General features: G+C 38.8%; 1 protein-coding gene across 7 annotated transcripts; it reads right to left on the reverse strand.

Moving 5' to 3' along the window:
• Nucleotides 1-17,319: 17,319 nt before the first annotated feature.
• On the reverse strand, nt 17,320-158,437 carry EYA4 (EYA transcriptional coactivator and phosphatase 4). Of its 7 annotated transcripts, none has more exons than XM_069010740.1 (19): nt 158,400-158,437; nt 142,104-142,205; nt 84,207-84,256; nt 63,692-63,816; nt 57,578-57,670; nt 51,776-51,842; nt 49,710-49,852; nt 49,422-49,565; nt 48,489-48,568; nt 47,925-48,105; nt 42,109-42,245; nt 40,528-40,611; nt 32,465-32,554; nt 25,632-25,690; nt 25,365-25,525; nt 23,101-23,215; nt 21,240-21,361; nt 19,857-19,957; nt 17,320-18,244 (listed from the first exon to the last, which is right to left on the reverse strand). In XM_069010740.1, exons 2-19 carry the CDS (start codon nt 142,134-142,136, stop codon nt 18,164-18,166), a joined length of 1,866 nt encoding a protein of 621 aa, XP_068866841.1. In that variant the 5' UTR covers nt 142,137-142,205; nt 158,400-158,437; the 3' UTR covers nt 17,320-18,163. The 7 variants fall into 7 exon arrangements, with proteins under 7 accessions (XP_068866841.1, XP_068866846.1, XP_068866845.1 ...); XM_069010745.1 differs by lacking the exon at nt 158,400-158,437 and adding an exon at nt 157,088-157,164 and having other exon boundaries at nt 49,422-49,544; XM_069010744.1 differs by lacking the exons at nt 19,857-19,957; nt 158,400-158,437 and adding exons at nt 19,997-20,097; nt 157,088-157,164 and having other exon boundaries at nt 49,422-49,544.
• Between the last annotated feature and the right edge of the window lie 129,921 nt (nt 158,438-288,358).

Consider the following 288,358-nt stretch of genomic DNA (forward strand, 5'->3'; position numbering starts at 1 on the left):
AGTCCTTGGTAATTTGTACCTTAGGTAACTAGTCCTAAGGTAACTTGAGCCCTCCATCCCACAGCATAATCATGGAAGGGACTGACCATCCATGTACCATATACTTCATGGAGGGGCTCTCAGAACTGCTCTCTTGTTGTGAATTGTCCCAGTTGATTCACATTTTAAAAATGCAGTTTCTCAAACACAGCAGCAGTAGTTTGTTAAAAACATTGGACTCAATTGCTGCCCAACAAAAATAACACTCTCCAAGCTCTCCTCCCCATTTAGTGTAGTTTCCAGTGTTTATCAAATTAATTCAGCACAACCACAAACTGGATTTTTTTTCCCCTTTGTCTTTTTCCCAGATTAGATGTGATTTGCACATGGGGCAAAGGGAAGGGATACCTCCTTTGCGTATATTTTAGCAACCAAATAGTTTAGTCTTTTGTTCACAAACAAGCTGCTGCTTCTCTTCTCCCTGTCCTTGCTTTTGGAGGCTATCCCAGATCTCAGCTCATGCTAACCAGAGCTATATTACATCTGGCACTGTCCCTGTGATTGCTCAGGCAGCTGGAACAAGTTAGATTGCATTGTTTCCTATGACTTCCCTTTGCATATCAGTTGCCATTACTCCACCTCTACTGGAGCACTTTTCCATCTATGTTCTCTCCTTCTGTTCTGTTCAAACTGCCAGAAGTTTTCACAGCTTCTTCATTTCCACTGTGAAGAACTGAGAGGACCAAACACCCAAAAGCAGATGCTAAGGAAAATGTAGTATAGGCGTTTGACCATAGCAATACAGATTACAACAAATGCTGCTGTCCTACTGCATTTTGGCCTGTCCTTGTTCAGTATGGGGACTTCTCTTTCCTGAGGTGCAATTTGAGGTGCTTTTCAATCATTCTTTTATTTAGTTTACAATTCTGGACACTTCCACTGGAGTAAACCCTAGGTCATGTAAAACAGCGGTGATGTTAGCAGGAAGATTTTGGCAGGCGATATTTGCAAGGGGAAGCTCTGTGAGACTGTTACATATACAAAGTGCTCATTCTCTTGAGAGTGCTGATGTGAACCTGTATCCATGTAAATCCAGCCTGGATAAGCCACCAGAATTCTCCGTCCTCCCTGAGAGCTGGGAGTGAATCAGACATGGATTAATTTCCATGATAAGTCACAGTCACTAATTCATATTTCCCTTGTGCCGTCATTTACAGCTTGCTCCTTCCCAGCTATGTGTGGCTGCTGGTCAGAGACTTGGCCTTCTCCCAGGTGAGCTTTGCAGCAGGTGCTGCCATGGTTCAAGTTATTGTTTCTCTGCGACAATGCCATTGTCTAAAAACCATTTCATCACTCCGAATCCTACCTCTGGATTATCCTTCACGTGAATGATGTTGTTTTTCCCTAGTGACCTCATGAGCTGTGGGTTGGATTTTATATTTTCTAATTGCAATTGTGTATTGTTACAAAAGAAAGAAGGCATTGCACTTGATGTAGCATGGGTAATGTGGAAGATGTATACATTTTTTATAAAGTACAGATACAGTCTAGCCATTAATTTCTGGTCCAGCTTTGGATTACTATTGTTTATTTGTTAAGTGCCAACTATGTGCTCAGAGCTGTGGAAGACTCAAAATGAAGACAATCCCAGCCCTTAAAAACTTGGATCTAAAATTCTCCAAAAGTCAAAAGAGGGTTTAGATCAGGTGTTCCAGTTCAGGCTCATCCTCATTATGAAGTGGTGCTGAAAAAATCCAGATGCTTAATAAAGAATTGCTGCATTTTCTTGTAAAAATGTAACATTTATTGTAAATGACTAATTTTTCTAATGAATATTTTGGAAGTGACGTTCACATAGAGAAACTATAAACTGCAATAAATTGCATAGGGGTTGCCTGATGTTTCTGGAGATTAAAGAGAATGGAAACTCTTGGCCAAGATGATGAAAAACTTTCAGACAAGCCAGGGAGTGAGTGCCAACATAGTGTAATCTTAGGCATCCATTAAGGACTTGAGGCTATATTATCTGTGTAAGTGCTGGACAGACATGGATTGAGGTACCAGAGGCTGTTGTAGCAAATAAATGTTAAGGCTGTGAGAACAGCAAAACTCATATGTTGATATGGGAAACTAAGTGCATATCTCTTTTTCTCGCAATTCTTCCTGGGGGAAAAAGTAGTCTATGAGCAGACTGACCTACCCTTTCTTGGAGTGGGTAGGTGGAGTACAGAGGAAGGTCAGGAAGGAAGGGGTTAACTTTCTGGTGGGTATGGCTGGGTTAGCACTCTTTGCCCAAAGCACATCAATCCTGTGTACTGCATTGTTCATGTATGAGATGAAATACTAAGCCACAGAAAAGTGGCACAAAACGTGTTTATGTGTGTGCGTGTGTAGCTTTTACCTTCCCCTAAACCTGCACCTCTGTTCCTCTGGGACTGTGGGCCTTAAACACCTTGCATTTAACATGGCAAACACTCACAGTAGTTGACAGGAGGTACACATTTTTCACATATGCAACCTGCTTTAACTAGAAGCAAAGCCCTGGGTATTCTAGCCTCAAACAATCTATTCCTCATTACTACTCACATGACAAATAAATCCAGCTGACATGTGGGACATGATCTAAAGCCCAGGGAAAGTTCCCATTAATTATCAGGCCTTTTGGATCAAACTATCACCAGCTAAAGAAATACTTAAAAGTTTAAAAGTAATTATTAGTAAAAAAAAAAAAAAAATCACTTTTTTATTTTGCATGTCAGGGAAGAAAGCAAACACCTGTTTGTAATTTTATTCCACGTTTGGGTGAACATTTTGTTCAGATTACTTTTCCTCCTGTATTCCCTTCTCATCTCCCCAAACCAGTCACCTCTGATGTTGCATTAACATAACTTAACTCTGTGTGGAAAAATTCCATTCCATTGCAGATGTCTCTAGCCTGAAGCAGGGTGAGTGACACACCTGTGTGCTAGACCTACTGCGTTGTTTAGCACGATAATGAATGAGTGGATGTGATTTGTTCAAGGAATGTGTACAATCACAGGCAAATACTGTAAACCATTCAAAAGCCTTTCCACCGGGATAGATCCTCCTGTCTTTACTCAGACAATATTCCCACCACTTTCCTGTCTAAACACAACCTTATTTGCAGTTCAGGTTTATCGTAGGCAGTCGGAAGGGAGAGGGAAAGGGGAGAGGCGTTTGCTAGTGCTTGTGTGATGATAAGCTAGTTTAAGGTGGAGATAAAGAGTGGAATGACCCCTGGTGCTTTTGCTGGGAATTACTGGCCTTCAGTTTTGCACGGAGCTGCACTTCCAGCGGCGTCCCACAGACGGTCCGGTGTGCTGGAGCAGCGACAGGCACGGCAGCTGCACGCGTTTTCCTAGCTCTGTCTCCCAAGCTTTCGTTTGCTTCAGTGGGGATGGTATTTGTAATAGCTACACATAAAGGTGCATGAATTTCTGCAGATTTCAAGCACGTATCAGTGTCTTTTTTTGGAGCGTGAAATTACGCTCTTGCTGCCTTTAAATGCATTCTCCTTCGGGAAGGTGGATCAGGTTCACCGAGAGGGTGGGCAGGCAGAGGCCCACGCAATTTACTTATTCCTGTCTACCCTGCTGCTAATGATGGTGCCAGGTATGGCCTGTGACAGCCCGCTCAGTTTTCAGCTCCCCGCACTTCTGTGTGCCTCCCGAGCTCCTGCCTCATCCGCGCTTCTCTCCCTGTGCCACCTCCGCCTCGCTGTGCTCCTCCAGCACCACTCCGAGGTGGCGGCCCGGAGCGTGACCTCCTGCTGCTGTTTGCGGACAGCTCTCCAAACCCGCCCTGAAACCAGAACATGAGTGAAGCAGCTCCGGGCCCCCAGGCTCCTCATCCCGCGTTGCTTTCTCCGCAGCATCCCTAGGGGAGGGCGGGTGCAGAGCGCTCCATGAGCCGGAGCCCGGCGTCGGGAGATGGCAGTGTCTCCCCGCCGACGAGCAGCCGGCAGCACAAACCACAACCACAGCGTTTGTGCAGCTCCTTCTGGATAAGATGGCGCTGAAGGAGAAACTTGATAGATAGAGGCTGGGGAGCAGCAGTGGAACCAGCCTGTGGCATCAGCTGAGTCGTGGTGATCCGTCGGTCCTTTGCCACGCAATGGAGCATCTCTCCCTCTTCTCCAGCCGTCAGACTGCCTGCCCACCCTGCTGCCACTCCCTGCTCCTCACACTTCGGGGTCTGGACCTACACAGACCACAAAAAAGGCTGAAATTACTCCTTCTGAGGTTTGTGCTGGTGACACAGAGGAATGAAAAACTGTCTCAAAGCAGCACTATCTGCTTGGGATCAACCTATATGAAAAAAATAGGGGAAATAGACTGCAAACATTCATAGGCTTCACTATTCCAGGCAGGAACAATTACATCTCTGTTCACCTGTCACCCATGGTGGTTCATCCCTGCTACCAGAGGCTGAGTGACAGGAGAAATAACTCATGTTTTTCTGGGGGGGTTCAGTGTGAAGCAGAAAGGGAGGGTGACATTATCCATCTCAGCACCAGCCCATGGCTGAAGAAGACAACTGCTTTCAAGCATCACAGAGGTTCAGGAACTCATACCCCAATTATGTTAAGCTCAACCTCAATGGCTGCTGCAAAAAATGACTACATGGATCTCAAGCCCTGATCTGTACCAACCCCCAGCCCTGTCCCAAGTCCACTCTGTGCTTTTTCCATCCCAGTTTCATCCCCATAGATCTTTGTGCACCTCATTCAATTTGGCAGTAAGGAGGGGCCACACTTCCCAAACTCTTCTCCATTAGCTGGTCCCATGTCACATCTCCTCCCCTGCACACCCCCAAGTCCCAGAAACTCACAGGGTGAAAGTGGGTGGGTCCCTGGGACCCTCTAGTTTGTCTTTTCTTGAAGAACAATAACAACAGGTTTTTGCAAAGGTTTTTCCTTCCTTCCTGAAATTATGTTTCAAAAGCAAGAAATTAATCTCTGGATTTGTCTTCTTTAATCAGTTCCTTTACTCCACTTAGACATCTCTGGACTCTTAGTTTAGTTGGTCAGAGCATGGTGCTGAAAATGCCAAGGTTGTAGGTTTGATCCTTGTATGGGCCATTCACTGAAGAGCTGGATACAGTGATCCTTCTGGGTCCCTTCCAACTCAGAATATTCTGTGATTCCACAGATAGTACAAGTCACCTTTGAGAAACAGAACTGGCATTTTCCTGACCAGTATCAGTAATGTGTCTATCTGAGGCTACTAGTCTGCCCAGAAAGTGAACAGCTGCATTAGTCTGTGCTTTCACTATTATTTGTTTTATGTCTAAGCTAGCAAAGCATTTTGCAAAATTCTGTGCTTGAGCATCATGATATTAAGATCAATTCTCCTTCCACAATGGAAAGTTGTAATCTGTTTTCCATCTGTGTCAGTGTGTTTGTGTCATAGACTGCACAGTGGTGAAGCCAGACGATCTAGGGGCCTATAAAACATTCATCCAAAACTTGTATGGATGTCTTACATTGAGAAAGTTGCTGAAAAAATCCTACAAGTACAAATTTCATTCACTGTTTCAGAACACCTTGGTGTCTGCTACTACCAGTAATTTTCAGTCAGCTTCCAAAATAAAATGGGAAATGGAAAAACATGGCAGAAACTGTGAATTTTGTAAAGTAACCCCAGAAGGATTGCCATTGAGACACTGCAGCTCACATCGGTTTGCTGTTCTTTCCACCATTTTTCCAAAATGCTGAGTAGTAGAAAAGACTTCAAGAAGCCACTATAACTAGAAAACTTTGGAGAAGGGAGGCAGTCAGTAGTATCCTATTTTTCAGGAAACACCTGAATGGCCTCCCATCTCTCCTCAGCCCAACAGATGCTCTCAATCAATCGAACTGAAGTTTGCTGAAAGATGTACTAGCACTGGCAAAGTCTTTTGGAGACCATCAACTTCTGTGAATAATGCTATGAAAAAGCCTGTTTAAATGTTGGAGGTCCAAGGAATTCGAGGGTACCAGATACCTATGAGATTATCCCACCAGCTCCATTTCACTTGTTTCTTCTAGAAAGAATCAATACAGAGAAAATTTGTGACCCAAACAGGTGTATAGAAAAATACAGGGCTACAGCTTGCTTAAGGTTGCTGGCAGTCTGTTTTGCACAAAGTCTCTCTGCAGGAAGAGCATGGGAATGCTGGCTCTTTTTATTAAGCCAGGGAGAGTGCAGGGATATTTTGCAGATAGCTGAATTACCCACTCTCAATATGCTATGACCTCAGTAGAAAGGAAACTCATTCATGGAAAATACTGTGTTTTAATCTTGGCTTCTTTGAAAATCCGGTCCTGGCTCCAGGGAGCTTATGGAATGTCTCCTGGCGTTGTCTCTATGGCCAACTCATTGCTTTGTTAAGCACAGGGTGGTAAAGTTGCAGAGATTCCAATCTGTCCATTTATCTCTGCCTGTTTTAATGCTGAGAGCTGGAAAAGCCACACACACTGCACTGCAAACCCTTTGGCCCACACTCCTGCCATCTCTGAAGGCTCTCCTCTGTAGGCAACAATAGGTCTTGTCTGGTTTGCTGATAAATTATGCAATTTGTCTGAGACATAAATTTGGCTTGCAGTGGAAGCATTTGCCTGGCCGAGAGGCGTACTGTATCAACAAATGTACTTATTGGATTGTCTGCCATCGCTGAAGTCATCGTCTTGCAGCCAAGGCCAAATGTTGCAGTGCATGTCTTCCCTCCTCTCTCAAACAAATCACAAGACTCCTTATACAACTCTGAGAAACTTTCACTGCAGACAGCATGCTATGGAGCTGACACTTGGGTAATGTTACAAACGTGTAATCTCAGTTTATTGGATGACCATCAACTGTAGAGATAGCAATTCCAGGAGGTTTTCTTGAGTAACTCTTAGACACTTGCTACCTCTCAGTTAAGGGGTCAAGCAGCATAATCTTCTTTTCAAATGGCCTCCAAAACATCATTGCCACATCCTAGGGTGATGTCTGAGTAGTCCTAAAGGTGGACTAATCCTGAGACAAAATGGATCTTTACTCCCTTGTCATGGTGTAACCCCAGCCAGCAACCAAGCCCCACACAACCACATACTCATTCCCCCACCAGCTGGATTGGAGAGAGAATCAGAAGGGTAAAAGCTGGAGAACCCGTGGGTTGAGACAAAGACAGGTTAATAGGGAAAGCAAAAGCTGTGCATGCAAGCAAAGCAAAACAAGGCACTAATCCCCTGTTTCCCATGGGCAGGCAGGTGTTCAGCCATCTCCAGGAGAGCAGGGCCCCATCATGTGCAATGGTTACTTGGGAAGAAAAACGCCATCACACCAAATGTCCCCTCCTTCCTCCTTCTTCCCCCCACTTTAATCCTGAGCATGATGTCATATGGTCTGGAATATCCCTTTGGTCAGTTTGGGTCACCTGTCCCAGCTGTGTCTACTCCCAATTTCCCATAAACCCCCAGCCCCCTTGCCAGTGTGGCAGTACAAAAGGAGAAAGAAAAGGCCTTGGCTCTGTGTGAACCCTGCTCAGCAATAACGAAAACATCTTTGTTATCAACCCTGTGTTCAGCACAAATCCAAAACACAGCCCCATACCAGCCACTGTGAAAAAAATTAACTCTACCTCAGCCAAAACCAGAGCATCTCTTGACCACTAAACTTGCCGAATCATTATGAAAAGGTTATTCTTTGACATCCCTCAAACTCAGACTGCAAGGACTATCATGAGATAGCTGAAAATGTGTCTGAATACCTGGACCCAATGTTCTCTGTTGACTGAAAGCAGCTAGCACACTCATCAATAGAATGAAATGTTTAACGTTGGTTTTAAAAGAAAAACAATAATCCTGAAATAATGCAAATGCTTGATTATAATGAAGATAATTTTAAATGCAAAATAGTTACAAAGCAGACTAGGAAGTGCATTAGGAACTAATGAAAATAAATTGTAAAAATGTGGTATGAACAGAGATACTCCATCTGCAAATGGCAAGAAAGGGTGAAATATCTAAATGTTTATTTCAGCTATCCCAGGCATCTTTGCTGAATGTGCAGCTATGCACTACAGAATATTCAAGATAATTAATCTCATGAAAGGTGGGAGTAGGAAGAAGGGACCAGGAAAAATACACTGTCATTGCCAAGTACAATTACCCTTTTCTGACATGCCACTTGATATAGTAGACAGGCTAGATCTCCTGGACAGTTGATCTAATCAGATCTGATAAGGACAATTGCAGGGGAGATAGGTTTATCTGAAGAAATGATTGCAAGCAGGCAAGTGGAGAGTAACCTTTCCCACAGCTACGACTTCGGAGCTCTTGACGGTGCTCCAAGCATCTGCTTACATCTGTAGAAAATGAGGCAGTCATCTTTTCTTTGGTCAGCCTTTTTACATGGAAGAAACCGAACATAAATGACTGCATATGGCTTTTCCAAACCAGGCATTAGTGTTACATAGTGCTAAGCTGCTGTGAAAGGGGAAGTAGCTATCAGCCATGCAATTGTAGGCTGGACCATGAGAAAAGCTCTGCACTGGCGGGTCATCTACACACTGAAAACCACCGAGGAACTCTGGAGTAAATACAAAGGTGGAGAAACTCGAAAGAAACATATCAGCCAGGATTACACTACAGAGTCTGCTGTGTTATTCAGTTTGCTGCTTTCAACAAAGCAAATATCAACACATTTGTTTTGTACCTTATTGTTCTAATAAATCCAACACTGTGACAGGAATTCTGGCTTCTTCTATTCCTTATGTTATCCTGAAATCCACAATGATAAAAACTCTGAAAACATCACCTCTCCAGATGACAAAACATTGTGGAGACAGATTGTCAGTTTACTGCTGTGGCAGTCAAGAAAGACTTCCAGTTACAAGGCTAGGAGTATAAAGTGATGATTATTTATGACAATATTTTTCTTGTAATACATCCCAATATTGAAATCCATGGTTACCAGAGATAAAGAGGTTCACCCTCTTTTAATTCAGAATTATGCCAAAACAATGTCATCCACTTCTTTGCGCACCTCATCTTAAAACCATTTAAAAGGAGCTATTGTCCCAGAGCCCAGTGGCTGCTTTCTATAGCCAGATGTTTTGTTCTGTGGTGCTATTGTATCACCACAGAGATCACTGCTATTGCATCACTGCAGAGATCACTACCACAAAGTCATCATAGCAGAGACAAGATTCCTTTACTAACCCCAGTGGTTAATTTGAGTGCCAAGTGTCTGTAGATTTGCGTACTTGAATGAAGGACCTGCTGGCTCTGAGATCTACAGGTGCAAGAAAAGATATTTAAGCTCACAACTACCACTGGAATTACAAGGAAGATTGAAATTCAGTAAAGGAAGACAGTTCCTTGGAGAAAGCAAGGAACCACATGTTCTCCAGATGTTTTCTAGCATAAAACCACGGAGTAGAGTCTTATTGTCGTTCAATGGGGGTGGGGACAAGAGATAGCTACCAATTAATTATATGTTCTACCCACCTCTAAGAAAGTGGCTGAAAAACTAGATAGAAATTCAGTATCTCCCTCAGCTTATATGTAAAGGGTGTTATTTCCTCTTAAAATCCAGATCCTTTTCGTTATAGACTTACTCCAATCTCTGCACATGGAACAGAATGGAAAATTTCAACAAGGATTAAAGAAGTCTTATGGGGGCCTGGCCAGAGAGGAATAGATACTGGATTTATCAAGAGGTAAGGGCAAAGGGTTTAGATTAATTTCAGATGTGTGATTCATATCCTGCCATGATGTGTCAACAAAAATCAGTTAGTGCCTCAGTTACCTGCATGTTAGAACAAAGTAACAGCATCTTTCCACTCAATAGGGAAGAAGGAAATTGTGCCTGTCTCTCCAAAAGCTCTCACCTAGGCTTGCTCGGTGGTAGAACATTACAGCTCTTGATGTGGGGTAGTGGGACAAGTAGCATGAATGCAATTTGCCTGAGAAGCAGAAGGGGGATGGTAGCAGCAGTACCCACCTGCCATTGTGTTTCCTCTGCTCCGTCCTCCCTGCCACATGCCTGGGCTGTGGCTCTTTCCCTACATGTGCCCCACTGCAGCAGTTGCCAGCAGCAAAGGGGGAAGCCGCTGCAATACATGATTTATGGTGAATTTGCACTTACTGTTGCATGGCATTGAAACACACAGAGTCCACAGCATTTTGTGAGGAGATTGTTGGGTGATGAATAGGCTGAGAAAGGCCAGGCAAACAGTATTATTGTAACACTACATAAATATGTTTTTTTTCATTTAACATTAAAACACCTGATTTCCTTTAGCATTGTAAACATGTCACTTTATTAGGTCTGGGAGAGCTGATGAATTTAGTCATTTTTAGCAAACAAGTGGCAGCCTTTCTACTTTCTGGATGGAGGTGAAGGAAAGAAATGTTTATCATGAAAACATATGAAGCAACAAAAGGGACAGGAGAAAGCTGTTGCCTGCACTGAAGTTTCTTGTAGAGAAGAGCCACCCAGGTGGTATTAGTGGAAAACTGTTAGAAAACGGAGGAAAGACAGAACATAATCTCCTTGAAACAGTTGGCACAGTCTTGATGTTTTGTAGCTAATAAATTTAGCTTTCAGGAGGAAGTTCAAATAAGCTGCATTTACTAGTTTTAAGAATGAAAATGAATACATTAATTATGTACAATGTTACCGTCTGCTAAATGCAACAATTTTGGCCAGGGCTTGGAAATTTCTTTGTGGACAAAAAGTTTAACCCAAGACTTTTCAACCAGAAAATTACTGCCTTGTAAAAGGACAGATAAATGTCTAAGCAAGTGCCTCATTACTGTCAGAGCAATGATTTGTTGTTTCATTTTACTGTTGTGTTTTCCTGGTTATTAGAGTGAAGGTTGAGTCAGCCTTTCCATTATAAGTAAGCTTTCTTTAAGGAACTGCAGTTTAACCAGAGAAGAAAACTCACTGTACACATTTAGGTAAAGAGGAAAAATAAAAACACTGGCAAGTGCTTGGATACCCTTTGGGGTGAGCAGTTCTTGACCTTTTGAGGCCCCAAATTAGCTGTTTCTTTTCCTCTGTGAATAGATACCTGCTCCACTGAGAACCAACTTGGTTTAAGGAGGATATAAAAACAACTCAGAGAGAATCAGCAAAGCACTGGGAGATGCACCCCTTGCTCCTGGGGACTGCACCCAGAGGTGATGCTGCCTGGGTCATTGCCCTCTCTTGACTGGAATGGTGGCAGGCAAGGTTGTGGTGGCAAGGTGAGGGGCCAGGTGAGCGGGGTGAGTGGCCCCCTTGAGAAGGGACCTGTGCAGAATCGGCTCTTTCCCCTTTCAACTGGTCATGGGGGGTCCGGTGGCTACACTGCATCTCTTTTGGCCACCAGGCAGTTCCATGTTGAATATAATTATGTTCCTCCTCAAGACTACTCAGAGCTTGTAATAAATTCCTCATTTTAGCTCCCAGTGAGTAACCAGAGAAGTTGGGCTTCGCTAATTACCCTACCTCCATCAGCTGCCATGATCAGCGGCCCGTGGTGGTTATCGAGGAGAGGACTGCCTTTCATAAATCAGTATGTATATGCCATTGGACTGGAGCAGCCCTCCACATTTGGCTCCATTTTTTTCACTTCCCCCATTTTTTTCCTCCTTGTTTTGTTTTGTTTTTAAACGTGAGTGATCATGAGGCACAGATCTCATTAGGGGTTTCTGGTTTGCATGAGCTGCAGAAGTATAACACATTCTCCAGTCATGGCTTGTACCATAAAACCAAGTCAAACTAAAAGCTTTCTGTGTGAGAAGGATAGCATTTGAGGCCGATGCATCCTTATAAAAATAACGTTATAGGCTGCTCATGGGATACAGGCAGGGGTCTCCCCTGGCACCAGAGCTCGCCAGCACAGAGCAGTCCCTAAGAGAATGGCTGGGTGGGAGTCTGGCTGCCAGCCATGGCTACCCTAACACCACTCTCAAAAAACACCTGCAAGGAAGTCTTACTGCTAAGTGCCAAGAGTTTGCTCCACTACCCAGGAGGCTTACAATACTAGACATGATCTTCTTATGCTTATTTTATTTTCTTTTCTTCTTCCCGTCCCTTATCTTTCTCTCTCTTTTTTTTTTCTTTCTTTTTTTCTGATCTTGGAAACATTACTCTTCCCAATTGGACAAAATTAGAACCTTTTTGAGTCAGAAAGCTCAAAACCAAGACCTTAATCCAGACAAGTTGAAAGCAAAGAACAGGGGCTTGATATGTCAGCTGAGAGGCACAGTCACCAGACTCCTGCAGTGGCTCAGGCTGTTTTTCTGGCTGATGTGGTGAGCCCCTGATTCACTCTTTCTCTAAATAGGACTAGAAATGTTTCATTCATTGACACTGGTGTGTGCACTCCCAAAACACATTTTGGTTTCAGTGAGTCAACGATTTCTAATATTTTCCAAATAGCTCCAATTGTTTTTGTTTTTTTCATGTAGAAGAAGTGTGTCCTTCCTGGTGAAGGGCACAGTAGATTGTATAGCAGTGTAGGAAACATGAATCACTTTCCATTTGCCTCTCTGCCACACTCCATTCTCCCAGACACTATGAGCAAGGCAGAAAAATTGAATCTAGTTAAGCTCCATTCTAAGCCTGACTCCTTCATTTAATTCCTGTAAATTCTGTCCTTCATACTTCTCTGCTCTCTTGCTTCATGTTCACTGAAGTGCATATGTGAATTTCTAATAGCCCATGTTTAGATGGATGTTTGATACCTAAATTACCCAGAAATTTGAGAAATGTTTCTTCGTGCAACAAAGGAGTTTCTTTGCTTGTCCACTGAAAAAATCAATTTCTGAGTCTTTCTGGTGTTTTATTCTTTTCTATCTTTACTTCCCAACCAGAAAAAAAAATCTTAGTTTTTTAAACTTAAAGTAAATTCTTACTTTATCTAAGTAAGATATTCAGTTATTTGAAAATCAGGCCTTGAAATTTGTAGAGAAACTAACATGGAAAAACAAACTGTTGTGATGTTTTGACTTTCTCAGCATTCCTGCTACTGCCTGGGCTTTTGGAAAATGCAAAAAATTCTCCCAAATTTATAAACATTTCCAAAATGTTTCAGAATCCATTATTTGTTTGAAAAAAAAAAAAAGAAAATTAATCAAACAAGTCAACCCTAAAGAGGAGTCTTAGAGGTAATGGATAATGACAAAGAAGTAATTTTGCCCCCAAATGAGGAAGAGTCCACCCATAAATGCTCTCAGTATGATATTTTTACTTTAGTTCATCACTGTGAACATCATGTGCAGGGCACAATGACAGCCATTTAGAGCCATGAGTGAGTTTCCAGCAATGACAAATGAAGGTAATGTTGTGCTATCACCCATTTTTTTGCCTACCTCACTCTTCTGAAACCATACTGAATGGCTCTTCTCTGGAGTCACATGCAAACCCATTTGGGAGTCACCTGTAAAACTACTGTCTGCTATGGGTCTCTCTGCTCAGTAGTTGGGATTTCTTTGTATTTTGTCCACTTGATTTTTGATAGATCTTCCTTTTTGTTCTGAAAACTCAGAAGGGGGCAGATGTACCGACAGAACAGCTGTGTTTGTAAGAGACATGCTTTAATCTAACCCTTTGGAAAGAAGTCCACTACTTACAAGCTGCTTCTTGTGGCTGAATCACTGTGGCTGCCAAGGCTCTGCCACTTGCCATGTAGCTCCCAAGATCATAATGTCGCATCTAAGTGTGCTGATAATTCTGTGATCCCACTTCGGCCTCTGCTAGCAGACTGTAGAGGGACTGCTTCCTTCAAATGAAATTCAGTTCCTCACTAAAAAAACGAGCTACTGCTCCCAAAACCATTTAGAGTTTCATGAGGGTGATCTTCAACTGGGAAGGCTACTTGCCCCTCAGTAGCCCAGTCTGTCTCCTGAAAAACCCATGACCATAAAGGTATTAGCAAAGCATTAGCGAGTGAACTGGCACAGGGATATAAATGCATACACTGTGTGTCTACATCATCAAATTGGTTAGTTGTGTATTTTGTCTCAAGAAGACTGCAACAGAGCTGCTAATTGTCTGTCAGGCTGCATCTGGAGCAAGACACCTGGTGTTCTTGGCGAGGAAGCCTTGGTGCAGAGCAGGGGGAGGTTCTCTCTACAGGCTGCAGCCCTCACACAGTCCACAGGTGAGCCAGTCTCTACCAGACTCCATACATGGGCTCAGGACTTCTCCAGGCATGAACAACAAGGGCAGCATGGATGTCAGAGTCCCAGCTCACACTCAGATCTTGTAAGAGACACTGCGTCTTTCAACCACAAACCAAACAACTTACAACATTGTATAGTGCAGAAAATGACACTTCCAAGTGTATTTATTGAGAAACAGTAAAGATGTACATAATTTTACAAGCTTTAAATTTTAATTTACATTTTTCTTAAATTAGGTACGCCCTAATAAACTATTATCTGCTAATACATGACAGAGACCCTTGGCTTCAAATCTCCAAAATGCTGCTATTTCTGGGATTTTGGCTTATGTCACTTCAGCTCCTCTTCAGAGATACTAAATAGCATATTCATTTACAGCATATACCTGGTGTCAATCCTATAAAGCAGAGATGACTTTTGAACTGAAACCCTGGGTCTGGATACAACTTCACCAGTAAAACCTAGTCCTCCTATCGTGGGGGCAAGTCTGTATTCTCCATAAACTCTGCAGTTCTGATGGGATGAAAGATTTCACCTGGCCCAAGATGAAGTGTGCTTGTAAAGAGGACTTTCATTTGGCTTCATCTCCTTTGTCAATGCTTACACTGGAACACACTCTGCATCTGCTTCAGACGCAAACACTGCTGCTCACACTGGATTCTAATGGAAACAGATCTGGGAGCTTACTGCTACCTGTGTCTTTGTGCCCAATCTCCACAGGCATCTAAAACAAGCATATATTTTAGGTTTTTTCTGCCCTCTTTTACTGAACTGCACAGAGTTGTGTCTAAGATACTATCCCGTGACTGAAATCACACAATATTTGTATTTTGCAAGCTGACCACTCATGAATGTTCAGGTTCTGTACTGAGAACAGCTAGAGTATCAGCAAAAGGTATTTTATTCCCTATTTCATTTCTCCAAAATACTTACAAATGTGACCTTGTGCTCAATCTTGGTTGTTGAGGAGAGGCTGAAGGGAAGGTAGTTTCTGATTAATATGCTTCTGAATTAAAATGCATTCAATGTCAAAGTGACCAACCTTGAGTTTAATCTTCTTAGGCCCATCTGTAACAGTCTGGTGTGACTGTCTCTTGCCTTGGTTATTTTCTCCTCTGTATTGTTCATGCAGGAAAATATATCAGACTAATTTCTCTCTACAAGGCAGGCATTTACTACACACTTTTATTTAAAGGTATACAGCAATTTTTGCTAAGCAAGAGAGTATTCATGCTCCGAAATTTTATTTTAGAGTTTTAGAATTGCAAAGGCTTTTGAGCTGCGTCCTTGAATTTTCTTTGGATGCATATTTTTGTGGATTACTTGTTTGAACAATTAACTTCTACTATGGTAGCACACAGCACCTTGTCGTGCTCTGTAAAACTTCCCTCCTTTTGCCTCCACCTCCTCTCTAGAAGTCCATATATTAATTGAGCCATATCTGCCACAGAAAGCTAAGCACAACTCCAATGAAGGCACTGCAAACCTTTAATAAGAACCAACGGTTGTTGCTGGGCTACTTTTTGTTCTTACATCGGATTAGGAAAAGAACACTGAAAAGCTGAACAAATAACTTGAGAAATAATATTGCTTCATGCATTTAAATAACACTATGACATGTCAAAAAGAAAAAAAAAAGAAGAAAAAAAAAGCTAGTTAACCATACAAATTTTTTGTTTCACCATGTCTTTTACATTGAGATTTTTATGCCATGCTGGAACTTGAGAAGGGCTTCAAAGTTCTTTCCCATTCCAGTAGAAGCACTTTATTTCCACCTGAAAAACTACAAAAAGCTGTACTACAACTTTTTATGACATATATTTCCAGGTACTGAAAATATAAAGAGGGTATGCATAATTTTTACTTTTTGGACACACAAATCTATCACCCAAATATCTATCTAGTCTACAGTGATTTCATGTGTGGCAAGTCTCATGTGATGGCTTTAAACTGCCCAGTGATAAAAAGTATTGTTAGTTTGTTGTGTGGTGACTTGTATATCCAAATCCAACACAGCAAAGAAATCCATTTTTATGAATTTATAGAGGAGTTTCACCTTGGACTTGTAGTGGCTCCAGGCTTTCACCTACCGAGTAACTTTATTAAAACCTCAGCAAAGTTTAAATGAACAAAGTTACTGCCTGGTAACTATGACATATGATGGCTTCAGAGCACAGAGAGGGAAGATTTTCACCTCAGTGCTGACTACTGTGCTTGTGCAGACATTCTGGAGTTTGCCTTTAACATCTCTTGCAAACACCTCTTCACACAATCAGTGCACACTCAACCTCACGTGTCTCCACATACAGTGTTAAAAATTGAAAAAGTACTTTCCATCTTTTGCCATGAGAGACAAACCACTTGCTGTTGTTTCAGAGTGCTCAAGCTGCACATGGAGCATTAAGGGCTCTGTGTCCAATATGGATCTTGCTCATTTTCCATAGCTGAAAGGTAGCATGTTCAAATCTTGCAAGATAATTATTGCTGTATGGACCATAACTTTTAATAGCAATTATGAAAATTAAGGTGATATATTTCTCAATGTTTCTTCATGAAAATCACCTCCTTATCCTCTCCATAGATGCCTGACTTGCTAGTGTTGTCCCTGTGTAATATTGTTGGGCAATCAAAAATGGATGAGAAAAATCATGCTGACCCAAACCAAAATATACGAAAATGTGGAACAGAATGGAAAATCTACCCAAAATGCTGTTTTCTTTGCCAAAGTGGACTATTCTCCTGAAACGGCCAATGTTATCAAGCCAGCAATTTCAACAGCCTCTGTTGATCCTGAATATGCTAAATGTAGCATCATTTCCACATCTGACTGATGACAGCTTCTTTAGCAATCTTTAATTCCTAATGAACTTGTGTTTTATTCCCCATCTGGGATTAACTCCACATTTTCACCTTCTAGTAATGCCACCTGAAGACTTTGTCTGCTGGGTGAAACTCTGCTCTTTTATACACAGCAGATGCACTCACTGTATGGCTTCCAGTGGACTCAGTAATTAATGAATATGGCTCTTAGTTCTCTTGTTGGAGAATCAAGAAATGATGCTGAAGGTGTTAAACACTATTTCTTCTTTTACCTTTCAAGGTAGCGGTCCCCAGTATCAGCCTCCCAATATTCTTAACTTTTCTCAAAAAATCAGTGGAATTAATCAGAATCCAAATAAAAACACAAACTTTCCTTTATTATTTTTTCTTTCTGCAACAAATACTTAAATTCTTTGGTGCAGCCCTGCTCTTTGATTTCTTTGAATTTCAAATTTGGTCATGTCAAAAATTATCACAAAGGTTTTTTTTGTTTATCTACATAGTTTTTAACCAAAATTACATTATAACACACAAACACAGTCTTCTCCTTAAGGCACAACACATCATTATGCACATTCTGTTTGCCAAACTTATAAAAGAGACAATATTATATAACCCTTTCCCTCCCCTGCCCCCCCCACAAAAAGAAAGAAAAATTGCATCCACTTCCAAAATCAGCTGCTAATAAAGTCACAGTAAATTATTTTCATCAATAATTTACACAAATTACAGGTCTAGACAGGATTGTCATTATACAGTCTGAGTGCATTCCAATTCAGATTTTCTGGGTTAGGTAGGCTAAAGTCTGGTTCAAACCTCAGTGCTGAGAATATATCCCATTTTGAGGAATGTTGTTGAACACCACCTTGTTGGCTGGAAAATGCGTTTTGGTGCTTTGCCAGTTCGAGTCCTTTGTTCACTCCTGTCAGGGCTCACTTGGTGTGTACCAGCAACCTCCACAGTTTAAATTCATTTAAAAACGTTGCATATATAAGACCATAGAGCTTCCTTACGTAGCACTAATGTTTTAACTTCATTCAGCAATCTGAATTCTTCAATTTGGAATTTTTAATTCCAAATATTTCTTCCCTTCTTAAGACAATTCATATGTGTAAAGCCAGAGGCATTGAATCACACATAAAAATTCAGTGTACTTGAAATATATATATATAAAAAAGGATTGCCAGCTTTAGAACACAGTTACAAATACTCTAATTCCAGTGCTTGATGCAGAGCCAAGAGGTCCGAATGACTGGATATCCTCCAGAAAGGCATGTTGTGCTGTGTTTGTTAGAGGAGGGAAAAGGTCAGGAAAGATGAACACCGTGACACAGGGCGGTATATGACACACGAGGATAGTTAGAGATTACCAGCACCTATTTTACACCACCGTGCTTCTGGAGTGATTTTTGCTATTAAAGTACTGACAAAAATCAGACCAAAATAGATCTGAGCTTAGTAGCTCAACTGAAGTTAAAATAATTAGATGATAGCCTTTCTTAATAGCTTCTTTGGAAAATGCTTGTTACTTAGTAAGAGCCACTTGCTTATTTTTAGCATGTTAGCCCATACAAAGGAGCAATAGGAAATCCCTTGCTGCTCCACTTGTTTGACTGCAAAACACTGAATATCATTTAAAGGGCTATAACATTTCCATGAAAAGACACTTCTCACTCAACACTTCTAAACAGAGTTGAACTACATTTTTTCTCCATCCAGGGGGAAAAAGAAATCTCTTTGGATAAGAAAATAACACATTTCTAGTTTAGGAATAGATAATTTCTGTTGCAGAAAGCATCAGTGTCTGTGAGAGATGCAGGTATATGCACTATTCACCCTCAATGATTCATCAGAATAGAAAAAACTTCACACTTCCATGTTGTGTTTAGATCTATTTGTAATGTGCTATATTCATCCATCTCTCTGAATTCTACATCTATCCATGCAACATAGCCAATGTTAAGGAAAAAGCATGCCAAACCAGAAAGCACACAATCCAACCACCATTGTTTAGCAAAAATTATAAAGGACCCATCACCAGTACTGTACCTATATTAAGGAACCATTTGGAATGAGCATTTTGGTTATTTTCATTTTGTTTCCACTCCAGCTACAATGCTAAGAGAGTGCTTTATTTTGCTACTCCTAGAACAACAACGTTTACATAACTTGTCCTGTGCAGACACTGTGAAGCAAAAAAATTTAATTTCTGCATACTTCCAGGGGTTTTACTGGGAAGTATGGCACAAATTGCTAATTTGATCTCTTTCTGAACATTAAAAAACTTTTCAGCTGAAATCAGACTTGAATTATCATAATGAGGAAACTAGGAAACAGTTCTTTTTTGGAAACATAGATTTGGTGCACAATCTCTATTGTTGTGTTCTTTTTCCTTTAGCAAATATGCCTTTCCTGAAGAAAATTATATTTTTATCATATTTGCTCCAGTAAACTATGGATCTTCATCTATCTTAGCAAAAAAATTTGCACAGTCCTTTGGATGTTTTCCACATTCTCTGTAGCATGTCTCTTGAAGCATCCCCAATTTCAGCATCTAAAGAAAAACACCACCCAACCATCATACCATAGCCCTTTCTATCTCTTCTGTTTAACTTTTAATTTGCTTGAAGTTTGTCAGACATTTTTGCTGCATTATTTTTCCATCTGTTTTAAAAATAATTTTGTGGTTTTTTTTTTTTTTTTTCCAAAGTGAAGCAAATGCTAGAATCCAAATGGTTCATTTTACTCTAAGTGTTGATCTCATCATGCTCTTGTTGTCTTGCATCTGTGGACCGAAATTATTTGTCATTTTGTGCAACACTGACAGAAATGCAAACAGAAAGGCTTGCATTAGTAGCTATGTATCACACCAACATTTCAGAAGACAGGTTACCTTTTTTGCTGCCTGTTCTTCTTCTACACCATCCCCAATTACAACATATACTACTTTTCTGCCAAACCTTTGCATTATTCGTTCAAAGCAACTTTCTTTTCCTGGAAGATAAACGAGATAAGAGTTCAGAGTGAAGTTACCTGATTAGCTGCATGTTCCTCATCTCGGCCATCTCCAATCACAACATAAGTTATGTTAGTGCCAAATCTGGACACTATACGCTCAAAACAGCTCTCTTTGCCTGAAAAACAATGCACTATTTATTCAAGCTATCAAGTGAGTTATGGTGAAGCCTTACAAAGGATTTTTGCAGTGGTAAGACATTACTACTACTACTTTTAAAAAGTTCCCAGCCTTGAGATTTAGAGCCAAATCTGGTAAGAAGCAATGGATTCCCTTAGTGACACTAAGATGTTTCAGGTAAAACTAGATCTCTTAATCATTGCAGGAAAGCCACTGAGATAAAGGAATTAGCAGCACTGCAAAAACGAATAGGTTAGTGAATGAATAATTGAATTTAAATATTTCCTTATGATTGTAATCATATTCTTATAAGGAAAGTAGAAATTTTAATTCTAATGTATCTGCAACAACAAGTGATGTAGCAATGAAAAAAATTAATTAAATGATGACTGAGGTAACAGTTTTTCCTGACACTGCTAAAATATGCACCACTTTTCCCTTGTGCTTTTGTCAATGAAGTGACACATTCTATGCTAAAAATGTTGTCATAAGTATAGAAATGAAACATTCCTGAGTTGATGATTGGTAAAATCTGCAAACTTATCAGTCACTGTACACTGTGTCACTTTTCACAGGAGTGGAAGCTTCTTTTGGTTTAGAGTTTTGGGTGCAATTTCCAGAAATACATTTCCATACATTTCCAAACCATAACACACGAAATGCACACAGTTATGAACAGAGTGGGGAAGTGCCCTTTTGTTATGCAGCACCACAGGTTCTGTTGGTAACACTTGTCATTCCCATCACTGACATACTATGCCTTGGGAAAAGGTTTGTGAAGCTGTGGCCTGGCTTGCATAGAGATGAAGGTCAGAGCAGATGCTAATTAAACAGAAGTTCTGCTGAGGTTTGAATCACAAAACACTTTTCTTTATTCTGTTCTGCAAGTTTTTATTTTCTACACCATACTGATGAGTTTCTGAGGCTTTCAATCAGCATCTTTATTCCTTTAGGCACCATTGAAAATAAGGTGAATTAGGAATTCTTTGACATAAACACTTCTGAACACATGCAATGCCTAAATCTTATAACTAAAACTGCTAAGTGTCAGGGAAGTGTTTTGGAATCCATCCATTACTGGAAAAAAAAAAAAAAGGTAATGTACTGTAGTCAGAATGGATGAAAGAATAATTTTCTTACCTATTTTGGTTGCACTGTAAATATTTTCAATAGGAAAAGCTCCTCCTAAACTGTATAGTAGAACTTTTGCAAGTGCTGGGATAAGCTGGGTTGTTGTTACCAACACATTTACACAATTACTCCTGAAATGAGAGAAACAGTTTAAGTTTAAATAGTTTTAAAACAGTACCCAAATGCTGATGAGGTGAACCAGCTGTGAACAGCATTTTAAGGATTCCTCAACATTTACTTTCACTCACACAGTGAGCTGCTCAGCACTATCACTTACAGAAAATGTACATAAAACCTCTAGCAAAATCCTTTAAAAATATTTAGGTCTGATTTGTAGGAAATATTCCACCCTGGTTTATACAAACCAGGTCTTTGAAGATGGGTCTACAAAAATACAGACATTTAAGACCACTAACTACCTCCAAAACAAAGCATCTGAATCCTTTGAAAGCATAATTTTCATGCTGGTCATTAATTGTCAGTAGCTACTGGCCAAATAAAAGAGTTAAGAGAAGACGAAGACATCATTTGTTACTCTTTTATCTAGGGGAAATAGCCAATACACATTTCTCCACAGTGGCATCACTTTCTTCATGTTTCAGGAGTAAGAATATTTCTGAAAAGAGGGATGTCGATAAGCTAGCATCGAATGGTGAGGATGAAAACTTGAATGGAGAAGTTGTGCAGGTTTAGAGAACTCAGAGCTGAGCTACCTTAGGCACTGACAGGCCGGAACATGAGCATGACCATGAGCATGATGTGAACATGGAGTTGAGAGCAAACAGCTGTGACTTTTCCTTCTGGAAGAGACCCTAGGCTACATTTTCGTCTTAATGTATCCCTATTTCCTGACATTAACATAACAGTAATGTTTAGCTGACTCACAGGTAGCTTCTGAGTTGTACAGTTGTACAGTTCTTTGAAGATATGACAAAAGACTATTATTTAACAATCCTGAGTGAATGATATCAGTTTTCCAGACTCATCCACCAATGCTCAATGGGCCTTCATTGCTAAAAGTCTCTTTGAAGACTAACTATTCAGAAAGAAATGCAGAGCTAAACACAACAGTTTACACAAACTTGTTACTTTTTTTTCTCCTGAAGTGCTTCACACACTGTTAAATAAACAATAATTAGGAGATAAGCATATTGCAAAAGTTATGTTGAAATTAAGGTATTCATGTCTTTCCAAGCTTGTTCTTTCCACTTGACACTGAGTCTTTTCCCAGACATGTTCAGAAAGCAAGATGACTTAATGTTGTTCTTTTCTGTGGTTTAAAACCGGGATTTTTTAGAATTACTGGTAATATATATGTTACATGGCTGACTAAGTAGCAGCAGCGTTCACAGTTTTATTGTTTCTAAGGAGCAATACATTTTATGTCTCAATATTGGGAACCCAGACTTTTAACTCAATTGAAGAAGATTTTTGCTCTTCTGAAAGATTAAGATATATACTAAGATATACTAAGATACTTTTTGCTTGGAAGGACAGAAGCAAAATGTCCTTGTGTTCTGCTATCTATACAGTATTCAGGTAGCACTGTGAATAGGCAGAAACATTGAAGGACAGAACAGAGAGCTGTGGAGTTCAGAGAATGCTGTCCACAAGACAAGAAATTAGAGGCTGTCTCAGCATTCTACAATACTCCTTCAATGTACACACATTTGAGAAGACATTTCATACTATCTTTACTAAATGCTGGAATCACTGAAAACAAAACCACTTTCCGCTTTTCCTGTGTCCTATTCAAAAGTCATATTAGACCTGTCCTGTTCTTTAATTTATTGTAACCTAAAATGTAAAAAAATATCCAATACTTGTCCAAAACTAGAAACTTTTTTTTACAGCAGACTCAGATACATACCTTGTGCTGATAATTGATAATGATTTAAGTGCATTTGTTAGCCAGGAGTCTGTCAGAGCTTCAATCTCTGCTCTTAATTGCAACCATGCATCTCTTTTAGCGGGACCCAGGAGTCCTTTTATGTAAAAAAAGTGAGAAAAATACAATTAAGTTCTGTATCAGATGGAATGTGATAGCGTTTATGGTCATTGTTTCTATTTTAAATTCCACTACAACTTTTAAAAATATCAAAGAGAAAATCTATTGTCTTCAGCGCTCAGTATATCTTTGGTTTTATTTGTACTTCACTATATCAAGCAATGACAGGTATTATTTCAGACTAATTAGAATTTTTTGCATATTCAGGCTGCTTTACTGCATTTCAAAGTGTACCTTTTAGAAACACATATTTTTTAAACCAGCTCCTCCCAGATACGTTACTCTCAAATTATCAGAGGCAGTGACAGGGAGATCCATGCCATTAGGATCACAGGTGAAGATGGTCACGAAAGAAGATACTTTAGAATAAACTGGCCTTTGCAGTACCTGCTTATGTTTCAAACTGACCTCCTTATGACTCTGTACATAGGTGTGAGCCTTAGGTTACACATACAGAGATATATTTGTTTGCTGATGGCTTGGTCTTCATGTCCTGTTGTTGGTTCCTTTTATAGCATTTGCAGCCTTGAAACAGCTGCACATCTTATGTTCTCATATCTCAGTTAGTCCTTAAAAGTTAGTCCTCAAAATCTCTTTTTGGGTATAAATTGTCAGATATTTAAAAATACCCAGCCTATTAAATGTTGAGACATGAATTTGTTGGAACCAAGGTATTTTAAATGCAGATTTGGTCCTGGAAGAGAAGGGAAATAGGCTTCCTGACCTTTAGTATCCCTCTTCTCTTTCACACCCTATCTCCCAACAAATGATGATGACTGTCTTCAAAAAGCAGAAGTGAAGTAACTAAAAATATATGGATTAATCTTGCCTTCTGATGCCTTCTAGCAGCTATTTTGAAATAAACAGACATATTATGTGCTAAGAAGATTATTAAAAAGGCTAAGAAGTGGAGGATAAATGAAGAAACTTGCCCACTAAGGATGGCTTCTATTTCAGATGCAGGATGAGTGGGAGACAATAAAAACCTTAATCCAGTGCACCACATATCTGCACTCTGCCTTTTCAATCCTTTGTTCCTCTCAGTGTGTTTCCCTATGCTGTGCTCTCGGACTTGTGCTCTTACCAGTGCTAAAGGTTTTGTGAAATGCAGCAGCTTTAGAATCTTAGATGCATTAGGAGATACAAGAAAACCCAGTAAACTTTTGGTTAATACTGTTTCAAACATTAAAAAAGTATATAAAAATTTATATAAATACATAAAAATTCCATTCGCAACACCAATGAAGGGCAAGGCAGGGCAAGTGAAAGTCAGCCCTCTACTAGCACCCTTTGGTCCTATTGCTTCATTCTGTGGTAAGGAAAGACTGAACTATTAACAGTGAAAATACGTGACTGTAGCAATTATTGAAGACTTCTAAGTATTCCCTGTCCTCACAGTCTATTGTTGAGGAGATCAGTTGACACATTCCCCTCCTCAGAAGAGGGCTGGCTGTCTCTGCAAGTCACACAGGACTTTCCAGAACAGATTCTTTCAGCTCTGCTGCTTGATTACCTACAACCTGCTGGTGCAGACATGAGTGAGCCCATGAATTAAAACAGTACCAGCAAAGCTCTTGTCCCAATGAGATTTGGACTTATTGGAGACAAAACTGTGTAAGTTACAGAGTCAACAAAAGAGGCTGTTGGGATAGCACTGATAAAATTTTCTTGCATCCACTGATGAAAACAGACTAGCAGGTATGGAGCAGAGAGTTTAGGAGACAGTGTTTTTACCAACCAGATCATTAAAATGTAGGATGGAAATGGCCATCCACAACCAATTTGTGCTATGGAAACTATACAATATCTTTCCCAGAGCAACAGCAGATCTGAGGTAGAATGAGTGGTTCAACCAGTCAGTAAGGTAAGAATAGCTGGGTCTGAAGGAGAAAAATGGGCTCTGTGGAAGCTAAATGGCAGCTTGCTTGGTGTTCCCAACTGTGTTTTTCCAGCACAACAGTGTGTGGCTTTGCCATTACAGTCACTAGCTTTCAACAGCTCATGGTGCAGTCACATCACTCTCCATTCCCTCTGTGGCTTCCCAGGCTCCTTCCCTGGGTGGGAATTCATCACCATGCAGCTTAGACTGACCAGCATTTGAAGTTGTTTTTGACAACTGAACTCACCTCCTATGTTGTTCTTGTAAGTATTATACAACTCTTTTACTCTTCTGTAACGGAATGCCAGCTTCCTCATCCAGTCAACCCCTCCTCTTACACCTGTTGGCAGACAAAGGTTTGCACTACTTGCAGCTGCATGGAAGCCATCAGTTGCAAAACTGTAGGTACTGCAAACACCCAAAATACAGTAAAAATAAATACAATGTATTCCTGTAAATGCTCAAATTATTTAATCTTTAAAAAAAAAAAAAAGAAAAAAATGCTGTATCTTACCTTAGGTCTTGTCCATTATCATCAGAAGAAACATCATCTATATGAACTTGATCGCATTCCTGTTAGAAAGAAAACAAAGCAAACCCAAATGACAAATTTATCTTGTAAGAGAGTGCAATTGCCATTCCTGGAAGATCCAAAAGGCGTGTGGATGTAGCAGTTGGGGATATGGTTTAGTGGTGAGCACGGTGGGCTGGGCTAATGGTTGGACTAGGTGATGTTAGGGGTCTTTTCCAACCCGAATGATTGATTCTATGCTCACCACAGGCTTAGTACAGATGAAGAAATGACCGGTGCAGGCCACTGACTGCACCAGAAGATGGCAGCCTGTGCACACCCACAGCTTTCTATCGCCATCAACCTTCAACTCCCACACAGTCGAAATTACTAGTTAAAATAGACCTTTAGAAAATCAAAATGCAATTTTGGTGTGATTTTTGGAGGAAATTATTTTAATTGTAAAGCCGCAAAAATTGCAGGTCTCATTTATAGTCTCCCTTGTATACTGATATAAACCTTGTATTCCCACTCCCTAAAAGCAATTGATGGTGAACCTCAACAGGCCTAAAACTTATGTTAAGTGGTTTGGACACTTATCAGGTTCTTCTAATAAATTATGTGAGTGCCTTTGGCTGGAAAATCACATATCATCATCAGTCCTACAGAACTTAATTATTTCCTGTCTTTGGAAGGGATGGAAGAAACTCGAGGGAACAGAGGTACATAGGAAAAATGAATTTCCCTCCAAGATGGTTTTATAATGAGACAGCTATCAAATATCCTTATCTGCACAGTGGTTACAGCACAAAGATAAGAAATTGTGGGGAAAGCAAAAGTAAATATATAAGTAAGCCACCATGCATCATATAACTATTTTCTGTAGTTGCTTGAACTAACATCTTAATCCAAAGACACACCTGAATTCAGTGTCTACTTCAGTCAGCACTTAATTCAGGCCCTCTGTGACATGCAGGAGCATGCAGTTCTAAGTTTCCAATCTTTCTCTTATAACAGTGCTAAATTGTACAGATAAGGAATAAATCTGAGCAGAAGAGTGATTTCCAAATGTGTAAGCCACAAGTTCCTAGAGCGTGAATTTAGGGAATTGTTATTTTATCTTTCTGCTGTGTTTGTTTTGCAATGAAAAAAAAAAAAAAACTTAACAGACTTTTACTCACATAAAGTAAGTTGTTAAAAAAGAGGCAATTTTGTGTAAAAAACCCCATACAATTTAATTTTCAAATACATAATTTTGTTGCACCATACAAGCAATCATAATTTAAAATATTGGGTCAAAGCTAAAATAATGAGTTGCCAAGCTCTGCTCATGTGGTTTAATCCATTAAGACAGGATAATAGAGCTGTGTTTAAGGAAAAGAAATGAAGCATTCTCCCCCTCACTGGAGAAATAAAATTTTTTAGTTCCTTCTGAGGAGATTATCTTGAGCTGTAGAATATTTTAAAGAAGCTACTTTTGGATGTAAATAGCAGATGAAGAGAGAAAGTAAAGGGGGAGTGGCAGGTGAAATAAAATATTAATTTCTTTATCCTTATTTGTTATTTACACTCCAGAAAAAAATGCGACTATGCTTCACCCAATGTAGGACAGGAACTCAAAAATCAGACAAAAAGCCCTTCTCGGAAAAATTCTGAATCTATATTTTGCAATATCTGGGCAATATGTGGCTTCCTAATCACCTTCACAGATTTCCCTGGAACTGGTAAAAAAAAGTGTTAAATTTAAAAATTCAGTAATCATTCCTGTGGGTTCGAAGGTGTACTAATTAAATGGAGGGCACACCAAAGCCTTGATGGATAAGGAGTGTCTGCTGCTGTTTGGGTTTTGTTAAGCCTTTCAGCTACATTGTTCCAGCCTTGAAAATTCTAGGTAACTGTTCTGGTGATAATTGCATTATTAAGTTAAATGAGAGTGGGTGGCAAAGGCTCAGCTGTTTACTTTTATTTCTTTTGTCTCACAGTTGGTTCATTGTGATTCTGTGATTGACTCCAGGAAAAGGATGAGGGGACCCGGCAGTTTTCTGATTACTCACCCCCTTGTCCCTGCAAGAAGGTTGTTAATATAGGAGTTATTACACATGTTATATAGGAGATCAAACTCAGCAGCACTCTCCAGCTTCCTCATTTTCCCCCTTCCTGTTCTCCTCTGGATCTATGGGGTCACCTCCTCTCTACATGCTGGCAATATGTATTTGCTGACCAACAAACAAACTCATGTGCCCATCACTTTTTGTTTTCTTTTACTTTGTTTTCTTGTTTACTTATCTATTTTAACTAAAACGTTTACCTTTTACAAATTCACTTACATGGCATGGAAAAAACTTGCCATAAAAAAAGAAAAAAAACCCAGTTTGAGCGGATGTGAGATAGTTCTCTACTTTTCTCAAAAGAAACAGGAAATTGATGGCACAACACTATGTCTGAGTTTGCTTTTAAATGACACCAAACAAATATGGGAAAGAAGGAAAGAGAGCAAGCTCTGTGTCACTTTAAATATTAAGGTAAAATACTCTCCGCATCAGCTATAGTACTGGTTAAGCTCAAGACACAGTGACTCACTGTCAGTGCAATGTCAAAACTAAGAGACATTTCCCATTAGAATGAATACAGGAAAGGAGTCTAGGTGTAATATCTAGCTTTTGTTTGAAGCTATGCTAATTTAAATTACATCTGAGTGCAGTCAATTCTTTGCAGCAATTTTTAGAGCCTGAAAATTTGAGAGTACAGAATCAACAAATCATCCATAAAACTTATGATCCTGGAATGGACAGTGATGTCATTATTCAGTAAAAACACTGCCTTACCATGCTGAACACAAAACTGTCATTAATGAGGGGATATTCGGCACTTATGCTTTCTTAGGCTTTACAGCAAACCTTTCTTTAATATATATGCTTCGGTCTCTGTTAAAACTAGTTTTACCTGCATCCCAAATTCTGAGACTTAAATCCTATTTTTTATCTCTCATTTCTATTTATAATGAGAAAAAATAAAACACAAAATCTCCTTTAAAATATGGAGGGATAATGATAAAAAATAGAAATATAATTCAGTTTGTTTGAAATGGATGTTTTTTTTTTTTTCTTCATTGACCTGAAAGTGGAGTGGAATAATGGAGTTGGAAGATTCATGTCTGAATTACTACTTGCAATTTGCAGAAATTGTTTTTTTTTGGTGTGCGTAATAGGTCTTACCAACATTTCTAAATGCTGTCTTAAATTTAATACTGATGACACTTTAACGTGCCATAAATCGAGTCTCTCCTGATGGGAGAGGATTTGCTGAGAGTCCTTGCAAGGAGTTTAAAAGATAAAGCGAGACGTCTTTTGTAGTTTCAATGCTCCTAGATCGTTGTTTATTAAGTCTTATCAGAGAAACTGAGCCACTAGCGTGACCCAGGTACAGCATGGAGGGAGGAAAAGAAGGAGTGAGAGTGAGAAAGCCTAATTATCAAGATTTACACAGTCTTTTAAAGACATTTTAACCAATAGTTACTAAAAACGTACATTATTTTTACTTTCTTACCAATTATTCAGTAACACAACTAGGAACTGCAGAATTTTTTATCCAATCAATCCAAACTACTTTTACTGCAGAATATGGAGTAGTAGAAGAAGAAGAAGGTTTAGAGAACAACAACGATCCTCCATTTTGATACTTTTTACTCTTATCTATATACTATAAAGAGAAGCCCAAAACCTCTAAATTTTTCACCCTGTGACAATCTTACATAGTAGTCTATCACCTAATTCACACCACTGTATTTTCTAGCTGTTGTCTGACTGTTGGTAATTTTTTCCAAGATTTAAAGCTATACCAGTGGTGTCCAGGGGGGTAAAAAACCCTTAAGAACAGGCAGAGAAATATTCTCGGCATTCTGGGTTCCTACATACTGAGAAATGAAGAAAAACTTAATTTTATTCCTTACCTGGTTGAAAACAGAATGCCTTAGTTTGGCTATTAGTACAAAGCTGAGTCCCATCTCTAAGTGTTTAGGCACATGAACTTTCTAGAGCACCAGACTCCTATGTTCGTGGCAAAACACCAACCACCCTCCCAAGTGATACTTCTCAAGCTAACTAAAATTTATACCCTGAGAATGCAACAGCTGGAGAGCAGCCTAGCCTGAAGTAAAAGTGCAGCTTGGCTGATTAGAACATGGGTTACTGGGTCAGCAGGGAATGTCTCAGCAGATCGGAATTTCTGCATCAGCAGCCACTGCAGTGAGACAGATTTGCATAGAGGAAGGAAAACTTTATTTTTGTGTGCGATTTCTGTAACTTGGTTATTATTACTAGAACCTGCTATGTGGTGTTTGTAACCAAGAGAGACAGGGAAAAAAAGAAGGTTTAGAGGATGTAGTGACTGGAGTAAATATTACAGGAATACAGGTTCCTTTAGTACATTGCAGTTGTCACATCCAGAGCCATGAGGTTTACTGTGGGCTGAAGATGAAAGCAAAACAGAAGGTATAGGACCTGAGGGCTGACCATTAAAACAGTGACATGATGAAAGGATAAGCAATCTATCTGCCTAGTGAATAAAGGCCTATCTCACTTCCTCCAGGGAGAACTGAAGGTCTTGTGTCTTGGTGGTCATGATCATTGGCAGCTCAGCACTCATTTCTGCTCCCCTGTGGGAGGACAGAGAGAGGAAGACAGAGGAAGAGACATGGGGAGAGGAGGAGAAATGAGGGAGGGACCCCAAGTCAGACTCAGGGAATTCTCAGAATTCATTATACATTCATCATGCAGATGCACTGTAATATTCAGTAATAGTCACGTGCTCTGCAAACAGATTTAAACAGACAGGTTTAATCATCAGCATATTAAAGGCTGTCACTACGTACTTTGGCACTTTATCTTATTTGCTAAGAAAGTAGAAAATTCCTGGTCTTCTTGCACATGCTGGAATGTATGCACACAACTCATTTCAGTACATGAACTTTGGAATTTTGGTAATTTTGTAAGAGAGTTGGTTTTGAGACCAAGATGAATTCTGGGCCATAAAATACTTAACTTCTTATAGAAATTGTGATGACTAAATACATATATTAATTGCTTTTAATTGAATCAAACTGATTGATTTATGAGACTCTCTAAGACCCCTAAGTAGTATTTTTTGATTTATCTAAACCTGGGAACGGTTCAGGCTCTGGAATGAGCTGGTGTATAAGTTTTCGGACAAGGTATTAAAACCATCCTATGAAGATTAGCCAAAATATAATGATCCACCTATGACAGCTGAACTTGTGATCTACAGAGGAAATAAAAAATGAGAGAAAGGAATGAAGTTTCAATGGCCATAAGCAAGAGTTAAGAGGTAAAGAGGCAAAGCTCCATTTTGTGAACTCTTCCACCTGAACTCAGTACAACATTGAAGAACAGATTCTACATAATGGCTTAAAGTTCATTCATGCCACATAAAATCTGAACATGCAGGGGCAAAGGTCTGCTAAAAAAAATTTAAGAAATGCTTTGAAAAATTTATTTGGAATCTCTCCCCAGTACAGGGTACCAGAAGGAGACATTCACTGAATGTACTTGTCAAGAGATGACTCACTAGGACTGCAATAAAACACACACTGGGACAGGTGTGTCCAGGGCTTTACTTTCTTAGGTTTCTGCGGCTGCAAGGAGGAAATGCAGTTCAGGTGTGGAGTGAAGTAGATTCCAGTTTCCTGACTTAAAAAGAGCTAAGAATATCTCTGGAGGTCTGCAAGGGATGACAAAGACAACTGCAGACTGGTACCTTCTGCTTTTCTTACTGCCTACTTGATGAAGGAACAAAAGAAAAAATCAACATCCCAGTGGATGGAAAAATTTCACTTGTCTTTATTTTTTCTATTCACTCACCAGAGACCTTTCTCTGGGATTCTAAACAAAACCTCAAAGTCTTCCAGCTCCCATTCATGGCAAGTATCTGTCCATGGAGGGAAGTCTGGGATCTACTCTGAATAGGAAAGCAACTGTTTTAGACCAGAAGAAGGTCTGAAAAACCCCTGTGTGAATTTAAAAACTGCTTTTGAGTTCATCTCTTGACACACATGGTTGTAGGCTGTCACCATCCATGTTAAGAGATCCAGACTCTCAGAGTGAAATAAAAGCTTGTGAAGCCCAGCAGACAAGCCTGCTTCCCAGAGCACTGTCCCTGAGGGAGTCCATGCCTGTGCTTCTGACAGGTGAGCTGCCCACAGAGGGCACTCCCTAGGAAGAGGTCTCTCCCTTTTCTGACCAATTTCCAAGTTATACTCCCTGGGTATATTGTGACAATACATGTGGTTGCCTGGTTGCCTTGGGAAGAGACATCACTGACCAGAACATCTATCACAGCCCCAGTTCTCTGATGCTGCATTCTTTCAGGTAAATGAAGAATATTCTTCACTTGAACAAGTAACAGGGGCCTGTGGCCAAAAGGCTACTCAGGTATCTCAAGAGAACAGTCTCTTCTGGTCAGTTGAGGGCACCCACTGAAGGTGAATGAATATAGAGAACTTCAAGTGAAGAATGTGAAGCATGTATGTTCCTGTTTTGGAGATGACAGCAGACAGCTTTACATAGGTGGAAACCAAAAAGATGGCTACAGGACAAAGAACAGAATGGGTAGTTTGCAGTTCTCTCTCTCACTGAGTTTCACAGAAGGACTCTGGTGCCCCAGGAAGTCAGTGCCACCTGCCTAACCTCTCTCTGATTAAAGCATGACAAACCCAAAGACCACATAGGCAGAAAATATCACACACAATAAACACTAATGCACAGCAAAGCCACTAAGTTAAAAACCAGGAATACCGGTGCTAACATTCCTTTGATTCTTACCTCTAAATCGTTAAAAAATAAATGTGTGTCAGCAAGATTAAAAATCATTTCTTCCATTCGCAGTCCAAGGGTCACTGCCATGGGTGGATCCTTAAAAAACAAAAAACAAGGTTAACTAATTACATACCTCTAAGTTATATTAGAATTACTTTTAAAATTGCTGTATAGAGGGGTTTTGAAACATTAACACTGTAAGAAATTTCTCTGAAATCCTTTCAGTATTAAGCTATTTTAATATAATGCTTATTAAGAAGAGACTACTGAACGTCTGTTTGTGAGAAAATTCAGGGAGCTGTGGATGTTGAAAAATCAAATATTTTGAAAGTCAAGCAATTTGCAACCTGGCTGAACTGGCAGGAAAAAAACAGGTGGCCATATATTTATATATATATATGTATATATACATATATAAACATAAACAAGTATAGAGAAGATTGGAAACAGGGAAGGCACTTTTAATAAAAGATGTATATAAGAATATACACTCCTGTGGAAAGCTTATGTAAGTTGTTTTTTGCTACAGATCATCCCTTCATTGCTGATGAAACACAGGAATCCTGTCCCTGGATAAGAGTCATTCAAAATGCTGCATTTGTTCATAGGTCATCTTTCACACTATCAAATTGCTCCGCCTCAGCAAGACACCACAAATCTACCGATCTGCAGCAACACTGTCTGAGAGCATTAAGTGTACAGAAAGGCAAGGTAATTAATTTAACTTCTCTGAGTTTGCTAGGAGAGAGGTAAAGCAGATTTGTGTTGCCTTACATTTAGTTTAAAATAATGGTGCCTGATGCTTTGCTGACACCTGGTACCTGGTTTGATTATTGCCATAATTATCTGCCTGATCTTGAGGGGTTCTAACTTTTTAATGCTTAACGTACTGCAGTGAATACACATATGATCTTCTTCTCATCAAAATATGGAAAAAATATATATTTCATCATTTAAACTCTGATTGACACCAGCAAGTTTTCAGAAATCCCTTCTTAAATACCTTGAGATTTAAAGTCTAAAAGTTTACCAGCATGTAGCAACAAAATCTTACAAAAACTCAAATGATCATTTGTTAGCATTAGGATCAAAGGCTTCCCAACCAGGATCAGGCAGTCACTACTCCAGGGCTTTGCAATGACAGAATAAAAGATGGCTTCTGCACTCAAGCACTTAATAACTAATGGTAAAATCTGAAACACTAACATTTTGACTCTTGCTCATGAACAAGTCATACTTGAAGGGGAGAATAGTGTTCAAGAAGTTGTAATGATCCAAAGTTAGACCCAATTCTCTGGCTGTGAAAGGAAACATTTTTATGCTAACCCTTGAACTGGTCTAGGCTACCTTTCAGAAGCAAAAAAAAAAATGCAGTGCCCGGGCAAAGACCTTCATACATTCTGTCTTCTGTAGTAATGTTCATTGTATTTGAAAGTCACATGGCTGAAGGCAGCCCCAAGTGCAAAGGTCAGTTTTCCAGGAGGGTGATTAAGGAGCACCATTAACAGATTAGCAAAACTCATGTTAGGCACTTAGAACACAAATCACCGAAATACCCTTGACTCAGGAGATTCCTCATCAAGCCATAACGCTTTTATCAAAACGCCATCATATATAAATGTGTTTGTCTCTTCTTTCTTTTGCATTTCTTTTCTGTGCACAGTAAAATTTATAAAAAATTTTAAGTTTTTTCACCATAGATATAACAGAGAGTATTTGTAATATGCTTTTTTACCTCAATCCCATGAACACTAAGGCATGTGCATAATTTTATGCACAGGTGGTAACTCATTATTATTTATGTAAGTCATTCACTGGAGTGCTTCCAAAACTGGAATCTCCGACTTTTAATTCTCAGCCTCTTTTTACCCCTTCCTGGGTAGAAGCAGACTTGAATGTGGAAATTTCCTATAATGTTTTCTGTTATAATCCAGTTCATTTTTGCAGAAACTACCAACTATGTATGACAATTTTCTGCCTTGCCTAGTATAGTTGAAAGATGTAAGTGTGACAAAGCTCTTATGATTTTCTTATTAGTAGTAGTTTTGTAACCAATTATGCCTGATTATTACTATTAAAATTATATTTCCTATATTCCTGCTTTGGCAAAGGCATGAGAAGGATATTGCTAGGTACTGTATGTAAAATAAAATAAAGCAAAGCAAAGGGAATTAATTTCAGCTTATTATAAAATCAGTATGGGATCTCCCCATAACAACTTCTGCTAGGGAGAGTTGCTGGAATTGAATTCTCAAGATATGAACTTCCCTTCTTCCCTTAATAAATTGGCCAAAACTTTGCACTGCAACTGTTTAACAAGAATTAAACATCATGTTCCATCCCGCTCTTGCCATGTTAAGTTCTTTCCTTCACATACAAAAATAGACAAGAAAGCAGATTTGTCAGGGTCTTGTGGCTTTATAGTGTTTGCACAATATGGAGGAACATGACAATTATCATTTCAATGTCTTTCAGCCTGAAGCAGAAGTTACAGATTCAAGTGGCACAAAGGACTGAGTGTTGAATAGAAAGCAAGAAATTTGCAGTTGATACAGATTTTGGCATAGCAGATTGAAAAACTTAGTAAGAGGCAGACAACTTCTGGCAAAATTGTATTTTGTGCTACTCTGCATAAGCACACAATAGAGGAAAAAATGATTTAAAAAAAGAATCTGGAAGTTTTCCCCAGATAATTCACAGAACAAAGAACGACTCTTTGGCCCGCAGAGGTATGATGTTAGCCAGATATCATTAGTGTGCAGAAGAATCAAGACCAGCTACAACACTTCTGTACACCTAAATACAAATTACTTTAGTTACATTAGGATGAAGGCACTAAACTGGAGCCAGACTGTCTGTCTGTGGACTTCTGTACCAGACTGGTCCATCCATCGGAATGTCTCCTGGGAGACTAGATAAAAATATCCTGGGAGGACCAATACTTCAGTGTTTTGATCAAGAGAGATCAGCTGGAATAAAGCCCCAAAAGCTCAGTGTCCATTAGTGGGAGAAATCTATTTAATACTGTCTTGGTATGTCAGGTTTCAGCACATGTTCAAAATCATTTCATTTCTTGGGAAAAAACTGCAAACACCAAAGTGACTTTAACAAAACCTCAGAAAACAAAGAGATGAATAGACTGTCAGGTAGATCCATTGTGACAGGAATTTGCATGCATGAAGCCTTAAAAATAAGCAAGAAAACAAGCAAAAATTTAAGAAGTGATTTTCAGCGGTCCTGAACAGACTTAAAACAAAACTAATCTCAGGAAAAAGTGGAAATGCTCAAATTTAATGCCAATATTTTAACCTAAAGACACTTCCCTATATTACGTATGTGGGATTCTCAGACTTAAGTTCAGCACTCACTCTCTCAAAGGGGACACTGTCCCAGGAGAGATTCATGTGGGTGGCAATGGAGGAAGAGAACACATCTCTTCTTAATAACCGTAGCTGGTGGCTGATGAAGGAAAACTCACGTACTCCATAGGGAGTCTCTGTTCCACGCTCTCTAGAAGGCAGTAGGAAAATCAACTCAGAGGTCTCAGACAAGGAGGGAGTGAATGGAGAGGACAACTGGAGGTGATGAGAGATACACTATTAACACAGGCGGACAAGAGAATATTTATGCGTGAATTTGGGAATGTCATCATGGATGTTAATGGTGACAAAGTTTTTCTGTTTAATGACCAGACAAGCAGACAGCGAGCAGTAAAAAGCTTCTGAGCCCTTTCCAAAGAAGTGCACAAGGTTAATGAGGCTTCCCTGACAACCTTCTGTCATTCTCAGTGCTATAAAAAATGGCAAAATATGATCATTAAGTGAGGATTTGTTTTGATTTTTCCACTTGGAAATCAAATTCTCCCTCTTCTAAGCTCACAGAGGAATTGTATTCTTTTTTTAAACAGTTGCACTGTGAGTCACAGCATTTATCTGGGAATCCTTGCCCTCTGGATTGACCTGGGAGAAATGAATGAAATATAAATGCTTGGAGCTAGAGAAAACTCCAGCTTAATCATCCTTTAACCAGCAAGAATAACTGGAATGCAATGGAATAAAGAATACACACTGTTCACAGGGAATAAGAATGCATCTCATAAACTTTTAAGAGATGATGACATCTGCTAACATGTGTCCTGTCACATCAACAAATGGTCTCTTAAGAGCTCAGCATTGTAGAAAACCATATCTGTCAACTGGTGCTCAGCTGCAAAAACTGTCATCATCCACACAAGTCACAGTATAACAGCTCCAATGCCAATGTTCGCAATTGGCTACTGCAGTAAGTAATTAAAAATAGAAGTGTACTGGTTTTATGAAGTACAAAGCAGATGAGTAAATGAGCTGAAAAATGAGAGGTGATCTTACTGCTGGGAGGCAGCACAGTTGTACTGTAGTTTTCATTCTCTTTCAATGTTAGCCCAACAAAATAACCAATACACCAAAAACCAGAGGGAAACAGTCACAGGTAGAAAACAGCAAGGCATGGAATATTCTTCTGTGAAAGCTTTGTATTTTAAATGTAGAAGTGATACTCTGGCCAACCTCTGGCCAAATCTCTCCCAGTTCAGTTGGGCTTAAAGCTATACTCTACTGGTGCCCAGATAAGCAGCAGCAATTTGCCCCCTTTTTAAATGAGATACTTACAGCTGCATCCTTCAGCAAAACACTAATTTTAACATTGCTATTATAAAATTTTGACATCGCTATTATAAAATTTTGACATCAAATAATTATCCTACCATGAAAAGTGCTGAACAAGTATATACCAAATAGAGTGTCCATTCTCAACTTCATAAATCCTCAGGCATAACTCAGAGATCTGCTCTTCGCTTGACAAATACACAACCTGAAACTTGCCTACTGGATCCCGGCCTGCCAAATAATCTCTGCCAATGAAAGCCCTAATTGCCTAAGGAGATGCTGGTTTGACTTTCCTTTTTCTCTTCTACTCCAACTACTTGTTAAACTGTAGAAATCTTTTGCAAGTGTTTATTTCTGGATACAACAGCAGCTCTCAAGTGCTCCTGCAGTCACATGTGGATCCCTATGCCAGGCTATGGATCTATATATGCTATATATATGGAGCTATATATGCTGTACCTCCTCTCACTGCATCCCTGTGCAGCCTGAGCTACAGCAGAATAGAGAGATTAAAAGACTAATTTATGATTTTTTTTTTTTTTCACCTTGTACTGAAATAAACAGCAAAAAGAGCTGGTGAAAATGAGGAATGAAAGTTTACATGTCAATGAGTAGGTGGGAATATCCTTGCCTGTCTGTATATTCCCACTAGCTCTGAATCAGTATCTCACTCTTTCTAAGTATGAAATGAGGACACTTGGTATAAGAAGTTGCCTTCCCTTAAAGCAATGCTTGCATTAAAAACACACTATTCTCACTTAGAAAATTTACATACGCGAGAAGGGAAAAATTCTGATTGTCCTGAAAGGGTTTTTTTTGGTGTGATTTCTTTTCTTTGTGAGTTACCTGATTATGTTATACAAAATGAGCTCATGAAATATATATGGAAGAACATGCTGTGCACAGCTGAGCATCTTGTGACATTAGATGCCTTTACTTTTTAAAATCAGGTAGCCAATCACCACAGATAAATAATTTAGTATTGCCACTCTTTTACACCAGCCTGTTTCTTTTTCCATTGTTAGGCAACAATTTTATATCACCTTTCCAGGAGAAACAGCTCTCTCAATACTTTTGAAAGACCTATGTGCTAACAAGACTTCTGCTGACAACCTCACAATTCTTGGAGTATTTACTCTCATAGCAACCCAATTCTGGTAAAAATCCAATCTTCAGTCTGGATTAAGACCTTGTATACAGATGGAAATCATACACAGAAAAGATAAGGACCATATGTACTGAACATGTCATGTACCAGAGACTGAGTGAAGTCTATCTGTGGGACCTTTCTCTTCTCCCATTTCTAACCTCTTAGGCACTTAGGCTCAGACACATCCCACCTTAAATTTAGACAACACTGCAATTACATGCAAAAGATAAAATTCTATGTGGCAATTGCAGTCACTGCAAGAAGGAAAAAGTCTACTATTTTTATTCTACAGGGTCTGGAAATGAGCACCTTTCCCTACTTGCGTGGATGCCACCTATCAGTACCAAAAAATAAAAACCAAAAAAAAGCCCAAACAAAACCTAACCAACCAACCAACCAAACAAAACCCCCCCCAAAAAACCCAACCCCCCCAAAAACAAAACAAAAAAGAACCAAAAAAAGGATTTTACTTTCAGAATTCCACAACTCCGCATCTTTTGCACCATAGATATCCATGACATTAGTTTGCTGATGTTGATCTCAGCAGAATAACTACATTAATTTCACTAAATCTTGAGATACTTTTGGTTCATATAAGACTTTATCTGCTGTCAGTACTACTGTCTGTTAATATGCCATTACTGATATACCAAGAGGAATTACATTTCTGTTGCTGTTTCCAAGACATTTTTCAAAGTTATCCACAGATGTTTTGTGAGCTACAAATGAGCTCTGATTTTTAAAACTATGTGTTACAGTTGGTTTAGGAAACATCCTAAGGGCACAATCAAAAATGGATGAAAGGAATGACTATCACTGTGACAATTCAGCAAGTCCTGTGGTTGTCTGTGGGCTCAAAGTGATGCAAAAGTTTGTGTGCAGCTAGGTTTCTCTCTTGTTTTGATAACTATTAGTTGGAAATGGTTCTGGCAAAGTCACTGTTTTTGCAGTGTCTGAAAAACAGCAGAAGAGGATTTTTTTGACAGAGAACTGAAACGTGCACAGATCTGGCACTGTGAAGCTGCAAAGCAAGGAAGGCTGTTTTTTGCAAGACATGAGTAACTATCCTTATCTTAGCATTCCAGAAATTCAGATTTACACTTGGCCTGTGACTTTTCCCATTAACTTTCTTTTTCAGTAGCCACAAAAGGTTGATTGCATGGAAGACTGGCCCATCTCTGGTTATAATCCACAGGTTCTGGCTTTGGACATTTCTAACCCACTGGTAGGGGAGGGGGTTGTGAAAAGCATTTCTGTGATGCATTGTTTTTCGCATCCTTTTCTCAAGCATCTGATTCTGGCTGGAATAATGATGCTGAAAACATGCTAAACAAGCCCCTTATCTGACACAGTATGGACATGACTATGTTCTTAAAAAGAAATACCCTTGCATTAATTTCACTTGAATAGAACAAACAGCACAGAGAAAAGTATATATGTACATACTAACATCTCCCTTGTCCATTTTCATCCTTCCACATATTTGCTTTGGTTTTTTGTTTTATCCAGGCCTTAACTCTACCTCTCCCATCAGTCTGCTCCTGTTGTTACACACCAGACCCTTCTCACCTTGTCCAAGCAGCCATTCCCCAGACTCCCAATACCAGCCTGGAGGGCTCCCAGAGCTCCTGCTCCTGCAGTCTGCCACTGACTCTCTTTGCCTCCCTCACTCTTCTTCCTGCTCTCCCACTCGTTGCTCTGTGACCTGAACTCCTTTTGGACTCACGGAAGGGGAGAGGATGCTTAAAACTACTTGGGAGAGGGTTTCACTCCCCAGCATTACTCAGCCCAGAGCCAGCCAAGAGAATCAAAAATTCAGTGAAAAAGGTGAGGAGTCAAAGAACAACATCTGCAGCTGGCATTGAAATAAGTCAGACTCTTACTCATCCTATTCATAAATTTCCCGGTAAATTCACCCACCAGCCCAGTTTCTTATTTCTTCCTTTACTCTTCCAGATACTGTCAGTTATTTCCATTTGTGCACTTCATCTATTATCTCCCTGCAATGTCTCTTCCAACTCACGTCAGGAACCTCATCCTTGTTCCTCTATAAATTCTCCTCTCATTCGCAGCATCTGCTTCAACCCTGCCTCATCTACTGTGCTTAGGGTCTGTGTCTCATTTCTCCTTGACTTCTTCATATTAACCTTCTGAAAATGGGGTTTACTGTACACTTTAACTTCACCCAAGCCATAAAGAAAAGAGAAGTGGAAAACATGTATGTAGTCAGGCCAGATAGCTGCAGTGAATTGACACAAAATTCACAGCTCACATACCTTGCCATACTTCTGTGCATATGATCCTGTAAGCAGCGAATGAAAAACTATGATTGTTTCATCCAAATCCCAAACAAATACACGCTGAAAACAAAATTAGGGAAAATATTATCAAACAAATAACATCACAGTCCCATCACCACACCACCCGGGGAGGTTAAAAGTAAACTGAGTCTTAAAAGGTTAACCAAGTACTTATTAACTGAGCAGGTTTCTCTGAAATCATCAATAAGAGTGTATCATGCACGGTAAAAAGTCAAAAGGCAGTAACTTTTTAACTCTTCAACTATTTTTTACTTGTTCTCTGAAAAGCTTTTCACAAAAGCTCTGTAATGCAGATTTCAGAAACGTGATGGGGGTCAGACATAATTGTTAAGGATAAACTACTTTCAGATACTTCTCTGTGGGTCTTATTGATTCAAGATTCTTCTTTATTTCTACTGATTAACTAAAATCTAGAATTCAAATAATACTGTAGGATGAAACATTATTTTAATTCAGTTTCATACATTCGATTTCACTCATTTTAATTTTCATTGGTAAATAATAAATTAAGAAAAACCAACCAACTAAAAGAAACCCTGACATGTAAGAAGTTAGTTTCTTCACTGGAAAAGCAAACAATGTAAGTTTCTGTACAAAAGCAACAGCATTTTCATTCAGTTCCTAGCCCTGCAGCCCACCCTGCTACCACAGGAGGGGCTATGTGGCCAGCCGAGTCCCAGCAACAATTTTGTCTTCTGCTGTACCCAGGACTGTTCAGTGGCGGCAGAGCAGTGGGGCACGCCAGGGCTGCTGTGTCGCCGCGCTGCTCCGGTGGCAGCAGGGGACACACGGCACTGGCAGGCAGCACAGCACGTCCCTGGTGCCAGAGCTGGAGGGTCACACACACGCACAGGCACTCTGCTTCCTCCTCCTGCTCCTGCCACCACATGGCACTGCACGGCTGACACGGGAGCGACACCACTATAATTACTCTGTTGCTAAGAGGTCACCTGTGCTTGAAATTGTCATCCCATAGATTAGGCAGATGTATTTCTTCGCTAAGGGACTGATCTTGCACATACTTAAGCACAGCCACAACTTCACAGAGGTAAGCTGCCTCATTTATAGCCACTGATATAACATACAAGCACAAGCACAAATAGGTGCCTAAATATTCAAAAGGCTATGGCCAGAGGATCCTGCATATTTACACTGCATCCATAAATGCATGTAATTAAGCTGAGCGATATATTTGAGGTTTCCTATTCAAAAAACTACAAGAAAATGTGACAATTTTGTACAGATTTGTTCTATTGAATGAGAAACTGTCAGGCACATAATCTAAGAGCTAAAAAACACAAGACTGAATTTCTACCTTTCTGCCTAATTTTGTCATGCAGAACAGTAAAGTCTCACTGTACATGTATGTTAAAACAGCTACTACCCTCTGTTACAATCAGTTAGTGAGTTCAGTTACACTGAGTCCACGATGTCTTCTAAAGTGCTTTAAGCTATTTTCACAGCTGCAGCATTCAGAATTTACACTTCCTTAGAAGAAACCTCCACGTTGATGTTCATCAATTACCGCAGACATACCTCCAAGTCACTGTCCGGAGGGGGTGATGGATTATTCTTCCGCCCTCTACCCCGAGACTTTGACCCAGAACTCCTACATGTTCTCTCATCAAGATCTTTGATTGGCGTGGAAGGGCTCTGCACTGTGTCAAACTCCCCTGTAAAGTCAATCATTCATGTCAAAATTAGTGCTGGATTTTTAAATAATTAACTTTTTTTCTCAAAGTTCAACACATCTGTATGCAAACTAGATGGCAAGAGACATGTAAAAAAACTTGTATATAAAGAATGATAATGTGGCTTGTCTTATCTACATGGAATCAGCAGATGCCATGTGCACTTTTGACTTTACCAATGAAACACTATAAACCTTTCCAGAGTAAGTGAGAGATTCAAATGACACATATACATGTGCATATACACAAAAACACACAAGCTCAGGCAAAATATCCATATCTCCAAGGAAGATATATTTTAGAGGTCATGCTAATGGTTTCTCAAAACATGAAGTACTGTTTAATTAAAGCAGTTAATTTCCCATGTTTTCAGTTCAGCTAGACTTATTTCCAAGGCCTGCTTTACGTTTACCAGAACACACTTTGGCACTCGTCCATGTCCCAGAACAGCTAGGCAGCTTCCAGCTTCATCTCCTCCTCCCATGCCACCTGCACTTTAGTAAAGTTCACTTTTTTCCTTCACCTTGCCTCAGCCCATAAATTGCCAGAGGAAAGCCTTAATATTAAATGCAATATTCCAGTTAGTACCTAAAAGAGGATGAAGTTGTATTTACTGTGTTCTGATCATCTTTCTCTAAGTGTGAAGATTGTGGGCTGTCGCAGAGATGTGCTGGAAGGGTCTTTGATCTGGTATGGCATAGCTGGTCTTAACCACACTCCAGTCTATCCCTGACTTAGCCGTTTAACTTGTTTTCCCTCTGGTCATAACAAAGGGCTTTAGAGGTGATCATAAACCAGTAGCTGTGTACTTCTGTGACTGACAGAAGTAAGTATCTCCTGAGAGGATGGTGTGGAACTTCTCTTTACAAATTACTTTAATGCAACAGCTCAGTATATGGAAAATATAACTTTCTTCACAACACAGTGCCCTTTCAAAAATTCTAGCAGCAAATGCAGTTTGGCTAGGTTCCCAAGTGCTAAATGACAAAAAAACCTCCTTCATCACTTATCCTGTTAATAATGATTTGATTTTTCTCCACTAAAGGAGGAAAGGGTACAGCTTTGATCTGACATCTACTACAGATTTTGATTCAAGGGAGTCCTTGAGCTGCCTGTAATTGAGCATTTCTGGGCCACTGTGGTAATATTTGTTAAAAGTGCTCATGATGGCACATCTACAGAATAAATTAACACTTGGTACAAATGTTTCCCAAAAGTCTTCTGTGATGCATCTGATTTTGAGCTGAAATCTGACTTTTTTTTTTTCATTTTTATTAAAAAGCATCACTGAGTGTCCAGCAGATGAAGGAGTTCCATTTTTCTGCTCTGTTCTGAACTTGCGAGACCACATCTGGAAAAATGCGTAGTTTTGGGTCCCCAAGTAGAAGGGAGATATTGTCAAACTGGAGTCAGTCCAGGTGAGGGTCACCATGACAGTTAAGGGGGCTGAGCATGTAGCAAAAGAGGCTAAGTGACTTTTCATAGAGGTATACAGAGAAAGGACAAGCCACACAGACAGAAATCCCTACAGAATGGAGAGAGAGAGAGTTCTTGTTGACTAATCATTTCTATTCCCAGCATGGTGTTGATCTCAGCAAGGTCACTGCAAGCAGTGAAGCAATCAATAAGGATCACATTTTCTTAGCTCCTTCCCCATAAGAACAGGAAAATGTACTTTGGTAATGTGCAAATGTACAAGAAGCATCCCAATCAGAACCCTTGTGCAGCAAAAACGTACAGTGGCTTTCAAAGAAGTTTCTGTACAAAAACATAGTCTCCTAGATTCTTCTGATTGAGTGGAAAAAAATGTCCCAAACCAAACCCCCAGAAACAAAAAGGCAAAAACTAAGTGAAGATGAATGCTTACATTCTTACCATAAAAGTCTTCTTATTTATAACATTTCAACACATTACAACAAAATCAAAACTCATTTCTGCAGTAATATACTAAAACATCTGTTCTCAATGACTGTGTTTATTCTAATCTACCAAAAATAAAATTTAAAAAAAAGCCCTGTTCTAAATCTGCTCTGAAAGTACCCAACAACTGAAGTAAATAACTCCGATTTTTATTTAGCATTAGCCATGACCTGGTGCTCCAGTCTTCTACTTGGGTCAATGCTGTTCACAATTGCATAATTATCTATTAATCAGTACTGTAACTAATCACTGTTCCTTGTAAAATCTAGATATTTAAAGCCAACTTTATTTCATTATGGTAATCTCTAAATCAGAACGAACAGCTGTCTCTTGCTTGAAAGCAAGGTATGCATCTATTTTAGAACTGCAGAAGTCAGTAGTGCTTGTTTTTTTAAACAACTGTAGGCCTAATTGCTCGATTTTCTTTTTACTAACAGCAGTCTAAAGGAGAAACTACACTTTTCTTATCCTCCATTTGCTTTAGAAATGAGGTCAATGCTGATTAAATGAAAATTTATTAAAAATTCAGCCCTGTAACATAAAAGAATGTGAGAAATTCTAGTACCAAAGAGTATTGAAAACATTAACATCATGAAGAACTCCTACTGCAGCTTGTATTAGACAGAAATTTTTATTACAATGTTTGAAATTTTTTAGCTTTTTCAATATTCAACACATGCCTAATAAATATACCTCATAGCCTTATCCCACCGGGACCATGAGCAGCACCAGTGATCCAAGAAAACAGTAGGAAAATGTTAAAACCAGAATATGGAATGACAGCTTTATCACAGATGTTCTTACACATACTCATACACTTGTCCAATATGAAAACTTTCACGCTGTGGAGACCTTGCTGCAGCTCCAGTTAGAGGACAGGGAATTACAGCACCATGTTACAAAGGGAATTACAGCACCCCGTTACAAATGGAGGTGGTCTTTCATATCCAGGACATTGTTTCCCACCTCTACTTCGATGATATGAACATCCTCTCCTCCTTGTTAGAACACAGTTCTACGACTTAAGCAGGAGAAAAGAGTTTATGCAGTCTGAATATAAACCTAATGCCATCTCCCAGAGAAGCTACAAAGGGTGACCTCTTTGTGGGTACCAAATTAAACTTTGCTGCATCCCAGTAATGGAATGGGAGTTAATATCCTATGGCAATTCACCTCCCCTAACCCTGGATATATGATAGCAAGGTGCCTTCACATGAAATTTTTATCCAGGCCCATATCCTCTGCTAGAGTTTTATTTGCCTCAAATTAAATGTACTCCTGTATTCAACAAATACACTCAAGTGTACTTTTCTCCTGAGACCTCATCTCCTAGTCCATCTGAGTTATCCCTATTTGAGATGAAGTGCCCTAGGAGATACCTTTTTGTCTCAGAAATACTCTGTGGTAACGAGTGCATTTTGAAAAATCTTAATATAAGGCAGGCACAATGCAAGCTCAGAAGTCCCTGGTTTAAGGAACTGAGCATTACACAGATGTGGAACGGATGAATTTCTGAGCCCCTTCATAATTTCCTTATGGATTGACTTTTGTTACATATTCTTACCAGACAGAGAAGCCAGAAGACAGCTTCAACATTACAAACCTGCTTTTTTTCCTGACTTCTAGTGTGTTATGGTTTGCCACGAATAGCAGAAAGAGTAAAATCTATTTCAGTTTTCATCTCATTTTTTTCATACAGTCAATAAATAAAATTGTAGCTGGTATTAGCTCTTGATGTGATGGGGCTTTATTATGAAAATGAGAAAAATCCTATATGTGTGAGGAGTACTAGAGGCTTTGATTAAATATTTGAATTAAGAGCCAGTGGAGATGCCAGAAGAATGAAGTGCCTTGTTGTGCTTAGTCTTAGGGTTTTGTTGGAGCAAGTCTTGTAAGAACTTGTTTGACAGCAAGTGAACACAGTGAGTGCTAAAGATCTGCAGTATGATCTATGATATCTGAAATGATCTCCAAGACACTGCCCCTCACCAGTGGAAATTTATTTTTACAGTGACACAGAAGGGCACAGGCATGTCATGTATTCACAAAGTGGGCGTTTCACTCTCAGCAGAGGGTCGCATGATCACTGCAACACTTCACAGAAATAAGGAGCAGATGAGGGCGGATTTGTTAAGTTCAGATGCACAACCTACTTAACAAGAGAACAAGTTCATATGCTTAAACAATCCACAACCAAGAAAAATCTTTACCGTTTCACAGATGTGAAGCCTTCAATACTTTTTCTACCTGTTCAAACTACTTAAGATTCCTTTTCTTTTGCCAGTTCTATTCAATACTAATGGTACTTGTAATACATGATACATTTACACAGCATTTATAGGAAACACAGATACCTAGGGGAGAGACAACATGGGAAACTGTCTGATTTTCTCAAATAAGAATTTGAAGGAATAACAAAGCAGCAAGGAAAAGTACACAGGACATACACTTGTAACTTGTGAGTACACTCCATACTCTTCTAAAAATTCTTTATGTATGATTCGTGTCTGTTATAGATATCCTCCACCTGATGAAATTTCACTTGATTTCACATTACCTGTAGGTTCTTCTTCCTAAATTTACATTCTGAGACTACTGAATAATGTTACACTTTTCATCAAAAATCAAAGGGATGTGTATCTCCCCATCACCATTCCATATCATATCCATATCCACACCACATCATACCCCACCCCAAACACACACAGCACAGCACACTGTTACAGTTTAAAAATCAGCCGGAGGAAAACATTTATATAGGAAAAATTTCAACTAATTTAATTAAAATTCCAGTGTTTTTAGCAAATTTAAGCAGTTTATATTAGGTATAATATAAACTGCTTATACTTTTCTACACAGTTACTTTTCCTTTGTACAAATTCGTTACAATAATACCTTTGTCTTTCTGCTGTATTTTTCAGTAAGGTGGTGCAGTTGTTAGGAAAATGTATGCAATAAGCTGATTTTGTGACTAAAGCATAAATTCCTCCCCTATTCAGAGCCTAATCCAAAAGCCAGTTTGTTAGTCTTTCAAGAAATGCTCACAGTCTGCGGGCAAGGCAGACACTGCCCATGGTGGCTGAGTGAAGCCAGTGCCCCTGAAAGAGACTGCTCTAAGGGTGCTAAAGAAAAGTGAAGAACTGCCACTAGCCTCCAGAGGTGTCCTAGGAATACAAGTAACAGGCTGCTGTGCTGTGGTGGCTGTGCACAAGAGGGCAGGGCTGGGCAGGCAAAGGGAGCCTCCTCATGTCTCTTAATAATGCTCTTGCAAATTCGACTACTTCAACACAATTTTTTTTTTATGGTGCTAATAAACCAATTTGTCTATTCTTGGTTACTTAAATTAGTGAATTAGCAAGCATGGCTTGTACATATTGGAATAAAGCCCATGTGCTCTTGCTAGCATGGCTGGGGTACAATTAAATGAAAAATGCTATCTTGTTTTAAATTCTTTACAGCAATACTTCAGAATTCGTAGGTGGAAGCAGGAATGCTCCACTGCCAGTGGTACTGAAAACCATCTCAGTCTGCAAAAAGCTTTATTTAATTAGCAAACAAACTGGACAAATTTCCTAACTAAACAGTAAAAAAGCTTATTTTGGGTGGTTTACATGATAAAATTTTCTGAAAGGCATGAGCTTAAAATATGAATATTCAAACAAGCCATTCAATCAATGCAAGTTGGATATTCAAATCCTGTCTTTATACAAGTAGACAATAAAATACAAAAATTGTTTTCACCTGAATGCAGATCTGTACCTGGTTGACTAGTCAAGCCAGGGAGAGAGTCCTGTAACTGGTAGGTTGATGATGATGAAGTGCCATCAGCTGTGTTGTTTGAGGTCATATATGCACCATATGTTGATGCTGAGTAATACTGTGCATACTGATTTTGGCCAAAAGCTGTGTATGATGGATATTCCTGAAACAGCAGATGCAGCAGAGCACTCAGTTAAACACAGTAATGAGTGAATTTTTTCCCGTTAAATATTTCTAAGTATACAGTCATATGATTTTTACTAGTGTTTTGAAGTCTTGGTTTAGCTTTTTTTAACTTTAATAATACTTAGTGTTTTTTTAATTTAAAGATATTTACTAAAAGACTACAGGGAAGCTGCTGAGTTATTTAACTGCTAAAATATGTAACTAGGGTTCCAGTAGGATTTTGATCATTTTGCACAGAAAATAGCATTGAACCACAGTGAGTCTCATTCAACATAACAGATCTAAATTAAAAAAACATGCTATCACTGGAGCTATATAAGTCCTTTTGTAACTGGCAAATAGAAATGGCAATATTCATACCTGTTGTGAACTACTGAAGTTTGTAGAATTTGAAACAGAATTGTTTGAATAAATAGTGGACGATGGTGTAAAACTAGAACCTAAAATTAAAAAATACAATTAACTGTGAGAACCTGTTTGTGAATCAAAACAAAATTCTAATTAATATATTCCATTTTAAGATGTAGAAAAATCAGAAAAAAACCCCAACATTTATTTTCTGTTATAAGTATGAAATAGTGTAATGAAACTTTAAAAGAAATGAAATGCATACAGGCATACATTCCTCTTCACACTATGCAAGGAAGGGATCAGCAGTGAGTCATCTCACCAATTTAGATAACATTTTTCAGTCTATTCCAGTCTCACCCCTCCTCAAGTACTGTTTTTCTCTTTTGCCTTCATTTCTAACACTTTAGTGTTACGTTTGAGAAACAAAGACCTTTTCAAAAGACTGTATCTGGGTGTTTTCAATCAATCTGTAATGAGGCATGTCCTTGTTTGCAACATAAATCAGATGATTCATATTGCAGTTTGTAATATGCAGAAGATTAAACATTGTATAAGAAGCCTAAAAATTATCCAAATACAACGGGTTATGGATGACCAGAGGGTAATTAATGAATTATTAACAAATGGTAAATGAAAGAATAAATATCAATTAAGGAGAAGTTCTAAAAAATTACTTTGATCCAAAGAGAAAGAAGTATCAAATTGTGTCATACTCAGAAACATGAAAACAAGGAAAAGAGACTTGTATATGTTAGTAAATACAATGAATGCTTCCAGTCCTGCCATGTGATTTCACTCCACTACAAAATCCAAAAGAAGGTGCAAATAGGGACTGCATTCCATGACCAGATCTAAAGTAACAGATGATCAAGATGAATACACATAAGCTTATTAGTACTGGAAAGAAATACTTAGCTTTGAATTTTAGAGGTGGCTACTCACCTGGCATCTGGTAAGAGTAGGGTGTTTGGCCTGGCTGTGGGGTGGAAAACCCTGGGCTGTAACTGAGGCACCCGCTCTGCAGGGGAGATTGGGTCTGTGAGAGCCCACTTTCCGTCTTGATGCCTGGCAACATTACACCCAAATCTGTATAAGAAATTAATTTTCAACTGATTCTTTAAAATATTTTGTTACAGTTGGGAAAACAAAAGAGAAAGCAAAAAAAAACCCACATTCCATTCAGCATTGCTTTTAGTTCTACATAAAGTGAAGTAATAAGTGGTCAAATACCGTAAGTGGGTAAGCTGTAGGGCTGTCCTGTCTGTGAGTAGGCTGTATAGACCGCTGGTTGCTGCATTCCTGAATACTGGGTTTGTCCGGCATAGGCAGACATTGTTTGAGCTGCTGGTGTAGAAAGAATGTGTGGATAGGGCCTAAATATCAGGAAAAATAGCATTACTGTGGCAACAAATACTTTGTATGTTGATTCAAGCAATAAAGTAAAGAAAAAGGTTTAAAGATGTCCAAAGGCAGTTCATTATTCTGCCAACTGCTCCTCTTCTGGGATTTGTTCCATCCCCCACTGAAATAAGCTGAAAAACACTCTGTCCCACATTCCCCAAGGCACAGTGAATATTTTATGCTGTCCCACCATTATTTAATTCTTAATCTACTGTGTCCACTTTTAGGTGGGCTGTGCCACTGCTGCGTCTCTATATGGATTTAACCTCTTTCAGCCGAGATCAGCCATTAGAAAAGCCTCCACGCTTTTTTAATCCAGTGGAGGGAAACTTGGACTACAAGGATAAAGGAAACACAGAGGTGAATGTTGAAGCTAGTATATTATGTCATCTGTATAGGTTCTGCTTCAACAGACATGCAGCCTCTAGCTTCAATGGGAGATGGATCCTACCCATTGAGAGCAGCACAAAAAATACAACAGTGCTTTGGTAACCAGATGGGCTTTAAATGTTCGGAAAATATGGGCTAGGGAAATAGAATGGAAATAAAAATGGTCTTTTATTTATGAATACTGAGGTTTTATAGAGAGATTGAATAAAATCAAGTTTAAAATTTTTGCCCTCCAGAGTTGCAAAAATATACAAAGAAACATTTTTCTTGGATTGTTTTGTAAGTCAAATAAGACTTTATGGACCAAGAGTTGAATAAACACACTCTGCAGAATTACACTAAATGAAACCTGGCCATTAAAAGCCATGACTAAATTTCAGATTCTAATTTTTTTTAAATTTTTTTTTCTTTCTAATTAATTCAGTACAGTTGGCAGCATTTACTATCAGAAAAGGATTATTCGTTAATTTAGATGCCAAAAAATTGTAAGAGTAGATAAAAAATTCTATTAAACCTTGTAATGTATTTGGCCAAAAGTATCTAATTTAGTTTGCCAAAACCTGGTTTAAGTGGAAAGAGAGCTCTTACTTCAAGCACCTACTTTCTGTATTAATAAATTTTGGCTACCATTATATGAATGCAAATTTGCTAAAAAAACTTGAAAGAGCGTAATTGGCTCTTGAACTTTTAGATTTAATATTTTCTCTGTATCAAAGTCACACCAATAGCTGTATCAAATACACGGAAACAAGCAGGTGGCATACTGGAATCAAGAACTCTTGTGCACAACACTGATCATAGGACAAACAAACTGATAGGCTGCCAACTGCAGCAGTTTCATACAACACCTTTGGTGTTCCTTCCTAAAGTTCCCACTCCTGGATTCATGTCACTGCCCAAGAGTCAGTCCCCACCCCTGCCTCCCCCCCCAAAAAAAAAGTGTGAAGAAGTTTTCTATTCCTAACAAAAACTGTTGGCTTAAAAATAATAAGATTAAAAGCTAATCCAATTTATTTGATTTTTAAATCTTGTGATATTGGAGAGGGACAAGGAAAGGGTGGTTCATGATTGTGGAATGTTTGGAAGCATTTGGCAATGCTGGCTGTGGAAGGGTCAGGGGCAGGGTTACCCCCCAGTATGCAACTTGTGCATGCAATTGTGATTTCTATATATAAACTGACTTCTTCGAAATATATCTGTATGTATTCCCCGCATATGCTGTTAACATTCTGATGTCTGAGAACACAGTAGTCTGATTATTTTACTTCTGTTGTGTGCTGATATTCAAGGGTATTTCTTGTGCAGCAATACTGCACAAAGCAGGATCTTACTCTGCAGACACATGATGAAAAAAAGTTGGAGAGGGAGTCAGTACCAGCGTCAGTACTGTGGCTTAAGAATTTTCCTTTTTCTCTGTTTCTCCTGCTGAACACTTGTTTGCAACAAACCACAAAACTGCCCACAGCCAAGATCTATAAAAGACTAGAAGAGGTGCAGACACTAACTTGGAGGGATATATCTGTGGAGAGTACTGGTGCGCTGATCTGGGACTGTAGCCACTACTTGTTATTACTGCAAAACAGAAAACAAGAGTACAGCAGTTAGAAACACCATGAGACCTACACAGCCAAACAGTGTGAACTACTGCAGCAATACTAACAGAGAAGCCTATTGAAATGGACGACTTTTCAAGGAAGCAGATGTCACCTGAACTGCAACATCTTAATACAAAAATTAAAAAACTCCCAAATCATTCATGGTTGTGCAGAACTCTTTAGTTAGCATGGGTTGTCATGCTTTCTCAACATGACTAGCACATTTTTGAGTATACTGCAGAGGCATGTGTTTCATGCATCAGCTGTGATCCACACACTGTCGATCTTTCAAATTTGCAAGTTGTATTAAAAGGGGTAGTTAAAAAGAATCTTGTGATTTAACATACAGTATTTCATGGGATTGAAATAACACACACATACCTTTATAGTCTCACATTAACAAGTTCAATTTTAATACTGGATAGCAAAAACATGTTTTGTATGGTTGTGACTAATTTTAGTTAGCTTAGGTGATGGAAGATACTGGATTGAGCACTAGAAAGCAACTACCATTCTTTATAAACAGGCCAATTAGCACATATCCCCTAACAACAGCATTTTTATTTTAAAGGATGTATAAACACTCCTGTTCAGTAGCCATCCAAATTGTGTATATCTATACTATTCACAGCTGCATTCTTCCAAGAAAGCTAACAGAACAATAGTCATAACCCATTAAAATTTCATCTAGAAGCAGTGGTCACACTGGATTAATTCCAAGTGTTTGGAAGTTTCCCTTTCCTTTAGCCATCTGTCTTGACTAAGACAGATGTATTCCAAATATATGTACTCTAAAGTGTTGAACCAATCCCTTCAGAGCAAATCCATACTGGGCAAACATACAGAGTGTCTTTATTAGGCCATCTGCTGTTCATTCACTTTTCAAAAGATTAAAGTAGTACACAATGAAGCACTGGAATTTCTTTAGTCTAATCAATCATAGTTGTACTTCAAAGTGTACTCTCTTCCTGAGTTATTCATAATGGTAGTAGAAATGAACATTCAGAATTTTATAAGTGACAAATAGGTTTAAGTTCCTAACTATTTTATGAAACATGATCTATTTCTACATCCAGCCCTAATTAACGTCTCTCAGATCTATTGCTTTGAACATATGCAGAACTTCATATTTTTAAAGCTAGTTTAAATGCATTTAGAATGTGTAGGACTTAAAAGGAAAATACAGTAGAGGAAAAACAATTAACTTCTTTTTAAAATGTGCAGTTAAGTATGGCTTGAAAGTAAAGAAGAATTGGATAACAACTTTTAAAACATGTGCCATTAGATTTAATAAAATAGTTGATGTTTGAAAAGATATTGAGGGTTTGCCTGTGATGGAAATCTGCTAAATTTCATTTTGTGTTGATATTGTTTTTGAGGGCTTTTTGAGAATGCCTTTCTGTGGTTTAAGCTCAACCCACAGAGCAATCTGCTACGTGCGCAGGCAGCTATTCCCAGAGTCAGACAAACCTATAGCTGTTTCTATCAACATAACTGGTCCATAGAACTCTAAAGAATGCTCTTGGTTATTTAAGGCTTGGTGAGTAATTAGTCTTCCCTGTTGTAGCTCTGTGACCTTTCTAAAGACAAGCAATAGCAGCAGAGTGACCTTGGTGGTTCTCAGGGAAAGGAACTTTTGTCATCCATTATCGGCTTATTGGATCATTTTTGCCATACTGCTTCACTTTTTGTCTGATCATTTCCTGGATGAGAGCTCACTTAATTAATCAATTGGGTTAAAGCATGTTTACCATGCCACCCCACCTTATGGAAACTACAAAAACATTAATTCCTATTTATTTAAATTACTTGAAATCATCAAAATTCATTTTAAATCAAAATAAATTATCAAAACCTTATAATTTTCAGCAAAAAACTGTCCTGCCTGCTTTATTACTCTTTCCGCATATACCTTATTTTTAAAATTCAGACAATAAAATACAATGCTTTTGGAATGTGTCTGGTTTTAAATTTCCTTGTCTTTTTCCCCAATTTTCCCTGATGATGCTACCAGTTGTAAGGAAGAGAAAAAGGAAAGACTAAAAAATCTGTTCTTTTCACTGTTTCTCTGTAGCTTGTCCCTGCAATTTGTGCACTACATTTTAGACTGTGAGATGTTTGAGAAACACAGAGTGTAAGGCCTACCATAAGAGTATGACCACACCTGTATCTCATAGATGAGACTGCTAATTCTAAGGGTTATTGAACTTTAACAGCTTTGGCTGCTGGATAGCCTCCTAAGTTCTCCCTTCTCTGAGGACTGTTGGCAGGGGGGGAGATGGTGGAAGCAGGTTGCTATGGGTTTTATAACTGCGGCACTTTATATACCCATTTCAATGAATGGGGATAAATGCTCTTTTGTGTTGCTTATGTTAAAAAAAATCAAATTTGTTTATTCTCCAAAAAACTCAAATATTCCTAAGACTTCTCTTCTTGAATTTACCAGAGGAATGCCCTTCAGGGCAGGTATAAGACCCTTGATCTCTCCAGTCCCCATTAACATTGTTTTCAGAGAAGGGACAAGCTGACAGCGAGCTCTTACCAGTTACTCTCCTAGTTCAACTGGTCAAGGTGATTGTGGAGGGTTTAAATGACCATTAAATGTTTTAATAGCATGTGTTGGGTTCAGTATACTAATATGGGCTTGAGTTTTGTAATTTTTCATTACACATCTGGAAAATTCTGTGCAAAAAGGTTAGGTTAAAAGGACCTCATTTAAGTAACATCAAAATCTCTATGCACAAGGGAACCAAATGTAGGTCAAGTAGCAGTGACATTCCCTAACTTCACCTTTATAGCCTTCAGAAATTGTTTTCTTTATCTACAAACTGTATTCTATATCCTGTGTGTAATAAATACTAAGTAAAAACAATGAGAACATGAAATACCTCTCGCACTACTCCATTCAAATGATAAAATAGTTCACAAATTAATCCACTATTGTAAGCAATATGTGCACAGTATTACAGCACATCAGCTGCAACAAATTCACAGTGGATAAAAATCTCAGTTCAGGGCTGCGCACCTCTTCCAATCCTGTGAATGCCACCCCAGTGGGAGTGCGCTGCAGAATCACAGAGCTGCAAACCGAGTACACTGATACTAATTACCAACTATTCTTCTTTAAAGAAAAAGGAGGAGGGAGGGGGGTGCACAACGTGACTCCTCACCCGGCTAACCCATGCCCAGAGGCACAGGTTCTCTCCGGGGCAGCTCTGCAGTACAGGGGAACTGGAGCCCTGAGCATGAGCTACAACACATGGGCTGCAGCCCTGAACAGGATCCTGCCTGATCGCAGCAGCCAGGGTAAGGCCACTAGGGGAACTGCCACTCTAAATTCAAGAGATCTACGTGCTTTATCTTTTCAGCTTTTCAATCAACAGTTCACAGAATCACAGTTTTCTGTGAAGTCTAATCTGTCTCTCCTGCCCTATATCTCACACAATCTGTTTGACCATCACTTACAGATGGTCATTAGGAACAGAGATGACTACTTTACACCCCACAGGGCTCGTTGAGCCTTCTGCTCAGCTCCAGGACAGGTCATGTGTTTTGACTGCCCTTGGAGCATGGAAATCAATTTTAATGGATAGAGTGTTTGAAGGAGTGGTTTTCTGCATTGCAGTCACTCAAATGTGTCTCAGCACCAGGAATTATCTTTTCATTCATGTCTCATTTCATAAAATATAGGGAAGTGCTGGCATTATGATGTTGTCCTAGTTGGGAGTAACACACATATGTACCTCATTTTCAGGAAAAAACAGACTATTCAGTGTTGGGCTTTGTTATGCATTTTTTCAGTTGCAGGTGGCTCATTTGAAATGACATCTGTCTACTTCTGAGCATTTACTGTCTTTGGCAACCCACTAAACTTCCAACTACCCAGTTAGGTTAAAAATCTCAGAGAAGTCCTGCTTTTGCTGAGATTTTACTGCACTTTAGTACTTCTCCCACAAAACTAGACTTAACCAAATTGCCTGATTTGGGAGTACAAGTAAAAGGCAAACGTGAAAGTAATGTATTCAATCTTTAAGAAAGGCTGAGTGTGTTATCAGGGCAGCTCTGCGTCTCGCTCTGGTGATGAAGACTGCACATCACCCAGACAGGCAGACTATTGATTTCCCGCCGAGAATGACTGTACTCATTTAATGCTTGAGTTTCTGCACTAAACTGAGAATCAGGTTCATATTTCTTTTGAGCATGCAGGTGGCTAACAGGCAAAAAAGGATTATGCAAGGATCAAATTCCTGCTTTTTCTTTTTTTTTTTTTTTTTTTTTTTTTGACCCACCAACTTTCCAAATATCCAAAGTGTAGAGATCTCAAGACTTCTTTTGAAGTCAGTGGAAGCTGACGGGTGAGTGGCACCTGGGGAAATCAAGCTGTTACTTATTTATCTAAACCTGAGCTGAAGGCTGCAGTTCCCGGTGCTCCAATGTTGCCTCAGCCATAGAGTACAACTCAGCTGCCTTAAATACATTGCAGAAGTGGATAAAATTTCACCAACAATTAACAAATAGTATAGAGATTTGGATATTTTATGATTTATAATTGTTACTAATAAAATTTTAGCATTGAGTAAAAACAGAGTGAAAAAGAAAAGCTAGATTTTAGCCCAGACTATTTAATTCTTTTATGGAATTTTTTAGCCTTTAAGTTGATGGGGTTCCTTTCAGTATGATGAGGACAATGTTTTCATTTTTTTCTAATCAGAAATAGTAAACGCTTGCTTTAAATCTCACATAATACCTTTCCATTAAATTAGTTTTAAATACTTTTCTGAATAATCAGCTCTTGGGTTTAACTAATGGCTAAAAGACAATTGCAAAAAACATATACCCAATTAAAAAAAAAAAAAAAAAATTGCACAGAAACATTGTGGTTTCCAAAATATTTTAAATAGGGCTTGACTACCTAAGTCTACCAAAGTAGTAGGAGCATCAGTGTGGAGTGGTGATTCATGGCTTTGGTGACATTTCTGTCAGGTCATTACTGAACTGGTATTTCCAGATCCAAAACTTATTCTCCCTCCTCTCCTTGTTAATATTATTATTAGCGGGATTCAACTTAATGACTAGAAGGCAGATTATCTGTGTTTTTCCACAGTTCATCACATTTCAATAATTTATAGGGATCTACTTAAACCACTGTTTGTTTGAATTTTTAAAGAAGTAATTGAAGCCTACGATTACCTAAAGTAAAACTACTTTCTTGGAAAGAAAGTAGCTCATCCCAGTGGAAAGAAAGTAACACGGCAATCTGGTCAGTGTTTAAACTAACACCCTGCTAACAGGAGTAAAAGAATTAGCACTGAGGTATAACCCTTAAGATCTAAAACTGTTCAAATTAGAATTACTGTTACAAATAAAATCCCCTCTTTTTTTCTGACATCATATGAGACTAACACTGAGAAAAAGATCTACAGTACCATAATAACGGTATTACTTTGAGACTTTTGCATACAGCAGTGGTCTTAGGCATCATTAAATCTTCCTTAAGATCACACCTTGTGTAAATTGCTGAGTTGCATTTACAAAATGAAAAAGCTATTATTATTTCTATTATTATTATTATTATTATTATTAGGTATAAAATACTATAATATTTTATAGTAGCTTTGTAAAGATGGCTTCCATGCAAATGTTCATTAGTGAAGGTTATTAAAAGTTGCACTAATGTGAATCTAACAAAATGTTATCTTATTATGGCTTTACCTGACCCAGTAAAAGTGTCAAGCGATCCATCTCCAGTTGTTGTTGTTGTTTCACTGTTGTTCATGGGTTCTGTTTTGACTGCAAGAAGAGACACTACATAGAAGAATAAGTAGATATGAGATTTGACTTCTAGATTTGTACTGGAGTCCTCATGCCAGCCTCACTAGTGGTAGTCCAGCTCGAACAAGCACACATGCAACAGCTTCAACCTTCACTCTAGCACCATACTGAGACAATCGGCAGGAATCTGACAGGAATGCACATTTATCTACACATCTGTGCACTCACCTAGCTATTGGTTTTAGCAACTGGAATATCTTCTGGGGAGATTTCAACCTAAATCTAATTGATTCTAACAATTCCCTAAGAGTAGCACAGAGGAAGGAAATGCTAGCTGTCAAAGGATGTAGCACATAACAAAAATACTTTTTCCTGACAAGTAAAACAATTATAATATGGTTTCACGCTCATACAGAAGCAAATTACTTTCACAGTGTCAGCATGTTGCCTTTCCCTTTCCCCTTTTACAGAGTCTGTGGGGGTCTTTTTGAGCTAGTTCATAGCAAGCAATTTGCCATAAATGAAGAGAGAAGTTTGAAAGAAAAAAAAGCCAAAGAACTAGATTAGGTCAGAAATAACAGCCACGACAAATCAGCTTCTTACTCAGAGGTTATGAAACAGTTTCATCTACTCCGAACTCATCATTTCTTAATGATTATCATGCAGTCTTACCATCCAACCTGTAGCTGAAAGCACAAAAAGCACCACAGAGGCAATAAATATTTTATAGTTTAATTTGTTACCTGGACAGAATTTTGGCATGGGCTTTTGTAATGGAATTTGGGAACCACCAGTCGAATTGATGTGGTGAGAAACAGCAGTAGAGAATACCCTGCAGCTCCTATTAGCAGTCTGACTGGCAAATGTGGAGGCATCAATATATTAATACAATTTCTTCATGAAGGTCAGTAAAGGTTGGGCATGGACATTCATCACGTGCTTATGGATATCACAGGAGTGAGTGGTCAGTGTCCACGGGCACAGAGTGAAGAGGCAATGAGGACCTGCACAGGCAGCTACCACAGTTGCATGCCAGGTATCCAAATTCCGAGGGCACAGCGCGAGATTTGTGAAGAAGCCTTTGCTGTGACAGCCAGCCTGGCAGAGCCCCCCAGCAGGTCTAACATACACCAAGGAAAAGTGTTCTCTGCCAGCTGGTTACCTGATGCCTCTGAGGGGCATCAGCTAAGCTGACCAAAGCTCTCATCTGTCAACATCATCGCATCCACATTTGACTTCACTGGCAACAGTATGGGAAAGGGGGGAATTTCATGTTCTGAGCTGGCAATGTATTTAAAAACTGTGGCTCAGATTCAAGTCATCTAAATCAAACATATAAAAGGTGCCTACTAATCTCCCTTTATGTTTATCTGAGACAGAAAGGTGCTTCCAAAGGTTGATTCAGTCTGAGTATGGCCTGAGCTGCCCTCAAGTTCACCGTCCCTCATACCATCTGCAGAGGAAAAGGCAGTGCATGAGCTAAATAAAGCTCATGGGAAAAATGTCCAGAACAACGCCTACAGACACATTCTGCTATTCGTCCCCGTGTCTGTGAGTGCAGTGAGCTGTTCATTGGGAATTGCACAGCTACCAGTAAAGCTGCTTCTGATGAGCCCTGTGTGAGTTACCTCTCCTACAAAATCACATCCCATTTCCGGTCACACTGCCTAATGTGTGCCTTCCTTACTTCAGGAAGCCACATGGGATGCTTCTGGTGTCTACAACTGTACAAGTGACCTTGCCGAATTCAGAGGGACACCTGTTTAGATCAAGCAGGAGAAATTGGGATGCATTTGCCTCTGTGACTCGTAGAGCTCCCTGCAGCATTACCAGTGCACCAGTGCCAACCAAACCACCTTCTGTACCAGTTAGCACCTTCTGGTTTCAGTTATACATTTGTATCTTCCCATTTACTGTTTGAGATTAAAAAATTTTTGAATGTGTGTCTTTTGAATGTAAACTTCTTTTCATCCTTGTTTCTCTTTCATAAAACTACCATGCCCAAATAGTCTCCCTGCAAGCAGCAGGATATTAATTTAGTATGGAATCATTAAGGAAGAATTTTAGCCACACTTTTTCAAGCTGTTGTGCACTCCTTCTCATTTTGCTAGCTATTATATTTCCATAAAAAAAGAAAAAAAAAGCTGTGACAAAAATTACCCAAAATGAAAAAAAGTAATTCTTAAGAGTAATCAGTCATTCCCATTTCTATAATTATTTGAGAAGGATGTGATTTTATTTTCATCAGATCAATAGAACACATATCAAGAAAAAGTTCAAGGGTCATTTGTCACAAAATGATGGCCTTCACTAAACCTCTCAGTCATGAGGAACATATAAAGTATTTAAATTAATTTATTTGCTAATTACTGCATATGGATGCCTCTATGTACTCCTGCAAAGTCTGGGCTTCTACCTACATGAAAAAAAGTACTTTTTTATCTCTTTCTGTTCAAGAAGGAATTTCACTATTGTCATAGCAAGATACAAATGTTCAATATTGCATCCAGGATGACGGTATGTGCTTAACTGTTATATTGAACAAAACCTTCAGTCATGAATTGAAATGTTTACTTTAGAATTGTATCTAGTTCTGGTTAATGCCAGCTGCAGTGCACTGCCATCAGCAAAAATAGACACTCTCTTTTTTCTTTCCCTGGAAAGCAAAGAATCAAAACCAAAAGAAACTCTCCTGTACTTAACTTGAGGAAAAACATTATATTGGCACTGAGTTTTGTTGAAAAATACATATAGAAAGTGTTTTTAAATGTGCTTGATTTTAAACAGTTCTACTTTTTTGCATTCAGATTTTACGACAGTAAGGAACTCATCAAGGTCCTTCCTCAGTGTAGCTAGAGATTTTGACTATTTTTCTTTAGGTTGTATGTCATTAAACGAAGAGGGGAAAAAGCATGAAGCTACCTTAGGAGAAAAAATTGTAACATTGGTTCAAGAGAACTACTTTTCTTTTTACATATTGAAAGAGTGAAAATAAAATCAAATGCAATCTCTAACTGGAAATACATTTTAGTTGCAGCCGGGATAGGGCAAGCAGCTGTGTGCTGCTTAGTTGCCAGCTGGGCTTAGACCATAGCAACACACAAACAGAGTAGAGCTACCAACATCATCAGGTGCTGGAGCACATGATGTGCAAGGAGACACAAGAAGCTGGGCTAGGAAAAGGAGGCTGAGGGGACAGCTAATTGCTGCCTGCAGCTATCTGATGGGAAGGTGCAAAGAAGGCAAAGAACAAAGACACGCTCATCTCAAAAGGTGCCCTGGGAAACAACAGGTGGGAACAGATACAGGCTGCACTAAGGGAAAAATCCAATTAGATGTAGGAGGAAAAGTCAGTGCTGCCTTGAGCGACATGATCTAACAGCAAAGTTGGCTCTGCTCTGGGCAGTGCTTGGCCCAAATGACCTCCAGGGATCTCATCCAAACTTCATTATTTTAAGGCTAACTCAGAATACAGCTCCCAGCAAGCAACAGCTTCTACAAAATACCTTCTTTACTTGATGAAAGGATGTAGCAGACCAAAATGACTGCTACTCTGCTGACCTGTTTTGTTCTTTTTTTCTCTAAAACATCGCTCTATGTTAAGGACTGAAAATGAATGCAGAGTTTTAGGGGCAAGCAGTGGAGGACATGCAAGCATGAAGGAGGACAAGCAAGTGCAACAGATATTATAGCAAACAAATCTGATTTTAAAAGCTCATGTAAAACAATAAACCACACAGCTTTTCACAGGGTTTTCCTGGGAATATATTCAACTAGAAGCACAATTCTAAACATTCTACTGCCTATGGAAAATCAGATTTAATACAAGTAACACATTGTATTTCCTCGCTACTAATAATGAGGACTTACAATTGTTACCTTCCATATTTATCTGAACATGCTGAACAGTTAAATGAGGTGACAGACTAAGTTATCTCAATCCTTCCTTAAACTTAAATTCTTGTAACTGAGCAGGAGCATTCACATGGAACGAGTTATTCTAGTGCAAATGATCTTTTGTGCTCAAGTCAAGTTTTGGGTTTTTTGTAAATTTTCTTTGCATATGTGTTTTGCAAATGGCAAGCTAATTCTGAGGCATTTTTTTAAAAGGCAAGCTTTTGAAATCTTCCTAACTTTAGTCCAAACCTGCACAACTTAAGCACCTGTGTAACGACTTGTAGAGAAATATGGTTGTGCATGTTTACACTTATGATTAATCCCATAAGTACTGCAACAATGTCGCATAGAGAGTTATTATTGATCCTTACAACTTATGACAATTCATAATACATGTCAGGAAACCCAAAAATGAAAACAACAGCTTGAAAAATTTGGCCAAAATTTTGTAAAGTGGCAAGTTACATGCGGCAGCACATCAGACATAAGCTTTGATTAATAGTGAAAGTCATAGGAGAAGTAAGAACAATACTGACATCCTTGGCTTGTGCTCAGGTAATCATGAAATGCTCTGCTTAAAAATAAAAGAAAAGCAAATGGGCATTCTGCAAAAATTCCATTGGTCTGATTTCCACCAATGCTGACTACTGGCAATTTCCAGCAATGCTGAGCACCCTGAGACAATCCCAGCCACTCAAAGCATGTAGACAGCTAAGCTAATTATAAGCGAGTTAAATTCTCCTTGCTCATCAAATGACTTTCAAAGCTTGTTGCAACTTCCTAACAGTTTTCTGGCTGTGGGAAAAGCCTTTGAGAGAGGATAGGGAAAAAAGGCACAGGGGTTGGGGGGGAACCCCATGAGAACATTCAAACTGCATAACAAAAGACCAGAGCAAAGGCAGAGAACGTCACACAGCAGTCATGGAGACACACCACACGCATGCACTGTACCAGGGTCTCTCATACTTGTTGCAGAGGAGGGAGTACTGCAACTCAGCAACCAGTCTGCAGTATTTAACACAGTCATGTTGTCTCCTGAGAACAGGAATGGTACAACAGTTCATTCCCCCAATGTCTGTTCAGCGTAAATGAACAGTCTTCAAGGCAAATCAGTGTTTCAGCACTTTAGGTCGAGTCTTTTAACGGAACTGTATTGTTTTTATGGGTATTATTTTAACTGGTTTATTTATGCACATTGTATAATATAGAGGCACCTACTGAAGAACTGTTACTACTGCTCTTCAACAACATGCTTGAAGTTTTCTCTTTATGCTGGAATAAGGATTCTATTCAGCCCTTCTTTGTGAGCTGTTACCCTCACAGGCACATCCAATTTTTATTGACATTGATAGACTTTTATTTAAACAGGGTAAGTGATTAAATGCTCTACCTTGTGGCCAGAAAGAACAAAGAAAAAACATTTTCTTAGTGCCAACTGCTAAAATAGACAGCAATGTATAAACTCTAAAAAAGAAACTCTAGTTTGACTCATATCCACAGTGTCACTCTCATGGACTGCACCTCAGAATGTGGCACCCTATCTCCCACTGCTCCAATTCAGCTACGGCAGAACTGATTTTCTGAAAGCAGTGGAATATCTGTGTTGTAGCTGCATGGCAGCGCTGTCCCTGCAGTATCACCTACAGTAGTAATGACCAGGGAGGGAAATCTAACGATCCCTTTATTGCAAACTTTCATTGCCTCCCAAGAAATGGAATTGATCAGCAAAAAAAGTTACATAAGTGTAATTTTGATGTACTTCTCTTGACAGCGATTTTAATTTAACCTAAATGCATATAGCTCGGGGTATAAGTGTAAATTAGTACTCATCAAGGAAGTATGACACAGAAAATTCAATTTATTTCATAAGCTACCAACAGGTATGAGCAAACATTTAACACTGTGTTGAAAGCAATCATTCAAAAATTTTCCTTATTTCATCTATGCACCTTGTTTCAGTTCTGCCTCTTATTTCAGTTGGTGCAAATCAAAGAAGTGACGTAGGAATTAGAAATTTACACTTGTATGACTGCCAATGTTCCATAATTCCTGCTGGATTTATTAATGGGTATATGGTAATTCTGGAAATTATGGTAAAAATGCATATGACTAAAAACTAGCCAAACTTTCTACGTGCTAGCTGTGTCTTATACTTACCTCCTGTTCCATTTGTTGTGACTGATGTGCTACTGAGATTAGATTTATCCAGTTTGGAACTACCTGGTGCATCACTACTTCCAACAAGATTATGAGGACTTGCTAGATCCTGCATTTCCATAGACCTGTTAAAAACCAAGGTGACAGTATTAATGCATTGTGATACTATCTAAAATAAACTGCTTTTTCTGTAATAACTTTTTTTTTGTTTTAATATGGAGAGTGTGAAATGCAGCCAGATTAACAAATAAATACAGGTTCCTTTGACATCTTTGTTTTTCACCAAACCTAGGAAAGTAGGTAACAGCAACAGTGCCACTATATTTCACTTCTCCTTTAGGTATTATGAAGTGACACAGGCTTATGAAACTGCCACTGAAACACACTACAGAAACTCTGCATGAGGTAGCATACATATGTGGGTGGACAGATGGAGAGATAAATGAACAAATTCAGGTACACAGGTATTTCTTAGAAGAAAATAGAGAAATTAGGTGAAAAGTCAGGCATTACATAGCTGAAACAGGAACTTCTGCCTCTCATTATCTGTATTCCAACCACCAGCAGTCACTACATCCACACTAATTCACAGGAACAGACCATACGAGTGAACAAACAGAACTTTCATGTGCATCTGGAATACTCTTTACTCCTAAAAATGTGTATATTCTTCTTGGATCACTTGATATTTGTTTTCTTCTGCATAATTTCTGGGAAGCTTGCAAAATGTCAAGCGGATTTAGACTGCAATGAATTCCAGCATCACGGTTACACTGCAGGCCTGTAGATGTCTTTCATGCAGTGACAACAGATCTGCCTTTCTCAGACAAAGACAGAGCAGACAAGGAGCATTTCTTAGACCGGTAATTGCAATCCAATTTGCAGAGTGTGTGCTCGCCTATTCCTTGCTTCATTTATATATTAATGACACAGGAATTTTTTTCCCCCAGAGAAACAATTTTGCTATATATAAGCAAAGTTGCCAGCCCATCTGTAACAGGAGAATGATTTACCATATGTATAGTCCAAAGGCCAACAGAAAGATAGTCTTACAGAGCTGTAAAAGCCCCATTAGATTGTAGAAGGCTGAGATGGTGAGGAATGAGATGAACAGTTGGAATGGTTCAGTAAGACAACAGCTCCCAGGTATTCATATTCTGACCAGGACAATCAATGACAAATTGTTAAGGTGACACTCAACATCTTAAGTATTTACTTCAAGTTTCACTTTGAAACTGCCTATCTTCTGTGCTCCACACATCCTCCTCTGTGGAAAAACAAACAAACAAACAAAACTACACTACCTATCCATGAAATATGGGTCTGCTGTCTGAATCTGTTTTTATCCCCTCCAGAAAATGAAATTATCTGACATTTTGTGCTCCTAATTCTGCTGATCTCCTGGATGCTTTATTCCCTCACATAACATTCATTTAACCCAAGACACAGATTCAGACCTTTCATATCTTGAATATATACAAGGAAATGTAGAAGATACTACATCTCAACTGAGAAAATGAATGAAGGCCACATGAAGCAAAAAATCTCATTTACTCAAGTAAATGCCTGAGACAACCATGACATGTACTGCTAAGTCACTGGAAGAGCCTCCCCAGCAGCACTCTGGATGAGCAGGAAAAACCTGGTGTTGCTGGAGGCCATGCATCAGCAGGTAAGAATTTTACAGCCATATTCAAGGAAATGCAAAGGCATAAACTGCGACTCGAACTGTGTTGAACAAAATTTCTTCATCTAATTGTATATATATTTCTGCACATCTGTCAGCAGCGCGTTATATTTATTGTCTACTGGAAATATGATCAGTGTTAGATGAAATGAACTCAAGTTGTTTACAAATCTGCCAGGTTTTGTTTAGCAGTTTCTGTACAAGGATAGCAGCTAAAGGTTAAAAAAAGTCTATGAGTTTCCATCTTCTATGTACTTAAGGGAGCAGAAGAATGCTACACAAAATAAACAATGTGTGTTTCATTGCATATACAGCGTAATGCTCCCCACGTGTTCACTTGGCAGTTTTAAATATCATGATTTCCTGTTCAAGTATGATCAGCACACAGATGCCTAATGGGCAGTTCCAGGTTAGAAAGTTTACACGTGTTCTTTTTTCCCTTGGTTAGCATGAAAGTTGCAATAATTTCTTTTCAGACAAGCATATATCATTCCCAAAGATTCAAATTTCATAAGCAAAATCACTGGCTCACCCACCTAGTGTATTTAAGAAGTATTCATCTTTAACACTTTTCACAGTCAAATGAATCAAGTTTTCTTAATCTTAATCAAATCAGATTTTTTTAATCAGAAAACTAGGTCCATTAAGTCTCATTTTCTTGGCAAAGAATATAAACAATCAAATATTGTAAAAGGAATACTCTTTGTTTCAAACTAGCATGAACCATTCTGTGCAGAGAAGTATTTTTATCACCCTAATTTATTTTGTATAACAAACGGCATCCCAGTCCACAGACATGACAATTTAATTAACTAAAATTATTTTAAAAGTAGTGCATTCACAAATAAATAGTTTTTCTGCACAAGTAAAAGACATCTTGCACTTATTGGTAGCTTATTAAGAATAAAAAGGATATCCAAACCAATAAAAAGTTTCACAAAACCATGTGTATGCATTGTGCTATCCTGGGTGCTCCATCCTGTGTGAACAAGTACAGGGATTACTTTAATATATCCCTATGTGATTTATTTACAGAACTGCACGTTACCTTCCGTGTAACACATATTATTAAATTCACTTTTCTGGATGCATTTAGTTTACCTCTAGCCTAAAAAATTCTCAGGAAGATGCTACAGGCTTACTAAAATCTTATCTTTCAGTGAATGGAGGATTCAGGAAAAATGTTTAGTAAAATGGATGAAATAATTCCAACATCTTGAATTCATTTCGTCAAACTAAATGTTTATCAGAGTCCTGCTTTCACTGACTTAATCAGAAGCAGGTTCAGGTTCAGTATGTGCTTTCCTGCACTAAAAAAATTTTAAAAGAAATCTCTGAAGGAGTAATTAATACTTCTAAGTTCACGCAGCTATTTATCAAAAACTGCTTTCTAGTAAATGCAGTGCATTCCAATTTAGATGGAATAAAGTTTATTGTTAAAGGTGCTTAAAAAACTACACTGTACAATTTTATTTTCCATATTTTGTTTCTCTGCCAGGCACACAACTGTTTGAGCTTTAGTTTTCCCCCTCCTGTGATGTCTCAGACTGATTTGTAGAATAATTAAGTAAAATTCTACATTGTATAAAAAGATACATTTTGACAGAAAACGGATTGCTTGGTAAGAAGATGTTTTAATTATCTCTTGATTGTTTGAAGAAGGTTTGCATTATTCCCAGCTTCTGAGCAAAAACCTGAAACCTGGCAAGCCAGATTTGTCTTTTATTCTGCTTTGGCTGTGCTTAAAGTCTTTGAAAGTTGGTATTTGCATGTGCTTAGTGGATCATTTCAGGGGCTTACTAGAAAACTCTCTAAAATATCCCATTTCACAGAACAGTCTCCCAGATCTCAGTGGGCTTTAACTCCAACCTGTGGACAGCCCTACCCAACTGAGGACGGTTTGAATCAAAAATATATCTGTGTGGGAATTCTGAGCCTTCCCCATTAGAGCGTATCCTGTTGCCTGGCTTGGAGTTATATCTTTTCAAGGGTTACCCTCTGCTCAGAAGTGGATTAAGGAACAGCATCCAAAGAGGCAAATTCCACCCTCTTCTGTCCCATCTTTACAAGTGTGGATGAACAGAACTTGTGCCCTACCCCAGACCACTAGAGTGCACAGCCCAGCACCATAACCCAACCTTGCACAGGAAGGTGTAACTAGGACTAATTATGATTGCCCCACTGGAGAACTGCATCTCTGTACTTCTGTATAGCTTTCACTTGTGTTGTTTTAAAGGTAAAAAGCTTAAGCTTTGCTTCTATGATTGTGGTTTTTAAAATTCCTCTTCTATTTTCCCCCTTCGTTACAATCACATATCCATTTGTGCACTGCATTTTTTTCAGCAGAGATAAAATTTATTTTCAGAAAATCTGGGTTGTTATAACTCTGTTATCCATCTGAATTTCCAGTTTAACTATTATGAAGGTGGAATAAGAGCTGGGTCCTTCCACAGCTTGTAACTAGCTTGGTTACTTACTAATTCTACAAGTAGATTCTACATAATTTTCTTGAAAGAGATGATGTTTTAAAATGTAACCTTTTTGCTACATAATCCAGTTCAATTTTTTTTACCAACAAGACCAAATGTATGAAATAATTCATCAAAGATTTATAAAGGAATAAATATTCTAACATGAAAACAAAGTACTTCAAATGCCAGCCTAACTGGACATTTTACAAATACCAATTCTTCTGTGAAGAATTTGAAGCAAATCCAAATTACATCAGAACTGAAAGAAGGACTGGATGGAGGCTATTTAAAATTGAATAATTTAATTTAGTTTATAAATAATCATAACAAAAATTTTTAAAGTATGCTAAATTCTTTGATAAGAAATTTGCCACATACGTTTCTTTAGCAGAATCTCACTAAACTTCATTGTGACAAAAACGTACATTATTATTTTTATTGCTGCTGTTATTATTATTACTACCATTATTATTATTGTTGTTAGGTTAGTTTCCCCCGCTTTTCTTGTATCACTCCCATCATAACCCCAGTTCTTAAACAGTCCATACTTTCTCACAGAAAGCTGGGGTCTTGTCCAATTAAATAGCAGCTACCCTGTTCTGAAATGAAACAAACATGGAATTTCTCTTTGATTAAAATCAACTTCTAGTACAATAGGAAAGTTGGATAATAGAACTGTTCAAACTCTGCTAACTCTGCTTCCTACTTGTATCAGCTCAGCTCTCAGACCTATTGCACTGTTTTGAATACAAGTGGAGTAATTTCTTTTCTCATTTCCCACATAAATTTTTTTAGGCAGATCTTTCAGCCATGTCCTGAACAGGACTAGTGAGCTCACCTCTCTTTCATACACAGTCTGAACTAGCTTATACAAGCCTTTATTCTGATGAAAACAATTAAAATGGATGCGCAAACACAAATGTCATTTATTCGATACATAAAATCTGGAACAAAGTTTAAAACAATCAATAATTTAGATAACACCATATTTATAAAGGGCTTTCTTCTACTGTTTTGGATTTTTGTTTTGTTTGGTTTTTTTAAATCCGCATTTACACATTACACTCATAGTTAAGCCAGATATTTTTCATGTTTACTCGTGCCTGCAAGGACTGTAAATAATGCAATTAAAAAGAAGTTACACCTACCCTTTCAAAGACTACAGTGGGCACTAAGAAAGATGAAAGAGAGAGAGATTCTGGATGATGAACAAGTTTCCAAGGAATATACAGTTGTATACAAATACATGTACACCAACACACAGATACATCCAGTCTTATAATAATTCTTTGGTCCTCAATATACACACAGACATGTGTCTAAATGTATGCACAAGAGAAAACTTCCCAACACCTTTCCACAGAAGATCTCTGCCATAGTACAACACAACACACAGCTGAAGAAAACTCCTCAAAGGAGTAACATTTCCAGTCATTTCACCAACCCCAAAATATAAGCTAGCATTTTCTTTTCCAGGTGCTTTTACACTGTATTTGACAGCCTTTGGCTTTTTTTCTTTTTTTTTGTCACTGTAAAAGGTAAGGAAGGAAGTGCAAAACCAATGAGGTAAGTTTGTTCCATTGAGACGACTACCCCTCTTGTTTTCCCTGGCTCATCAAGCCCACCTATGGATCTTCTTAAGCTCTGTAGACAGCCAAAAAACAGAACTTTTGCTATTCTAGGCAGAATATCGCAAAAGCTGCCCCTCCAACACACAAGTTCTGGGAGCTTGCCAGAGTTAAAAACAAATAATAGGACTGGACATTAGCAAGACCTCCTTCCCACTCTCCTTGAGGCCTCCTTTCTTAACTTGTAAAGCAATACAGTGCTAAGAAACAGTAAAATAATGTCATGTTATATTGATAAAACCAGCAAATGCTCCTTAGAGTTTTATTTTATTACTTTTTTTTTTTTTAACAGTACAGAAAACAAGTGCTGAACTTTTTGCAACCATTTGGGGATGGGAGGTAGATTACGGCTGTATAATTTCTGTTTCTTATGTGTTTGCAAGAACAGTGTCAGCATTCATACCAAAAAAGTAGTGGAAAGAGGCAAAAGCAAAGTCACATTGGTATTCCAAAAATAAAAATACTTCCGTCAATCTACAACCAATGTCCGACAGAGGGTATCGAAGAGAGGCAACCTTAGTGAAACAAATAATTAGAACATCCAAGTTTTTCTACCATGTTAAGGAATACCACGTAGGTAATAAAAATATCACAAGGTAGAGCTTTGCAAAACTGTAAGTATAAAGTCAGGACTGTAGTAGACTCCCGATGGACTATTTAATACAAGCTGGAATATCACCATGCAGCTTCCCAGCACATGAGTTCAAGCTCACAGGGAAAGAACCCATACCCAGATATTGCAATAACTGCACCGTGGAGAGGGTCCTTCTAGTACAAAGGAACAATCATTTGAGGAAAATTCAAAAGTGCCTGATTTTGTTTAACAGCTTTTTCGATCCCAAATAAACTGCTTGTCTTACAGAGGATGGGACTCCTTAGATAATTCTTTGGGGCATAAAGGGGCACAGGTTGTGATTGCTTCTCAGTTTTTGTTTCCTGCCTATTGTCCTCTTGACTATTCAAGCTCTAATACCAGGAGAAAAAATCCTCCTGCAGACAGTATTACTTTACAGGAGCTGTCTGACAGGCAGACAGTGTTAGTGCCTGGGATGCACTTGAGGCAGAGGGCTCAGCCGAGAACGTGGGCGAGCAGGTTTGGTGACAAAGGCCAGCATTGTAGCTTGCCCCCTCACACCATTCACAGCTAAAGACATCGATTTTAACAGCGCTGCAGCTTCTTCCTCACCCCCCATTCCCATTTCCCCAGTTAAGCTTTTGTTATCACCCTCCCTTTTTTGACCCTGTGCCACCTTGAGCTTCTCTGTGCTTCCTAACAATTAGGTGTAGATATTTTTTGTCTTTATTAAATCTATGCTTCTCTCTTTTCTCACTGCATGAGCAACTGCCAAAGGCTGAAGCTTTTGTTAATCTAGTATATGGCTACTGCTATAGTAATAAGATATTATTTTTGTACTGAAAGGGATATATGTATTTGTTCTTTGTGACTCAAGTGAGAAGATATGAATAAATACTGTGAAAGATAATTGCTTACAAATTCAAGTTTCTTTTTGCCAGAAAGAAAAACTTGTGTTCTTGTGCCTGGAAATGAAAAGTTTAGGTTTGCTCTCATGGTGATTAAACACACCAATGAGTTTAGACAGGCTTGATTGTTGTGCTACATAATTGCTGAAAACTATTATTTGCTTAAAGGTCAGTAACTGCATGGTTTTCCTTCTTTCTGATTGACTGACACATTTTATTTCAGTTTAATGTCATTTAATGTGGTTTCCAGAAAACCACAGAAAACAGTCTATTGTAGTGCAGTTCAGCCAGCCACAAATCCACATTACATTAATTTATCACTGCTTTCACTTTTATTGGGAATGAATGTCATTTCCCTGTCACAATTAAAAGACAATGTAAAATTAATTTGGATTTCCACACTTTTGGATAAAACATAGAATAATATCTAGGAGCCATTTCTGGATTTTCCTGTTGGACATGTAGCTGACTTGTCCAAAGCCAACAAGGACTAAAATAAATAAATAAAAATCAAGACAAATCAGGGGGAGTGGAACATACTAAGTTATTTACCCCAGCATAAACTTCCAGGCCACCCTCTCTATTCTAAGGAGGTTGTTAAATTACAAAACACAGATTCAGAGTAGGGAAATAGTCAGGCTGACACTGAAAAGGTAAATAATGGGAGGCACTTTTTGTCCATATGCTTCTATTCCACCTTTTCTCTCCACTCTGAAGTTTAAGATTGGCTTGAGTTGATGAAGGCAAATGGTAGTTTTATATGGGAAACTGTTATACTGTGATATAATAAACTGATGCACACACAAAAAGCAAAGCTATGCAGAGCAATACCTTTTGGCCAGCTGGATCCCAGCCTTTGAGATCTCTTTTCTGGACTATGTGACAGCCACAGTTTTGATGGGATGCAATTTTAGCTCGTGGTTTACACTCCAGTCACTGGAGGAAGTATCTGGAAAGAAGTAATGTGGTGTCTGAATAGATAATTCCCATCTTCTTATGGAAAAAGGCAGCTGGTTGGAGAAAACCAGTCCAGGAGCCAGAGAGACAGCATCTAAACAAATAAGTGTCAAGGACCAGGGACTGAAGGAATGGCAGACAGAAGGGCTGGGTGCTCAATTCTCTTACTACAAGTACAGGCTGAGGCCGGCCCATCCCAAGCCTGGACATGTGAACAGAAAACACATAAAGGTACACAGGCACCTGCTACTTAAAAAAAAAGAAAAAAAAAAAAAAGACTGAAGTGGGTTTTGAAGTCCTTATGTGAGTATTCAAATAAACCAAAAATGAATTTGACACCACTGTTCCATGGGGAGCTTGTCAAGTATCCAACTTACATGAAATATAAACTATCAGTTTACAGATACATAAGATCTAAATGCAAGTCTTTGGATCACAGGGCCACATTTTCAAAGAGTAGTTCACCCAACAGCTTCTGATCACTTCCAGATGTGACGGGCACTTGCAAATGATGTGGTTCTGACAACATGATGTGCTGTGTCATAAACAAATAACAAACACTTCTGTGGAGATGGCTGGAATGCAAACAGCAAGCCTGTGGCCTTCCCCCCTATGCCACCACTTCTGCAGAACAACTGCTCAGAGTCACATCTGAAAAATCTGCTGGAAATTTCAGCATCCCTTCTACATCTGTGACAGATGATCTGGTCGGACCTAAGGTAACAAACCCAGTGACTGAAGAATCTCACAGTCTTTGGTGGTTTTGAGTTTGATTTGAGCAACAAAACCTGTTTCTCATATATAGAGAGGAATGTGGAGATGACCAGCTCTGCCAATTACTAGCCTGTTGCTAATATGTCCTTTGTAAAACACAGCCTTCAAAATGACACTGCTTACTGCAGTGAAAATATTATGAATTTAAATATAATAATGTCAACTCTATTCAAGTCAGACAATATTTAAGCAAATCTAAAATTGGGAAATCGGGGATGAAGGGCTGGGAATTTTGCTGTTGGCTTCAGTGTAGCCTGGACGGTATGATGTAAGTGTGAACACATATTTTCATTAAAAAAAAGAGCAAGGGGAAGGTTGTGTCTGACTCACCCTAAATTGAGATGTCTGTTGTATTTCAAACTAGTTATTGTAACGTGGTTCTTCTTCAGCAGGAAATGTCCAAAGGGAAAGAAACTTTCAGGTGTGCTGTATTAAGAGTGACCATACCTCATTTCAATGTAATTTCTTTAGCCACCAGTACAGGGGCCTTGCAAGAACTTCATCAGCTTCCAGAAAGGACGAGTTATGATGACAGACTCGGCAGAATACAGGAGTTGCCAAAAGCTTGTATTTTCATTCTCTATTCATATTTTAATGCAAATGTTCTGAATCTTCTCTTGGTAAATATAAAATGCAGAGAGTTACTGGCAAGCAGTCCTAACGTGGGAAACATTAACACATCTCACTTTTAACAGTGAAGTTCCCCTTGTAAGTTAAACCCGATCTGAATCTTGGCTCCCAAGACAAATATTCTGTAGTTTACCTCATGTGGAGCACATTATGTTTGGCTCCAAAAGAGTTTGTGTCAAAAGCAATTATTTCTGTTCTCTAATCGCAGTCCCAACAATGAGTTTGGTTTAGAATATAAAACAAATATATGCAACTTGCTGACTGCCTGATGCCTTAACTGCTTCAGCATCTGATCTCTGCTGTAAGATATAGCTGAGCACAGCCATTCTGGATGGCAAGGTACACTAGGTGTGTTGCACACATCCCTTGTCATTTTGCCCAGGGTGACCTTATTGCCTGGAAGAATCTGAAAGAACTTTACATAACTAATTACACTCCAAACAAATTCCAGTATTCTGAGCAAGAAGAGGATGATGCTCTGATAAATGCACCAATGCTGGCTGCTCTTTAAAATGGATATAAAATGACTACACTTCATTTTGCTTTGCTGTCTGATTTCCCCAGGTTATTTTATAATTTGAAACTTAAAGCATACACACCTTTTTCATTTGGGGTGAAGTAGGTGACTTTTCTAAGACTTAATAAATACGTGTCGCTGAGAACTCTGGGGCACAGTTCCCCTTCCCTGAATTATCCCCTGGGGCCACAAGAAGGGGCAGGTAGCAGCTGCAAATCTGTAACACCTCCAGTTCCAGCTCAGCCTGCATGCAGATAACCCAGCCACCAGGCCAGGGCATACCTGCCTGCCTGACCAGAGTCACGGGAGTGGGGCGCCAGCAGAGCCACTGCTCCAGCCCTCACTGCCTCAGCACGCACAGAGCAGCCCTGGGAACCAGCCTGTCTGCTGGTAAGCCTCATTTATATCTCCCTCTGATCAAAACATGGTTTACACCAAATGGTTGGATCCCACCAAGACTTCTGACATAATGCTTAGCCTTTTAAAATCATTAAATATCCACTTCTGTCCAAGTACTGAGGGAAAAACAAGGTGGCAGGAGACAAGCCCTGCAGTGCTGTTGGTTTTTAAGTTCACCCACAACCATGTTGCAGATGTAAGACTGAAACTTTACTGCATTTAGCACAGGTTCCCCACTGGTTCCCCAAGAACCTGGTTTGCAGGGCAGGGTGCGAGGTGTTCATAACAAAATGATTGCTTTTTATAATACAATTATTCTTGTTTCTCAGCAAATGCTAAAGTATTGCTGTTGGGAAACATGGTATAATAATGAAATTCTAAGAGGGATGAATGTACTTCTCTGGTACTATTTTGAGAAAGTCATGAAAAGCACTACATCTTTGGGAGCACAGGGGTTTATTTTCTATTTAATTTAATCTACATAATTAGAAGGAAAATAAGACATAAGCCTGAAATAACATAGGAATAAAACATGATCTTATGTCTAGTCACCTGCCAATTACTTCTACACTGAAAAGCAAATAAAATCCCAAAACCCTTAAAAATTAAAGTGACAGAGATTTAGTTGTAAATTGAAACAGAACTTAAACAGAATTAATCAAACAGGATGTTCTCCCTCTCTGCCCTCTTCTACACTTGCCCCACACAATAAATAATTCTGTTAAAAAGTTGATCTGTGAAATTGCTTTATTTATTTGGGCACTGCATATGCCTTTCTCCATAGCTCTGCCAAACATACCTTCCCACAGACTTGCTGCTTCAGTCCTGGGCCTCTCTTAAATGGCAGACACAAATCCCCTATGAATTAGATTGAGACCATCTTGCTAATTTTCACATTTAACCAAATCCAGATTTGTACTTATATTTTCAAAGGTGGATGGCTAGTGGAAGGCAAGTATATTTCATGCTTCAAGGGGAGGTAAAGTTACTTCTGCTCTACAAATGACATTAAGAAATTCCCAGAGAAATTTGACAATAATATGAACTCAGATCACAGTAAATTACATCACTTGGAAGCTAAACTGGAGAACTAAGTCCAGAATTGCCAACAAAACTCAAGACGCACATTGGAATATATGGAAAGCTTTGCGATGACTAACAGAAAGGAGCCTGCACAGGCATCTTGTGAGACTAATAAAGAACCTTATCAGTTTGGTTTTTTTAATAAAAGTATTCAAAAGGAGAAGATAGAACAGACAGACCATCTGCAATGTAACCACATAAAAGACCCCTGGGCAAATCCAAACCCATTAGCAGAAGTGCTTGACAAATCTGCCAGAGAGCCAGATGCTGCTTATGGAGCAGCCTCTTTCCCTCCTTGTCATATGGATCCTCTGACTTCCGTTCCCAGAGGAGAACAGCACTGACTGTTGCTCAGACTAAGCTGCGTGTGGAGGGAGCTCAGGTACAGAATTGCTCTGATAAGGCTGTCTTAACATAAGGAGGGGAGGCAAAGCCTAAAATATTACAACAGGTTTAACACACATTTGTGTAACGTGTGGAAGATGCAGATGTTAGAAAAAAAGAAAGCAAACTTGCAGTTACCTTATTTGCATGTGGTCTCTTTTTATCTGGATTTTTTTTTTGTTCATTCTTGTCCTTAGCTGGGATAGAGTTAATTTCTTCTCAGTAGCTGTTGCAGTGCTGTTTTGGATTCAGCATGAGAATGTTTTGGTTTTGGTAAGTCGTGTTTATCCCAAGTCAGGGACTCTTTCCTTTCGCATCCCATGCTCTGCCAGTGAGGAGGTAGGCAAAAAAGATGGGAGGGACCGTAATTGGGACAGGTGACCTGAATGGGCCAAAGGGATATCCCACACCATAGAATATCATGCCCAGTGTATAAACTGGAGGAGTTATCTGGAAGTGGGAGTTATCTGAGTTCTGAGAGGGGGTCTGGCATTAGTCAGCAGACAGTGAGGAACTCTGCATCACTTTTTTGTAGTGTTTAGGGTCTGGATTTTTTTTTTATTATCATTTATTATTATTATTTACTGTGATTACATATTCTACTTTTTTTCAATTATTAAATTGTTTTATCTCAAGCTACAAGTTTTACTTTTGATTCTTGTCACCATTCCACTGGGGTGGAATGTGGGGGGTGAGGTGAGAGAGAGGTTGCATGGTGCTTGGCTGCTAGCTGGGCATAAACCATGACAATTCTATTTTTATTTCCTACTTATTTTTTCTCTAATGACTGATCAAGGCCTTGCAGGAAGATGAATTGTGATATGTTAAATATGAGCACAACATACTAACTGCATGGTGTTAGTTAAATGCTTACTGAGTACATAAGACTGACTGATGGCATTTAAAACATGAAACATCTAGCCAAGAAATTACACTTAAAAATATTTGAGGAAAAATGTGATTCATATAAAAATCAACCTGCACCAATCTCAGAACAAGTGGTTTGGATCTCAATGGCCATTTTCTTTTCATTGTCTACATTCTTCTCAGAATTTTTCCAGCTATATTTGAAGTGCAAAGTAGGTGGAATCAAATACTTTTACTATTCAGGCTCACCAATGGTAAAATATATTTAGAGTATACAAGAGGTCAAAGAAGCTGGAACAGAGTCTGAATTAGTTCTCCTGTGTACTGCTGTAATGTGATATGACAGAGAAGAAAATAGTCCACAGGAGAAAGAAACAGAGCTCCTTCTCATTGTGATTACATGTGCTGCACACATAAGAAGAACAAACACTGTCATTTTATGGCTCAAAATCCAGTTAAATTTTAGGATAAGACTTTAAGACATTACTGGATTAAGCAAAAACATTTGCAGGTGTAATCTTAGGTTATCTTCTTTCACTCAAAACCAGTATTTATGCTAAGATATTCCTGAAGATTCAACAATTATAAAAGTTTGATGGATATATTAATTAATACAGAAATCCTGCTCTCTTTAGCAAACTCAAAAATCACAAGGCACTTTGATCTCCAAAATCTCCAAATTACTTCCACTAACACGTGCTAAAATCTTGGTTATCCATTTTTTTTCCTATGTGGTGATATAAAAAAAAAAGGCTCAAAACTTGGGTTTTGTTGTTTTCATTTACTCCAAAGTCTGACCCACCATTGACTCAGGTTAATGGAAGTCTTGTCACTGACATGATCTGGCTTGGGATCACAGGGATTAATTATTATTAATATCATAAAAAGTATGTTATGCCCTATATTAACCAAAAACCCGAGGATTTTTTAACAGACATGAAATATAAAAAATACATTACTTTTATTATTATAAGCCACAGGGATCCGTTAATATAAACCATTAAAATACTTCCCTGTGATGTCATCAGTTACCATGTATTTGCACTCTAAATAGATTATTGTAATTTCTGTAAACACATCATATATATTTTTAGAACTCCTTGGGGGCTTGATCCAGAGCCAACAAAAACTGATGGGCAGAGAGTGACCAGCTTCAATAGGCCTTGGGTAATCAGTAGACTGAATTTCTAAAGTTAAGGAATGAGCGCTCAGAAGGCTGAGAGGTACCACACAGACTATTCCAAAAATAGGAGAGACTTGTGTTGCCTGAAAACTACATGCCTGAAAATAAAATTTTCACACAGCAAAGCAACTACTCCTGATAGGAACTGTAGTGCAATTGTCGTGGTTGCTGTTTGCCATTCAGCCACACGTATGTGAAGAGTGATCTCCCCAACCATGTTACTTTGATTGATTCCAACTGCCTAAGTGGCATGCAGACTAAATGAGTGCACCAAAACTTTAATAAGTAACAGATTTGTATAAAATGTCCTCTGCAAGCTAAGCCTGTGTGTCCCAGAATGTAGTCTTTGTGAGAAATCTAATTCCACAATGTAGTTTTTTAAAAATTGGAAAATTGTCGTATGATTTTTGCCAGTCACTGTCTTGACTGAGAAGTCTGGGCTTGATCCTGCCAAACATTTCTCTTAGGTGAAGTGTTTATAATTGTACTAGCCTTATTGACAGGAATTCTATACTCTGGCATATACCATCCCTCCTGTTGACTTATCTTCCAGTCCCCAAAATTACTTGTGGCAATATTTCAATTTAATTATTCTGTCTTTTCACAGCAAATTAGTTTTACTGTGTCTGTTCTTCCTTATAGTTTACTCCAAGCTCAAGAAATACCAAAAGCTAGTCAAAAAGTCTTTTTTCCTGGCTAAAGAATAATCTTATTTTTGCAGGTATTCCCTTCTGGAATTGACCGGTTTTGCAGGAACACTGTATCTATAAAATTGAAAGAAATGCTTTCATTGCCTTGGTTCATATTGTGTATCTACCTGGTCTTACAATAAATCAGCAGAGCAACAGGTGATTGCTGGTGGAGTCTGCATGTTTCCTCAGGAGCAGAGGGACACAGTAAGCTGTCAATTGAAAGAAGTTCAAATAAATGGCATTTCAGAAGCACCTACCTTACATGTCCACTTCAGGATGAGATGAATCTCACCATCAAAGTCTAAATCAGAGCCCTCTCAGCAACTCATTTCCTCAAATGAAGCCCATTTATTACATCATTATGATCCACAGATTATTCACTATGGAATACAATGGAGCTACACTTCCACTGACTCAGAAAAGCATTATCCTCTGGCCGAGATAAGCTACATATGGTTCACGAGACAACAAACCCTCACTTTCTAAAAAAATTCTAAGATATGTATGAGAAGAAAATTAGGGAGCCTAATGCATTTAAACAATACATATGAAAGCTAGGTAGACTGGTTTGCTCATTTTTACTGCACAACCAGTGCTATTTATTTTTTCTATGATAACTGCTGAAACTTTAATCACAATTTCCACAGCTATTGCTGGATTTTCTTGCTCAGCAGCTCAATTGCAAGCTCCTCTTTACTATGTAGCAATAACACTGTTCATCTCTTTTACTGCAAATGAACAGGAAGGTACTGTTGGCCCCGCTCTACCAGGAACTGGTATGCAGAGGGTCACCGGTTTTCAGAATCATGGGAAAAGCATGAAATCTTCATCACAGAATCTGTCAGATGCCTGTAAAGCTTAGATTTGGGCTGAAGAGTTTACAGTGTCAGATCTGGTAAACATGGGCCAGCCAATGCCTGACTGAAAGAATGAACAATCACTGTGATCATTCTGAGACAACTGTTAAGGTCTTATTGAGGGAATTAGTAGGTGAAAGAAATCTCAGGTGTATTTTAGTTGAAACTGCTGAGAATGAAGTTTTGGTGATCTGGTTGTCAGGAACAGGATGCAGAAGGTACATGTCACTTTTCTAAGTGTATGAATGGTCATGGAAACACTGTTTGGTAATGCACACATGCAGCATTAGCATAGTTCAGATACAGTAAACAGTGAGCTTTGCATCCACAACAGTGTGCCCAAACTGCAGAGGAAGCAAACTTTGGTCAAGTGAACTGAACGAGAAAAGTGTGGTAGCTCTCACTGACATTCAATATCATCTATTTGTTTGTGAATGCGTTAATGACAATAATGTCTCTGGACATGTATGTGCACTCGTATCCTTACCAGTGAAAAACCACGCGTGGGTATCAAAGTGAGACCACTGAGAAAATGTGAAAGCATATTTCTCATTCAAAAGCTTTAAGAGAGAGACTTTTAAGATGAAAGAGAAACAGGAATTCATATCTTTTAACTCTTACTATGTGATGCACATAGAAGCCTGGGTGTTGAAGAACAGGACAGCAATCATCTGATTAACAGCTGCAATCTATGCTAATAACCTTACTGAAACACATACTAAATGAAAATATTGGAGACCTTTTTTAAATACATAAAAAGATCCCTGTGCTCTTTTTTGGTTAACTGCTTTATCTGGCAACTGGACCTGTGTGTATGATTTAATATTTACCAGCGATCATCACTGGTGAATTTGTGGTTTGGTAACACAGGGAGACAAACCCCATCTAGCTGGTATTAGTCCAGTAACTATAGTGCCTCCCCTATAGTGTCACTGTTCTTACAGCATCTGATAAAGTTTTGAATGCGAGGATTTGCTTAAGACTGGCTTCATTTCCTTTTCCTTTGCTTATAGAATTTTTTTAAAAAGTCTGTAAGGGAAAAGCCAGGAAGAATGGGTATTACTGGAAATATTGGATCCACAGGTTTGTATAAAATTCCTGCAATAAAATGGAGGGCTTCTTGCTCTACAGGGCTTAGGTTTAGCTCACTAATACAAAGATGCATTGCCCTTATGCAAATACACAAGTAATGTATTTTTGACCCCATTATGTATTTTCCTAAGTTGATTTGTCAGCTAACTTTTATCCCAAACTTACAAAAATACTCAAAAATCTTCAAGTTTTCTCTTTCTTCCTATAGATATCTTCCTCACAATATAAATATCATAGTTTGAAGAGGGAAAGTATGTGAAATATTCAGCCGTCTTCCTTCACCTTTCCAGGAAAAAAAGAAACTGTGTTTAAATGGTCAGAAAAATCTCTTCTTTCTTCTACAGAGTCTTCCATCCTCTCCAGATGGTAAAATACCATGATTTTTTTTTCCTATAATCAGTGAACTTTGAGGAAGCAGTAGAAGACCCTGCTGAATTTCCATTTGCAGTGACTTCCTCTCCCTCCTTTCATTTCTCTCCTCCCTGTTTCATTTTATAGCCCAGAAAAACCAATACTTGCTCTCATTTCTCAGTTCCTGATGTGACTTTGGTGTTACAGTGGAATCTCTGGCAGGCCTGGTGGTATGGAAAGGAGGATTTGGGGGTAGCAGAGATGCGTTCATGAAGCAGACTACTGTCTCAAAGAAAGATACTTTCCTGGGATGTGTGGCCAAATAGAACATGCTGTTGCTGAGTGTGAGCAGGAATTTAAGACTTTGTATTATCATTTTGTCAGACTTCAGAATCACACATATTCTATCATTTCCTCAGGTCACATGGTATGAGGCTTTAAGTGTAGCTTACAGGTTTTACGGCAACAATGCTTTCTTATTAATTAAAATGGCTTTTTTATTATCTAAGTAAAAAGGAAGGTCATTGATAACTGCAAATGAGAACTTTCTAGCACTGCTGTAGACTTCAGCAATTCTTGTATGACATTGTATTTCATGTAGCAGCTGTTCAGCACACTTGGGATTGATATCATTTTAAAGTTATCCATCATGTAAGAAAATTAGGAGCAATGTATATTTGTAGGCTCTGAACACAGGAACTTCTCTCCCTAGCCTTGCTAGCGAATTTGATACAGGGCCAGCATGTCAGAGTTGTCCATCATGATACTCCTGCCTGCTCCAGACTTGTGGTAGAACAGTTGGCAGGTCCCAAGTATTCACTGCCTCTGTGTCACACACCAGTGTCCCCAGAAAGCATTTTGCATGACTGGATGACTAACCAGTCTTGCAGGGTAAGTTTGATTTTTACTACATAACTATGACGAAAGAATGCCATAATAGTGGTACAGCCATAATAACACCACTATAAGGTATAATGTCACCACTTAGGTATAAAAGGAAGTATTCACAACCCCTTCATAGGGATTTGATAAAAATAGCTCCCATGAAACTCTGACAGAATTTGTAAGACAAAGCTGTTTGTGAATCAAAATGCCTGTCAGTGACACTGAAGAGTCATATGTTTCCTTTAGTCTTTACAACTCGCCTGTCCACCATAATTTCAATTCTTAACTACACTTCCCTCTCCCTCTGTGCACTTTACCTGTTTGTTAAGAAAACAACCACTTTCTATAAATAAATGCCGGCGAGATTGATTTTTACTGCATGTATAACTGGTTACTTCTGAAAAGCATTTTTTGGTATGCTGTATAGGTTAGTACATCCCTTAAAAAAATTTAGTAGTCACATCTGCAGTTTGAATGTTTCTTTCTAAAAGACAAACCCAGGCCAAGCAAGACAAAGAATCTGCTGATACACACATGTCACTCCAAGAATTCTCCTGACAAAGTTCCCACACCCAATTTAATTACTTCCCTACTGTAAAAACACTTTCCATCTGCATTTATTGTAATAGTTTCAAATCCAAAACTAACAGACTATAAAGCTAGCTAAATAAATGAATGATATTGGCCTTAGGTCCCAAGCCAGGAGCTATTCTGTTAGGCTGTGTGTCTCCAGCATTCATTTTTATGCTGATGTTTCATTTTATGTGCAGTGTTTTCACTTAAGCCTTGTTTAGAGAAGAATTACCTTGCTCCAGGCTCTAGAGCGTGATGTGCCACACAGAGCCCTCTAGTGATGCTCCAGCCCGAGGTCTGTCAGAGATTCCCTTCCAAGACCAAACTCACATTGTGACCAAAAAATCCCACTTCAGGCTGTATATGCAGCAGAGTACATGCTCAGGCTAGGAGCACTAATTTCAACTCTATCTGATATATCCTCAACTGAGGCTGCAGAGCTCAAAATGAAAAGTGTTTCTGTTTGAAAATGCACTTTAAAACTACCAGGTTTAGCCTTCTGACTGACTATTTGTAACATGGGTTCTCTTGTACATTTGGGAGAAAAAAGTATCTTATTCCTCAGACTTATTATGAAGATTTTAACTACACCTTGTAAGAAGTTTCCTAATGTGCAGAGATAGTAACAGTACATTGCAGTCTGAATCCCCAGGTTTGTTGCAGTTTGTTTTCTTCACACTTTATTGAAATTACATCTGACTGGAATTCATAGTTTTTAAGGGCTTGAGACACAATAGTCTCATTTAGGCAATCAGGACCCTTAAAGCTACGTACTTATATATGAGCGTTATGCTAAGTTGGGATTCTCAGTGTCAAAATACTCAGAAAAAACTTGACCTTTATAATAAATTTTAATCCAAAGCAGCAGCACAGCAGGTATGTTTTGTCATTTAGAAGGCACAAGTACTGAAGGGCAAAACATGTTTCCACTGAAGTCCTGGTCAAAACTGCTGCTTACTGCACTGAAAGCATATTTGGACATTGAACTATCTCTTCCCTTTTCAGTTCTTACCAAACTAAATGAAAAGACATATTAATGACAGACATGAGCTAATCAAAGAAATTCAGATGGTGCACAGTGCAGCTCAAGACACAGATACTATAATGGCCTTGGATATTTCAGGTGACCCCCAGAGGATCCTGCTGCAATAATTAGGGAACATAGTTAAGACATAGTTAAGGATGGGTTTGGGGGGAAAGCCCTGAATTGTTTAACTTTTTTGAGTTTTAGTGAAAATGTTAATGAAATGTCAGGTTTATTTTGCAGCTTTCCCCTCACAATGAAAGTTTCTGAGTTTCTATGACACTGAAATAGTCGTCTATACAGAAGCAAGACAAAGACAAAAAGCACTCACTAAAAATTGAAGAAAACTACCCACCGGTTTACTAATCACCAGGAAGATGCACATCTAAAACAACTACTGCTTCACTTGCTCAAAATTATCCATACACATACATACATGCACGAAGCATGGAAGTTAAACCCATTTCCTTTTTCCCATGTATGTGAAATTAGAAATGACTGGGCTGGAAAGAAATGTATGGCTTCTTCCCAGCTTATGAACACAGCATGTTTTTCACATGTGAAAACAAAAGAAGTTTTGGCAAGGACAAATTTTCCCAAATAAAAATCAATTTTCCACTCTGGAAATGAACCATATTTTCAATAAGCTTCAGGACTCAGGTATGCAGAAAAAGAATAACTGAAGAAAATGACATTTGATCACACAGATTTCCCTACACTATTTAATAGTTGGGCTTTTTCTTGGTTGAAGGTGACCGTTCAGTGTTAGGGCATCATCTAAACTCAACAACCCAGACGCTAGGCTGCATCTTTGACTGGGAAAAGGAAAAAAATGCTTTTAGAGTAAAAACCATTAAAACTGATCCAACCACTCGTTCTTGGCAAAAGGGGCTCTGATGCTACAAGTCCGCAGCACAGCTCGGCCTCGCGCTCCGCCACCGCAGCGCAGCCAGTCGGCGTCGGCCCCCCAGTACTGTACCTGGGATTCTGCGGCTCTGAACCATCGGACTCTGGACACGGCTTCTTCACCTGCAAAAGCAAAGCAGTGCTGGTTACTCTCACTCCAAACACAACTTCCTTGCTCTCCGTTCATGCACTTACAGCAGAACTTAAAGCGGATCCTGCTCTGCTCACCATGATCTCTATAAAATACTTCCCGCACTTTACAGCAGCAGTTTGCAGTACTAAACAGTGTGTTTCATTATTATCCCATGAACAGCTGCCAACTGCACTTCCCCAGGCTCCATTAGTATGTAAAGCGTTCAGCTAAAATAGCTTGGGGAGTAGTCTTAACTAGGAACAAAGAAACCAAAGAACCAGGTTCCCCTCTTTGAAACGAGAAAGCCATACTGTTCTCAGCTTGGCCAAGAAATGTTTTCCCAACTGATACTGCTTCTGTTTCCTGCTAAAGCTCACAATAATAAACACCAGGTTCTGGGGCAAAGCGCACTCTTAGTTAAATAATTCATATGGTATTTTTCATTTTGTGAATCTGCTAACTGTATGTTAACTATATTTTCCGATTGCATCAATGAACACACACACTGTTTTCACTCATATTTACAATATATAAGTACATAAAAGGAATTTCAGCTTCCAGCTTGATCTCCACAACACACTGCTGTAGGCTGATTGGAGGTGATAAAATCCATCACTGTCAAATAGAAAACTGCTCTCTTGCAGACTAGGTATCTCCTTGGGATCTTCATGATTTCCAGCAAAAATTTAATTTTACCTTCTGGTAATCTAAATTACTTGTGTTTTCAACAGAGGAAAAAATATTTTGCTCACTAGCTTGCTAATGCAGAATCCAGAAACCTCCTCTGTGGGAGGTTTCAAAGTTCCAGTTTTAAAGCTACCCAGAAATATCACTCACTGGGACTTACTTGGTGTGAGACATAAAATACAAAAAAGATTCCCTTTAAAACCAGCAAGTTCAATGACAAGTTTCAGGATACCTTGCATCAAGAAACTCTTCTACACTTTTTTGCTGCTATAAAAGTATTTGAGAGAAAAAAAATGTGACTGTGACTCACTTCTACTGAAGTTACTGACAAATGACAAAACACTCACCCACTCCAACAGAAAAAATAATTAAACTAATGTTAAATATTTTCCCTAAATCCTTCAGCTGAATGCCATGCAGCAGCAGTCATAGAAGTGAGCCACTGGCAGAGCATGAGACACAGTCAGTGCTCACATAAACCCAAACTTGACAGGCACTATTTCATAAACATTCAGGTGCAAACATCATTGCTATAGTTTTATGTTAACCCCACTATTATTAAAGTAGTGAAGATCTGAAATACAATGAAATACTTCAGATACATAAACAGATGACCACCTACAATGAAAAATGCCTTCAGTGTGTATTATACACAAACATGGGAAATATTTATTCAGATTTCTATACTGAGTGTCTCCTGATTGTCAATATCATAGGGAACTGTTCAAAAAATATATTTAAAATCGTTTAAAGTCACTGAAATTACAACAGCCTCTCCTTGACAGGAAGTGTGTACTTTCAGGATCAGATTGTCTCAACTGAATTAGAGGTTTGACCAGAAAAATAATATTTTCATTTTGCATATAAAATATAATTTAAAATTATTGAAAACATAATGTATTTAGAACTATAAAATACAATTACATAATTAAAAAAATAAGTATATTCCTAGTAGCTATTTAAACATAAGTCCTAGTAGAACTTCTCTTTCCATATCCCTTTAGCATACACTCACTTCCAGCATGCTTTTGCTATCTACTTGCTCTCAAATTTACTGGCATTTACTTATTCCTTTCCCATTTCTTTGCTGTTCTGTGGTTGCCACCAGTAGCACTCTCTGTCACATTTGCACTGGGGCTCAGACCTCACTCCCCGGGTCAGGACAGTTCAACCACTGACTTTAATTGGCTGCTGGAGAGTCTGACAGTCACCCAGAAATCCCAACACCCAGGTTCAGCAAAGTGATGGCATGTCCGGTGGTGGGCAACTACCACAGAAGCCCAAAGAGAGTACAAACATACACTAACATTATCTGAGCACTTTTAACATCCAGAATATATTAAGGCCTCTGGTTTTACTGGGCAGGGATGAGAGATGCAGTAATTGGGTACTCACAGATGAGTTGTCCTACCACAGCTCACACTACTACTGCATTTTGCTTTGACTAACATTACAAAGCAATTGAAAGATTATGCTTTATCTGCTTGGTAAACAGTAAAAAAAAAAAAGAACCAAAAAATCAACAACAAAAAACTCAACTGATAAAGTTTGGTAAAAGTGGAAAGGTCACAGCAAAAAAGCCACTGACCAAATGTATCAAAACGACTCACCTCCTGTGTGATGCAACAAACTTGGGGAGAAAAAAAGTGAGCATTTTTTAATTTAAGAATATTGCAATGAAAGTAAAATACTTCAAAAAGTGAGAATATCTCAGGTTTGCAGCTTGGCATATAGATGATGCAGTTCATCTATGATCACTACCTGAAGAAATGTGCAGAACCACAGAGTACAGATTTGGCTTTTCCTCTGAGACTAAATGTAAACTTCATTGTGTATCTTTAGGGTCCCTCTTTGAGAGAAAAGATTTAATAAATAAAAATGTTATTTCTTAAAGGAGGAACAAGCATGGGATTTTCTTTCAAGTGGCCGTATGGAATGAACACCATTTCTCTTCAAGGCTACTCAAGTAGCAAAACAGATTCTGTTATTCATAAAATTATGCCACCCTTGAAGGTGAACAGAAAATCACTGTGAAAACTTCTGATCAAAGACTAAATATTGTTTCCTTTGTCTTCAGCTGCACTGTTTTACCTCTTAATCTGCCTTGCTGTTTTCAAAATAATTAACTTTCACTAACACCACATTTATTTACATTCTCATGTGTAAATGCTATAAAAAGAACCTTTTTCTTTACTCCTGCTGTTTTCCTTTCCCCCCTCTCTGTTTACACAGGTTTTCTCACCATTTTAGTTAAATGAATGTTGAGAGTCATTCACAAGAGTAAGTTTCAGTTTGAATTTTGTCAAGCTGCACTGAACTCTCCTGCTCTGGTTGCCTGCTACAAAATTTTTGAAGAGTTTCAGCTAAAAAATCCTTAAATACAAATATTTGTGAGAACAGACTGTTGTGTTCATGTTTTAAAAGTCACGTCATTATGCTGCTCATTGGCTTCAGCTCCTGAAAGTTGGAGGCAAAATCCCAAAACTGAAAGGGGAGGGGGAGAGTTTGAGGTGTACAGATACCCAGGAATTATAATTTCTGTGAAATTTTGCCCACATTTATTTTAGTTTGTACGATTCTAAAAGCCCTGTTGTCACACTGTTAGTGAACTCCTACAGTCTGGGCCCTGAATTTCTGTAGATCCTTTCTGCATTGAATAGTCTCCATCTCAAAGATGCTGGTGCTGAACGAGCCTTGGAAGTACTTCTGAGTGCCAGGAGAACCCCGTGCCATGAGGAAATTTGACATTATCAAAACTGTCCCTCTTTGCTTTGTACTGTGCAGTACCCTGGGTAGAGGGTACCCAGGCAGTACCCTGAAAGAAAAAAATCCTGTAGATTCAAATTAAGGTAGGAAAAAATGGGAAAAAAAAAGAACAGGGAGAGGGAACAGAAATCAGGGGACAAAAGAAGAATAAGCACTTGATGGTGGCAAAACTAAAGGAGAGCAGAAGCCAAAGGAAAATAATGTGACAGATGTAGAGGCGGGGTGTGGACAGCAGAAGAATATGGGGAGTGGTTGAAGTGGGACACCACAGTTTGCTCTCCTCTCTTCTAGATTTGGGACTAACAACACAAACACAGGCCTAAGCACTCATCAGATACCTGTGAAACTCATTACAAAAGTCATTAGTGACCAGTCTGCCCAGAGCAACAGACTAGTTCTGCCTCTGCAGCTGTATGAAGAACTAATTAATGATCCAAACTGGGAAAATACACTTTCAACTTAAAAGACTGTGTATAAATGTTACATTTATGCAGAAAAATGAAGGTCTCATTTGGCTTAAACTGGGGAAAAAATAATCATTGTTTTATACAATATCTACCTTCACCTCCGACTTGGTTCAGCAGATTTCAAATATGAACACTGTTAAAAGTGCCTGATTCTATGAAGGGACTGTGAAAAAGAGATGCATTTATTAGACACCAAAGAACTGCAATAAATATTTGATATGATTTTTATATGATAAATATTTATATGATGAAGGATTTTTTATTAAGTATGGGCTTTGGCTGCTTCATGTTTAACAAAGATAGACTGAGGAACGTTAAAAGAAAAATCTAACTATGCATTCACTGAAAAAAAAAAGACACCCCCCTGGAAAGCCTAGTATGTCAGGTAATAAGATCTGCACCATAATGCATAGGAGGCTGAATTTCCACAGACCATATTAATTCTGGCATTTCCTTGCTTCTGATGTTTTTCTTTGCAACATTAACATCTTTTAACATGATTTTATTGGACCCCATTACACTAAATGTTAAACCATGAAATGGTCCTGCTCTACGAGGTGTTCTCACACACACACACTGGAGGTATTAAACTCGTAATGCAACACAGGTGAGAAATCCCTTCTAACACCTACAGCTGAAAAATCTTGCCACATCAGCACTAAATTATTCTGGCAATGAATCTGCTGTGTTCCCTCATATACTGCATCAATCATGGCCTTGAGGATTCCTCCTAAATCAGTAGGTGTGCAACAGCGCTGAGCAGAGCCTGCAGTGCTTTGGGTCTGGAGGAAGCAGCTAGGCATGGGGGAGCTGTGGAGGCTCTAACACCAAGGAGACAAGAATGAAGAAAGAAAAGTGCTTTTTGCAGACCCAAGGACATCTAAAAGCACATCTTTGTGCTTACTCAGCCTGTGTGATTGCTCTGGAGTATGGGCAGAGGAAGTGCACTTCTACTGCCTAGATGACTCCCCACAGCAAATTACTCTGGAAAAAGTTGACCCACCTCTACTTACTGTCCAGGTAAGGGACTATGTAGAGCAACTCCAGGAGAGGATGGCACAGGCAGGGGAACAATTTGATGGAAATATATGAGAAGAATACAGCTCAGGGTATTTGTAGCACTGTGATGAATAATAAATAGTAAAGAATAATTCTCCTCAAATGTTTGTTAGATGCTGACTTTGACAGTGTTTATATGGAGTTTTATAACCACCTTGACAACAAAAACCTTATCAGAGACTGTCTTTACAATGCCTTTGTGTACATAATTTGCCAAAGATTTCCTTTGCTGCCATGACATCACTGCTACCACAAAACTAATAATGTAATTTGCTTGACCAACAAAAACAGGGCAAGGGCTTGCTTACAGATACAGTGCTAAGATTTAGCCACAAATTGTAGCCATGCAGAAAATATATATGCTTTTGATTTAATAAAAAAACCGCAATGAAAGAACAAATATTATTGAGAATGAAGCAGTTTTTTGATGACTAAATTCAAATAATACTCCAGCTACATATGTCCTGTGAAGACAAAATCTCAGTGACACTTGTGCAAAATCAAAAAAATGCTGAGTAGACCTAGAAAAACATAGGAAAAGAATTCTAAATAATCCCAAACTCAGAACTGATTGTTTCACAGTAATTCACTATTCTGCCACACTTCCATAAATCTCATAAGGATTTCACTTACTTAAACCTAGTGATAATAATAAAATTATATAATTTAAAGTTTTTATTAAAATGCAATATTAAATGAAATTAAAATGTATATGAAAAAGTAAGACTACATAATTACGCACAATCGAATTTTAATTACATTTCTGATGGAGTTAAAAACCCACACACTGATGCTACTGTTGAGTGAAAGAGCTTGAAGCAATAGAAAATTGATTTTTTCCCCTATTTTTCACAGTGCAAAGACTGTACATAGCTGTATTTTAACTGAATCACATCCCAAAGTAGATTTGTCATATTTCAGCAGATCTGAAAACAAGAGTTCTGATTGCAATGGAAGAATGAGGAAAAATACGTTACATTAATTAATTTAAAGTTCACTATTAAAGGAGTTTTTTGGTTGTTGGTTTGGTTTTTCTTAATGCAAGTCTGTATGAGCTAGTCCTCTAGTGGAAACATTTCTGCTCATCACCTAAACTGGGTTTAGCTAATCAATTGTCTCTTCTATTCTCGTAGTCATGAGATCAGTATGCCATCAGCTAAAATTGACAACTCTAATCAAAACAAGATTGAGGTTTGAATATGCCATTTTTTTTTATGAAAGTAAAGTGCAAATTATTTAAAAGTTTTGAGTATGAAAGCACATTGCTGATGCTGACCTTTGCATTTTATGTAGCACAGTAGAGGAGACTTCATATTCAAAGACATCAGATATGTTTCCGTGTCTCTAAGGCATGAGAGCCAGGGATGGGAACAAGGAAAGTCATTGCTGTTCCACCATCACTTCTCTTTTCCCATCCTAAGATGGATTTGTTCTCAATGAAATATATCATTGCTACCCTCCTGCCTTTACCTCCTCTTTCCAGAGCAGTACAGTAGTAACTCTGGTCTGCACCACTATGTATACAAGTTAGGCATGCATACTAAGATGTATGCCTAACTTGCAAGGAAAACTAATCCAGAATGGATATCTTTAGTATTAAGTACCTACAGTTCAGGAATATAAATAGGTCTAGGCTTGTCATGTAAGGCTACCTTTACATCCAACAGAAAGATACAGGTGTATTTCAGCTGACTTTGAGCAGTTATCTGTTTCAGACAGAGAGGAATTACACCAAATTAATTGTGACTAAAGGTTTCAACTCTCCACTTACCTGATGAAATGCAGGTAGTTGGGAAACACTGAGGAATTGGAATGGTGCTGCCAAAGAGAGAGACACACAACCTGTGTCTCATGACATCCTCCATGAAATCCTCTTTGCCAGAAACACTGATTATAACAATGGAGAGAGATAGCTCCCATGAAGTTTCATGTTTCAGAGCTGCAGCTCCTTTGAACCAGTCACCGATCCTAATAATATTAAGGAGCTATGACTTACAGAGCATACAATAGTCTTAAATGCTTCCACTTTTTGGGACAATCTTCATGGCTCTCACAACATTTTGGATTTTCTGTACAAACTGCTGCCAAGAACAGTGTGGATGAACGAGGCACCAGTCCACAGACAGCCCAAAAAGCTGCAAAGAAGCACTGCATTTCCTTTTGATCTTATTTCACCTGGCTGGAGTGATGAGCAGTCACACACTAGAGCTCTTGCCGGAGAGCACATTACATATACATTGAAGTTAATGGGAATGTAATCAATTCAGGTAAATGCCTTCTTTCATACTTCCAGTGAGACTATAATGACAGTTTCTTTTGGGCACACTGCACAGTCTTACCATTGGCATAAACCTTTATAAAACATAAATCAGAAAGCTTTATCCAGTATGAAACTGTGTTTCTACTGAGAAGTTTTAGAGAATGAAGGTGTCATTAAGGTGACATGAATTGATAAAATCTGAGAGAACTTTAACTCCTCAATTTTCTTATTCGTATTTTATCGTTGGGGACTAAACATTCCTTCCTTGGTAATTTCTTGTTAGTGGAAGGGTTTCCTATGTGTTTGTTTTTGCAACATGACTAATGGGTTCACACAGTTCAGACCTCTAAGCGTCTTTAAAATCTTTTATACCTGCAAACATTTTTAAAACACATTTTAAATTGCCTTTGGCACAAGCACACTAAAAATATCAGAGGGTGTAACAGTCAAGTCATAATTTCAGTGATTGGAACCTGTAAAGTACTAACTTCTACATTTTGAAAAGCATTTATGCATGCACTGTGGGAAAAATTGGCATCCTTTTTTTCTTTTTGTTTGTTTGTGTACAATGAAAGAAGGAAATATGCCTTCCCTTAACTGGTGGGTCATGCAGGGCAAATGCCACACTACAATGGCACTTTTTGTTTCAGCCTGGGTTACCTAATAGCTCAGAGCTCACGGAACACTTTTTTCCTGCAGCTGGGAGGATGGGCCTGGCTCCCTTTGAAAAAAGAAAGAAGAAAAGAGAAGAGAAGAGGGAAGGCATTACCTCCCCATTTAGAAGTTCCAAAGGCCGAAGTTTTGGAAACTCTACCAGCCTGGAGCTCATTTATCAACAAATTCAGATTCAGGAAAAAATACTAAAGTACTAACTCTGATTTTCTCTCATTCTCTTTTCCTTTTCTTTCTCTTTCTCTCACATTATTTTCCTAGCTCTCTCCCTTCTCCCCACCCCTACCACCTCCTAAAAAATGCCCACACCAACCTAAACACAAACCTTCGGCCTTTTTTTGGCCTTTTCAAGTCAGCAATATGTCTCAGTCAAGCTGACTCTGCAAGTATACCCTTGGTGTCTTCCTGTTGTCTTCCTGGTACCTCCAAACTGGAAATCAGATAGAAGATTCCATTCTTAATCCAGACATGGAAAAATGCTTACTGTTTTTACTCCAGTTATGTCCCCATGATCTCTTCCAGTTTTGTTGCAATCACACCATTTTTTTTTAAGTGTTTGCTTTTTAAATATCAGCATTCCCAGATACCATTGATCTCTTTTCAGGAAAAAAACATACTGAAATGCAGGAAAACAGCTATGCTGTGCAATGCTTTCTAGATTTCATCTCGTGATTCCTCAATTTCACAGAAATATTGTAAACAAACTAGGTGTATCAAAACTGCTTTGGAGATTTCATTCAATATTCAAAGGAATATCAAGTCATCTCCTGTTATATGCATAAAATTCAGAGCCTCCTCAGAAAACCTGAACTTATTTTCTTTCCTCCTGCTTTTCAAAACCAACCAGGGCCAACAAATGCAAAGAAAAAAAGAATAAACTTTGAAGCTGAAATTTAAAGCAATGAAAGTCAGGAAGTTCAAAAGTTAATGTTCCTATGGCTGTGTTAACTTGGCCATGTTGCAAATAGAGCATGCAAATACTTCAAGCTATTTTATTAAAGGCCTGTAGTACTGTGCCATAAAGCTGTTTTCTTTTCATGTGGAAACCAACTTGTATGGGGAACAGTACAGTGTATTTCTACTGCTAATGCTGACTTCTCCACTACAAGTCAAGTATCCCCACCTCAAGGCGCTTCTCTGTTCTGACAATGCTGGTGTCTCACTGGAATCCAGCTTTCCCTTAGTTCACCCAAGAGCTTACATACTGACCACTGCATGAACAAAGGACAACTTCTCTCCTGACTTGTTTGCTTCATCAGAAAATAATCTGTCTTTCCCCTTGAGATCAAAGAACATTTGTCACAACTTTTCCATCCCTCACTTAGATGAAATTTAAACAAATGGCCTTGTCGATCATCTCCTCCTTTCTGCTCTTTACTATCCTGGTTTATACCAAGGAGCATATTGATACTCCAGTGCAGTAAACAACATGATCTCACATCTATCAAATAGTCATCCTCACCACAGATTATGAAATGCATACATGTAAAATACCCTGATTTAGCAAAGAATTTATTTTACTCTCCTTGTACTTTTCTGTTTGTCATCTGTGTTTTTAATATACATATTGCCATGTGCTAAGGTTAAAAGAGATCAGCCCCCAGAAAATCTGCCTTATTCTTGGTCAAAAATGTTATGTCTCTTAGCTCCACTGAGAGCTCACCCACCAATGCTGGGTCAGTGTTAAGTAAGCAATGTCTGAAAAACCATCAGTTTCATTATCCTCTCAGTCTTGAAGAAGCATACTCATCAGCTGCATTCTTCATGCCAGAATTAAGGGACTATAAAGACAAGGACTGTGGTTTTCAGCTATATTCAAAAAGCTCAGGAAAAGAAAAACAGCTCTAATGTGTTCACAGTACCCTCACTTGATGTGACCTCTGTATTAATTAGTTTTCAAGCACTAAAGTCTTCATAGAAGTACAACCTGTTTAACAATGAATTAATACCTGACTCATCACAGTCTGACAGAATGGGATGGAATAGTATGGGTACACTGAAAGCATTGTATATGGATTCAGCTACATGACAACTTGATTTATTGGCAATCCAAGGAAAGTTCCTAGGCTGAGGTTTGAATTACTCCAGACAACGTGGTAAGCTCTTCCTACAGGCTCTTCCAAGTTTAGCTACTTGTTCACTGCTGCCAATTTTGCTCACATACTTTTTGGCCAACTTTTCTTCACTGTTGGTCTTACCCAAGCTGTAAGAGCCAGATGTAATGGTAGGAGGCCAGTTATTACCTGCAGTGTCTGCCAGCATAATGCATGCTGTGTGACCTGTCCATCACAGATATGTCATAAAGAATAAGAGGTAACATTCTACATTTGCTTCAGAAAAGGAGAAGAACTACTTCAGCTTTTAAGTATACTTAGTGTGCAGCTAGTAAGAAGGACTCAAGTCACTGCCATGTTTTTTGGATCCTTCTTCATCTTTCAGGAGAGACAACCATATTCAATTGACAAAGTTGTAAGTGACACAGAGTACCAGAAAGATGAGACAATATAACTGAGCATTATTCACAGAAAATTAAGAGCATCTGACTTCTTTATTACCTAAATGTTGGTGGTTTTTCTCAGAAAAAATACCCGTTATTCACTGTGCTCCTTCACAACCCTGAAAGGCAGGAGTGCGTGTATGCTGAAAACATGTATGGAGACCTGGGAATGCAAACAGGCTCTTTGTGACCAACTGCAATGACCGTGGAGTGTGATCCAGTTCCTCCAGGTTCTGCATGGGCTTCTGCAAGAGTAACAGCAACAGCTGCCTGAGCTGATACTGTATTCACTCCTCCAGCAAAAGGCATTCTCTGAGCCGAGCGGTTGTCAAGTTTGGGACAAGCCCACAAAGATTTAAGCTTAGTCCTAAATTGGATCATGGTGGTTTGGCCTGTTACTGTCAATGAAACAATTCAGAATAATGATGGTAAGTCTGAATATGCCTTTGTAGGACAGGAGGCTCAATTAATGCCAAGAAGCAACAGGTGGACAGAGAAATAAGACAGGTTGGAGGGAGGATGAACAAGGTAATATGAGCAGGTAATATGAACACGATTTTAGCCCAGCACCTGCCTACCTATTAACAGCTGGCAGAGTTCTGTAGGCATTGTGGAAGATAGGAATTACGTTAAAACAGTGCTAAAATAAAATAAAACTAAAAAGAACCAGGCACAAAGCCCCAACAATAAAAACCGCTCTGCTCGTCTCTGGTAGCTTTTCTCCTGGTAGTACATCAAAGGTATTCAGCTATAAATATCTGACTTTTCCACAGATAATATCTATGAATCTGATCATGAGCAAACAAATTGGTCTTTGAAAACAGACCAAGATGAAGTCATTAACTAATTGTACAACACTAGTATATTTTGCACAATGCGCTGAGGCTATTCCAATCAAAACCACCTGCTTAAAGCATATACAAATTACTATGCTACAAATAATTTAAAAAGTGTATTCAAAACTGGGAAAAAAGTGGAAGGAGAAGGTAATAAGCAAGTGCACATCATACTCTACTTAGAAAATTACCGAGTAAATCTCCTGTATATTTACAGTGAGCAGCTGTGCTATTTCCTAGCTTCATACATTTCTGTTTTCCCACATTACTGAAGCTAATTTGTTTAGGATTTTAGCAACAATTTCTAGCAGCTGTTGTAACATTAATAAACTACTTCAGATAACTAAGAACTTCAGCAACCTATTTCTCTCATAGTAAGGATGCAAAAAATTATTTGTAGTTCAAACTACTTGATGGTGAAAACGGAATGATCAGTGTTTTGTGGCCCAGATGTTATCCAACTGGTGAAAAAATAATTTGTTAGAGGTAAGATAAAAGGACACACAATGCTGTAGTGTAAAATCTCACAAACACTGGATATAAAGTAAAGACCTATTCACATGTGTTTGTATCATCAGGGAGCCAAATTTACTTTGTTTCTGGTTACTTTAATTTTCAGTGCCTTTGGAATATATCAGTAAAAGTGACGAAAATGCTGCTAAGAAATGAGTCTTTTTTTCTGGTTTTTTTTGGTTTTTTTGGTTTTTTTTTTTTGGTATTTTTTTTAGATTTACAAGAAAAAGAATAATAATTTAGCAAAGGCAAACTGATAAAATACTTTCTAATAAATACATAGGAAAATATACTCCACATAATGTGCGCTATAGTCACTATATGCTAGTAAGCATCACAGAAGCAAAATCCTATGTGGTGAGACTATTTTTCATAGATTTAGATTTGATTATTCAAATATTCATGAACATTTACAACACAACATTCATTAAAAACCCTATTAATATGGTAGGGTTAAAACGTCATTCAGGGAAATTAATCATAAAAGAATAAATTATTAATTGTATCTGTACACAGAAATACAGCATACATTTGGTTGTATGCTAATAACAACAACAGCCACAATTAGAAAGTACATAATTTTGGTTTTGTCACTTGTGTTATGCTGTAGTTCTTAGTACTAGTCAGAACAGCTATATTTACAGCATAAAGTATGTAAATAAATCCCAAACTATCAGCTAATAATATATTTTTCGTTATTAGCCAAGGGGGACAACATCGGAGGCAATACAGCTCTTAAAACACTGCCGCAAGAAAGAACCACTTGACAGATCATATTTCAGCTCACATGTAGGCCAATTTTGTCTCTTTTTTCAGGTTTGAAAATTTGACTGGTAATATCTCACTATGGATCTTTAGTATATCCAAAGAGATTTTCATCTTGTATTATTAATACTGCTACATTAAAATGCATAATTTTAAAATATTTGAAAGTATGTTTCAATTTTAAAGTTGTTTTAGAAACAAAATAGTTGAACTAGCTTTCCAGAAGCAATTAATTAACTTTGTCAGGGTTTTTATTTCCAAATTCATACCATTTTGTTTATATTTGCTGTCTTCCAGTAAATTCTTTAACCAGAAGACAGTTACTTGGAATAAGGAATTCTTCCAATTTATTTTGGATGGTTTTATATACCCATCTCAAGCAATAAAGAAGAAAACCTCTTTAGTTTAGGGAAATATAACAACCAAGATTCTCTAAACTCTCAAAGCATTCAAAACAAAAATAAAAAGACATCTTAATAGTGACGGATGAATTTCATGTACCCAGGGCAGTGTCCAGGAGTTGCAATAAAGTGTATTTGCAACGCATCTGCAGCCATTTCTCCCACAAGAGTCTGCACATTCTCCCCTAGTCCAGACAAGTGAGCAAGTGTCCTTCATCTCCAGCTCAACATGCCAAATCTCCTGCATCTTTCGACCCTCCTCCCTTCTCTTCTGTCTCCCCAACCCGATCCTGGAATGTTTTGGCCACGAGGTTAAGAAAGATTCCCCCATTTATCACAACCTGCCAAGCACAACAGGGTCACAGTCCCAGCCCCGGTGCTATCACTTAGATAATCCAGCCTCGGCACAGGCATGAAACTTCAAAGATATTTTGCCACAGGCAAAAATTAGTCCTTATTTGCTTTAAAATCCAAGTATCAATCAAGTCAAACTGCGCTTCAGTGGAGCTAACATTTTGAATGTTCAGAGCAACATGGACATTTGGTTCTTAGCTGTGACTAATTGAATGCAGAGCTCACCTTGAATAGCATTACAAATACTTCAAGTACATCAAAAATCTCATCATGAGACAATTCATTTTATCCATGAGAAAGCCCTTGATAAAAAGAACTGTTCAATTGTTGATGTAAACACACAAAAGCACCTTTTGGTGCATGTGTGCAAATAAATACAGACAATACACACAGAATCTCTGTTTATGTTAAATCACTTCAGATTATTTTAGGCTCCAAAGGTTTTACTATGAGTTATAGAAGATGAGCAGCCAAACTTACATGATTGTAGAGGTCAGTTAATGACTTTTAAATATCCCTGAAACTAAAGTGAAGAACAATTACAGATTCACTATGAGAATGAGCAAGGGACTTTTCTTCAATATCTAGGAAGCAAATCATAAATTATACCTAGGTAAAATCATATGGAAATTTTACTGTCCTGGGTGTCTGCCTACCACTTTTTGTTCAATACAATGCAAGCAATACGATAATTATGTTTTTTAAATCAATCAAGGTTCTTCTTCAATGTCTATTTTTAACTTCATCCTTATGGGGCTAAAATGGGATCCATCTTAAAATCAGATTTTTTAAAAAAAACTTCACCTTTTCTTCAGGTATTTATTTATAATTGAATACTGTTGAATTATGTATTAATTCAGAGCAATGACTGAATATTGCAAAGAGAAATAAACCACATAGATAATATCTTTCCTGTTAAGCTATTGCTGAAATATATATCATTTATTTTTTCCAGCAATATGATTGAAAATATTTTTAATAAAATAAAATATAAAAAGGAAATAAGTAGCATATTAGCTGCAGCATTAAATTCTGCAAACTGCTCATGTGCCTTTTGTACATAAATTTAATACACCCATGCTCTCCTTTTATTTAAAAATATTGAAACATGTTAAATTTTAATCCCTTGTGAATCACATTTACTAAGTTTTACAATTCAAAGCTTAAAACTGAATAAAGTGCTTAAAGTGCTAATAATTTCCTCTATTCTCCCAAAGTAAATGTAAATTCAATAAAATTTATGCATAGCTATTTGCAAAGAAAACAACAGAAAACAAAAGATAAAAATGATAGGTAAGCACATGAACAAGACAGTATGTAGAGTGTTTTTCCATCTGCTTCTTCTATTTAACAGTAAGTTCAGACATTCTCTCAAACCATTTTAGAAAATAGCCTTGACTTCTAATTCCTGTGGCAGATGAACTAGCTTCCCTGTATGCCCACCCTAACATGCATATGTATGTGCAAGCATGATCACACAAATGTACAAATGTACAGATATTTTCTAAAGCCAAATTCAAGTTATTTTGCTTGATATTATCCACATTCACACCAGGTTGCTGCTATTTGATTCGCTGTACCATTTAATAAGATATACTAAGTACTTTTATAAACCTCAAATTATCTTGGAAAAATGCTTCAGTAAGAACTATTTTTTAATTTAGGAATTTCAAATATTAATTGGTTTACATACCCTTTTCAAATTTACATTTGATTTACTTAAGAAGAAATCGTAACAGCACAAAAGGTACTAAGACAGTCAAAACCTGTTTAGCTGAAATGTATTTCAGAAAATAGTGAACAGACCAAGGAAAAAACATGTAACTGGATCCTGCTGCTTGCTGCTTACCAGATCACAGGCACAAAATCAAAGAACTTACTGGCTGCAAGAATTTATCATACCTTTCTTCCAAAGAGGTTCCCTACCTATTACATATCCCTATAGCTGTACATATCCCTATGCCTGTTTACACCTGGACCAAATCCCCTTGCTTTTTCTTTCCTGGGACTTTGCTTGCTGCTCTAGGATTATAAAACAGCACTCCCAGAGTGAACCCCTCCTAAGTTTCCCTGAATGAAACAGACTTTTAAGGAGCAGTAATCCCCGTGCCAGCTCCCACCGCAGCCTCTGCACTGCTGCTCTTGCTGCAGCGCGGACCCCACGGCAGGGAACAGCATTTGACTACAACAGTAGCACGTGCACATGGGTTCCCTGAAAAAAGCTTTCATCACAATTTATTCTCAAAAAACTGGTCTGTTCAATTGCAAAGTGCATGAAAAAGAATAGATAATGTTACAGAGACAGAGCGGACTTTGGAGAAGGTAGGACCGATGCTTTAGCGTACTTACACTTCAGCATTATTTGTTCCAAATGCACGTCTAATCAACTTAGAAATTAACTAAATGGATTTGAATGAAGTATTAGGAAAAATATTATTTTATTGTATCCACAGTTTTTGTAGTTTAGGGCTAATTAATTTGAACTCAACTATGTCTAGACACCTGTCTCAGCACACTGGCCCTTAAGTGTCTCTTATAAATATGTTGAATAACACACCAAGGAACTGCTCACGAATCTGACAAAATGTGACATTTGCAGCACGTTATAGAACCACACATTTTATTTCTTATAGTACTTAACAAGTAAGCTCCTGTGTTAAAAAAAGCTGCTCCTGAAAGAACCTGATGAATCCAGTCCTGTCTAAACTCCTGTACTCTAGAGCCACCATGAACAAATACCTTGTTCCAAAACCGGTTTGAAACTGCTACTACAGAAATTAAAATCAAATTTCCTTTTCAGAACAGAATCTGAATGGGAATTAATACCCATTTATATTTCTCATTTTACCACTAAACAACACTTGCATCAATATCACAAATTAAAATCCATCATAACCTTACCTCAGCAGTCTCTGAAGAACAGAAACCAATTCCCCAGATACGCAAAGTCAGTTTCCAGGACAAAAAAAAAGAAGAGAATATCTGTTACGTTTCACGCTAATTAACTTCCACTGTAGAGCAGCTAAGGTGTGCAGGCAGACTTTCAGGACTAAAAAGCTTTTGCATCAGTCAGCTAGGACTTTTTAAACTCAGGAATACTGAAGACACTTTGTTCTTCCTTGAACTGTCATGCCGAGCCGAGCACAGTCCGGTTACTTAAGTTAACTAGGAGGAGATCTGGATAGTAAACAAGCTTGGCTCTGTCCAATGGCTTTCCACACCCTCCTGTTTATAGTAAGATGACTTGCATTCAGAGGTCACCCCATCAACAGCTCCTGTCTTTCAGTGGGTATCTAATGTGCTGCATTTATCCCAAGGCTCTTTTAATGAAACCACCTTCCTGGTCCCTGCTCGCCTGCTGTCGCTACGACACATCTGCTCCTTATTGTGCAAAGCCCTATTAAGTGTTAAAATATACAGAAAATATACCTGGGCGTATATTCTGCAAGTAATTCAGGTATTTATAAGTGCTTACCTTGACTGAATATTAGCAACAGAAAGTCTTTTTAAAGATCAAAGAATTTTGCCAGCAACATTCATCTTGTGAATAAAAGAAATTCAAGAGGAAGGAAGATGGATGTCATTGTTTGATCTGGATTTAAAACTTTTACAAATACTCCCCAGAAGGATAATGCATGTGCCTGTGCCAGATAATATTTACTTGAATATGTTAACATGCTGGAAACAAGAGATGAGGAGTGTCCTCAAGCTCTGCTGTAAAATGATACAGAGCCAAGAAAAACAAGGGTCAAGTGCCAGGACCCCAGTGAAAACACTAAGTCCGTTCTGGGCTGAAAGAATACATGGAATTTATGGTTCTTTCAAAACACAGTACATCTGCAGCAATGTAGAGCCTCCTAGCTCTCATTTTTTAGGCATACAAGTGCTACTGGTTACAAGAGGTTTGTGATCCAACTGGCAATTGTTGTTTTCTACATACAGCACTGCAAACCAAAAGAATAATGCTCCAGAAAGTTGCTTATCACAACAGATAGATCTAAATTAATTGTATCTTAAAATGAGAACAAGAAAATTGTGTTTAGCATTTTCCTTCAGAAGTCTTATAAAAATAAGAATTCTAAATTTCTACCAGTACTTTTCCTCACTCCTTAGCCATCGGGCAGCACTAGGAAGTTCAGCCTTGTTTCAGTGGGGATGTGAAACTGAAGATGGCACTCTCTCCCCATGCAAACACGAGCCTGACTACCGCTGAGAAATGCTCTTTGAGTGAAAGTTACACCTGTAGCACATTTTCGGCACTATTTTTTGTCACCACTACAGCATCAAAATGACAGATAGCAGCTTGGCTCTTCTAAAGCTAATAAAACATGATTGATGAACTGGGCTAGAAAGCCATGGCTATTCAGATTAGGATATTTGTGCCATCATTTGATAGGTTCCACGCTTTATTATTAGAATGGACTGTCAGGACTATAAGGGCCACTAATAAATACATCCATCCAGATTCCCTCACGATGTTTTTTGTACTTAAACCTACTAATGAAGTTTAAATATGAAAGTTTTTTTCATGTGAAATCTTGCTTAATTTTTCTAAAATACTTGTGCTTAGAAATACAATATACTTCCTTAAACAGGTGCCTGTCAGCTGCTATAATCTCATGCACTGAAATCCAAGTAATCCTCATTTTACTGCATTATGTGGCATAATGAAGACCCACCTCTCTGACGATGAAAACCCACTGAAGCATATATAAAGTACTGGGGAGAACATAATCAGCTTTCAGATGTTGTTTTTGACATTAGCTTTGGGCGTAACCTCATTCTTAACTACTGAAACAACACATCACATGTGGAAGGTGGCTAGTCAAGATTAGTTGGGGTTTCCACCACCAAAAGAAGGGAAACAAAGGAAAAAGCTGTTGCAGTAAATGCTGCCAAAGACTGAAAGCAGCAGGATGTACATGAACAGGGGGCTCCAAGGCTCTAATCCTACTCAATTAATTACAGAGAGTCTTCACAGTAGTGGAGAGTCCTCACAGTAGCAGGTAAGGAACAAAATTTTTCTCTTCTTCTACCAGGCATCGGGCAGAGGAAAATCTGCCTGGGCTTGGACTCCATCAACAGTTAAGGAGCACACCAACACTTCCTCTGAATACCTCTGTGTGCAGGAGGTCCTCACTCAGCAGTTTCAAAGCCAAGCAGATTGTTTGCCACTCCCTGCCACCACCTCACCTCTGTATTCCCATCTTCTGTCACTAACAAGAATGAAAGGACCAAAGAAACAACCATCAGCCTTCCTCCTTTTCCCAGTTAAACAAGACAATTTTATTGTTTCTCAAGTCTGGATGCCTGGAGGCAAAGTACAGTCCCACACACTTGTAAAAGTAGTTTATCGCATAGTGGTGATAAAAAATTTCTATGCCATAGTCTGGTGCACACTGGTACTGTCAAAAGATGACCAGAGAAAAATATTACATCTACAGCATGTGCTCCTTTCTCAGACTGATGGACAGGGAAACCTGTCCCAACATCCCTGCAATGGATTAACTTCTCTGTAAACTGAGATTACTAAGGGGAAGAGGTATTTTATTGACACATAAATCAGAAGCATCTTCGTGCTCTTTATTTACAACATCATTCTAAGGACACAAATGTAACAGAAAGAAAAACAGCAGATATTAGCAAAGAAACATTGCAGTCATTCCAGAAAATATGAAAGCATGAAATGTTAAGTATTTTGAATTTCTCAATTAGTGCTGCAACCAAAAGTGCTTGGTTTAGAGTCACAGTAGTGAAAATTACTTCTGATATTATTTTTTTCCTGTTCTAAACTTTGTGTTAGATGCTGTTGTTCACTGTTTGCCTGCAATACAGAGAACGCCAAACCAAAAAGAAAAGCTTATCAGCCAGCCTTTGCATTTTAAGAAATGTCACAAACTGACATTGCCAAGTTGCAAGTGACTTCTTTTTTTACTATTCCTTCAGATTTCATCATAGGACGTGAAGTACTTCTCAAGGCACATTGCAGGGAAAAACACAGCAACAGCAGCACCTTTTGTTGCTGTTGAGCAACCTTCTCTAATACATCCTGGGAACCAACACAACCACTTCACATTTTGAGTTAGGGTATTTTTCAAACAATAGAATGATAAAAATCACAAAAAGAAGAATGCAACTAGAGGTACTTTTGGAGAAAGGGGCCTGTGAGATTTTGGGTTGGTCAACAGTTTTGTAACCAAAGATCAAATTCACTGACAAGTGTGTTCCTGAATTCTTTGTTGGATCTTGCATTCAGTGGGGTTTGAAGAGGCTTTGATCAAGTGGGCTGCACCACTCTCTGATTCTCCCCTCTTTGGGGTCTGTCGACCTTTCCCTGGCTGGCTGGCTCTGGAAAATCACCACAGGCCCTGGGGGATGGCCAATTTTAGCCATAGAATGGATGATGGTATAACAGTGCCTCCAACATGCCTAGCTTTTTAAAAAAAAAAAAATAACTGAACTGCTTTTACCTTTTCTTATTAATTTGTTTGTTTAGTTCAAAGATAAATGATATAATTCCCAGTTCCAAAACTACCGTGCTTTTAAAAGAAATTTAAATTAGGTTTAAATGTACAACCCCCTCCAAGATGGCTTTGTTGACTTGTAACTTCTGTTTTGTTTGTTTTCTCTGAGCTGTATTTGTGGCAATTCATCAGACTTTATGGAAAGAAAAACTACCATTTAAATTTCACTTCATGAGTGCTTCCTGCCTGCTCCAGGACTTGTCTGTAAAATCAAGGGATCAAAACAAAGTCATTCCTATTCTACTACTTCTGTTTATACATGACACTATTTATTAGACTCTCCAGCCACCTCTAAAGCTGTGTTACATTCTGCCTGGGCACTGACCAGCCTGAGGCTTCTTAGAGCAAAGTCTGTGGTTCCATCACAGTCCACTCCACTTTCCCTCTCCTCGTTCTCCTCAGCCTTGCAGAGAGACTCTGCTTGGATGCAGAGAACAATAAGAAAACAGTGGATACTATTGGATTTAAGAACATGCACTTTTTTCACAATTGAAACTGCTTCCAAAAACTAAAAACTGCATAAATATCGACAAAGAGATTGAAAACATGGAAAGGCAGATCTGTGATTCTGTGATTCTAAATCTCAATAAAATAATTGAAAAACTGATGGAAGCAGGCTAAATTCTAAGCTCAAAGAAAAAACAGACCTCTGAGCATATCAGATTTTCAGTGGTAACTGAAAAAGTTTGTAAACATAAATAAGAATTACACATAGTAAACAAAAATTTAGAAGAGCAACAAATGGCATATATTTACAAATATCATTCCTGAAAGAGCTTTAAAACACCACTTTTTAAATAAAAGTTTAGAGGTCTTTCTATTTTGTCTTCTGTTTTCTCAGCACCTGAAATTTCCAATTTATTTCTGTAGTCTTACAGTACAGCTTTTAAACTGAAATATCAAGCCTTTAACTCGAAATGCTAATGACCAACACAATAAAGTGGTGGCAACTGGCCACAAAGTATTTTGTCTCCATCTCAATTACTTCCACTGGTTTCACTGAATCTTTTTGTAAAAATTACTCATTTACCTCTCATTTACGCCTGCTATTTTAAGTATCTGTGATATTAATTCTGACTTGAAATAAACAAATCAAATCTGAGCTTTACAAAATATATGTCAAGTTCAAGGTGCAAACTTTGTGAAAAGATTTTTCATATAATTTCTCCTAAGGGAAAGTTCATATATGACAGCCTATCTCTCAAAGGCATCCAAGGGAAAAAAAAAAAAAATGGTAAGAGTATTCATTCAAACCCCTGCTAATTATGATGCATTTTTATTACCATATTTTCTGGAGTTACATTCAAGATGGGTAATGTGTTCAGTGATCAGTGCTGGGCACAAATACAATCTCAGCCCTGAAATCTTAAAGTTAGTTTTATTAATGGCTCTAGTATAACCTTCTAACTTTATTTTATGACCAAATAAAAAGTTTATTTAAGTAAGTACAGGAGAGACTGTATGTAAAAGTTCAGAACGAGTTGTAATTTTTGAAGTGAATCTCAAAAGCTGCAAGAAAAGGAAGGGGTTGAACCATTTAGAATTTTTGACTTGAACTCCTTATCATCAGGCCCCATTTTCTATCCTTGTAACCGTTATGTGTTCAAAGACACTCAGTAAGAATGTCTGTGTATCTGACTGCTCTTAGTCAAGCCTTCTCTTCTAGGTAACATCCAGTTTGAGTACACAAAATGCAATCCATTTTTATCTCTAATTTTTTTGGATGTGTACAATGCTCTTCACTGCCTGTATTCAGCACTTCTTTCAGCTTCTGTTCTGCTTCTGTGACAGGACCAGCTCTCCTCCCTCATTCCTCCTCCCTCCGTGCACACATGACTGCTACAATGTACACAGCCAGAAGTGATGGTCTGAAGAATGGAATGATAGAATTTTCATATAAAACAGGGGTTGTATCCTTGCTTTAGCTTACTGTTTATTTTGATAGCTGATTGGCACCTCCATAATTACCAAAGACCTTCTCAACAGAAAGTTGGAGCAATATCAGGTTGGAGACAACCAAAGCAGAGATTCCTACACTGCGGTATGCAAACCACTTCAAGGCAGTACTTTTGTGCTGGGGCAGGGAAAAGTGGGAGCAGCAGCAATAGATCCTGACCTTTCTGGGCACAGCGCTAGGACTCATACTGTTTATTTGTGCCTGGAGCAAAATCTAGTGTAGTAGGGGAAGTGCTTTGTGCATGATGGAAAAGATGGTGTTTAGGTTCTGACTTGGGAGGCATGGGAATTAAGGAATGGCTGACTTACTCTGAAAAAGATCTGCTATATGACTCTTTCCTAGCAAACAAATTCTTTTAGGCCTTCTTCGGTTTAAAGGATTAATAAAGTCAGCAGTTTTTACTGAGGACACTTCCCTTGATACGTAAGTATGTAAGAAAAATTCCATTTTCCTTTTTTAAAAAATATAAACTTTCAAAGAAACATGATAAAATTTATGCATGCACTAAAACTAAAACCTTAAAAATAATAAATTAAAAAAAGAAAAAAAGAAAGAAAAAAAGAAAATTTTGCCTGCAGAGTAACTCCCTTAAACACAACCAGACAAAAGCTCTGGTTGTGAGTCAATGAAGCTTATCTTTCATGAATTTAGGGAAGCTAGTCAGCTTATATAAAGAAATGATTTTCCCCATATAAAAAACTTGGAAGGGAGCCGTAAGTAAAAAGTAACACAAACATGAGTTACATGGTGAAAATTCTTGGTTGTCTCCATCACTATGTAAAGATATTCCAGGGAGATATCTAGCTTGCTGGTCAGTTAACTCATCTTTACTGGAAACAGCTTTTCTCAGGCACTAATGAAACACTGTCCTACCAATGTCCTTTAGCATTTTGAATAAAAGATACAAAAAAAATAAGAAAAATAAATTTAACATTTTTTGGTACAATGTTTTTATAGATTTTATTCAAAATGTTACAAATGTTTTAATAAAGAATCCATACTCTGAAAGTCCTGCTGAGCCATACTAACTATTGAGGTCTCTGTCTTTTCATATAAAGAGACTAACAGCTAGTTTAAAGAAAAAAGTCCTCCTGTGTGACACAGCCATGTTTCTCCCAAAGTTACAGATGACACTGTAACTGTTAGACAAGTCAGTACTCTACATTTTTAGGCATACCTCTGATACTATAATAATTTCTTAAAAACATAATTCTAACAGTCTTTCACCATAATTAATTGACAAATTTTCTATATTCTTTCTTGATTTGGGTAAGATGGTGCTGAAAAATTTGTTCCCTTGAATGTTTATGTCTTTTTACTCATCAAAGGAGGACTTGGACAGAAGTTTCCATTTTTGCCTTTGTTTGTGTTGGCAGCTTTACCAATGGGAATTACAAAGAATTTCACAGCCTGGCAAAGGGAGGAAGTGACATCTCTATATCCCAAATTATCCAAGCTTTCAGCAGCTTGCTCCTTCTTCTGCAGTGCTAAACTATAGCCTTTTATTCCTTTCTTCTCCAGTGGCAGCACACTGCTTAAGCAAAATACAATCCTCCCTCTCTGCAATTTTATTAAATTCACCCTTTGCTTTAAGCTATTCCATGCTGAAGCCTCAGTTAATTTTTTTATTCCTAGGAAACACAGAAAAACACAGGGGCATATTCTGTTCTTTAGAGGCATTGATTTTTTTTTTGGTGGAATGCACCCCAGTAATCAGGAGCAGGATGTGGATAGTTTTGCCAAAATATCATTGCATTGAACTGATCACTACAGTGTGTACTGAGTAACTAACTTAGTGTTACTAAACACTACAAGCGTTTTAAGTTTGTAGAACACCTAAGAACTCTACACTCCCTCAGTATTTTTCAAACATATAGATTTACAATTGGAAATACAATGGTATTAATGTCCTCTTATGACAACACTCTCCTTGAGTAAAGTATCCATCTAAAACTATCCATTATACAGTAGCAAAATTTGGCCTTTGCTGTGTTGTTTTTTTTTACCTAGTATTTCTATATATAAGTAATTAAATTTCTATGTATAAAGTTTTATTTCACTGCATCCGGTTTCCTTCTCATCACACTTGCAATTCTGCTACAGTCAATGGGGTTGCACTGTTTTGAGAACAAAATCTGGATCAGGATACAGATTTCAACACCACCCTACTCAAAAATATAATGTTTCAGAATTTTTACTGCAACTTCAAAGGTGGATCATCTTACAAGTGACTAGTGCTGGAGAGCAAACATCCTCCATCATCATAACAGATCTCTCAGCAAAGCACAAGCATTTGGAAGTAGTACTTGTTTTACATCGTCATCTCTATTTCTGGACACAAGTGCAGAAATGCAGATAAGATGTTTTTATCTACTAGTTAGAATCTGCATATATAAATAAAGAATAAAATATCACAAATCATAGTATTTTGCAACATGATTCAGCAGCTTTAAGAAAATCAGGTTTCTCTCACTGCCATGAGACCTTATTGCACAATGCTTCAAATTAAAAAAAAATTAAAATCCCACAATGAGGGGTTTTTATTGCATGCTTTAAAATTTATATTTTACTAAAATGGACTTCTAAAAATTTTCATTAAGGTCTAAATGGGTACTTTGAATTCTGCTTCTCCAGCTGGACTTTTCATCATTCCCAGCAATCAAACAATACCTTTTAAAGACTGAGAATAAAATATAGAGACTTTAATTTTTTTATTCTGCAAAGAAAGGAGTGAACTGAAGGAATGAACACACAATATGAAAGAATAAATCCTAGTAAATTTTGCATGTAAACAAATCTTCTGTCCAAACTGGGAGCCAAGCACTAAACCCAAATGAAATACAGGTAAAATCTATTAATGGTATTTCCTCATAGTACATGAAAGCAATTTCTCTTTAACTTTGAAGGTAATGTGGTGATTCTTGTCATGGGCCCCATAAAGAGAGTACAGATAAACCTTTTTCTTCCCTCTGACAGCTATAACTGTATTTTGACAATTTTTAAGATACAAGAAAGTGGTTTGGAGATACACATTTAAGTAAATTACTTCTTTAAAAATATTGGTTTCTATGCCAGTACAAGTATTCAGCATAACCTATTAAAAAGCATATGCATGTGATTATTTCTTCACATGTGAGTTGTCTCACTGGCTTTAGTGTTTAATTCACAGTGTGCAGCTAAGCATATGTGTAAATCACCACAAGAATGGAATCTGAATTGAAAAAGTGTTAAGTTTCTACCAGGGATTTAAGTCTATTCTCCTTTCCAGATTTGTAATACTTGTTTTCAACAAAAAAGACATGACACTGTAGTATGTGCAATTAGAAATGAGACTTAGCTGCTCACACTCATTTCTAGAGATGTACAAACACCTTGAGATATTATTAAAAACAGTATATAGTGCATGAAAATATTACTTCAGAGATTTGAAACATTTCAAGCACACATATATTAATTCAAAATGAATCAGTTATAAATATCTTCAGTTTTAGCAAGAATTCAAGGGAATATTAGAAAATACCAAGGAGTATTTTAAATCACTTAAGGTGCACAGCAGAGAGAGAAAATATGCAACTTGGCAATGAAAATATGTAGCTAAAATGAAGCAGAACTCTTTCACTACAAGAAAAACGGCGTCACCTATTCAGAGTGGCTGACTGGGAAAAACACGTATGCAAGGTTTATGGTGATTTGGCCAAAACTGTCGCATCTGGACAGAGCAGGGCACAACCCTAACCCGTTCCCTGTTACTGGGTGTAACTGCAGTTCTGCTTTCTGGCCCTGCTGTGGATGAACAAATGCTGTATTAAAAGAACTGAGGGATAAAAGGAAATTTGAAACAACCTCCCAAGTGCATTAAAAAAAATTAAATAAATGCCTGGCTATGCCTGCACAGAAGGGCAGGGTAGGAAAAAACAGTCCCAAGTGAAGTCCTTCTGCTGAGAATTCCTGTGTGAGAGCAGAGCAGGAACCCATGCCAACAGAAAAGGAATAGACTTATTTTTTTCTTCAGTGAGTGCTGCACTCCAGAGCTGGCTGAGATCTCAGTTTAGAAGATACCAACTGCGATATCTCTGCCTTCAGTCTCTACTACGAATTAGATTACCAGATTAGATCTTTGGGTAATACAGGATACAATGACGTATTTATGAAAGTGGACATTACTGACGATTTTTAAAGCAGATCCAAGGGTCAGCCCCTGGTCTGGTGAAGTTGTGGAACAATCTGCCAGGACAAGGAGTTCAAACTTACCTCTATACTATATGGATTTGTTGTTGTGAAACACAAATATTTCTATCTGACCAAGAAAATACTATTTAATATTTGTGAATGTTTTATTTTTCATGAAATAATTTCAGTCATAGAGACATTCATGTTCTCTAGTGGCAGTGAATCCCAAATCTTTATTATGAGTTGGTAGAAAAATATCCCTTTTTATTAGGTTGAAATATATTTCAGTTTCCCATAATACTCCCTATATTGCATCACTTGCCCTAGTGCCTCTATTGTATTCATTATTGCACACACATTACTGCACTCATCTGTCAACTATATCTGTCACAGTCCATAAAGGAGGGTTGGGGGGTTGAATATCTTTATTAATTTCCATTTCCCATATCTGAATTCTTTAATTCTTCCAAATCCTTAGCAAGCTGAGCAAATAGAACTGAACACGAGGCAGGGATTTCTCTCCCTCCCTCTGTCCCTCTGCACTTTCCTGTGTCAGCACAGAAAGACTGAGAGAGACTCAGAATTCCCCTCTGGGTAACCCTTCTTATATTTTGTGTGAGGTCACCTCTGCTGTCACCTTGGGTACCAACACTCCTACCTATCTCAGCAGTATCAGGGAAGGAGGGTGGCAGGGCCCAGGGGTCTACTCATGTTTTAGGGAGCTACAACACAACTCTATTCCACTGCTTTTTCTGAATAGCGCACTTCTCAGTCCTGTCTTGAGACTCCCTGGGACTCTGTCTCCATGACGCTCAGGAAAATGAAATCCAACGCACCACTGTGGCAGAAGCCACATGTCTTCATCAGCTGACTTCTAACCTGGGTTCCTCAATGAGAAGCTACAACTAGGTTGCATTAACTTTAATTTTTATTTGCTAAATATCTACACAAAGTCAGACGCCTGAAGCAGTTACATGAACTCTTCTTTGATTAGATTTTAAAAGATGAGCATTTTTGTACTGTTACCAAATTTTTTCTTTACTGAAAAAGAAACCCTGTGAACCTTGAGGCTGATACTTTAGTTTTCAGTTAAACAAAACCTAAATTTCTGGTTTCTATAATAAGATTTACCATATAGACAAAAAGGGAGTAAAAACCACAGATTATTATGTTAGCTTTTCAAGCTCAGAAGGCCACATTGTCTCAGAGCTGGTTTTTGAGAAAGGAATACAAACAGGACCTGGAGGTGCACCAAGTTTAAGAATAACCTAAGCAGCCGCTCAAAGAGGAATTCTGGAGGGGGAAGAGTAGCTTGAAACAGCTACCACCTCAACAAAATGTAGGGAATCAAACAGAAATAAGAGCTGAAGGACTGTTTCAAAGAACATATGTGTGAATGAACAATCAACCTTGAGCATTTTGAAAACACTAACTCCTGCCTTCCATTTGACACTATGTGAAAGGATCATACAGCTTCCTACTGCATAATAAAACTGTGTCTTGCTTTCTCTAGATCTTTATCATATGTACCGCCTCAGCACAGATAAAGATGAAATCAGGGGTCCTTAGAAGTTGAAGATGGAAAACTGAGATTTGCATTACATCTCTGTTTTTCTAATAAAATATTACAGATTTTTAATTTCAGAATTTAATAAATAAATCAGCTGAGGAGTTCTTTATCAAAATTAAGTTAAACAGAAGTCATTTTCTGAAGGCCAGAGAGAAAATTCTGATGGCTAAATCAACTCAAAGGAAATAAAAAGAGAATGAATATAAACAGGAACTGTGCTAACAGTAAAAAAGAGAGAAAATGGTTACTACAAAAATGTTACAGTCTGCAAGATTGTTAAAATTTAGGTAGGAATTTTGGCCACTAAATCACAGGTTTTTTTTGAAATTTCAGTCACTAAACCAGAGTTTTCATAGTAACTTCTTGGCTAAATAAAAGGACATACAAATAATTTAATCTACACAAAAGAAATAGAGAGGAAGAGTGACTTAAAAACCCCAAAGATGTAATATTTTGATAAAATACAACTAAAATTCACTAACTTTGAGCATAAATCAAGATAACCATTATCAAAGAATGGAAGGGACCTTAACGACCACCCAGCCCTTACCCCGCTGCCAGTGGTGATTGGTATATTATGATATACAACAGGTTACAGAGAAGCACCTTCCAGATTTTGTCTTGATGTTTAAATTTTACAAGGTTGGAAAGTTACTAGGTTATGAAAAGCTGATTCATGAGCTGATTCATGTGCCCCTCCAACTTTAAGTTTTAGTTTAAAGCTATCTAAAGGTGTGGTGACTATGGCTATCTTTCTACAAGTCTGTCTTGCTAAAGTGATGGCCAGTAACTTCAAAGGGCTATTAAAGTACCTGGAAAGGTAGAGGAAATAATGAAAGGTATCAAAACATTCTAAAAGACTTGTGTCTACCATATACAAAACTGTCAGAGAAGCCACATTTTGAAGTACAGGTATTTTCTACCATTTAAATATTTTGTATTTGCTTTCAAGTATTTTAAATTATATTTGTAATTTCACAGTTCTGTACCAACACCAAAACTTACTACAATTACTGAGTGAATAGGATTTAAAAAAAGTAGTGTTAATGAGACATTATTAAATATATAAACAAGAACTTCCATTTTTAAGCTCAGGCACAAATAGGAAGAAAAATGTCTAAGTATACCCCAAGACTAAGAAGGAAACTACAAATCTAACTATACCCAATAGGTAATTGTTTTACAATTCATAATGGATGAAGCCTTGCAATTATATGTTTTTCAGAAAAATATTTTGTCACCTCCACAGAAATGAGTTTTCCTAGACACTTTTAATTTCAGTTTAAGAAAACTGACAGGAAAGCAAAGGAAATCAAGTTCTTCTACCTCTAATATAAAGGAATTAAATTAAGATATTCAAAAGCAGGAATTTTTTTTCCTTTTCTAATCCATATAATGAACAGAAAATTAGAAGCTGAGTTAAGCTTTACTACTCAAACTAATTTTTTAAAGGTTTCTGGTACATAGAACTTCAAAGGCATCTAAGCAGGAAAAAAACTAATTGTCAATTCAAACTCATTCTTTCAGGTCAGCAATTAATTTAATTTGTAACATATGAAAATCCTTCTGTATATCTTTCAACACCTTTATGTATCCAGATGGCTTTGAAAATCTGTCTAAATATGATGATTAGTTCACTTAGTATCTGCCATTAATAATTCTTTTGTCTAATAAATCCTTTAGTCTTGCATGAAAATATTTTTTTCTTATATATTAAAATTATTTAAGACTTCCTTATTTTAACCAAAGAAATTTAATATTGTTTTCCTGCATTTGTCTGGAACTCTTGATTTGCATCCTAACTGCAGGTTGATCTAAATAATTAGTTCAAATTTAGATTTCTACAAAATTACAAATGTAGTATCCTTTAACAATATTTAAACTGAAAATCAGAGGTTTAGTAAGACCAGAAAATTACTTCTTTTTCAGGAGTGAGACAGGTACACATTTCATGAATATGTTGTCAAGGAGAAGTTTTCTAAGAAAAATCCAATTTTAAAATACTCATAAAAAGCAAGAGAAACTCTTGGGCTTTTTTTCTGATGGGTAGTTCAAACTGAAGCTAGAATTGTGGTTTAAAACACTTTGACTGAAACCAGGCAACTCTGGGAACCTGAATGACTTGAGTTAATTCTACAGTCTTTTACAAGGACAAAAAGACTAAAATTTTTAACATTGGTCTTCCACCACCAAAATCAAGAGCAGATCGACCATGGATGTCATAGGCCAGCTCCAGTCTTGACTCTTGGGATGGCAGAACAGGCCTTAAGATGGGTATGAGTGACTCTAGAAGCATCACATAGGCAAAGTTATATCCATACTCATTCACAGATTGTAGATTACATCTTTATACATATAATTTCTGAATTCAAGTTACTAAATATGTTTCAGCTTATAAAAGTGTTTCTGACACAGTGTAGGGTGAGGAGAAAGGATAAGCAGGTAATGCAACTAAAAGGAGCATACATTAATAAGTTAGTTATCCATTCCTATAGTAACTTACACCTTCTTCTGGCTCTTTGGTATGTAAATTAAAGTGACTGAAACCAATTTACATATACATGTATACAGCAGAAACTGGGTGGAAATCTAGATTGGCTGAACTAACAAATTCCAATTTCTTGGCAAGTTAGATATCTCACCTAAAATCTCCTTATCCATTTATACATTAGGAAATGTGGACAAACCAATTATGGAACAGACACAGACCCCATGAGATCAAAAGCAGATCAGTATGCAAGGGTGATAAGCCTAATGAAAGCATGGTTTCAAATGGCATATTTTATACTCAGTAGGAGCCAACTGGGACTTCAGAACATGGAAAAAAAGGTAAACAGGGACAAGTCCAAATGCAGAGGGTTTACAACCATGTACAAACTGTGGAAAGCAGGCACTTCTCAGCAGTTAAGGGAAGGCTAAGTTAACAGCATGGGGATTGTTTTGACTTTGAGCCAAGGCAATTAGGGGATTGCACAGCATTACGGCTGTCCTGCCCAAGAAGAACACCAGAATGTTCTACAGAGCTGCACTCTTCCAAGTAGAAGATGTCCCACTGGCCAAGGTTTAATTTTGCAACTTAACAATGATATTAAACATTTGTCCAGATCTCAGTATGCGCCTGATGAAAGAATGGGATGGAGTGTTAAATATATAAAGACTAGCCAGTGTTACCCTCAAATCTGTCATCTATTGAATGCATCTGGGAGAAGCTGGACAGAAACTACAACCTTTAAAATAAATCCACAGATCACCGAAATCTTGCAGTAGTAGTTCTCCCTGGACACTGCAAATGAATTGGATCAGCAGATAACTTTGCAAACACAGACACACTGGGTGTGGGTGCATACCCACCCTCCAAACCAGATATTGCCAAGCCACCATGCCAGAAGTGAGTTTTCTCTCTTCTGACTGGATAGTATTTTTTTTTATGTGCAGTTTGTTGAACAAAATAGTCTCCATAGCCTTTGGATAGTGAATCCTTCAAACAAATCTAAGTTTGTGTGTGTGTGTGTGCATGTGCGAAATGGTGAGTTTTCTTTGAATGTTCCCAGCCTATATTATAATATTCGACTTGTTCCAAACCCTACAGCAGTTACTTGGAAGACTCCTCTAAGCATCAGTGAGCTTTGGATCAGCTCCTGGAAAACAAAGCCAACTTAAAGTTTGACTGCAATGCACACATGTATGCAGGAATCCACCAAATGCAGAATAATAAACCTGTCTGCTGACACACAGTGGTACATCCTGCGTTTGAACAGAACACAGTGACACAAGGGCCAACTGGCCCCTGAGCTCAGTGGCTCAGAACCAAGCGAAATGAGCCCCTCTAATGAGGCACAAGGTATTCTTTTTGAAGGCACATGCAGATCCCAAATGGATACACACTGTTCTAGCAGAGTGAGTCACATTGCATTCCTAGAATGTGTGATCTCCCTGCAGTCTGCCTGGGAGACCATGCTATTGCATTTTGCTCCATGAGCTTCTCAGACGTGATCCAAATTAACATAAATTTTTCTGCAGTCAACTCTCTGTTTAAGAACCTAAGGAGATCTGTTTAAGATACCAAAAAAATACTCAGTGAGCTGAACATCCTGCCTTCAGCAGACGCTGAAAATGTGTAAGAACAAGGAAATCACATAATGATGTTTGTCTAAATTATTCTCTAACCCTCTCATCTTCAAATGTTAACTATTTAAACTGACACTTAAAAAGAGTAATTCTTTCCATTATGTCACCCAATCTCTTTTGATCATTTCACTTGTTTCTTAATCTTCAAATTAAAACTTTATCTATTTGAGAACCTACCCTCTCCTCCCAAGCCTGTCAAATGTCCTCAGAAAATAGTTCCATGCAGAACACTTCTGCATGCCTTTTGAAATTGCATGAAAAACTGATCAACCAGATCTCCTTCGCCTGAGAGAATTCTAAGACAACAATGAGGCATGCAAACCCTTTAAATCTCTTCCATACAATTCCATAAAAGAGGACTTGAAGGATGAGGGGAGACCTAAAATTCTTACTGGATGAAAAGTTCATTTTGAATTATGCATATGAAGTATATGCTATATGTCACATATACTGAGAAATTTGTAAGATTTTTGTACAAAAAAAAATCAATCTTCTGCTTTTAGTAAAAAAATAAATAAAAGAATTGTGTCAAGAGTTTGACATGCTTCAAGTTTTGATGGTTTTTCCTCAGAATTTTTAGGATTTACTTTTAAATGAGACGAAGAACTCCTCTAGGCTGAGATATGTTTCTTTCTTTAATGCGCATCTTACAAAATTTTACTGAATCATATTGCATACTGTACTTGTTTAAAGCATAATATAATTATCCTGTATAATATTTTTAATTACTTCTATCATATAGCATAGACTCTACAGAACAAACAGTCCAGACACAACTGTATTATGTAAACAATTATGTCCCCTAAGAATCTGTGGAGAGTTGACAAAAGAGTGAAAACTATGCTTTCCAAAAACCTTGGCACTTGAGAATTATATGGGACACAGACAAGAAAATCTCTGGAATGCAAAGAATTCCTGTTACCAATAATTTTCATCAGTCCTACAATGAGTGGAAGTAATTTCAGTCTATTATTTCTAGCTATTTCTGCCCTTTCCACTGTTTGATGCAAGTGATAAGTCATCATAAGGTCCAGCTGCTGTAATGGTATGTTTATGTGTGTTTGGGAGGGATGAAGAGACAAAGCCACCTTCTATCACATTCCTAGCAGTGCAAAGAACTTGATTACAAATCCCTTTATCCTTTCTAAAAAGCCATATAGTTATCATGTGACTGTGCAGTTTTCTAGGAAGGAAAGGTTACATAAAGGTGATACTAGAATTCACTACCTTCTCCAGTCACCACTGCTGACAAAGCTGTGAAATTCTTCGGGGACAAGTGCTGTGTGCCACTGAAGAATATGATAGTTACCTCAGCCTAGGACTTGGTGATCCTTGCAAGTCTTTTCCAGCTGAGAACATTCTGGGATTCTGTATTTGCTCCTTCTCTCATCCAATGAGGCCCAAACGTGGGTTGTGCTATCAGGCTGATGGTAGCGTACAAAAATTGCATTCAGGAACTGCTCTGTGGCAGGTTGTTACTGACACTCCTCAGCATCAACAGCCCTTGTTCTAACTTTAGTTTTTTGATTATTTCTGAAGCAAAATGATTTTTCAACAAGAGACAATGAAGGGAAACCAAATATTCATGAAATGCTGGAACTAAAACAAATGGCATTTCCTTCAAAACAAATGCAGATGGCAGGTGAGCCTGGCCCAGGACAGCAAAGAAAAAACCACTCTGTGAGCAGCAAATAATCAGCTCTGGATTTGTGGAACCAGTTTGCATTTGGCAAGTGAGTGCACAGTGTTGTTCTGTTTGTTAATGGAGATAAAGGCAAAAAGATTCACTCTTCATGTAAGACTTGTAGAGCATTTGTGGCTGGTACCCTTAAGGATCATTTCTCATGCCACCCGTGCTTCCTTGATAAACTTCTGTTATGGCCAAGCACAAGAGTCCTTATAAACAGCATTTATAGTATAAACACTAATGTAATCCACAAGAGGATGGACATTACAGCAGAAGGTGGGGGAAGCTGCACAGGTGTGAGCACATGAATGTATATAAACATAGGTGTGACAGCACAGACTAGCCCAAAATCTCACACATTTTGGGAAGAGCATCAATAAACCATACCTACATTGCTTACCTCTAAAATATACTTCTGATAATTAACTACAGAAATAAGAATTTATGTCTGGAAGAATGAAGGTGACTGGTTATATGCGGTTTGAATCGAATGAAATATTAAAAGAACAGTTACTCAACCGAAAGAGGACTAATATTCTGCCTTAAAATTTGAAACAGAAATTAAACTCAACAAAATAAACATCATGATAGCACAAAAAAACCCATAACAGAGCTTCATGAAAAGCACTGCTCTTCTAAAGTAGGTCTTTTCTTAGAAACAGACCAGACACAGCTCCCATTTATTATTTATGGTGCCTTGTGTCCATGTCAGCTCCTGATTAATAATTAAAATTAATCTCATTAAGGCAGATTTCATTACAGGATAATTTAATTAAATGATGAATTGGCTCCCAGATGTCACCATTTGCGCCATCTTTTCAAAGATGCTGCTGATGACACAGATTTATAAGGGTTTAGTCCTAACCTGAAAAGCTACATTATTTAACAGATTTATAGCAATTTTCATAAGCAAAGCACACAATATGAAATATAATTCAGATAAGGTGAGACAGGCACTTCCAAGTATAAACAAAAGTATATGCTGACTGTATGGCATGAGGAAGTACAAGAAGGTTGGCTGCAAGTTTGTTAAAAAGAACTCTAACCTCAGTACTTGTGAAGATCATACATACCAGTATTGTAACTTCTTCATTGCAGCACAAAGCAGCTGAAACAGCTGCAAAAAAAATTATTTCAGATAGTTTAACAGAAAATTTCTCTAAATTTCTAAATTCAGTGTCTCAAGAACCAAAGCAGATGAGTGAAAACGAGAATTGTCACTGGTAGCAGAGGAAGATGAATCTGGCTGTACCATACTTCCTACTACCCTTTTCATAATGCTATGCAGGTTTCTCTTGATAATTAACCCAAAAAAGAAAATATAATCTGGTGGAATAACAGCCGCTGGTGAATCAGCACTATCAGAACAGGCCTGATAATGAGAGTGTTTCATAAGCTAAAGAGAAAACAAAACAAAGAGCAGAGACGAGGCCAAGTAGTGACATAAAATGCTGCGACATGAAGGTTCAAAACAGTGGAAAGGTGTTTTCTTTAGTATTTCTCCAGTTTCCTATATTTCACAGTGACAGTTTACATTTCAGAAAACCTCACAGAACTTTTTAAAAACTCTAATTGTAAGGAAAAATGAGAAAATATGAAGCTGAATTATTAGAGTGCACCACTCCAATATGTGCATTTGTGGGCTAGCAGTGCTTCTAGGCAACTACATTTGCCTAAGGCATGACCAGCAGCCTGCTCTCAATCTGCTACATATTACTACTCTACCAAAACAGTTTAGAATATGAAAAGCACCACATATGTTTAAGTTCATGATCCAAACAATCTTTGAATACATCAGACACAGAGAATAAGGCACAGAGAAGGCACAGTCAAAGTCTCCACTTCAAGCAGTATTCTGTTCACATCAGAGTGCTCCAAATAAAGGTGCAAGTTATCCTTCAGAATTGAAGCATTTTGGTACTGATACAAAACTACGCAAAATACTTTAAATGTGGAAGTTGTACTTCCCTTGGGTGTCCCTGACACATTCAAACCATCTGAACTCTGCCACAGGACTGCTGTTAAAGCCCTCAGTGGACAGAATATCACTGCTGCTGTTTCTTTTTGGGAGTAAGTAAGGCAGCACTCACTCAGAGGTGATAGATCTGGTAGTTGTTTTGATCACCAGACAATCTTACTGTACTGCCTGCTGGCTATTGCCAAAACTGTAACCAAGAGCTAAATCTAGACTATCAGTTTTAGATATTTAGAATTAAGTAGAGCCCTAATTTACTTTTTGGACTCTGTCTACAATCCACCGATATAGAAAGAAAATGACAAGGCAGTCAACATGCTGCAATCCTCTACCTGGTGGGAAATACTGATCAGGTGAAATGGGCTTGATTGCTAACCTGCAAATTACCAGTTAAATCAGTGATCCACTGTTTTGTGGCTTGGCTTCTCAGCTATAAGCCAGCTGGCCCAGTTAGGTGCCTAGGGAAGACTGGCCTTCTCATTTTTTTTTTTATGACTAGGATAGTGTACTTCAATGAAATAGTAAAGAGAATGGTTTGCAATAGAAATAAACATATTTAAGTTCTAAGTCTGACTGATATGCAGCAAGATATTTGTCATAAAGGGTGTTCAATTTTCATATCCCAGAAGAAATAAAAAAATCTCACAGATGGACTCACATACAGATATATCCCCCAAGGGCCCTAAGGTCTTATGCCCCATGAAGCCATAGAATGATAGAATATCCTGAGTTGAAAGAGACCACCAAGGATCATCGAGTCCAGCTCCTGGCCCTGCACAGAACCACACCAAGACTCAAACCATGTGCTTGAGAGTGTTGTCCAAATGCTTTTTGAACTCTGTCAGGCTGGTGCTGTGACCGCTTCCCTGGGGAGCCTGTTCAGTGCCCAACCAACCTCCAGGAATAAAACCTTTTCCTGATACCCAAACTAAACCTCCCCTGACAGCCATTCCCTCGGGTCCTGTCACTGGGCACCACAGAGAGAAGAGATCAGTGTCTGTCCCTCCCGTTCCCCTCACAAGGAAGTTGTGACTGCAATGAGGTCTCCCCTCAGTCTCTTCTCCAGACTGAACAGACCAAGTGACCTCAGCCGCTCCTCATATGGCTTCCCCTCAAGGCCCTTCACCATCTTTGTTGCCCTCCTTTGCAGCCTTCTGATGGCTTTTATGCAAAAGAGAGACAGGTAGTGAGTGGAGTAGTACCTGCCAACATCTAAAATTGCACTGCTCAAAAACCCTGCTTGATAGGTGTTGCTTTGCTTCATGTTGTATCTCTTATTCTGCACAAAGCCAGAAATGTCTTAAATTGAAAAACAGTTAAAACTCCCATGGCTCATCTCCATGGAGCATTCTTTAGCATTCTTACAAATATCACAGATTTTGCTTTGTTCCTTATCAAAAGTGTAGAGAACATTTTACTGCTATGCTTCTCCTTATTAAAAAAAAAGTAAAAGGGAAATTACAGTACTACTGTGCAGCTTTGGAAACTGCTTATATGTATAGATGTATATGTATATATAATATCTTCCAAATAATTTAATATCCATATGAATTTTTAAAGCAGTCATACAAAATGTTTATTCAAAGATTACAGAAACAAACTCCTATGTTCTCCAAATCTGTTCTCTCTTACCATTTGCAAAATCAATACGTCAGTCCTTCAAAACCTTTTGACTAGGTTCTCAGCAACAAACTACTACCTAAAATGGGAAAGACAGAAAGTTGCTGTTTATTTTGTCAGTCCCACGTCTCTGCTGCATGTTGTACCATTTTTTTCCCTAGACCTACATTCTAGTTATTCTGAAGCACTGGTTTCACTTACATTTTCATTTAATAGCTCATCAAAAAATTATCATCATCATCAAATTTTGAGCATTATAATATGAATCTCTTTTTCAAAATTACAATTTTTTTGCTGAAAATACTGCCTGCAAAAAAAAATAGGGGGGGTAGGAGGCAGATACATCTTTATTTTCTGAAATTCCATGGCTCTACTCATCTGAAAAATGAGACGGGAAAAAAAATCCCACTTAATTGTTCTTCTGGTTTCTATATATTTATTGAGAATTTTATTAGTAGGTATAACTAGTTTTATAGAAAAAACATAACATAGCATTTCTGGGATTTCACCACAATTAAAGTCATTAAAGCAGTTAAAGCTACTTCTTCATGTCTCCAGTTTCACACTCTATCTACCTTTCCACACGTTCTACCAGGAAGGGCTCAGCACACTGCTTCCAGTCTTTTAACTACCACAGACACCACCGTGTACTCCTGCTTTGTACCACTGCGGGGTGCAGGCATGCCCAGCTCTTTCAGGAGATAACTCTTTGGAAAAAGTGTCATTACAAAGGAGAAAAATAAAGGCGAAACAAAACTGACATTCTGGATTGACATCAAACTCAGACAAAAAAATCTATTGCAGAGCATTTGCAAATAAAGGTAACGCACAGGGAGAAGTGGTTTTCTACATCTTACTGTACTTTTAAGATAAGGTAGTAGTGAGCAGATAAAATTATATTCTTTCTTCTCTTTCTTAAAGAAGCCTTTGGCAAAGTGCTTTTGTACTCTCCAGACTACACACCTTCTGGCTGTCCTCTGGCACAGCAGGAAAAAGAAATGAAAATGTGATGTATAGTTGCGTACCCAGAGCTCTACCATCCTATTTTCTAGAAGAATTATAGAGTGCTCCCTGTGGTAATCTTACACTAAACTAAGAAAACATTTTGAGGCATTATCATGGAGTTTTAAAGATGATGATACTTAAACACCAACCTAACTGCTGTACAGTTAGGGGAAAGTGCGTTAATCCCATTTATTTGAGCCTGCATGAGTCAGTGGTTGCCCACCGTCTCCAGAAGTCTGTACTGGTGGTTTAAGAGAGCAGCAATTATTAATTCAGTCAATTCCATATTAGCATAGATCAAAATGTGTAGATATCATTAATAAAATGGTGTATCAGAAATTACACTCTGTAAGGTGGAGTAGAGCTGAATTTGTTTTCTCCCTTACATACCTTGTTCACTCTTGATTCTATCCATACTTGTGCTTTGCTGGTGGAAAAGCCTGTTCACCAGCAAGGAGTGAATGCAACCAAGCATAAACAGAAAGCATGCAAGGACACAGGGAGAAGAACTATGGACCCCACACCACCCTGCCTTCAAAGAGGTAATTGCAGCTACTGCTGTCTCTTGCACAGAAACCATTCTATACTATTAATAGGAAAATCCAAAGGAAGAGAAATGCCACATTTTAGACAACACACCTGAGTGAATTCTTGGACCAGTCAGACAAGGACAACAGCAGTTGATGCTTGGTTGATTCACTTGAAAATATTGGGGTTTGTTACACATTCCCTGCCCTTATTCCCTTCAGAATCATAGAATTACAAAATGGTTTGGGTTGGAAGGGACCTTAAAGAACATCTAATTCTAATCCCCCTGCCACAGGACCTCCCACTAGCCCTTTGAGGCAAGAGAGCAATGCTCACCAGTGACAGGAAATAGTGTTCTCACAGAAATGAGATATATAATTATTTTCCACCAATATACTGCCAGAGTCATGAATTAGAAAGAACAGAGGTGTAAGAGGAAGAGCAAAAAGCCTGGAAAAGGAAGGGGATACATTTGCTTCTGTAATTCTGCTCAGTCTCTTAAAGCTCTGTTTTAAAAAAGGAAAGCTTATTTCACCTCTTGGGAGCTTTCCATCCCCTATGGATATTGATTATGATTCCTTTTGATTTTGTCTCCCTGGGAATAATTTTATTTTATACTGTATATAGTTATGTGACCACAGCTAAAAATAGACTGCCTTCTTACCAGTTTTTCTTTGAGTGATTTTCCTGAAGTTTAGCAACTCAGCAAATAAGTTAAGTTATTTTAGCACAAATTATATCTTCACAGAACTGTTCAAGTTACCTCAATTCATCAGCAGGCCAAGAAATTAGAAGATATTTGTTTTGACATTCAGTGTTACAGACAGAACACACCTCTGCATCCACTGGATACAAAGGGAAACAATAATTCATTTACATTTTGATGCAAATATTTTCCCCTCAGAGTAATTTTTCTTGCATCCATCGAATAGTAAAACCAGCATTTTCATTAACAGTCTTTCTATTACTTACTTAACAATGCTCTGTGAAGATTCAAAAAATTTAATTATTAATGAAGAGCTGAGAGTATGTTAGGGTGACACTGATGACCCAAATCTTGAAAAAGTAAGGACTGATATTTTTATTTTAGAATTTTCTAGTAAAATATACGCTGACAAAAATATGTCCTGCTTTCTAAGGATGAACTCACAGAGGAGTGAACATGAAAATTTAATTCAAGAAACATTGTTCTGATTTTTTTTTCCTAAAACTGTGGTTTTGAGTCAGGTTCTTTCCATTAATCCCTTGCCAGTTTTACAGGAGTTAGGTGAATAGGCAAAGCTTTTCCCCATTTTCTGCTCAGCTGGGAACTTAGGCAATGCTTCTCCATTACCACAGTCTCATTCTGAAGCTACGTTAATTCTTAATGCCTTAATCACTTGTGCTTATTAAATTATTTAAAATGTGCTCTGAACAACAAAGGAAAGAAGGACCTTTCTTTGCAGCTAATGAAGCAAAGGAAAGTTCTGGTTTCGCAAAACCTGTAGGGTTGAATAGGCAGCTGAGGAAAGATGCCCTTGAAAGGTTATTTTTTGCCTTTTGCAAAAGAAGAGGGAAATAAGAAAAATGGGTGAAACAGAAGCCACAGAGGTCTCATCTTCCTGAAAGGACATCATTATTTTTCCTGGTTATGTTGACTTATAACCTCTCATGATCATCTTCATATTTAGTAACTCTTGTACCTCAAGGGTTACAAAAATGGGGCTACTGCTCCAGTGTTACCACAGCATCACATGATCTAAAGGTTGTATAAAGAAACTGTATCTTCTCTACAAATACCTCCTCCTAAAAAGCTGTAAAACAGGTAGCAGGTAGAAATACCATGGAAATGGAGGAATCCAAAGCTCTTTCTTTGCTACCAGGTACATGAGCTACAAACAGGAGTCTGTAGAAAGGGACAGGTTTAAATATGCAAAAAAAAGGCCAGTGGCTACATAGGGGTGGCACATGGGCATGGCAGGAGGACCAGTGACTGTGTCAAGCCTTTGAACAACCTGTTTTCCACAGAGCTGCAAAGCAGTGTCCAAACCCATACATTAACAACTGCTTACTAGGGGAAGCACATAACCCATTTTATAGGCCAAAAACTTTCTTTAATGAGACTAAACACAGAGGTGGTAACATTCAACCAGCAAGTACTACCAGCCCTCATGGAGAAAGTCCCACATTACCACAGGGGACACCGGGACCTGGGAGGGGTGGTTTGGTCACTTGCCTTTTTGTAGTCTTCCCCTCTGCTCCCAGGCTAAGTTTCCCTCCTAAGATAATCCCTTTAGCAAAGTTTATAAAGTGTTAAGCATTCTCCCAGGAAAAAGAAAAAATAAGCTTACGATATTAAGATGCGTCTGTCCGAGCAACGCAATAGGTTGTTAATTATGCAACAGAAAGGCAATTTGGAAGAAATGGTACAACTATGAAATGAGCATAACCTCACCAAGACCACAGAGTAGCTCCACCAAAATAAAGAAAAGAAGAAAAAAAAGAAGTTAAATTACTTACCAAAATAAAAAGCCAACTCTTTTCCCACTCTAAGGGAAGATAAGGATTCTAAAGATCCTTTTTGATAGATATACTTTGTAATATTTTACTACATTGCCAAATATAAAGAATATTTTGTGTTTCATGAATATAGAGACAAATCTTCTTGATTATTTTGCATTTTTTCTATTAAGTACTCAACAGAGACCTCAAAGGAAACAGTGGAACCTACTAGAAATCTCAGAAGTAACAAGTAACATGCAAACTACAGAGTTTATGTTATTTGAATAACCTCCCAAAACTAGACACCAAACAAATCTTGAAGCATATTTGAATTTCATGTATATATAACTATTTAAGTGTGGTAAATATAATAACATTTGCAATTTTGTGATTTGTGAACTTTTTTTCCTTAGTAGAAAGGCAACAACACTAAATCAGCAATACATTATTACTACACATTTTAGAAATTATCAAGGGCGAAATCAAATTTATTGCAGCTGTAACACTTCCAGAAGAGAACAAGAATCTGGATCTCTGCCAAAGAAAACACTTTGGGCAGTCGAGCACATGATCTTCAAAATAACTAAATTAATTTTGTTGTAAAAAACCCTAAACCGTACTAAATACCAAAACCAAGCCTATGAAAGTGATTTCCAGATTGAAAAGAAAGCTTTCTTTAGCTTCTTTTAAGAGTATCCACGGCACCTAGCTTTCTAACATGAAAGGCAAATATACTTTCTATCAATTACAACCCGTATTTATTCAAAACAAAGATTTAAATGATGAATATGATAAATATAAAGCCTGGTTAAGCTTACAGATGAATGCACGTTATCAAAAACTGAAATCATCGAGAGCAGGAGACTTCCAGAAAGCAGGAAAAGCAGAAAAAAACTGGTTTGTCTTCTAATATCCACCCCCAGAATGTCCCAGGTGGGAGATTACAGCCCACATGCCAGTTACTCATGGGCTCCAATTCAGAAAAGCATACCTACTCAGGAAAACACTTAATTAAGCACATGCTTATATACTTTTCTGAATCAGGTCCACAGTACCATAGGAAATGGGTATAACAGACATAAAATGCACGAGTAAAAGTAACTGAGAACTTAGCTCCACAGCATAAGCTTTCATTTATGTACCTTTATGTTTTTAAGATATGATGCACTGCTTAAAACATAGAACAGCTGAGCATACTACTCTGTAAAATGCAGCATGGCCAAAAGGAGACCTGAGTATAATCAGATCCCAGGACCCATTTGGTATCTCACATGCCTAATCCACTGCAGAAAGTGCTGAAAAAGATGCAGAGCACCTTTTGCTCACTTTACTTAATTTTCCATCAGATGGACATCTTTTGGCATATTGCTATAATGGGGATAAATGGCTGGTGGCCAAAGAGCTGTTTGTCACATATTTTGGATCTACTGATGCACACCCAGTTAGAGCCAGCACAAACAGGGAGGCAAGAAAGGAAAGAGCTCTGAATGTGTTGATCAAGCAATAGGAAAGATAACTTCGAGGAGGTAATTTGTTTTTCACTAGCAGCAGTACAGAGCAAAAATTTTGCATTTTCCCCTCCTTTCAACGGTGCTCTCTGAGAAATCCAAAGCTGGAAAAGGTGGCCACCAGCAAGTGAAGTTGCTCAGCAGCTGCTTTGGGCAAAGCAGGAAGTGGACAGAGGACACACAAGGGATGGATTAAGAGCCACTGGCAAGGTCTGAAAAATGCCAAGTTTAGATATGCTATCATATCTGCATGTGATTATAAGCCAGCAGGAACACCCTGCGGTCTGCACTGGGGAAACCCAAGTCTTAGAATGGTAATTATGCCTACGTATGGGAATACAAGACCCCCCATTTAGTTTCAAATAACTGTCTTCATAAAAAGGGATACCTTTTTCACCTAGCTCATACTGACTTTCTATCACTAAAAAATAATTTTAAGCTGAGTAAAAGTATGTAACAGCAGAACCATTCAAAACTTGACACTGAGAGCCACAAAGTTTAAAAATATTCTGCTGCCCAGAAAAGCTTTGATCAAAGAGATGAAGGATAGATTTGGAATCTCTTTCAATGCAAGAGAAATACAGTTTAATATATGTTGCAGTTTCATTCCTTGGCAATTTTTATTAACACTGAAAAACAGCAAAAATTTTATTAAGTACTGGATACTCTAAACTTTGCAGTTAACAAACCAGAAGCTACACAAACTCTCACAACATTACTAATATATTTTTTGCAATCAGTCCATCTATTAAAATGCAGAAGGTTTTGTGCAATTCAATTGCAGTGTTATTAAGTGTACTTCAAATTAGTCTTGAAAGATTGAAAGCCACCGTAATGAGATATTATTTTCTAGTTACACTTATCAAATTGTGACATCATGCAACTAAACCAACAGAACAGTCTTTGAACAGGCAGCCTTCATGAACAGAGATCCTGACAGCCAACCCAACTCTACATAGTGGAAAGATGTGTACAACCTGAGCATAATTCCAGGGCTGCAGATGTACTCTGGGGAGAGAAGCAAGGTTCTTTTCAAGTCACAGCAACATGACAAGTAGGTAGGACAAAAATAGCAGAGGGCTGCAAGTTCTGCGTACCAATTAATGCATTGCTACCATAGTCTGACTTAAGAGTTTCCGAAGGCTTTACTTATCATCATGCAACAATCACTGAAGGATCTCTAAAGGATCACATATCAAGTCACAAACCCATGCAATCATGCAGCAGTTTCTTTACTGTGTGCTTTTAGTATGGCAAATAAGAATGCAGAAGTCCCTCTTTATTTCCGCTGTCGATATTACCGTGTCCCACAGCCATAGGGAGGAGGAGGAGAGAAGATCCAGCAGGCAGGAATTGTGCAACAAGACTGATTTATTTAATTATTTTACACTCTTTTATAGACTTTTTCTTCATAGTCTAATTGGACAAAGGATCAGCCACCCCTTGGGGGTGATTGGCTAAAATCTTAAAACATCCATTGTCAAAATATTTTTCAACTGTACCATAAACATAGTTCTACAAGGTCGCAGGTGTTCTTAGTTTACAGAACTTCTGCTATTATCTTCCATGAGAGAGAAAAGTAACCCATGGTTTAGAAGAAGCAGGAAAATTCCTTGCTAACAGCATTTTTGAATCCACACCTCTTCTCTGAGTATGAAGACTACAGTTACTCTATAAGAGATTGTTTCCTTCTGCAGTCTTCAAAGCCCATCACATCCTACAGCCATACTAATTACAAATCTTCTGGCCTGAAGTTTTGTTTTCCCTCATGATTCTCCCCAACTCATTCTTTGCACCAATTTCTCTTACTAGTCGAAATACAGACACAGCAAGACTTTACAGATACATGCTGGGCACACACACTATTGCAATTCAATTATGCTTGATTAAATCTCCAAAAACTTGCCAGATTTTCTCTCATCCTTGGGTTGAATTTGCTCAAATGACAAATATTTCCAGTATGAACTACAAAATACTGGCACATAAAATGCACACACTTGTTAATTCCACTGCATAATACAGTGAGGGATCTATAGGGTTTGTTTTGTTTCTGTGTTTACTGTTATTTTGGTACCCAAGAATTTTCTACCAAATTATTAGATGTTTAGTGGCTTATCAAAATTCAATATTTAAAATATTAACATACTTCAGTATTTAAACAGTGACTTTTTTTGTTGGAGATATAACAGATGTTAAAACCAATTCATAAAAAACAATCTTCAAACCATTTCCTCTAAATTTTATACATTAAAATATTTACATTGACAGCAAGTGTGAAAAGTGTGGTTTTTTATATGTTACAGAGCTAGATGTGGATACAAAGATGGTTGGGTGGAGTAGACACATATTTTTCACGCTTTCTTCTTATAGCGCCAAAACCAGAACCCTTTAATGCTAATTATGTCACAATGATGTCTACTTCTGTGCACCAAAAAGGCACATTTTTTTTTGCTACACCTTCCTTGTGTGAGTACTGAGTGGAGAAAGCACAGTGGTAATCTCTTGTGTTCTAGTGCATACTGCCATTAGAATAATGTGTATCAATAGCTTTCTTCAAGTAACTAAGAGAAGTAAAAAAAGCAGAAAAAATTTGAGGATGGTTGGAAGCCCACGTGACATCTACCCAGTTATGTATCCTTTAGGTGAGCAACAGTGCCAAATGCTATACACTGCATGATACCATTATTGCACTTTTTAATTCACTTTTTATTAATGCAGAATAGTCCTGTTAATGCAAAAATTATTTATGCCATCATTTGCTTTCCATGTGGAAGGCTGCTACAGCTTCTCTTAATTTCTAAGATGGACTTTTTCTCCGTTTCCCCCTTTAATCTGACATCATTAAGTCTCTGACTTACAGGGCATTATAACTTCCCAGTATGTACCACATGATGTTAAATGGGAAGCTCTGGGAATAAAGCTAAGTACCAGTGGAGTTCATGTATTCAAACTCACAAGAATACCTTAGTCTGGACTTGGGAAAATCACTCATTGGGATTTTCTAATTTGAATGGAGGCATTTTCTTCTGGAAAAACAGAAAAATCCCACATGCAAATTTACCAGGTGACATTACTGACATTTATAGACAAGAAGACAGTGCAGTCTTTTTCCCCAGCTGGACAGAGGTTACTGTAGACCAAGAAGTGGAAGACAATGGCAGGAACGTTTTTGGTCTTCACATGACAGTAACCTCTCTCTGTAGCCAAATGCAAAGGCCTCATCTCTGTAGCAGTATTTGTAACAGAGAAAAGATTACTGCAGAGATCTTTATCACCACCATAAAACCCCCTTATTTACACAAATTTACACACAAACCTTTGCTGCCTGCTTTGCACTGTGGCATCTGCTAAAGACTGTGTTCTAACCCCAAATATTTATGCTCCCCTGAGAGAGACACAAGGAAAGAGATGAAAAAAACCCAACCAAAAATAAAGATTAAACAGTTGGAAATTTCCTCTGCATATGCTAACACATCTGTGCATCTAATGAGGGTCAAGACTTTTATAATGGTATGAATGTCTGAGATACATTTTTTTGTTACGATTAAGCTCAAAAGCCCCCATTGAGCAGCAGCAGAATAGCAGGGACTGATTCTCCCATTTTCTACCAGCAGTTAGTAGGAAAGGATAAGTGAATACTAGGAACCGACAAAGTTAGCTCCAAATATCAGATGATGTTCCATGAGCCTCCCCTGGATGACATTAATTTCATTTTTCAAGTATTACTCAGCCATGGCACTTTGATGTTTTTCTACATCAGAAGCACTGAAAAGTATAAAAAATGAAAAGCAAACACAGTGGCTTAGTGAAACCAACACCAAGGAGCTCTGTCTCTATTATTCACCCCAGCAGGCAGCTTTGCTGCATTTCACTTTTCTACATTACCATATATACTTGGTCAAAGTATCCTCACCGTCATCATTTACACAGTTGGTTACTTTTTTCCCCATGGATGTTATTTTACATCTTCTGCTCTCTTTCAGCACTAAAATTCTGCGAGAAAATCACCCATAACCCATGCCTTCCTATGTATACACTGCTAGTTTCTTCTGTGAAAAAGTAAATTTTCCAGAAGAATGGAGGTAGGTATTACAGATGTTGATACTTTTTCTTATCTTTTTCTGAAACCATGCTATCAGCAAGTATAATTTCTGACACCTGTGAAGCACTCAACTGAAGATTTCAGATGTTTTGAAATGCTGCACTGTTCCTGATTAGGCACTGCATCATGTATTCACTCAAGGCCTCAAGAATGTCTCTTGAGACTGCTGGAAATCAGAGGACAGCTAGCTGGTCAGCTCCTGTTCTTGGCATATGCCAGATGGATTTCTGCAACTGGTGATTTTAAAGAAGCTAGGCTCTAGCCCTTTCACAACCATCTGGCATCCTTCCTCTTCAGTGCACATCATATTAGGTGAAACCAGACAGCAAGGAATATGGCACTGCCCCTGGGATAATTACAGTTATTTCTCAGCTCCATACTCTTACAGGTAAGCTTGTTGAATTTTGCAGCATTATTTGCAGATCCACAGTCAGGTCATATCTGCAGTACTGACTGAATATTATTGCAAGACCAGTTACAAAAGGAACTCAATGTAGCCATAAAATTTTACAGAGGTCATTTTGACCTGCACAGTAGGCATGAGAAATTCATTCTTTTATTAAGGAGCATGTAGTACAAGCTTGCTGACCATTACAGTCTGGTTTTTATCATTCTATATTTTAGCATTTTGACCACATCAGGATTTCCTTGTCTGAAAAAATACACAATTTCCCATACACCACAGAACATGAAAGTAGCAATTAGCACAATATAAACATTCTTCTTTTTTTTTCTCCTACTCTTTTTAAGTGCTGACATAAGCTTTTTGGACAGTAGCTCTGTTTGATACCCTACTGATAGACTTTCAACAATAGGTGAATGTTACAGCTGCATAACCATGTTGGAATCAGGCTCTAGATATGTATTCAATTCTTTTAGTCACTGGTTAACTACAGTTCCATTGCTACAAATTTTTCCAAATGCCAGTATTCTGATTCTACATCTTCTTTCATCAATACACAGGTATTTAGATAAAAATACAAAGCAGATCAGTAGACCATCAACTGGAAACAATTAAGTCACTTCTTCAAACCCTATTATGTTTGATAGGATGTCTTGTTATGCATTTATTCAGTCTTACTTACCACAGCTCAACACCAGAACCTTCAACAGAACTCTTTATATGGTTAATGCCCAAAACAGAACATATCCAGCACCATCAGGAAAGAGGATGAAGTGTATCACTATTATTGCAACACATCTGCTTCCATCAACATATTGTAAAATACAGTTTAAATTACATGAACGGAGAGATTTTCAGTAAATAGTTCAGTATAAGGTTCTCAAAATGCTAGCTAATTCTACTCTAATTCTACGTACCTAATAATTAGGTATTATTTCAGCCTGGGAAGTTCAGGTCAATTTTAACTCTTTATGTGTTTGCTTTTATCAAAATTGAGTACTATTGAACTCTAGTACTAAGAAGAAAGAACTGAAGAGTTTATGAACAATCAGCCAATGAGGCATCACATAACTGCCCTTGATCCTACAAAGACTATTTCCTCTAATTCTACTTTCAATTTGCAGTTATCTTCAGACTACATCTATAATCTTGTAAGGAAAATGTATAGTTTTCCTTCACTTAATTAAACTCTGGATTTCTTGACTTAAAAGCAAGTTATGCATGAAATGAAATATGGTATCAGCTTCTTGAAAGCCTATGATTTTCACTTGTGATGCCCCAAGGAGTATGGTTTAAATTATCATTTACTACAGTTATTAATAAACATTCCATTTGAAATTAAAAACTCACTCTTGCACCTTCAAAGCTATGGGATGAACATAAAACTAGTTTCATTTTTATGAAACTTGTAGATGCAGATGCCACATTACAGAGGCTACAGGTTAGCCATTAGTTTTACATTGATGGGGTAAAAACCCATGAAAACTCACTATCAAAGCTGTTTAACCTGGGCAATGTATTTGAGAACATGACAGAAAAGCAGGTAGATCACAGGATAAGCAGCAAGATATCTGCATATCTGTAGCCCACCAAAGCTCCAGTACCACAACCACTATTACTACATGGAAGAAAAAGTACATACAAAAAGACATAAACAAATACAGCTCTAAAGATTATTTAGCATAAGCTGAACTTGACCTTAGCCTGAGTAACTAATCTCTTGAAAAGTAGATAATAAATATGTAATGGAAGCTGATAACCAGTAGCTCAGTGTGTGTATTAGAAAATGATTAAATGTATATAAAGGGAAATTGTAGTTGGATTCAGGCTCCTGAACACTTATAACCCTGTATGCAGCATCTGACTGACTGTGCACAGCATTCACTCTTCGTGTGTGCTGGACTTCCCTGAAAACAGAGGCTCCTGTGTCCAGTGCAGGGAAGGCTGAGTGAATCCAGTTCATGAAATTAAAAGCATCCTGGAACAGTCCATGGCAACCAGGGTAAGCAAGATTAAGCATGTGAAGCTTGGATGCCTCAAATGCATCAGGGCCTCTCAGGGCCAGGCTGTTTATATAAATGCATTTAATAGTGGCTGAAGTAGGATACCAATATAACTAACCATTAACTATAGAACACATTACTCCCTCTGATGGTAAAACCCACTGAATGATAGAAATACTCCCCACATTTCATTATGGAATTATTTTAATTTCACTGTTTCAAAAATTGTCATACTATCAAGCTTATTTCACAACTGAAAGAAAACAAACTAAAAAGGAGGAAAGGAAAGGACAGCCCATTCCACCCAAGCAAAGGCCTGAATTGCTGGGAAAGCAATGTGCTGCATTCAATGTGCTGCTGGAAGAATTTTAACAGAATATGAATCTTTGAATGGGTGGAAAAAATAGCAAGAAAAGGTTTTCCTAACTGCTCGAGAGCTACTATGAGGATCACCATTTAGTGATCAAGTTCTTTCTCACACTTGATCCTATCTGGGCTGTTAAATGCACAAATCCTATTTGCTCAGAGTCAGTAAAAAGAATCCCTGAAAAATAGTTAAAGCACTGATTACTGGTTTTTAAACTACAAGCATAATTTGACTTTTTAATGGATGGAATTTAGTATCTACACTGCCATGTCCAGCAACACAAGCTCCCAGGCTGTGGGCTTTTACTATGTAAATCCCCAAAGCGCTCAGGTGGCAGCCCAACACACTTTACTACAAGTCGTGAGTACTCCCACAGGGAAGGTGGTTGCATGACAAACCAAAACTTGAAAACCTTTATAATTTTTTAACAGCATTGGTAACTGAAATAAGAAAAACATTCTTTTAAATTCCAGAAATAAGTGATGTTTGCTTTAGTTCCTCCTCTTGTATACTTTGACTGGATCATATTAAAAAAAATTCATGTGGCCCAGGACCGAAGACTAAAAATTTAAAGCCAAGTATGGTTTCACAAAAGCAGGAACCACTAAAGACCTGTGCTATAAAAGATGTGCTTTTTCATTACAGAAATCCCTTTAGTCACTGCTCCCAGTACCAAAACCAAACCAAACCAAAAAATCAAAAAAATCATGGTCAGTTAACTTTCATTTTTTTACTGTTAACATACACAGAAAAAGAAAGGGAGAGATATGATAAACTATATTTTCTGCCACATTTAAGAGAGGGTTTGTTCAGTCTTCACTTAAACACACCTAATTTCTTCGTTTCTCAGATAGAGCTTGCCTTTATAAGAGTAACACTCCAACACAAAACTCTGGATCTCTTAGATGCAAGCTGCTTCATATTTGGGTTGGTGACCTCTTTGACTAAAGCATGATCACTGCTGAAGTCTGAGTGCTGACGTGAAGCAAAGCATTCTACTGTGACAATATTCCCATAGAGCACTAGGTGTTGCTTTCAAGAGCATTTCACATTGTTGTCCCAAGGGGATCCTCTGGGACAAATTCTGCCTTAAGTTATAATACGGCAAAACTCTCTCCATTTACTGTAGCCAACATATTTCAATGTTTTTAACTTCTTCGCATTGCTAAAGATTTAACCTAATATAGAAGAGGACAAGGACGAGAGTGTGGTTTAATGGGTCTGCATATGCCCAATCTGTTTAAGACATACTTTATAAAGTATGAAATTAGATTCTTTGCCTAGTGTCATTTTATTATTTAAAAATTATTTAACATTCCTCCCTGCCATTCTTCTCTTTTTTGATACCAGTTTACTTGCAAGTCAACTGCTTGGATGCAGAGGCACAGCTCAGATAAAAATTACTATAAGGAGAAGAAAGAAACCATGACTGTTACATGATGCTGAATAAATATTAGCCATAGCCACAAATCATTCAGATGTATTTGCCAATGAAATATTTCTGAAATTATTGCTTTTATTTTGTACTGTATTTCCAAGCCTTTTCCAGAAAAGTACTTAAGCACTTGCCTAACTTAAAGCACATGAAAAATCCCATTGATTCAAGTGGGCTTAATCACATCCCCTAAGTCCCACACATTCTTCAGCACGCTGCTGCATCTGGACTTTTTACAATAATTAAATGAGTATAAACCAAATGTATGTTCGGTGTAATCCATGCTTTTCATGTGAAAATGTAGACTTAGTTATTTAATAGGCATGAAGGCACCGGGCTTTTACCCTTGCAAAATGAAAAAGCTAGAGAAGATTGATTTACTGTCATGTTGTTGAATATTTTGTGTGCATTACAAAACCCTGACCCTTTTTTACTGAAGAAGAAAGTATTTCTGAACACATTAGCTTCACCTGGACACTGTCAAAATCAGAAGCTTAAGCTGATGTACAATCCTTCTGCTAAGGAAACTTGTATTTTCATTTTGCATTCACAAATTGGACTGAGATGAATGCTTTTGGAAATTTTGTGAGTAATTCAAAGTTAAAATTCAATATTGAAATCAATTAAAAGTATAGCATTTATAAATTTGGTATTTTAAATGCTTGAACAAGTGTCATATCATACAAGCAAAATTCATCTGCAGAGTTTGGAATGTGTCTGTCCGATTCTGATGATTTATTCTAAAAAAGCACCATTTATAGAGAGAGCTAATAGTTTTATTAGACTGACTCATATGTTCCAAATCTTATGATGCATGCATAGATACAAAGCTTTTCTTAGGTGAACAGGTCCTTGTGGAGGATTCAAAAAGGTCTAAGCTGGTCCAGTTTTTGGGCCTTGAAGACAATTTCTTCCACCTGCAAGTTTCTGCCACTATTTTTTCTAGCGGTGTTATCTGTTATAATACAATAGAAGTCACCTCTGATATTCATATAGCATCAGGACTATAACATCACTAGTAATAGAAAATTTCATGCTCCAGGAACCTTGGAGACCCCTGTGCAGAAGATGAGGAAAGTTCATGTAGCTTCTGGCAGTGGCAATTTTCCTGAGTAGTTCTACCCCTAAAATTCTGGTCTGGGGCCTCTCTGGAGCCAGAAATACCAGCCATAACAAACTATATAGTAGCTATGTGTCAGTCCTTGTCAGCAGTCCAAGGACAGTATGTGACAGCAGAACATTTTTTTTTTATTGGTTTTCCTTGTTATTAAATAAAGCCCATACAGTGCCTTTCCATTTAAACCTGTGATACTGACGTGGTAACATCTTCCAGGAGACAGGCAGAGAGCTGAACCAGAGGAGACGTGCCAGTGACAATGACAGAAGCATTTCTGTTTCTGTGCCGTCTTCTCATCCCATCTTGCAAGTTTACAAGCCATGGATATTATGCTGTTGCATTCTCCTGGATATATTTTTAAGATATTGCCTACTTAGCTTTTAAAGAAAAGTACTTTCAAATCATAATTTTAATTAACTCAGAAAAAAATGCAAATTTCTATTGCATGTATGCCAACAGTGAACATTTGTGTTTTTGATGCCAAACTGTTTCTCCATTGATATGCAATTCATACGACACACAAGTCAACTCAATTTATTCTGCATGTCAAAATGCATTAATTGCTTCTGAGTGTTGTCTCATTTGGTCTGTCCCCTTTGCTAAATGAGAGAAATAAAATATATATAAAACCACTAATGTAGTTTGAAAAGAGTGCCTTCAAATTTAACACTGGTGGATTATTGTACAGAAATGACAGAATGCTGAAGTGGTAGAGGGCAAAAGAAAGAGAAAAAAAGAGTATGTGTTCATAGAAGTTGTCATGTCATATGAAAAAGTCTTGCAGCTGAGAGAGAAAAACAGCGATGTTTCTACCTCAAATTCCTATTAGATGACAGACAAGAAATTATGGTATTACACTTTATTCTTGATCTACTGTAACTCAAAATGGGTGATAACTTTAGATCCTCTACGGCAAGCCACCTCTCTGTGCCAGTTGCTGTGTCTGTGAAAAGGAGGCACTAAAATACCTAAGCAACTCTCAAAAATACTCTGAAATAAACCTTCCAAAAGACAGGCTGTGTTTTTATTACTTTCTATTACAGCTGACTTGAAGTTATGGCATTTTTCTTCAATGACTGATTTTAATTAAAAGCAAGTAATCACTCATTAAGGAAACTCTTTTTCTTACGAAATCCATAATTTCTTCACTTACTGATCTTAACTGTTCTTTGCTTTCATAACTGAAGTACTTGTGCATGCTGCCAGCATTTCATGACCAGAAGCTAGACCAGGTAACTTCCAGACATCTCTTTCAAGCAACACCCCTAACCTGAGAAGATGAATTGCCTGTAATATTCCAAGTCCTACAAATCCTGATATAATAGAGGTAAGAACCACAGCATGCTATGCTGCAATGCAAAACAGTGAAATAGAACATTTTAAAACTCAGTTAAAGAGTTCAAACTAATTTTCATTTCTTTGCAATAAGCTCCAGCCAAAGTTCCTAGGGTGCTAGCAGGCTGCCCACCCCAGAGGTGGGGAACATTAAAGGCTGCAGGTACAGGGCTCATGCAACAAAGAAGTAGCTGCAGCTGAAAACTGATCTGCAAAGGGATCACATCTGAAAGCTTCACACATTAAAACAAAACAAAACCAGGCAAAAAACACTGTCCAAAAAAGGTTGCCAAGGATTGTCCAGCTGCAAGGGGGCCATAAATGCAAGTAACAGATAAAACAGTCTGTACAATCTGATAAAAAACAAATAACTTACCCAGGGCGCAAGGGGGGCGATTGTCCAAATGTCACAAAAATAAAAACCTGTTCGTTCAGATTTAGCTTCACATGTGCTAGTGTCCTGTCCTACAGCACTGCAATCTATTGTCTAATTCTAGGTTAAAATGAAGTAATCTAAATATGCACACTGTTATATAAAAGGGCCAGGGGATGAAATTACACCAGTTTACAATAAGGCCCTTTGAAACCCTAAACTAGCAAGTTAGCAGCCAAATTGTTCTTCTACTAATACAGACTGAACAGAAAGTGATGACTAAAAGAGAGAAAATAAAGAGTGTAAACTTGTAGTTCTCAAAATCCAAAGTGTGTTTGCTGTATCAAGGCACACCAGAGGACTATTCAGGTGCTAAAAAATTATTGTTTTTTAAACCATCTCCGAGTTCAGTCTTAAAAAACTTTTATTTTCCTATTGCTAGATTCTTCACAAATGCAAGATCTGTAAAGTTTCCTCTTCTTCCATTTCAAAACAAATAGAATTTTTAACATGCATCTTTTGGAAAAAAAAAAAAAAAAAAAAAAAAAAAAAAAAAAAAAAAATTCTAGTAAGAATTCAGTAAAAAAGTAAAAATCAGCTCTTTTTTTTTTTTTTTGAAGGAGAGCAGTAATTGTAAAATAAAAATCTAATGTGCTTTATTATACCTTCTAATTTTTTTTTTTACTTGGCCTGCTTGAAGTCTATGGCAAACATAGTTATTAAAACTATGTTTTTACCTAGCTTCATCTGTCCATGTAAGACTAATTCATGTGGTTTTAAGTATTCTTTTGCTTGGTAAGTAGCAGCCTGGTCATGGTAACAGACCTCACACCAGAACATGAAAAGGACCATTTGGTTATTTTCTTCTGTCTGTGAAACACGTCTTACTATTTTCCTCTTTTTCACTCAAAATGCTATTAACTGGAGCCTTCCTGTACATGAAAAGAAAATTTCTTTCCTGTGCATGGATGTACAAATATGTTCTGCATCTGAACTGGAAATAAAAAGAGAGTCCTAAGCTTTTTTGGACACACACACCCTAGAAGTACAGTGTCATGATAGGCCTCATCCCTGCTCCATGCCAGCTGCAGGGATCCACTGGATCTCAGCTGCACCTGATGGATCCCAGCTCACCTCTGCATCAGCTAGTAACTTGCATCATTCTCCTGCTGTTCTTCAAAATAGAGCTATTTACCTATTCAGTTGTGAGTAAAGACAGGAAAGCCAAAGTGTAATAAACTCTCTTCTGATTCTGACTTTTTCTTGCTCAATGACCTTGATTAAGACTTGATTCCCCCACCTCTGACACACAGGAGAAGGCAAAGGAAAGGGGTGACAACATGTTTCTCAGTACAGAGGCTCTGCAGTACAACAATTAGGCAAGTAGACTGACTTCTGGTCAAAAATAGGAAAAACAAATAAATTACTGACATAATGCAATAAATAGTATGCATATTACATCTAATCAAGCTGGCCTCTCAGAAAACAGCAGCTGCTCAATTCAGTCAAGCAGCTCTTTAGAGGCTCTGAGAACAGGGGAGCACTTAGATTTCTGAAGCAGTGTGTGGTCATTCCTCTGAGACAAATGGGGAAGAATTTATTTCTCGTATGGCAACACAGACATTGTGGAATTGCTCATATAAGTTTCACCTAACTGATGTACTTTCAGGATAGGAATCACAAAATCAATCATTTCTTGTTAGAGTATTTTTTTGAGTTAAAATAATAATAGTGATCTCAAACTTATGGAGAAGATTCAGAATAAAACCTACACCACAGCATATCATGCTTCAGGAGGATGATCTACTGGCAAAAATTAGAATAATTTCCTTTCTTTAAAGAAAAACTTGAAAATTAATCTTGTTCACTGTACCAAGGAACGGTGCCTGGCTTATTTTCCCAAGGATGAAAGATTCTTTAACAGAATGCCCAGGGAAATTAATCCAATAAAGGAATCTTTCTCTTCAGAAAACTCAACTGTCCATCAAACATTCTACCCAACAGCAAACACCTTCTAATGCATCTCAGCTGCAGAGAAAGGCAGTCTTCAGAGTAACCAAGGACTAAACTATTCAAAGCCAAGGTGCCAGCACAAGTTTGAGCACAGGTCTTGCACTCATGCTTATTCACACAATCTAATATACTTGCAACAGAGGATAGATCCTTATTCTCCATGGATTTTCATGATGTTATGCCTTTAGCTCCCTAAGAGAAATCTTGAGGCTGGAATGAAGTACTTATGCACCCTGAACTTGTCAAGAACCAGAAATCCTGCCTGATGAGCAGAAACTGCCCATAACTAAAGAGTATAAAACACATTAACCAGTACAAAATACCACAGCTACTCTAAAAGCAGATACATTTGATACCTTCTTAGAGTTTAAACCACTGAAGCCTCCTGCTTCCTGGGATCTCTAGCCCACAGACATGCCCTGTGGCTTTTAAGGAACCAAGCCATAGATGCTATTTTTTTTTTTTTTAATTGGCTGAGAGAGGAGTTTAACCAAGATGTAACAGTGAAATGGCTTTTCAAGTTGGGAGATGAAGGCTTAGTGCCTGCTCTAGGCAGACAAGCCTCACACAATTCCTTTTCCCAGGACAGTGCCTAATGTCTTGGTGAGATTTTAGTCTCAGTGCCCACCTGGATGAAAGGAGTGATGAAATGGCTCTCCCACCCATTACCTTCAAGTTCTGACACTGTTACCGAAGAGTAAGAAGAATAAACTTGTCTTGAATCATGATTTTCTGTGACTTTTCTTAAATCAAATCCTATCTCTGTATGCAACACAGCACAGATTTCACCTCAATTTGCAATCTGCAGACTGTTTTCATGTATCAACATAAAGTATGTAGCACTTATGAGAAATACCACAGAGATTATAGTATGATGGGGTAGTAAAATAACTTCTGAAATAGGCATTTATCAGGCATCCAGTGCTGCAAAAACATTTTAACTACTATGAAAAGGTGCTTTTGCACTAAGCTAAACTAGCTCATCTACTTCCTATTAATAACCACACCATGAATAGTCGACAGAAAAATTGTTTCTCAGACTGCAAGAGATGAACTTCTGCCTAATCTTTTATAACCTTTATAAAACTTTATTAAATTATGAAGCCATGTAGCTTTTACAGGCTCTAAAGTTTTGGTTGGGAACACTTTAAATACATAAATATGTGCAGCTGTCCCAAGTAGTGCCACCATGGGGACTTAAGACACTGTTAAGACTTTCCAGTCCTGTACCATTTAAAATCAGTAATAAAACTCTAGTCCAAGATAAAGTCTCAGATAGGAGCTACCCAGCCAGGAGAAAAGTACTCCTTATTAAAGAAAATTACTGACATTTTAGAAACACATGCAACTTTTCCCACTTCCTTTCACCTGTGTTACCCATAAAAGTCTCTAAAAATATATATATTCAAACTAGTTTATTGCATGGATAACCTCTTACAGCAAGTCAGAAAGACAAAATTCCTTTGTTCATCTTTAGTACACTGAGCCCAAGCTGAGAATCGTAGGGATCATGGTACTGGCAAAATGTGTCCCTATTGTGACCAGTAATAAACAGTAGAAAATTAAAATGCTAAAAACAAGGCCAGTACATTGGATGGCAAGCCCAGATAGCTTTGAATTTGCTTGGAGCTGTCTCCTCAGAACTGCAGTCTGGTGCTAAGGAGGTCTGGCAATGATATCCTCAAAGGAAAAATAAGAAAGGAAAAAGGAGAAGAAATATCCACTCCATTTTTCCCAGAAATGCCATCAGTAACAAGAAGAATCTCCCTCTGACATGGGACAGGGAGATAGATTGCCAATTCTCACAATCCCCCTGAAAGCCAAGAGAAAGCTGAAAAACTTTATGTATGTCATCTGCCACAGTCTGACCATCTGAAATATTTTGTTCATGTTTTTGGTAACCCTTGCTTTGGCAAAACTGACAGACCTCCATGGATATACATTTTAATGCAATTATTTGAACAAGGCATACCACTGTGCACATTTCTAAAATTTTATTCTTCCAATGTAGCTTAATTATATCCTTCCAACAATTGTAGTTCTTCAAAAACTTATATAACAAAGATCTTCTTCATTTCAACAAGGAAAAATTACTAAAACCACTCATTTAACATACAAACTAAAAGGTTTAAAACTAGGAGCTCAGAAGATTTCCCCAGATCTTACTACAATTCTCAAATCCACAGTAAAATCCTTTCACACAACTTGGTTGAAAAGAGTTCAATTTATTCCATTCAATTTAGCAACATTTGTACTTACTGATTGTTCGCTTAGATCCTGAGAGTCTTCCATTGAGGTTTTTCACCTTTATTTTCCTCCACAAGCAGAAATTATCTTCCTTTCAATTTACACCTCAGTAATCTAAATTAAAAAAGAAGATAAAAAATGACGTTAGTCTATGGTCCTCACTTCAAAAACAAATCTTCAATAAACAAATAGCCTGACTGAGGTTGTGGTTTGCTAAAACCTGAAGCAAAGTTTCCATACAAAGACTAATTTCATTTAAAGTACTTCAACACCTTCAGTATTATTTTAGGAACTATCTAAAATACACCAACAGAAACAGGAACTTGTCTTTGACTCCTGCCAGAAAAAAAAAAGCTACAAAAACAAACCAATAAAGAAGCTAAAATGTTGAATACAGGCAGCTGTTTAAGTAGTCAACAAATGAAAACCCTTGAGAGAACATATTATAAAGACAGTTATAGAACAGAACTGCTTAATACACATTTAATGATAACCTCTTAGCCATTAAGTGTCTTGCAGAAAAATAGGTTGTTATGCAATTATCAGCATGAAGTCCCCTCTCTCAAGTTCATTAAATTCCTGTAGAATTAAATTAAATTCACAAAGTGGTTTATAAAAAGCAGGTCCCTACAAAGTGCTAAATGACAGACATTATCCTAATTATCTACAATGTCTACCCCTTCTCTAACAGGGTGAATCATTCTTATCAAATATTGACGTCTTCAATAGGAAAACTCTATTCTCTAAGAGTTCTACCTGTGAATGATCATGGTAACCTTAACTATAAAGCCACATGATTATATTACAATCTCCTTTCTCAGAAAAGGTCCGTTTTGGAGTTCTGCAAATTTGCATAATTTAGAACCAAAAAAAAAAGACGGGAATATTTCATATATGCAATAATCATATTATTAATCAAAGCTCATGTTACATTAAAAAAAAATCAATATGTAAACACATACATTAAGGAACCCAAACATCCTGGATTTGCTTAACAACATTACCTAGATTTGTTTGTCAAGAAGGCACCACAAGGAACTACCTGGGACTATGCCCAGTATCATAAACATATTATGGATCTCTGTTTTAAATTCTGACCAGCAAGCACTAATAAATGCAAACAGTGTACAGCTGTATTGGCATTTGCAGAGTATTTGATAGGAGCCAGAGCCATGGAACCTACATGGAACAAACCACGGCACCTACATATTCTCTCCCACTGCCCTGCATTGCCTTGTGAACACTGCCTCTCTTAATCTCAAGTGCAACTTACTTGCCATACCTCCACTTACTCCCCAAAATGTAACTCCCAAAAATTTTGTTTTGCATTAGATATTATCTGGAACACACACACAAATGCACAGCCCCAGTCTACCTTGCTTTCAGTTTCACCCCGTTTTTTCCTGCCACCTCCTGTCTTTCTTCCCTCTTGCCTAAGTTTCAAAATTATTCATATTTCATTAATTTTTGCCAAGATGTTAGACAAGGAAAAGACAAATTGCAAGAAAATCATGTTGCACGTATTTCACCACAGCTGAAAAGAATTCCTTCTTCAAAATGGTTTTAGTGTCCTCTCAATTTCAGAGGGATGCAAGACATCAATGTCTTCCCCCACAACACCTTCATCAAAACTATAATCACTTCCCATGATTTTTTGGTCAATGCGGAGCCCACACTCTTGTGTTTGTAAATATCTCCTCCAGTGTTTGTTCAATGAAGCTAAAAGGAGAATTGAAAGGCTTCTTTAAAACACCCATTATAGGCAAATTTCAGAAAGAAGACTGCCATGATCAATAGGTATTTTAAGAGAAAGCAGCTCTACATGGAATTGCCTGCAGCAGTCCCAATCCAAGGAAGCAATTGCAAACACAGTGTTGAATTTTTACAACCAATACTAATATATTCCATTAGTAACTTGAAATAAAATCTGCTTTGATTTAATTAAAAGTCTGTAGTGTGTTCACTTTATTGCATTGGTAAGATTGTCTGTGGAAATAAATGGTCAAAATACAAAATATGTAACAAATTATTTGACTAGTTTCTAAGTATAGTGACTGAAAAGTCAGTACCTGGCTTGCATTCAAACAATAAATGCTGTAATTCTGTCAGTCGGTCACCAAAGGTGACAGATACCCCACTTTCTGTATAAAAATCAACTATAACTGAACTACAGAGCAATACCATAACAGATAGACCCATGTTTCTTTCCTTATTGATGGATGCTTAATCAAAGCACACTGAGATCAACAGATGGATGCCACATTTTTCCTAAAACAACAGTGTATCAATATTTTAAATGCATCCTGGTGACACAAATCCAACAGGAGTTTTACTAGTAACACCTGCCAATGATTTACTCACAGCAGGTGTTGTGTCCCAAAATTCAGATGGGTGCATTCACTGGATTGCATCATTAAATATCCCACATGTATTAGTCACTTCCTAAAAAAGACTAACTTTTCCTGAATTTTCAAAGTTACTTTACTGAATTGCAACACAAAGACAAGCTTTCTTTAATCTTTGCAGAGATACACAATATGTTAAATATATTGTTTGCATGAACGTGCTAAATTATAAGCTTCCATGAAGTTCATCTTCATACTGTCTCAAAATTCAGAATTCTCACTGGAAATGGCACTTTTTAAAATGAAATTCAGAAATAATATTTTATCAGTATTATTCTACCTATCAACAGCTGAATCTTGCTGCATTCTGAGCCCAGTTAAAGCAGTTGATTATAACCAACTGCTAACACAAAGATTTTTATAATGGCACTTATGCCAATTGCACTTAGACCAAATCCTTTAGGGTTTAGTTTTATGCATTTGTAAAAGAGGAGAAAAACCATTAGAGAAGTCAGTGATTTAAATAAGACCAACATTACTCCCTAGTAAAGATATAAAATTAAAGGATAATAGTAACCTCGTGCTGTTTTATGAGGCAATAATCCAGTTACCAATTCAACCTTGTAGTTTATTCCATCAAGAGAACCAGATTAAAAACAGAGGGAGGGAGGGCACTCTTATCCCTATTATAGTGCAAGTGTTTCTAACTGGGTTTAAATATTTTTAAAACTGTTGTTAAAAGTCTTAAACTCACAGACAAGCCAGAATGAAGAAAAATGCCTGTTTCTCCTCTTTATCCACTCCTTGCAGATGTGGCTTTAAAACTGATGAAGTGTTTTATGCTCCCAGATAAAAATTTTACCTTTCTAAGAAATGTCTTAATTAGGAGGATTCCTGACTTTCCTCATCAGCAAATGCATTTAAATCTAATTTTTTATTTATTTATTTTTATCTGAGGGAATAAAACACTTCATCAAATTTAAACTGCAACTTCCAGGACTTGACCATGAGGAGAAACATGTGTTTCCTTCCAGAGATACACACATAAGTTAAAGAAAATAAACTACTTGAGGATCTGCTGCATACTGCTTTATAAATGACTGAAAATGTAATACAATTTCATTTTCTATGGGATGTCTACTAGGATCCTGTGTTGCAACTTCCACCAGCTCAAGATAGAATGTGAAGTTTGGGGACCCACAGGTGAAAATCAGTCTTTAAAATCTTCACGTTTCCCAAGAGTATTTCAGAGACTGCTTCAGGCCCTCCAGTCGGACAGACAGGGATACGAATCTCCAAGAAGAATCCATCATCCAGAAGAGGGTTAAATATGGCTGCCTTTGGATCAGTTTGATTGTAGACCACTTTTAACTTGCTGAGGATGAGAATTTTAGTCTCAGAGAAGTCTTAGAGCATTCTGGAATCCTTTGTAGCACATCCAGGACCCACTTCTATATTAGTGACATCCGAAAATCTGAGCTCCGTCCTCATCAGAGCCCTTGGCATGCAGTGGAGAGGACAGCAATACCGTCATGTACCACCAATTTTAGCTCCAGGCATTTCCAGCAAGCCCTGATGGCAGGAAATCATCTTCCCTGGGTTTTGTGTTCTGCTGAGCACCTGCCTACATCGATTTTCATTTGCAGATGCATTGCTTAAATAGAGAAGATAGATTATTCCTTATTTTGAATAATCTTAATTATGCTGGGATTTCACAGAAAAACCCATGCAACTTAACACAGATGAATACCCTTCCTGTTTTAACCACACACACTGTTGCAAACAGGGAAGGAATACGGGAGGAATTTCCAGGATGTCCTGAAAAGCAAACAGAACCACCCATCTGCTTTCTCTACAAACAGCCCTCATTTTCACAGTAAATACTTGGGTGACAGCATACTGGCTACTTGGAGGGGGCTGCACGGGACACCTTTTAGGACCCATTCAGTGTCCTCATTCCAGCATGTATCCAGTGTGGATGTGCATAAGAACATACATATGTCTAAACTGGGCATATGGTATATATTCTAATGTATATAGAAAATGTGCCTCTGAAGTTAATAAGCTTCAAGGTGCAATGTCAGACATTATTAGATTTAGAGTCTTACTATGATTCCTGCTGGAGATGAAGTAGTGTTTGTTTCTGCTGACACAAGATATTTTCAGTCATTTTCAGATCTTAGGTTAAGATGCATGTCAAGAACAGGTATGGGATCTTCAACACCCACCACACATTTACAGTTCTGAGCTCATCTAGCTTCCTTCTATCTTCTACCTCTCCTGAAAAATTACACATCTGTAACTGTGATATAAGTTGTTATTTCCATCTTCCTTTCTGAGCACATGAATTCATGCCAGACACTAAACACAGTAATCAAACCAGACACAATTCATGCCATCAAACCGCAACACACTGAAAACTCCTCAAAATTCAGATCAAATTATTGACTTTCATGCAAGTCACTATACACTTGTTAGACACAGTCTTGCAAATTCTGCATGGTCTTCAATGAATATTTGTATAATTGTCAGTTCTGTGTAATTTTCTTCCTTGAACTGAGTTTGCTGGAGGGTGGCATTGCTTGTGTAGCATTTGTGGACACTTTATTCAAGAAAAATTAAGATGGTATTCCCATTCTGCATCAGGTACTTCCAACTTAGAAACAAGTCACACCACCACAAAACCATTTGGTACCAATCAAAAGCAGGCACCAAGACAAAAAAAGCAGAGCAACACAGACCGTGATGTCCCTGCATCGGTTAGGTACGTAAACCAGGCAGGAAACTAAAAGTGTCTATGACAATAGATCTGCCTGCTGTCCCACTACCATTATGCAACACAAAAAAAATGGGGAAAACAGAAAGGCTTCCTGGCAAATGGCAAACACCTGTAAGAACTGGATCTCATTTACTTTAGGTAAAAGAACAGGGTGCAGCATTTATCTTTTGCAGTTCTGGCTACCAACTTTATAGATGCCCAAATGTGAACTAAAACTGATTCCCCTACTCTTCCTACCCCTCCCGTCCCATACCTGTGCAATGAATAAGAAGGATTAAATTTAAGAATATAGAATTATAAACTCAGCAATACCTCCCTTATCCTAGCAATGCACAGCACACTGTGAAATTGCCAAGATTGAGACCTACAAATTGATTGAGAGCTACAAATCCACTGATGCTTATGGGCTTCCCAACTGTACAAGACCTCATCACTCATGCTTAGGTAAGGCATACAGCTACACAGATTTCATCTATCTCATTCCAAATTAATCAATTACAGAATTTTCCAGATAGAAATGAATAAAACAAATGCTGAGACTGTTTCTGTCCTTGATTTATAAACAAGTCTAACCTAGAATCCCACTGTGTTCCCCTAAAAATAAAGAGAAAAGAAAGGTGGTTTACAGGGAAAAGAAACAAAACCCAAACAAGTAATGCAAAGATGACACAGATACAAGCATACTCTGCTAAGATTTTTTATTAAAATTTTGTTTTCCTACTAGCTGGCCATTTCAGTGTTTTAAACAATTAGATTTTTTTAGGGGGAACAATTCTGGTTTTTACTACATGTGATTTGGTATTTTGGTTAACTTCTGAGACAATTATTCTCTCTTTTTTTGTAGAAATAGCTGTAAATAAACCAAATAAAATATTTCAATTCTTTATAAACATGCCACTGAAAACAGAAAGTAAAAGGCTATACTTTGTTTGCCAGAGTATGTAAAGACACACTGTTAACTTGAAAGTATTATTTATTTCTTTTTCCCTCTCCCCAAAAAAGCATGTCAAATTTACCTTTTATACACAAAAAGCCCACTCAAAAACCTTGTGACACAAAGCTAGTATAAAATAACAAAAAAAGCTATTTCTAAAACAGAAACATTCTAGAATTAAGAACCTAAAAATGAGCATATCCGCAAGGTAAAAGAAAACAGCAGTTTTACAAAGCTGAAAAACTTGATGCAAAGAACCCAACCACATAGATTCATGAAAGCTGTGACAGCACAGTACCTTTGATTCTATTTGCTTTAAAAATCATGCCACAGTTTGAAGAGTGTATTCAACAGTATGAGGATGCCATGAGAGTTACTGTAGAAGTTCAGATACTCCCTAGGATTACTAGAAACATCCTGGTGAAGGAAGAAGTTCGCAGCATGCCCATCCTTTTTAGGTGTGAGAGTCATTGTCCAGTAGCTGCTATTCCTGTTACTGCCAAGTGTCTCACATGAAATTCTTGAATGGAACATTTTGAAATGTCAGAAAGGAACACAAAGTTAACCTACCCAAAAGAAGCCTGGGCACTTTGGTTCTGGTTTGGTAGAAGAAATGAAATGCTATTCTTAACTAAAGCTGACAGTAACCCCTAAATATTGCATTTGAGAAAGTGTTATTTTTTCATTCCATGAACAATGGGAAACAAAAAGTGTGAATGCAGAGCTGTCCCAGAATATGGAACTCCTTCTGGTGCCAGCATGCAGCTCGGGTGGTTTCTGACAGAACAGAATGACAATTATTACTCACCAAACCTAATACTGCTGCACCCCAGCCATCAAGTCAAACTGAAGCCATCAGAACACAATGACTGAAAAGTAGAAAATTTTCCATGTACCACCTTTGTCCAGCACAAATGCAAAACTCCATACCAGATGTCCTGTGTAATCTACATTTTTATGCTGATCCTCACATGAGCTGTCTGCACTCATTTCAGCTCCTGGCCCACCAGCAGTCCCCATAGGTAACTGAAATGTTGTGACATCTGTGGAACAGCTCGCAATCCTACAGGCAAATCTCTTTTACTCTGAGCCCGCAGTAAGTGTGCCACACAAAGTAATTGTGAAAAGCAGCTATTCTCAGATTTTAACTAGAACTAGTGTTTTGACAGTGCATCCTTTACCACATTTCCCCATTTAGATATTTATTAGCTGTGCTCAAACTATGTTAGATTCTCCTTTGATCAACTAAAATTTGTTAATCCCCTGGAAGGAACATTTTCCAATTGTTTAATTACTCCTCTGGTCTTAAATATGAAACCTCCAATTTTTCAAACTACCTTTCTAAAGCTAAGAAAGGGTACAGCTTTACAGTAGTAGCTGCACCCATACTACCTATACAGATAATGTAACCCCTCTTACTCTGCTGAGTACTTAGTTTAAGTTAGTACTCCTTTTTTTGGCTACAATACCATCATTATTATTTGCTGTGGCTTCCATTTGTTTGGGGTTTTTTAAAATAAACTACTGGCTTGTAGGGAAGTACATACTGTTTGTTTGCTTTCAGTTTGCTCAACGAGCCAGACTACTCTCATCAATCTGCACTCCTCATTATTTACCCACCCCTCAGTCTTTGTAGTAGCAGTACTTTAAGCATTACAGCCTAACAACAGAAGTATAAGGAAGTTTGTAAGAATAAAAATATCTTTTATTAGGTCAGCAATTGTTCTAATCAAGGGTATTACTTCTTGTAGAACTTACTAATCTTGTGTCACCGGTAAAATAATAAATAGGTTTTGATTTGATGATTGCCCCATGAAAAACTCTTTGTAATAGCATGGTTTTTAAAGACTTGTTAACAAGTAACTATTTGTAAAATCTATGCTTTATTTTGCTGCTTAATCCATTTCATTTGTGCCAAGTTGATTTTGTATCCTTCAACTTTATTAATCAAAAAGTCATGTCAACTCAAGACAGACTTACAGAACTTTATTACGTCACTATGCTTATCTTTGGAAATCAAACTTGTACTCACATCAAAAATAATATTGCTGGTTTGGCTTGCTTGAGTGTTCATAAACCCGTGATGCGGTATAGTATGCATATTTCAGTGTTATATGGGAACAACATAAAAAAAGTCATTTGGAATGTGATAGCCTGTAAGTTAATACTTTGTGACAGTGGAGACTAATAAAAAATAGTTGCCATAAATTAAGCACTTGTCTACAGTGACAGCTATGTAATGGCCACTTCTGAGAAATTATTGCACTTCTTTCCCCGGGAATAGTGATAAAAGAATGCAGCCTGTCACGAGCACTGCAGCCCTTGGCAGTGACATCCTATTTCTAGTGGGGTTATGCTCCTCCTTTTAACTGCAAGCCCACATTTTGGACAGCAGTGCAAAGATCTGGAAAAGTTCTGTCATCTGGTATCATGTCTGAACTCCTGCCTTCCTTCAAGAAAATCACAGCTGTCCCCTCCAAAGGCCCCAGCACTTTCCCCATTGTTTTAACTTGCACATGTATCTGCAAATTATTTGCAGCTACTTCAATTTTAGTCAAAAATCCCTGCATCAACACAACCTTTTGATTAAAGATCAAGGGATCATTTTTGTAGGCAATGTTTTCATTCTGAAAAATTCCACCTATCCCGCAGACTTGAACCCTGCACTTCAGTTAATAGAGGTGGCAGATTAGGTAACGGAGACTGTGGTTCTGCAGCTATTTCTGCAGCACCGCTGCCAGGCTCAGCAGCACGGGTGCTGCCACTCATTCCGACCTTTGCCTGGTTGCCAGCACAGCTGTCTGTGAACCACAGCAGGAACAGATCCAACTTAAACGAGTGGCCGGCAGAGGCGGGTTAAGGGGCTGCTTTAGAAGCGCTGCCACCAAATGTGAAACCATGGCTTCACGCTTTTCTGTCCTCTGCCACAGGAAACAGACAGAGGTAGGACTGCAGGTAGGGTTAGTCACGCATGAGGTTACTTCTTGATGCTTATATGAACCAATATTGCTAGATAATGATGCAAAAAACAGAGCAAAATGCTGGATCTCTTCCTACAGACCTATTATCAAACTATTCCAGACTAAGTCCTGATTTGACAGCATCTCTCAAACTGCTGTTCCAATCCTGGACTTCCTTCAATGCAGATCTAAGCAAGATCTCAAAAAGCTGGGCGATTTCACAACTATCAGGGAGCAAACTCTTCTATTTCATTTGTTGTATGCCAAAAATGCCAAAAATTTGAGTGCTCATCTAGCCCTTGCAGAAATCAGATTATCATGTAATCAGAAAATTGGAAAACAAACTGAATCATAGATAACTAGCTACCAGAAGTGACTAGGAAACATTATCTAGCCATTTCAGCTGAAAACTTCCTGTTGCAGGTGACTCCCAGACATATTGCTGCACAGTGAGCTCAGGATTCAGATGGTACTTTGAACACAAAAAAATTGCTTCTCTGAAGGAGCAATTAACTGAAAAAAGTTAATTTGAACATTATATTAGATCCTTCTACCATGCCAGATTAGAATAAACATAAAAATAGGTGTCTGAGTGGAAAAGTACTTTCATCTTCCCATTTGGAAAATCTGCCACAGTCCCAAATCTTGCCTTGGGGTAACAGGAAATGTTATTTTCAAGACCGTTTCCCAGAATACAATCTCTGAATTTGTGAAAACCTCTATACCATTCAGCCCTATTAGTTGTCAACTTCCCAGTTCTCTGTGTTAAGAAGACCAGAACAGAAATGCTAGGTTGAGTTTGGGTTGTGTTGCTAGAACCTGGTAGAGGAAATGTGCATAATCTCCTTGAGCTCTGCCTGGCTTTGCGAAACCACGTCTATGCTGGGACATCCGGGAGACCTGGAAGAAGGACCTCACATACAGCGTGATGTCAGGATGCATAAACGGAACTGTACAGAGGCTGGTGTAGCTGCTCTCTCTTCAGAGTAAGATAAACTTCATTTTCTGTGGTGTTCTGGGAATATACTACAGTAAATAAAAAGAAACATCTAGATGGGTTTCAATATGGTAAACGGACTTCATGCCTTTCTTTGAATAGATTTGGCATTCATGAAATGTCCCTGAATAAGCACAACCTGATTACTCATTTCTTTGAGCAACAAAGTTGCCTTAACAGAATTAAAACAATACAGGCAATTAGCAATATTTCTAACCGCATCATTTTCAAGAATCCAGTTACTGTAAAAGGCATTTCTGTGGTCATTTATAAAATGCTACAAAAAAAAAGTTCTAACATAGGAGTATAAAAATTCCTAGAAATGGAAGAAAAAAATATATAGTTTGGGTGTTTATACTTAACTCCCTTTTTTTTCCTTAAGTATTGCAGGATTACTTCTCTGTGCATGTGATCTCACACATATAATACATATTGCAATACCCCACCAAAAAAGCAGACTGAACTAAGAATAGAGGACTAGATACTCATCTGGCATAATGTGAGACCACTCCAGTAATTTCAGCATTCCTACTCCAATTTGCAACAGCTAAGGATCTGGCACAAAACATCAAGTTAAGTTTCCAATTACCTCATGCAGCAGCATTGATTTCAATAGTTATATACACACAGTCATAGAGGAGAATTATTTGAAAAATTGCAAACTCAGCTCTGTATTTCTTTTACTTTTATGGTCTAAATCAGACCCTTCATGGTATTTTAATTTAAGTTTTTGTGGTTTAATTATATATATTTCAAGAGCAGACTAGTTACTCGCTGATCTACCCAATTAAAAAAAAAAAAGGCAGCAGTTATTTTTTACGCTTCTGAGAATGTGAACTTGTACTGGGTCACATCACAATAGTACTTAATTTTAATGCTGCCAAAAAATCTAGTGCATACTAACTTAAATGCATAAGTAAAAAGTTAACAACTATGCAAAAATCAGTCTTCTGTATGTGAATATTTTCCAGGTTGCCTTGGGAGGTCTTTTTTCTAATTTTCTGCTCCAAACTGGTCAAATTTTATAGTCCAGCACAACCCTAGTGCAAAGAGAGTATTCCATCAGCCCAGACAGACAGAGGTCTTCAGAGACAGCATTTAAATTACATCCAACTGAACTGCCCTCCACTGTAGATCTACGAACATCTACTTAATGAAAAATCATCGTAACAGTGCTTATTTATTTAGTTGTAGGAAAAAGACACAGATCTCCAAAGGAATTTATGCACAGGAATCCTCCAAACTTCTTTTCAAATCCATGATAATTGCAACCTAGCTAAAGTTCTAGTGTGTAGTACCCAAGCCTAACAGCCTAAGACCAAAAAAGTCTCACTGGTGTATGGAGTGAGAAGTTCTGAAGATAATCACTAGTCATTATAATATTCCCTTAGAGAAATAAGGAAAATTTAAACATATTGAAAATAAAATGCTTAAACTTTAGTATTCCTCTGACAGCCATTAGCATTTGACATTTTGCTCAAAAGCCTGATAGCTAGCCTATATGTTCCTGTGACTGAGACTGCCCAGTGATACATTTCAATATAGGATAGTCAATCATCAAAGTAATTTTCACTGTTTAACATTAAAGCAAAAAGGCATCCAGCTATTCGACACGTTTCTCAGGCTTAGAGACAAGAAGAAGAAACTGCTGTAAAAGAGTTTTTGCCTTTAAGGTCCTGTATTACAGGCATCCCAAAAGCAATCCTTCTGGCAGCATTGCAAACTACAATGTGAACTAAAAACGTGAGTTTTATTGCCTTTTCAAAAGGATTTTACTATTTATTTGACATATAAGCACTCTCCTTATCTGAGCTTTTGCACTGCAAAATGCATCCAAGTTCCTTTAACCACTTCTGATTTAATGACAGATTTAATAACATTGCAACACAGAAGTGTGGAATTGGCCAAAAAGTTATTTCACAAAAACCTGATTTCTGTACAGCAACATCTAAAATGTCACCTAATACATAGAAGTAAAGCAGAAAGTTTTTAATGTATATTGTAAATCCTGAGGCTTTGATAGGTAAGACATCTACTGGATTTAAAAGACCATAATTTATTTTTAATAACCATTTTTATTTAATTTTTCAAAGAGTAGCAGTTTATGCCTTCAGTAGAACCATGCCCTGAAATCTCAGGGGTGATAAAAGGGCCATGCCAAAGCTGAAAGGTTTCGAATATCAAACTATACTATTATGTCAGGGTCAGCAAGATCAATTAGCACTTTTCAATGACAGAAAAAGGTTAAGTGGGACATACATTTGCACAATATTCAAATCCAAAAAAGAAAAATAGCACATATTAGGCGTACTTATAAACCTCTCGGTTAGTGACTGAATTTCAACACTCTTCTTCCAGTTGCATACCATAAATGTTGGGGTTTTTTTAACACAAAATGTCAAGAAGATTACAGATATATTAGATAGCAGAAATACTATTGGATTCCCAAGTACAAAGGAAAAAACAAAGACATCTGAGTGTTGCTGCTACCAGACTTGGTTTAGCGGTGAACTTCCAAAAAGCTTTAAAAATACTTGATCAGCTTGACATATGTCTGTTAATTTGATGCCCTTGTGTTTGTATTTTTCCTGCAAACCCTGAGAGTACCAAAAATGAAACCTAGTGAGCAAATAAACCTATTCCTATGCTTCAACTGAAAAACAAACCTAACCCCACCCCTCAATTTGAAAATAGTAATCTGTAAATCAACTCATCCTAAATCTGGGAAAAAATTGAGTGTACACCTTCTGCAACTAACAACCATCCAGAAACATGCACACAGGAAGTGAAGAAACTTGTTTCAATTCTTAATGTCACAAGAATACTCACTAGAAGCACAGGTATGTTAGAAGTTAATTCGACACCTGTTAATTCAAGCATTGCCGTCATAAGCATAGCCTGAACAAAGTAGCTGGTTATGATATCAAATAAAGCCAGCATAAAATCCTAATAAAAATCCGAGAGATTAAGAAAACCTAAGGAAAAAGCACCGTGCTGAAATCAGTGATTTAGATTAGTATTGCACTGAGTAAGAGCAACGCAAGATTACTTTTCCTCAACGATATATTTCAAAATGTCTCTTTTTTAAGCCTGTTTTTCAAGGAGTGATTTGAAATATTTACTACCAGACAGTACCTAATTTTAGGTTTTAAGTGCTTTAACAGCTCTATGAAATATGATCAGCAGCTGCAATATAGAAGTATGCTGAATAAACGCTCCTTATAAAAAGAGAGACCTGCTCTACCCTGAGTTCATAAAATCCCTACTTTCAAGAAGGAAAAAGATAACACAGAAAAAAAATAATGGCTGTGTCCTAGAGCGTTTAACAGAAATTCCAGGATTTTCTTTTTTTTCTTTCTGTGGTAACTTTTGTATTTAAGAGGGTAAAATGCTGTTTAAATTTTAGCACTAGTGGATTGCACACAACATCATCCAATACCACCACTTCAACAAGGAAACAGACAGGTACCTTCCCTCACCAAATGCCAGTGATTAACATTAATTCTAGGACTTGCATAAGGTTTAAAATAGTTGCATAAAGTTTAAAGAGTTAAACTTTAACACTTGCGTCAGATGCTAAAAATATGCCACATGATACTATCTATAGCTGTATTTCTACAGTTGTCTTGTTTGAAATATTTTAACTGGGAACTTCAATTAACTGAGAACCCACTAGTGCCCTACCCAATACATTGCTTGTTTAGAATTTATTTATTCCATTGACATAATCCATACAGAATAAATTTATGCTGCAAAATGTTGTGAGGCCATTAATAAAGACAAATCCAGCAAGAGTAACCTTCAACTAAATTTATTATCAATACCATCATATACATGTAACAATTAATAACTGCATACAAAATATCTGAACAAAGATACATAAAAGATTAATCAACCTACTCCACTTTCATTTCTATTAAATTTGGTTGAAGAACATTTGGTAACATAAATACCACAATTTTCAAAAAAAAAGCAAACAGAGCTGTTTCAGATATAGACCAGCTAATGTTAGATGTCAAAAGAGAAAGAATCACTGTGAAGAGAGAGAAATGTCAGTCTGTATTTCCACTTTACTCACAGTATGATATATATTGCAAGTATGCAGGCATTTGTTATTTGGCACCATTTTCAGAAATGTTAGGAGAAAAAGTCAGACCCGCAGCAATTTTGCGAAACTTTCCTTTTGAGTGTTAAGGAAATGAAACAAAGATATGGCCTGAGCTTTAATGCAAAGTACATGCTTCAGACATCCAACTCTGAGGTCAGACCAGAAAATCTATTTGCCAAACAGAAAAGATGCCTTCTTTGTATAATTCCCTCTAGATCTAAACTGCTGATTAGTTTATCTTAGATACGCTTTCTAGTCTCCGCAAGTGAAACACGTAAAGACAAAACTTAGAAAACTGTAAATACTGGTTCCTTACTGTTCTAGCATGACTTCATACTTAAACTGGAACCGGCCAAGGCGCTCCCTTGTCTGGTACAGCGTGCCTCCGGGATTTTTGTAAAACACCAGCTATTTCACACCGCCACGCACGAGCCGAGCGTGTCCCTCCGTGTGCTCGGCTGCAAGCCCTTCCCGCGGGTACGGAGCCGGCAGCACCGCGCCTGCTTGGCTCGGAGCGGCAGTTTCATAAATGTAAATGAAACTTTAGATGCCAACTACCGATTGGCAGCGGCCATGCCGTGGGATCCCTCTCTCCCTTCCCGGCGGAAGGCGCCGCGGGGCTGCACCCCGGGCAGCCCTGTGTCCGGCCGGGTACGGCGCGGACACCCCGCGGCTCGGGGAGAACCGCCGTGTGAAACCCAGATAGCGTTTCTCCGCGGGTATCTGACTTTGGAAGTGTCTGTAATGACAGCAGGAGAAGGAAATTAATGGCTAAGAGCCCATTGGGTTTGAACACGGAGAATCCTGTTACCTCCTCGGGGATCAAGTACGCGCACACACCCGCACGCACACACACACACACACAAGGCTTACCCACGTGGAAAAGCTTTCTAACCAAAACACAAGTCCCCTCATTGCCGGTGGAAAAGGCGGCGGGACCCCCGCGCCGGGGCTTCCCCGTGCCCCGTCCGCCGGCACAGCGGGGACCGCGGCGGGGGCGGGGGCGCCGTGTGACGACCCGAAAATGCAACGTTTTGTCTTTAAACCACAAGAAAAACAAGCCGGGGCGGGGGAAGGGAAAGGCAAGAGACATCCCTCAGGGAGAGGAAACGGAGAGACACAAAAACAACAGGCAGCTCTGTCCCCGCTCCCTTCGGACGCTGGAAAAAGTGACCGCCGGAGCCCCCGCGGCGGCTGCCGGCCAGGAGGCAGTGGGAGGCAGCTTGCCCCGTCCGCCGGCACCCCGACGGCGGCACGGTCGCAGCGCTCCGCCCCGAGGCAGGCGGGCAGCGGAGACCCCCGAGCGCTGCCGGCGCTGGGGCAGCGCGGGGCCGAGGGCGGGCGGCGGAACTGACCGGCTCCTCTGCCGCCCGTGCCTGCGCGTCCCGGCCGGACTGCCTCGCCCCCGCGCAGACCGGACCCTCGCTGGATCAACGGGAGTTTCGGAAAGGGACTACCATCCCTGCGCGTTTTCATGCTGCTCTGTCCGGAGGGGACCCCCGCCGCCAGAAATGCTGTTTCCTCCCAGCCTCCGGTCAAGCCGCCGCCGGCCCCGCCGCCGGCCCTCGCAGGGACAGGCTGTCGGCAGAGAGACCCGGCGGCCAGCAGAGCATTCTCGCCCACCCCAGGCGGGCCGACAGCCCCCGGCTGCTCGTGGGGCACAGCCCGGGCCCCCCGTTTCCGCCGCACCGGGAGTGGGCGGGAGGCGCAAGCGGGGAACAATGAGACGGCAGCCGTCGCAGCTTGCTCCTGTCTTGGGGCTTACCCCAACAGCCCCGGTAACACCCAGCCGAAGAGCGGTGAGGGCAAAACGGCAGGGAATGTCACCTGGAGAGAGGCAGAAAGTCTGGCTGGGCGTGGAAAAATCACCCCGTCCGCACGGGAGATCAGTTTGGGTTTTTGCAATTAAACTCGCGTGGGGCCGGCAGTGAAAGTTCGTCTCTACCCCGCGATGGACGGCTGCGATGCTCCCTCCCATCATATTTGTTTTACAGCAACTTTGTTGTTGCTGTTGTTGTTGTCATCGAACCGACGCGAAAACAGTTCTAAATAAACGCTAAATACAAGCACACGCACACACCCCCTCCACGAACACATGCACATGAAGCAGGGAACCCGTTTCCTCCACCTCCGAGCAGAAGGGGTGGGAGGGAGACGCGGGGACGGGGAAGTCAGAGACACTCACCTTCTCGCTGCCGGAATCTGCCGCTACCTTTATTTTAGGGCCGCTCCTTATTTATTTATTCTCGTACCTTCTCCGAGCCGAGGCTCCCCTTTTGCACTGTTCCTCTGGCAAAAACAGAACATCCCCTCTACAAGTCCCCCCCCCCCACCCCCCCCTTTTTCTCCACACACAAATAAAGAGCAACTCGGAGCAAAACGGGAGGAGAAATTCGGGGCGGGGGGGTGGGGGGGAGATAGATGGAGGAGGAGGCTGGTACGGGAGAAGCCAAACACTCCTCGCACTAGAGTGCAACTAGTTGCTTCTCACTCACGGGAACGTAAAAAGTTTCCCTGGCAAGGGACGGGACTTCCCTAAGAAAAGGTAACCCCCTCCCGCCCTCCCGCCCAAAAAGGCCGTCCCAGGAGCGCGGAGGTAAGGGGCGAGGAGCCGGGAGCCAGCGCAGCCCCGGGCGCCGCTCCGCACTTGTGCCTGGAGCTGCCGCAGGGGCTGCTCCCTGTGCCGGCCCCTCTCGGCACGGCAGCCCCGCTGCCCACCCGCCGCTGCCCCGCTCAGCTCGCCGGCACAGCCGCTGCCCCGGGCTCGGAACACCGCGGCGGGCACGGACCGCCGGCTGACCCGGCCACCAGACAACTCCGAAGTGTCCCTCCCGCGGTCCCCGGCCACGCAGCCCGGGGCCTCAACCTTTTGCTTTCGGTACTCCTTGGCATCTGCAGTTAGTAGTGATGGGAGCAAAGGAGGGGGCCCTGAACGGCAGGGGTTGATTAGTGCCAGTCCACTGAGGTACAGGTAGTGAAGTCCACACTTCACTTTTTCCCTTTGTTTTTTTTTCTAGAAGAAACCAACACTATAAAGTAATCCTGAGTTTGAATGATCAAGTTCATACTCGATCAAGTGCTACACAACAGGGCTGGTTGGCGTACCCTCTTATAGGATATATTTGTCTCCTTTCTCTCAAACTGGTCATTGTGGATGAAGTCCTCTCCTGCTCTGAAACTGAACACTCTTCTCTGCAAAGAAATTCAGCAGCTGCATTTGGTCCTCTTTGCTTCTTTGTGTGGGGAAGCGGAAGAAAATCCCTAATTGCTTAGTCACATTTCATACTCTTACCCTTCACCTTGTATTATCTCCTGACTGTGGTTTCACTGAGTGGATTGAGTGGCTCCTGTTCAACCAGCTGCATCACCCTCTTTCTGTCAAGTTAACTTCACTCTCCAAAGGATCCATGTAAAAAAATTAAAAGAGGAGGCAAAAGTTAGGCCCTATATTTGGAGAGAGATGTGAGAGAAAAGTCCTGGCTTTCAGAAGTCATGAATGTTGGAAGTTTTTGAGGTCAACAAGTCACATGAAATGAGGGGGGAAAAAGTATGGATTTGTGAAGATTCTTTCCTACCTGCCTTCTCTTTTCTCACTTTGCATTTGGTAATACTATTTAAAGCTATTTAACTTTACTCAAGCCTTTGCATTTCATAACTTGCATTGAATGAATTGTACTAACATGGTCATCTTTCTCCTAAATAATTTCAGACTTCAGATGATTTAATCTTCATGAAAACAAGTCTACAAAAACCCTGTATTTGCTGTCTTGGAAGAGTTACCACTCAGAAAGAGGACAGACTTGGAAAACTCCTTTGACCTACAGAAATACAGCTAGAATAACTTTTAAACTAAAAAAACCTCCCAAAGCCAGCCTTCAAATTGACATAGTGTAGGACAAGCCAGAAATAGGAAATTAATTTTCAAAATGAGAGTTTAGAGAGTAATTGGAAGGGGAGAAAACTCAGGTTTGCAGGAGTAATCATGACTGACAACCCTGCCACAGACTAAGTTGTGACTAATGCCAGCACCCATCGTGCTAACAGGCTCCTTCTGCGAGGAAACAACTCCTTCCTTTCGAGGGGACTTTTGTGCGTGGCAGCACGGTGGTCTAGCGTGAGGTACTCGAACATGGTAATGAAGGTTTTCTGGAGTCTGGTTTCCTTCCACTTCAACGAAGTGAATTCCTGTTGCAGGGAACAGTCCTGTACTAACATTGTTTGCTTTAATAGACATATCACTTTAAAGCAAGCTCTTAACCATCTGTTGCACTCTCTCTTAAAATGTACAGCTGACTTGAAAAGATTATCTATATCTTTGTTCAATGTAACTTGCTTCAAACTGAGGAGGCATGGGAGGCCTGCACTGCTGGTACAAGGTACGGTCCAAAGGCAAATCTCCCCACAAGGGGCCTGATCTTGATGGCACTGAACCATGCTGCTGTGTTGCCGTTGATTTTGGTGAGGGCAGGCAGGGTCATGCCAAAACTATGAGTGTCACATGTACTGAAGGGAGTCTGGCAGAAGCTGATCTGATAATCAGACAGTTTTTTGCAGAGATTTATTGTAAGCATGACTTTCACAGGCAGTAATTAAATGATGATTTTGGTTAAATCAATGTCTTTGGGCTGCAGTAAATTCCAATGAGCTCAGTGGAAGTGATTTCAGAAGGCAGCAAATCCAAAATGTAGTACAATGCACTGGTTCACATGAATGACTCTGTGTGACCATGGAGAAGGTCATGCTAGAAATAGTCCTAATAGAGCCCAAGGAAGGGCTGCAGGATCCACTTTTATACCAGAATAGAAGAATAATACCTTATCCATTTAAAGCAACATGGGAATGTAAGTAGGCAGGTTGTAATTATCTAGACTGGTATTTGGGCGGTCACTCCTACACTGGCAAAAATTACTATAGGGTGTTTAATGCCCACAAGTTCTCAGTATCCTTGGTTTTGCCTCTTAATTAGAGACAGCACCTGTGATCATATTCTTTCTGCTGGTTCAATACTGTGTCAGCAGAAGAATGCCACCCTGTGCAAATATCATTTCATAGAGTAACCTGGAATTTCCTTGGAAGTCTTCCATGCAAATACTACAGACCCAACCCTACTTACCTTGTGAAATCTAGTGAGATTACAGCCATAAGCAGTACGTCTCCAGAGAATAATGTTTGCATATGTTGCTAAAAACAATATGGGATTTGGAATATTAATAAATAATTTTAAAATTAAGCCAATATTCTTTTTCATTGCATCTCAGTGAAAACAAGGGTTTGTTGTTGTTTAGACAAAGGGATTATGCTTAAATTATTCTGAGAAAAGCTAATGACAGAGAGTCATGATTTTGTCAATGTATCATTGTTATGATTTATTGATGTGCCTACCATATCCTGCTTCCAGCTTAGGTACCTGTTGCAAATTTTGTTTTGCAAAAGCAGGGCTTTGAAATATGGTTTCTTATTTTCAGGTTCAAGTATGAAATCCAAAAGCATGTTAATTAGGCAAAGACTGTTGATCTATATACTTGAGGTTGTTACTGGTGCTTCATGGATTTATAGTCATAAAAAAAAGAATGAATGGGGGTTCTTTTGACGTGGTTATCAGATTTCAGGTTTAAAAAGAAAGTGGCCCACCCTTTTCGGTAATTTGACATGCAGGGTTCAGCCGTGGGTACAAAAACAGGTTACAACTGGATAGTCATTGTAATCTTGAAATGCCAACTGTGCCTTTAAGTATGTTATATAACCTATTTTTTGGTTTCAATTTTCAAGCATGCCATCATTTCAGTGTTACTTAGATTTCCATATATTTTTTAATCCAAACAAATCTGACCTCAATCATAAGGTTCCATGGCTCCAAATAGCTGAGCTTTTCTAATATTTTATTTTGAGTGCCTACGTTCAATACTTCATCACAGAGATATGTGCTGCAGACAGTGCCAAATACGGTGCCAGGGATGTCCTCAATTATCTTCAGCGCTTACCAGGAGAGGGCTCTGTTCTGCATGCCGTACACATACAAAGGTCCCACTGAAATTAGTGCAAGTTTTTGTCTCTAAACCTTGCTTAAAATGAAGATGGCTAAGTCCTTTTTTTTCAGCTGCCTGCGCAGACAGAATGAGGTGTTCTTGATAATCTTCATTTGTATTCTGCCATTGCACCAGGGCTTTTTTTTCCTTCCTGGGAGAGACCCGCTCTGCTTCCCGCAAGATACCTTTCCATCATGTTTCATGGAAGTTTCATGAAGTTTCATTTAAGCAATTTACAGAGCTGACCAAGGGAAAATCTTGGGCCATACATTCTTGTTTGATGATCCATGTGTTCTCTGATCACTGTGGGATACAAAATCTATGTCTGCACTGATCAGAGCTAGCACACAGGTCTGTTAGCTTACTTCTTGTCATAATTTTGTTCTCACCACTTAGCATTCTCCTAAAAAATGCCCCGGTCCAGTTCAGATTGTATGGGTATGATTGTATGGTATGAGTCATCCCTGGTGCTTTGTCTAGTCCAGGCATCTATCCTATGCTGGAGAATGAGAGAGCTGATAATGAGAATTTTGGCCCTACAGAAACACTTCTCTGACAGATGGCCTTAGGTCAGAAGAGCACTCTTCAGAAAATTTCCGTGTGCAAATGTAGCCTGAAAGTCACTCTCAGACCTGTTCCAGAGACAACATTGGGTCGGGTTATTGGGGAGGCAGGAGAAACGTCACGGCTGGCATTACCTCACCTCCAGAGCCTCTGGCACTGGGGGAGGACGGAGGGTGTGCCCCACATCCATCCATGTTTATTCTGGCTGTAGAACCTTGTTTCAGATTTCATTTCATTACAAATAAAATAAAGAGCAATCCTTGGATTATTTATAAAAATGTGAACATTTTAAGCTTTACCATTAAATGTTTGTGCTGCTGCTTAGTGTAATTCCCTTGAATTTGCTTTTTTAATCAGTTTTATGTTAGATGTACTTTCCTCACTTCTGATTACTTCTAGGAATTTCCACCATCTTTTTAAACTTCTCTCTGGTTATTTTTATCCACTTACAAGATTCTTCAATGGAATAACTCTGAGATGGCCACCATAATTTTCCTAAAAATCTATTGAAAGCAGCTTCAAAATCTGTGAGACGTAAAACTCAGCATTTTGAAAATGGGTTTTGGTTACATATACAGGTAGCATAAACCAGAGACTTAATTTTACTGTCCTTGATCAGAAATGGTCTGTGTAAGTCAGTATTTGTACGTGTTAGTCAACTTCCAGGCATGTTGAGGTTTCCAGTGAAACCAATAGCAAAGCATTCATCAGTGTTGTTGTCAGCAGGATAGAGCTTGTTATGCAATAAACTCAAATACAGATTCCTACCAAGAGCTTTTTACTACACTGTAACATCATATTGTTGCTGTATTGCATTATAATGTAATAACATATACTCAGCAAGGAATGATTTGCCATAAGTTTTTTAACATGTTTTATAGAAGTAAAAATGTCATTGCCAAACGACGCTACAAATGACATTATATATTACCATTATCCTAAAAATAGCTCTGTTACTTCCAGAAGCATGATTGAATTCAGTTCTCTTAGTAGCATAAGATTAAATGAAGCTCAGGCAATTTCACTCATTTATTTGCAGGTGGTGTGCAACAGAGAAAGGAAACAGAGAAAAACTATAAAATGAAAAGCAGAGATTCAAAAAAATTATGTCAAAGAGTATTTTCAGAAAACCTGTTTTATTTCAAAGTACAAGTTCCTTTCTCCTGTTAAAATGTTCTGTTCAAAGCCTTTAGACATTTTTGAATGTGTAAGTTACAGCTTCAGTATGATCTATAAGTATTTATGGATTCAAACTGCTAGTTTATTTGCAGCACTGTCAGAATGGTAGTAGGCAGAAAGCCAGGCATAGCATTTAGGGGCAATTACCCTTCCTTTACAGCAAGTATTGCAATGTTGTCTTGCATTGGGATACTCCTGACCAGACTCTTTAGGTGTTGGTTTCTGTGAGGACCTCATCTTGAATCACAGGGATATCAATTAGAAATAAAGTGGTTAGGTTGGTTTTAGGGCATTTAAACAACAGTTGCATAAATCTGTTCTGTATATGTCTGTTAGTTAATCCTGAGGTTACACTTCTTATTAAATCATTCTTTATGCATTGAAATCTTAAGATATCCAGCAAGAGGAAAGTTTGTTTCATCCTGGCTGTGAAGTAATAAATATACTCTGAATGAATCAGCAATGTTCATGGTTTCTGCATTCTTCCAGTGGGTCTAGTCTGTTTATGCAATATATTAGTAGTTATTAATGTAGTTATTACACTTACATTTGGTTACTTATTAACATTTACTCATAATTTATACATTCTGTGGGGAGGTCCTTACTGCACTTGGTAAATGCAGAGGCAGACACAGTCCCTGCCCCAGGGATCTTACCAGCTAGTGCCATGCAAACCACACAAAAGTTAATAAAATAATTTCCTCTGGCATGGTCATCCACTGATTGAGGTTGATGTAAAGCAGCACTTCAGTTCTAGTATTAACTGGAACATGCCTTGATGTATACCTGTAGATTTTGTGAGGGCATTTTTACTGCAACTGCACTGGACTGCGCAGATGACGGAAGAGTCTTTCAGCAGAGAAGTAGCTAATTGTTGGATGTACTTTCTGAAACCAACAGCTCAGAATTATAAGCAAGGTAAGAAGATACTTAAGTGAAATACTTGAGGCCATATAACTTTGTTTCAGCTAACATAACAATGTTGATACATCAAGAGCTATGAGAGTTACCTGAGCATCAAGAGCTATGAGAGTTACCTGAGCAGCGCTCTGCTGATTTTCCCAAATCAGACAAGTAGAAATTATGTGCCTTCTCAGTTTCATTTTCAGGGTAGAAGAACTTGTCAGGCTGTGTGTGATTGAGTATTGATGCAATGGTACATGCACATCTTTCTCGCGTTAGTTTGCTTTTGGGCAACAGCTGTTCTGGGATGGGAAAAGGATGTTTTTGACAACAGTCTCCAAAGCAGTCCTGAGTAGTTTAAAACAGGAGGCAGACGTTCATCAAGGTAAATGTCTCTCTTGAGCCTTTATCCTCCCTCACCCTTCCCTTTATAGTCTTCTTTTCCTAGTAACAAATACTTTGCATTTTTTTTAACAATTAAAACCAAATGGTGTAGGTTTTGCCACAGCTCCTAAGTTGTCTGAGACCTACAAGTGGCTACTTCAGCCCTGGTTTCAGAACATCTTTGCTACTACAGTGAAAAAGAGAGAGTGGGGGAAATGGGCACAAGAGAAGTCGACCTCAAATGAGAACAAAGCAGTTAGTGTAAATCTCCACTCCTTGCCCTATAGCACACCACTTCATTAAAAGGCATACAAAGTTCTCTTCCTCACCTTTTCCATTAGTTGACTACACTTGGGACTGACTGTGAATGTGAGTGACTTATTAGCATTTGAATGGCCTGTACTGCTGTGTAAAGGCGACTGAAGATTGAACTTAATGGTAAAATAAAAAAAAAAATCACATATCCTAAAAGGCCTGTGTTTTATTTTCACTGCCCCATATCCTGTTCTGGGAAAACTTTTCTCCACTTCTGACTTTGTAAAAGCATATACGCGTCCTGAGTTTTTTTTAAATACACATTTACATTATTCACACTTTTGAAGCTCTGAGAGGGACCAGCTTAAAGGACCTACATTCTGAGGAAAGTTTTGTTCTGGAAACAATTATTTTTGTTGAGAATTATTGATGAGTTGATTACCTAAGAATTCAGTAGGAAATTGAAGAGGAGGAAATTTCTGTGTTTTGAAAGATCATCAATAACAAGTAAAACCAAGTCAGGTTTCTCCATGGATTGTTTGCACAAGAGTAGTTGTTGATAAATGAAATTCAGATTGATATTAAATGTACATAGTGTGCAAAGTGTAACAGCAGTTTTACTACTCAGAGCTTGTGAAGACTGAATAATTTACAGGGAATTTACTCAACCTTAGCAGACAAATATTAAAATCCTTATGGCAGTTCTCCTCATCATGTATCCTATTAATATTATTTTTCTTTTTTTAAAATATGTATCAATTTTCCTTAAGTTTTGTTTTTGAAAACAGGCAACAACTTTTAAAATAATTGCACTTTATTATGAATGGAATTTAATATTACCTACTTGGGGGTGGGAATTAATAAATAAATGTTTTCATATCTTAGGTAATATAAACCACAGTTATGATGCTCAGATGTATGGTACCATGGCTTTGCTCTTAGAGTGTAGGAGTTAAGAGATGGCATTACCATAGCTGGCAGCAAGAGGAGATGCTGTTTCAGTTGTGTAAAACATGCAGTTAGTTATGCAAAGTCAGAGATGAATTGACTTTGATGAATTGGTAAGGAGGAGGGTGACTGGTGCTGGAGTTCTTTCTTCATCCACCAGGTTCCAGATGATGGGACAGAGATGTTTTCCCACATTCCTTCCTGGAACTTTCACTTCTGAAGATGAATGGCAACAGCATCTACATCAGAGTGCCAGGAGAAAATCAGGAATGTTCTTGTATCAGATTTGCTTTCACCTGTTCGAAAGTTTAAAAAAGTCTTATGATGAAAGGCTTTCAGGAAGAGAGGGCAAGTGAGGTAGTAAGTTTGCTCAGGTATCCGGGATCCTTCTTACTTGTCCTGTTTGGTATCATACATACTGCTCTAAATGAACCATAATGTGAAACAGGATTTCTAGAAGAGAGCAGAATTGAAGTAATTAATACGTTCTTAAAGGAAGTATTTATTACAAAAAAGGATTTGTTTCAGCAATTATTCTCAAGTAGAACAATCTGGAAAAGCAAAGCAATGTTGCCCTGACATACCTGCTAGTTCCCTATAGAGGGGATAGATTTCCTCCATCAGAAAAAAGAATTTTCTCGGTCTCTGTAAATAGAAATGTGGTGGGGTTTTTTTCCCCTGTTGTCACTAGTATTTGTATTTGGATGCAAGTTAGAGTAAGGAAAAGTGGTCTCCATATTTTTAATTCTGGGAAGTACCTGGCAATTTACATTCTTGCAGATTTTAATGATGGAAAAACAGGTCTAAAGAACAACATTAAAAAATATCTTTGGTGGAAGAGAGTCCTTGCCCTGAATTATACTGAGGTTCTGTAGTATTTGCAGCCCGTATTATTGTCTGCAAGAAATGCCCATGGAAGAAGGAATTACTAAGTCTTGTAGCAGCTGAGTTTGGTGAAATTTATAATGCTGACATAACAAGGTGTTGATGTTGGCCCATACTTATTCCCCTTGTAATCACCTTCTCTTTGAAGTGACTCAATATGTACCATGTTTGTATTGCACATATCGCACCTGTAGTTTGTATACAAATGCTTGAGAGATTTATATACCTTATTATATTTAATTCTCTAAATTATATTTGTATTTCATTTAAATTAAAACTTTGTGTCAGCTTAGCAAGATTATTAGATACCTTAGTAATACTTCACATTTAGTAGAATTTCCTTTGAGATTAAGACACCATTCTTTATGTCCTAATTTAGTCTCTTGAGTACATTTCAGCCAGTTAATTTTCTTTTTCTCTGATTTTTTTTCATTTTAATTTTTGCCATGTCCACTCACATTGTAAAATAATTCCATTACTATTGTCAGAATGTAGAAGCTGCATTTAGTTAAAGGAATACTTAACAGTTTTTTGATATTTCTCTGACAATTAAACATCAGTGATGTAAAGTATACTCCCTGTTATGTGCATAAATATTTCTATCATTATTTTATGGAAAACAAGGAAATAAGGCAAGAATGATTATTTTCGGGAAACTATAAAACCTGAGTTTGCAGACCTTTGGCTGAGAGCTTTGGTTACCCAGGTACTGCATATCATAAGGCTGTAAACAAATCCTCTGTTTACAGAAGAGGCAGGTGGTGAATGCTGTCAACAAGACTTCTTACACCTCCATGGGAATCCTAAGTTAGTAATTGCCCTAGTTCTTGGGCAATAGTAAGTATGTGAGAAAACACATACGTGAAAAGTCAAGAAAAGAGGAACAAGAAAATCACAGATATGTAAAAATAAGTCTTTCAGATATCAACAAGTTTAGTGTCTATTTCATTCTACATGTTTTTTTAGTTACAGTAAAATTACTGAAAGAGGGGGGTAAGTTTGCAGCATGAGAAATCCTAATTTGAAAAACCTTCCATCAGCTGTACTACTGGCTTCATGGCCTCAGGAGGTTATCTGCTGACAGTGTGATTCTGGAAACCAGAAATTGAATGCTGCCCTTCAGGTCCCATCTCATATGGCCAGTAGTAACTGGGATGGGGGAACCTGTGGGAAGGGTATACTGCTGTCACTCAACAGTGATCTTTATGGCTAAGTAAAGAGAAGTACTGATGAGCTCTGAAAAGAACCCTGTCATCCCCCATCAAATAGAACAATGTTACATATTATGTAAGTCCTGAGGAAAGGCTTTTAAATGAAAGAAAGGAAAATCAAAGGTGAGCAAGTAAAGCCCTCACAGGGTTAATGGGATGATTCCAGCAGAGGCAGATAAAGGGATGCTAAACATGGTGCTGTTTTTCCCTAGCTTCCACATCAAAGTTTTCATATGTGTCACAGAGATTTATACAACTGAAATTAACACTGCTGTGGGATAACAATAGAGAGTTACAGATTTATTCTTGCTTTGGGAAATATAATATGTATCAGTCTCTAGGATGGGGCTCTTGTTATATTGGGTGTTAAATGACCATCTAATTAAAATGAAAGAACCTTCCTGCAGAACTTCAGATTTAAGGGTGCAGGAAAACAAACATAGAATAATTAAAGTACTTCCCCAGGGTGGAACAATTCTTCAGTACCATTAGCTGAAACAGAAACCATGCCTCCTGTCAAACTGTATTGCCCCTGTGGTATCATGCATTCTAAATATGGGAGGTATAAGTAGGAATTTTCATTCTCAAATTATTAGGCTTTTTTTTTCTAATTATCAGAGTTATAGAATAAATTTTATCCCCCCTCTTCCAAAATGCGGAATTATCTTCTGTTTTCTATTTCCTATTGAAGTGTCGTGGCCCTCTAGGCTTCATTCCTGTTACAATTACCATTAACTATGAGCATGAATAGACTGGACAAGGCTACACTTAGTGTGGAAGAAAATGAGGACTATTTGTGATATTAGCACTGCAGCTCTGTTAAAATTAGTAAACTGTCATCATGTTAGCGAGCAAAACAAATAGACAGTCACGTACCTTTTTGCTGTAAGTAGCCTTATAAATATATGTTACCTGATTTTAAAAATCACAAGGCTAAAAAAATAGTGATTTACGCAGATGAACAAGCCAGCACCACATGGCTTGAGCCACATGCTGCAGTATACTTCAGTGTTAAGAGAGCTGAATTACTCCTACTATAGATCTCCATTTCTGCTCGAAGCGTTTAACCGAAGGAAACACCACAAATCGTGAAAGGCCTCTTCCTTATTCTTCTCACGTACCTTCTTTGAGGTACCTACCATTTTTGAGTCAGAGTGAAGACCAATGGCACAACTCATAAAATGAGAAACTATCCCTATCTAAGAGATTGAAAACTGGATAAAAGCTCATGAAACATAAAACTTAGGGCACTTGTCTCCATTCATCTTGAATTTCTTTTTGAATGTTGGAGGAATGAGGGTAGAGGACTGAAGATAGTGGGAGCAAAAAAATTCTGCCCTGGGTTAATTTATGACTAGGGTTTGTATGTTTGCTAGTTTTTCAAAGCACTGCCAACTTGCCCAAGTGGCTTGAATGGTCAAGACGCGTTGTGTCATAGAGTTATAGAAACACAGAATGTGCTTACTTTGAAGGGACCCATCAGGATCATCGAGTCCTACTCCTGGCCCTGCACAGGACATCCCAAGAGTCACACCATGTGCCTGAGAGTGTTGTCCAAACACTTTTTGAACTAAGACAGGCTTGGTGCTGTACAATCAGTAGTGAACAATAGACTTAAAGAATTGGTGAGATCTGGCTCCTCACCCAATGTGACAAAATACCTATTTGCCTTACCTAACTTGAAAATTGTCTTCAGCATAATTGAAGCTCACACTTCTGGAATTACTGAAAAAATAACTTTTCCACCTGGCTTGTCTAAGTGCTGCTTCTACTAAAAATCTTTCCAGGAATCTTTAGTTACACTTTTTAGGACCTTCCTCCCCATTATTGCTGGTACCATATTTTGTTTTCTCATAATACGGATGTTTCTGTTTAAAAAAATATCTTGTAAACCAGTCATCCTAGTTCTTAGAATCTACACTGCACTGTGAAAGGCTATATTTGATTTCCATATGTAAGATAGATATGTTCTGTACATCCTGTACTATTTTTTATTGTTGCTGAGCATTTTCCCCATTAGAGTTGCCTTCAACAGACTTATTAAAAACCATCTTAAAACCAGCAACTGGTAATTTTTGATGTGGAAAAAGTATTTTGAAAACATACAATTCTAATTGTTGGTTTAATCTAATTTTTCATTTGGTAAAATAATAATTCGTAATTTTATTAATACCAAAGGCCCAAGGTATTTTTTCAGCCTCCATGAAATTCCTTATTTTTTTTATGAAATATAGAAAATTTGTTTTACTACTAAGGCTGTTCTGCCTTTTGTTTTCTTTCTATTTCCATCACCACAGCACCTTTATTTTGCCCTTCAACACAAAAAAGCTGTTAATTTACATCCATGCACTGAAAAGTCCAACTGGAAAAGATTTTTGTAAATTCTTGTGCTTAGCCTTTTTTTTTCCCCATCAATTTAAAGCCAGAGATTTTAAAATGTACAACTAGTAAAGTCACCATGAATTGTTTAAATATGAATAAACCCCATTTTTCTCACATTTCACTTATATGTAGAAAGTATGTGCCATCTTTTTAAACAAATGAGAGCTCAAAAGTGTTGCTCATCACTGTCAAGGGTGTAAAGAGCTGTAAATGTACAGAGGTTTGAAGCCTGCAAAGAACTTCTGTGGAAGCCTATAGAGCATGCACTAGACAAAGTCTTCTATTTAACAGCTTCTGGTATTGTTTTTATGTATATAAGCTCACTATTAACTTCATGTTTTGCCATTATTTCTCAGAAAAACAGATGAAAGATCAAGGCTCATGCAGACAAGGAGGTGATCTGAGACAACCAGCACAGCCTCACTTATGGACAAATCATCCCTACGCACAGGGGCTGGCGTTGGAACTAGATGGTCTTTAAGGTCCCTTCCAACACATGCCATCCTATGAAACTAAGGACAAATGGTTTGTTTGATAAGGAAAAATGATGGAGACAGGCTCTTTAAAGTAACAGTATATATAAATTATGCTGTGGCTCTGGAAGTGCTTTGATATGAAAATGTTTCTCAGTCACTTCTGCAATGTAGAAGAGAGTGGCCCTTTTATTAGATTGAGTATGAATATCAACAAAAAGTGCATGGGATTAAGGGATGGGACTAGCCTAAGAACTTTTCTAAGGTATTTTTCTTCACCTATTAAGCAATTGGGCAAAAAGGCTGCATAAGCAGTGCCCTAATTTGTCTTGAAATTAAACCGCTTTTATCTTATATGGCAGAGGTCCTTGCATGAGAATCTAGCATTATGCTTTCTGTCCCTGTCAACCATCACCATCAGGTCCCAAGATTCAGAAGAAGTATTTTTAGTAGAAGTGTCAGCAAAACCAGGAGATCTGGAAAGATCTGATACCTTTTCTGTAGTGAGGTACAGAGCTACTGCCCTGACAACTGTAATGAGATGGCCAGTCATCTTTTGCCAGCTATTTGGACAAGAGGGTACTCAGGACTTAAAAAGCAACAGAGGACTATACAATTGGAAGATGAGCAAATGCTGATCAGTAAGACAGCCTGATCTTCTACCAAAACTCAGGCCAGACAATTCAATAGCTTTAGCGACATTAGCTCTTTTTCTGTAAAAGTCCCCTAGGTTTAAGTGGATCTCCTCAGACTGTCTTACAGAAGCAAAGTAGAATCTGGCACAGGAGAGAATTTCTTTTAAATCTCCACTTTATTGCTAAATTCTTTTCTTCTTGGAGTGTGTTAACACCATAGGACCACGTCTATATTAAAGGAAACTTTATGCTATGATGGAACTGTGAAAATAAACTTCAAAGGCATATCCTTAATGTTGAAAATGTTCACCATGGATGGACTGCTCTTTTCTCTTTCTAATAAACAAGTCCGAAACTGCTTTGAGTTGTGAAAGGAGATAGATTTCACATTGTAAAAAACACTGAAATTATGAAGACAACTGCTAGAGAAGTTTGGCAATTTCATTAGCGTGTGCTTGCAGAAGGAGAATAGGATATCCTGGCACAGAATGGAACCTTAGAAACATTTCACAAAATACTTATTTTTTAAGTATAATACTGATGAATAATACTGCTAATACTGATGAAATCTTAGTTTATGGGAGAAACTAATACCTTAAACAGTGGGGTTTTTCCCCCACTGTATATGATCCATAATACTTAGAAATTAAGCAACCAAAGCAAGAACCACTTATCAGCAATCATCCAAGAAAAGGAATTAGCACAACACAGCAGCTCCAAAAAAAGAAATCAAAGCCTCACTGGAAACACAGGAGAGGAAGTCCTGGGACACCTGGTAAAAATCAAAGGCAGAATTACCATTGACTTCTGCTGGATCAGAATTTCACTCAACATGAACTTAGAGTAAGCAAAACTAAATTATGTATACGATAGCTAGGCCAAGATACTGTAATTTACACTTGTGAAAGTGCCATGCCACTGATGCATCAGCATACTTACAGTGCAAATTCCATCTGTATTTTAGTTAACATAGATAGTTGCAGATCCCTCCATAAATTACATGAATAGTGAAATAGAAGGCAAATGCAAACAAAGGTAGAACTGCAGCAAAACATCTGCATGAATAATTTTTGCAGTTAATGTTTGTTTCTGTAGGACACAAACAGGTTATGCTAACACAGATCTTAGCATAAGTTCTGTGTTTTCCAAAGAAGTGCAGAACTGCTGTACATGTGTGGCATTTCCACAATGCTGAACTGAAGAGTTTCATCTTCCTTTGTTTGTATTTATAATCTAAATATGAAGAGACAACTCAAAGTCCATCACTATTATGGGCAATCTTTAGTACACTTCCATGGCAGGAGAAGTGGAGGCAGACCACTTAGAAGCCCAGAAAAGAGGATGCAACTGCTCAGTTTAGTCATCGAAAAAGAGATCTCCTCTTTGAGGAAGATCTCCGTAATAAAAAGGATCTCCACCAGTCTTGAAAGTGTACTTAAAATAACCCACAAATTTACTAGTTTTGTAAGAAGAACAAGTGGTAAAAGTAGGTAACAGTTTAACCTAAGATCTCCACTGAGCCAACTGTGAGTTCTGTCATTCTTATTCAAGAAAAAAATATTTTCACAGGGCTGGAAAAAATGTAAGGGTATAAAAAGCCTTAGGCATTAATAAAGTATTGTAACACGGAAATATCTTAGCATTCATTAACACCAAATCTAAAAAATCATAACATATATTTTCTATGTTGCACAGAAATCCATCATCTATATAAAAATCCACTCCATATATAAAATGGGGTTTGAACATACTGCTGTATAAATAAACCTATTAACGGAACATGTTTGCTACAAGTATATATACTATGACCAATAGGCAAGTGAAGAAGAATGGAACTAATAAAAATGTGCCAGCTAACTTCTTTTCACCTCCTACTTTTGCCAGTTTTACCTACATTTTATCTGCTTGCAGAGCTGTATGGCAAATATTTTCTGTGTGAGTAGTTGCAAATTGTCAGGGTTTGCAGGCTAAGATGCTATGGCTAAGAACTGTTGGCAGGGGTAGGCTTGGCTTCAGATCTCATGAGCTATACCATGCAGGCTGCTGCTTTAGTGTATATCTTAAGCTGTGAGGCTTCCTCTTTTTTTCCACAGATCTGCCTATCCAACTCTCTAACATTTGCTTTTTTAGTGTAAATGCATCATATAAGCACACGCCCTGTTAGCCTGTGAATTTATTTAACCACATTATGGAGCAAAAATCAGAAAGAGGGGGTTTTAAAAACAAAATCACCATGAAGTACTTACAATCTATTAGAGAGACACACATGGTGAACATTCCACTGTATTCCAATACGAGTGTTACATCTTGAAAACAATCACACTAATAGGAAACCCCATTAAAATATTTTCCCACCACACAACCCTGCAGCCGGAGACTGTTTCAGACAATGGTTTCACTTTTTAGTAATAATATTCTTAGCAGTCCCATTGTGCTAAACTAGTCCCACAGATATCTAATTTTCAGTGGGATAACACACAGTATTATAACATATCAGAATTTTTAACCAGAAAATTTCCCTCCAACTTTACAGACTTTAGGGCGCTGTGTCACCATATGTGATTTCTTGCATATTTCTGACTACTGTATTCTAGAACTAAACAAACTTTGTCACACCAGCCCTATCCATGACAGATTTCCACTGCCTGGGAGTATCTATGGACAAGAAATAAGCAGTCTGTTTTAACTCATCAGAAACTGAACCTAATGAATAGGCTTAAAGCCTCATCTCTTTACTAGTATTTTATTATTTGTTAGGTTGTCTCCTGGTCAGCGCCATTCTCACCACTGTACTTAGCTAATGGCCTATCAACATTTCCACTAGAAACTCTTTTTGAGAAGTCAGTGGCTTAGCTGGAAATTTACAATAGTCGTGCTGAACCTAGAATACTAGTTCCCAGATGTGGTTTGAATATTTTATTAGAATTTTAATATCAATGCATGTATCTGAATTCTAGTGAGAAATGTTAATGGTCTTATTTAAACCAGACAGTCATTGCACAAGTTTCAGCTCCCTATGATTTAGCTGGTGCACCTTGGGCTTCTGGAGCAACCTGTATTATTTCAGTTTCCATGTTCTTTGAAACAATGAGGTCCCTTAAATCAAAAAGCAGCGTTCTGCTATCTGCTTGAAACTGGGCCCAAGCATGCTCACAACATTCATGAGCACTGCAATGGGCCAGTTCAGACAGCACTGCAGAATTCACAGCCGTTGGGGACTTCCTGATGTTTGTTAGTCCTATTCCAGTGTCATGCGGTGTGCAATATGAGCTGCTTCTTGCTGAGTGCAAACTCCAAAGTGGCGTCATGAGCCCTCTGGGGAACACAGACCTCATCCTTTTTATTAAGGACCTGGCTGGGACCCATCACACATTCTGCCCACTTCTTATTTAAGAAGAAATATCTATGTGCTCTTTCCTTGCCTCTTTCTTTAAAAATTAAGTACTGTCATCACTTCTCAATACTTTCCTTCAACTACCAAAACCAGACCCTGGCAGGAAACTTCTTCAACTTTTATAGGCAGAGAAATCTTTAGGGAAATAATGAACTGCAGCCACAGTGGTCCAGTCTGACTGGAGGGCTGTACAGACCTATAACAGTACATTCATCGCAAAGCAGAGGCAGCTCACACTAACAGGACCCTTTGACGTCTCTGCCCCAGGTTAGCCTGCATCTATTGAATTTTCAGTATGAGCAAATGGTTTTGAAACTCCTGGTTTTAATGAAGCTGCTGGAAAAGCAGATTTCCTAGGGATACCATAATTTTTTCCCCAAACATGCCCCTGACACAATCCAAGCATGAGCTACCATAGATCCAGCAAAGGGCAATGTGGCTCATGAAGGGTCTAGAAAACGTTACGAGGAGCAGCTGATGGAGCTGGATTTGTTTAGTCTCAAGAAGATGAAGCTTGGAGGGGACCTCGTTGCTCTCTACAGCCTCCTGAAAGGAGGCTGCAGTGAGGTGGGAGCTCGTCTTTCCTGCTGTGCCTGCATCCAGAGGACCAGAAGGAGTGGCCTTAAACAGGGGAGGTTCAAATTAGATATTAGAAAAGAAATTTTCCTTGTTAGGGTGGTCAGGTACTGGAATAGGTTGCCCACCTGGAGGTGCTTTAGACGTGTCTGGGTCTGTCTGTGGGTGATGAGGTTTAGTGGTTTTGGGGTTACAGTGGCAGTGATGGTTTGATAGTTGGACTGGATGATCTTAAAGGTCTCTTTCAACCTTGATGATTCTATGATTTGGGTAATTATCAATACGTGACTTTTGCTGATGTGAGGATTGCAAAATGAGTCATTCATTTCATTCCTCATTCAACCAGACAAACCATGGCTCAGTAAAACAGTGTTCCTATAAAGGTGGAGTGACACTTCAAAACTTTCTTTTTTGGAAAACAGTAGCATTAGTAAGGCCACTGCTTAATGTTATTATGTTTGAGCCCTGATTTTGGTTCCAAGATCAAAGACATGACAAAAGCTTAGGCAGGAGTAAGGTAGCATCAGGTGATGTGAGAAACAAGCTTCACATGGGGGTTCTTCAGGTACTCCTTGTCACATCACATAAAAGGGAAGATTCATGATGATGTTTTGGAAGTTACCTTTATCAAGACCCCTTTAAGTACAGGGTCTCATCTAGGCAGTATGTCTCTGCTACAGCACACCCTTTAATCTTTACCATGCCCCTATTTCCCAAGTGCAAATAGGAAGCAAATTATAGCTGAAAGCTAGACGGGAATGTCAGAAACATGGGTCTTGAAGTTGGAGGGATTCCCCCACATTGCTCTGTGTCTACATGATATACAGATGATTCAGAAAGTAGAAGCTGTTATACAGCCCAACAAAAAAAAATCTGTATTGGAAGGAAACTAAAGGAAATGAAAGAAAAAGAGGGTCAGTTTAAAAGGCTAACTGAATATAAATATCATGTTTATAAAATAAAATAGCTGCTTAGTTAGACCTTCAATTTTAGCTCTCAGAAGATGAAAGAAGTTGAAGTGCTCCATTATGCCAGGCTTGCTTGGACACCTTTTCTGTTTGAAGCAGCCACAGAGGAGCCGTTTCATTCTTACCCTGATAAGCAGGGCGACCACATGCTCTATGTGAGGCTGTTGCGCAATACTCCAACAGCAAGCATTGGGAGTCCATCTGAGTTACGGGCCCACATTTTGTAATCCTGGTTCACAGGCTATAAATAAACATGTAATTGATCCCTCTTCACAGAACACACTAGATGCCTTCTGGTGTCAGCTTGAAGTTAGAAATAAGTTTCTCATTTTCAAATATTCAAGGGTACTTGACCAATTTTAGTTAGTAAGGGCAATGCCATTTATTTCTTTGCTAATAAATGGATAAAGGAGTTAAGTAATGATTTCACAGGCTCCTTTGCAATACTTTTCTAATCTTTATCTTTTCTTATTCATAAATTCAAGATATCAATTCCTATTTAGTTGTGACTTTTTGACCCTCCTGATTACTTCCTTTTCAAATCTTAGAACTTTTTTTTGTCCTGGACTTCATGCAAGGCATTTTCTGCAAGAGCCTTGGACTTTGGCACAGTTTGAACTAGTTGGAAACAGATCTCCTTGCAGGTGCACATCAGAAAATCCTGTTGGTTTTAAGCATTTGTGGAGACCGCTGGTGGTGTGCTTCATGTTGTTGATGTTCAGTGATGTTTGGTGATGTTCAGAGTAAAGAGAAGTACTAGATACCTGCTGCATGTGGTAGGAAAAAGAATTGGAAAGAAAAAAATGTGTAAAATTTAAACTCATTCAAGTTAAAACCCACTTATTTTTATATGTAAAGGATGCTTTTCCCTGGAAAAAACTCCCTGAGGAAATAAAACCTGCACCATCTCTTTGTGTCCTTCTAAACAAGTCTCAATGTTATAGTGAAAAGCATTATTTTGCTCATGAATTACAGCTATATGTAAATATATAATTTATGTCCTTTTGGGGTCATCAACCATCATTTTCCCTTTTAGATTTAAAGTCTATATACCTTACACATTTGTGATAATATGGATAATAATAATAATTTGATGTTTTAGTGAATGGTTAGATTCCTGTGAGAATGAAAAATTTAATACTACTGAGGGGTTTTGTTATGTTTTGGTTTGTTTCATTTTATTTGAGGGACCACTTTATCTTATTAAACTTGTTTAAGTAAAATAAATAGGTTGCCTTTTTAATGCTTTTAATGCAGCTAGCATTTCTCCACAACTTTTCAAGTAGGCTGGGAATATTTTAGATTGAAATTATAGCAAATTACTGGGTATAGGACATACCAAGCAGACTCTTTCTATAGAGGAGGGAAGACTTTGTATCTGGGTTTGTACCACGTAGATTTTGGACATGCAGTGCAACCACAGTGAATTACTGGTGGGAGTTGCAATATAAAGTGAAGTTCTGATCCCAAACAGAACTCTCAACAGTCAGAGAATATTCTAAAGAAGATTTTCAAGGCAGATCTGAAGATTAATCCCCAACACAATATCTCTCATGGGACAAGGCACTAGTAAAACAGGAAGAAAATGGAGTGTTCTTCTTCCTTAACAAAAAGGGAGCAGAAACACTGGGAGCTTTGCCTCAGGTTATAGGGGAATTCAGTTGTGAGCTTTGAGCAGAATCCACTCCATGCCTTAACAACAACCCTGTTAACCAGCATTATTGCTACTCTTTCTATTATTGCAAACAATTATAGTAGGTCTGGAAAGAAAAGTAAGAGAAAGCAAACAATCAAGTTTATCAGTCTGTTTTATTTTATCTATTTCAGTATAACTACTACTACAACGTACATACTCTGAGCAGTATATAAAATGTTTTAATGACCAGGACAGAGGGTTACTAGCTAAAGGACAATTAAGTGGTTACCTCCTAAGTCGCCTGTTGCACATGTACATCTGGAGGGAAATTGTACTCTAAAGGCTAAGCCTGCAAAGAGCTCCTTGGCAACACAGAGCGGTGCTCTGCCTAATCTCATGCACCCTAGAGCCAAAGCATAAAAAGAAACTTTGCCCTTGTAACTCTTTCCATGGCGGTGCCCACCTGCCTCAGTGCCTGGAGGAATTCACAGCAGGTGGCACAATGAGCAGGGACCATGGTGTGTTGTAGGTATCAGTGCTTTCTAGGGCACAGATACTTCACCCTGGCTGCAGGGCAGCAGGATTGGTGGTCTCTCCTAGTGGAGCAAGGTACCTGGAAAAGGTATCTTCTCCTCTTTCTTTTTTTTTCAATAACCAAGGATTAGTTTTTTAATCCTTCCTGAAGACTTCACAGGAGGAGCTGATGGTACTCCCTATGTTTCAGGAATCCCCCAATCTGGAAATATACTGGAAAGAGCAAGAAATGAGATGTTTGCTCTTACAGCTGTGCTTGTGTAGGAGCTTCTTTTTTACATCTGTTGCTGTTACTGAGGAGGTGCCCCCAAAGGCTTTGCACAGTCACATTTGGAGGCTGGGTGCAGCAGAATCTGCAAACTTGACAAAACACATATGCAAGGAAGATCCACAATGTGTGATGTTTAGCACACCAGAAGCTTCTCAGATATTTCAGAATTTGTATTAATCTTTCTGCAGTGCAGTAGTTTGAGGCTGAAATCAAAATAAAACAGAATGAAATGACAGTCCCAATGGAACATTTACACTGAGTAGATGGCTGTGAAGAGGAAGAGAACAACTACCCAGAAATTGATGCTGAAGTATCTCTGTGAAACTTCACTATCTTGCTCATTAATCAAGTACACACTGTAAAAATAGGTGAAATAAAGTGGAATATCTAAAGAGGCATTTCAATAACTACGGTCTTAGAGCTGATGACTATCATGCATCTCATTCCTTCTTTATCATTAGATACCCAGTGGCTTCAGCACTTCCCACTCTGGGTTCAGTATCTTCTTTTTCATCCTCAAGAAAATGTTACAACAGCCAGTCTAGAGGCTACCCTGAGAGGGAAAAATAAATATTTTAATTTACTGGCCTAAATAAAGGAAAAGTTTGAGTACAATCAGATGTGTTGGCAGGCTACCTGAGATAAGAAAGACAACCCTGATTTCCAGTATTACTACTAGTCATGGCTTCATTTAAAAGCCTGGAGTTGTTTTAAGAGGAGGGAATTCATATTCCAGAACATCCAGTTGCCTTGTATATGAAATAGGCAGATAAAGGATAGAACCAAAGTTGCTTAAATATTAATCTCTTTGGTGGTCATAGTTTTGCTGGGCTTGAATATTTAAGGGTATTAAAGAACTGGCTACAAATCTCATTTGAGAACCCAGTGAGGCTTCAAGAATGAGAAAACTAGCAACCTGCTTAGTCCTGTAAAAATAAGTTTCTGGACATATCCAACAGCAGATTTTTGGCTGTTTAGAAATTTTAAAATAAAACATTTAAATAGGATTAGACAAAAACTGAGAAGGAGGTTGAAAATCTCTCTGACAGATATGGCTGTAGCTCTGAAGTGGATCTATGACATCACCTATGAATTTCTCATATCCATACTTAGACCTGAAAGCTGGGCATGTTTAGATCTGAGTTTTACACTGAATAAAAATAGTAAGTTCGAAGCCCCCCTACCCATTCCAAATAAAATGAGGGGAGTTTTGAATGTATTAATTCTGTTTAGTAAATATTTAACCAGGCTTACTACTTCTGGGCATTGAAAAATGTGGATTCAAACAAAATCACAAAATTCCTTTAGAAAGCCTAACAAGTAGTGGGATCTTTTCATTGCCCATTAGTTTCTGAGGGTGTTTTTCCCCCAGCCTTTAGTACCTACTTAGTTTACACCAGAAGACTCTTGCTGAAGAAAGATGAGCTGGAAACTCACATTATTTATTAAAAAAAATACTTTCAAATGTGTATGATTTTAGGGCTTATGGTTCCTGGAAGAACTGTTTGAATACGATACAAATGGAAAAGGAAAGCAGACCTATGTTATGTGTTGTAAGGGTTAACTCTTTCTCAAGAGCAAACAAGAGGTACCTGCTATGAAAGCAGGTAGAATTGCTATTGCTGTGTTGAGGAAACATAGAAAAGACTTCTCTTGATCCCACTGATGGAAGAAATGCCCCTGGATCAGACGAGAAGGTAGGCATTGTTTTTCTCTCTTTCTTGAACTCTGGGGCAGCCAAACTGTCTGCTTGCATAGGCAGGGGATTGCACAGAACTGCCTGTCTTCACTTCTTTAGCCATGTCTCATCTCAAGCTAGGAATACGTACCCTAGGAAACTCCTTGAGCTGCTTCCTTACTTACATTGAGGCTCTGCAGTATCCTAAACAGCCAAAACCTGCAAAGTACAAGCTGGCCTTGAGTGTTGTATTTCAAATAACACACAACAGTATTCTTTCAGAAGGGACATCCTCCCTTCTGTAACTGTGTCATTCCTTCTGCTATTAATGGGAGCTGCTAAAGAGGGAGGATAAATCTCTGAAAACAGTGGCTACAGCGTGACGCATGTCCTTACTTAAGCAGTTAGGCAAATGCTGTCTGCTTTTTCTCTCTTCAAGGGCCACAGAACAGCTGAGGGACATTATTACTTCCCAGGGCCATCAGAAGTGAATCCAAAGGTTCAGCAAATATTTTCTTTTCACTCTCTATTTGTTTCACTACCCAACTCTGATGAATTTTTAGTTCACTGTCTCTAAAAAACTGAAAGGAAAGGTACTCCTGCCATTATGGCTATTATTACAAATAGCCAGTGATGTAAAGTCAAAAGGTAAGACATACTGGAAGTTGTAAACATCATGGATTTTCATCTGTCATAAAAGAATACAATGGTTTTTAAGTTTCAGGGAACAAATGAGAATTTTTCAAAACTTTATATTTTTTTTATCCCACAGGACAATATTCAAGGGAATTGAAACTCTCAATTGGAACACCAGTTCAGTACAATACTTTGGGGATCTCTCCGGTCCAAAACTTGATTTCCTAATCAAAACTAGAGAGAAACTGAGGGATATGATGAAAAGAGAGTGACAGAAACCCCAGAAGAGCAAAAAGCAACTTAATCAGGGACAGAGAAAGTTGTTGACTAAAGACGCTGCTCAAGTTAGTGTTTACTTTTTACAAAAACATGGATGGCTCCACCTGGATAACCCGTAATTGTCTCTTTTGTGCATCTGAAGCATCCAAAACTGCAATGACAAGTCGCTTTTGATTGGCTTTTCTTTTACCTGGTGTTATGAATAGAGTTTCAGAGAATCTTGAATTCATGACAGGAACATTTATGAAAACTTTACGAGTTTTGTGGTATAATAAACATGTTTCCTGCCCAACCCTTTGGTGTTTAAATTGAAAATTTATTGCAGTGTGAAAATCTGCAGTATGGCATTTTTTCCCAATATGAAACCCAAAGATTTCCTACCAAAAAAGAAGAAACCAGGCAAAGTCAGCCTTATCAGAAACCAGGACGGTCATAATTATGATTGTCAGGATCCTCAAAATTAATTACAATTTCAAGCTGTGACAGAGCCTAAAATAGCAAGAGCTGCTAGTGATCCAAAAATCACTCACAGCATGTCCAAGCTAGTATTTGGCAGAGAGCACATGCAACTTAAAAAAAGAACATAACCCTTTAGGCCCATGAAAGCAATTAAACTTTTTGTGGAAATGTCAGACCATAAGTATGAAAAGACCTTTCAATTGTTTATGCACAACTTTCCTCTAATTAGTGAGAACTGATTTTAATTTTTGCCTCTTCATTTTTCAAATAATACCAGATGGACTAAAGTTTGGAGGGCAGCTGTTCTGTTCAAAACAAAATAAAGAAAAAAAAGGAGATGATTCTTGCCAAGTCAGACTCCATGATTCTTACAGTGAGGGGGTACAAGTAAATGCCAATCAGCTTAGCAGCATTGAGAGATACGTAAGGAACTTAGCCTGAGAGCTCTGCTGACGACGTAAAACAAGAAGACATTTCCAGAAGTGTCTGTCAAACAAAGTATAAAAATAATCAGAGGCTGTTGGCACAAGTTACTGTGACTCTAGCTGATGTTCAAGTGGATGAAATTTAACAGCACTCTGATAACTTTAATTTCATTGTTGCAATACTTCTTGCTAATGTTCTAAATGCAGTGATCAGTGAGGTAAAAATAAATGATTTGACCATGTTTCATCAGAGCTACCTCAAAACTCTAATGGGGAGGATTTTTCTTTCATTGCACATGCTATTAAATTACTGCTGTCATATTAACCTGTGCTTTCTCTGCCACTCTCCACATCTCTGTCTTTCATGTGAAAGACAGTGAGTTATTCCTCCTCTGTCTCCATCCAGCTTTCCTAGACCTCTGAGCCTAAAACAAAAAGCTTTAAGTCTTGAGCATGATGACCCCAACACTGAATAACTACAAAATAGGTCAGTAGAGTGCAAAGCAAATATCACCTAGTGAGTAGGCAAAACCACACATGTTGCCCCTGGAGTCTTGCTTTGGCTTGAATTCTCTAGAAGAATGCTAAGCCAGTCTCCTGACTTTCTGGGCTTCAGTATGTAAATTGAGATCAGTATTTATCCAAGCATTGGAAAATGAGGAGGTTGCACTAAATGGTAGTGGTTTAAAATCCTTGGGTAAGAGGCTACTTATATAAATACTATGACATTTACAATACATTTATAAGAGGAAATACATAACACAGTGTCTTTCAAACATCTTCATGTAGTTCTGCTAAAAAAAGACCCAAATGTAGGATCTTATTTAGATCTTTTGGTCATGTATTGTCAAAAGTTGTTGTGTTATTCGGAGTTCTTTCTAGAATTTAGATGTTATCTTCTTCACTTTACCTCTGTTTTCCCTCACGTCTGTGGTCCGTCTTGTCTGTTTGAATTAGAAGCTCTTTGCAGCAAGGACTACTGCAATGAGCCTGTGGTACCTAATCAGTTAATCGTATTTTGGCCTTGTTGGCTCTGCTTTAACACATAGTGCTAAAAATTAATCAATTTAGTGCTTAGATTTACAACTGCAGTTTGATGGAAAGTTAGAGTCCAGGAGACAAGTGATATCCTCTTACACTGGCAGAGCCTGTAGAAAAGTGTTCCTCTCAGTAGGTCAAAGCAAGAAAAAAAAAAGAGTGAGGGAATGCATGTGATGTCATTGCTCCTGCAATATAAAGCCGAGACAGAAGCATACATCTCCAAGAAACAAGTAATAAATGAGCACTAAGAATATCAAATAGATCACGTTGGTTCCAGGTGTGGATGGCAGTCTTTGTGAACATAGCCTCTAAGTGTTAACTTTCTCTTCAACTCCCATTGAATTTTGTTCCTTGTTCCCATTTCTTCCTATCACCTGGTGTATCTTTATTTTATATATGAATATTAAAAGCTATCTAGGACACATATATCAATATTTGGCGGATGACACAAAAGGAGGCCAATACTGAGTTATTGTTCATATCACTAAAATTGCAAAAAGATGGGATCATCAGGATTCTCCCTGTAACATGGCAGCTTCCAGGCATCTTATGAGACTGAATTGTCAGAATGATGAACCCTTTAGTCCTGTGAGAGCTAACTGCAACAATATACAGCACTCACATGGGCACAGAGGAGGATTTGGTGTCAGAGGTTATTAATTTGCCTTAAAAATCCAAAGAAATACAAGTTCGTGATGAGTGAAAGGAAAAGGTATCTTCTCCTCTTTCTCATCACAACAGTGATGAGAAGCTGGCCAGTTGAAGAAACAAACTGGTTGTTGTCCTGAATGAAAGAATTGATGGCGGGGCTGTGTTTGAAATACCACAGCCAGTGCAATAGCACAGAGTAAAAGCATGACTTGTTCTTGGGGCAGATGGGAATAGCTGTGAGTCCTGTCTGGAGAGTCTATCTATTCATGCTTACATTTAAATGTACTAGTATAGAAGGCAGTAGCACAAGTTGGGATTCATTCCGCCAACTTCAGGACAAGGAGTTTGGATCTGCTCTGGAAAATGTGTCTCACTAATTTCTTAAGAAGGTGTTAAAGCACTGGCTGTGGAGCATCTTTGCTCTGCCTGGTAAGGGTCAAATCTGGGGAAGGAAGTATTCAGTCTGCCTTCCTCCTTGGTTTGTCTGCAGGGCCTTCCAAGGAAGGGTGGCCAAAAAAAGTCCATTTCACATGTATTGCTGAGAAGAAACTAGATGGCAATGACTTCCACTCTCTAAGACCAGTCCAGCCTGAGTCTGACCCGGCAAGCCCAAAACAGAAATTGCTGTATCTCATTACCAAAACTCTGAACCATCCAACTCATTTGACTTCTCATTGTATAGACTATAAATAACTTGATTCCAGACATTGCCAGGTGGTGCAACAGGGCGAAAGCCACCACAGAGGAGCATGTGCTCTAATCAAAGCCTGTATGTGAAAGCTTGCTTTCAACTTGTATGTCCAGTGGTTTACATTGAAGGTCACCTGCCAGAGGTGGTATTTTGCTGTCTTTTTGATGGATGTTGGCTGCTTTTTGACTAGGGAACTGTGTTTCCCTCAGGCTTCAGAGGGAAATTATGGTATACCACCCCCAGGATTAGGAAAGCCAGGGGGCTAAGCAATAGCACACAAATACCAAGGAGCTGACTTTGATGTAGTGGTTAAGACTCCACAGGAATTCCAAGGCCAAATCCCATGGATCCTGCTGCTGGCACGCAGAGGAAGCTTTCCCTCTGGCTTCCTCGCTGCTCTCAACCTCTTTTGCAGAGGCAGCACAGGCAGCAAGGTTGTGGGGCTGCCCTTGGCTCCTGGCCAGCACCTGCATACTGAGCCCTGGGCAGGAGGTGACTGACCGCAAAAGGCTTGCTAAAGCTGCCCCCAGCAGAACTAAGCTATTCTTCACCCTGAGCTTTCACTCCCAGGAGAGCAGTTGTCTCGCTGCTTAGTGCATTTGTTTATCTTCTCTCTAGCAGGCTCCACCTTCAGTGTGTCCTGTGCTCCTGCTATGGCACTCCTCCTAGGACAAAGTTTGTCCACTTTGCCCTGCTTATTACCTTCTCTGTAGTTATGGCTCAGGCAATGGATGTTGGTGGGGAGATATCTCCTAAAGACATCTTTCCTATTTGCAAAACCTGCAGTCATTCCAAGGCACATTTCTTTGCAGTTTCCTTCATAGCAAGCTTACGTCAAGTTTGCCACCATGGGGTTCGATATCCTGTGCTCTCAGCATGCAACAGAATGGCTTAGGACACTGCTTTCTTTGTTGGAATCAAGAATTGCAGTTTACTTTCTATTATAATCATGCTGCAATGGAAGCAAATGTTGCTGTAGTGGTTTGGATCATTTACATGAACGCATTGTTCCTATGGAGGCTACGTAGGTGCCAATAAAGAAAGAGGGATTCAGGAACGCAGTTGGTAATGGCTAAATTATAGCAATTGTCGACAGTTGTGTCTGCATTCTGCCCCAGTAGTAAGGTACGTAGAGGACATAGGACTAAGATTAGAAGATGAGAAAAAAATCCTACAGACAATTAATACAGACACACTTAAACTATTGCAGTATTAGCAGGGCAAATCCTGCTTAGGAAGGCTTTTAACAATTATCAACAATTTTTTAGAAAAGAGCCACAGTTTACATGTGCAGTCAGTTGCTTTCTAATTGCTACAGCAGGCTACCACTGGGAAGAACAAAGGAAATATTTAGCACATCGTAAATTCTTCTGCAGCCCTGCCGAGTGGCTGGAGTTCAGATTACAAGTTTATAACCAACATTTGAGAGCAATTTCTCCTCCACTTTGAGAAAGTGGGTGGGGAAGCTGTTCGACACTTTCTTCAAATGCCTGAAGTAATGTGTGTCTGAAAGAAATGCGAGTTCAAAATTCTCTTCCACTTGTCTTTTGATTCAGGATTGCAATGTGCTGTTATATATTTAAATGATGAAAAAAAAAAACCCTTGCTAAAAAACAGATGAAAGTGCCATTGTTGTTCCTGTTGCTATTACTATTAGCTTCCAACTTTAGCACTCTTGCGGGAGATTTGCTGGAATCTTGCAAGCTGATCAGTATTTGTTCCCATCAGTGCTTAGGGTCTTGCAAATTCTGCAGGGGGATGTGTGCTGGTAACTGGAGGGGAGGTATTAGTCTCCTTGAGTCGGTACTTAATCATGTCCATGTCTCATGAATGAGGTGTTGAGGCTCTGACAATTGTAAAGATTTCATGATCTAGCAGAAAATAAGCTGGTGCCCTGGCTGAGACAACCCCCCTTTAATTTGAGTGCTAGGTGAATTCAGATGTTGCTTAAGTTTCTCCTAGCTTCACTGGGATAGAATATTCTCCATTTAATGTTAGTAATGAGAAATATTACTGTCTACTCAGCAGCTGCCAGTAACGTAGAGGAGATGTAAGCAAGCGAATCTGCTGTGTTACTCGGTTTGAAGAGGTTTCAGTGTTAACCCATAATTTTTCTGAACTTCTCTTTAAAGAAAAAATTGTCTTAGGACTTAAATCATGTTAGATGTTTGTCTACATCTACTTTGATATGCTTGCTTCTGGTTTTGTTGGTTTTTTGTTTTTTTTTTTTTTTTTTTTTTTGTGGTGGGGTTTGTCAATACTTCAGTATGTCAGCCAGCATTACAACCCATGTGTATTTGCTTCCCCCCTCCCCAGCTGACTTAAAAATGCAACACACTTGAAGCTGAAAAATTCAGACTCGCACATGCCTGTAGCCAAATTAGAAAAGAAAATAGAAAAATGAGGGATTAAGTGTAGTTTTTAAAAATCACTTTTCAGTGTTCTTCACAGTACTGAGTCTACGACCTTTGCTACATGTAATAGATCTACATGTAACGTATTTTTTACATTGCTGCCCCAACAAAAAGTTCAGTAAACATCCATATATTCTATTCTATATTCATATATCTTAACAACTTCATAGTGGTACATCAGAGACACCGTCAGGATCTCATTGAAAGCAGAAAAATACAGTTGTCCTTCGGAAGTCCTCCACCAACCTCCGAGTATATAACTCTAAAATAATACTGTATTTATGAAGCCTACTCTCAGTCACAACCTTAAGGGGATGTGTTCTTAGTTGAATGAGAGCTGTTGACAGTCTGTTTAACCACACTCAACTCTACAGAAGATACAGAAGAAGATAGAGAAGCCACTGGCTTACTATGGTCTAGCACCATCATTATTACTCCATAAAAATTAAGTAAGATTAGGTAAACTTTTAAAAATAGTTTAGTGGCAGGACACACAGCAAGCTTGTGTCATTAGGAGTAAAATCCCAGTACCTGGCCATTGTGGGGAGACTTAAAGGCTTGAAGCAGTGGAATACAATGGAACGGCTGAGGTGCTCTGTAGAAGTCTGTTTCTATTTATGTCTTTCTATCATCAGCTTTGCACTCTCCACCCCCACACACATTACTCCTCTTCCACTGAATAAATGGAATATTTCACCCATGAATAACAATCTTCTTTCACTAACCTAAAAGTGCCACACAATGCCTTCACACCTGCAGCATTTACAAATTGCAGGTCCTGTGGTCACGAAAGGAGCTTAATAAGCACTTCACAGCTGAGATGGCTGTAGGTTAGAAGCAAAATGTTTGGCTGAAACCTGAATTTTATCATTGCAAACCATGTAATTTCGCCAGCCTTTTGCTCCTACGGCCCATGGTCACAGCAAAACTATTTCCGTGACAGTAAAGCTATCTAAAGAGCATATTGTAAACACATTTACTTTTATAGTTTGTTGCCAGTTTGGTAATCCCTGTTTAAAAGAAATTGCGGAAGTGATTTTAAAGGTTAAAGAAATATGCAGACTACAGGACTGGACATGTAGGGGCTGCCCCCACCTTCTGCTTTAAATGAAATGACAGATGGGTGACACCTTATATCATGAACATAACTGGTACTTTAACAATTGATGTTATTGCCACTCTTTTTTCCATTCATGCTTCATCAGGACTTTTTCTCTCCTTCCATGTCTCTCCTCACTATTTACTCGTTTCGAAGCACTTGAGTCTCCAGTGGGAGACCTAATCCTGAAAGCACTTAATGTATGAGAAATAATGGGGTTTTACTATGTGTTAACATTATGGTATCTACTTGCCTGAGTAAGGCAAGCAAGTTCAGACTGTGCTGATGACCTGCTTTTGCTGGTCTTGTCAATCCTACCATTTTCATCTGAATTTAATGTAAAGCAAAGCTTGAGTCAGTCTCGTGAAAAACAAGGTAACATTGGCCCCTTTCATTACATTCAAGGGGTGACACAGGACAGTAGCAGAGCAGGCTCTCAGATATCTTTGTTTCATTTTGTCAGATGACCCTTCTTATTCCAGTCTATTCCAGCCTTTGTAGCTATGGCCATATTCTGCAGTGTTGTAAGGCATACGGGTGAGGGGCAGGCAGTCTTCGAGAGGAAAAGATGGGGCTGGATTAAGAGGTGTCAAACACTCTTAAGGGTTCTGGGTCTGTGTAGAACATCATTTCACATTACACATAGGAATTGGGACCTGACAAAACCGAAACTGGGAAAAATGTGCACATAACATGACTGGCTCTGCAAGTGTGTGCATGTATGCAAAGACACACAAAATGGAAAATAGACATAATAATTAATTGATAGAATACATATCCTTACGTGTTTGGATTTATATCCATTCCCACACAATATTTAAGTCTGTGTAAAGTGTACATTGCATTTGGAAAATAATCATGTACTTATGCTTCTTGGCACGCTATCCCAGCTAACTATTGTAGGCACCAGCAGCCCTTGAGCTTTTCCTCCCAGGAGATGCAGTACAAAGCCAATAACGGACATAAACCAGTCAGTTTATGCAAAGAGATGAAGCACAGCCCACTGAGAGTTGCAAAAGACTTGTGCAGGAAGGGAGTTTACCCTGCTTTGGGCTCTAGCAGAGCTTGTGAAGGTACATCTGCTGATGAGAGTCTGGGAAAGCCTCGCAGCTGGTTAGTGGGTCGGATATTTTCATGTCACACGGGACTTTTTGAAGCATTGGATCTTAAATGATCATGCAGCTTCCAGAAGCTTGAAGTCACCACTGTCTGCATGTCAGCTCACTTTTGCTGTTGCCATTGCTCCAAAACAAAGCTCGTATTAAATGCTTTGAGTCTTGGCATAACACAAATTCCCCAAACCACATTTATCCCATGACTAGTGATGAGTGTGCAGTTCTATTGTTAGAAGCACACCACTTCAAAACACCGTAACATACGCTTTACACATATTTTCAACCCTATTCTGTGTGAACAGCAAAATCTTTTTTTTTTTAAACTTTTTTTTTTTTAAAGTTTTTAAGATCTCCACAGAAAGATCTTAGTTTTTGTCTTAGAGATGAGTATCTTTTACATAAATAAGTGTGTTTTGACATCAGTTCTTTTTCTTGCCAGGCCTAGGAGTTCTGGGTGCAATGTGCTCCCTGAATTAGTTATGATGTCACTAACACCTAAAACCAGGCATTTTTCTGTCCTGATTTAGGTGTTAATGACATCATCATCTGCTACAGTGGAAACAAACACCTAAAATTTAAGCCTGGGTATGTAAATCGAGGAGTAGTTGGTTTTTGAAATACTTTGCTTTAAAATGTAGTATTTAGTCTAGACACAGATTCTGTTAATAATTTGGGATTGCAAATGTTCCATGTACAGGAGAATTGGTGCTAAACTTTAAGAGAAATGAAAAAAATATTTGAGGTTATAAAATGTTTTTACATACCTGAAAACAAGAAATGGTCCTCAAATAAATAGGAGCATAATTAACTGACTCATAGGGCAGAGTAATCTGATCTGCTTTATTAAAGTTTTTCAAGGAAATATTAATCAAAATCACCTGAAAATCTTCAAAATTTGTAACTGTGACCTCTGAAACAAATAGAGCCTAGGCAAGAGAAAAAGCATGAAAAAGAATAATTGGGTTCTATGTCGTAAAAGTTGAGTTTCCAAAATACTCAGGTAAAGTTTAAACCAATCTTCCACCTTGATCTGGGTGACCATAGTAGCTTTGGAAATATCCTAAACTGATTTTAAAAATCAGCATATTAACAATGATGCAACTTGTCGTATTTATGCAAAAAAATTAAAGCTATGTGTTTGGCACAACTTTTTCCGATTTTTTTACAAAAATACTTCAGTCATTTTCAGTCCCTCTTCCTGCAAGGCACAATCCAGTAGCCACTGATCCAAATAAAAACCTCAAAACAACTAGATGATGCCAGTTCAAGAGAAGACTGTCTCTGCAGCGCTTGTTGCCAATGGAGCAAGTAGCCTCCATCAGAACCAGGATTCTAGAGCTGGAAAGCAGCTAGTTTCATCAGGGAAAGCACGAATGTAGAACCCAAACACTTTTCTTTTTCAGACAACCTAAACAGGACTATGGTAGTTTAAGTGCAAAAATATGGGCTTTCATTTCATGTGGCAGGGCTATTATGTCTACTTTGATCACAGATTTCTGAAAGTGTTTTTAAGGAGATTAAAGGCAATTCCATAATTTATGGCAGAACACATGGTGAATTAGGTACTGTCCTCATATGGATGCTGCTGTCGCCTATCACTTGGTTCCTCTGCTGAGTCTGCTAACTTATCCAAGAAGAGTTTAATGTAATATACATGCACAAACCTCTCTCAGGATGGAAGCCAGCAACCTGCCGTATAAAGAGTCAGGAAGTGGGAAACAGGAGTTAAAATCCTCTGAGATATAGCCAGGAAGTGAACCTTGGTCACACATCTCTTCGGTCAGAGCTCAGACCACAGTATTGCGGTATAAAGGGAGCATAAGAGTGGTTAGAATCCTCCTCCAGCTATTCTAAAGAACTTCAAAAAGTGTTAGTATGTTTTATAGGTTACTGTTCCATGCTGCTGTGTTTTAGGGATGACTTTGTACAATGTATTTTAATGAGCCCCTCAAGGAATTTAGCAGAGTTCCTGGATGCCAGGCAGGCTGAAGTATGAAGGTGGGAGTGAGCACCTCAGCTTTGTTTATTAAGAATGAGACATCTTCTGCATATACACAGAAGAAAGGTTTTCAAGTTCCTTAAGCATCTTTCAAGTTACCAGCTATGATGCCTCAAAGACTAACTCAAGAGAGTTTGCAGAATTCCAGTCCTGCATGCAGTTCTCTGCATTTTTGCCTAAGTCCCTGTTTAAGTCTCCAAGCCCTTATGTGGGTAAGCACAGATTGAGAAAACACCACTTGTTGAACACAAACCTCTTTTTGATAGCGCTTATTTTATCTTGGTGCAAAGTGACACCTACTGTCCCTCTACATTTGTATTATTATCGGGAATTTATTTGTGGTGGGTTTATTTTTGTCTAACAGTGGAGCCTAAAATTGTGCAGAAGCATCTTGAAAATAAAAAAAATAAAGACAAGACCATCTCAAAAACATCTGTGTACGTTAGCTATTAGTATTACTATTGTTCTTGGATATCCTCACAACAACTGCATGCCTTAAAGGTTCTGGAAGTTGATTGATTGCTCCCAAACTACTACATAGTTTTAGTTGATTAACCACATATATTTTTGCCAATATGTCTGGCTACCTTTTAGAAGTTACTGCATTGCTGGCCATATTACAGAAACAGATTTTTTAGGGATTGGAATCAGATTTGGCAGTAAAGGGTTCAGTTGCAAATTCATAGGTGATCTTAAAATTTCATTTGACATAAAAGAAAACTCTTTGCAATGGAAAAATAAGAGGCTGGATTCTATTTAAAATGACATCTCCACTTGCAACTTTTTTTCTTTTGGTAAGCTTTAGCATAAGCCCTCTTAGGGACAGTGCTCACTGAAATGTTTGGTATTTTCCCTGTTCATTTGAGATCATCTTCCTAAGAAACATCCTGTCTTTCGAAAAGCAGAAAAATATCTGTTCAAAACAGCTTGTCATTAAAAGGTCTTTTGTCCTTTGCTTTGGCTTTTTCAGTTTTTAATGAGTTGTTTATATATCTCAATGGTTTGAAAAGACAGATGTATTTTATGTAATCTTCCATGTAAGCTTTTTTCATTTCACTTATAAATTACTTTACCATATTTTAAGATGCAGTTATGCTTTCATGGAAAAATCATGAAAAAAATTGTGAGCAGTCCTTTGTTGCCCACCATGAACTTCCAGATAAAGTGGGTATAAATTGCAGTGGGTAATAAAATCCCAACTTATAAATAAGCCACAATTTTATTGTAGAAATAGCAATTAAAACTGTGTTGTTCTGTTTTATTTTTACTCTAAGACTGTAATATATGAGTTTCATTTGGGTAACAGTTAAATAGTTAACAGCACACTCTCTGTTTTGCTCCAAGGGCAGCTTTATGCTCTGAAGCTGGAGACCCCAGACTGCTTAGAGATACAATGATGAACGGCCTCCTTATGTAGGGAAGGGCTTCCAGAGCCTACCAGGAATGGCTGTAACCTCGGCATTATAAACTTGTAAGGAACAATGAAAGACAGAGATGCCAAAACTGTGAACCTTGTAACAGAGTAAATAATTTAGGCCAGATGCCAGGCTGTATATCTGAAGCAGAGCTTGACCAAAATGGTGTCCCATTTTTTCATCTCTGTAAGCCTGTCCTCAGTTTACCATCAGATATGCTTTTAATTCTTATAGTTCTGACATGCTTCAGGCACAGAGCCTTAACTGCATTTTGAGCCTTAGTCTGCAAGCAAACAAAAGACAAAACAATTGGTTTGGTGGTTTGAACAGATGTGAAAATGTGTGCCTTGTCTGTTGATTTGGAGTACCAATCAATTTGACAGCTGTTTGACCTGTGGCAGAGATTCCAAATGTGACTTGAAAATTACCAGTGTTACTTGCATTTCTTCTCTGAAACAAGCATTTCACAGCAGAGAAGGATCTGTGTTGTTTTGACTTGAAATGGAAGTGGTATCCATAAATATCCTAAGTATATGCTTTAAAACTCAAATGTATACCTACTCCTGGTTTGGAAGAATTAAAGTCTGGTGTCTGTAAGACTCCCAAAGCAAAACACAAAGCAAACCAAGGAGTAAAAACTTGCTGTTTGTATTCTCTGGTGTCTGTGGTTAGAAGTTGTGAGTTGTTTCTGATTTTGCTGACTCTTCCTCTGTTCAAATCCTGCTCTAGTTCACGTTATTTTTTTTAAATTGGAAGTAGTCAAATTGCTCAGCCATAACTGAGAGGCTTCTGTCTGTATTGGGCTCAAATACTGTTTAGACTTCATGATCATTCTCTGGGAAGGGAAGGGAAGGGAAGGGAAGGGAAGGGAAGGGAAGGGAAGGGAAGGGAAGGGAAGGGCAAAAGGCAGTTTGGTTATCTAATTAGTGGCTTGATTTCTCCTAGTGTTACTTTTATTTCATTTAAGATCATATAATTTGCTGAAAACTCTTCACAATTATCCCATTATGTTGATTTCATGAAAGAGCTGAATTTTATACAGTATTCTACAGTATCTAGTACACACAAGCAGAACTGATCTGCAAACAAATAAATTAAGGAAGTCTACAGTTAATATATATTTATAGAAACATTCTTCTTTATTTAGCAAAATTATTTTCAGTTAGAACAACTCTCTTCTGCTTATGCTTTTTGGAAATAATCCCAAGTTTTCAAACCATCAACTAGCCATAAGGAAGCTGTTGAGAAAAAGATCCAGGCAATGGACTATACTATAGAGAGATAAATTCTAAAATCACCACCACATTATAAAAGTATCTAATGAAAACATCACACAGTATGAAGTCAAAAGATCTCTTTGATTCTCTGGCACATGTATTAAAAGATATATGGGTGTGCTATAAAATGCTACATGAAATACCTTGTATGGTTCTATCCTTTAAACATATAAAGATATTTTATAGTTCAAAACATGCTAACCACATATGACATTTCATACAGATACTATTAAATTATCAAAGTGCTATTGTTTTTATGTGTACTTACTGCATTATTTTGGTTGACTAGAGGATGCAGAGATCAGATTCTGCTTTTGACTCTTCAGTTCTTCCATGGTCACCAATACATTAGTGTAACTTAAGAAGAAGGTCATAGTTCTCTGTGTGCTAGTGATAATGAAAACTTCTCATGAAATTTCAAGTAAAATAAAATACATGGTCTTTTCTTTATTTCTACTGTAATTGTGAGAAGTGAACAAATTTAATAAAAGCAGTTCTGCAGAAAAGCAGTTTGCAACTTCATGATGAAATTTTCAGTTTTCTTCACTCTAGTTTAAAGTTTTTGTAAAAAGAAAAATGTCTGTTTAATACTAAAATATGACTTATATTCAGTGAAGTTTTCCCCAGGGCTAATCTTGGATGTTGAATATGGACCTGGGGGAGGGAACCCCACCTGGAGGAAACTGGGCAAGCTTTCCTAGCACAGATTTTTTTCAAATCCCTTAATTGACGCTTAATTCCATAGGGCTGTGAGAGAGAAGAAAAGTAGAAATACAGCTTCCTTTACTGGTCACATCTTCACAGACATGAGATGGTGGCAAGTTTCTCTGCTTCTAATCTTAATCTGATTGTCCAAATGTGATCTTACTCTTGTTCTGAAGACATAGTCATGACAGTGATGCTTGGTGCCCGAAATGGGAATCTCTGCAGAGCCTTTGGCCCATAATGAGAGGATAAAGTGTAGAAGCAATGCAGAACTGGAAAGGGTAACCATCTTTCTTTTTGCTCATCCATCACTACGGAAATATCTGAACTATTTTGGCTTCCTTACAAGAAAATACTAATTTATTGCTTGCTTGTTTAATATCTTAGCGACAGAGTCAAAATTTGGGATTGGAAATATTTTTTCGTGGTGGTGGGGTTGTTAGCCCTGAAGATCCAAGGAACAAAGCTGAAAAAGCATCAAACCATGGCTTCCAGAAGATTTGAGGACAAAATTAGGAGGGGTATTGTAATAAAAATGAGAATTATGCTGCAAAACAGTGAATCCATTATTCTTTTTAAACACAGAAGATTCAGGAAAATCCTTAGAGACCACTAGAGCTGTAGAATTTTATCAGGATATGTTACTGACTGCTATTGACTGCTATACTTGGTCACATGCTAATCAGACTATGTGTGCTTTAAAACCCATTTATAGTTTAGTTTATGACAAATTGCACTACTTGTATGGTATTTAAAGGTGTCACAGACAGTTTGAATGTATTCCAAAAAGCAAGCAATGTTTTCTTCTTTCTCTAAGAATCAAGAAATGCACTTTTCTTTCCTTGATGAAAGATCCTGGCTCAGCAGACTGAGCTGCCTCACAAAATATATATATGTCTGAAATATAAGAAGCTTGCACTGACAAAGAAAAACACAAAAATAAAATAAAGGCAGCTAGCTTGATGACAAGCTGGCATGTTCAAATTTGAGGCTCAAACTCAATGTGAATCACAACCATGTGAATCTTACTCTGTTTCAGAATAGAAGCAGAACTCAGATCCTGCAAACAGAACTATGCTGCCTTGATTTACACACGTGTGTGGAGACCTGCTCCAGTCCGTGGGGTCACTTGCTCATGTGCGGAGCTACATGTGGACTGGATTATCTGGGTAATGCCATGGAGAAGCTTTCTGATTCTTTTTTTTTTTTTTTCTTTCTAATGACTTACCATTGTGACACTTTTCCATCTTCTGGAAAGGTTACCACCAGGAAGGAATGTTGGATATTGTGAAAAAAAGTTCCTATGAAAATAAAAGCTGGATAGATTTTTAAGCAATACTAGGAGAACTATATTTACAGCCCTTTAAAAATGCATGATTGTTTCTAAAGATGTGAGAGAAGGTTGTCAGTAGAAACAGGTCATCCGTAGTTTCCATGTCTGACTGCACTGGGAGCTGGGGGGAGTAGGCGCAAGGAGAGGGAGAGGTAGAAACAGATTGTAATAATAAAGCCACACAATAGTATTACACATAGAGTTTAACATTAAATAAAGATTGCCCAAATTCCTACCTGCAAATGCTTAGCCTGGTGTTTGTTACACTTCCAAGTGTGAAAGAAAAGCCACAAACATTTATCATGATTGTCAGTAAGGGCCCCTTCCACACCTCTCCCATGCTCTCCACTCCTTTCTCTGCATTTCAGAGCTGTCAACATGCATGCTTGCTCAGGCCTCCATTTTTAGCCATTAGTGCATTACAGGATTGTTTTACATGGCCTGCCTAAGAAGAAACTGCTTGATTTGAGTAGGCAGGGAAGGGCTTTTAGGAGCCGGGAACAATCTGAGCCCTGGCAGCATTCACGACATCCTCCCTGAGGCTCGTACCCATTGAATTCCCTCAGCACACACCGAGCCCTTCTCATGCAGCAACCTGCACTAAGCACTGCCACCTCAGGGAATGCCACACTCCAGCAGCGAGGAGTGTGCTGGAGCAGTCCTAAACTGCTGAAGTCTGCACTGAATTCAAAGATCCCTTTTTCTCCTAACTGAGAAATGTGAGAAAGTTCTCTTACCTCTTAGCAAATTCTTTATATGATTATTCCATATTCATGCCTCCCTACTGCAGTCTTTGCTCTTTTTTCTTGGGGTTCATTACCTTTTAATTGTCTTATTTTATCCCTCTTATAGATTATCAAGGTTTGTTCAGTGATCATTCTTATGTTTTCCTACATTTAATCATATACTTAACTATATAGCACAGTTCTCTGAGAGTCCATCAGCAGGGGGAGTGCTTTAGGAATAAATTTATTTATCCTCTTCTTTTTTTTTTTTACCCAAATTCCAGGCATTTATGCAAAGAAAGAACCTTCTGAGCATCTGAAAATGATGCACTGGGGAAGATAGGTTTTTATGTCATGTGGACACAGTGGTGGGACTAAATCTGGAGGGAAAGGGGAGGTATGTGGAAAGGATTTTAGTAGCATGCAGGGATGATGAGGACTCATTCAAATTCTGTCTCACTGAAAAGAAATGTAAAAGAAACGCAAAAGAAACCTGGAGGTGACTGTGCATTTGTCTTCTCCATTTCTGAGGAGCAAGTTTCCCCAAGTTCTGAGGAGCAAGTTTCCCCTTCTCTCACCTAAATGGCAGCCATTAGGAGTTGTGGTGTGTCCAGATGACCCACACTCTGGCCCACAGTCATGCTGTGGCAGCTGGAGCTCCTTGTGGTGCCAGGCACTGGGCCAGCACCACTCCAGGGCCACCCTGTCCCATCCTGCTGCACATGCCCTAGTAGGGGGCCCTGCTGCCATGTAATCGCAGCCAAAATCAGGTCTCCAGCATAAAGTGCAGCCCAGCACTTGGTGAGTGAAGGAGCTTCTGCCAGCAGCACCATGTACTGAGGGATAAAGTGATGCCATAAAATCTCCTACATAAATCCCACAAATCTTTAGGGAACCTTCTAGTCTTTCCTGAAACATTGCAGTACAATGCAGTGCCACTCTTATGGCATCTCCTACTTATGTATTTCAGTTTCCAGCTCCATCAGTTCAATGAAAATGCAATGTGGATGCTACTTTGAGACTGAATTCTTCGTAGCACCTGTGAATGAAGGAAGGAGGTAATTAATACTTATCTCGTTTGGGATCTTTTTGATGGAGCTAGGAGAGGAAGCATGTGGTTAGGATTTTAAAGGGCTAATGACATGACAGTCTTCAGTCACTGCCAAACTGAACTCCATTCAAAGCTAGGCATGAAGTGATTTCTTTTGTTTGAACAACAAGGAATCTATGTCTCGAATCAATTTTTAATTATGAATTAATTAAACTGCAGTCCCAGTTCTTCTATTTGCCACTGCCGGTATTTAATTTATGCTGCTTCAGTGCCATTGACTTTGTTTGGCAATTGCACAAATAAAAAGTGCACCTTCACCCTCCTGTGTGCTTTGTGTCATCACCGCACAATAGCAGGCACTGTCCACATTTTGAAGAAGGTCTAATGCAAAAATTGGCTTTGAGAGAAGCCAATATTTCAGAGATTGAAATGGATATCTCCTACATGCACAAAGACAACTAAATGAGCTATCCTAGAGTTGTTTAAGTAATTTTTTGTAGCTGTCAATCTGTTTAGGATTCAGATAACAGTCAACCTTGACTTTTGTTGTGGTTTCCTTTCAGTATCTTACCTTAGATTTCATTATGATTGGTGCTTTTATATTTGATAGTTACTGCATTTTCTTTTAATATCTGTGTAGACATTCTTGCACATATACAAATATGTGCCTAAATGGTTAATAATTATATTTTATTTTCCACCTCTGCTCAGCTTTCTGTAATATTTTTAAGTGTACTGTAGGCTGTTAAGTACTTTCAATAGCCTCTTAAACTATGCAGATAAGCATGAAACCTCTACATGTCACCTTCAGCTCTGACTCCGACATGTACCGAGGTCTCACAGGAGAGCAAACTGCTAGTTATAGATTACACTCTTTATTTTCCAAGGAGGACTCACAGATATCTGTGCATTTATACATCTTCACTGCTAGTGTTACACAACAGGGGAAGTTTTACCATCATTTCCCTTCTCATGCTGGGAGATTGTAGGTGTGGTCTCCTATATGACTTCATATGACCTCAGTGAAGAAAGAAAATTCAAAATGTCAGAGTCAACACAAACTCATAAAGAAATATACTACAGAAATGCCAACCCACCAGTGAAATTTGGTTCAGATTAAAGGCAATCATTTTATACAGATCTGTCTATTGCAGAATGTTCCCAGGTGCTGTAAAATGGTGTCACTGCGCTTCTGATTCTGAGCTTATGAAGAAGTAGAGTTTTACCATTTTGCACACGGATTTGTGAAGGATGTCTACTGGGGCTTCTCCCTCATTCCTATTTATACAGATAAATCATGCACTTTTCTGGGACTCCAATCCTTAATTCCTTCCAGACACTACTTGTATTGAGTAAGACTAAATGTGCAAGAACTTAAGCTGTAGGAGGTTTGATAATCAGAAATTTAAGTGGGATAGATGAAATAATTTTTTGTATCTTCCTTCACCTTCCTTCCCTTTAAACAGAATCCAAGTCTCTGCCTTCATGTTTGTGTTCTCTTCAAAGGAAATGCAAAGTGAGACAGGCACAAGTATCTTCTCTACATAATTTCTAACCTTGGGAAGGTTGAGACCCAGAGAGACAGCTCTGATGGCTGTGTCAACACACATTGACACTGGTATGACATAAAGATGTGCACATTTAGAAATGTTTTGGAAATCATTCCTTTTGACTCTCTGTTCCTTATTTCCTTTCTAGATGCATTTTATCACATTTGCATTTTGCTCCTATTTCTTCTTCTCTTTGTTTTCCACAATGTCCCACCTTGCTCTGGGAGATCACAAAACAGAGAAATTGGTAAAGGAAGGCCTGAATTTTTCATGTAACTTTCAAAAAAATCTCAGTCCTTTGTTTCAATGCTACTGAAAGCTATGGATTAAAGAAAAAATAAAAAAGAAAAAGAAATAGTCGGAGAGGACAAAGCCTCCTTCCCTTCTAACACAGGGGAGCCAATGTGAGTGGCCAGCCATAGTGATACCACACCACTGTAATTATCTGTGTGGAGGCTAAATAGAAACACAGAAGTGATTTTGAAATCGAGCATATCCCTGGTGAAATTTTGCAGGCATGAATTCAGAGAATTAACTGACAATATTCAGAACCCAGGTTTAACCTAAAATGCCTGGGGAGACCACTTCTGTTGCAGCCAGTCTAGCAAAGCTAGGAGTTAGCAGTCATGTCTGGAGAGCCTGGGGCCACAGGCTGGGATGTGGGTCTGTCTGTTGGTTCTGTGTCACAGAGTTACCTTTGCCCAAGCAAGCCTGGTGATTTTCATTCCCCTGCAGGAATATTGAATATTATCAGTTTAAACATGGTTTTATGGTTAATAAGTACTCTTCACGCTGGTGGTAAGGGCCCCCCAGGGCCTAACAAAGATCATTCTTTGTTTTAAAAGAATCTCATAAAGGTAGATCGGTCATTCTGATCACATAGACAGATGTGTGCTGTCCAAGCACTGCCTACCCCCTGCAGTCTGCAGCATGCACTTGAGGAGTCCAATAATATGAACCTCACTAATCATCAGGGTGTCACTTCAGGTCACACTGTGCAGGCTGAGCGAGGCGTCCCCGCGTTAGGTGCACAGCAGAGTCCCGGCACACTCTGGAGTACAACAGAGCTGCTCTGCTCAGTGAAGGCAGAAAGCTAACCCTGAAAGTCTCTGCATTTTAGGGCTGCAGTGATGGAATCTCCACATCCCCAAGGATGAGGCACTTTATCCCTATGTAATTTGTCCCCCTTACCTGAAAGGTTCAAATTAGCTGTTCCATTTAGAAGTTTCTGCTTTCATTTTTAACTTGTGCTGTTTAGAAAAGTGTTAAGTTTTCAAAGCAAAACTTGTCAGGGTTCTGGAAATCATATGCAATGTGTTTAGGCATAAAATAGTCCACAGACCTCTACTTAAGTGGAGCACACCAGTGTATATTTCCCATCTTGCCTGAGTGCCTGATCTGAGACTCCTTTGTTTCACCTTTCCAGTCTTTGCTATTAAAATTTGCCAGTGTCAAAACTGCTGAATCCCTCCATCATCTCTTCCAGCTCTTCACTGCCTAAGTCTTCCCCACTGAGATAATTGATTCACCAGCTACAAAAAACTGCTGTTAGCCTCTTGCTTACAAGAATCCAAGTTCATCTTTGTCTGCCTGACAAACCTGATGCTTCTCATACCTCTAAGAATACAGCTTCCCTCTTAGATCTTAGCTACTCAGGAATACTCTTCCCTTTTGCCAGCTCTTCAATCCTGCTTTCCCCAGCCACAGAGAACTGACCTTTTCTCTTTGCTCTCCATTTGACTACAAGAGTCTAAAAGTTGCTAGCCTTCTGTTTTGAGAGTCCTAAGCAGATTTCTGTAGCCACCAGTTGTTTCTTTACTATTCTTGCCAGCAGCTCTCATTTTAGCTTTCCTCTTCCAGAAATCTTCACAAGAAGTAATTTGTGCATGTCTGGTGACAAGTGGACTTTGGTTGGTGTTTTAAAAAAATCTCAGAAAATACTTCACTCTTCCTTTTTCAGTCATTCTGGTCATTTTTGAATGGCTGCTTTTGAGCTGAGATGTGTACAAAAGAGTCCCTTTATTATTTGCTGTAATATTTTATGAGGATTTGTTATGCAGCTTGGAAAGTGGTGACACTAAATCCTTTTCTAATGCATCAAGCCCACTGCAAGGAATACTCTACTCATTGTTAGGCAGACACGTGGGTTGAACGCAACAAGGCATTTGGCTAAAAAAGCTCACTACTGACACATCTGCTTTATCCATCTATTGCGGAGGGAAGAACAGGCAGAAAGAGTTGTGGGGAAGACAAATTATAAAAAAACCTAACTCCTCAAATTATTATTTTAAATCATTTTTGTTGATGTGAATGTAGAAGAAGATTAGCTGACTTTCTGGAATTAGAGCACCAAAATGACAGTGATATATGAGATGAAAAATGCTCCCTAATACGCAAAGACACTCTATTCCTTCTGCTGCAGTGTTGTGTGCAAAAGACACATCCAAGATTTGGCTTACAAAGCTGAGACAGAAAATACTTTATTTTTATTCTTTCATTGCTTGATTCATAGGCAGGCAATGGAGTATTTTCTCCAGTATTTTCTCCAGTTCATTTTAAAAGAGACAGAGCGATTTTTTTTGCATTGCATGTCACTTCAGATGTCTAAAAATATCTATTTCAAATGTAGTGCTCTTAAACATAAAGTATTCGATTTAAAAGCAACAATAAAGAAGTTTTAAATTCACGTGCTTAAAAAACACTAGAAATGCAGTGTTAGATGGTTTTTCTGACTTGAAGACAAAATATATCTTAAAGGCAAACCACAGTAAATTATTTTGACTTACATTTAGAGCAAGGAAATGAGAAATATTTGCCATGTGCCATCTTACTTCTGAGAGTACTCACTGGTATTGTTCAATTCACACTTTATAAGAGGCTCTTTGTATGATGCTGTTGACAAGAACAGTGCTTTGTTCCACTAAGAGCTCATTTGATGGGAAATATACAGTGTATAGTGGAGTAGACAAGGACGTCAGTTGAAGCTCTTCAGACCTGTAATCCCTGACATTCCAATTCACTACATTTTGGCAGCTAGGAAATCTGAATAAAACTCTTATTGATAAATCTCCCAGTATCATTCCCTTAAGAATCTCACCTGCAAGAGAGGCTTTATAAGACAAGGTTTTAGGAACCTCATGAAAACCTGCTCTCAAGGCTGTTGAATCCAGGTGGGTTTCCAGAGGTTTTGGATCAGCCTGTCCACTGGGTTGAAGGGGGCATTTCATTAATGGATGATTTTATGGCTGGTCAGGACCTTGACCTGACTACTTAACTTCATAGTGCTAGATAACATGCCCATGATGATTCCTCTGGACACCTCCAGCTCTAGTGACAGCTCACATTTTCCTATTTGATCCACCAAATAGGTGGCCACAGGTGGTCCACCAAATAGGTGGGACAAATAGGAGAGAAGAAACAAGGAGAAGAAAATCAGTGACTTACGCGAATGTTCAGGCAACTTTGCATTGAAAGTTAGTATGGGACTGTGCTGGTTTTGGCTGGGGTAGAGTTAATTTTCTTCACAGTATGCATATGGGGCTGTGTTTTGGATTTGTGCTGAACACAGGGCTGCTAACAGAGATGGTTTTGTTATTGCTGAGCAGGGCTCACACAGAGCCAAGGCCTTTTCTGCTTTCATACTGCCACCCTGGCAAGGGGGTGGGGGTGCATAGGAAGCTGGGAGGGGACACAGACAGGACAGCTGACCCCAACAGACAAAAGGGATATTCCAGACCATATGGAATGCTCAATATATAAAGTGGGGGAGAAAAAGAAGAAAGGGGGGAAATTTGGAGTGATGCTGTTTGTCTTCACAAGTCACTGTTACACGTGATGCAGCCCTGCCTTCCTGGACATGGCTGAACTCCTGCCTGCCCATGGGAAACAGGGAATTAGTGCCTTGTTTTGCTTTGCTTGTATGCACAGCTTATGCTTTCTTCGTTAAACTGTCTTTATCTCAACCCACGAGTTCTCCATGTTTTACCCTTCTGATTTTCTCCCCAGTCCAGCTGGTGGAGGAGTGGTCAAGTGGCTGTGTGACTCTTGTAGTGGCAAGAGGTGGCAAGACAGCAGTGAGAGCTGGGCATTATTAAAACCTCATCTGTGTGAGCAGAAGCTCCACTTGCTGGCTGTAGCCCAAGCTGCTGAAAATCTGGGAGAGAAAAAAAACCTATAGATGTTTTACAAGCAGGATGATATGTACCCTACACTTCTAAGTGTGTATGTAGCATTTGAAATTCACTTACTTTCTTTTATCTGTTTGTGGTAGAAATTTACAATGATTTGCATGTTTTCAGAACACACAGCTTAGTTTTATCCTATTTATTGTAACTTTGTGAATCGCATATATTCTTCTCACTCAATTATATATTTTCCTTTTGAAGCCTATTTCAATTTTTAATTGTTCTATTAAAACCCTCTGATTAACTTTTTTGTTTCATTCAAGTCTTTATTTCAAAGATAACACACTTTCACTTTCTTCCTACAGAACTCTTTTTGTGACAATTCTGGGGTGAAAACATTACTTTCACTGTTTCATTTTAATGTTTCATTTGTCTTATTGTGGAAAACCTAATCTTTTATAATGCATTAATACAATTTTCTCTAAGAAACAAAAGACTATAGAGTAAAATGCCGAAAGTCAGTGCTTTGTCATTTCTTCACTTGACTCTTCTCAGTGAGACAAGTGTTAGGGGCAGTGTGTTTCAGCACGTTTTTTACCATAAGCACAGTAATTTTTCACAAGGTATCCCTCAGAGTAATGGCAAAATAGAGCACCAGCTCTACTCCCATTGAAAAAAGTAGTAAAACTTTTCTTTTTAGCGCTGGAAGAGTCATTCTTGTTTGGCACCTTTTAATTTCACAGTGTTTCTCCTTGTGTTGTGCCATCTTAAGAATAGATACATAGGGTTTTCTGATTTACTTCTCTTCTGTATTCATTGCCTCATAAATTTTTTATGTGATTCCTACTAAGCAATCATATACTTTTAGTCCCCTGTTATGCAAAACTGTTTTCCTATCTGTACTTATCTTTGTTTGCCATTTTTAACCGTTGTCTGCTTGCTAGATCATTTTTGAAGTGGTACGCCCAGCACTGACCATGATTTTTAAAACAATTTTAGAAATTTAGTGGCTGTGCCAAAGGTCAAAAAGACTAATCTGAGCAACAGTTTCCTTCTGTGTTATCTCACAAGCTGAGTAAAAGTATCAAGGATTAAAAGAGTAGTTAAAAAGGTGATGGGAAGAATGCTACAGCAACATGCTAGAGGCCTGTGTATTTTGGTATTAGCCCCAATGGTAGTATAACACCTTCTAAATGTTTTCTCTTGAGGGTTCTTCTTCCTTCTCCTGAACATTAGAGCTCAGTGATAAGAGTTCCGAGCTGTTGCGCCATTGACGGGATGGGGCAGTCAATTTCCATGGCCTGGATAGCTTTGTCAGTGAGGCCCAAGAGCTGTGATTAAGAGCAAGGTTTGGACACAACGGCCTAATGACACTTGGCCATGGTACAGTTTTCCTCACGGTGTGACAGAACAAAGGCATACTGGAAATGTGTCCAATATTTGTGTGACATCCTCTGGACTTCATCATATTGACATGCATGACACATGCAAAAGCCTACCTCAATTTTAGGAAAAAAATAGGCTTCTTCTTTTTGCATTTGTTCAGACCTGGGACTGTAAAGGTATACATTCAGAGACCCTTCGTTAGCAAAATAGAGCCATCTGATCTTGTAGGACATATCTTCTAAAAATTGCTGAGCTACTTTTGCACACAAAGGGAATCTGAGGTGCTCTGCTCATGTTTTTACAAACGATGCCATTTCAGCTAATGGTTGCTCACAAGGTAATAAGAAAAGCAATAATAAAACTGGATATTTAGATACACTAGAAACCATATTTTATTAGCTGTTTGGACCTTTTTGTATCAAATGGTTAATGATATTTGGAGCAATAGAGAGTGACAACATTACAGCCCTAAAAATCATTATTGATTTCAGTAAAAAAAACCTCAGGTCATATGTCACCAGCCTTGTTTCTACCTATTCAAGTCTTTACCCTTGAAGGAGTATCTTTTTCTCACTCCTTGAGCCTTATCTTCAGGAAATGTTAATTCATTTGCATTAACATAGACTTTCCTTTCAGTAAAATCACTGGGGAACTGTTTGTCCTGTTGCAATTACCATCATTCCTACTGGTTTTTGGATTTCAGTAGCACAGTCACAAAGCTGAGAGTAAAACGATGGGCCCCATACTTTGAAGTTCTGCAGTCTGTGCAGTTTAGCCTGATAGAATGACTATAGCATGGACATCAGCTTGGTATGTAACCTGGAAATTATCTCCAATCTCAGTTTGCATAGGGATGCATGGAATATATTTCGGCTCCTCCAATGAAACAGACTGTACCCACAGCAGTGCAAGACTGTTTACCTGTTGGCCACACAGGTCTAAATTAGAGCACTGATTCTCTCTGCACCAGGGGTTAGCTCCATACGTATCTCTTGTACAGTATAGAAGCAAAAACATTAGCATATGATGATATGGTGATGATGATCATCATTCTTACTGTCTTTAATCATAACTAAATTTTTCCAAAATCAAATGCAGTACTATTCAGTACACATCCCTAGTTAAGCTGTGTGCATTACAGGGCCATTTTAGGAGCATAAGGATGGGTGCAATTTCCATGCTTTACATTTTTTCCCCTTAAACTTTAATATCTAAGTGTTAGAACAGACATATTTCCCCATACTGTCCTTTGTCCTGCAAGCATTGTTTGGTAAAGGCTCACATGTCTTCAGATTGGCCAGTCTATTCCTCATCCAAAAACAGGTGCTTTGACAACCTCCAAACACTTGTAATTCCTCATTAAAGAACTGTGAATAGAATATGTGAACAATCCTGCAGCCTTTGCCAGTTTATAAATAGAAAGAGGCATGATCATATTTATGGTTATTTGGCCTTACCCAAACTATTTGGAACTAATGTAATTTTTTTTTTCTGGCTTTGAACTGCTTTTATTAAGCAAACAATGATGAGTGCATTCACAGTATGAGTATACTAGGAATTTTGCTGCCTCATTGAGAATAACTTTGCAGGTTTTTCATCAGACTTAATACATGTGAGTTTTAAAAATGTGTGTTCTCTAAATGTAGGAAGCGGATTTGGGACAGAGTCAGGAAGAGCCATCACAGATTCTTCTAAACTGCAACATCCTTGGTGAACTCAGAAACAAGTTGTTTCTGCCTACACCCAGTTCATCTTGTAGCAAGTCAACAACAGAATCAGATCAGACAACGATCTTTTAAAGAAAAAACTCTGTCTTCTTGTCTACCTGAGATGACTTCAATATGAAGATGTACTTGATTTTGGACCACCAAAGTTCATAGATTTTATGTTATTTTGTCATAACAATAATAAATAATAGTAATAGTAATAATATTTGAAATTGTGTCTTGATTGACTCCATTTGCACTGACCTATCTTTTTAAATGAGGGCCTGTTTAATATTGCAAATGCTGTCTGACTGATAAGGTATGTAAAATTTGCCTCACTTTAAGCAGTGATTTGGATTTTTGAAATGGATCTTTTCTTCTCTACATTGAGTACAAAGAAGTACAAAACCACTGAGATTGTTTCACTGAATTCCATTCCCCCTGGCCACATTGAAGGAACATGTATAGACCTCTTTAGTTTAACTCATCAGAAAAATTTCATAGTAGCAGAGACTTGTTGATACAATGTAGATTCAGGCATTGTAAAAATTGATGACCGGGCCTTTTTATGGAAATGGCACTTTTCTTATAGAAAATTCTTATAGAATATTCATCTTGGAACAGTTGTTAAGAAAAAACAAAATCATGGAGAGACATGACATTTCTTCCACTGCTGCAGTCCCATACTGCTTCAGGTGAGAAGCAGATGCTGACAATATAATGTTACTCCATAGCTGTGCACAGGAAAGTACCATATTAGTACACAGCAAACTCAGAAAATCAGGGGAAAGAGAGGAGAAGAATGACCCACCTCACCATTCTCCTCACTGCTTTAGGGCAATATTTCGTAGCTACTAAATGAAAGCAACTGGAGGATATGTTAACAGGCACGCAGCTGTAACCCCCACAGAGCTTTAAAACACGCTGCATCAGAGCAACTTAACTTTATTTTGGGAGGTTATGGGATAAGTCAGAACCTGATCTCTATTACAGCTAGATTCCAGAGATATGATCTATTTCAGTGAGGGCTCAGAGTGGCCATATTATTGGAAGTGGGTGAAAATCCACCTGGATTTGGCACTTCAGACATGCCTAATTAGGATTCTTTAAAAGCTGTAATGATTTTTAGAGGACTACTCGAGAGACATTAATAATGTCATGATTCTGTAATATGTTTGTTCCTGGAAAATGCATATGAGTTCTTCTTTACATGTTCTATATGCCTCTCAATTTCAGGAAAATAATTAAGAAAATCCAAGGAAAACCAGGAAAGACTGCATTAAATTGCTGATTTCTGCTTTTGAAAATGATAAGAACCTATAGGAATTCATAGTGGAGGATCATTGGTAGCAAAAAGTCTGTCTTGCCAGACTCGGATTTGGAAAACATAGTTCAGGTTTATTTCTGCCCTGGACCTTCTATGAGACTGACTTTCTTAAGCAAGACATCAGGATCCAGATCCATCTCACCTGACTGTCATCTAGAACGGTGTTGTGATTAAACCCAGCCGGCAACCAAGCCCCACACAGCTGCTCACTCACTCCTCCACCAGCTGGATTGAGGAGAGAATCAGAAGGGTAAAACATGGAGAACTCATGAGTTGAGATAAAGACAGTTTAACGAAGAAAGCAAAAGCTGTGCATACAAGCAAAGCAAAACAAGGCACTAATTCCCTGTTTCCCATGGGCAGGCAGGAGTTCAGCCATCTCCAGGAGGGCAGGGCTGCATCACATGTAACAGTGACTTGGGAAGACAAATGCCATGATTCCAAATGTCCCTCCTTCCTCATTCTTCCCCCCACTTTATATATTGAGCATGATGTCTTATGGTCTGGAATATCCCTTTTGTCTGTTGGGATCACCTGTGTCTTCTCCCAGCCTCTCATGCATTAGTACAAAAAGCAGAAAAGACCTTGGCTCTGTGTAAGCCCTGCTCAGCAAAAACAAAAACATTTCTATGTTATTAACTCTGTGTTCAGGACAAACCCAAAACACAATCCCCATACTGTGAAGAAAATTAACTCTTCTCTGGCCAAAACCAGCACAAAAGGGAATTTCTTCTCCTAGTTATTGTACCTAATCATACAGTCTGTTGTACCACAGATAGAAGATATTTCACTGCCCTTGCCAGATTCTGCATGGACTGTATCTCATCTAGCTCTATGCCTTTGATATTCTGCATAGGCACTAATTTTCTCTATCTCCTTCCAAGACAAACCCTGAGCATGAATGAAAAGACAGCTTTGCCCCAGGGTCCACTCCATGAAATAGGTATTTGGTTGTCCGCCAGCAGCCTCTGCTACTTCTGTAGAGACATGATTACAAAAGAGCTTAGACTCCTGTCTTAGACTAAATGCCCAACTTTGAGATAGCTGATATTAAACATGATGAATTCTAACACTGCATCTCTATGTGCTTCTCACACTGTCAAATAGGCATAAAAAGAACATTTTGTCCTTCTCAAATTATTTGCATTTTACTCTGACCTTTTAGTGCTCCTGTGTTAGAAATGTGTGATTCTATGTAAACACTTTAATACTAATTTACATCTATGAATCACAGAATCATAGAATGGTTGGGAAGGCACCTCTGAAGGTGACCTGGTCCAACTCCCCTGCTCAAGCAGGGCCACCTGCAGCTGCCTGCCCAGCACTGTGTCCAGATGGATTTTGAATAGAGTCACTGCTATCAATTTTTCTATTACTGGTTAAACAAGGTGATTTATATTTAATATAAATTTAATATAAAGAAATTTAATCTAAAGAAATTTAACATTTAAGTTACCACAATTTTTTTTAAAAAGGTAGAAAAACTTAAGCTAAGAATGTTCATTTTTGGGGAAAAAGGATTTTTTTTTTTGCTAAACATAGCAAGTAGAGAGACGGTCGGGGTACAGATAACAGACTTGAAATCCATGATGACATTGCTTTGCCAGCTCCTTCATTAGTCCTGAAAATCTCTTAATCTGTCATAATTTCTTTTATATGAGCAGCCTTTTACTGTTTTGTTGTGCAGTGCAGCAGATTAGCCTTTCTCTTGACAGTTTTTTTGTGATACTTTCAGGATGGCTGATGGGGGAATAAAAGAGCTAGGAGATTTGAGACAAATTTACCCTGTAGTTTGCTGTTACCCTTCTGAATGCCCTCACAGCTCACTGGTTGCTGTCTTGGTTAAATGCAGTACAAACCATTCTCTACAGGTCATTGTAGCACTGGGTCAGGTGTTCAAGGCACTGTGTTAATTAAATGCCACTGGTATCTCTGGAAAGATGTGTGCTTCTGGTTACTGAAATGATTAACACAGGGAAACTTATAGGAATCCTCACACATTTTGTGAGATGAGCAGAAACCTCATTAGCAAAGCACTGATTTCCCATGAGAGTTGGTGGGTGAGAGATGCATCGAACAACTGGCAGTGTTATTTTGGGAAGAAGATCATATTTTTCTCAGTGTGGTTCAACATCTAATGGACAGTCGCATATTTTTATTCCCCTGGAATCTACCAAATCCGGGAATCTGGAGCTACTTATGTGTCTCTTTCTAAGCAGCTCATGTCTGCAAACACAAAATGAATGTAACATTTCTTGCAGGGCAATCAAAAAAGAATGGGGTAAAAAAAAAGAATAGTGGCATACCCACACCACTGCCACTTCACTGCTCTCCCAAGATTCAGATTCCAGTTTGGCCGGAGATGAAATCGATAGCTCTGCAGGAGGAATGTGGGAATAATGGGCTATGGACACTGTGAATGAATTATGCACTGCTGGCACGGGGTTCCTCAGTGCATCACTGTCCGAAATTTTATTTTTATGTGACACATATTTAGAAAATTGAGAAGGGCCTTGGAAAGTTGGGACAGCTGGTGAGCGTGTGCGGGGTGCTGGGGGAATGCCGGGGCTCTGCCAAGCAGATCTCCAATGCGCCTGCCAGCCCACCACCCCAGGAGCAGCCCCCTGCTGCCACCAGGGCTGGACAGATGCTATGAAAAGGCTGGCATTAAGTGCCTTTTACAGGATATGAAACCAGCATCCTAACTGGTAAAAAAAATGAATTGTCACTGACATTCTGTCAGTCTGCTTGGAGCCCTCTCTGCTACTTTCCGCAGTCTGGTAACCATTACGTACAAGAGATCAATATTCTTCCCAGTGCTGGAATTCAGGTAATGATTTCCAATAAAACCCATTTCAGACTGTTCTGGCTAGAGGACAGGGACAAGCCACAAAACATAATGCACGTAAAGCCTTTATTTTCTCTCTTTATTTTCTTGTCTTTTCTTTCCTTCTTTTTTTTTCTTTTTGAAAGACTTGAATAATGGAAGTAAGATCTAGTGATAAGATGCATGCACACAAAAAAGGAGGCATTTTGGTCCAGGCCAATCTGCTTAGCTAATGGCTGTAAACTGACACCCGTAATGAAATAAAAATGTCTCAGTGCAAGTGCATGGCTGTGCAATTGCTACCAACACCCACCCTGGCAGCCCTGGAGATGGGTGCTGGGGAACATGCCCTTCCACATCACGCTTTTCACTTCTCCCTGGTTTGCAGCAAGTAAGAGCTACATTTCCAAAATTGAATTAAGCAAATCACGATTTTGTGCAGCAGCACAAAAATGTCTTTAGACATGGTGAGGAGTTCCAGCTCACAGGAACTCTAATTGACACTCCAGGTGCTCAGTACTTCTGAAAATCAGGTTTCTAGTACAATTTGATTTCCTTTTTTTTTGATTTGAAAGCTTGTTTTTTTTTTTTTCCCCCTTTCTTCTGGTCTTCAAGAAAAGAATCTGAACGGTGCAAGAAGATGAGTGGTACTTGAGAAATGAAATTTCTGATCTATTATCTGTTAGTGAAGGAAATAATTTGCTGAGGTGAGATAGACAGAGATGTACACATATATCTTCCACGTTGTCATAGTTTTATATTTTGCCTTTGGCCTCAGTGTACTGCCTAGTTTCTTTGTGTCCTGCAGTGCAGACTTCAGACAGAGGAAAGCCCCTGTCCAAGTGTGCTAAGACTGGACTGCTGTGGTTAAAATGGTTTCCCCTGCATCTCCCTCACAGCTTGCAGTTGTCTGATTTCAATCAGTGGCAGTTCTCTCCACATGTCTAGCCATCAATCTTCTGCTCCTGGATGAGTGTGTCACAGCATGGTGCGTGTTCCAGTTAAAAAATAGCTTGCACTGCAGCTCTCCCTCCTCAGTCATTGATAAGTATGCCTTTGATATTTTTATTAAAAAAGAAAGAAAACACATTAAGATATATGTTTCTAAAAAAAAAAGAAAAAGAAAGGGAAAATAAAAAAGAAGAAAACCCAAAGGCCACTGAAGCTCTGGAGGCTGTAGGAACAGCAGGAAGGAGGGAGGGAGTTTGGGGATATGTGGTTATGATAAAGGTATTACTTGGTAAGTTACAGTTCATGTAAGAGTTGAGGATTTCAATCTTTATTGCCTTCCACCCTGCACTCCTACAGTGATAAAAGTTCTCTGGACATTGTGTGAGTCTGCGGTGTTCATCTACTTCACACCCCTTCCTTCCCCCACAGTGAATAATAATTGCTATTTAAAAACACAGCTACTCAGGGATAGAGGGGATTTTGTACAGAAACTAAGCCAAGCATGTCATGGTCCCTTGCACTCAGTTTTGGACCTCCTGGAAAGGTAAATATATGACTGCTTCTCTGTTTTAACTAATCTTTTAAATTACAAACCTGTCTGCCAGGTAAGATGATTATTTTCAGGTTTTTTAAATTGAAAATTCAGTCACAAGGAGAAAAACCAAATCGTGTAAGGAGGCAAGTGAGTTAAAGGACTATAAAACTCCTTTCTCTCAAGTGTCAGGGTTTTATTTAGAAGGTGCTCTACTTAATATCTCAGCCAAGTAATGAGCTTTTACTGTTCATATATTGATGGTGATGAGATTCACCAGTTAAAGAGGGATTGCATAAATAGTCTTGAGTCAGTCAGGCTCGAGTCTGTTTTTCACAAATGATGTAAAACTCCATTTCATTTCTTGCACCAATTGTTCTGGTGTAGAAAGAAAATGAAAGGGCAGAGCAGCCAGCTGGGAAATAATCACATTTAAGAAAGGCAATTAAAACCTAACCACTTGGGACATAGCTATTTCTTAAGCTAAATTTAATATCTCAGTGCTACATTGTCTCTTTTCAATCAGCAATCTGCAGTGAAATCAATTGAATCTCTAATCTCCACATACTTTTAAGAGTCCTTCTCCATGAATCTCCATGAATCTAAATCTGGAAAACTCACCCACAGTCACCCAATTCACTTTCTCATGGAAAACTGTTTGATGAAAGCCAAAGGAAATAGTTACTGTTAAAGCAGAATATGTTAAAGCAGAACAACTAACTTCAGGATGAAAAATTTGCCACCAACAGTATTAATTCATAAGAAAGGTTTTTTATGGTCTATTTTACTTTTCATTGGGCATATTTTTGGCTCATTCTTTCAATACAGTGCGACCAGTCGATTTTATTCCTATGCAAAAAGCACAGCAAATGTTATTCTCTCTTCCTCCCCTCTAGCAGGCAATGCATCTCAAAAAAGCAAATATACTTAATAAGTAATGATTAAATAGGAACATTTGTAGCATAAATTTATTGCTCAATAGGATTGAGGTCTTTAAAAAGATGCAGAAGAAGATATAGAATCATTGCAAATGACACCAAAATTGGAAACTACATGTAATGATGAAGACATACCAGTATTGCACAGAAGAATGAGCTAATTTGTAAGTCAGCTTCACCTGTATCACTGTTAAATTCCACATGAAATGCTGGCCTCCGTTAAAAGGCCGCTCATTAAGAGTGAAAAATAGAGATTGTTTTTACAGAATGGTTGACAGTCCTTAGTCACAAAGTGACTCAGAAAAGGATTTAGTTGTTTTGCTGTACAAACAGACAAACAAGAGGTCCCAGGACAGCAAAGAGGCTGAGCCAGCAAATGCTGTCCTGGATGCCTCTATGGGAGGAGACCATCAGATAGAAACAAAGGAGTTTTAGTACTATGGATTACTGACAACTAGTAAGATAATTATTGGGATATCTCTCTCCACTTTTGAGGGGAGGCATTTAAATAGGATGTTGGATATTTGAAAAATGTTCAGAAGAGAGCTACAAACAGAAAGCACAGTTACAGTTCAGGCAGCAGCAATGGATTTCATACTGGAAACACTTGGCAAAACTCTTTGGTCCTGTATTCCATAGGAGGTCAGGCTACATGACTATTATGATTCTTCCTGACCTTAAACGATATCAGTCTATGAAACATAGACTTCAAGTCTCACTCAAAATCATTTTGCTCTCATTTGACTTCATTGAAGCCATTTAACACGGTTGAAGTTAAGCATATGCTCAAGTGCTTGGCTGAGCACAGGGGGACTTGCCCTCTTCTAGCTGACCATGTGCCAAAGTGCTTTGTTGAAACTGTGCCACAAGTCTTTGTATGTCATCAAAGATGCAAATGACAAAAGCTCTGACATTCCTTTTTTCATAGCTTTGAGTTCAGAAGCTACTCTTTTGTTACATATTTCCATGTAAATCCTTGCGCAATGTACAACAAAGCTCTCAAATAGAACTTCCTCTCCCTGGCCTGTTTTGCCACTCTAGGATTCAAGAATTAGTCTGAATATTACCTGAAACATCACAAGTCGCCCCAGGTACATTCAAGGGTTGTATGGACAGGCCATTTCTGTAACAGCGGGAGGCAAGACACTTCTTTGGGGGATATAATTAGCTCAGCCTACCTACCTGAACAAAGTATTAACAAATCTACAGCTTTTAGTGGTCTAAACTGTACGAGACTGAATCAAATCAAATTGATGGAACATGCCATGACTGTAAGGCACTTTTCCATGAGAAACAGTAGTTAGCATTTCAGGCACTAAAGTGATAGTGTTACAATATCCTTATTCACACACTTTGGTTCTTCAAGGGATTCCTTCATAAGGAATTCGGAGGATCCAAAGAGATATTTAAGGACTTCCTGACCTAAAAAAAACCCAAACAGAACATAAGTTAGGCATTCTTTTTCAGTATGTGTTGTGTTTTTCCATTTAGGTAGCCATATTGTTAATTTCAGTCTAGTAAAAAAAACCCTCACCCTATGTCTTCATTTTTAAAAGACAAAAATCTCACAACTTCTATGATAAATCTTCCTGTACTTCTTTAAAGGGCAGCTCATTTTTTAGAAATATGTGTTGAGGCATATTATTCAAGTCATGAATTTCACATGAAAAGCAAATAAATCACCAATTAAAAGCAATCAAGTATTTAGTATTGAAAGACTTACTATAACACAAAAATGAAATACAGACTGTGAAATACTATGGGAAGTGCTTATAAAGTTCATTATCACTTTTCATATTTTCAGCAATTTCAAAAGCCAGAGAGAATAGACATACTCATATTTTATCTTAATCTTTCACTTTGCTTTTTAGTACCTGTCAGGCAACCTCATCCTTAAGGCTGAACCATAGGGGCATTCCTAGTAATTTAGATATTCATCTGAGCTAGAGTATGAAGCAGTTGATTCCTTGTTAGGCTGAATGGCTAACGTGAGTGTTTGCAACTTCAATTTACACCTTGAAAATTGTATTATTTATAGCAGTTTTGCCCTAAAATGGCTAGTTAACAGAGTTCAGTGAAAGTTAAAATTACTTAAGTCTAATATTAGATCATGCATGTTGTGCAGTGCTGACTTTTGCTTCTGGAGATCTTGGTTCCATATTTACAGCCCAGACCACAAAGAAGTGCAAGCCAGAATTCAGCCCCAGTAAAAGTAACCCACAAACATCTCATGAAGTCATTCAACACACAATACCAAAAGCTGAAAATATGGCTGTGCGCTTGCATTTTCCGTCTCCCTGCAAAATTTTAGCTCTGAAATGGTTTTCCAGGACAGGAAGTCATTGCATATTGTGTCTTTGATATCCAGGTTAAACAGATCCCCAAAAATGTAAGAGCTGGGCATGCCTAGAGTTAAGTACAGCTAAGTAAACTTTAAAATTTAGGGCCTCTTTTGAACTTGTATCACTTCACTGACCCAACTTTAGTGTGCAGCCCCACAAACAACAGAGAGAAGACAAGGAAAGCTGGACACTGGAATATTGCAGAAATTCCTAAAAGGGAAAACTTTTAAGCCAACATCATTGTTAAAGGCAATGTACTCAGCTCCAATTATATAAGGATTTTCATTCTGACTGAGGATGACCTTTAATTCCTGTGACAGTCTTGTACTGGACTTTACCACAGAGATGTTGCTTTCCCATCTTGGAAGGAGGGAAATGAAGAAAGAATACCTTAATACCTTAAATGCCAAAACATCTGCTTGGAAACATAAAGACTTACACAAAATAAGACTTTTGTTGTCTTGAATAATTGCACATAATGTTTTTTCACCTTAACATTTTATTTCAGAATTGACCATGGAGAACATTTCATATTGCATTGATGCTTTTCTTCAACTAACAATAATAATAAAAAAAACTGGAAATGTCTCCTCACTCTGGAATTACTAAGTCATTGTGGAACCAAGTTAACTTTTTTGAGTCAGAGAGGATTCTGTTCTTGAAGTTACATATGCAGAGAAATGAAGACTGGATCATTGCACAGTCAGTGCTTGCCAATGACTCCTTAAACTTAATTCCTCTCCTAACCTCATCAGTGTGTAATGTCTTAGAGGTTTTGTGTGATTAATAACATGGTGACAGATATAGAGGTGTCTCTTGCATGACATCCTATAGGTGAGGTGGAAAGGACTTGATCTTGCAGAGGGCATTCCTGTGGGAGGGTGGCAAAACACATTTACACAAACATTTCTCCTGCCCCTAGATCTCCAACAGCTGATCACGTTTTTGCATCTTAGCTTTTTTGCATGCATAACAATTCAGCCTTTCTTCTCAGCAGATCATTTCCCAGTTTGACCCAGCCTTTTTACTGTGACCTGCAGATCTATCTCAGCACAGAAGGCCACAAAAACTGTCTTTTGAGGCCTCAGACCCTTTTTCCATGGACATTCATAGTGGCATTTTTATTCCTGTACAAAGTATAATAACGAATGAGAACACAATGCCCTTTTATCCTGAAGGGAATGGTGCTTCTTTGGCATATTTTGCCCATTACCAAGCTACTGGGCATACATTCCAAGTAAGTTCGAATGTCAGAGCTACTACATCTAATGGGCCACATTAAAGAGATCCAAAATCAGCCCAGTCTTTTTATATAAAGAGCAGTAAAAGCTCCAACTTAACCTAATAAATTACTGTTATAAAAACAGTTTTAGGTAATGTGCAGAAGTCTAAGAAAAACTGTTTTAATGGTTATAGAAAAGGAGAGATTTGCAAATCTGTGAATATGAGTTAATGCTATGCATTTTTCAAGTAAAGGGAGAAAAAGAGGGACTAAAAATTGCCAAAGTAAAACGTAAAATAATGCAGTCTCAGTTTCATTTTCATCCAGATAAGTACCCTGAAAATGAAAAGGCTATTCTACAGAGTTCTTTTTAAAAGCTGGATTAATTTGACTTTGGAAGTCAATTTCTCGGAAGCAAGTGAAGTGCCTGCATTTTCTGTGACCAGCTGAAGGGCACGAGAACAGACAGTGACTGACCTGAGCTCTCGTGAATAATTTACCACATACACAACATTTTGACTATGTTGCAGTCACTGAGGTTTTGGTTATTGACTTGAATAAGGTCCAGATTTCAGCCACTTTTCTTTTTGATTTCACAGAGCTTCTTACAACTTAGATATAGCAAAATATATGCACCTAGAGGTGTGTTTTTTCAACTTACTACTGAAACTTGGAAAAAAAAGACTCCTGAATTCAGACATTAGATTAAGACAGAATAATAGATTTAATAATAAACCCATGAAATAACAATAAAAAGGAGGTTAAAATTAATAGGAATATGGCTTAAACCTGAGTATGCGTGGTAAATAACAATGAATAGAAGGTGATTTTCTATGCCTAGACACCATAAAATATGCACTTTTAAATACATTATACCTCAAAGCCTTGAGCTGCCCTGCCTACCCTGTTTGAAAACGGACACCTTTTCAAAATATCCTCAGCCACTACTTCACACTCTAAATATTTCTGCAACCACTTTTTTTCCCTGTATTGTCATATTTGCACCTAGTTCACAGCCACTTTTTAATAAAATGTAGTATACAGCCTATACACTTCCTGCAATTCTGCACACAGGTGTTTCTGTAGCTGACTGGCACGTTGGCCAGGGTGCAAGGTAAATATTAAACAATGTTACATGGCTGTGCTAGCCATTGCTGTGATTATCCTGTGGTTTAGATACCTTCTCACCATCCAAACATTTTAAAGAGTTTCCATTCTTCCTGGTGCTAAATGTATTTTAAACACCCACTCTGCCTATCAGAAATTATATTTGTAGGTGTCAACCAAGCCCATGCAGGCCACCAGTTATAGAAATACTGCACATTGTTATCTTGTTTTTCCTTCTCCAGTGGAAAACAGCTTTAGTCTCCAGTGTTTTCCAAGAATTGTTCCATCTCCAGAGCAATGGTATACTTTCTGTGGGAAGACCCAAAATGTCCAGTTCTGTAGAGGAAATGGAGCTAGCACCTCATACAGTCTCCAAACACTGGAACTAATTTGGATTTCTCTCCTCATTCATACAGTCAGCCTTCTCTCCCCACTCTGCTACACCTGTTTTCCTTTTCTACTGAAGTCATACAATGAACTGATGACTGAAGATTTTCCTATTCACAATCCTTGCAATTTCTTTCCAAGTCAGGGAACAGCATGATAGCTGCATTTAACTTTATTTTGATTTTTGGGCCAAATTCAGAATAGTACCACCCTGTACAAGCCACTGAAGTCAGTTAAATTACATAAAGAGGAATTCAGCTCACTATTACAAAGACTTTAACTTATTATCCCATCTCACTATGAACACTAATTGCCTTGAAAACTTTAATTTCATTTGTAGTTATCTGGCAATTTTAACTCTCTTTTTCCTTATTTTGCCTGCTTGGTGTCTCCACCAATTGTGCAGTGATGCTTCACTTCCCAAATAGTCTTCAGTGTCATTCAATACCTCCAACCTGTTGGACATCCACAGCTTCATTAATTCTCTTGTCTTATGAGCTCACTCACTTCCACACACCCTAGTTATCTCCAGGCACCTCACTGCACTCCCACAGCTTGGAATTTTCCTGTAATTCCCTGTGCCTGGTTATAAACTACCAGGGTATCCTTAAAGAACCTCCCCAGCTCACTGGCCAGTCTGAAAACCGCAGGTGTCTCCCCTATGCCATGCAGTGATTTCTCAAAACACAATGCTTTTCTCCTGTCAGTTCTAATGACCAAGACAATTTCTGTTTGTGCATCCTGTTGAAGGCACTCAAGGCTCTTAGTGGGAGAATCCCAGCACGTCCAGAAAGCCCCAGTGTGCCCGGATAGAAAATGTGATGGAGAACTTAGCAAGAGGGAGTGCTTTGCCCCAAAGGACATACAGCACAGTCTCTAGGGGGAGTGGGGAAAGAAACCAAATCCAACAGCAATGAGAACACACAACGACTGAGAAGGAAGATAAAAATAGAGGGAGGTGGCCTATCCCAGAGGGTAATGACAGAGGCAGCCTTCTTTAAGACAAGGTCCTCGCTTCTCAACCTTAATTTCAGGGATCAATAAATAAGATTTGCTCGCACATGACAAAAGAACAATGAAGACAAAAATCTCACAAGCCAAGTGCTTTACAGCTGAACCTTTGTATGGATGGCAGTGAGCTGGGTCAGTGCCCCACACATTGCTCAGGAGTAAGGTAAGTGCTGAGGATGGGCTGAACACAGCATATGCCACATCTGTTTCTTGCCAAGGGATGGCTGCTGCATCTGTAGTTTTGCCACCGGTTCCTCAGAGCAAACACATCCAGTACAATATTTCCCTGAGCAGCAGCTGCAAGGGGATCACTTAAAATTGTATAAAGCATTAATCTGAACTCTGAGACAAGTTTGGTACTGCACAGTTGGACATAAACCAAAGTGTCCTATGTAGTGAAGAGAAAGGGGGAAGGGAAGAAGAGAAAGAAAGGAAAAAAGAAAAGACAGTCCTGTCAGTGGTTTTAAGCTGCCACTTTTTTTTTCTAAATGGAAAAATTGTTACAAATGGGTTCTTCAACATATGTTATTAATTTCATCGTACTGGCTTCTTGCCAGTTAAGCATCAGTCCTGGTTTCTTTTCTTTCAGTTTTAACTAGCAAAACTCATGAGATCATTAACAAAAATGGACATGAACTTTTTTTTTTCTTGCACACAAATGTTTTGGAGCAACTGAGTCTTCTGAAACCTTTTCTTTAATAAAACTTCAGCTTCTTTTTTTAATTTTTTTTAATAGGGAGATGTGCTCCTCAGCAAAATGTGGTGTTTCTACTATAAACAAAGCAACATGTGAAGGACTTCAAACACATTTACTGGTACTGGCAAGAGTAACAAAATCAGAAACTTTTAAAAATGCTCATAAACGTGAAGTAACATTTCATAAAGACACGGCTATTTACTTTGGTCAATATATAATACATGCAAGAGACCAAAGTCATACAGAAAAGTAACAATGAAAGAGACTGTGGTTTGATAAAATTATCTACATATGGAAATGTTGATTGAATGTTATTAATGTTTGATTTGGCTTGCAGAGAACTGCAAAATCCACTTGAAGAAAGAATGCCGTTTCATGGATTTCTGTGCAAAGCAGCATCTCCCACATTACGAGAACCATGCTGAGCCCTTAATCCAGCACACACACTTGCTGTAGGTGTGGGCAGGGAACACAGGCTCATTTGAAGAAAGAACTGGTTTATTTTTCAAGTGGGAACTGGTGTTATTCACTTCAAGCCATGGAAACAGAGTCTTGTAGCAGACATGAAAACAGTGGTCACCAAGGGTGCTGTTGCCACTATTTTGCACCCCAAATGCCTGCAAAGTTTCCACACCTTGCCCTCTTCTCAGCCAACACAGGCCTTTTGTGAGGTCCTCTGCAACCCCTGCTCCCAGTACTCACCTCCAGGACTAAGCTGAAGGCTGTGCTTTGTGACCTAGTATGTGAGAGGAGAAAAAAAGCTCTCTCAAAAGCTTGGTCCTGCTCTGCCTACTGCTTCCTATCTGCCATGTACATGAAGCAAATGTTGTTGAGTGGTGGGTGCTGGACAGGACCTGGCAGCGATGCCTTTTCCTGGTCTTAAAATCAAGAATCAGACATGGTTAGAAGGAAAAAAGGGATTTTACCTTGGTATTTATTTTAAGGATCCTCACATGCACACGTCCAGGTGGAATGCACTGAAATGCACCTCGCCCAAAAATGTACACCCCAAAAGATCTGGAATAACATTATAGGTTTTACTAATTAGCATATCTATCAAAGATTCCCCAATGAGAGGCTCGAGTGAGCCCCCCTCCCCAAGGAACTCTCCCCTGGATGGTTCTATCTTGGTTTACAGAATGTGTTCTGGAGAGGACCTTGGGGTCTGGGGCACACTGATCCCTAGCTACGAAGCTTCTAAATGTTTATTCTCTCAGCTTGACAAACAAGTCCAAGAATGTGGGCAAAAAGCACTAAAGAATACAGAAGTTGTAAAAAAGGTATAACAGGGGTATAAAAGAAACGACAAAAAATCTTCATGGCATCAGCAGAGGGAGTCAGCACCAATGTCTGGAGCACTTTACACATTGTACATGTTATTCCTTTTACCTATAAAGAAACTGTCCTTCAGGAAAGGAGAAAATAAGTTTCACAGCAACAGGCATAGCCTCCATGTATTATTACTACATAACAGAAAATAAGTCCTAAATAAATAAATTAATAACTACATCTTCCCATTCAGCAGAGCTACCAATATGCACGAATAACAAGGCTGGAGAAAGACATGCTCTTATTGCTTCTATCCTTGTCCTTAATTCCCCTCCTTCTCTCCTGTTGTTTAGTACATGCTCCTATTACATCATGTCTAAAATTAGATTGCAGGATCAGGCTTTCTTGTGAAATATTCAGCACTACTTCCTTCAGACGAGACCAAGAATTCTACAGGAAAGGCCTTTTTTTCACTACTTTTTATGTCTTACCCTGATCCTGCTGCTGCCAAATGAACAAATGTCTTTGCCTTAGCTTCAAAGAATCTTGGGCTGGGCCATGCAGCCAGAGACCACAACATGGCATACTCATTAGATAAAGGGAAACGTATGTCTGTGTGTATAAATAGCTGATCTGCCTGCTAGAGCAGATGAAATCATGCTCAGAGATTTCTTTTCTAATTAAAAAATTGTGGTTCAAGTAGAACCAAAGCCCTTCTCCTATGACTGAGCAGTCCTGCAAATTATACTAGAAAGGGATACAAGAATACATCTTCCTACTCTAAAGATGCAGAAGCCATGGCAGACAGATAAGGATAGGCAGATGTAATCCAATACCCAGGGCTCTGTTACACACAGTTATGCAGGCATACACACAAATGTATGCACAGTTTCCAAGGAAGTTGCTGGCTGTATGGGCTTAGAAAGCACAGTTTAGCCAGATAAAGGCTGCATATCACTATCTTAACTGCCTGTCTCTTCCAACAAACTATTTTTCACAGCTTCTCTGTAGTTATATTAAGATGTTTTATTCAGTGGAGAAGGATGAATAAGAAATTAAGAGCTGCTACTTCAAGGGTTTATGCAATTTATATTCACCTCCATGGTTTACTCAGAGAGTACTCTGTCCTGTATATTAAGTACCTGTGCTCCATACATCATTTTAAATGCAATTTTTTCCCTCCCCTCAGATGATTTGTAAGAACAGGTACTACAAACTCTAAGGGAGCATTTTTAATGGATTCTTATTTTTGCACGGTCTGCTCAGTTCCCTGTTGCTTCTCTTTCACCATTAGGAATATTGATGGTCCTGAAGGTCCCCCAAAAAGTATATGGCTTCTAGATCCCCTCAGCTGATTAAGACAAGGTCAGGCCATTTAACTGCTGAGCCTGAACCTAAAAAAGGTGATGTTCTTTTCATTTAGCTTGGATTGTCTCAAAATGCATCCATGAAGAGACAGGTGTTTAGGTAAAGTCCAAATTTATGTTCATTGGCCAGGATTTACCTGATGTAATTTTAGAATTATGAAAACTAGGTGGTCAAGACTGTGCCCACATCAGCATTTTAGTTGCAGGCAGCGTCATGGTTTTGCAGCAAATCCTGTGAGCATACAGTACTGATGCTGGGGGCTGAGCGCCAAAACTGCTTTGTTCTCCTGGTCTACTCCTCCAGCGAGAGGATACTTGGATATATTTTGTAATGCTGACACAGCCCAACTCTTAGCTGGCCATATCAAGCCTCCTTTATGGGCAGTAGAAAGAAATGAGGCAAATAATCTGCTTTACCTGAGAAAGGCATCTCAGGACAAGATGAATGAAGAGGACCATTCAGCAGCTTAGATGTACACAGTGAACTCTGATGTCTTGAGTGAAGAGAGTCAATCCCTGCCCCACATGTACAACTCTACATACACTCAGCAACAGGTGAGGAACTAGTCCCAGACCATGTGGTGCACAGAAGGAGCTATGGGGCAGCCCTGTGTGACAGGAGGGGACATCCTCAGGGGAACATGTGCTCAGCATCTCATCCTGGGACCCCATGTACAACTCGGATACAAGCTTGGGGCAGGACTTGTTGAACTGAATGCAGCTGGGAACAAGAAAGTTGTTCCCAGTTTCTAGCACTGTAAAGGATCTGCCAGTTTCTGGTGTCTCCTGCCAAATTGACACTTGTAAGCCTCAGAGGAGGGACTGCACTATTGTCTCCAAGTTTTTTACAGCTTTTTAATTTTGACATAAAAAAAGGAAAACATTCAAACAAACAAACATTTCATTGAATTAAAGACATGTGGAATGTATCAGCACCAACAGAGCCTATTTCATAGAAGCTCTATAGAACCTACTCTACATGAACATTGTCACAATATACAGAATAAAATTCTGCTTTTCTTTTCCCTTTAAAGTTAACTGACATGTTTCAAATTGAGAGAATTAGTCTTATAGTTTTGTTTATTCTATGATTAGTTATGTTCTTTTTGAGAACTTCCACGTTATCCATTTTCTGGAGCTTTAAGAACTCACTGTAGCAGTTGCCAAATATGTAAGTGTTGCAGCAATTACACTTTCATTGCCCATGGAAAATGGACTTGTAAGATTTAGATGGCTGCAGTTCTTTGTTGCTGAAGGTATTTTTTAAAATATGGGAAAAGATTTTTTGTTATCCTTTCCTGTAGTAGAGGTTAATACACACTTGAAACATTAAAGTTTGATAGAAAAAGTTATGATGTATTTGATTATTTTATCAAAACATTCCTTTTCTGATCTCAAAGGAAGACTGAAGGCAACCAGAAACACACCAATGATTTTGTTGTATATCAGAGATTTATAAGATAATATATTTCACAAAGAAAATCTATTTGTCACATATGCTTGACTAATCTATTAAACAGGCATGACTTCAAAGGACACATAGGTGCAATAACACCCTCACACTGAGCAAGTGGCAGGACTGGGATGTAACACTTTCAAATTTAAAGAAAGTGGCATAAACATACGCTACAGAAAGGAAAAATATTTACATACATGGCAAAAGGCAAAGTCAAATGAATTTTTATTCTGGTTACACATAGCTACATACTGTTTTTTGCCATAAATTTTTTAATAGATATACTGCTCTGTCAAGATCAAAAGTTTCTGAGGAATGTGCTGATTTTAAAAACATTTTGTTTCCAAAGTGAATGACAAGATACATGTGCTTTTGAGTTTTGCCACAAAAAGATGCTTTTGATTTTATACTTTATGTATTAGAATATAGAGATTAATATCTGAAATGAGAGGAATATGATCCAAGGAAATGTCAATTTTTCCACTCATGGCAGTGAATGGGTGAAGAGCAACCTAGCTAGTTTCAAACTTCCCTGATACTCAGCCTTAGTAGATGTTTTAATTTTCCTCCTGCTCCTGCAGACACCCCTGGTTTATTTAGGTCTCCTGGAAAACTCTGATTGACACAGCGTGCTGTAAATGGTAGGCTCGTTTTAATGCTGAAGGCCCAATGCGTGTCCCTGGTGAAAATACCCTGACTGATCTTGCCAGGGTTTTAAAACACAGCTTTTTGGATGGGAGCTTGATCAGATTAAAACATTAATGTGCCTAACTGCCCCAGCTCCTGTTCATGAAGTCTTAGGGCATCAGCTTAGTTTACTAGGCACAGCATCTCTATGCACTTTTATTTAACTGTTGGTTTATACCAGGGTATTGTCCTGCACAGTTGTCCTTATCTATACTTTTAATGGGTGTTTATTGTTTGTGGCAAGCAAATAAATAAAACACCCTCTTAGAATTAGAAAACTGAAATGTAATACATATAAACCAATCAAGGAAATCCTACAATATGGCAATGATTAACCACAGCAGCAGCAAAACACAGACGTTCTTATGTATTGGAATTAAAACAAAACAACCCAAAATCCTTCCGACAACCTTTTTCATAGGTTAGTAACCAAAACTAGTAAATATACCATGTGTTAGATAGAGCTGATCATCAACAGCCAAACAGATTTCATTTGCACGAACTCTGAAGTGATTTTACATTGACTGCACAGCATATGCGTGCACTCCTGAGGCCCTCTGGCAGGACTGTGCCACTGGATTTGCCTGGAATGCTGTGGTTTTGCAGTCCAGATGTATATGCTGGTGATGGCTTGAGTTTTTGGCTTTTGTTTCTTTTTTTTAATGAATGAGAATCATGGAAAGCAAAATAAATACCGTGACTGCATGTAAAAACATGGGTGGGATATTCTAAATTAGGGTAAGATCATTAAAGTAAGAAAAATGTTTCTATGTCCAGTTCTTTTAAATTATTACTTGAATATTTTCTATCTGAAAATGACTTAACAATGCCATCCTTTTCAAAAATATGAAGTGTTGTTGAGAGCAATTTGGTCTTGTTGAAAACAGCTAGGTCAGTTCTCCAGTGTTCTCAGTGTTAAAAAGACTCATCAACAGGCTTGCTCAAAAGTTACTACAGTGTAGGAAAAAATAAAACCAAGTCCAGGGTGGAACGCATTATTCAGAATTTTATTTTCAACTGAATGTCACACTTGGTAGAATAGAAGAAGCTGAATAATAAACGGACCCTTGGGTCAATATGCCAAATGTTTTTACTTCAGAACATTTCAATCCTCAAAACTTTTCCACTTGTTCACAAGTTAGACACATCAGTAATTCTGACTTAACTGCAACCTTGGCTATGTGCAAGCCCATAGATGTGTCATGGAAGGTTGTAAAAGTGTTTTCTGCTTCTACAACTGTTAACACTGCTCTGCTTTCTGGTTGTGGTGAGCCGTGCCTTTGCAGATCAGAGATTTCCAAAGAATATTAGTCATGACACTTCCTGACCTTGCCAGAGGCAGAAAGGTCTGGAAAATTCAAAATGTGTTATTAAGCACTTTCCAGCTCTGCTTAACACATATCAGGAGTGCAGGTAGCCACCACGCTTTTCACTGAGCTTCAGAATATCTTCAGGTTTGTCTGGCATGGCTCTGGATGGTTCAGTCCCCAGTGAGGAGGAGAGCAGCAGTTCATGGGAACAGCACAGCAACTCCACACTGGACCATGCTATGGAGAGAAGGTCCTTGCTGTACAGAGCTCTTTCCTTCCTTCAGCAACTTGAAAATCTCACTATTTCTTCTGACTATCTGCATTGATTTTCAAAGCCCTTTTGAGCAAAATTTCCATAGTTGTCTTTCATAAAATAAAAACTGAGCACTCCTGTGTTCTCAGGTACATCCCCCCCCCAAAAAAGGGTTCCAGCCCTGCTAGGTGTATTTGTAATAAAGCAATTTACCTTGCAAGGTAGAGCAAATTTACTTGAGTGACCTAATCAGTCCTTCGTCAGTATTTTGAATTCAATGCATTTAACTCCTGAGCCATTTAAATTGCAAAATGGATGAGACTTTCCAGGCTGCCAGTTGTATGTCTTGTCAAGTACCACAGGGTTGTTGTTTAAAGGACCTTTGAATGGAAAATTATATTTTTCTTTTGGGACGATAGATTAGATAAATTGTTTACTTTTTTGTTTGTTTGCTTTTAGTTAAAATTACTGAAATATGTATGCAATGTAGGTATGTTCAAACCAAAAGGCACAGGAACAGTCTTCAATAGGAATCATGAACTTGGAGAATACATATTTGTTTCTGAAAATTTCAGATGTAAAACAAAGGAATAAGTAAAGCCTCATATATACAGATAAACATACACACATATAAGTTTCTGTGTAGGGAATATCTAGAACTGCAACTCAGCCAGAGGAGAACAATGAAAGTATGATGGCAAATATTTTTTAAGGCAAATGGCTTTTGCATCTTCCCCCTCTTGCCAACATTTTGCTCTTTTTAAGGTGTAGGACTTAGGTGTTACTTAATGCTTCTTTCACTGGGCTCCTATTCAGGAGAATGTCTGCACTGAGTATCTTTACTAATGAGTGACAAAGATGTTTGTAAGTTTTGTTGCAACATGAAAATGCAGAGGATCAGAAACAATCAGGAAGTTCTGTAACAAATTTTTAAAAATGCAATTCCCATCCGTCTGATTAAGTTATTCCACAAAATGGACAGCTTACCCACTTTCTGACTATACTATTTGGTGCTCACAAAGAGCTTTCACAGTTGGTTTCTGAAGGCTGGAGTGGTGACTAGAAAAAAGTTCCTCTTCTTTTGGTGCTTCACTGCTCTCATGCAGCTGTTGTTTTAGCCTCCTGTACAAACAGGTTTAAAAAAGAGTCACTTCCTTACATGTAACTGCTCGCGGCGTCTGGAATGACAGGGTGGGCGCATTACAGTAAATGGTGTTTAGAAAGAAATGTTTTGAAAACAAAGAAAGCCACATGCAAAAACACTGACAAAACCATGCATAACCATACAAAAATGTGGCTTATCTATTTTGACTATTTGCTTTCTTTGCATTTTTGGATGTTTTCACAGAACACATGTGGGCCTCACTTCCAGGCATACAGTATGTAATTTCAGGATTCTCCAAATGGAGAGAATAGTCTGAAAAACTGTGCATATAATTAGATATGGAATACTTTTAACAGCTGGAGGGATTTCACACTTACAGCCTAATTTACAAAACTTTAGGCTTGGCACTATTTCAACACTAGCACTGGAAGTAATAATTTTCCTGGCATTTTTTGGCTCCTGAGATTATTTATGTCTATACATATATAATTTTAAAGTCACACACACAAAAAGAATGCATCTATCTGGTTAGTGACAAATGAGATACGTTAGAAGCAGTGTCAGAATGAAGTCAAGAAAAAAGTAAACCCACAACAAGCCCATACCTAAAAATTACAGCTAATTTCTTTGTTTATGAAAGGTCTTTTGGAAGTTTTCTGTGTCAATGAAAGTGTTTCAGACATTTTTCCTGATAATACAATGGAGTTAATTTGTATGAGATTTATATAGAAAAAATATTATCACATAGGCAACACATTAAAAAGAGGACCTAGGAAAGCAGATTTGTCAAGTAGGTGAGCCAGACATCATTTCTGAGTTGAGGTCTAGTAGAAATGAGAATAATAATAACACAAGGAACAGATTATTACACCTATCGTTTTCATTCCTTTATTGACATTGTTCCTTGTAGAATAAAGGCTCTGCAGGCTCTGAATTATTCTGTGAACTGCAATCTCAGTCATTCCTGTTCTTATGGATGTTATGCATGACTTCCTTTCACTTTTGAGGCTTCAGAAACTAAAAATGTCACCTCATTGGAGCATGATAAATAGCAGAGAATTCCTCTGAAAGAGTACAATAGAGCTGTCACTAAGACAATATCTTACTGAAATGGGGTACTGATTATTTAGCATCCCATAAGTGTTAAGTTTGTATTAAAAATAAAAAATATGTTTCATTTTTGATAGTCTGTAGATCACTAGTACTGATTAAGAAAAACTAAGGTAAGCCAATTACTTTGTGATGATACCCAAAACAGTGGGTTTTAAAACACATCATTCCTGGAAAAATATACCATGTTAAGGTCCTGACAGTGGTGCATACTTATGTTTTACATTACATACATAAAGAGGTCCAAAAGATTTTTACACAGAGATACAAATATCTGTTCTCTTTGCAGCCAGTGAAAGGGGGAGAATTTCACATTCTTCTCTTAAGATTTGCAGAATACTTTCATGGCTGGAGACTTCTAGGTTACAGAGCTAGTCTCCTCTTGAAGGCTGTGTACTTGAAAGAAGGGACTTCTTGTGTTGTAATGCAGGTATATGGTTGTCTACTCAGGATCAGTCTTGGGGAAGTAAGAGGCTCCGTGCATGGATCAATGCATTTACAGTGATTTTTTTTCTTTCTTTGGTTTTTGTTTGTTTTTGTTTAGGTTAATTTACTTCATTTCCCACCTCTTACACCTTAACTCTCACACTGGCTGCTCTTTGGAGGAAGAGGGGCTCACTGCCTCCATCCATTAGGGTCTAGCTTGAAGCCCATGGGGTTCAGGCCTTTACCAAACATGTCAGCTCGGTGAGTCACATACCTACTGCAATGAACCAACATTGCTGGTCATTTAATGTCACACACCAAGTAACCACCCCATAGTAAAACCTCTGACTTCACCAAGCCTAGGTGGGCTTTGCACTGGAAGTGAGCAGCTGAGATGACTGGCATCCCTTCAGTAGGGCTCCAGGATGCACACTGCCTGAAATTCTTTTATGCTTTAAGAGCTCTCCTTAAACTTTCACCTATGATGAAGTTTCACTAAGCTATTGCATTACGAATAAAATATATTTTTCCTCCAAAAACACAAACATATTCTTCCCTCTGTTCCATCTCTCTGGAAATAACTTCTAAATTTTGCAAAACTGAATGCCATAATGATAAAAAAACCCAAACCACCAAACTATTCCAGTACTCTCCTTTGTACTGCCAAAACGTCTACTTCTACCATTAATGACCACGAGGGCTTACATTAAATTCCACTTAATTACAGCAACAAATGGGCTGTAAGCATTCAATAAAACCTCAACTAGACAGGAAGGAAGACATAAGGACAGATTCCTCAAGGATCTCTATGTTTAATATATAGCATGTATGTTAAGAATTGCGTCTTAGCACTGTGGCATGTTTCAAAAAAAACCCCAAACAATTTGGGTACTCTGAAGGGAGTTGGTTTTGAATACATATTGATAGCAGGACAGTTTTATTGCTGGAGAACAGCAACCATAAAAAAAAAAATATCCATAAAGGGTTATTTGGGTAAAATAGATACAGGAATGAGAATTCTATTTGTTCATTCCAAATTCTGAAAAAAATTAAAAAAAAAAAAATGAAGGCATATATTCATGACTCCATGCCTGTCACATTTGGGTGATTGAAACATCCATGCATCTGATTCAAAATCCTCTTAGTCCACTAGTCTCTCCCCAGCCTCTGGATCACATGTGTAAAATCAAACACGCGGATAAATCTTTGCCACTTTGGGTTGCAAGTGGCTACACTTTCTGTTCCAACCTGTATCTTGCAGCTTTAAGCTCTTTCCATAGGTCTTTTCAGACATCATCTTAAAATGACACTTCTATCAAATCCAACAAGGTTGAAAAGGAGCCTCCAAGGCCTGTAGTCCTGCTATGCCACCTAGAAGTCAGGGATCCCCTCATCTATGTTCCCTGTAGTATCTGCCACCCCAGGTACCCATCCCAGTCATGGCTCTGAGTGCTTGGAATGGAAAATCAGGCCAACCTCACTCAGTTTTCCCACTACCCAGCATGACAACCTTGTAAACCCCACTTTTCCCTTTCTGTTTTATTTTAGGACCTGTGAGCAGGGAGATGAAATACAAGAGATTCTAATGCCAAACAAAGGATGTCAGGTGGCAATTGTCTCTACTAAGGAGGCAACATCAACATCCGATGATATCAAATACCATGAGGAAGTATGGTTCTAGTATTAATAAACACCTGTCTGGTGTTACTGTACCTGCTGGACTTCTCCCAGCAAGATAATTAATCACCTAAACGTGGCAAAACAACCTGCTAAGCCCTATCACTGTATGCATTGCAGTGTTAGACTGAATCTCTTCCAAAAGCTCTGCTGGACATCCTGCAAACTCCAGACATGGCCTTTGTGTCAAGGAAAGCTGGCAGTTCCTGTCCCTCCCTGTGATCTGGCTCCAGCAGGAAGTGCACCAGTGGATGTAAGGCTGTTGGGGCACAGCTGCTGTCCTGCTGGTGAGCAGGGGCATGAGCCCAGAGAGATGCCTGGCACCAGGTGCTGGAAGGGGTCCTGTCATTTGCAGGCGTCATGGGCTTAGCTGGCCAGAGTGCTAAAACACTGGAAATATCATGGACACACTGCAATTCATTGGGAAAACTCAGTGGAATTGCTTTAAACACATTATTTTGCAGGGTCAGGGCCTGACTTGGCCATCTAGTCCGTTTGGTATAATGGGGCCACTCCCTTGACCTGGCTGCAGTCCCTGTGCTAACCCAGTGCTTCCAAAACATGATGCCCTCCTGCTTTTATCTTGCTGTGTGGACAAACCCCCGATTCAGTTACATAAATAATACTGGCCCATTGGAAGCAATCCAGCCATTAAACCTCTTGATTCAGAGTTTAAGCCTGAGATCAGGATGGGGCCTAATGCGTGTGGAGTAGAGATTATCCCACATCTGCCAACTGTGGTACGCCGGCATCTGCTGAGCACCTGTCAGGGGTCATGGTCAGACCCAACCCACGGATCCAATGCAACAATTGCTATACCCCTTTCTCTTCCTCGAGTGGCAGGACATCATCAGATATGTATTTCTAAGACAGATTGGCCCCTAATTGCATGGCATGCACAGCAGCTCAGCTGAAGACAGGAAGTTAGCAAAAGTGTGCCTGGCTCCTGCAGCCCACACGCAGGACTGGGGCTGTCAGAGGTGCAAAGCCTTGGTCCAGCTGTGCTGCACTACTATGAATGTCTGTGCGAGGGTGTCTGCACAGAGCGTAAACAGGCTTTTGCATTTGCCTGATGTGCAGTCATTATCTCTGAGAAGTGGCATGAATAAGCATGTGCAGGGGTTGAAACTAGCAAAGGATGTAGTTAAGATCCATTTTTTCACTAGATCCCAGACTTTATCCATTATCTCCATACTGCCTGTTCCACTCAAAAGAATGCCCTGTTAGCCTTTCCTCCTTCAGCTGCACACAGGAGTAGGGCAGTAGTACCATGTCTTTCATTAAAACAGAACCAGTGTCCTTCATCTTCCCATCCACACTGAGAATTTTGGTTTCACGTGTGTTATGATCCAGTTTTAAGGTTCTTAGAAATACCTCTGCCTGAATTAAGGTGCAAATGAGACCACATGCCAGTGACAATTGTAAGGTTTTTATCTGATGGCAAATATGAGAGAGAGAGAAAGAGAGAGAGAAAGAGAGAAAGAGAGAAGGAGAGAAAGAGAGAAAGAGAGAAAGAAAGAGAGAAAGAGAGAAAGAAAGAGAGAAAGAAAGAGAGGAAGAAAGAGAGAAAGAGAGAAAGAGAGAAAGAGAGAAAGAGAGAAAGAAAGAAAGAAAGAGAGAAAGAGAGAAAGAGAGAAAGAGAGAAAGAAAGAAAGAAAGAAAGAAAGAAAGAAAGAAAGAAAGAAAGAAAGAAAGAAAGAAAGAAAGAAAGAAAGAAAGAAAGAAAGAAAGAAAGAAAGAAAGAAAGAAAGAAAGAAAGAAAGAAAGAAAGAAAGAAAGAAAGAAAGAAAGAAAGAAAGAAAGAAAGAAAGAAAGAAAGAAAGAAAGAAAGAAAGAAAGAAAGAAAGAAAGAAAGAAAGAAAGAAAGAAAGAAAGAAAGAAGAAAATAATAGGTGGGGGGGGGGGACAGAAAGAGTGACAGGGACAGAATAAGGAAAATATCACCGCTCCGTGGATCCCAGCGATGCTCATTGATCCTCTCCAGCTGGTCTCTCGGTGGTGAAGGTCCCCTCGAAAGGCACAGAGCCCGATGGGTGTACATGCTCAGGCTGGGTGGGCATGTCAGCCATGTCCCCCTGGGGTGGGGGTCAGTCTCTCACAGCAGACTCTGGGTCTGTTGCTCCACCTGCAGCCCTGTGGGGCCAAGCCTCTCACGGGAAAGTCCCGTGGATGTGCCCTGTGGGGTTGGGGGCTCCACAGCTGGGCCAGTTTGTGTAATGGAGGATGGGTGTTTATTGCCTCTCACCAGAGGTTGCACCATGCACCCAAAACCTCCTCCTCCCCCCTCGGTTGGGGGCAGTCTGTGTAAACCTGGCTTCTGTGAGCTGTGCTCTCCCCCACCCCAAACTCAACCGGGGATAGTTGCAGCTGGCAGCTTTGGCCCTTTGTGGATGCACACCTTTCCCTCAGCCTGAGATGACTGAACAATGTGTTTCCCTTTATCTAATCATCAGTTTGACTTTCAGTTCAAAGTCCCACTCTTCAGGGAGGCTTCTTTGGTTGTAGCTTCTTTATAATGAGCAAAAGTTTATATCAATGTTTGAGGCATGAACTATTTTCAGTCTCTGACCACTTGCACATACAGTCTTCTAGGCTTCTTTCTGCAGATTTAAGTCCACAAGAACTAGCTCCCCTTCATCTGCCATATAGTAGGTTGAACTTATAGTAGGTTGTAATAACATAGATGTGATCTTCAGTAACTGCAATAGAATATTGTCCTGAGATCAATTTCCTTTTTCAATAAAGTCCTGATTTTGCCTCAGCATTTATGAAGTGGTGGGAGGCTGCTATCCATTGAAATTATCTCTTTCATATACTATACCATAAAAATATTGCCCTCTACGTGCAGTGTTATAAAGGTATTTGTCTGACTGACTGACTTTAACCACCCAAGAAGAGTAATAAGTTCAGTAATCCTCTGGAAATGTGTAGCCTGGAGTGTGTTATTGCAGCTAGTATTCAGTGCACTCTCCAAAAACAAATCGCAAAACCAATTAGATTTATGCATTTACAATCCTTGATTGATACAGCCTTGACATAAATCACAGAGTTAGAAAAACACACTTCTGGATTAGCAAACCACATTGTAGTAGTGTGGCTTGCAATGTCATTTTGCTGAGATATTTATGATACCAACACAATCAATGTCAGTCTTAAGCAAGTTACTCTTGTTACAGAGTGATACAAATAGATGTGCATCTAAATTTTTTCATGTGTGCAAAACAAATGCAGCCAGGTTATAAATTGGAAAGTTATCTTGGGACAGATTCTTGGACTGCTGTCTGAGATTGGCCAGCCCAGTGACCTCTGAAATGTCACTTGAAGAAAAAACTGCTACCAATGTGCCATAGAGGTATTCTGGTGCCAGGAAAGGAAGAATAGAGAAAAAGATCTCTTTGAAATGTAGAGTTTCACAGAAATGGTGTAAGATGCAGAGGCCAGTGACAGTCCTGTCAGACTCCACAGTATATAACCACACTTGTTTGAAGCTTGGCCATGCTCCACATCACTATATGGTCAACTCAGCATCTGGGGTATTGTTCATCAGGAAGCATTTCTGTACAGCACTGTGCTAGTTCGTCACACTGCAGCTCCTGTTGCCCACACTGCAGTATCTTGAATCCCTGCATCTCTACAGAAGTGTGCAAACAGCAAGGGTGCAGACTGAAGGCCTTTCTGCACCCAAAATCAAATATAATAATGGAAAATTGGAGTGGGTAAATTTTTATAAAGGACATCATACCTAGAGAGAGAACATTATAAAAGATACTAAGTGATGGAGTAGATATATTTCAAAATAATACTACTACTCTTATTATAGCTTGTGTTAAACCAAGCAACAGTGTTTCATATTTACCATCTTAAGGCAGTGAAAGGATAACAGGAAGGAGGGAAGCAGATGCACTGTGTGCTGGTTTCATAGTGTTTGGAAATTATATAGAACATTTTAATTCTAAAGTTGATCAAAGAAATCAGAGAGCTCATGCTGACCGAGTCACCAGTTGTCCAGTAGTCAGAAGGCTATTGTATCAGTGGGTTGCTACTTTCAATTTTGTCTGTTTGAATAAAAGTTTTACAGGAGCAAACTAAGTCATTGATGGAAGAAATTATCAGAACAAAGATCACAAGCAGATATTTGGAAGTTGGTAAGTTACCTGGGTGAATAAGCAGGATATGATGCCAATCCATCTCAAGCCACATCATCTAGTTTATACATAGTCTTTAAAACTGTCCCGATGGTTTGGAGTTCCAAACAAACATGTCCTGTATTTAAGACCAGTCACAGCTTTTGAATCCTGGTTTTGAGAGCAAATAAATAGATGTCTGCAGTGAGGGTGAATTAGACAGGGACTGTGTGAGATAAGAGATTGGCCGTTTCCACCATTGTGGACTTCAGCCAAAGAAGGAAAGATTATCACTACCAATCCAGCATGGGACTTTGAGATGGTCTGTCAGCTAAAGCAGAAGAAATTGCTATCCAAATTCAAAATGCTAAAGGGAGGTAACTAACATGGCCTGACTCTGACAGTGCCCGAGCAGGGGTTCTGCTGGAGAAAGCATTTTCAAGCCTATGGTAAACTGTTCTTTCCCCACAATTTACGCCTCAGCAGCAGGAAATGAACATTTGAAATTTGGCCTGCAGTTTGAGGCAAACAATGCACTTTCTTCCCTTTCTTTTGCTTCTGCCAGGGTAAAAAATCCCAAGGAAGGAGAAGGATCTTAGCAGTAATATTTATTACTGAGTGAAATCTCTTAGTACTGTATGCTTTGAGGCCAGCTGCACAGCCAGCATCAATAAATATAGCCCCCTCAGAGCTGCATTGTTTTGTTTTGCTGCTGATCCAATTCAACAAGAATAGGAGAAGAATAAAAATAGAGACTCCTGATTGCCAGGAATAGAAGAAAATTAGGGTAAAAAGTCCAGGCAAATAGAAAGGTTTGCTTATGAAGTCTGCGTATTTTCTCAGCACTTGCTTGTTACAGGAGAAGCCTTGCAGGTCATAATAGTTGAGTAGTTGAGAAGCTGAAGCATGGGATCAATTGGTCTATGACTGTATTTCAGGGAGTAGTTTAGCAAAGGGTTTATTTAGAAAACAAACTGGTAACCATTTTATATTTCACTCGTTCCAATGGATCTGCGTAGAACAGGGAAACGGCAGCCATCTCAGCTACTCTTAATCCCCTGCCTTTGCTACCCTGCCTAGGAAGCTGATGACTGTAAAGTGTCAGTGTAATAAAAAGTAAGCACTTTATTCTTGTTGAAGAAGATATTCTTAATATGATTTGATAGTCTCAAAATTTTTGTCTCTGGACAACTTTATTGTGTGAAAATTGTCTGCCTTGTAACAGGTGTGAGCAGCTGAACTGTGCATGGAGAAGATGCCCTGCATGGTGCCTGAACACCAGTGTGCTGCTAGTGGAGATGCTCAGTCTTCGTTGTCCACACACAGATGTGCCTGAGGCTGTATCAAGACAGCAGCTCAGATCAGAATAAAATACGGCCATTTCCCATAAAGTAACACAGTCAGGAAGATCCTTCAAAACAGTTTTTATCTCCCTTTTTTTATAGAGGCTTGGCTTATCCAGGTTCCATTTGCAGGACATTTTTGTCTTAATGACAGTCCCCAGAGCAATTTCATCTGTCTCAGCAGTATCATCTCAGGAACTGTGAAGGAGCTTCCAAATTCTATGGAGACTTAGGCTATGAGTCCCTCAGAAACATGGGCTCTGGCAGTTTTGCAAAGAGCTACAAATATACCATGTATCTGGCTGCACAACTAGTGCTTTTCATGGCTCAGGCTATGTATGGAGGACTGGATCTCATGACCGCCCATGGCGGCCCCTGAGCTGCCCCTGCATATGGGGCCTGACTGGGGTGTTTAGCATCCCATGGACCAAAAGGGGATGCAAAAAATCTCCATCCTAAAGGTGTGTGAAGCTAAGCAAGGGTTCCGTGCAGGTTGTAATCACTGTGATATTCTTCAAGAGCCATTGCCCAAGAACTGCTAGAAAAAGATCTTGTGTGCAAATACTGCTACGAAGTCCTGCTTTGTCCACTGCTACTATACTGAAATATTTTGTCTGGACCTTTGATGGGAAATATTTCCCATTTTTCTCACTATCTTTGAGCCAATCTGGTCTGTGGTCACACATGTCTTGCACCAGGTTTGTAATGTTTACTTGGTTCTTTCAGAACTTGAAGAGATACTATTGCTGTACATTCCCAACGGGCATCTCTACAAACACCTTTCTGTGTCTATAAAATAACGAGTTCCTATTTGCCTGATTATGTAAAGGAAAGGTGCAGATGATAAGATATTGCAATCAGTCCTCAGACTACCAATGGCTGATGCTTGGAGGGGAAAAAAAGTAAATAAATTAAACAATTGATCCTGGGGACATAAACTTTCATTGAGGGGCACTGCAGTGACCAGATGTAGGCACTTCACTGCTAGAGGAAGAATAAATTTCAGATAGGCTTTTATTACACATGAGGAAAACGGCTTTGCTTTCTCTGTTTAACACAAATACGCAAAGCTTGCCTTTGAACCACAATGCTACCACTCTCTTGGCAGCAATATTAAAGAGGTCCCCTTGTTTCGTTGGATATTAATAACAGGCTGCACTCTGAAATGTGATTTTAAAAATAGAAAGTTAATTGTTGCTGGGAAATTTTAATTGAAGCCGATTAAAGGAAGCAACAAAATATATTGACTACTAAACCTCACTTCTTGTTTTAAGTGTGACCTATAATGGACTCCCCCAAAATCATTACGTGGTCCCTCTAAGCATTCCAGGTTTTTCATTTGAAATTCATTAAATGTTTGTGTGCCTGATTTTTGGGGGGTTTTCTGAAAAGTTTTATAGTCACAGCTGCGCTAGTTATGGATAGGTTTATAGTGCCTTGCCCATCAACCGGCCCACATGTCCAGTCCAGTTTGTTTGATACCCTACCTTTCACAAGCATTCAGCAGTTCTGGAGGTGTTCTTATAAAGTTGCCAGTAAATGTACCAGCTGGACTCATTTATGTACATGAGCAGCCTCATTCCGGCTGCCTTACAAAGAACCAGTGGCAGTAAATCTATGTTCAGTCCATATATGTACTTTAGAATATTTTTTTACACTTCTGAAAAGAAAATAATAAAGTATTTCTGAGCTTTCTAGTAAGTTATATGCGGTCTTCAGAAGAACTTGAATACTCTGTGGTGAAAAAACAACCTTCTGAGAGTCCCTTTTTCTTTGCAGTAAATTCTTTATGCTGTGCAATTAAAGCTGTTAGAAAAGTCTGCTCTCTTAGAAGCACACTGATGGATGGCATTTTTGTAGAAATTCATGTGAACAAATTGCTCATTATTTCCTTTTGTGACTGTTGCAGGTGCAACATGAATAAAGGATTTCTTGAAGGCTGCAAACACCTTCTTCACATTGCCCAGGGAGGTTTAGTGGTAAACAAGGCTGATTTAAAAAGTTCAGATGAGTGGCAGAATGAGAAGTTGCAGACAAGCCACCATGCAACACAAATTTCTGTAAAAGATAGGACAGGTGAAAGAACTTCCAAAGAAAGGAAGGAAAACAAAAAGCATATAATAATAAGAAATTTTTTTTCATCATCTCCAGATAGACTCTGAGATACATTCTGAGCATAAGGAGAGAGGATGTAAAAAAAGGGAACCACTTCTCCTTGACCACACTGGATGAACTGCTATTATCATGCTCCTCAGAAAATACTCTTCCCTCACTCTTCCCATCCTTTTTCTAGATCTACTCACATCTCTCCTGTGCTGTGCGTGAATGTCTCAGTGCTGACATCAGTTACTGTGAGGTTTTATTAATATTTACCAGTAGAGATTCCAGTCAATCCTATCTGTGAGGCTTCTGGCTGTGAGGAAGTTTACCTCAGCGCTTCTAGTAAGACCAAGGTTCCCATGGTTTCTATTTCTTTAGGTTGACCAGGGGTTTTAGCCAACCATTGAGAGTTTTTGCCAAAGTTAGTTTTCAAAATAATCCTCTGATAGCATGTCTGCTGAACAGAATTTATACCTTCAGGGCAACAGTGGATTTTCCTGCTGTGTGTTTTACAATAAAGTACTTTTACAGCATGCATGTCTGCTCTGGACACATGCACCTTACAGACTGGTGTCTGTACCTTTTCCTATGACATAATTTAGGCAGGTTCAAGCTTTAGAGTGGAATACAGCTGTCATCTTACCAGGATAGATATCATGGCTGTCTTTCTCCAGCCATAGTACTGTTGCAATAAAAAGATATTAATACTCATTATCAGTATCTATGCTTTACTGCAGCCCTTGGACATTTTTCCTGTTGGACAGTGCACCTCGTCTTCTTCCTCTCTAGCCTAGAACTGGTTTTAATGGCTACCACCAGCTAAAAATAAAATTATTACAAACTCTCTTTTGCAGTGGTACACTGGAAAACATAAGGAGCGTTAAATAAAGGAACTCAGGATTTCCTAAAGCAACCTAATACTCCTGTTTAGGGATATATTTTTGATACTGTTAAAATATGTTTTCTGCAAGCATGTCCCCTGTATTCTGGAAGCCCTTTCCAATGCTTCAAATTTCATAGCAATAACAGTTGCAGGGAGTAGTCAAAATACAGTACTGTCAACCCATACAATCTTAAGTCTTTCCTAAACCAACAGCTTGTAAGTCATGGAAATTCATGCTCGAGGAGGCTTGGAGCCAAGCTGACCTGAGAGTGTGGAGGCAGCCAGCTACACTGCGAGCAAGGTGATCTGAGTCAGTGGCTAAGGCCAAGCCCACAGACGCCCAAGCATCTGCACTGATGTTTATGCCTAGTGGCTCCAATCATCAGTTGCCTTCTGTTCATTGCTTGCATGTCCAGAGGCAGAGTTTTTTTCCCCAGCTTTCCACAGGAAAGCAAAGCATGATTTTCATTTTTAAATAGCTCCAGTCAGTATGTATCAGTCCAAATTCTTTTTACCTGGTCCCTTCGTTAAACGTCAGGAGAGGTGACAGAAGGCTGTTTTCCTGTGTCAATGTTTCATTTCCTGGCAGCAAGAGAAATGACTTGGCAACTGGCTTCATATTGTGGAGAATTCACAGCCTACACTGTTCAAAACTCTTCCAACATTACTCCTGACCTATGGTTATTTACTAAAGAGAAAATCAACAGATTCTTGTTGTGTCTAGTTGGTTTTAACATTAACCTTCTTTAATTTATCTTTGTGCCAAATTGAAAAGATTTGACCTGAGGCGTGGAGCTAAACATTTCATATCTTCTTAGTAGTGCCATGTTGTTTGTGGACTGGATAGATTATTGTGGAGAAATCCATTACACGCTTTATGTGTATGATATCAAGGGGATAACATCTAGACAGAGATTGGGCCTCTAGACTTGTGTGTACTACAAGGATTGATAAAAAAATGAAATCTCTCAGTAAAGCCTTCCTAGAAAACCACATAAGCTTTATTTACGTCGTTATTAATGGCTTTATTTACAGCACTAATACTTTAAGCATAACATAATTGTGCCAGCCATTTAGAATAGCAAATGAGTCAGGACCTGATGCCTGACTCCTACAAGCAAAGTCTTGTTGGTGTTTTGGGGCGGGGGAGGCCTTCTTTTTTAAAAAATACCTCTTGATCTGTTTATGTCATTATCAGAAAGGTCATCAACTATGCCAAGGACTGATATCTTATTCCTAGTTTAACTGCAAATTTTAAATGCTTGTGTGGTGTGCAGATTAGCTGCTGAAGAGCAGCCAGGAGTGGCAGGTGAACATGGCAGGGGATATTAGAAGTGACTGAATTTTGGAAATGGGATGGCTTTCTTAAAATAGACCAACAACATGAGTCATAAAGAGATTTCAGGGAAACTCTAACTCCTACTGTTAGATAGTGAAAGGCTAATCCCAAGGCTGAATCCAGAAAACAGCAAGGTTGCGAGTATTGAAAAAAGTCAGTGGAATAGGCTGCCAGTGGGTTTACACCTTTTACATTGCTGTGCTTTCTTAGAGTATATGAAAATACTTGTGTAGATCCAGTAGATACATCTTATTGATTCACATGCCTCATGTTTGGGAGAACAAATCCTGAACAGCCAAAGAAACTATCCTCTATTTCAACAGTTTTGTTTTGTGTGGAATTGTGGACATTGGAAAAAGCTGATATTTGAGGAATCTCAAAAATGCTTTAAGCACATGCTTATATTTTGGAAATGTTGCAAGAACGTAACAGGAAGCTGCCTATCCAGAAGCTAGGTCCTACAAAAGGAAAACTAAAAATATTTACTAAAGACTAATATGAGTAAAATGACTCCCCTAAAAGCCCAGTATGAATAGGATGCAAGAGCCAACTTTCTCTAAAGTCAGCATGACCTTAACTTAAATGTCAGTGTAGTAAAATCCATGGCTGACCTTTTCAGAAGAGGATATTGGTTTGGGGTATATTCAGAGCATTCCCTTGGTACCCAAAGTTTAGCATTGTGGCGCGTGGCATCTGAAATCAGCAACTGCATTTGAATCTTGTTCTCATTCTTTGCTCACAAAATTCATTGCAACACAGCGGCTGCTAGATTGCAGTCCTGTTCATCATTATTACTGACTTGTTAACATTTCTCTCTCTAATGAGTCTAAGGTTTATTAGTATGACATAACCTGGAAAACATTTTACCTTTTTTTCTTCTCTTGGCAAGAAAATACTCCTTTTCTGGGATGAAAAGATAACACAAATGAAACCAGTCAATGATCATTACATTTGCTAATCTGAAGTGAGAGATTAATGTTGAATTCTGGACTAGTTCTCAAAAATGCAGGATTTTACTCCATTTTCAGAAGAACATCTGCAACAGCTGAGGTATGGAGAGAGGGAAAGGATCAACACTGATTTTCCACTTTCTCTTATGAAATATAGGTAGTACTGTCATGTTTGGCAGCTTAACAATTTAAAGATTTGCATGTCACTAGATCTTGTCCTCTGACACTCTGTTAATATAAGAGTACAAGAAAGCAAGAGAGGACTCATTATTTCATATTCTTTGTAATTAGACAAGGCTTTGGTTCTAACTTTTTATTTATAAATATAAAGCTAATTGTAAGGAAAAGGGGTCCTTCTCTCCCTGCTGAGCAAGGAAGCAGTGAAATATATTGAGCCATCTCTCTGTCACATGCTCATTACTACTGGGACTAGCCAGGTACTGAGGCTAGCAGTTGGCAAACTGAGATGAGATCAAGGCCGGTTCATGAGTGCTTGCTCATATGCTACTCTTCTAGCTCCTCTGCTAGCTGTCTTGTCCAGAACAACACCAGACTTTACTGATGCAGAGGGTTACAATTCAAAGGCACTCCTGGGATGCAGCATTCCCCCACTGCTCTGCTCTTTGTGGAAGATGGGCTGTCTGAGCTCAACATTGCAGATAACACTCCCATCTGCAGCCTTGTGTTATTAGTGCCTAAATTAAGCTATGGGACAAAGAGATCATCACACAATTGTTCGTCACTGGCTCTAGGTCTTGGCTACCCCTAAACCTGGGAACAGGTACTGCAAGGACAGACTGGAAAGTGACTGCAATACTTTTGGCTGGCCAGCCTCACCCCAAATCAGCTCTCACAGTACAAGCACTGAGGTGAATGAATTTATATATCACAAGCCAAAAAAAACCCCAGACCAGAACAGTTTTTTGGCTAGAAACACAGGTACAGAGGTAAGAAAGAGCAACCAGTATTGCTACTGAAACTTCAGCTCAGAACCAGTGGGCACTTCCTGAAAATGCAGTTCCTCAATTGGCTTAAAATGATCAAAGTGTGTTTTGCTGCTGAAAAGGGTGTTACTGCTATTTTGCCTGCCTCTGCCCACATTCTTCCATAGCTTCCATGCAAGTCTTTCTTCAAGTTTTGCCATGTGAGACTGCACCGAGATTTAACATCTCTAATTCCTAACCATGTCTTTGAAGATTCATAAATTGGATATTTAATCAAAATTACTAATTTTAATGCTTAATCCCCTGAATTACCTACTGTCTTCCATCTAATATTCAGGAGGCTAATACACTGAAGAATATTAACATTATAGAGACATTAACTAGTTAGAAGAAACAAAAGGTACCAGATACAGTCTAACATTCAACTCAGCACAAGGTAAAGTTTTTATTCACTGAAAATGCTCTCTGTTGTCTGGGTTCCAGCTTGAACACATAAATTTCTACATGCTGAAAATCATCTATTTAGGTCAGAAGGGACCTCTGCTAATCTGGTCTAACCTCTTCTAAAAGAAGAACTGTGTTAAAAGTTGTCCTGCTTGTGACTGTGTCCAGCTCTGTTCTGAGTATTTCCAAAAACAGTCTCCACAGCCTCTCTGGGCATCTGTCCCAGTGTCTGGACACCCTCATGGTGATATTTATTCTTCCTTTCATCTAATACCCCTTGCTGCAGCTTGTGCCCATTGCCTCTTGACCTTGTGGTGGTGCTCTTCTGAGAAAGTCTGGATCCATCTCTGTACTGCCCTTCAGGCAACTTCAGGCAGCATTTAGAGACCTGAGCCCTCTCCAAGCTAGACTGCCTCAGGTCCTCACCCTCTCCTCACACGTTGTGTGCCACAATCCACTAATCACACATGTGATCACCTTCAAACACATGAAAAAGTACCAGATGGTTTGTTTCTAGCTCTTGAGTGACAGTTGACATGGAAGTAGACAAATAGCTTTGGATGCAGGTTGAGCACTGCCAGACAGAGGGACGTGTGACAATGCAAAGGGATAGTGTGCTCCGGAATATGCTACCCCAGTTCTCTTGTCTTCTGCCAACACGATGCCTGTGCCCTTTGCTGTTGTCACCTCTCCCCACAGCAGCTCACAATGGCAGGAACAGATTTGTGCATGTGATCATGGAAGAAGCATTTTTTGAGAAATATGGGGTGCATTGTGGCAGATACTGATGTGAATTTGGGCAGAATGAGACAGAATAGACACAGAACTGCTGGCAGACTAAAGGTTTTGCTGTGAACAAGCAGGGATCTCCTCATCCCCTGTCAATAACCTCTTTTAACCCCAATGGGACATTAAATATTATAGAATCAGAAAATCCTGAACATCCTCATAAGTTTTTTGCCTTTAACCTGTTGGTGAGTCTGATTTGATTAATTTTCAAATAAGGCCAGGTTTGCCTTGTACGAGGAGCATATTTGATAACTAAACCTGTTTTCAGCACAAGAATGCAAATATCTTTCTCATTGTTCTTTCCAAGGCCTCCACACTGTACAAGAGGCATTTAACATCAGTGTTCCAGGAGGTTCACTGGTAATGATTATGGCTGTGGATAAAAGACTTGTTGGCAAGTAATACTCTGTCACCCACTGTTGTGTCATATCCAATATCTTACATTAAGGAGGCTTTAGGGGAAATAATAATAATTTTGAGGGGAAAAAAAATTAATAGAAGTGGAGGTTTGGCAAAAATAAATGTTTTATCAGGAATAGCCCTTGCCAAACAAAACATTTTCTCAGGAGCCAATCTTGGCAAAACGAATGTTTTATCAGGAGCAGAAGTTTGGAAAAAGTAACATTTTATCAGAATTGGAGCCTTAACAGAAAATGCCTTTTTATCAGGCATGAGGACTATGGCAATTTAAGGAGAAAGTCTTGCTGAAAGTGGAGTTTTATCAGGAGTTTTGCTTGAGGAAAATAGTGTTGCATGACGGGTAGGAACTTTCAAGAAATAATGTTTTTTTTAGGGGGAGGTGATGGATGAAAATAACGTTTTATCAAAAAGAAGGGGGGAGGGATGGATTTAGTGAAAGTGGTGTGCTAACAGCTTCTACCTTCCAATATGGGAAGCTTTGCTCCTGGAAAAACATTATTTGCACACTGAGTACTTGCCCTAGCTAAAATGCTGGGCTTGACAAGCTGTGCTGCTGCTAAAATGTTATTTTTGGCAAGCTCACCTCTCAGAAAGATATTTTTGAAAACTCTCTTCAGAGAGATGTGCAAATTGACTATAATACCTGCAGCAGAGCCAGGTACCTCTGTGAGCCAGCTTTTCATCTGCTTATTAGTTCTCTGTGGCCTCCCTTTTTCTTTTGCTTTAGGGTGATGATGTTGATACACAGCACTTTGGATCCTGAAACACCATTCTGCTTCCAAATGTAGGCCTCCTTCATCATTTTGTTTCCCTCGGCTTCTCACTGACTCAGAGTGGCTGACTCTTCTCCAAGTGTGTGTTATGCATCCCTTCCCACCAGGGCTCTCTCCCCACAGCTGGAAGGCTGCTTAGGCCTGGTTTCTAACTCCCCTAGTCAGCATTTGACACCACTGGGGCTGAGATGTCGCTCAATGCAATGAAGGACCCAGTGGCAAAAGCCACGTGGGAAGGTCTTCACTGTCTCTTTTTTGGGTTTAAGAGGTCGATCACAAGAGACTGAATCTTCTTCAAAGTGCACTCTCACAAAAAGGGGCATGAGAGAGGAAGAAAGTGACAGGTTGAATCATTTAATACAGGTCCATATCTCACCATTTCTCAGTCATGCTGTATAATACATTCATCTGCTTCCCTGTGGAATTTTGGGCAAATACCCAAGTCAGGAGTCTCCCATACATGTTATCTGTGGGTAACACTCCTATGAAGGAACTGGGACCATGCATGCATGTAGGACTACAGCCTATCAACAATGTGTTGTTTGAATATAAAAGGTGAGATGGAAAGCATCAATCACTATGACTGGATGGATGGGTTTCTCCTTGGACATTGCCAGAATTTGCAGGGCATCATCAGAATCACTCACTGTTTACTTACAAGGTTACCGAACACCAGTGGGTAGTCATGAGAAAGGCTGACTCAATAGCTATTTTTAAGAAAGGTGACAGGTGAGAGCTGGTTATCACAGGCCACTCTTGCCCAACCTTCCAGGTACTGCAAGACTTCCAGCAAGAGTGAAATGGCTGGCTTTGTTGAGAAGGGAACTGATTTCAACTTGAGCTCTTCTTTTAAGGCTGTAGGATAAATCATCCTGTAAGGAACTGGTGAATAAAAACAAACAAGCCTGTGTGATGAATTATATTAAGTACTACACTTAAAACAGGATATGGGACATGGAAAGCAAATGAAAAAACCCCATAGATCTGACCAAGACAACTGCAGGTTTCTTATTGTCATAAGGAATAATGTCCTCCAATGTTTCAACATTTTCCTAGTGCACATTGGCCTTTAATTCAGGTCCCACTGAAGCATTTCCTCATACAAATATTGTAAATTAATGTTATTGCTTTGCAGTGGTTGTGATTCATTGTAGCTGAAGTCCCTGTTCTATGAGAGCCTTATTATTTGTACTATGTTCCCCTGATCCTTGAGTTACTGATGCTTTGTCACTGTACCCCCTAGTAAAGTATTTTGCTGGTTTATACTTTGAAGTCTACATGTGAGAAAGTTGGCATTGACTTTTAATGGCAAGAGAATCAGGTAAAATCTGGCAGATCTGTGTAGCTAGATTTAGGTCTAGGCTTTTAAAAGAAACCCTAGATATTTGAATCCATCTTTTGTGACTACCAACAGCAACTGGCAGAGACATTATCCACAAGGCAGGGTAAAGCAGGTAATATCTGCTCTTGGTACTAAGTAGCAGGACAACCTGTGGAGTTGATGGGTTATTGGCTGACTAGGAAGGGTTTGGGGAAACTGCATATGGATCTCTGACTACTGCATTTCACTTCAGGTTTAAATGAATCTCACACGCCAAAAAAATTTTACCCAAATACATTGACTAAATTTTGTTTTCAACTTGAAACTCTAGGAAACCACTTTCATGGAAATCTATTTGTATGTGGTTTCAGCCAGAAGGAGTAAATGCTTTCCAGTTCACTGGACATTTTGCCCAGGTGACGTTAACCCAGATTTACAGCTGTGACATTTCTGCATGCCTGGCCCTGCTGGAAAGATTGGCTTGGCTCTCCAGGACACCTCATTCATGCCCTACAAATCCCACTGTAGTACAGCGTTACCATAAGGGCTCTCCTGCAGAGCTGGGATGTTCTCTGCTTGCATTATACAGGTATAAGGTGGCTCTGAAGTAAAGTGCCCTGCCAATTTCACTTTCAGCTCACTCCACTCTAGAGTATCCCTAGAGTGCATGCTGCTCCCCTCCTTGGCTCTGCTCACAGCAGCGCTTACTCTGCACTGCCCTTAAACAGGCAAGAGAGTGACAGGTGCAGCATCCAGAGGGCATCTGCCCTGGATATTTTCTGCTGGGTTTTTTGGTTATTATAAAATACTTATTAATAACATTGAGCTGTTGTTGTTTCCTTTTCATTTGATTTCCAAAAGATGATTTGTAATATGGTGAGTGTGATCCAGCCTTTTGAATGTATTGAGAGGGGCAACGGCTATTTGTTTCAGCTTACACAAATACTTTGCTTAAGCAGAACCAAAGTTGGACAGCTTAACCAAAAAAAAAAAAAAATTATATACTGTGCATAAACCTAATCCCAGTGCCAAGTAGTTTCTGTCTGAAATTGTTTGCAGGGCTTCTTCTTCATGTGGAATCCTCCTGTGCATCCCCAGCTGCAGTCCTATCATAGTCTTCCCGGACACACTGTGACGGAGGGACCCGCAAGAGCTTAGACCTCCCCACCAGAAATGACTTTCAGGCCGATGACATGTGTTTATTATAGTAAGCTATGTCATTAACCCCAGGGGGACAAGGGTTTGGATCCTGGCTATTGAAATTACCACTGATCTCTGTCTAAATAGATGCTGCATTTACAGCTAGGCAGAAGATATCACCAGCCATGGAACAACTGAAGGGAGAACTCATAGTAGCATTTAAGAAAAACTGTCATTTCTGTTTTTGAGAACAGCAACAGGTAAAAGTTCAGCCTTCCCCTCAGAGCATATATTACTCAGACTGTTAGTATCGTGATAGTCTGCCATACAAACATTATATTCAGTTCTCTTCCCCTCCCTCATTCAGGACTTTTTTGTCTTCCCTAAGAAAACCACAACACAAGGAATATTCATGCCTTGTTTTCACTACCTACATTTCTGTCTCTGAAGACAATTGCAATGATACATTTTAACAGCTGATAGAGATCTTCAAGTGTAGTCTGTAGCTTCAGAAAGCCTACTTCTTCAGCTTTTGTAAATGCTACTTTATTTCTGGGGTTTTGGTGTGGCTTTTTGTTTTGTTTTGTTTTGTTTTGTTTTGTTGTTGTTTTGGTGGTTGGGGGGCTGTGTTTTGTTGATCATGGTTTGGTTTTGTGCTTCTTTTGTTGTTTGGTTTGGATTATTTTCGATAAGCTTTAATAAGGAGCCAGTAAACCCCTTCAAGAAGTGGCCTACCGTTCTTTGAGAAAGTTCAAGCAGTTTTCAGGTCTAGGATCTACCAGACTTGACTGTTGCACAGTATTTCTGTGATAACCATAGCATGCTGTTTAGTAGAAAATATAGATCTGAGCAATACATATGTATAAGTACATTTTTTGGTGTGCAAAGCTCATCTCATGGACTGGATGGTGTTTTCCTTCGAGCCCACTGCAGGCAGCAGGGTTTGGTGTTCCTCCTCCACAGTCTCCCCTCTCCATCCTGAGTGGCAACCTCGCTGCACTGGGCACAGAAAGGATAGCATTTTTCCCTCCTCCTTTGAATTTGCATCTCTTTGGGGCTTTAAGTGAGACCATTAGCGTTATTGAACTTAGCATATGGCAGTTTATATATGATAAAGGGGTTATTACACAGTGATCCCTGTATGTTTAGGTCAGCTGTGGCAATCAATCAATGGACACTTTGCCTTTGACAGCACATGCCTCCATAAAAAAATTCTCTGGCAGAGCCCTGTTAGCTAGTAATGACAGAGTAACCTCTGTCAAATAATATACTTGATAAATTTTGCATGTGCTGTTGACTGACAGAAGCTCTGGCTTCCTGTCTGACCGGCATACACAGGCTTCAAAGAGCACAGAAACCTCTTTCTTCTCCCCAAAAGGAGTGCCTAAAATCCATGTGGGTAGAGTCAGACCTTCCTCTGAGTGGGGAATAAAACAATACTGCACAAGGGAGAGACGCTTTCATGCCTTTACAAAGCTAAACTTGCTCTTTCCCCCTTCCTTGCCTTTCCCTGTCATTCACAATTATCCAAGACTTGCCGGCTTCGCACACTTGGCCGTGCGCAACACCCGCCTGTGTGAGTGGTCCAGGCTGAAGGGATAAGTGTCTCCTGTCTCTATCTCTGGGATCTGGCTGCTCGGCTGCCCTTTGTTTAGTCTGGGTGGAGGCAGTAATTGTCTGCAGCTGCGGCTCCTGCTTCCTTGCTTGCCTTGGATAGCTCCGGAGGTACAGCCACAGTGGGTCCACGGAGGCATCCTGGCGTTTCTTAGCTCGCTGATGCTCACCAGGATGCCGGTAGAGTCCAGCAGTGGACAACCAGCCTGAGTGGCTGGGGCTGCCACTGGCAAGCCCAGCTTGCTACTGCTGGGAGTGCAAGTACCCTGGGTATGCAAGGCTGCGGGGAAGGCTCCTTCGCCCTACAGACCTCCGTCAACATCTGTCTGTTATTGGGTAAAAAGGTCTGCTGGGCTCTCACCTTGCAGTGCCCTGACCATGTGCTGAGAGGCACAAGCAGATTTCTAGCCAGCCACTTCACTGGGGTCCTCTTACCATCATGTCCAGGCCACAGAGCACAGCAGGCTTCAACCCTTCCTCTTTCAAATGTTCCTTTGATACCAGTTTGCATTTCACCATAGATACTGATGGCTGTTTTTACTGGGTTATGAAAAATTTAATTTCCTTGTGAGCAAGCAGGCTCACATGAAAGAGTCTTAAACCCATTTTCTACTTCACTTATCACACGTATCTGTTTGTTTTGGATAGAAGAGGTTTTCATCATTTGCTTCCACAGGAGCACAATCTGATTACGTGGGATTAAATCCGACATCCTAATCTTAAATGCATCCATACATAAAGACCATCAAGTTGTGTGATCCCAGCTCCTGCACTTGGCTGTGTAAGGCAGGCCCATGAGGGAGGAGCTTGCAGCAGCACCACACTGTCCCTTATCATATAGACTAATTGGAGTGTAATTTAAAGGGTTTCCAATGCTCACTTGTCAACAGGTGTTCTTTAGGGTGTACCAATCAAAACAACCCTGTTTATGTAAAATGTTATTTAAAACCAACATGTAGGCTGCAATAATAATGGCACAGTTTTTCAGCAATTGCAACATCACTCAGTGAAAGCTAGCAAGAATGACAAAATATAAACCTCGACTCCAACTGCATGAGTACTTGTGTTTTGTACTTGCAATTAGAAAATGCATTTTAGAAAAGCATTGCACTTAGATTAGCATTTTCTGCCTTTAAAATATTCTTCTAGTTTCCATAGAGATATCTACTAATAGCAGTAGAGGTTCCTGCAGGACGATCAAACCCAAATGTGTACTGAAATACAACCCGAAAGACTGTCTAAGCATGAATTTTCTATGTCTGTATTTTCAATTTGCTATGAACATACTTCATGCTTTCAAAAAAAATGCAAAATGATGACACAGGCAGTTAAATAATACTCATAATCCATCTGTCATTCATTAGGTAAACGAGCACGACAGAACTTATGGTATAATAGATCTTCAAATACATTTCTGCTTTCTTTCTCTCCAACCTAAACTTGGAAACCATATAAGATATGTTGCATGGAGAGATTTTAATTAGAAAACAGAAAACAGAAAAGAATATCTCCAATTAATCAGCATAATGACAAGTGCTAAACTTCAGAAAAGTAAACAATATAGCAGTTCAAACCAGCCTTAAAACTTCTGAGATGCAGAAGGTTTAAAAACGAATATTTCTTTTGGTGGGATACAAAAGTCTTGATGAGATCATTTTATATGGTGAAGTATGTGATTGTGCAGAAAAATTGCTTCATTTATTCACAATGGGAAACATTTTCAATTAGGAAATTTAAAAATTATCATTTCAAATAAATGTTTGAGGAATACATTCATAATCAGTTCAGAAGTAATTTCTGATGGAGACAGATCTTCTGAAAAGACCCATTTCAATCATTTTCCTGCTATGTAAAGATTTCAGTATCTACATATGACAATTAATTAACTACATTCCATCTGACTATTCATTTTGTGGTGCTTGAAATAGTGAGGAAGGATTGTTGTGGGTGGACTTAAACTTTCCTTTAGAATACAGAGTTGGGGATAAAATTCTGGTTTTTTACCTGAAAAGAGTATAAGCAGAATGAGTATTTCATCCCCTGCAATTAAAAGGTTGCTGTTGAGTAGGATCCTATTCTCTCTCCTACTGCATTTAAAATCTTACAACAGAAATTTAATTCACTACCAAAATAGTCTTAAGTAACACTTTGAGAGAACTATAAGCTGTCCTTCCCCATCTTCCATCTGCAAATGTGGTTGGAATATAGTTTTAAGCAGGATGAAGGATTAAACAAACAAAAAAATAATGAAAAGTGAAAATATACACATTCTGCCAAAGCATGGTCAAATACATTTTGCCTTGTATAAACTTCACCCAGTCTACGTGGGTTTTAACGTATTTCCATGACTTTAAATAAGAAAACATCTTAACGCACAGCCCATGGGAAACTCAAGCTTGATTAGTTTTACCTTTTAGTATAGCCTGCAGAGTGTAAAACACAGCACATCAGAATTGAATTTGTCATCTCCAGACCTCACAAGAATTTTAGGAACTAAATGGTTAGGAAGCATCCTGGTACTTCTCTTTGCTTTAATCATAGTAGAAGTTTCAATTTAAACATTCAGGAAATCTCCCTTATTTAAAGCAATCAACTCGTTGCTAACAGGGTCTGGCTTTACTGTGTTTAATTTTTTGGCATCATGCAAAACTTGATTGGTTACAGCCAGTGTGTGAACAGGTCCTCTCCCTCCCCCTTCTCCCTGGAAAACATTAAATATCCCCAGATCTTTGCTGCATCCTTATCAGCCCTACACATCCTGATAACTGCTCAAACCAATGAGATATTAGTGCAAAACCTCAACGAAAAGTGCACTTAATAACTAATATAGCCAAGGAAAACCTTGTTGCCAAATAGCTCTCCTACATCTTTCAGCTGCAAAAAACTTAGAATCCAATTTTTTTTCCAGTTATCTAACTTTCTTGACTGTGCTTCTTCTCATCTGCTTAGCTGTATATCCACAATACTGGCCTACTCTGGATGAAGGAACAAAGCAATCACCTTGCCTTCTTTGAGCTGTGGTGTTGGTATTCACAGAAAACAGGTTATATGCTCAGAGAAAGAATCTTTGGTAAGCCCTGAGATGGCTATCAGGTCTAACATTTTAAGATAAACACTGACAATTGACCCCAAAATAAGATGCAACTCCCAGCTAAAGACAGTCGGTAGGCTGGACCATAAGTAGAATTTAATATGCTACTTCCATGCTTATGTCATCATAAGTGCCTACAGTCAAATCTCACACAGAAACCACAGAATTTAAAGAATCCAGAGAGGTTGATGATGCCTTGGACCAGTCTCCTCCAACTCTGAATTTCACTTACAAGACCCAGGTCTGTGGATGTTAGTCCATCTTAGCTTGGGTGAGCACATGCTGGAAGAGCTCACACTCAGGGTCAGGGAAGGATGCCCTGAAACAGATAGGTTTGAAGAATACCAAGCAGTAAATCAAGTTTGAGCTTTCTTCCTGGCATATTTTGCCACAGGACAGGGCAAAAGGTAATGGTACAACACACGGCTATTCCCAAAAGTGCAAAATCAGGTTGCCCACTAACTTTTGCGTGCAGCTGTTTGGAGCGGCAAATTCAATGTCTCACACAGGAAACCACTAAGCTGCAGCAACCAAACTATGGCAATTTCATCTTTCCTGTTTCCCTCATGACACTTTTATTTTTAACAAGAATAAGGATTTTTAAATGTTTTTTTCAGCCAACATCCACCCTGTTTTGAATCCCACAGAGGGACAGAGAGTGATAAGCAGACTCTGTTGCTGCTCAGTGACCATATTATGCTTCTATAACACTTGTCCCTTGCTGAGTTTTACTCAGGTAGCAACTAGGTTCAGGCAACTCTTTCTTTTTTCAGGGTAGGAAGGGATAATTGAACAGTTTTATTTTGTGTCAAAATGTTTGGGGTTTTTTTTCCCACTCATTTTAGTATGTTTTAATGTGACTTTTCTGATGCTGTTTAGGTAATTGGAAAGATAGTCTCACAAAGTAGGAAAGATGCTGAAGAAGACATTAGCTGAGAAGTAAGCTAGTTTTCTGAGAATATTGCTTCAGTTTTATACAACTAACACTAATTAGAAGTGATACTTAAATGTTCAAGTACTTAGTGCTTACGGATAAGGATTTCACTGGATGATGTTGTACCAATAAAAAATGCACGTTTTCAGATTCATATGCAGTTTCTAGTATTTCCAGAGTCTTGAAAAACTCTGACTTGTTTCATTCTCACTTGTGAGCATACTTACATCAGAAAGCTTAATGGGTATTAATGCTGAAATACCCATCAGAAAGAAATCACTCCATCTTCTTAAATATGTATGGACACTTTTGAGACTAAATTTACTCCAGGAAGTTGTTGCAGTTCCCACAAGTACTTCCAATACAGATTTTTTCATTAATGTATTGCCTTATATTTTTCCTCAACTTCATCTAGATATCTAGATCCAAGTACAAAACCTAGGACCAGGAACATGGAAGCTAGTTGTCTAACTCTTTGAAATACTTAAACTTGTATATGTATCTCTGAAAGCTACTTTCTACTACAGGTAGGAAAACTCTTGCCTTTTAGTTGTACTGGGATTGCTACAAATGCTACAACTTATAAAAGAATCAGCAGAATTAAAATTAACATAATAAAATATCCATAAAATGGTAAATATTGGATTTATGCAAAGAGTAAAACTGTAGACCCTATATCAGGAAAAGCTTTCATATTAACTGCTTAGGTTTATTTCTTTGGTACCACTTTCCTAGTCTAAAACGGAACCATCCTCAACAGTGCTTTGAACAGGGAATCTGTGCTTATCTGATCAAAGCTAAAAAGCTGATGTGAAAGTCAGAATAGCCCTTAGGCTTGTACTGAGGAGTTGACATTTCCTGGTGTGAAACTGCACCTCATTTCCCACCTTGCAGCCATTCCCTTGCCTACAGCTGCAGTCTACCAAAATGGAAGTAGTATTATGTATCCTAAGTCCTCTCACACTTCTGGAGTGGAGATGAACCTCCACATAAAGCTCCTGCTTTATGACTCTGCTGATCAGTGTTGCATATAAAGTCCAAAATCAAGAACAAGATGAATTTAGGTTCTTGTTTGCAAGAGGCTGAGCCTCAAGTTCTGCTTCCAACAATTTGGTAACTTGCTATTCTTTATTCTATATCAGCAGGTTTTGGCCTTAATCTCATATAGGTAGTCATGTCAAATTGAAAGGTGTGAATCTGATAGAAAAAAACCCAAATCTTAGCAGAGGTTTCAGACAGGATATGCATAGTATGAGGAATTAAACCCGTATGGAATGAAGATTTGCAGTGTGGTGTTTCTATGAAGAAATATTAAATAACTTGAACTTTAGAAAAACCTTGAGTCTTAATGAAAGCTAAAAATCCCTCACATTGTAAAGATGGAAATCTCTCAACACGAAGACCTATGAGGTCAAATTCCAATGCTTTCAATAATTGTTGTATAAATCTGGATTAAAGTCTTTGAAATTAATGGGCTTGCTTTATTGGCACAACTGTGGAAAAAATTGACCCACTGAAAAAACAATGTTAATAAACATTTATCTAGGCAATTTTAAGATGAAAGAAAGGTCTGAGACATTAGATGCAATCTCTTATAATGATTAATACATGAGAAGATTTATAGGTTCAAACTTCCAGCTCAGATATTACATTTGGATTCTAGAATAATATCAAGAAATTTATTGCCAATACCCAAACTTTCATATTGTTCCTGAAGATTGCATAGAGAATTGTATATCATATTTTCAAATTCTTTTGTCATAATCTTTGCTGTACTGAAAAAGTTGTTTCCCACATTACATAGGCAACCAGCAAGACATGATACAGAACATTTGCAATCTACAATCATCCAGAAAGGAATGACCAAGTTGAGAGAAAGCTGAGAAAGGGTTAACACAGTGAAGATGTATATTAAAAAATCACTGCATAGCTGGACCATGTTATGTGATTGGAAGGCCTACTGTAATACTTTTAGATATTTTCTGCCTTTTTAAGGTTTCCTTAAATATGTGTATAAATAAACTGATTTATTTACTGTGAGTTATGTAGTAAACATAATTCAAAACAAAAATACAAAAATCCATTTTAAACACAAAACAGACTAAAATATTTTATGCAATAATTTTTGTGGTTTTCATTTAACGCTTTAGGATAACAGCAGGGTTTCCTACTGTGCATGGCTGAATGCGTGTTTGCTCGCTAGGACAAGAGAGAAATTAGAAATTCTTAAGTAACATAGTAGACTTGTAACTTAAGTAGCTAAGTAGACTTGACTATCTGTGGAATTTATTTCTCTATGTATTATGCCCCTGCTAGAATTACATTTAAAAATACCCTAACAAAATATACTTTTCCCTTTTTTTCAGATCTGTTTTTTTCTTTAGTTTCAGACTGTTGTGTCACACTTAAAGCTAATTTTCATAGACCTTGTTTAAGTTAATTGACCTTGTGGAATTTTCCACTGGCTTCAGATTGTAGCACTCAACACCTCCAAAATGCAGGCTCTGAGGGTCTTGCCTGAATTAAGTCATCTTCAACAATCAGACATGAAAACTCCCTCGCATAAAAACAGAGGCTTTTCAATGGATTAAGTTAATGAGAAGTATCATCATCAGTGGCCAAGTTTCTCAATTCCCTTAAGTGCCAGTAACAGTAAACGAGGTCCTGAAATCCTAGGATACCAGAGAGAGGAGGATTTCTGTAAGGAGCTGTACACCTTCTTGCTGGAAACACCATCAGAAACAAATTGGAGGTAGATGGGTTTGTGGAAGCAAGGCTGGGGTGGGCATTGCTTTGGTCTAGAGGACAAATCCAGAAAGGGCTATGTCCTGAACCTCTGGGGATGGCAATTCCACAAACATTTAAGTTACTCAAAGGTGTCTTTTTTGACACTGCTTTGGCCATGAGATCTGAGTTGTATGGTTTTCCCTATGTGTCGAACTCAGAAAGCAAAGAATCCAAAAGATGGGGACACCTGAAAAATCTGGGTCATATTTCTCTGAGCACCACCTTTGCCCAAGAGGTCCATATACTAATGATTTTCTTTGTAGTAAGACAATCTTTATTAAGGTCAAAATATCCCTGGAAAAAAATATAAATCTTTCTCATAATGAAGAATAACGTCAAGCAGGGGAATAAATATAAACCGACACATAAATTAGAATCACAATATATGTATAAAATCAGCAATACAACATGATTTATGAGTACAGCTTGTGATCCAAGATGCTGGTAGGTCCAACAAGCACACGTAATTATAATAAAGCCAGGTTTTCCAGAGTGGCCTCTTTGGAAAACATACATTATTATTAGGTTGCCAGTGCATTCACTGGATGTAAATCAATCTCTTCACTCAATGTGCTGACAATGGCAGCTCTGGACATGATAAAATTTTATGATATCAGAGCATCAGCACTCCCACCTGCAGTCTTCATTTATTATTTGTATGTTTGAGTTTTTGACCAAGACAGCTCCCAAAAATATTAACTTTCTGCCATCTCAGTGTGGCCTTCCCCTTATTATACAGCCTTTTCCTTTAGCCCTCACTCTATTAATTCCTGCTGTTTTGCCTGTCATTAACTTTCCTTCTACATTAGACAAAATCACAGTCAGGTTTAAAAGACTTTTAGTCCTTTTTTTCATTACTGGCCAGAGAGGTTACAAATTTGTAAGCTGACAATGAAGCATGTAGCCCTGCTATTTTACTATGAGACCTTGAGTCCAAGGCAGGGTTGGATGGGGCTTTGACCAACCTGATTTAGTGGAAGGTGTCCCTGCATGTGACTGAGCGGGGCTGGAACAGGATGATCTCTAAGGTCCTTAGAGCCCAAACCAGTCTATGATTCCATAGAATCATATTCTATAGAATCTATATTCTATGTTATGTTTGAGAATGGTTTTGGGGAAGCTCTGTGCCTACAGTCATCCGAGGCAATGATGCAAATTATTCCTAGGAGGTTTTCTTTCAGCAGGGCACAAAGAACTAAAGCTGACTCTGTTCTGACAACTGATTTTGCCAGGATGAATGTCTTTGTCTTGCCTGAGTCATGAAGTTTTGGCAGGAGGGTTGTGCAAAGGTGTGGGAACTGTATGGACATCTCTTTGTGTCTCATTTTTATAGACTGGGTTTTCAGGCAAACCACAAAACACATGAGTTAGAGGGATGAAGCAATTTAGCTATCATTGGCTTCAATCTCATCTGTACTAGAGGTTTCTTAAATTGCTCTGAATTTCTGCCCTGTGCTTGCAAGTGAAACAACTCTGTGTACAGTTCAGGGGAGCAGTCATGTCACCAGTGTCACTCCAGCGTGACGCACAGGGCAGATGAGACAAGAGAGCCTGCAGCAACATCCAGGTAGGGATGAGCAGGAGGAAGATCTTGGGCTTGTGATGGTGATTCCCAATGAGTTCATTGACTCAAACTGGAAAAGAAAGAAGTCAAAAAGGTCAGCCAGTATTGCTACTTTCCTTATTATCCCATGTCTCTGGAATTGTGATATTGTCTTCATGTGTTATGGTGAATGAACTCAGTAAATTACTTATGTCATGCCCTAATTAGTGCTTCCAAAGGAGGCTAATTTAATTAAATTACAAGACAAAGACATAAAGGGGACACATCCTTCCCTAATTCAGAACAGTTATGAATTTCATTAGTAAGTTTTAAAATGGTTTAGAATTCTGTGCTTTCATTTGAAGTTCTGGACAATATCAAAAGTCAAATATAAAAAATACTGAAAGTCAAATACAAAAGCCATTTTCTCATCTGAATAGACCCTCATCTCAGCTTCCAATTGCACATCAAAAGATCCCATAATTTCCTCTCAAATAAAAAATTAAGATCTTAGGTGTAGAAAACATTCTTTCCCCTCCTCGTGTCCCCATAAGCCCCTCACTGCATCTATCACTGGTTTCACTGTCCTCCCTGTACCTGGACCAGCTAAGGAGGGCAGGGCAAACTGCAGCAGCCTGCCTTTGGGGGGCTTGATAGGTGACCTATGGAGCTCATCTGTTTTGTTTTGATCCTTTTAATTTTGTTAGAGGCTGTAGTGGATCTCCATCTTATTATTTTAGGAAAAAAGGAGTTGCTTTTTTGTATTTCCTCTAAAGTTTCACCAATGAAATATGTGAAAACAGAGTGAATGAAGATATAGATTGAGCAAACTGATAACGAAAACTCTTACATGACCCCACAAAGCTTCATTTTCTCCCCTACTCCACATTTTTTCTTGTTTTGTCAAATAAAAGAATTTATTTCTTTCTTCCTTGTTCCTACTTTGGAGTGCTTTTGATTATCTTTTTTAAAGGACAGCTGTTTGTCACGCTTTGAAGGTTGCAGTTGGACTTAAGCAGCTTACCCTGCAGAATGAAATGTGAGGATCTTTTCAGTACACAGACAAGTATTTTATATACTGTGACTTTGGTGGGAGGTTATTTTTTTGAAACAGTTCATAAAATGACTGCATTGTGACCGGAAATTATTTCTAGAAGTCAACTACTAGGTAATTTCTTCCTCCTGCTCTCATTTATATTTTCTTTATAAGTTTAGTGAAATTAATACTGTAGAAATAACATATTTTTGGCTTCATTAATAGGAACATAAGAACAAATTAACTGAAGGTCAGTGAAATTTCACTGTGTTACCCATGGTTCTGTCAATCTTTCTAGTCTTTGGGTTTCCTCTAATTTCATTGTGGGTATTGTGATTTTCTTTACCTTATATTTAAATCTTACAGCAACACAAGCTGAAGGCACATGTACAGAACTTTGAATTCACTCTGAAAAAGGACATCTTGTTTCCATATTTCTTTTCCTTTCTGATGATGATGATCTCACTCCTTTTCTGTAGCTGAAAACCACATTTGTGACTACCAATCAGTCACAGGCTTTAAGCCAAGTGTCACTCACATCTTCAGCCTTCCACGCCACTAAAGATCCCTAAAATCCCCTGGGGTTGCAATATTTACACCTTCACAACTAGATAGCTAAGGAAAACTGAAACAGGCAAAGCCTGCTGAATTATTTTGGCATTTAAGCTACTTTCCAGCACTGGCACTGCAGGCATATCAGTTCCACTCTGAAGTTAGTCAGTAATGAAGTCATCAGTCTTGTGTCAGTGCAATGCACTAAGCTGTCAAAATGCTGTCTGCTGTCTCTTGCTCCTCTCTGTTTCCTTTGTCGCTGCTCCTTCATGTTCTCCAGTTTCCTTTCCACTCTGATGCTCAGGGCAACTCAAGGTAAAGGCTGTTTCAAAGACTCCAGCTGTGCTACTGAGAGGTTTACCATCTTCCATCATCCCAGACATTGAACTGGATGAATAAAAACATGATCACACAGCAAAGAGAAGAAAGGGAAAACCTCTTGGAAGGTTTGTGCATCTGACAGGGACAAAGAACTTGCATGCTGTCCGTAATTCTCATTTAGTCAGGACTTGGTCTAGAGCAGGCATAGCCTCCTATGGTATTTTGTAATGCACAAAGGCACAGATCTACTATCTCTACCAACACAATCTTATTTTTTTTTAATTTGGAATAAAGAAAAACAACACATTTGCACGTGACTTTACCTAATTCCCTTGTAGAGAATTTTAAGGAGCTAATTAAAATTAACACAGAAAATTTTGAGAAAAAGCCAACAGAAAATAGAGTGCCAAGATTGAAAAAAAAAAATAGGAGGAATCTTAACTAAAGGAATTTTTGGTCATTCTGGAGTCATTTAACAGCAGCAAAACAATTCTGTTTGGTAATTTTTAGGCTTGGAGAGTTACTGTGCTTTGGGAGATAGGAAGCAGAAGAAATGACAAAATCATGTGCTTAAAATTATGTAAAAAATAAGTGAGCAAGTCTTGAAATGAGAAAGACTCACTTTCTACCTGCCATATCCATAGTCATTTCCTAGATATGCTCTTCTGAGAAGGAATCAAAATCCACAGGGTGGTTTACCATGGCAAAAAAAAAAAAAAAAAGAAAAATTGACACAGACAGATACTTTGCTGTTTCCATTATATCATTAGATCAATTTAGAGCTGCTGCAACCCCCTTTGCCCAGGGAAGGATGTATTTCTCTGCAAGTCTTGTTTCCTAGTTTTATTAAACTGTGAATACAAGAATCATGCATGACCTGCAAAGGATATAAGGTCATCTGGGTTACATCACTTTTGGTATGCGAACCAGCTGTCAAAAATGCAATAACAGTACGCTCTGGGAGATTATGGAGCTGGAGAGCTCTAACATCAGCAAAGCACAGAGAGTGATTTTTCAAAGAGGTCTGTGCTGTCATCGACGTCGGAGAGCGAAGCAACTAAATTCCTTCAGCGGCTTTTGAAAACATACCTTGAAGCAGCAAGACGCACACAACATTCTTAATTAAGTCTCTTCATTTAAAAATGGCAACTTTTGTAGGAAGTTTTTGATACTTTCAGCTTGGTAAGTAACTGAGCCCTGGTATACAAATTCTCAGCACTTTTCAGGTCATACTAAGCACTGTCTCCAAACTAAGCACAAACTCCAAACTATTCAGAATTCTGTACTACTTCTGCCACTTTAATGCTGTAACACACTCAGCCAACATCTCTCTGCTAGTTTACCCAAAGTGTGTGGCAATTTGTAATACATTTGCAAACTATTTTGATCGAACATACAAACCCCGTGCAACCAAATTAAGAAAATTCCTCCTTAATACTTAACGATTCAGTGTAGTAATAACCATAATAATTATAGCAGAGTGGAGAGTTCAGTGAAAATTAGGTGTGTAAATAGATAGTAAATGCATTAATTAGGCCAGAACCAGAAAGGCTTTTAGGGTCTTGTCATACAATCATACAATCATGTCAGCCATTCATCTTCACTGAGGGAAGTACTCCAAGTGGGTGCTGGAACTCCAAGATGACTTTTCAGAGTTCTGTGTAAGTCATTGAAATTTAATTTTTGCTACACATTAACCATTGTTTCAGAATGGGTGCTGTTACTTATGCCCTAAATCACCCATTTGAAATGGGGCTTGAATTTCTTAATTTGCAATCTGCTTCACCAAGCTGTTGTTTTCTGACTTTCTTCTTGCAAATACAGTAAAGAGACTGAACAGCATACCTTAAAGTGTTATGCAACCTCTATTAAAATCCTGATCCTTTAGGACAGTGCATTTTCTGTACACACACATGTATCTCACTAGCAGCTGTTCCCAACTATATTGAAGTCTCTTATTTTCAGGTTTTTCCAACTGCTTTCCCATGCCTTTCTTTTTTTTCCCTACTGACAACCATGTCACATAAAAATGTTGTCAGATTAGCTTCTAATGGCTTTGAAATGTATCATAAGAATGAAAAAAAAAAAGAGCATTTCAAGAGACTGACTTGTTTCTTATGTTAGTCTGGTATTGTTGGCAAACAAGTTATGAAAAAACCAACCATGAATCTGAATTTTTGTTGCGTGAATGACAAAATACAAACCTCTACAAAAAGTACATAATTTTTGGGAAAAATATTTCTGCTGCAAAATGGAGATAGAAGACTGCGTGGAGGCAGAGGTGTATACGATGAACTAAATTTTTAATAAGAAAAATGTGCATCTTTATCAGAGTATTCAGTTTAGAAGCTGCATAAATCAATAAATGAACACTGTTACCCCACTAATGATTTCCCGCTACAAAAGCAGCAGCAGGAAGAGAAACGCCAAGTACTTTACCAGCATCAACATGTTAGAAGTTTCGGGTCCTCCATTTGAATGAATGAATGATAATAAGGCATTAGTCATACCAAGTACCTTGTAAATACCATGTAGAATCAATTGCTGGAAACTCTTTGGTAAAGACTATAAACAAGAAATATATTTGTAGAAATTAGACTGTCTTACTGGAGGAAAGATGGGCTACATTTGTGGGTATTCTATTCAAAAGATCATGCAACCAGCTGTACCCTGTACATATTCAATATTAGCATGTATCACTAATGCGTACATGTAGCAATGAGGTGTACTCTGGGGAAAATGAAGTTCTAGAAAACATTTGCTGTTCCGTTTTCTTTGTCAAATTACTAAATGTGATTCACTCATTTTAAGCTCCAACTCTTTGCTAGAAATATATGGATTATTTCAGCCCATTTCCCAACAGTAGTGATATTCTAACCAGGATTTATGAGACTATAAAAAGTACCTAAGAAAAGTAAATGTAATGGCAGGTGAACTAATTTTACTGTGCAGAAATTCTGTATTAGAAGATTTTGAGAAAAGATCCAAATATCAGAAAACAATAAGATTGCTATTACTGTATCAGTAAGATAGAAAACATATCCAGATCATAGTGCTGTTTATCATGAAAAAGTAAGATTTATTTGAGAAACTCAAGATGGATAGTTTCACCACAGAACAGTGGTGATTTTTTTCCAAGTACTTTCAAATACACTTTCCTCACTGGACTATACTTTTCTTATTTTCATCTTATTCTTTCTCTTGGTTCTCTCTTCCATTATCACAGTATCTCCACTTTCTTCAGTGTCATCTCTTTTTCAGCATTTGCAATATATTATCGTGTCCCCTGGTTAATCATCACCTAGATGTAAAATGCTGGTAGTATTTTAGGAGTGTCCAAAATTTCTCACTGTAGCAATACTCCCAGCTTCGTTCACCAAGAAAGAAACCTCAGGCGTTAACTCTGGGTTTGGCTTCCAAATCCTCTTGCCTTGTCACAGCTTTCAGAAGTGTAAATACCTACTGTAAATATTTCAGTATTTCAGTAGCGCAAATACCGATTGTAAATGCCACCATCATTGTTCACAATGATAAAAGATTGAAGTCTTTAAACAGAGATGTTTCAGACTGGCCTCCAAATTACATGCCTCTGACAATATATTTCAGCAGACAATAAATTCAGTGAAATAAATTTCATTTATATAAATAAATAAATAAATAAATAAATTCAGTGAGGGTTTTTTGTACAGTGAGAAGTTTACTGTCCAATTATGAGACTGCTTTTGGCCAAAATATTGGGAAAAATACAGCGTGTTAAAGCACTGAAAAGCTCTATGCATGGTATTTTTATTTTCTGAATTCCACCAATATTTATAACAACCATCAAGGAAGAAGAAGAAGAAAAGAAGAAGAAGAAGAAGAAGAAGAAGAAGAAGAAGAAGAAGAAGAAGAAGAAGAAAAAGAAGAAGAAAAAGAAGAAGAAGAAGAAGAAGAAGAAGAAGAAAAAGAAGAAGAAGAAAAAGAAAAAGAAGAAGAAAAAGAAGAAAAAGAAGAAAAAGAAGAAAAAGAAGAAAAAGAAGAAAGAAGAAGAAGAAAAAGAAAAAGAAGAAAAAGAAGAAAAAGAAGAAGAAAAAGAAGAAAAAGAAGAAAAAGAAGAAAAAGAAGAAGAAAAAGAAGAAGAAAAAGAAGAAGAAAAAGAAGAAAAAGAAGAAGAAGAAGAAAAAAATGCATTATCCTGGTAATGATGCAGAGGTGAGCTGAAGAAAACTTATAAGGTTTCTTATCTAAATAGCTGAGATACAGTCCCTAAGTTCCCAAAGGAGACCTGATCTAGTGTCTATGTGTATATCTCTTGCATCTGAGTGCCTCAGAAGCAGGAATGTGTTGATCTTCAAAGTTCCTGTGAGGAAGAGGAGTATTACTGCCCCTTTTTACAGAAGGGATGGTGGGGCAGAGAACACAGTGGCTCCTGGTTCACAAACTCTGCCAGTGATGGAAAAGCATCAGTCCTTCCTTCCTCTCATCCCACACCATTGTTGCCCTTCTCTGTGTGCCACCAGAAGCCACCATCAATCAAATCCTGAAATGGAGATGCTCCTGTGTTAAAAATGAATTTTTTTCTTCTTTTGTGGTGGGGGAGACAGCTGAAAGAGACCTAGCACTTGCATGCCCTGCCTTGTGTCCTGGTGTAGCACCTCTGCTGACTGAATTGCTGCTTTTGGTGGCAGCTCTGGACCTCCTTAGCACAGAAAAAGAAAATCCTGTGTTAAATCCTGGGAGAGACTCCAGTGTGCTTTGTGCAAAGATGACTCTGGTAAAGCAAGGAAGCTGCAGCTGCAGGTCCCAAACTTCAGGCAGTAACTAATGGCTGCATTAGCCTTCCCTTCAGTGCTGAGCTGGGAATTACCCTAACATAAAGTATAAGTTTCTAGAGCTACAAAGCATCCAGCAGTAGCCAGCAAAAATTTATTAAGTGCATAGGTAATATGAGTAATCTTATTAACATCCTTCCAGGGCTAACTCTCGTATTACTGAATTTACTCTATGCCAATAATATTTTAAAAAGGACCTTTAGCTGATCCATCTTTTGTTTGTAAAAATAATAAAAAAAACCAAAAACCCAAAGGACAAAGGGGAAAATAGAACTCATTATAGGAATTGTCACTGGAACAGTTTAAAAATAATTGAATGTGTAGCTGCGAGTATAGCCTACAATGTAAAGCAGCAGCAGTTATAATATTTCTTCCCTCTAGGGAAGATAGAAGGGTGGGCTGGAGTGAAGGCAGTATGTACCTGCCAGCATTTTGTTGGCACATACATATACAGAAACATCTTTTCCATCTTATCCTGAAACTGTGGGCATTTGGGAAGAGTGACTTGGCCATATACAGCCTCCTGTAACAGTATGTCTTCAGAGTGGAGTTATTTTTTGACTCTTATTTCAGCTCTGCATTTTACTTCCTTTCTCATGCCCACACACAAACTCTGAGGCTGTCAGTCTCTGAAGGATGATGAAATTGGAAAGAGAAGTTAGAGACAGTTTTTCACATTCATTCAGTGTTCTCATTTTCCCTGTTTACTGATGAGGACCTAGCTCAAAGGAACAGAGGTTTTTCAGAAACAGCTAGACCTCGTAGAGGCATCACATTTGTTCCTTGGTTGTTGGCAAGTGACCTTAAGATATAGGAGCCCTCTCCAATGCTATGACATGGTCATTACTACCCACTCTTTGTTGCTACAGATCCAGATAATGTCACTGATTATTTCCTTATTATTTAACTGATAATTTCCTTGAAATGATTATAGTTGGGCTATGTAATTCAGCTATTCGAAAGCTGCTCAGGGTCTGAGACAAAATGACTTAGATTTGAGACAACTCCATGCACTGCAGAAAGAAAGGACTAAGTGAGATACCCTGTGAAGGCCAACAGAAACACCCAAGGGAGCACCAAGCTAATGAGGATTCATTAGCCCAAAATAGCTTGGCAGTCTGGTTCCTTGCACCTCATCTCAGTAAAAGCTGGTACTCAAAGCTGAGGGTCAATATACAGCCTGACTCTGCAGCGAAGACATGCTTAATGGGGCTATTACATTTTCCACATAAGGGAAATCCACGACTATTTATATCCAGCTTAGTACTTTGGATTCAGGCAGAATGCTTCTGAAACTACATCCATCCAATATTAATAGCATCTGTCTCGCAGATTAACTATCACATTGTGTTTTTATTTAAACATCATCACTGACCAATCACTCACTAAATTATTTAAAGGAAACAACAAAAAATTGTTTTAAGGTCACAAGAAGGATGTCAGTGAGCCAGTATTACTAAGCATTTTAAAACCTGGAAGATTTCATTTTAAGGAACTGTAATAATGCCTTTCTTTGGCACATGTAATTTTGTATTTTATATTTATGAAGATCGACATTTCTGAAGTGTTTAATGAGCAGCAATATAGTTCCTCAGTTTAAATGCAGAGCCTTATACTATTTTTAATATTATCCAGTAAGTAACTCAGTGCCATATGCTTCTGTAGTTTGACTGCCAAAGAATGCAGCAAGTTGCTTCGGAGGCTGCCTCCACACCCCAGCCAAAACCATGTTTGTGGTACAGAGCTATTGATGTCCTACCAGTGTGGAACTTAAAAATGGCCCCACAGAGAAGTTATGCAGAGGTTCTGCTAACTCCATTGAACAGGATGTGGCTTGGACCAATGCATGGAATCGGGGTAAAGCTTTAATACTAGACATGCTATACTGGAAAAAGACAGTACAGTCTGGCAAACAGCGAGGTGCTTACTCCGCTTGGTTGCCAGATGACTTCTGCTCCCCCAAGCATAAGCCACATTCTTAACTTTCATGCACCATCCTAGGGTATATTAAATATTTTAGACTGGGAAATGGTAAGAGAGACAGTCCACTTCTAACTTCTGCTGCCTCCCTCTCATCTTGGGCAGGTATAGGTGACTGAGCTAGAAATATATGCATGAAGGTTAGAGAATGGGAAAAGACATAAAGAAATTATCATCAACAATAAAGTGTGAAAATGAATAGAAATTGAAGAGATCTGTTGTTTGTACACATACCTTTACTTTGTTGTCCTGCTGTGCATTATATTGGCTATTTAGTACAACATTTACCTCTTATGTTCGGAATGCAAATCCTTACTTTTTAATTGTTTGTCATACTTGCTCAAGATTAAACTCTCATTTTGCACTGACTGGATTGCTTGCATAAACTGTAACAAGTAAGCACTTGTATTCCCATCTTATTTTCTTAACACCATGCAGAATAGTTCTGCTGTCTGGTAATCATGAGGATCTGCAAAAAATTCCAGTGTTTTCATTCAGCACACGGGTACCCATTGATCCCCCCAGCACTAATGGGAGTCCCAATAATCTAAAAACCAGAGCCCAAGATGCATACCAGGACCTCCTTAAGGTGCAGCTCCCAAGGCACTGTCATCCTGTGAGGATTGTAAAAATCAAGAGACTCATCAGAACAAGAAATTGCTACATTTCTAAATCAGTTCATTTTGTTGTAGTAGAGCTGATTTGATGGTAAAAGTGTGATGTGATGAGGACTCTGAGCTCAAAGCCTTGTGGTGTTTTTCTGGCTGCAATAACTGGTCTGTAAAAAGACAGATACTCTCTACAGACTTTGCTTTGTTAAATGAAGACAGAAAAATATTTTCTCCCCTTTCCACAAAGCAGCTGAACTGCCTGTACTTAATATGACAGAAAACAACAATTAAAATAAAACTTACCTCACACATACCCCAGTCATAGCCTATTCGGATATTTTCTATACAATTTAATATTTTCAGCCTAAAAAAAATAAGGGTTGAGAAGGCACATAAATGGAAACAAAGGAACAACAAATCTGAAACAGATGTTAGGAAGCACTCCCAGCACAGGAGAGCTGATGTGCTGAAAAGCTACCTGGGGGTAGGACATTAAAAGATGCCTCTCAAGAAAGCCTGTGAGGAAGAGCAGAACAATGGAGGAAGGCTGGATTCAGATACCTCCTGGTCCTCTACACCTCTCACGCCACCACCACGGGGAATTCTGCTTTTCTTACACAGCACGATTCTGTGGCTCATTCAAGCCCCCTTTAAAACAGAAGCAAAAACATGAGGGAGAAATTTTGACTGAATTTCAGGTTAAAAGAGTAAGAAGGAGTAAAACAGATATGGACAGAAGGGTTCACCCCAAGATGGAATTATGTCCTCTATGCCAATACACATAAGTTAAAGCACAGTTCATGAAAAGGCAGTAGAGAGAGGGAGAGCTGAATTCCACTGTTATAAAAGATATGCATGTAAGCTAGATTGTAGGCCAGCTCTTTATGAAAAACAGTGGAAAACTGTGGAATAACTGTGGAAAACACAATTTATTCACAATGTTGAGATGGAATAAGGGTCCCCAGAGTTCCCTACCTTTACAAGCTACCTAAATCAAGGCTGCAGTCCAACCAAAAATTAATTAGTATTTTCAGTGTGCCCCAATCTCCATCAAGTTGCCTGTAAATATAGGGAAGGTGTGGAGAAGGATGTGGGAGTGCATGGAACAAGCCCTAAATAAACAAAAAAATAAGCTAGCCAATAAACCTACCAAAGTAAAAACAAGTTAACATGCAATGCCCTAAATCTGCTCTCTTGAGCAGGTTGATCAGTGATCTCCAGTTTTTCATGTTTGGTGCCACATGGTGTATGCAAGCCATGACAAGACTCTGAGGAATCAGGGAAGCTGGAGTCTGGCCGGCATATGAAATCATTCCTGAAGTGCCACTGCCTGTGACATGAGGGATCGTTCCAACATCTTTGCTTGCCTTCAGGACCTTTTTCTGACAGGTGCAGCAGATGAACTTCTCTTACAGCCTTCCTTGCAAGCATGAAACCAACCCACCACCAGTCCAGGATGCCAGATGATGGAGGAAAGTGGCTTTGTTCATACTCACAGGACTCATGGCATTCTTGTGAATGAGCAGCAGGGATCTCCTCTTCTGCAGAGGGAAGTGCTGAGTGCTCTGATTTACAGCCAGCATGGGACCAGGAACAGGAAAAGCATGAGCTTCCCAGTCTTCCTCTGTCCTGACACATGAACTGCACACTGTCCTCTGCGCTGAGAGCCACCCTGAATTGCCAGGCAAAATGCTTGAGCTGGGACTGGAAATCTGTTGCCTCTCTGGAGCCATTTATGTGCCCCAAATCCTGCAGTGACCTCATTGATTCAAATAAGGGGGAAGGATTAGCTCCAGCTCAAATTGTATCTCTCATGGGAGAAGGTGCAGGGGCTGCTGAGTCAAGTTGGCCGGGGCAGTGGGAGTCACAGCTCTGGTCTGAGGTGGGTGGCAGGGAGCCAGCACCAGCCTGCAGGACCCTCACTCCTCTGCCCCTCACCAGTTCCTGAGAGAGAGAGACAGAAATTGTTCTGGTCTCTGAGGGGCAGCTAAGTCAGACTGTGAAGAGCAGGCTTAGGCAATGGTACATGGAAATGCTTCATAGTTCAGCTTTACAAAAGATTGAGATAAAAGGGACAAGGCTGTGTAAGGACAGATAATAGCACTCCTCAATAGGCTGTGTGGATGGTTTAATGAATGCTTTATCTGTTCCTCAGTTTCTGTTAGTTGCTGGAGTTGTGACTTTAAAAAAATATGCACAAAGTGTTGATGACCATTTTGTCACTTGCTTTTTTGACAAAGACTTAAAACCAAGGATTTTTTTTTTGTAAAGAGGGGAAGATACTGAAGATTAATTGAGTTTTCTTTCTAAAAATCACTTGCACCAGAAGCAGAAAAGGAAGGAAAATGCTTATATTTTCTAGCTAGGAATAATATCCATAACTACAGCAGAAATCCAGAAAGAAGGGTTTGGTCCTCAGAAGAAAAAAGCCCATTCTTGTGGTTTCAATCATAGGGAAATAGTGCACACACACACAAAAATCTTTCATTATAACCTCAGCACATCTTGGATGTGAGAAACAACATTCGTTATTCAAATGTTTTGCAGCATTTTACGGCTTTAGGGACTTATTTTCCCCTGTCCTTCCTGAGAGCCTTCTGAGTTAAAATAATGGCTCATTATCTGGGCAGCAGAGCACCCCGAAGAGTGTTTTCTTTTGTTTCGCTCATGAATTACTGATGGAAATGAACAGCTAACAAATTAAGTCACCCTGGTAGTTGGGGGTAAAAAAAAAGCCTTCAACTTCAAGTTCAAGATCTGTTTACAGGTCTTTACAAAGGGAATGGTTTCTCTCTACTGTTGTATACCAACCTTGGTTCACTGTTCATCATCTGCATTTGTACTTTAGGACTCATCTGCATTGAAAAAAGGAGTGACAGAAAAGCCAAAAATATTGAGTGATCTGGTTACAACATTTTTTTTTCATAACTGTTTAAACATGGCTTTGCACCACAGCATGGACTAGAGCTAAGCTGGCTGTAGCTTTGAGGCTATAATTGAAGATCTTTTCTACAGTAAAATACTGAACTATTCATACTATGGAAATAGCAGCTGCATTAACATATGTGGGTGTCATTGTTTAAAGAACAAACAGGTTCGATTCATGTGCTAGATGAAATGCAATTTTTGGTAACACAAGCCTACAGCTTGTGTTAGATAGATATATATTTATATAAAATATATATTCAAATAAATGACAATATTTGATGCTGGTGGTATATATTTGCAGTTTTTTTCAGTGGGAGTTAGTTTTTGAAGGAACACAAAGGAGCAATAGTGAGACACTGAACTCAGCCTAAAGGTAAACTAATACCATATATATACTTCTTTTTCTTTTCCTCACTACTGCTGAAATTCAATAAATGACTCCTTATTAGCAGATATTAAGAACTGTTACAAAGGATACAATCATCTGGCGAGGCTGACAAGTGTGCAGTTGAGCCATCAAATAGCACTGAAGCAGGTCATTTCTAACAGAAGTGTGGATCAGAGGCAAGCTCTGTTGTGACAAAGGATTTGACCCTTTGAAGTGTCTCATCTCCCCCTTCCCAAAGACAAGCATGAAATTTAAATGAACCCAAATTCACTGCTATTAATGACAAGCTAGATTTGGAAAAACTCTGAAAGATTTTTGTTTCGTTTTTTGCCTTTGCATTTATCACAAGTTCATATTTCCCATGGTGAGATTTAGTCCTTCCGCTATAAAATAAGATACCATGGTAAAGAAAGAGGAAAAGAAAGAAAGAAAAAAAGGTTTCCTGAACTCCTCATAATATTCCCAGAGAACATCTCAGCATTAACTGGAAAGTTCCACAAGCTGTCCATGAACATCAGAGAGCAAAGGCTCATTTGAGCTGTGGCTTTGGTGAGCCAATCTGCTCACACTTCATCAGGAGTGTCAGGGGATCCTGATAAAATGATAACGATGGGAAAACATGGGAAAACATAAATAAGCTACTTAATTCCATTTGTTTTAGCATTTCTTTATAACCATATGCTTGAATCATATCACACCAGCCTAGCCTTTGTACTCAGAGAGTTCCTCTGAATTGTATTAGGTAATATATTGAAAGCTGTATTTCTTGAACTGCCTTTGGGTTTTGTGTGTGTGTGTGTACAATATTTCCCTGTGATTGTGTTTTTGTACATGCAGAAAACAAACGATGTTTCTCCCAGTCACTTTGCTAGAAAGCAAGGTCATCCCCTGAGAGTCATTTACTGGAAAAGTTTGTGATGAATAGACAAATTTATGTGTAAAAATCTAGGAGTATTATGAAAGAGGTATGAGTTACCATTTTATTTTGATGCAACAGACAGCACTAAGTAAGCAGTCAGCAGGCGGAGCATGGCTCCACGTTAAATGAAAGCTTTGTGATAACTCTTCTCTCCCACTGGGAAGGACACGACAGACAGCCACCAGCCCTCATACTGCTCTGAGCTGCTGAGGAGAAGGCAGCATGGGAAACATTGCACTTCTCCAAATGCACAGGAGACTACAGATACAACTTGCTTTAGCTTCAGAGAAAGGTATCTGACTTTTTTTGTCTTGCCTAGATGATGAGTATTAAAGGTAAAACTACCCCAGGGAAAGATTGTGTCCTTCAGCACCTTGAGCCATGTTCCTCTTAGCCGTCATAGCACAGCAGACATGTTGCCCATACTTCTTACACTGAATAAGGAAGCTCATCATGGAAGGCTTGTTTTTCTGAGATATCTGTAAAGTATCTGATTTTCTTTCAGTACATGCTGGTGAGTTAACAGTAGTCATTTTGATTTCCCTCTCCTTACTGCTGGCAACCAAGTGCTTCCATACAGACAGGTATGATACTGTGTACCTGATGGTTTACATATTAAATAAGTATCTGCAGATCCAATACCCTGGACATTGTTTACTACTCATTTAGTTGGCCCAAGTTTTTTCATGTATTATTTCATAAATTCATTTTATACAACTGCCTTGTGCACAGCTCTGGCCCATGCTCTTTCCTCCCATGCAGTGCATACCCAAGCAGTGCAGTCAGTGAGAGGGAACAAGGGTCAGGCATATTGCCCTTGGTCCATGTACTTGGAACTGGCACTGACCTTGGAAAACAGAGGAAAGGAAAAAATAGGAAGATTTCTTTTCTCACTCCCAGAAACTGTTCCACAGTTGTGCAGTTGCTAGATCAGATGCAAAGGGGAATTTTGGAAAATGCAGCTGGGGATCCCAGAAAAAGTGGGGCCATTCCTTTTGGGCAGCAGCCCATAGTTAGATCAAATTATGCTGATCATGAAACTGTATCCTTAGACAGGAACCCACAGCTGCAATTGCGGAGAGAGTCCTGGAGCATGCGCAGAGCAACTGGAATATTCTGGAAATGTAACAGGAAAAATTCAGGAGTTCACAGCTGAGCATGTGAAAAGTGAAGTGAGTCAAAGGTCTGAAAATTGGTATCACTTTGGGAGGATTTCCTGAGGAAGCCAAAATTAAGCAAACCACTAAGGCAAACAACTTTCTCTCTATCATGTTTCAAACTCTTCTTCCAAAGCATGGGACAATATATTGGTCAAAAAGAAATAGATATTTTGCCTAAAGAATAGATGAAATAAAACTGATTTTTTTCACTGTAGCTTCCTAGGAATTGTCATCATGATGTTATCTCTTACATGGAAAATTTTATCTGGCACAATTCAGTTTAGGCAACAGAAGGCTGTAGAGAGAGAAGTGGTGGCTTTTCTACCTGCTTCCAGGTTTCAGATGCCACCTGCCCCATCTGCTGTGGTTTCTTGTTACCACTGGCTCAGGATTCTCAAGCTCCTGGAGGCCAAGAACCTCAATGGGAATAGCATGCTACCCTGACAAGTCCTTCCCTTCCCCTTCAGACAATGAACCAAGACTCACAGAAAATCAGCTTTTGTCAGGCTTTACATTTATGGCAATTCCATTTTTCCTCATCTTTCTTCTCAGTTCATCATCTTCTAAGGCACCAGTCTAATATTATTTGATTGTGACCATGTAGATCCATAGTGATGGAATCATAGAACCATAGAATGTTTAGGTTGGGAAAAATCCTTTAAGGTCATTGAGTCCAACTGCAAACCTAACAGTGCCAAGTCCATGAACAAGCCGTGTCACCAAGTGCCACAAATGCAAGCCTTTTACATCCCTCCAGGGATGATGACTCAACCACTTCCCTGGACAGCCTGTATCAACGCTTGACAACCCTTTAAGTGAAGAAATACTGAACTGGACTCACAGCTCAAGGGAAGGAAAGAAGAATTTGGCACTCTTTCAGGATTTGAACAGATATTGGCCATGGCTGACCTAGAAGGCATGGCAGGACCAAGGCAGGGAGAGGGACTCTGCTCCCCACCTCCTCTCTCCCTTCTTACTGTAGTTCTTTCCTCAAAACACACTGCTAGACTTGTGTGATTCAAATATTTTGGTGTCCTAACAGTATAAAGACAATTGTTTTGATGCCATTTTTTTCTTCTGGTCTGAATGGAGTAACGCAAAAGGCAACTCAGGAAAGGGGATCCATAAAAAGATAATGAGCCATCACCAAATGCAAGCTGTCCTGCTCTCAGTTACAGTAGGATCCCTTTATGCCATCCTGTATGTGGAGTGAATACACTTGTGCAGAGAAAAGAAATTTCATGGGAACAGAATTCAGGTGATTGCTCCTTATATTTTCACTAAAGCCTGGTTAAATCACATTTTATAACAGCCCAGATTCTTATATGTCTATTCAGATAAGTACCATGTTTTAAATGACTAGGATCTTACCCTCTCACCTCTTAACTAGTCCAATGGCAAAAAAAAACCCATATTTTTTAAAAGCCATTTCTCACTGTCAGGGCTCTGTGCCTGGTCATCACAGAACTCTGGAGTAACTGCATGATACAAATCTAGATGAAAAAATATATGGGCAGCAGGATAGAGGAATCAAATGCATTGCAAGAACAATGTGGATAAATGCTATTTCTACAGAAAATGTAGCAGGTGAATTTGCCTTAATTAATGATAAATTAGAACTGAGGATTGAGCCAACATCTGTTGCAAAGTTCCTAAGCATGCAATTTTTTTTTTTTTTTAACAAAAAACCCACTTAAAATTCAGTGCTTGTTCTGCTTTTAGAATGATGAAAGACAGTGAAATACAAGCATGAAGACTTTAGGATGTCTGTGGGTACTGTTGTGATTTGAACACCCTGGTGCTAAGTGTATCAAAATCCCATGGACCTCTATAATGGTTCTACTCAGTCCATGTCTAGTATCTGTAGTACTTGGCAGATTTAGCACTGGTATATTCCCAGTATACAGGCTGAGGTTTCAAATTACTGACGAGGCATTCTGCTTCTTGAAATGTGGTGTTAAAAGTACCGTAGAAGTCTGAGCAATATCACCCTTTTTAAGGTTTGTCCATTCATCATAATATTGTGCCAAGGTTTCTTAGGTAAACTTGATTGACAGACACCCATCTTTATCCTCTCCATGGCTGGAGGTCAGCATTGGTGGAAGGTAATGCTTTTTTAATTAGCTGCTAGGGTATTATATTTCCTTTGTGTGGATTGCATGTTGCATTCCTGTGAGTCACTATCTGAAGAGATAGTCTTTGCATTCACTGCTAAGCATAACACAGACAAGTGGAGAAGATTTGTAAAAGATGCATATCAAAGATGTTTATAAAAAGTCTTGGATCTAGGCAATCTCCAGGTTTTCCAACAGTCACTGTAAGAAAAGAAAAACAATAGAATTGAAATGATGACAGAACCAAATCCAAAGACACTCTTTGCAGTCTGCACTGGGAATCACAAAGCCAAAATACTGACTATAAATTGTGGAAGCCACCTCAAGTCCTTCACAGATATGACTTCTCAGTCAGAATCAAAATGATCAAAAAATTGCTGTGCAGATAGGGACAAGAAGTCATCTGTTTAAGATGACAGCAATCTGTAGAATACCTCTGTAACTGGATTTATGTTTACCTAAAATCACCCTGTGGAAAAATAGATTATGGCAAGAACTCTAAAAATTTCCAGTAATCCTCTAATAATGTACAGGTATTTGTTTGAGGAAAACAGAGTACATGTGAATCTTTATACAAGACTGTTTCTAATAAGCTTAGAGTAGACTAGAGGTGAAGGGAAATTGCAGAAGAAATGGAAAGACAGGGCTTCCATGCAGATTCCACATAGGTGGTCAACACGTTCTCCATGCTCCTAAAATTTATCTAGAGTCATTTGTCATTATGCAAAGTAACAATATGTGAAGTTCTGCTAGCAGGACTAAGCTAGGCCTATGACAAGGATTCTTGTGAGACTCCAAAACTCAGGGACTTCCTTAGTAGCAGTCAGTCCACTGCACTTTAAGGAGCAGTAGTAGGTCACTGGGGGCATCTAGTATTGAGAATACTCTTCAAAATGGGGTTCACTAGAACAGTTTACTTAATATATGAATGAATGCAACAGCAACATTTTTGCAAAAAGGTCCCCTTTCTTTTCTGGTTGGAACTTCCACCTATAAAATGTTATCTTAACTAAGTACTTGCTCCTGGAACTAATTCAGTAAAGCTCTCTCTCAGGCAGGGACTCATTTACACTTAGATTATCCCTGCAATTCAGAAAAAGTGGAACAAAATGAGACCATACATTCCGTGCACATAAACAGTGAGATCTGGCCTCGGTCCAGGTGGTGTTATATCCCATAGCATGTAGAAGTATGTGCATATGTTAGGTGTAAACATTCATAAATATCCTTCAGTCTTCTCTTCAATAAGCTGACTCTCTAAGTGTTTTCACTTAAACTGAGGAACTGCTACTTGGAATAACACTTCCAAAGATAATGTCCCAGTGAGAGGCAGAGGCATAGGCTGATGATAAATCTTGCTTACACACAAATTGGTCTGTATGGAAAGGAAAGGGCATTGCAGACAGGACTGGAAACACTCTGAACTCTAGCTAGGCCCGGGTGGTCTCAGCCAACTTAGTAGCTACCTTGCAGAAGACTAAACAAAAACATGTAACAATGTCCAGGATAACCAAATAATGATGCAAACAGGTTATTTTGAATCAAACCTCCAAGGCTTTCAGAAAAGTTTGTAAATTTCTCTGTCTGTTTCTCTGAGCATATTCTGTGTGAATAATGTCATGTTATGTGTCATGTGGGAAGACAAACTTTTGTAAAACACTGCAAAGTTTTATCTGAAATTGAATCCGTCTCACATTTTCCTCTTTTTACACATGTACACACAGATTCTACTAATAATCCTTATTAGTAGAATCTGTGTACAAAATTCAGGGTAAATTTCACTTTTGTGTATGTATATGGTGATGGGAGAGGAAGATACAAGTGGGGGAAATAATACCTATGGGTGATTGTCCTATTTTTTAATAATATGGTGATCATGATTTTCAAAACAAGAATTTATTACTTATGAAGAAGAAAAATTAATAGAACTGTTACTTAATTTTCTATTCCTTTATTTTTAATAAGACGTTTTAGAAATTTTAATTTATTTTTTATGGTTTCAGAAGTTTATTTCATTGATTTTCCTGCTACTTACCTTTCTAACCTGTCTGCTTTTGTACAGTATGATGACAAGTAATATCTGTCATAGTAGTGGGCACTGATTTCTGGACCTTTGGTTACCCTCAGTGTGTGTGTACAGTGTGCAAAACATGGTGTTTCAAATATATAATACACTATTTGTTTGAAGATGAGCATAGACTCCAAGACCGAAGGCAGCATTTCAGTGATAGGGCACTGGATTTTTTTACCTGTTCTTTCTGTAGTAATTCTAATTTGTGAGAGGAGAAAAAGAAAAGTTGTCTTTACTTTTCCATCACAGTTAATTGGCTTGTGTAAACTGCAGGAGTCCCGCTCAAGATTTATAAACAAATACACCATTATGTTCCTCATTAGTTTGAGGAATACCTGGGTAAGTGGTAGCTGTCAGATAAACAATAAGTGCCCCCCTTCTTTTTTGCTTATATAATAATCCTAGCATTCAAAGACTAATCACTACACACTGATCTACAAAGCATCTTATTTCCTTGTCAAATTTCTCTGCTGAGCTTAGCCATGCTTGTCAGCTTCCCAGATCCCCCTTTCAATAACTGGTTTATTCTTAGCATCTTGCCAAAATGCATTCCTAGGAGTAAACCATGGAAGAATGAAGTTCTAATTTCTTTATCTTAGTTAAGAAGAGGCTTCTACCCATGCTCATGGGAAAGGTCAGAGGCAATTTTGGTTGCAGGTTCCCTTGAAAGAAGCAAGCATGTACAGCACATTGGGGCCCTTTGTCTACAAACACAGCTGGCCACCAAAGGAGATGAGGAGAGGAGAGGAGAGGAGAGGAGAGGAGAGGAGAGGAGAGGAGAGGAGAGGAGAGGAGAGGAGAGGAGAGGAGAGGAGAGGAGAGGAGAGGAGAGGAGAGGAGAGGAGAGGAGAGGAGAGGAGAGGAGAGGAGAGGAGAGGAGAGGAGAGGAGAGGAGAGGAGAGGAGAGGAGAGGAGAGGAGAGGAGAGGAGAGGAGAGGAGAGGAGTAAGAATAAAACTAAGAAGAGGAAAAGAAAAAGAAATAGAAAAAAAGAAGAAAGAAAAAACAAGGAAAAGAAGGAATAGATGAGAAAAAGAAATGGAAGAAAAGGAAAAAGGAAAAAGAAAGGAAAAAGGAAACAACGAAAAGGAAAAAAGGAAAAGGAAAAAGGGGAAAAGGAAAAAACAAAAAGGGAAAAAGGAAAAAACAAAAAGGAAAAAATTAAAAAGGAAATGGAAAATGAATGATGAAATTGATCGAGGAACTGCATGATCTTCTATTTTAGCACAAATGTCAGTTATAGCTCCTAGGTAGTGCTAAACTGAATTTCAAAGATAGAAACTGCCCTGTCCTCTAACCCTTAGCTTTTCTGGTGTTTTTCTGGTCAAAGTTGAACCTCCCCTTTCTTCCCTGGGCAGGGTACCATGGTGAACACTGTACCCAGCTCACACCCAACACAATGCAGAAGGCCAGGCAGCTACACATAAATGGTCATGGTTTATCTTGATGCCTTTTCCTGGTCTTAAAATCAAGAGTCATACACGGTTAGAAGGGGGAAAGTGATTTTACCTTGGTATTTATTTTAAGGATCCTTAGGTGCACACGTCCAGGTCGAATGCACCTCAATGCACACCACAATGCACGCCCCCAAAAGATCTGGAATAACATTATAGGTTTTACTAATTAGCATATCTATCAAAGATTCCCCAATGAGAGGCTCAAGTGAGCCCCCCTCCCCAAGGAACCTTCCCCTGGATGGTTCTATCTTGGTTTACAGAATGTGTTCTGGAGAGGACCTTGGGGTCTGGGGCCCACTGATCCCTAACTACAAAGCTTCTAAAATGTTTAGTCTCCTAGCTTGACAAACAAGCCCAACAATGTAGGCAAAAGCACTAAAGAATACAGAAGTTGTAAAAAGGTATAAAAGGGGCATAAAAGAAAAGGAAAAAAAATCTTCATGGCATCAATCTGTTCTTTGGATACATGTGGCTTGCAGGTTCTGATGGAGCAAGAAGCATTATGCCCCAGGTCTGTACTCATCAGCAAGTTTAAACAAATCTACACCATATTGAATGAGTACATCCCTATGGAGCAAGTGCTGAAAATGAGCATTTACTGACTTTCTAAGCATTGACTAAGTGAATTAGGGATGGATTGTTAGATCCACTAACGAGAATCTGACTTGTCCTTTCTTGTAAAGGCTAGAAAACTTACTGATTTTTGTCTATTTATTTCTGACGTTTCATTCATACTAAACCACTCATATGTTCATATATGCAGTAAATGACCCTGTAAAGAAAACAGCAATCAGAAGGAAAAGCTATAGCATTTCAGTATTGTTTCACCTCCTGCTTGATGTCTGTCATGGGTTTCACACAGTAAGCTCTGCATCAGTTGAACAACCTGAAGCACAGTCCTTAGCAGGGTAAGTCTAAGACACCATCCTTCCCCATAAATATGCCTGTGGTAGTTCCCAAGCCCACACTTTTCTGTCACATTGCAGGAAAAACAATGCAGTATTTCCCAGCTCTGACATAAACAATATTATTTTCTCCAGTTGACAGATACAAAAGACTAAGCATGTTGTGCTGCTGTATTTTTATTTATTCTCTAAGTTTGACTTTTACCTTAATTTTTTGTACTAAATTCCTAAGCGGGTCCTGTATATTAGTTCACTGTATCAGAAAATATATTACTAATTTTATCCACTGATAATAAAACAACATTCTCTGCTTTAAACATACCAAAGGAAAGGGAACTATTTTCAATAAACCAAATAATCCTGGATTAGATTGGATCAGAACTTTGCTGTTTTACTCAGCGTGATTTAAAATTATATTCACGGTATAATGATCTACTTAGAAAATTAAGATGACAGGATTTTATAATCAGGGATTATAATCTTGACATTTTATTCTTCAGTAGGATGAGTCTAGCTCTACGGAGATAATGGTAAAAAAGCCAGATTAATTCACAGTGTTTAGACTATGTATGTGTGGATAATGCTTCTGGCTGCCAATCCATTTTAAAAGGAGGAGACAAGATACAAAGGCTGCTTTACTGTTGTTGAGGTTGGACAAAAGAGCAGTACAGAGACAGAACAGCTCCTTCACAGTTAAAGACCATTCTCAATTCTCCCTCTCTCTTGTTCTTATCTCCCTCTCAGGTTACTGCATTTTCTGTTCCCCTCATGCCATTGCAGTAGTGCTGAGGACAAGTGAGATAATACTTGGCCCAAATCCAGGCAATCATTTTGGAGTAATTAGTTCAGGTACTGCACACCCAGCCCATACTTTTTTTTTCAGGTAGGTATCAAGTTGCTCACATTACCTGATTACCTGCCTGCATGTGGATGGCCAGCCCCAAGGTGCAGGTAAAGCTCATCACCAGTAGCAAGTGAGGGTTTAATTGAATGTATCAGTTTGTTCTGGGAAATTTGGCTCTGCTGCAATGACTTGTTTTTCCTCATGCTGCTGCATGCAATCTCCCTTTTGCAGTTCAGCCTTTTTGGCACTTTTAGCCCAAGAGCATTGTCTATGTTGTGATGACCTTGGAGCTGTTGTTACTTCTGACGCTGCTTTTTTTGTTCCTTCATTTATTTGGAGATCTGGGAAGGAGCAGTGTGCGTTTTTAGGGCTGAATAATTTTTCACCCTGAGAAACTCTGGGCACAAGCAGCTGGGTGGATGGCACTTTTCGGGTGGATGCTAGGCTTTTTAAAGATACACAAACTGCACATCTCCTGTCTTCCCACTGATTTCACAGAAATTCAGCAGTTGTGTGTCAGAAACACATTTAGTTCTCACACAGGAAATACTGGATAGAGACAGAGGATGACTGACATTGGCATACACTGTATGCTGATGGCTTCCTTGCTCAGGCAACACTTTTGCACCTTTTATTCTTTTCCTGCCCCATCCAGTGATTCCTGATCAACTCTTTGCCATGCCTCCCCAGGCACCCCGCTAGCCCAAGATCCTTCTGACCTAAACTCTTTTCCTGAGTGTACCTGGAGCAGCAGTAATGTCTTGCCCATGACTCTTTGGCTACGCACATGCTCCCTGACCATGGGGACCCTTCAAAGGGCAGGAAGGAGCTATGTCTCCACCTTGTCCTCACCTCACCTCTCTGCTACAAATGTGAACAAGGGTGCAGCTTTATGCCAGCTGTGCAGGTAGCCTTGGGCTATGGATATATTTCCACCAGGAATTGGTGTGAGGCTGCTAACAGCTTCACAAAGACAAGAAAAGAGCTAAAGAGCTGTTGGATGCTAAAGGCTTCCAGCCAATACTAGCCTGGATCAGATACATTTTGGCAGCCTTGAGGTGCATGGTTCCAATTTCCCATTACCAATTCCCCTGAGCTGCTCAGTCTCCCATGGTGAAAACTCTAATTTAGGAGAGATCCTGTAGGGCTGCCTTGTTCTTTTCCTCTTTGCTTTGTTTCCAATTTTTAGCAGCAAGTCCATGAAGTCTTGCAGTCAGATGCCCACTGGCTCTCAGGTGAATGTAAGCAGGTGTCCTGAGAATAGTTAGCTCAAGATCTAAAGCTGCAGTCACTATTTATATTCCTAGAAATCAGAGAAAATAACAGTATTCTAGTCCCATTTCACCTAGCTGATTAGCTCTGCAATCAGTGCGTGAAAGAATTTGAACTTGGAGGCTACTCAGAATTCTGAATAGCATAACCCAAGCAATGGGAATAAAACAGTGGAAAGAAAATTATGTTCCTTTATACAACTGATTGCAAAGAGAAAGATCAAATATATTTTCAGTTAGAATTTGATTAAAATGCAGGCAAAGAGATTCAAGTTGTTCTTGCAAGAAAAGGTGACTATGTGCATACAATATTGTTCAAGAGGGGTGGTGATAATTCAGTGTTATTTGATTTCTTTAGAAGAAGGCCAGGTTCTGAGCTTGCATGAACAGATTATTTCCTTCAAAGTTGGCAGAGCTGTGATGATTGCAACAGCTGAAAGTCTTGCTCTGCACTGCATCAGTGCTATTATAATCACTGTTTTCATCCAGTAAAACTAAGTAGATCAACATGGTCACGGCTGGCTCCAAGTTTTTCAGCAGCATATCAGAAACTGGATGTCACTCTCCTGTGGACAAGGGTCTAGGAACAGGCTCCTTCTGCCAATGGAGGCAGTAGGAGAAGAATGGCATGTTTAAGATGGAGAGATGAGGGAGCTGGGCTTCCTGCTGCCCTTGCAGCAACTGAGGGAATAAAGGGTGTGAGCCCAGGCAGTCTCTCCAAAACATCACCCCCATTATTAGACCAGCACCAACTGGATGAGCACATTAACATCATAGAGGTGCCTTTACCCCATGCTGGGTTTTCTGGGCACTCTCTATAACTGAGGCAAAATGGTGAAGCAGGCTCCTGGTGTTACATTCAAGGCCTCAATTTTGCTAATTTTTTCTAGCAAAATAAATGCTGATGATTTCTCTATTCCTTTGTCTCCTTTCTGAGCTCTTTCAGTTTTCTTAAGAATCCATACAAATGCATTTGGTGGATGCATTTTCTGGCAGAATGTTAGAAAGATAAAGAATGCATTTACTTGTTTTTCAGATAATGGTGCTGTATCCGAAGCACAACTAAGAAACATCAAGATGAGTGCATGGACCAATGAAGAAATCTAGAAAAGCTCAAAGACATATGGAAGTGTGGATTCCCTTGCCCTCTACACCCACTACATGGCATGATGTCAAGTTAAATTAGTTAGAAAGGTAAGACCAGGGTTTGTAGTTTAAATAAACAGAATTAGCAGTGCATAATCCAAATTTTGCCACTGATGTTAAGAAAACCATCAATACAATATTTTTTTTCTCACCAAAAACAGTGTTTGCCTGTGGGGAAGATATACTTCTTTATAAATAATCTGAATGCAACCAAAGTATAATGTATACATTATTTTGGATACTTAAGACGTTAATATTAATGGCACATGGGTGGCATTAATAATTACAAGCAGTTTTCCAACTGCTTGTAAAGATATACTATCATGACTGAATTTGGTTTTGCAGCAAGTTTGACATGTCCAGAACATTATATTACATATACTTTACTTTTTTCTTAACCTACTAGTCAATGGAGAGATTAGAAAGGAATGTAAAAATCATCAGACAGAAGGTCTGACAAACCATTCATCTTGACACACTGTAAACATAATTCTCAGCCATCTAAGATGGATACTGAAAAGGTTCTAGCAGATAAACAGAGTGGCAATAAAAATCTCTAGAGAAACATTGATTTCCCATCATTTCTAAAGAAACAATGGATTACAGAGGTCAACTGGTTACACAGGTGTACCATCTTCAGTACACTATTTCAATTTCACTGTTGCCCCTGAAAAGAATGAAGTTTGTTGTTCCACAATAAGGGAAGTCATAGACAAGTGTAGGTTTGGTCAGGAAAGAGATAAATACAACAAAAATTATGTATTTTAAAACCAGACACAAAAATACATTAGAAGTTTTCCTGTTGGCTGAAAATGTTCAGAACAAATTTGAAGGAGAAAAGAACTGTGAATAGACAGACACTCTCTGAGGCACTATTAATCACTGATATCTTCATGATGGGTTGGACTGCAGCTGCACTTTATACCTGGAGAGATGTCGTGCAGCATTAGGAGCTGTATGGATAAAAAATTGTCACCTCAAGAGTTACAGTTTTTTCTGTGTGCTTTTCATTTGCTGGGAAAAAAGAACCTCACAGTTACTTGCTTGTGGTCCATATTTTGAAAATGGGATGGGGATGGACTGCCTGTCACCTCCTGCCCATTTGCTGTGTTAAAGCAGCAGCTTCATAATGAATTATCTACTCACTCCTGTCTCCACTCACTCATCAGCATCCACATCCCATATAGCTCATTCAGGGAGTAAGAAGGGACCCCTTTTAAGCCAAATTTTAGCATGTAATCTGCCCATTTTTTTTTTTTTTTTTTTTTTTTTTTCATCTGAGTGTATGCTGTAGGGAGTTTTTGGTCACTTTTCAGTTCCTGTTCAGTTTTTAAAAGTTTGGAATTAATCAGCAAACCTGGGGAAAAGCAAAATTAGGATGCTTTGGAGCTAACTCAGTCATGACTTTGACAGTTTAGTGCCTGCTCTGACAGCTTCCTATGCCTTCTGTCCTAAATACTTTATCTACTGCATTTTCCTCAAAAAAGTCATCTCATTTCATCAGTCCAATATAAACATGACTCCTCTCCTCCTTCTTAGGTCAGAGGGAAGTATTTAACTTGCTGGAACTTACCAGCACTAATTACTTTATTCATGAAAACAAAAATTTTGACAGCAGAGAGAAATGGAGGAATCTTGTGAATGTTTGGAGTCATTAAATGTACACCCAGGCACCTTCATATCTACTATTACCAATTATCAAAATCCTGGCAGAGTACTGAGGAAACTTGCGATCCAATTCTGTAAATACTCACCCACGTGGGAAGGGCTGCACAGCAGAGTGGCCTCAGTGAGTTTACTGCCAATACCCATTGTATTGTGTGCATTAAAAGTGCATTAAATGTGCATTAAAATGTGCATTGTGTGCATTAAAAGTTCCCTACATGCTTAAGCGCTTGCAGGAATCCTAATCTTTGCCTGTGCTGTAAGTGTCCGATAGGAAGAACAGTTCTGAGACATTTCATCACTTGTCAGATTTTTGTAAATTATCCTAAGTTTTCATTATTCCAGTAGTTTCCATGTTTACATGTAGACACAGCAGATAGGTCATGGTATTTGACTTTGCACTTCTTTTTTAATTAGTTTTGCTGACCAGGGACCCACTGTTGTTGAAACAGATGTTGCAGCCCAATAATAGCTCTCAGCTGCCAAGAGCAAACTGTGGAACTCAGCCTTCACCATGCAGAACAAATGAGTGCAATAAGGGGCCCATGAGCTCCAAACAACAGGAACACTCCACAAAATGTGTGTTTACCAGCTCTATCTGAAGGCACATAAAATTTTAAAAATACTTCTCTTTCTCATCTAAAATGTAACAAATGAGGAACTATTTCTCAAAAATGCACATAGACCCATAGAATAAATGCATTCTCTTTGTTCCTTTGTCTTGCATATTTGTTTCACTGTCTTAATTTGGCTTTGAGTCACATGCAGCACAGATCAGACAGGCTCTTCTAGACCTGAGAAGATCTAGTGAAACTCAACCTGAGTTCTCAAATCAAGCTTCCAACCAGTCATGTCTGGTTCAGACAGGCACAAGAGGAAACTGTAACACTTGTTCTCTATGGCAAAAATTAATTAGCTCCCCTATGAAAAAACTTTGGTTTTTCTTTAGAAGGACTGAGTTACTCAGCCAAAGTGATGATGATGATCTTAAATCAATATCCTCTCCTGTACGACAATCAGACTCCCCTTTTTTCTGTCTTACATATTAAGTTATTACTGCCTAGCCCAGTGTTTCTTTGCAACCTGCCTTTTATACTATGTCTTTCACCTATGAGTTATTGAGTACTATTAACCCCTCTTCTGTATAACTCATTTCGTAACATTAATAAAAATATTACATAGATCAGGCACAGTGTTGATCTCTGGACATGGCTTTGTACCTATTTGTCTTTCAACAAGATCATTACTATCTTTCTTAGGTTGAATGGCTGAATGGTATATTAATTTATTCTTAGACATATTGGTGTTGTAGAAATAGTGCATTTCTGTAAAGATTTCTAACCCATCTGCAAAAATAGGACTGTCAGTAGGCATGGGTATTTAACAACCGGAGAAAGCAGTCTTGAAAAGAAATGATGCTCATGCAGTACTGGTGGAGAGAAAATTAGGCAACAGCTTATGGTATAACATAGTGTAAAATTCCAAAACAAACCAAGAACTTATAATTCACATGGTTACAAAAGTCACATCCACACAAAGTCTCAGGTATGGTTACTGTAAGGTTTAACTTAGGAAACTGTTCATTTTTATTATTTTAATTTATTTCGAATGTCACTGTAATTCATCCCAAAAAGTTTTCTGGGATCTCAACATTACTATTTAAAACTATCAGAAATGTTTAAAGCACATAAACATCAGGGTGAAGAAAGGCCACACAACACAGACCCAGCTAAAGGATAAAGTGATAAATCCATCATCCCATCATCTCTTCCCACCTCATTCCTTGTGCCCATGTTACCGCTCCATGAATGGCTGCTTACAAAAGATTTAGGCAGACCAGCAGCCTACCCTGGCTCACACAAAGACCACCCAGTCTCTGAGGACAGCATGAAGGGAGCACCTACACAAACAGCCAAAGGAACCATTCATGGGGACACCTTTCCCTGCCAGGGTGTCCTTGGTGTTCAGCAGCAACAGGAATGAGCTAATGGGAACCCAACTGAATGAGGAGTCTGCAGTTTTCTCACATCCTCTGTAGCGGAAACAAGGTGGCAGTAATATTTGTATATCTATTAGATCTGTGAGATCCTGATTTTAATGGGCATTTGTGGGCACAGTAAAGACAATATGAAAAGAGAAGGATTTACAACAAATACTGGCTCAGGAACCTTTCTCTAACACATATACAGTATATAATTCTCTCTAGTAAAGCAAGTACCTCATAGATTAAAAAGCTTGTTCAGTCCTGGTCTGGATAAAGCACAGCAGACTGTGGAAGCCACAGCCTTTCTGCTCTTCCTGACAAATACAGTTTTCCCTGCTCACAGTGAATGAGAATGCTGCTCCAAAGATCATTTCCCAACCTCAGTGTTTTGATCATGTTACAGTTGCCTCTCTTTTCCTCTCTGCCGCACCAAACATAAGCTAGCAGGCTTCATTTCACAGCCCACTCTTGTCTTGGAGTCAGCAGTGAGAGCTCAACTCTCCCCTAATCCCTCTGTTTTGAATTTTTTCATTTGTAACCAACCACATCTGTGTGACACCTGACGTTGGGAAGAGTTTGCTGTAAACATCCACAAAGTCAGCTGTTTTCCAGACTTTTTCATAGAACTCCTTTGCCTTTGTGCTTATGGCAGAAACCAGTGAGACTTCTGGCGGTCTGAGACCTCTGCTCATCTGTCTGGCAGACCCTGCCTCCACTTGTACTCCCTCTGCAGTGCCTTTATCCTGTGGTTCTTAGACTTGATAAAACAGTCTTAACATTGGTGACAAAGCCAACCAAGGGTGCTCCTGCTTTACTCCAGACTTAAGCAGGAATGAGCTCCAGATCAGTCAAACAATGTAGTTTCCTACTTGTAGTAGCTTCCCAGGCAGTAGGAGCCTACAACCCCTTACAAGCCAGATCTCTTTCAGGTAGCCCTATCTGTAGTTCCCAAAGCATGAGGCATTCCCTTGAGAGGGCAATGGCATTTAGACAACATTTTGAGACATTGGCATGGAAATAGTCCGCACTCCATATTGTAGAATGGAAAGCTTTGAAATGAGCTGTGGAACTTTCCACTCATGCAACAGTTTTCTCCACTGTTCTACAAAAAGAAGCAAACTCCTTTTGCTTGGGAAAGACTGCATACACGCACCCCCCAAAAGAAAAAGAGTGAGAAGAAGAAAGGAAAAGGAAGGAAGAAAGGAAGAACGTGGGAGAGAGGGAAGGAGGTAAAGAAAGAAAAAGAGAAATTAAGGGTATCTTGCATATATCTGAATGTCAGGAAAGCATCTGGGTCATGTCTATAGCAGAGAGAATAAGGATCACATTCCCAGAGACACAAAAACGTTACTCTTAGGACAGAAAGTATGATTCATTTTTCTATCCAAAAAGGAAAGGTATCATTTGGCTTCCCTGCCAGCAAAGTAGACAAACTGTATTGCAGACATGTAGGTAGAAAAACAGTTTTCTTCTCCACTTTTATTTTGCTGATGCTTGCTGATCATGTGTGGGGATGGCTCCTGGAGCATCCCAGCAGATTGGCTGCTCCTGGAGTGGGCAAGCACAGAGGAATCATCATTGCATGCCAAGGTCGAGTGTTGGACTGTCATGCAGAGTAGTTTAACACTGTAATCTTAGTCTACCAATAATTGACCTACTGCTGGGCAAGTCTGACACAGATACTTGTCTCTGCAGGCACACTTCTTCAGTTTAAAAAGTGGTAAAGGATGTCAAAGGGAACGTAATGCAGCAAGATGGGAATGGGAATCAGTGTAAAATATGAGGGCAAGACATACTTGCTCATTTTTGCTTTTCTAACACACAGAGCTGCAGCAGCTTTTAAAGGTATGTAACTTGTTTCTGCATATGAGTGCTTTTAAGTGCAATTTATGTTCTTTACATGCATGCATTGAGCAGTTAAAAATCCATGCATTCTTGTGTGTCTTGCCTATTAAAACTGGTTTAGAAATGAGCTAAGCTTTCCTGCTTTGAGTGTAAGACAGTAACAAACTGAAGGCAATTATGAAGAATCTTTTTTATTGGCAAACTATTCCCTTAATGTCTTCCTTGAGGCTTTTGTTTTTTGGAGGGCCTTTTTTTCCTTCTTGTGGAGCATCTGGAGGAGGTCAGCCCTGCAGCCAGATTTCAGCCCAGAGAGTAGTGCAAGGCTGTTCTGAAAAGGCAGTCTCCCTGTTCCTCAGAGAATTGTCCACATTCTTCTCTGCTACAGCTAGGTGTGCAGTCAGGCATTTTTATCATTTTTCCCTAGCACTGTATTACAGAACTTCTGCATTTTTATATTTTGAAATCTATCCTGTTTCCCTGGTGCTGTTCCATTCCCGGTTGCTGGCATCCATGAACACGTGTAATAAAACCCAGGAGATATTTTCAAGGACGCTTTTTTTATTCCCCAAACTGCACTCTTGCAATTATAAAACCTTCCTTTTCCCTCCTGGCTC

This window comes from Aphelocoma coerulescens, chromosome 3 (genome assembly GCF_041296385.1).
Source record: "Aphelocoma coerulescens isolate FSJ_1873_10779 chromosome 3, UR_Acoe_1.0, whole genome shotgun sequence".
Lineage (NCBI taxonomy): Eukaryota > Metazoa > Chordata > Aves > Passeriformes > Corvidae > Aphelocoma > Aphelocoma coerulescens.

Excerpts from the sequence above, each read along its gene's own strand:
- EYA4 (XM_069010740.1), bottom strand. The coding sequence starts at position 142,136 with ATGGAAGACTCTCAGGATCTAAGCGAACAATCA. Across the intron at positions 49,853-51,775 it reads CCACAGATATATCCCTCCAA|GCCCTATCCACACATTCTTT; the intron begins GTTAGTGTCTGC and ends CCTGATATTTAG. Across the intron at positions 48,569-49,421 it reads CTACTCTTACCAGATGCCAG|GTTCTAGTTTTACACCATCG; the intron begins GTGAGTAGCCAC and ends TTTTAATTTTAG.